We start from the raw sequence: 288,358 nt of genomic DNA, 5'->3' as shown, positions 1-288,358 counted from the left end.
CATATTGCAGCCATCTGAGTAGCCAGGTTTAATAGGCCTGAAATACGTAGAAGAACAGAATTTTTAGTGATTAAATGTTTCCATTTGCCTCTGAAATTTTAGTGTGTGATACAGTTATAAAGTCCCTATGGAGTATGAAGAATGGAATTTTATTTAGGATATTTTAGTGTCTGATGTAAGATGATATTCTAACACCCTCCCCCATTAGACACTACTTCTTCTAAACTGTGGAATAATTCTTCCTTTATCCACTAATTTGTATCATTGTTCCTGACTCCAACCCATTCTATATTTGATACCTAGACAATCTTTTTGTGAGTGTGTGTATACTAGTCCTGGAGCTTGAACTCAGGGCCTATGCACTGTCTCTGATCTTTTTTTTTAACTCAAGGATGCCATTCTACCACATGAGTCACAGCTCCACATGTGACATTTTTTGTTTTTTGGTAATTAAATGGAGATAATAGTCTCTCTGGCTTTCTTGCCTAAGCTGGCTTCCTGCTGCAGTCCTCAGATCTCACCCTTCTGAGTAGCTAGGATTACAGGTGTAAGCCACCCACGCCAGTACTTACTGTTACTTCCCCATGAAAAAAAAACGTTAGGTATTTATTTATGTATTAAACATAAAATCCATGCTTATTATCTGTTCAATAACCCCTGTGTACTTTGGCCTTCTAAATACCCTCTTAATCCATCCATGCACACATATAGTTTTAATTTTACTATTGTAGTTTTCCTATTTTCCTCTTGATATGCTTGCTTAAGCAATTTCACTTTCAGATTTGCATCTAATTATAACAATTTTCAAAAATAATACAAAAATAACAAAGAACTAGATGGATCCTCTATCCAAAATTTGGTTTTCATTCAAAGTCTGATTTGGCTGCTAATCCTGATGATGCCACACTTATCCAAAGGCTGTAGTGTCATTCACATAGCAAGGTTTTTGGTGGAAAGCAAGCAGACTCCTAGGCTGGTCCAAAATTGTCTTCATAGACCAAATCAAGGGGACTGGCTTTCTTTTCATTGTGATTAGGGTTTCCATGAAGGCTGAAGTTTGTGTGACTTAAATTTACTGCCAGCCCCAGGTGAGAGGATACCCAAAGTTTTTATTTACTCATACAGATGTAGGACAGGAGGAGTGTGGGACAGGTAAGAGTAAAAGCTATCAATGGGCCTGGAGTGTGGATTAATGGTAGAGTGCTTGCCTAGCGTGCAGGAAGACCTGGGTTCGATTCCTCCATACCATATATACAGAAAAAGCCAGAAGTGGTGTTGTGGCTCAAATGGTAGAGTGCTAGCCTTGAGAATTCTCAAGGACAGTGCACTGGCTCTGAGTTCAAGCCCCTGGACTGGCAAACAAAAGCTACCAGTAACCCAACACCAGAGATGGAGGGAGACTATTTCAATCCTAATCCCGCTAGTATTTCTCATCCTTAGTTATCACTTTTTGTTTTGAATCCCTGGCATTCTGTATGTGTCATCATTCTTACTATCTGAGTTTGTTTTTTAAATATAATTTTATTGTTATTATTGAGGTGATGTATGCAGGGATTACAATTTCATTATTCAGGTAGGGAGTGTTTTATTTTTGGATGGTGTCACCACTTCCATAGCTTTCATCAAATTTCCCCCTCCCGTTTCTCCCTACAAGTTGCATAATTCATTTCCACGTAATGTCTAGTGAGTACTGCAACTGAACTTGTTCACTCTTCCTCCATCTATTTCTCTATCCCCCCTCAAAAGCCAGAAAAACAAAACAAACAAAAACAAACAATACTCCACCATCACCAACAAAAAAGCCCATGTTTCTATTTCCTGGAATTAGGATTTTTGTGTCTATCCAGAGGCTTGAACTCAGGGCCTGAGCACTAACCTTGAGGTTTCTCAAGGCTGGTGCTCTACCACTTGAGCCACAGTGTCACTTGTGGCTTTTTCTATGGATATGGTACAGAGGAATTGAATCCAGGGCTTTGTGCATGCGAGGCAAACACTCTACCACTAAGCCACACTCCAGGACCATAGTTTTCTAGGTCTTGGAATCTCTAAATTTTGGATTTTGGCTCTATGAAGTTGAATAAAAAACAGGTACAATGCTTTTTGAGGGGCTGTGCTTGCAAGGGACTTAGAAGTTTTTTTTTTTTTTTTGTACCAAGAGTGAACTAATTCAAGAGTAAGAATCTTGATACTATGTTGAAAATGAACTATTCAACTTGTTGGGGGTGAGGGGTTAGGAAAGAGAAAACTAGAAGAAAATGAGGGAAGTGGTGACACTGTTCAAATAAATGTAATTATTACTGACTTCTAAAACTGTAACCCCTCTGTACATCACCTTTATAATAAAAATATTAAAAAGGTTTCATTTTTTAGCTTTACATTCTTCTTTTATACTTAAAATTCGCAAGTATTACCTACAGTGAAGTTTATTGTGAGAGGTTATAGTTTTCTGTGTTTTATCACATGCATGGGTAGATTGTTGCAATCAGTGGGACAGACAGGCAGAGAGGGGACAGGGAGAATCCACACAGCAGAAGGCCCTTGTGTTGCCTTGTGTTCATACTTTCCTCTCCTCTGATCTCTTGACTGTTCTGCTGGATTTTTAATACCTGGATATAGGCAGCTTTTCCACAATGTATTTCCAAAAGTATATGTTCTACAGACCGTGGGCACTTGGTAAGAGTGCTGAGGCTGATTACAGAAAGATGACATTTTATAGTAAGAATGAATTTCTTGGGGCTGGAAGTGTAGCCTAGTGGTAGAGTGCTTGCCTAGCATGCACGAAGCCCTGGATTTGATTCCTTGGTACCACATACACAGAGCAAGCCGGAAGTGGTGCTGTGGCTCAAGTAAAAAAGCACTAGCCTTGAGAAAGCCCAAGAACATTGCCCAGGCCCTGAGTTCAAGCTCCAGGACTGGCAAAATAAATAAATAAATAAATAAATAAATAAAGAAAGAAAGAAAGAAAGAAAGAAAGAAAGAAAAGAAAAGAATGTATTTCTACAATGGGTGCTGGTGGCTCACAACTGTATGCTTAGCTACTTATTTAGCTCATATTTATGAGGATTGAGGTTTAAAGCCAACTACTACAGGAAATTGCACAAGACTATCTCCAGTTAATGAGGAAAAGAAAAAGCCAGGAATAGAGCTGTGGCTCCAATGGCAGAATGCTATCCTTGAGCAAAAAAGTTCAGGGACAGGCACATGCCTGTGTGCCCATGGTACATGCGTGTATATATACACACCTGTAATACATGTAGATATTAAGTATAGTCTCTTGTAAAGAGTAAAAAGGAATTCTTGCATTAAACTGTCAGAATGGACAAAGTTTAAAAAATTACGTTTTAAATATTGTTCTTTTTCTTTTATCTTTCTTCGTAAGTATGTGCATGTTTTGTGTGTGTGTGTGTGTGTGTGTGTGTGTGTGTGTGTGTGTGTGTGTATGTGTGTTCTAGGCCTTGAATTTAGTGCCTGGACTCCTTAGGCTTTTCTGCCCAACATTGATGCTTTACCACTTGAGCCACATATCCACTTGTGGTGTTTTGCTGATTAATTGATGAGTCTCACAGACTTCCCTATCAGGGCTGGTTTTAAATTGTGATTTTCATATCTCAGCCTGCTGAGTAGCTAGAATTATAGGTATGAGCCATCTGGGCCTTCTTTGGTGTCCTCCACCAAAAAGAGAATTCCTAAAAAAAAAAACAACCTCTGGTAAAGATTGTAAATTCCATCTAGTTTTAGATGATTCCCCTTGCTTTACTGTTGGCAGGACAGTACACCTTGAAATTGCAAGATTAGTTGTTTGGCTAAACTCCAAGCCATATCTAAAAGCTGTGTGTGTGTGTGTGTGTGTGTGTGTGTGTGTGTGTGCCAGTACTTGTACTTGAACTCAGGGCCTTGTGCTCTTGCTTGCCTTTTTCAGCAAGGCTGGACAATCCATAGATTGATCCATAGCTCCACTTTCTGAAAAGAAAGTTTTTAAAGGAAACAAGTTGATAATGAAGAAGTAAAGGTCTTCTGCTGAGATATTAAATAACTCTCTTGTATCCTTAAGGCCTCAGAATCCCAAAGAGTGATAAATAATGCAGATCAGTTTAGATATTGCTAATCTACAACTTACGTGAGTCTGACTTGGTGTTTTGACAGGATTGCCACCATTAGTCCTTAAAAATTTGCACTTAATCTGAAACTGAAAATAGTTTTCCCAAACAAGAAAAGGAGGAAGCAGAATGCTCTTCTCACTTCCTTCAGGTCTGATGATGAATTGTTTTTAAATATCACTGCGTACCTGACCTGCAGCAGGATGTAATTGTACTGCAGTGTGCTCACTGCAGAGCAAAGGAAGGGTCATACAGCTGGGGGTTCCAGATAGAAGTCCAATTCATCTCAAAATAGTCCCTTACAGAGGAAAGACACAAAGCTAAGAAGGCAGAGACTTTAGAGACTTTAGCTCCAAGTGCATCCTCTTCTCTTCTGGTGATTAAATGTATTAAACTAAACAATATTCATTCAGCCAAAGAGGAAGGTTTGGAGTTCTGGGCCCCCTCAGTCTTCGTGCCACTCACCTGAATGTCTAACCATCAGAAGTTTTGTCCCCAGCCAACTGGTTTGTTTTTAGCAGGATGACAAACTAACATTAGGTAGAAATATAAGAAAAGGCATTCTTAGGAGCAGATGGCAGCCAGCCAACACTGAATGTTTTGGAAAACTAAAAACAGTTTTATCCCCTTCCACTGGCTTAGGGATTTGAAACAGTGCAATCATTCCCTGAAGAGAAACACAGGTTTCCAAAATGCCATCTTTCGTAATAGTGTCGTAGAATGTCTTTTAAAGCTGCCTAGCAGTTGCTGTATTCACCTTCACGTGACAGATTTATCTGCATGGACCAGACTTTCAGTTGTGGATTATTCTCTATTGTGTCTAAAATGATAAGACTACTTATTTCTTGTGTTCAACCCTTGTGGGGAATTAGGTGGCCATTCCTCTGCCTCTTTGGTTTCACTTCTCTTAATTCCCAGGCATTTACAATCATCCAAATTGGGTTTGATTAGCATAAGCCCAACTTCCCATAGGAGTCTCCTAAAGCGTTTCTTCTGCAACCAAGTCCCACTCGGACAGGGAGAGTCCCTCTTGTTCATCTGATATGTCATTCAAATAGATCTACCAATGAGAGATGCCAAGATCATTCATTGGTGCTGGCATTGACAAAGGAGTCACAATACAGCACAAGGGGCAGAAACCAAGGTAGTGACAATGAAGATGATGACAAATAAAGGCCACAGGGCTCTGCTACTGCTGTCCTTAAGATCCATATCATTTAGGGACAAAAATGTGGTAACAAGGGAATTGTGAGGTTAGTCAAACAACAAAAATCTCTTCAGTTTTTCAGATAAAGGAAATTTTGGTAGAAGTATGCAAATGAATGTCATGATTCTTTGCTTTCATGGTGTCTCTGTATATTTTGTGATTTTTATGGGGGGGAGTAGGTCAGGGAAGTGTTTTTTTTTAATATTAACTTTCTGGGAGTCTTTGAAAGCTAGTTTGAAGTTAGAATCTCAATTTAGCTACTTGAGGAATTATATTCTGATTTTAAATATGTCCAGACTGCACAGGGAGTGAGGAAAGCTTGGGGCTATAATACTTACTGGAGGTAGTTAGCGCTTCTAGCCAGCAGTGCTATCACAGAGCCAGGATTTCTGGCTGTAACTTCTGTAGAACATGATCTATTTCTCCTTCCTTCCTTCTTCCCTTCCTTCCTTCCTTCTTCCTTCCTTCCTCCCTCCCTCCCTCCCTCCCTTTCTTTTTCTTTCTTTCTTTTTTTTTGACAGTCCTGGGGTTTGAATTAAGGGCCTGGGCACTATCCTTAGACATGCTTTTTTTGCTCAAGGCTAGGGCTCTGCCACTTGAGCTTCTGGCTTTTTATACATATGTGGTATTGAGGAATCGAACCCAGGGCTTCATGCATGCTAGCTGAGCACTCTACCACTAGGCAATACTCTCGGCCTCTCTCTCTCTCTCTCTCTCTCTCTCTCTCTCTCTCTCTCTCTCTCTCTCTCTCTCTCTCTCTCTCTCTCTCTCTCTCTCTCTCTCTCTCTCTCTCTCTCTCCTCTCTCTCCTCTCTCTCTCTCTCTCTCTCTCTCTCTCTCTCTCTCTCTCTCTCTCTCTCTCTCTCTCTCTCTCTCTCTCTCTCTCTCTCTCTCTCTCTCTCTCTCTCTCTCTCTCTCTCTCTCTCTCTCTCTCCTCTCTCCTCTCTCATCTGGAGGCTTGACCTCAGAGCCTGAGCACTGTCCTTGGGCTTTCACAAGGATAAAGCTCTACCACTTGAGCCACAGCACCATTTCTGCCTTTTTCTATGTATGTGGTACTGAGGAATGAATCCCAGGTCTTCATATATGCTAGGCAAGCACACTCTACCACTAGGCCAAACTCCAGGCCAACATGGTCTGTTTCTTAACCCCTTATACCCTGGATGTGGAACCCTTAGGGTTCCAAATTAGGTATGTGAAAAGCCAGCTTTGCTGTTTGCTCACCAATCAGGGGACTGCTTTGTGAACATTAAGAAACTGTTTTATTGAGGTATTTAAAACAACCAACAATCATTTAAACCAGCATTTTAGTTATTACAATCAGGGGTGTTTGTATAGCTGATTAGGATTTAATCTTGTAGTGCTTCTACTTCCTTAAAAACATCCATGTTCCTTTTTCTACCACGTCATTTTGTTTTGTTTAGTCCAGGATTTTAGCCTTCTAGATTCTAGCTGCCTGTGGCTTCTCCAAGACTAAGGCCTGCTTGATTTTCCCTCAGTTTCTATCCTCTCTGCTATTCGCCACTGTCATTTCATTTCCCCAAAGAGAAACCATAGCAGAGAAATCAGTGCTCAAGTTGAGGAATTTGGCTCCATAGGTATTTGATCACTGTCTTTGTGAAAGTGTCTGCCTAGGGGTTCAGTCAGTTGTGGTCAATGTCTATGCGTGTTGGCATGAGGGAATGCAGGCCTGACACAAAATATGGCTGCCATTCTTTGGCAGACGTGTAAATGTACTGTTTTATAGAAGAAGGGATAGGAAGGAACCATAAATCATTTCTAATACAGAAACCTATAAATACAATACTTCCATGGCTCACATTTATAAGCCTAGCTACTCAGGAGGCTAAGATCTAAAGATCACAATTCAAATCCAGGTAGGGCAGGAAAGTCTAAGAGACTTATTAATCCCCAGGAAACTGGAAGTGGCACTATGGTACTAAGTGTAGAGTACTAGCTTTGAGCACAAAGCTCCAGACAGTGCCCAGGCCCTGAGTTCAAGCCACATGATCAACAAAAATAAAGTAAAAAGGAAGGAAAGAAAGGAAATAATAAAAATAATTGAATGACATCCAAGGCAGAGATAGTTTCTATTAAATTCTTTAGTAAAGTGAGATGATTAGTTATTGAGGAATGATAGGATGATATATAAATATATATCCTGCATTAGGACCTAATATTAATGGTCATGGTGCTTAGACTCAACAATCTGTGTAAATCCTAAAATCATGAAATTATTGCTGCTACTATGTGAAAACCAAAATAGACTCACCCAAACCAGTGTAAGAATTGCATTAGCAACTTTTATTAAAAAGTCATTTTAAGTTATCAAATGTTCAGGAATTTATTTAAAATGCACATTTGCACTGCCACATAAGTGCAGTACTTAAAATAAAGCTCAGCCTTGACGCCTCCTCTCCTTCCAGGGACTGCTGCCTCCCAGCTCACTTGCTGGAAAAGTTGTCTATAGGCACTACTTCAGCTTCTTGAAGCCTGTTTTCTCTTCAGTCTTCCCATGTTTGCAACTTTGGCACTGAACAGAAACTTCATGAGAACTGAAGTCTGATCTGGTTTTTTCACCAGTGTAAAAACATTTAAGGACAATGCCTGACCCTTATCAGTTCTCAAAAGTATTGTTAGAGAAATAAATGCATGCAATGACATATTAACCACTAGTAAACATGATGATACTTAGGAGAGGTTTTAATGATATAAAAACATGCTCATGATAAAATGCTAGAGAGGAAAAAGGATAGAAATTATACATTTAGTATGACCTCAACTCTTCAAATGCATGAAAAAAAAAAAGACCGGAAGGAAATGTACTAATATGTTAGCAGTGGCTTTCTAGAGTAGGATTAGAAATGGTGATGATTTTGTGTATGTATATTTTTACTAAACCATATGGGAAGATTTAAAATTAATGAAACCATACATCCAAATAAACATGAAAGACATAGCATTGGCAACCTGGTAGCTAATGTCTATAATTCTATCTACTTAGGACGTTGATATCTAAGTTCAAAGCAGGTCAAGCAGAAGAGCCTATACAACCCTTATCTCCACATGACCACCAAAAGCCAGAAGGTAAAGTGTGACAGAACGCTGGTCTTGAGTCAAAAAGCTAAGGAACAGTGCCAAGGTCCTGAGTTCAAGCTTCAATACCAATATAAAAAAACCCTAAACAAACAAACACCACCACCACCATTATTCACCATACCCAAGGTATGAAATCAGCACAGAAGCTGATAAATGGATCAAGAATATGTGGTATATATGCACAATGAGATTTTATTCATCCATTAGAACTGAAATGGAAAGAACTGGAAAAAATACGTTAAGTGAAGGCCTAGAGTAACAAAAGATATATGTTTCCCCTTGTATGTGAAACTAGATTTAGCTTACAAACTTATGAAAGTGTACACAAATGGGGGCCGGGAGATTGGCTTAGTGATAGAGTGCTTGACTAGCATGCACGAAGACCTGGGTTCAATTCCTCGGTACCACATGCATAGAAAAAGGCCAGAAGTGGTGCTGTGGCTCAAGTGGTAGAGTTCTAGTCTTGAGAAAGTCCAAGGACAGTGCTCAGGCCTGAGCTCAAGCCCAGGACTGGCAAAAAAAAAGTATACACAAATGTATGGCAAAGGACATAGCTAGTAGATTAATTAGGAAGCCTACAGAATGGGAGAAGATCTTCACCAAGCATACAATGGACAAAGGCCTCATATCTAAAATATATCAACAGCTCAAAAAATTGAATCACTCCAAAACTAATCTTCAAAGTAACAACCATCCCATTAAAAGATGGGCCAAAGACTCAAAGAGAGTCTTCTCTGAAGAAGAAACAAAAATGGCCTATAGACACATGAAGAAATGCTCAACATCTCTGTCATAAAAGAAATGCAAATCAAAACAACCCTAAGATTCCACCTCACTCCAGTTAGAATGGCCAGGATCAAGAAAACCAATAACAACAGATGCTGGAGGGGATGTGGCCAGGAGGGATCACTACTACACTGTGGGTGGGAGTGCAAACTCGTTCAACCACTATGGAAAGCAGTATGGCAGTTCCTCAAAAGACTAAACATAGAGCTCCCCTATGACCCAGCAATTCCACTACTTGGCATTTACCCAATTGTCCAGAAACAAGGAAATACTAAATCCACTAGCACAGCGATGTTCATTGCAGCACTATTTACCATAGCAAAGATATGGAACCAACCCAGATGTCCCTCAGTTGATGAGTGGATCAACAAGATGTGGTATTTGTATGCAATGGAATTCTACGCTGCTGTCAGAAAGAATGACATCACCCCATTTGTAAGGAAATGGAAAGACTTAGAAAAAATCCTATTAAGTGAAGTAAGCCAGACTCAAAGGATCATAGGCTCAATGGTTTCCCTCATTTGTCATAATCAGTAGAAACCTTGGGCTCTCCTAGCAGAGATTTGCAATAGAGCAAAACCTAGATACATAAGGCCATATAGTATGACGCTAAATGGAAGGACCTCTAGGATATAGAAACAAAAGCCATATAATGAGTGATTGTTGTCCTTAATGTACTATGTTATCTCTCATCTCTTTTGCTTTCCCTTGGTAATCTCATATTGTTATAGTATCTCACTTTGTTATCTGATATATTAGATATATTTGTATTTGGTTATTTGAAATTGAATAGGGAAGGGGGGAAAACAAGATGAGGGGTGGGGGTGGGGAGGAGGGAAATGAGGACCAAGACATGAGAAAGGGTATCAATGTATGTGAATTAATGTACCTCCTATCTGGCAAATATAATGTAAACCTTCTATTAATTACAATAAAAATATGTGAAAAAACTTAAAGAGACTTCTCTGAAGAGGAAATAAGAATATTCAATAGGCACAGAAGAATTATTCAACATCTATGGCCATAAAATAAATGTAAATCAAATAACTTTGAGATTCCACTTCACTCCAGTTAGAATGGCCATGATCAAGAGATCTAATAACAGCAGATGGTGGTGGTGATGTGGCTAGAAGAAAATGCTACTACACTGTTGATGGAGTGTAAACTTGTTCAGCCTCTCTGGATATCACTGTGGTGATTCCTCAGAAGACTAAACATAGAGCTCTCCTATGACCCAGCAATCCCATTCGTGGGCATTTATTTACACAGATGTCTAGAAACAAGGACATACTAAAGCTATCAGTGCAGTCATGTTCACTGCCGCAATATTTACCATACCTAAGTTATGGAATCAACCCAGATGCCCCTCAGTAGATGAATGGATCAGAAAATGTGCTATTTGTACACAATGAATTCTATGTTGCCATCAGAAAGAATGACATTTCCACATTCATAAAGAAATGAAAAGACTTGAAAAAAAATATTATGTGTAAGCCAAACCCCCCCAAAAATATAGGCTCCATGGTTTCCCTCAGTTGTAATAATTAGTATATGTCTAGGATAGTCCCAGTAGCAGATCACAATAACTCAATAGCTATGGGAAGTGAACTCTGGGATATGGAAACAAGACATTTATCTTTGTGGTTGTTGTTTTTAGTGTACTATGTGAAGCTATTTCTTTTTCCCCCTTATAGTTTAATCCCCTGTTATGATTATATCTGACTTTGATGTGTGGTGTATTGCATGTAAGTTTATTTGAATTAGGGAAGGAAAGGGGTACAACAAGATAATGAGACAAGGAGAAAGGGGGTAACAGCGATATTCACAAGACAATATGTTGGAAATGAACTTTATCACTTGGGAGGGGTCAGGGGAGGGGAAATGGGATAAAAACATGGGAAGGGATAACAATGTTCAAGAAATGTACTCATTACCTTACATATGTAATTGTAACCCCTCTCTACATAACCCTGATAATAAATTTTAAAAAACAAAAGAAAGTGGTAGTGGCCAGGTGCTGGTGGCTCACATCTATAACCCTAGCTACTCAGGAGGCTGAGATCTGAAGATAGAGGTTCAAAGCCAGCCTGGACACTAAAGTCCATGAGACTTGTCTCCAATTAACAACTAGAAATCTGGAAATGGTGCTGTGACTAAAGTGGTAGAGCACTAGCCTTGAGCTGGTGAGTTCAGGGACAGCACCCAGGCCCTGAGTTCAAGTCCCAAAAAACAAACCCAATAAAACAAACCCAAAAATAAAAAGTCAAAATAAAGAAAGTAGTGATGTGGGGCCAAGGGGAAAGAAAATGGTGGACAAATCAAAAGGAGAATGCAATCAAGAATTCAATGCATATCCTATAAAATTAAGAAGAGTGAAGGAAGGGGTGGGTAGGAGAAGGATGAGTGAGAATGTTGAGATAACATTGACCAAAATACATTATATTCATAAATGGCTTTGTTAATTCCTTTTAGAAAGATAACAATATAGCATTTCAATGAAGCTTACCTTTCGTCTTACATAACAAACAATATTGTACTTATGGAAGGGAACACAACAGATGAAATAAACATTTAAAAACTGGAGATTCATTGTTCATGTCATAGATTTATTCTTAACTAAGACTGCATTTGTTTCTGTCTCATTTCTCCAGCCACTAACAGCCACCCTCTGAAAACAACAGCAAGCATTTGTTAAGAGGCACATATGAAATAAACACATTTTCACACTGAGTTGTTACTTTGACCCACTGTGGGAAATATTGTTATTTGCACTCATTTTCAGATGAGAAACTGGAAACACAGAGTTTGAATGGAATTTACCCAGTGTTATGCTGTTAAAAAGTAGTTCAGACAATGAGAGCTCCTGGGCTCTTAGAAGCAGGGTTTTCATCCATGAGCACTCCAGAGGCATTGAGCCTGTTCACACTACAGTGTGCCAGAAATGTAGTTTGTAAACTGCTCCAAGAAGCTGACCATTGCAGAAATTATCAGTGACTGGCACACTCCATTTGTTTGTGCATGTTTTTTTGTTTTTTGTTTTTTGTTTTTTTTTTTTTCTACTGTGGCTAGCGGAAGGACCAAGAAAGAAAAAAAAATGTTCAAACTTGATTTGTTTCAGCGTGAAAATTCGGCTAAAATGAGGGCCTGATGAAAAGATGAAGATTTGTTTGGTTTGTTTTGCTGAGAAGTGCAGAAAGGCAAAGTATTGATCCAGTTCAAAAATTTACTTAAAAACAAAACAGGGGACTGGGAATTTGGCCTAGTGGTAGAGTGCTTGCCTAGCATGCACAAAGACCAGGGTTCGATTGCTTGGTACCACATGCATAGAAAAAGCCAGAAGTGGTGCTGTGGCTCAAGTGGTAGAGCCCTAGCCTTGAGAAAGCCCAAGGACAGTGCCCAGGCCCTGAGCTCAAGCCTCATGACTGGCAAAAACAAAACAAAACAAAACAAAAAAACCCCAAAACACCTCTGCCTTTACACAGATAACTGCTTCCATATGAGCAAAACTAGGCCAGCACACCCTGCTTCTGGTGCCCAGGGGTTCAGGTAGGTGGAAACAGACTGGCAACACTAGCCATGGTCCTTCACTTCATCGGTCACTGGGAATACCAGAGAAAAGACAAGAGCCCCACTCCTTTGCCTATTGAGAACATAACATGCACACACTGAAAAAAATGCATAAAAGGACATTTAATAAAATTCACCTTCATTCTTTTTCCTACTGACTACCACTGTTTTTCTTCCAGAAATTGTTGTTGTTGTTGTTGTTGTTTTTTGTCAGTCCTGGGCTTGAGCTCAGGGCCTGAGCACTGTCCTTGGACTTTCTCAAGGCTAGAGCTCTACCCCTTGAGCCTCAGCACCACTTCTGGCTTTTTTTTCTATGTATGTGGTACCGAGAAATTGAACCCGGGTCTTTGTGCATGCTAGGCAAGCACTCGACCACTAGGCCAAACTCCCAGCCCTCTTCCAGAAATGTTTTATGCATCCATTATATATTCAACATTTGGGTGCCTACATTTTGAAATACACACATGGTTTCAAACTATAGCATCCACCTTTTCTCCCTTCATATGGCTTGGCAGAATTGTCAGACATGGCTGCCTCATGCCCTTCCTTGGACAAGAGGAATAGGAGTGGAAATTTAGCAAACTGTTTTCTAAGGCAGTTGAGCCTGCCTGGAAGAGGGCTCCCTTTCTCCATCTGTACAAAGGTACCGTCTTAGGCCCTGGAGTTGGTTCATGGCAGCATAAAGGATCTAATTCTCTCTTCTATTTATGATTGCAGAGTATGTTGTAGACAAATGACACTTTCACGAGTGTTCCTGTTGGTGGGACATTTGGATTCTTTCTATTCCTTTCCTTTGAGAAAAAAAAAAGTAGTGACACATTTCCTTGTCTAAACATTTTTGTGCACCTGCATGAACACATCTGAGGAATAAGTTTAAGGAGGCTGCTCTTCAGACTCTGAAACATTTGGTTTCAAAGAAGAAACAAAACATGTTGATTTCGAAAGACCTAAGCTCCCAAGATATTTCTTCTTTAATTTTGGTCGACAAAATTCCAAATTCTCCTCCATTATTGGCCTTGGTAATTGCCTTTCAGCTGCTATGAGAAGCGTTTTCTCTCTTCCCTTAAGGCCTAATTATCCTGGCAGGTGCTTTCCCGCTCACCACTCTGCTAGCCAGGTCCCAGACTTGAGCAGTGTTCTTTCTTATTCAAGGGAAAGTCCAAATTCCTGAAGTTCCAAGTTCTGTCTGATTTCCACAGAAGAGTGTGGTTCATACCTCCAAAGATCTTGGGTTACCTCATATTAAATATCAAGAAATTGTCTGGCATTGGTGGCACATGCTTGTAACCCTAGCATCTCAAGAAGTTGAAATCTGAGGATGGTGTTTGAAACCAACTCAGAAAGAAAACCTTGTGACACTCATATCCAGAAGTGAAGCGGTGGCTCAAGTGGTAGAGCCCCGGCCTTGAGCCAAAAAAAAGCTAAAGGATAGTAGCCTGAGTTCAAGCCCCAATGCCGGCACAAAACACATATACATCAATAAATCTTCTGGCTCTCCAAAGCACAGAGATAACCTAAGACTGAAGTGAAGGAGTATCTATGAATTAATTTCTGCTCATAGAAGGAATGTAAATTTAGACTAGGGACTAAATTTTTCTTCTGCCATGACTGATAGTGGGGGTGGAAAAGCAATTTGCACATAGCATGTAAGACACACTCCTCCATGTTAATATTTCTTTCTTAGTATGATAAAGTATGATAATTTTTTCTTTTTGAAGAGGGCAGATCTCAAGACTTTTTTTTTTCTTTTGGTGACACTGGGTACTGAAGTGGCCCTGCACCATTTGATTTTATTAGCATAAATTAATAGTATAGAGGGGTTTCTTTTTGATATTTACATGCATACATATAATCTACACTGTGAAAATTCACCCTGTCTATAGCATTCTTTCTTAGCCCTGCTTCCTCCTTCTTCCCATTCAACAATTTTTAGTGGGTTTCATTATGTGTCTTCTCTCTATATATATATCTACGTACATATGTAGATATAACCTACTTCAGTCCTACACACAAACACACACACACACCATCACCCTTCCTTTTCTTCCTCTGTCCTCTCACTTGTTTGCCCTCCAGCAGTCCTCTTAGCGTCCTATTACGATCACATACAGATCACTTTTTCTCAACCAATTTGCTTGTGGCATTTGAATTTGTAGATTAGCTTTGTTCAATGACAATACAGAAGATGATGTGTGAGGATTACAGTTTGAGTATCTGAGACTTATAAAGAAGTACTCACGAAGAAACTTTGACCTGTGGTTGGGTAAAAACTTCTTGTCACAATGAAGAAGTGCTTTGCTGATCTTGACTATTTTTACTGTTTCATGTACTTTTCTCAGTGTGTATCTGAGCCTTAGAGAAACTTTTCTATATTCTTTATCCTCTATTTGCATCTTTCCACCTATGAAATGTATCAGGCTCTTAATTACTATCTCCATTGCTAGATCAGTATCTCAACAGCTTATTTCTTTTATCCCAACTCCACAGTGATATAGATTTTCCTGTTTCTTATCTCTTTCTTCTCTCCCTAATAGATATAGCTTTTAGGATATCTTTTGGGGAAGGAGAAAAGAGTAAAAGGTAGCACTGGGAGAAATGAGATTATGAAGTCTTGGCTACATTGGTTAGCCAATATGTAGGTAATTGTATGCAAGCTGGACCACTGCTTATATATGCCTTTTTTTTTTTTTTTGGTTCATGGGGCTTGAACTCAGGGCCTGCGTGCTGTCTCTTAGCATTTTTGTGCCACTTCAGTTTTTGAGTAGTTAATTGGAGATAAGAATCTCACTGGGACTTTTCTGCCTGGGCTGGCTTTGAACAAGGAGCCTCAGATCTCAGTCTCCCGAGTAGCTAGGATCACAAGTGTGAGCCACTGGCACCTGGCTGTTTGAAGGGATCACTTGGCTAATGCTTCTACTGAACAGGAACAATTATGATCTCCTTTACTCTTTCAGAACACTTTTCTTCTTTTTACCCTTCTGGCCCATTCTGATTAGGCATCCTGTGCTTCTTATTGTAGAAGTTTAACACCAACTACAACTTGGTGTCACATAAGTACTGAATAAAAGCAGTTTGTGCAATTTCCATAGACACATTTATTGGGTGCTCATACTATATAAAGTATGGCACAAAAATTGGACACAATGGTCCCAGTCTATTATAAATAGTGTTGTCAGATTGAAAGACATGCATGAGGAAAACACAGGATAAAATTCAAATTTCAAATAAGTGATCTTTTCTTTAGAATGTCGAACATAATATTCAGAACATAACTGTATTAAAATGCTAATTTTACTAGAGACTGGTGGCTCAACCTTACAGTTCCAGATTCTCAGGAGGCTGAGATCTGAGAATCAAGGTTCAAAAGCAGTCCTGCCGGACAAATTGTGAGACTCTTATCAACAATTACTCAACAAAAAAGCCAGAAGTGAAGGTGTGACTCAAATGTGCCAGATGTGAATGCAAAAGCCAAGCAAAAGTGGTTGGCCTTGAGCTTAAGCCCTAGTACCTGCATAAAACTATAATAACAACAGCAAAAAGTTGTTTTTACTGAAACTTAAATGTACTTAGTGTTAGGACTGGGGAAAAATGGCCCCTTCTCTTTGTTCTTCCTTGACTGCACCTTGAACTCCCCAGATGTCCCTTTCAGCACCTGTAACCTAGATAAGGGGGGGGGGCAGTGGGCGGTCTCCGAGGCTCTGAGATCACTTCCGCATCCTCCCTCCCCTACATAATCATTCTCTACCATTAGTTCTCTCTCTACACACTTATATCTCCTGTGTGCCTGTGATTTGGTTTCTCTTAATAAACTCTCTTCTTCTGGAACCGATTTGCGGTATCTTTCCTCTCATCCTTACACTTGGCATCTGTTGAGTTTGTGAATTGTGGTAACTTTACATAAGAAGCTACAGGATAGTGGGGGTAGCACCAGAATAGGGATTCTCTAAATCATGCCAGCAATTATTTACGTGATGTTTAAAGAGAAGAAAGTGTCATAGGGGATGAAGGGTCAGCCTGATCAAAAGCTGTATCTCCAGGTTGAAGAGCTAGGACAGTTCCAGCCAGGTCATTGATCTCTGGATAAAATTAAACAAAAGTTTGTAGATTGACTAAAATCTTTTCTGCTCCTATTTCCAATCCCAATGACAATCACTGTCAGGGGAGAATGATTGGAGGGGTGACATTGATCAAGATATATTGTTCTTATACACTGACATGTCAAATTAAAATTTCTTTGTACAACTACTTGAAGATGATAATAATTAATAAGGATAGAATTGACATTTTAGTGCAGGTTTGATATCTGCCTATTTGGGTTGATGTCAAAGAAATGGTGATCAAATACTTATTTGGTCAATAACTGTAGTGCTAAAACACAGTCATGTGTTTATGTAGGAAATACTAGGGAAAGGCAAAGGATAAATTGAACAAAATAACCAAACACCTTCTTGCTCTCAATCAGCCTGTTGTATGTGTGTATGTCTGTGAACATGGGCAAATAGGGATGGAATTATGGGTTGACACAACTAAGAACCACAGGAACCATGTGATTTCAACTGATGTTAGAAAGAAGCAAATTCCAAAAACCTGGAATATGTTTTCACACGACTTGATGTTGATACTTAAATACTAAGGGAGTGAAAAGAGTTTCATCCATCCATTACCTGGAAAAAATGATCTTGGGTTTACTTTTGGAGATCTAAAGTTTGAGTAGGTGAGTAGGAAGAAATGGAGTATTGCTCACAGGGGGAATAACCTACTTAAAGATGTGTGTGTGTGTGTGTGTGTGTGTGTGTGTGTGTGCGTGTGTGTGTGTTCACACAGGTGAATTGATTGATAGAAGACTTAGCCTTAAAGTGGAATGTTTATTAACTGATCAGACTTAGGTTCAAACAGAAAGTTAAAGGAATTCTTTTTACCAAATGAGAAGCTAGTGCATGGAAATTTTTGGGGCATGTCTGTGAAAGTAGGGCGAAGCAGTGGACTGAGATAACATCTTGGATAACTCAAGGGCTGTCCCATTTTTCACGGAATTACCAGGAATTCACAAAATTGTTTTACAGAAATTCCATTCTTGCCATCATATTCTGCCAGAGGCTTCCAGCAGGTGGTATATTAGAGAAAATATTTACATAAAAGAAGATAAAGAATAATTTTGTTTTCCTTCAAACCTATGTTATACTTTAATGGCCTTATGGAAAAATCGTTTTGGCTTGGCCTCCTTTCTTGCACAGAAATGTAGATCATGACCACTGGAAAATGTAAATGTAACCTGCCACAGCAGAGAAGTGCATTATTTTGGGGGTAGTCATTAAAAATTTCTACAGAGCTTATTTTTTTGCTTTTTAAATTGTTTTATTGTATTATTACTATCTTCAAGTAGCTGTACAAAGGACTTCAATTCAACACATCAAATTATGAGTATAATACATCTTGATAAATGACACCCCTTCCATTCTCATCTTTTCCAATCTCATCCATACCCTCAATGTGCCTGGTTCTATTTAGCTGGATAACTTTATCTTAAATCCACATGCCAAGACAGACAGACAGACAGACTTATTTACTTGTAATCTTTATTTACTCTCAGTTGATACCTTTCTTTCTCTCTCTTTTCTTATTTTTCTGATTATTTAAATGTGGATTTGGATAGCTGCAGTATTTTTACTGAAATGATCAGGCAGGATAGGCGATTTGTTACCTGCAGAGTCTTTCTTTTTCTTTTTTTTCTAAATCAAGAGGGAACAATAGTCCTAAATTTCCAGGAAAGAATATCTTAGAGAATTAGGCCTAGAAGAAGCATTCAATGTAGGTGTCTTATCTGCATGTTGATGTCCCTTCTCGTAGGTTATGTCTTTCTTAGAGAAGCACAGACCTTACAACTATCTCCAAAGAACACTCCTAACCAGGTCTCAGCCTTGTAAGTAGCTAGTATTACAAGCCTAAACGACCAGTTTCTTACTCTTTCTAGCTTTTAAATGTCCAGTGCTCTAGAAATCTTTATATTCTTGTTCACTCATTCATCCCTGGAAGTGTCCAGGCATTTACATATATCATTAACCTAATGAGAACGTATTATTTCTAAAGAAAAATTACATATCGAGGTGAATAAAGTGAAATTCAATGACCTGTTTGGAAGGCTTCACGTCCATAACCAGAAGGTTATGGGATATGTGTAGGTATACCTGGTGTGCCTGAGAAGCTTAGAGCAGTCACCCGGACTGGGAACTTCTGGAATTCCATCCACAGCTCGCTTTGTTTCCCCTTTCTTTTCCTCTACTATAAGCCAGGAAGGAAAAACATGTTTTTAGATCATTTTTACTACTGCTAAGAATATCAAAGTTCTTTCTTTCTCTGTAACAACAGTCCGTGTGTAGATTGCTTACCTTTCTATAGACATAGTTTAAGGCAACCTCACATGACTTAAAGATCCCAAAGGGACTCTTCATTATCATCCTGTACTGCTGAGGAAACCGTAAGAGACTCATGGCAAGAAACTTGCCCAAGGCCAAGTGCAAAGAGCTCTTAAGTGATGGAGCCAGATTAATTTCCTTTCTGGCAGCCTGTGCCAATCATCCCAGCACAGCTAACCTCTGGTATCTAGTTACCCTAATACCTTTGGTTTTGGTCCAAGTGCAAAGGTTACATGCATTCCACAATCCGTTAAGATTGATTTTTCTGTAAACTAAATATCATCCATGATCAAAAGATGAATTCCCAGCTCTTGTACTTCACTCCCATTTTGACATATTTCATTTTAACTTCAGAAAAAGCTTTTTATGTCCCATTAATATTTAGTCTGTGACCTATGATGACTATTTCTGCCCATCTCCAAACTGTCTATGGTAGACTTGGCAGTTGAAGAGATTGAAGTAGTGGAATAGTGTGTGTGTGTGTGTGTGTGTGTGTGTGTGTGTGTGTGTGTGTCCAAAATATCTACTTATTGTTTTACTGAAGCTCCGATTTGAGTTCCAAAAACTGCAAGGCTGGTGTTCAGAATTAGCTAGACCCTGTTCCATCCCCACACCATATTCCAATGTTTTTTTTTTCTAGTGTGGAATATGCAAATTTAGGGCATTTGAGAATGTCTCAACACCCATTGCCTCCTAGGATTGTAAAACACTTGACTGAAATCAGATTTTCAAGGGTGCTCTGTTTGTGATGAACCATTTTACTAGTTTACCATTGTTGTTTTGTTCTGCTTAAACTGTAATTAAAACATATTAGTCTATTTAGTCTGGTATACACAATACCATAGATGGGGACATTTTTAATTATCAGGCATTTATGTCTCAGAGATTTGGAGGGTAGGTATTCAAAATCAAGGTGTTGACTTGGTTCCTGATAAGGGCCATTTTCCTAACCTGGAGATACCAACTTTCTTATTACGTCCTCTCACAGCTGGTTGGAGGTAGGAAAGATCAACTCCCTGGTATCTCCTCTTCTTACAAGGAATCTCATCTCACAGAGGCCTCATCTGCAAATGTCTTTAACTTGGGAAAGAAGCAAAATCCAATCCACAGTATACATTAATTACTATTAGAAGTATACAAATTTTAAGCACAGAGCTCAATTATTTGATATGTTCAAATGCAAATATTCCATGATATTTCTTATTTTATTTCATCCCAACAGTTTTAAATGTCAGATGCAAAGTTTAGCTCAATATAGTATGCAAAGTGAGTTATGCTTATTTTCTAATGAGTACATTAATACATGGAATTCAGCTAAGTAAACTTACATGTAATTTTTTTTTTGCCAGTCCTTGGACTTGAACTCAGGGCCTGAGCACTTTCCTTGGGCTTTCTCAAAGCTAGAGCTCTACCACTTGAGCTATCGCATTACTTCTGGCTTTTTCTATGTATATGGTACCAAGGAATTGAACCCAGGTCTTAGTGTATACTAGGTAAGCACTCTACCACTAGGCCCAATGCCCAGCCCCTTGCACATAATTCTTAACTACTTTTGAGTCTTTTTAGTATGATTCATTTCTTTCTCTCCTGCCCTCCCCTCCTCTCTATTCCTTGTTTTCATTCTTTCCCTTAAAAAAAATCATTATCTTTAAGTAGTGGTGCAAAGGAATTACCATTCAACAAAGCATTTTATGAATATAATGCCTTCGTTTTTATACAATGTATGGCCCAAACTTGTGTAGAAGAACTACATTAATTCTTTTTTTCCATATATTTTTTACTGTAATTAATAGAAGGGTTACATTATATTCACCAGATAGAGGGACATTACTCCACAAACATTGATACCCTTTCTCATGTCTTGGTCCCCATTTCCCTTCCCTCACCCCCGTCCCTCATCTTGTTTTTCCCCCTTCCTATCCTATTTCAAATAACCAAATACACATATATCCAATATATCAGATAACAAGGTAAAATACTGTAACAATATGAGATAATCAAGGGACAGCAAAAGAGATGAGAGATAACATAGTACATTAAGGACAACAATAACTCATTATATTGGTTTTGTTTCTATATCCTGGAGGTCCTATATGGCCTTATGTATGTAGGTTTTGTTCTATTGTAAATCTCTGCTACATTAATTCTTTTAGTCTAGTTCTTCATGAAGATGTGCAAGGTTCTTTGAATCTAGAGTTTCTCTTCATCCCATCAAAGTGACAATTTAGTGATGTGTCCTGATCTGTCCTTAGTTATTGCTGTTGTAACTAATGTCTTTAGTAATTAATTATGTGTCATTTCTCTTTCTACCTTTCCTTTAACTGTCATGGCAATGGGAAAATAGACTGACAACATGACCATTTCTAAGTAGTTCTTTTTCTTTTCCATGTGTCTACTTGAGTATCTTGGTCTTCTCAGGTGACCACCATTCACAATACAGTATAATTTGCTATAGTACACCAGCAGAGTTGGTTATGGAATTCAAATTCAACACAAGCATTTGCAGGTGTGGCCTGTGGTCATGATCATCTTGTACAATGATGTAACACAACTTCCTGCTAAAAACAAGTCACTCTAATAACATATTGTGTAGAGAACTTTTGAGATCATTTAGAAATGAAACACTGGAACTAAGTTGGGTTTCGGAAGTTATGTTTTGGAAACTGCCTACAGTGTTTAAGTTTCCTTGGGGAGGGAGGAGTGCTATTTGTAGTGCTTTTGGGTCGGTGTATCTTTAAATATATATATATATAATCTTAATATATTTTCATAAATCACAGATTTTACTTCTCTTTGAGTTTTTTCTTTCAATTTGGCATTGCAAAATTCTTTCTTTTTACTTCCATGAGATAATAGTATTGAATAACCCAGTTTTCTCAGACCAGGTAGCTTTCTTGGATGCCTGGGCGTTACAAAGGTACTTCACTTTGATTGGATGCATGTTTGTGAGTGGGATACCAATGGCTCACTCTTGTAATCCTAGCTACTCAGGAGGCTGAGGATCAGGGTTCAAAGCCTGCTGGGGCATGAAAGTCCATGAGACTCTTATCTCCAATCAACCACCAAGAATTGGTAACGTTGTTAGCCTTGAACAAGTGGTAGAATGGTAACCCGTAGCAGAAAGAAACTTCAGGAACAACATCTAGGCCCTGAGTTCGACCCCAGGATCATAACAAAAACTTAAGAAGTTTGTCCTGATAGTCTTTATCAACTAAGCCCAGATAATTGTTAGGAACACCTTGTAGGGGCAGGTGAGCCTGCTAGGGGTAATTGATTCAATTGGAATCTCTAATGAGATGGTCATCAGGAAATGTTAGCCAGCAAGGAACTGGATGTCTACTCTGTTTGGCATCGAATCAAGGTCACTTTATTCTTCTTGTGGGGAAAAAAAAAACCTGAGCAACAATACATAGCAAAGTTTGCCTGTGAAGCACGGTTGGCTTGGAGCAACGACTTAGTAAACAGCACCTCTGGAAACCATCTCCACCCACCCTCTGTTCTCTGCCCTGTTATGCTTTCCATGTGGGCAGCAGGTTCTCGATTGGCTCTCTGTTTGATCTGCTGTCACTAACTTACACCTGTGGTTAATTTTGATTGTCCTGCTGGTCGAGGTACTTGTGCTCAGCTGTAGCTGTCACAAGCTTGTCAGGAGTATGGAAAATCACAGCATTTAGTGGTGTTTTTGACTGTGTATTCAGAGATCTGAAACTTTTTGGGTAAATAATCCTCAAACAACAGTCAATGTTTATGAGATGAATAAATGTAGCAATTTAGATCTTTATGAGCTACTGTAAATCGTTTCTGCGTGGTGCTTTGAAAAATGTTTTTTGGTTTTTCTCCCTTCCCAAAGCTCCAAAAAACAGGAAAAATGATTGATTTTAGATGATTAACTATAGTGTCTCTAACTTTTTTACTTAGAGAGTGTTACTTCATGTCACACTTTTCAATTTTAAATAAATGAAACAATTTACATTTTAAAGTAATTTGTCATTAGCTTAGACAATAAGTTACTTAGGTATCTTTTTTTTCTCCTTTCCTGGCAATCACATTGGGAATTTCTCTGAGTCAGACAGTGAGAAGACAAGGTATCTTGCCTTGAACAACCCTGAATTATTAGAGGAAGGGAAGGCACAGCCAGCTTCTTAACAGCCATTCTTAAACTTTAGTGTTTCACAGATTCTGAGTAGGTTTGAGGTACGCAATTTGCATTTGTCAATTTATACTGGCAATCTAAGTTTTTGTAAGTACTTGCTCTGGTGTGGATGGTTCAGAATCATCCACAATATGTGAAATACTAATCTAGGACCTCTTATTATACCATGTGGTAGGTTCCTCCAATAGAGAAGGAGATTCGCTATTGAGAACTAAGTCAGCGTTATAAATAAGAGAGAAGGTGACTGTTGGGATCTAAATTATATGAAATTATATGTCATTTGCATCAGATGAGCATTTGGGAGTGACTCTTTTTTTTTTTTCAACAAAAGGAAGAGAGTATGAGACGCAGCATGAAGCAAGGCAAATTGTTAGGCAAGAATATAGTCTCAGCTAGAGGCTGGCTTCAGCTCAATCCCATTGAGAGTACTGGGGAATAAATTGTACTGTCTTTACACCAGACCAGACATTTGAAGCCCATGTGATTCAATTGCCAGAAATAAGCTCCTGTGATGATGGGTGATGGCTCCTTTTGGACAAGTTAACTCCGTCCACATTAGCGAATGATCGTGGGAGAAAGCCTGTGGACACAGCACAATCAGTCAATACTGGAAGGAAAGCTGAAAGTGGATACCTACTAATATCCCTTAAACTATGACAATGTGGACTCATAATGTATCCCCTGTTCTTGGTCTCCTTTGCCACTCTCTTTTGAGGTCTGAGATTGGAACTTGACCTCAGTACCTCAGTACTTTTGCTCACTGGTTATCATTCTAACAACTGAGCCACATCTCCAGTCTCCCTCTGTCTACTTTTGCTGTAGTATTTTACCTACTTCCTGCTCTTGTGATGTGATGGGAAAATAATGGATAGTATGCAAACCTGTCTGGTTTTGAATATTTTCCTTTCTGTAAGATTTGTCATCATCTGACAGTGTAGAAAATAGGGCACTGTCCTTTTTCAGTTCTGTTTCCTAGTCTCGATAAGAAAAACAATAGTTTTCAATACTGAATTGTGGATCTGCGAGCTGGAGTGAAATCTTAATGTGCTTTACTTAAAATTTCACTTGCAGATGGTTTGTCTCATGCTTCTAGTAACACTATTACTTGTAGGGAATGTTCCCTTGTTTAAGACTTTCAGTGAGAAATGGATATTCTGGAAACAATGGGGCTGGTTGTCATTGAACTGTTTGGCTTTATTAAACAAAACAAAGTCTTTTAAAGTATATTTTGTGGAACATTATTGTCTTTTTTTGGCATGCTGCGTTGTTAGAAAAAAGCCAGAAATGGTTCTGAGGCTCAAGTGGTAGAGCTCTAGCCTTGAGAAAATGCAAGGACAGTGCCCAGGCCCTGATCTCAAGCCCATCACTGGCAAAAAAAAAAAAAAAAAAGACAGCTCCAGGCTTACATTATTTTTGGTGGTATGCTACATAAGATATTCTCCTCCTGGATATTCAGGAAGCACTTTGACCTGCCAAAGGCTCTAAATATTCTGCAGGAAAAATAAATGCTTATCTTTGTTTAACTGATTGGTTCCCAAACCTATCTGTCTTAAAAGAGCAGCTAGTTAAGGAGTCTTCCTTTCTTTTGGCTTTCAGAATATATGTTTATGCAGATTAGGGAATGTGAAAATAAAATTTTATTTCTCTTAATGTGGTGCCAGAACATAAACAATCAGCAAAAAACTGGTTCTACTACTTTTTACTCAAGGGGAGTCTTACCACTTGAGCTACAGCTCCACTTCCATCTTTATGGTAGTTAATTGGAGATAAAAGACTCACAGAGCCAGTGGCTCATGCCTGTAATCCTAACTATTCAGGAGGCTGAGATCTGAGGATCACAGTTCAAAGCCGTCCTGGCACAAAATCCATGGACTCTTATCTCCAGTTATCTATCAGAAAATTGGGAGTGGTACTGTGGCTCAAGGAGTAGAGCTCAGCTTTGAGCTAAATAGCTCAGGGACAGTGCCTAGGCCCAGAGTTCAAGTCCCATGACCAACAAAAGAAAAAGAAAAAAAAAGAGGGGCCAGGAGGTTAGCCTAGTGGTAAAATGCTTGCCTACCATGCACGAAGACCTGGGTTCGATTCCTTGGTACCACATACATTAAAAAAAAAAAGCCAGAAGTGGTGCTGTGGCTCAAGTGGTAGAGCTCTAGCCTTGAGAAAATCCAAGGACAGTGCCCAGGCCCTGAGCCCAAGCCCAGGGCTGGCAAAAAAGAAAAGAAAAGAAAAGAAAAAAGAAGACTCATAGACTTTCCTGCCTTGCCTAGTTTCAAAATCATTACTTTCAGATCTCAGCCTCTGGAGTAGCTAGAATTATACCAGTGACTGGCTGATTCTGTTCTTTAATTTTGTGAAACTAGCCCAAACTTCTTGGGTCCCAGGCAAAGCAAATACAGGGCAGATTTGAACATCAGGGAGGTCTCTGAGGGATAAGATGGGTTATTTGTTTTCTATGCTGAAGAGACCATAAAAAACACTAACATACTTAATGAGGCCTCACCATGGGTATATTAGCCTCCATAAAACATTTTCTGCAGCCTAACCTATAATTACTTAGTGGACAGTGAGTTTCATACACAGCTAGTCCCAGTCTCAAACATTTATCAAGCTGCTATTCTTTTTGGAGTGACTTTGCCAAGAGACTCATGCAACATTAAAAAGGTAGACTATGAAAAATTCACTCAGCAGGGCTATCCCAATTCTAACAATGGTGGCACAGTTTTGAACACATACAGATTCCCATGTTCTCAGCAAAAGATGCCCTGTTACTTCTCAACATTCACTCATTAAAAAAGAATTTGAATTGTCATGAGTATGTGGCATTTCCTTTTTGCATAAAACAAGGTGTGGGTATTTTACATTCTTTTAAGGAATTTTGAATTGTAAAAGATATCTGTAAATGAATATTTATTTAGGAGAAAAACAGCAAGTCTTTACATTTTGTACAGCACTCTGCAATTTATAGGAAGCTCTTCTCACCCTCTATTTATTACTTCTATACTTACAGAAATCCTGTGAGAATAGCAATGCAATAAACACCATAAAAATGGTCAAGAACTCTTGGAAGACTAACTATAGCCATCTTATAGAGGTCAGAAGTTTAGTTATCATTTACCTTGACCTTGACCGTAAGTGACAGGCTTTCCAGGGTTTGATTTTTGTTGTTATTGCTGTTGTTGTACTGTAAGAAAATTCTAGAAGGGAAGCGTAATTTCCCTTCCTTGGTCTTCCTTGCCTTATGCTTACTTATGCTCAGCTCACTTATCAGCCACACTTAGTTTCAGATCCTGATCCATTTTTTCAGTCATAGAGGGTTGTAAGACTCACCCCCCTTTCTGGGTTGGTGTGGATGAAGAAAATAGTGTATAAACCTGACACAATCCTGGATTCCTTGCTGAGGGATATGGACTTTGTCTACTAGGAAGCTAGATGAATCTGGAACACTGGATGCCCTGAAAGAGAAGGAGAGATTCTGGCAAAATAGCCACTAATGAGGCTATTGCATGAAATATGGCAGGCCGGTAATGAACATCTGGATGATGCATATGTCTGAAGCAGTCTTATTTATTTTATAATTTGTTGCTTTATAAATAACAAGTTTTTTTTTATTTATTTACATATTGCCAGTCCTGGGGCTTGACCTCAGGGCCTGAGCACTGTCCTTGAGCTTTCTCAATGTTAGTTCTCTACCAATTGAGCCCCAGCACCATTTCTTGCTCTTTTTTTTTTTTAATGTATATGGTACCAAGGAATCGAATCTTCATGCTTGCTAGGCAGACACTCTACCGCTAGGCCAAACTCCCAGCCATAACAAGTTATTTTATAACTTGTCTTACTTATCTGAGATTCCTGAAGTAGACATGACTGGACTGAGTGGAAAAGCTTTGATTGGTCTGACTGAATTTAGGTAGAGCCACTGCCACCTTGTATATGATTATGTTGCTGTTCTTGAAGTGTTTCCTGTTCTAATGTGTTTCTCTGATGGCTCCTAACTTAGGTGGGCTCTGACTCTGAGAGTCAGAATTTGATTGGCACAGTAGGGTAGAAGAGAGTCGAAAAGATTAATGTCACTTTATGTCGGGGTTTTTAGCACTCTTTGCCTCCTGACCAGCAGGAAGGGCAAAGAGAACACGCCCCGACTAAGAGACCGAGAAAGGATAGGGCCGGCTGGCTGCCTTCACCCAGCCCTCCCTCTCCAGAGGGAAGACACAGACGCGCCAGGGAGAATGTCACAGCAGACTCGTTTAATGGGAAGATACCAGGGGCTAGAGTAAAAAGCAGGATTGTCTATTAACATAAAAGTAGACAGGACAGGGGCAGGTAGGTGCGGTCAGAGAGGGCGGCAGGGCCAATCCATGGGTTCGAGGTAGCCTTATTTTACATCACAAACCACAGCCAACCTCCCAACCAGGAGACAGGCAGGTTGGATCTCCAAAACCAGGAAGTGAGCACTGGGCCACGAGGTAGGCCTTTTACCCTTGATGTGACGTGCCCCACAACTTTAGACATGCTGAGTTTGAAGTGAAATGCTAGTTTGAATTACAGAGAAAAAGAACATAACCTGAGATTTCAGCTTGGAAGTAGACAGTATATATAAAGGCTCGAGCATAAACAAGAGCATGTGGTACCAGAATGAGTTGGTCCAGGCTAGACATGTTAGAAATATCAGAGGTTCTTATTACATAATGGTCAATTTAGTTCCATATTGAACACCCCTCTGAGAGTTGGGGTGGAATGTAATTTCATCTGTTCCCTTTTTCCCTTAGTGTAAGGGTATGAAGGTGTAGATTGGTCATCTATCCATCTAGCTTACCACTGAGGCTGCCATCATCCCAAGGAAAGGAGGGCATGAATTTTTTGGCCTGTATCTTTCTCTCCCTTTTTCTTCTAGCCTGGAGTCATCTATTTTTAGTTTGGGAGGAAAATAAGGATAAAGACCATGTTGTATGTATATAAATGTAATATATATCCATAATGTATATATAATACACATATATAATCCATAATCTATATATATTCATAAATGTATCTGTCTATCCATCTATCTATATATGGATACATTTATACTCTCTCTGACCTTATCCCCAGAACACTGAGTTACCCTGAGTTCTCCGTGGAGATCAGGCTCTAAGTTATTCTAAATTACTCCACATTATATAGATCAGTAGTTTCCAGGCTGTGCTTTGCCCTGTGACTCCATTTTGTACAATAGTAGTTTGTTTTATAGTTAGTGCAAATGCCGAGACAGAATGATTCTAGTCTCATTTGTGCAAGTAAATCATTGCCATCTGCCTAGCACAAGTCAAGAGGCTGACTGATAAATCTCTTATTTACATTAATAAAGATTGTCACCTATGAACTTATTAAATTAAATCAGGAACAAAAGGGCACAGGGGTATACCAAAACTTCATCAGGAAAATGCAGGCTTTTGAGTACAACAGACACTTCAAAACAAGGAATGATACCACCTTCTCACATGGGTTATAGAAAAGAAGGGGTACCTTCTTCTTACAGTGGCATCTGCCAACCCATCATCAGATCATGTAGTACATGTGTTATGAAATCAACAGGTAATGAACTCCCGATGCCCCAGGCTTCAGCTGAGCATGATACCCCTGTTTGATGTGACCCACTCAAATGGCTATTTAGCTGGACCTAGTAAGCTTCCTCTGTATCTCAGCCAGCTCTGTATTTTGATACTTCTCTGGGTCAGCTCTGGATTTCCTTATGTTACCATCCCTCACTTGGAATGACACTCTTTGCACCTGTATCTGCCTCCTGCTTTCAGTGATGCTTACTGGAACCCGACAGCTGCATAAACTCTTTCTTACCATTCTATAACATCTCACAAATCTATATACTGTCTGTCTGCCTGTCTGTCTATCTATTTATCTTGTGCCTATCCATTTATATTATCATCTGAAGTGTAATTTGTGATCTGAGGATTCAAACTAGATTGGCATAAAAGAGCCCATTTGTCAATGGCTCATGGCTACCAGATGAAGCCAGGAGTACTTGGTGAATTACAGGTAACTAAACTGCTGTGGCATGCGATTTACTTGTTATTCCATAAGTTCTGACTTGGTAGCTCTACCACTTGAGCCTCAGCACTACTTCTGGCTTTTTTTCTTTGTATGTGGTACCCAGGAATCGAACCCGGGTCTTTGTGCATGCTAGGCAAGCACTCTACCATTAGGCTAAACTCCCAGCCCTTAATTATGTTTTTAAGGGAGAAAAAACCACATAGATTTGCTGGGTAATTTTAGGTTTGGCCTTCTTGAGATCATGGAGTACTAAGAGCACTTCCATATTGAATCAAGAGAAGGACACAAATACAAAAAAAGGGGAGGGGCGTTAATAGCTCAAAACACTAATCACAACCTTAAATTAAGAAGAGGAAACAAGTGGTTTTGTGAGCTACTAAATATGGAGCCAAGATCATGGAAAGATGGCATTCAAGGAAGAGGTCAGAAGATCTCTTAGAAGATGCAATAAAAGTACCGCTCAGCACAAGACAGGGCTCCAGTTTATGTGGTTCCAGGAGGATGGCAACTACTCATGTGAAAGGTGAACAAATGAGTTGAATCCATTGTCTGCAAGCATGCCTACAGTTCAGTCTGTGGTAAAGGGGTCCAAATGGAGTCACCTCTAATTTGCACATCACGTTGTGCCACTTAAAGCATTCTCCTGCTCTTATCTTGCTCCTTTGTTTCTCTGTCTCCCATCCTGAGCTACAAGTTCCCTGGGGGACAAAGCAATACATTTCACATTCTTAGACCTTCAACCCCTGCAACAATGTCTGACACATAGTGGATTCTAATTTAGATTTAATGGAAGTCTAAAAGCCAAGGTTTTCTAGAGGATCAGCACTTTATGAGCCCAGAAATAAGTTTGAAACTGTTTAAGATCTCAGGGGAATTTCCCTTTCATGCTAAGTTGGACTGAAGCAAGGATTCTAGGATGGTGCTCTAAGGCCTAGTAGCCTTGTGTCCTCTTTCTAAGGCTAGAAGTGGTCGGCACCATTCCCATTATAGTGAAAGATAGCTAGGATTTGGGTGCTTTCTGTCCACTCACTCCCTCATCTCCCAATTTGTAGTGTAGCCGTTGGGATCACAAAATATTTTCGAGTAGTGTTAACCCATGGGTACAATTCAGAACAAAATCAATTCATAACAGGTTTAGAGATTTTCTGCACAAGGCAATGTGAGAAGCTATTGTACAAAGAAAAGAGGCATAAATACTCAAGTCTTATTGTTAAATACTTCCGGTTTAGTGGAGGATAAAAGTAATCAAGATACAGCTATACTATATGCAGTGATTTCTTTTATCTTTTTCCCCCTTATGGTTAATCTCATATAGTTACTGTACCTGACTTTGTTACTTGGTATATTGTATATATGCTTATTTGAAATAGGGAAGGGAAGGGGGAAAACAAGATGATTGGGGGGAAAGGGGGACAAAAACATGAGAAGGGGTATCAAGCTTTGAGAAGTAATGCACTTATTACCTGATGAATGTAACTGTAACCCCTCTATACAAATCTCTTTAAAAAGATACAGCTATAATGAATGCTAAATGTGTGGTTCAGTGGTAGAATTACTGTCTAGCCAGCACAAGATCTTGAGTTCAAATCCTAGTACCACTCCAAATAGTTGTAATCAAGCCAGAAATGATGGTAAGCATCTGAAATCTCAGCATTTGGGAGTTTGATGCAAGAGAATCATCAGTTCAAGGCCAGTCTAGATTTCATAATGAAATTGTGTTTCAGGAAAAATTGCATAACTTAATGGAAAATGTAATTTCTTAAAAATATAAAGGAATGGGAAGGGAGGAAAGATTTCTATTTAACTAAAACCACAGATTATACAGAATATCTCATTTTCCAGCTATACTAATTAAAAATTATTTCATTGAATCTTGCAGAGTAGAAAGACATTTAACTTGCCGAAAAATCTTCCTAATAATAAAATCTGAGTTGCGGTCTTAGTAATGCTGATGACTTATTTCCCAAGAAAGAAGACTGGAAGAAGGGAAGAAAAAATTTGAAGAACCAAGATTCACTGTTTCCATTTATGCAGAGTCTGATTTTTGCCAAGGAATTACACAGAGAAGACTGAATCCCTTTTTAACATTTAAAAACCAAAGTTTGTCACTGTATTTGAAGTTTCTCAGGGATTCTTAGGTATTAGGTGGTGTATAAACCCAAATAAATATTCTTGTTATTTCATTATTGTCGTGATGAGTTATACTGTTGGGAACACAAACTGCAGTCTGATGGGGAGCACTGAGGAAATGCATAGTTACCTACAGATTGTGTTTCACAGCTGCAAACACCCAAAGGAACTTCTGGCACAGAATTGTCAGCTGTAAATTTACAACCTACACAGGCAGCCAAGCTTTGTTGGGAGAGAAGAGAGGGGAGGGAAACGTTTTTGAAAATGTTATTTAAATGTTTGGTTTCTAAGAGAATCTTATTTATGTATTTTTAGTAGGTGGTGGAAAACGGATGGAAAAGAAAAGAGAAATCAAAAGCACTTTGAAGGACCTATAGATTTTTTCTTAGTTTTATTTCCCTTCTAATATGCCCATGTGAGCTCCTTTATAAAACTAACCCTTTGGGTTGAAATAGCTGATGCAATCATATTTATTGAATGCAAAGTGTATACGTAGGCTAGGGATGAGGAAAAGAAAACATAGATGGTGAAGGTTTGGTCCTTATCAGTTGGAATGTCAGGGCAAGACAAAAGGCAATCTATGAAAAATGAAGGGGGGGTCTCTCTTAGAAGGGGATCTATCATTAAATATTGGAACATGTGGCTTAGAATATGTGGGCTGCAGGGGGCAGGGCAGCACATGGAGGAGCTCTGAGAGATTCCCTGCTGCCTCAGAAACAGAAATAGCCCAGGCGACAATCCCCTTTGATCACCAGGGGAAGGGAGAAGGAGCAAAAATGCTGCTCTGCCTTTAGCATCCCTAGGCACTGAGAGCTTATGTTGGCTTTGGCTGCTCAAAGAAAGGGAGCTGTGGTTTGGCTAGCTGCTTAGTGTGTGTGTGTGTGTGTGTGTGTGTGTGTGTGTGTGTGTGTGTGTGTGTGTAGGAAGTTGCTCATGAGTGGCATTTAAAGGGTCTGGGAAGTTGTTAAACATTCAGTTCTCTCTAATTGGACCTGGGAAAGCTGCCTATGGCACCAATACTGAGAGTTACTCAGGTCAGCACCTCTGCCTAAGCCAAGTACCTGAGCTGGTGTATATGGACTCAGTTTAGGGAGGCCTGCTTCTCCAGATCCCCAGTCCGAGAGGGTCATGGGGCCATGTAAACACAAAAAACTCTGAACTTGCCTGTTTCATCCCCTCTTCTTCCACAGGCTATTGCAAAATACCCAAGAGGGACTGAGAGTCTGTGAGAGATACCAGCTGTGTGCTCAGGTGCAAATTCAGTCAGCCATCGTACATTCCACAATCTGGCTCTGCTCTGAGCTACCTCAGAAGAAAAATCCACTTTAGTCTCCTCCTCTCTCTAAGAATTGCCACAGCACCCAGCAAAGAAAAGAGTCTGTGCCCAAGAGAAGTACTTCCATACTTCCAGGCAGACTGGGAGAGGGGTTCCAAGGTTGTGCTGAGCTCTTAGTGACTCTCTTGAATTTTGCTGCTGCCTTCTAGCCTTTAGACTGGAGTTCAGTGGGGAAGCTGGGGGTGAGAACACATTTTGGGGACAGCTTGCACAACAGTGGGCTGCCTTCATTCTCAGAGGACCTCTTTGAATCAAATTAACTGTTTGCTGCCTGATACCCAGTCAGGGGATTCCACAGTGCCTCATGTGTCTAGCAAGTACCTCTGAGCAGAATGCCATTGGAAACTCACTTAGATGGGGAGTGGGGTATAAGTAATACTTTCATTTTTTAAAAATTATTTTAAAATTAACATTCCAATCAAAATACTATACGCCTTAAGGTTTAAAGTAGAAATCTACACGCACTTGCTTCATCTAATCCAGTCCTAGAGGAAATGACTGTTGAACTCCTGTGGCTGGTTCTTCTGATATTTATAGTCATTTTTCTAAATATGTTTATACTGTATGGTTCTGATTGGTTGGTTTTGGATATCACCTCTCAGTCCCTTGTCACAGTAAATGAGAATAGATTCCCCCAAATAGTAATATCTAAATTTTGCTTAAACCAATCATCCATGCTTAAAAGTATTAAGTCTGGAATTGGTGTTCACTGTACAAGTCCTATCTTTTCTTTTTGAAAATGTTCTGCCTACATCTCTTTGTCCTTGAATTCTAATCAGCATGCTGTATTTTTGAACTCTATTCATAGGTTTTGTTTTGTTTTGTTTTGGGTTTTTTTGGCCAGTCTTGGGCTTGGGCTCAGGGCTTGAGCACTGTCCTTGGACTTTCTCAAGGCTAGAGCTCTACCACTTGAGCCTCAGAACCACTTCCAGCTTTTTGCTATGTATGTGGGGTACCGAGGAGTCAAACCCGGGTCTTTGTGCATGCTAGGCAAGCACTCTACCACTAGGCCAAACTCCCGGGCCCCTCTACTCATAGGTTTTTAGGACATATCTATTGCTTTATTTTTGTTGTTGTTGTCGTTTCCCAACTTAGTTTGGTTTTGGCTTGTTGGAACAGGCTTTCAGCAGCCTTGTAAAATGACATGAAGAAAGTATAGTTTGTTTGATGTGGACATCTGAACTTGTTTTTATTGTACACCCAAATTCCATTGATAGTCCCAGTGGAGACTTTTGTTTTACAAACATTTTCCCTTAGAATGATGTAGTTGTTCTTTCATTTATGTAATGACCAAGGAGAAGTGGGATGCAGTCTCAGTCCTAATTCTTGTTTTTCCCATCTGGAATCTTACATGTTTCAGCTCTTTGCAGATTTCAGAATGCACTGTAAGGATGGAAAGGTGGGCTAACTTTTCCACCCTAGGGATTATGGTCACCACATCTATAGATAAAGAAGGAAAACACAGCAAGTTGTTTCATGTGACATGCAGTTTTCAGCAATGAAGATCCAAAGACCCAGGAAAATCTATTTTATGCTTCAGCTTGATGAAGCATGAAGAGCTGTGCTGGACAAGAAACCATCCAGAAACAAGGACATACTAAATCCACTAGCACAACAGTGTTCATTGCAGCACTATTCACCATAGCAAAGATATGGAACCAACACAGATGCCCCTCAGTTGATGAGTGGATCAACAAGTTGTGGTATTTGTACACAATGGAATTCTATGCTGCTGTCAGAAAAAATGACATCGACCCATTTGTTAGGAAATGGAAAGACTTAGAAAAAATCATATTAAGTGAAGTAAGCCAGACTCAAAGGAACTTAGGCTCAATGGTTTCCCTCATTTGTCATGATCAGTAGAAACCTTGGGCTCTACTAGCAGAGATCTGCAATAGAGCAAAATCTTGATATATAAGGCCATATAACGTGAAGCTAATTGAAAGGACCTCCAGGATATTGAAACAAAAGCCATATAATGAATGATTGTTGTCCTTAATGTACTATGTTATCTCTCATCTCCTTTGCTGTCCCTTGGGTATCTCATATTGTTACAGTATCTCACTTTGTTATCTGCTATATTGAATTTATTTGTATTTGGTTATTTGAAATTTGATAGGGAAGGGGGGAAAACCAAGACGGGGGGCAGTGGCGGGGAGGGTAAAGGGTACCAAGACATGTGAAAGGGTATCAATGTATGTGAATTAATGCACCTTCTATCTGGCAAATATCATGTAACCCTTTTATTAATTACAATAAAAATATATTAAAAAAGTTTTAAAAAATATAAAAAAAGGAGTAATGTACCCACTACCTGATAAATGTAACTGTAACCCCTCTATACATCACCCCCACAATAAAACACAATAAAAAAGAAACTAAAAACTAAAAAAAAAAAAAGATGGTATGACTATGGTAATACTCTGAAAGGTAAACCCATCAAACCTTCTTCGTCAGATTCAGATGTTCCTCTGAGTGCATGAGTAGGCCTTGTCAGGAATGAGGGTTTTCAAGGAGCAACAGTTTTCATTATTTCTTCTCCACTGTTTTTCTCTATTCTCTTTTTCTAGAAATCCTTTTAGTCAGACTAAAGGCCCTTAAATGGTCCTTTAATTTTTCTTTCTCTCTCTCTCTCTTTTTTTTTTGCCAGAACTAGTATTTGAACTTAGACTTCCTACTTGCTAGGCAAATTCTCTACCACTGGAACCACTCCCCAAGTTCTTTTTGCTTTAGGTAAAATTTTACTAGTGTCTTGTGCGTTTTCCTGGGTTGATTAAATGTCTGCCTCCCAAGTAGTTGGCATTGCAGACATATACCATCAAGCCAGGCAAGGCCTTGCTAGGTTTTTGCCTACGTGGTCTTGATCTCTAATCTTCCTATTTTCACCTCTGCAGTAGCTAGGATGACAGGAATGAGCCACCATGACTGGGCCTTTTCTCATTTTCTTATTCTGTTCTGTTTTTATCCATTACTTCATCTGTTTGATTCCCCTGCTCCCCCCAGCCCCTTTTTATCTCTTTATTTCCCAATTCTTTATTCTTGTCGCAGTTACTAGAAAACATAGGAGAACTTTGCTTATCTCTCTAAGGATCTTTTCATTTCTGTGTATTGTCTTAGACTCCTGTGTTCTTCAGGTAGGAAGTCAGTTTTCCTCTAGAAACTTAAATTCACTGTTTCCCCTAACCAATACCTGAGGATTTCTGTGTTTTTATTTTTTTAATTTAATTTTTTTTTGTTGATGTTGCTGCTTTTAAACTTTGGGGCTGCTCAGTTTCTCCTTTATAAAAAATTTAATTTAATTTTATTGTAAAGGTGATATGCAGAGGGTTTACAGTTCCATATGCAGGTAGTGAGTACATTTCTTGTAGAACAATGTTACCCCGTCCTCATTTTCCCCTCCCTCTGACTCTTCTTCCACCTCAGTTGTAAAGTTCATTTCCAACGTGGTGTTTTGTGACTGTTACATTGGTTCACTCCTTGTCCTTTGTCTCACCGTTTTGTTTTTCCTCATCCCTTCCCCAAATCAGATAAGCATATACACAAAATGCAGGTTCCCAAATCAGAAACAGTGACAACAGGGGATAAACCAAAGGGGGAGAGCAGAAGGAAAAGGCAATAACTTTATACAATATGTTAAAAACAACAATAACAATGAAGAACCCCAAACCCTGGTCAACTGCCTGTGGTTCACCACTATAATCCTAGCTACTCAGGAGGCTGAGATCTGAGGATTACGGTTCAAAGCCAATCCTAGATAGGAAAGTCGGTGAGACTCTTATTTCCAGTTAACCACCAAAAAACCGAAAGTGGTGCTGTGGCTCAAGTGGTAGAACAGTAGTGTTGAGCTGAAGAGCTCTGGAACAGTACCCAGGCCCACAGTTCAAGCCCTATGACTGAGAAAGCAAGCAAGCAAGCAAACAAACAAAACCCTCTTATTTCAATATCTTGGAATTCATTTTGATTAGCATATTTTGTATGGTCATATGTGCAAAGGGCACTTGGCACAGGTTGAAACTTCCTAAATAAAGATCCATAAACACAACAAATCAAAGAAAGGCTGGATAAGTGGGATCACATTAAAATGCAGAGCTTCTGTATCACAAAGGATACAGCTAGAAAGATAAATAGCTCACAGATTGGGAAATCTTCCCTAGCTATCCACCAGACAAGGGCCTCATATCTAAAATATATTTAGACCTCAAAAACTTAAATCTCCCCAAACAAACTCTCATAAAACAACTATAGTATTAATAAGTGGTCTAAAGAATTAAAAAGAGATATCTGGAGAGGAAATAAGAATGACTAATAAGTACAAGAAGAAATGTTCAACAGCTCTGACCATAAAATAAATGCAAGTCAAAACTATATTGGGATTCCTCTTCAGCCCAGTTAGAATGGCCATTATCAAGAAAATAATAATAGATGCTGGTAGGGATTTGACAAAAAGGGAACACTACTGTTCTGTTGGTGGGAATGTAAACGGGTTCAAGCACTTTGGAAAGCAGTATAAAGATTCCTCAAAAGAGGTTCCTCCCCTACAATCCATTAATTCCATTCCTGGGAATTTGCCCAAATGATCATAAACAAGATGATTAAAGCTTCTAGCACAGCTATGTTCACTGCCACATTTACCACAGCTAATATATGGAACCAAATGTGGCACAAATACACAATGGAGATTTATGCTTCCATCAGAAAGAATGACATCGCCCCTTTTTAAAGAAATGGAAAGACTTGGAAAACATCATATTAAGTGAAATAAGCCAGAACGAAAGGAACATAGGTCCCGTGGTTTCCCTCTTTTGTACTAATTAGTACATGTCTAAGATCATCCTAGCAGAGGATCACAATAGCTGCTCAGTTTTTCTAGAGAAGGATCCTTGCAATTTATGCCTGGGGATCCAATCCTGTTTTCTGGTTTTGTTTATTTGTATGTTTGAACAAGAGTCAGAAATTGTTCATTATACCAATTGTCACTTAATTTTCTTATTTCTACTTCATATGTCTCTTCCTCCACTAAGACAGAACATGGTAGAGACTTAAAATTCGTACTGTCAGAATACAGTCCTCTCTCCTCAGATGGAGCAGAGATGGGGTTAAATGAAAAGATGTCTGGAGTTGCAGGGATGAGCACTGACAGTGCAGAATTCTTGTTGGCTGGTGCCTAGATCTGAGGTCCCATCAAGGCCCACCAGCTTCCCCTCCCTTCTCCCTCTACATCACAGCCATAGACTTGCTGTGGTTCTGTGAACCACGTCCTCTCACTTCTGTTCACTGGTCTCCTATTTTCAGCAGCCTCCATGGTCCTCTTTGTGAAATCACAATCCTATTTTCATCCTACTTCTTTTAAACACTTGTTGAAATCTGCTCTGTTGACCTCTCTTTACCAGATGGTTTGTTTTCTGGGTTGCAGTCTTTTCAGTCCCTTAACTGTGATTTGATAGTGTTTAGGACATAGTTACAAATATCTGCATGTCCTAACTTGCTCACCACAGTTGGAGGAGCGTCTCTGACTTACTTTCTATTAGACAATCCCAGTTCCTGCTCATTTTCGCCTGAGCTAGGTGACCTTGAGTAAGACCTCCCCACCCCTAAAGTCTCTGGGCTGCTTTCTGCTTGTTAAAACAGCAAGAAAACCTGTTAAAAAAAAGACTGGGGGTGAGAAGGAAAGCCAGAGCCCATTTGTCAATATCATGTTATTGAATGACTGCAATGACATTGGGTGAGAATGTTCTGGAAAGAACGAAAATGGAATAAAAATAGGAGGCATCGTGACTAAAACTAAGAAGCAGAAAGAACTTTTTACAAATGGAAAAGCTTTCCTTTCTGTCTGATATCCTGGCTTCCCTGTTGCTGTGTACAGCATACAAATATGGTTTTCTTTCTACTTGTTTGGTTCTGAATGCTCTTTCGTTCACTTAGCACATCTCATCCTAGTATGACTTTCAGATTCATCCCTGCCATCGCCCTCGGATACCTTGAAGAAATGACGGTCTGTCTCTAGCATTCTTTGGTCTCGGTTTGAGACCTCTCTTAACATTTTTTCTATTTAATTGCAAATTTATGTTCTGGCCTTGTAAATCCATGTCTTCTACATTGTCTGTTGGCCTATTATTACTTGTATAAATCTAAGACAGCAGTAGAGAGAAATAAAATGAAAGGCTGAGCACAGCCACGATTCTGTAACATAAATTGTACTTGCTGGAATCCTTGGCTTTACAAGGCTGTACTGTCACCATGGGATATCACGAGGATATCCCGGTTAGGGTGAGTGAATACTTTGTAACCCTGAAGATCTTTGACAAATGTAAGGGATTGTCACCATTATTGTCAGGCTCTCCATGCCACTCATCTCTACTCACCTATTGAGATTGGAGAAACTCCATATAGTGCATCCATATACCAATCAGGACTAAAACTTCAGGATAACATTAAAAACAAAGCCAACCAAAATCAAAATAGCAACCACCTGGCTAAGGACTCTGGAGAGCTTTGTATGTTATTGAGCTAGGCCACAAATCTTATGGTCTGTTTGAGGAGAGACTCTAAGCCCCTCTGACCTCAGCTTTGTATTCTCCGTCTGATGCCTTAAACATCTGACTTAGTGGTTAACTTCTAGATGAGAACATTACATATATGCTAAGAAAATACACTCCTCTCCAGGGATGTTCATGCTTTCTCAGTATTTCATTGCACATTAGCTCAGCAGAGAGGACTTGAATCCTGTGAGTGAGACCAGACATAGAGCTCCACATCTGTCATCCAATATGATCCTATTTATACTTCTGGCTGAGAAATGCAGTAAGATTCAAAAGTCTTAGCAGTAAAGAGTTTCCAATTACTAGTTGGTAATATACGTCTATAAAAGTGGTCCATTTCCTGCTGGAAATTATAAAGGAAAGCCTGTTTTCTGTGGCTTATCAAATAAAAATACAATTTCATACTGTTCATAGTCTGGCCTAGAAAGATAAGAATTTTTTTCCAGGAAAAGAAGGAATGGAGCTTCCATACTTTTCTTTTTAGTAAGAATGAAAACATTCTTGTAAATAAATAACAATATTCTCTTCTCTCTTTGTGAATATAATGTAGTTTTATGACTTTTCTATATTAAAAAGAATGATATTAATAAATGTTTCCTATTTTGTCCCTGATGTTAGAAAATGTTCAGGTCACTTTAATTGCTCATTGTACTAACTGGATAGATTTCTGTTACTCTATTCATGTTAAAATAATAAATGGTGAAGGGCTGGGAGTTTAGCCTAGTGATAGAGTGCTTGCCTAGCAAGACTGGGTTCGATTCCTTGGTACCACATACATAGAAAAAAGCTGGAAGTGGTGCTGTGGCTTTAGTGATAGAGCTCTAGCCTTGAAAAAGTCCAAGGACAGGCTCAGGCCCTGAGTTCAAGCCCCGACTGGCAAAAAAAGTAATAAGTGGTGAGAATGTTGAAAGAGGTGCCATTAATCAAGATGCACTGTTTCATAAGCTGATTTGTTAAGTGGTAACTTCTTTGTACGTCTACATAAAGATAATTTAAAAAATAAGGCGCAGTTGAACATTAAAATATCATTGCAGATGAATAATCAGATTATTTAGCTAAAATCTCCCATTTGTATCCAAAACTTATACTGTATGCAACATTCTCACAAAATGCGTCAACTTGTGGAATTTTTTTACAAGTGTATTATAAGTCAGAAAACACAAGATGAAAATGATAACCACCATCACCACCAAAAAATTCACCATCATCCACTACATAAAACAAGTTACAGAAGAAAAACCAAATGACCATTTGTTAACTAGTTGAAAAAAAAGCATATGACAAAATGCAATACCTATTCAGTAACCAAACATCAGGATGCAGAAAATTAGGACCAGAGGAGAATATTAGATTTTCTGACTGTCTACCAGGACAAGACAGAGTGAATAATATATTGTTGTGGTGGTGGAGAGTCAGCTAAGGAAAGGGAAAACACTAAATTTTGTTAAGTGAGGAAACATGGAAGACAAAAAGCAGAACACTGACATGGTGACTGGGAATGTTTGCTGAAAGTCACACCAGTTTTGCTTGGAAGTTCCTGGATGCGGCATGTTTGTGCTTTTGATGATTCCCTCTGGTTTGCAGACAGCTATGTCTATACATAAGAACCATGCCTAAGCCCATGATGTGGAAAGGCCAGTCAGTTTCCTAGGTCTATTCAAAATGGCTTTTCAGAATTGATTTGACCTCAAAATTCTGCCCATATTATCAGTATTCAGTATTCATTAGAATGAACTTAATAATAAAGATTATATATTTGGTGTATGACACTGATAGAAGAGATTGGCCTAGTTAAGTTCTTCCTCTTTTATGGTTTCTGAAACAGAAACTATTGCTGTTTTCCTTGGCTTTTGTTATCTATCTCTTTGGGCTCATGTGTATTGTATTAGAGGTATGTGTCCAACTCAGAAGCTCCATTCTTCAAACCTAATTCCCCTTCTTTCATGTGGCTCATATACTGACTTAAAAACACTGCTGTGTGATGACTTATACCAAAGGATATGGTGTATAAATCAATTACAGTATGTTTTACAGCAGGGTAATTGTCTTTAATGTATCCTCTTTGTACTATTTCTTTAAGTACACATGGTGTGTTGACATTACCAGAATTTTAGGAGATTTGTCAAAACAGAAACCTCAAAAACATATGTGGGGCAGAGTTTCCTTTTCTTGAAATGAATTATGTTACATGAAGAAAGAATAAATGTTTCTTTCAGCCTCCTTCTAATCTAAGAAAGCAGAGTCCTAATTACTATACACTTCTTGGGAAATCTCAGCAAGCTAGTTTCAGAGCTTGGGTTTTCTTTTTTTTCATATATTTTTTATTGTAATTAATAGAAGGGTTACGTTATATTTGCCAGATAGAAGGTGCCTTAATTCACATACATTGATACCCTTTCTCATGTCTTGGTCCCCATTTCCCTTCCCCCCACCCCTCACCACAGCCCCACTTCCTGCTTGGGTATTTTTTGTGCTCTGTCAGTTACTATCAAGATTCTGTCCCCTCTGTCCTTATGTGTGAGAATAGCAGCAGTAAGTTGGAGCTTGGTTGTCTGGCTGCTTATGTTTTCTTTTTTTTCCATATATTTTTTATTGTAATTAATAGAAGGGTTACATGATATTTGCCAGATAGATGGTGCATTATGCATTAATTCCCATACATTGATACCATTTCACATGTCTTGGTCCCCATTTCCTTCCCCCACCCCCACCCCTGCTTATGTTTTCAAAATGGCAAGCACATATGCTTTCTTTTTGCCTGTTAGTCTTACTTAAGATAACTCTCAAAATGTACATTACTTTCAATCAGGTACATGTACCAGAAAATGAAATTGCTACCAAATGGTCTATTTAACCAGTATGTGTATTGAAACTACTGTTTTGACATGTCACTCTCTCACAAATACACCAGATGTCTTTTATACCAAATCATCCCTTGGTGCTGAAATGTAGATCTTACTGATATCCAAATATTGCTATTGCAAGTGTAGAAGTACTCCCAAATTTAACATGTGTAAAGAAATGAAACCTTTTTCTCAACTAAAACTCTACCATCTCAAACTAGCCAGAGTTATGATTTATTTCAGGGAGAGCAAATATGATAAGACATTTTTAAAAACCCACCCTATGAAGTAAAGGACCTTTTTGATGAAAACTTTAAAACCCTGAAAAAGGAAATTAAAGTAGAACTGAGGAAATGGAAAAATCTCCCTTGCTCCTGGATTGGAAGAATTAACATCATGAAAATGGCAATCTTGCCAAGGGCTATCTACAAATTCAATGCAATACCCATTGATATCCCAATGTCATTCTTTAAAGAAATAGAACAGGCAATCCAAAATTTCATATGGAATAATAAACAACCCCGTATAGTAAAAACAGTTCTTAGCAGAAAGAACAGCGCAGGAGGAATTGCAATACCAAACTTTAGACCCTGTTACAGAGCTTTCGTGACCAAAACAGCCTGGTACTGGCACAAGAACAGGCCCGAAGACCAATGGAATAGAACTGAGGACCCAGATATTAAACCACAGACCTATGGCCACCTAATCTTTGATAAGGGAGCCAAAAAAATAGGATGAAAGAAAAACAGCCTCTTCAACAAGTGATGCTGGCAGAACTGGTTAAGCACCTGCAGAAAACTAAAGTTGGATCCTTCTTTGTCACCCTGCACTAGAATTAACTCCAAATGGATCAAAGACTTCGAGGCAAAGCAGATACACTGAAAACTTTACAAGAAGGAATAGGGGATACACTAGGTCTCCTTGGCACAGGTCGAAACTTTCTTAATAAGGACCAAGAAACACAACAAATCAGAGAAAGTCTGGATAAATGGAACTGCATTAAACTGCAGAGCTTCTGTATGGCAAAGGACATAGCTAACAAATTAACTAGAAAGCCTACAGAGTGGGAGATCTTCACTAACCATCCAAAGGCAAAGGCCTCATATCTAAAATATCAACAGCTCAAAAAATTGAATCACAGGCCGGGAGTTTGGCCTAGTGGTAGAGTGCTTGCCTAGCATGCACGAAGACCTGAGTTTGATTCCTTGGTACCACATACTTAGAAAAAGCCAGAAGTGGTGCTGAGGCTCAAGTGGTAGAGTGCTAGCCTTGACAAAAATCCAAGGATAGTCCTCAGGCCCTGAGCTTAAGCCCAGGACTGGCAAAAAAAAAAATTGAATCACTCCAAAACTAATCTCCAAAGAAACAACCATCCCATTAAAAGATGAGCCAAAGACTTAAAGAGAGAGTCTTCTCTGAAGAAAAAATAGGAATTGCCTATAGACACATGAAGAAATGCTCGACATATGTGGCCATAAAAGAAATGCAAATCGAAACAACTCTAAGATTCCACCTCACTCCAGTTAGAATGGCCATGATCAAGAAATCCAATAACAACAGATGCTGGAGGGGATGTGGCCAGGAGGGATCACTACTACACTGTGGGTGGGAGTGCAAACTCATTCAACTACTATGGAAAGCAGTATGGCAGTTCCTCAAAAGACTAAACATAGAGCTCCCCTATGACCCAGCAATTCCACTACTTGGCTTTTACCCAATTGTCCAGAAACAAGGACATACTAAATCCACTAGCACAACAATGTTCATTACAGCACTATTTACCATAGCAAAGATATGGAACCAACCCAGACGCCCCTCAGTTGATGATTGGATCAACAAGATGTATTTGTACACAAAGGAATTCTATGCTGCTGTCAGAAAGAACGACATTGCCCCATTTGTAAGGAAACCGAAAGACATAGAAAAAATCATATTAAGTGAAGTAAGACAGACTCAAAGGAACATAGGCTCAATGGTTTCCCTCATTTGTCATAATCAGTAGAAACTTTGGGCACTTCTAGCAGAGATTTACAGTAGAGCGAAACCTAGATACATAAGGCTATATAGAATGACGCTAAATGAAAGGACCTCCAGGTTATAAAAATAAAATCTATATAATGAGTGATTGTTGTCCTTAATGTACTATGTTATCTCTCATCTCTTTTGCTGTCCCTTGGTTATCTCATATTGTTAAAGTATTTCATCTGGTTATCTGATATATTGTATATATGTGTATTTGGTTTTTTGAAGTCAGATAGGGAAGGGAGGAAAACAAGATGAGCAGCGGGGGTACGGGGAGGGAAATGGGGACCAAGACATGAGAAAGGCTATCAATGTATGTGAAGTAATGCACCTTCTATTTGGTGAATATAATGTAATCCTTCTATTAGTTACAATAAAAATATATGAAAAAATATATGGGAAAAACCTACCCTATCCTAAAAAACATATTTACATATACCACGATTATGATTTAGATTAAATTTACAATGTTTGTTTTCAGAGGTTCCAAACACCATTCTTTCATGACAGGTGTAGGTCTATGATTTAAAATAATTATACTTCCAGACATTCATATCATGGCTTAAGAGATAGCTTCATTCTTCCCAATTGCCATATGTCTTAACCATGCAAATGAGAAGGAAAAGAACATCTGGTCGACCATTGTTGTCCTGCCTGTCATGCAGCACATGTGGTATCACATGTGCCTCTCATCAGATTCCATGGGGACAGCAGCAGGACGAATGGTTTCATCTTTTACACAGCTTGTGCTTTTAAGACATGCCATCAATCTTCACTCAGTAGCTTCCTCATACTTATGTTTTTTTTTTTTTTGTTGGGTCTTTGGTGATGAATTCCATTTGTGGATTATGGAAACATCTCCCCTGGAGCTTCAAGTGAGAATAGCACATTTGTGTAACAGAATTTTTGTATAATTTGACAGTTTGTGACTAGAAATGTAGCCTAAGAAGAGACAGTTCTCGGAAAATCCTGAGTGAGGGTTTTTATATCTTTGTGCTAATACTGACTTTATTTTAGAAGACTAAGCTCTCTCCATCTTTGTTTAATCTCTTGTAAAATAACCACTAAAGAAACCATGCTGCCACAGCCTTTGTCTTTGGATGTAGGTTATAATACTTAGGCAAGCATTATTTACAAAGCCAGTCTCCCTCTAAAGCTATTTGTTTTGATGACAATTCCTTTGTAAACACAGGATATGAGTATTACATCATTAATATGGAAGCTCATTTATTCACTGTAATGCATCTGTTTTGGTGAATTTGGTTCTATCCAAATGATTTTAATCATCCTGGTTAAGGAACACTTGCCTGATGGTCTAACTGCAAATGAAGCATTGCGGAGTTCTGTTTCCTTGGGATTCCTGCATTCTTTGCTCTTGCTAAATCCATCTTGAGAAGGAGTGTTTATTCAAATGGAAGCGAATTTACTATTCATCTATGTTAAGTGTTCATTCACCACGAGACAATCAAAATCCCCATACTTACATATGTTTTTACTCTTCTGAACCGAGCATTATTTTATCCTTGTTTTTTTCTATGCCTGCCTGTTTCTTGAGCAATGCACAAGTAGAATCATTTTTTTTTACACTGTGAAGAGTAATTATAGGGAGAGCTTTCATCTCAGATGATGGCATAGATACAAATGTAGATCCACATAAATATATGGAAATTAAGAACTAATTAAATGTGAGTAGCAATCCAGAGCTTAAAAACATGTTTCAATAATGGCTAATATAAATACAGATACATTTTTTGCTTATCTTGTTCCCATCAGTATTTACCTAATGGAGCAATAAAGAGGAATTCTTTCTTTTTCTCTCCCTCTCTCCTTGTATAACTAATTCTTTAAGAAGCTGTGGGAGTAAACTGTGTTTGCTTCAGCCTCTGAATGCCAGCCAGCACACTGGGAATAGTTAAATAATAAATAATAACAAATACTGACTTTATTGACCCTGATACCCTTGAATCAATTAATCATGACATTATGGCAAGATCAAAAGAATAAAATTCTAAAACTGACTGCATGATGCAAATGGATAAATCTCCCAGCAGAAATAATTGCAAACCATTTTTATCAAATAAAAAATGATGTTCACTTGTGCTCTTTAGGGCCCAATAACTTAGGTTGATTTAAATGTTGTGAAATCCATCCCTCCAGGATCTAATGAGCTCCTAGCCATCACTTGTTAGGACAAAGCATTGTAGTCCAATTACCCTAAAGATGGATGCCACAGATTCAGCATGGTGAGTTATCAGCTGTAGCTTCAAGGATAATTTCCCTTTAAAATGTCTCCTTGCAGCAGTAATATTTGGGTATTACTTACAATCAAGCTAGCTTCTCCTGTTTGCATTGCAATTGGTTTTCCATTCCCTAATCCCTAGCCATTTGTTGAGTACTAAAGAGAATTTTGTGGGAACATTTTGATCTATCTGCACATGGGCTTGGAACTAAGAGAAAGAGTCACCAGATGAAGGAAAGAAGCCCCAGGTCAGAGTTTGCAATATTTAGTAATGACACAGCTGTAACAATGTGTACAGAGGTCTCCTACAGGACTCCAGATTAATCACTGCTAGAGCTTTATACTGACTGCTTTGGACTTGTTTTCTTAACTCATATGCTTACCCCTCCAGTATGCAATCATTCTATGGAAATTCCCCTCTCCCCCTCCCCGACCTCCAGGTTCTCCAGAGGCTGATGTTCAGGGACTCCTGCTTCATTCTGCTGGATGATGTTGCCTTCTCAATAGGCTGTATAGAAAAATAGACAGCAACTACTCATTTTGAATAACTGAGATACTGCCTTCAGGAAAGCAGTGACCCCTCTGATCCTCTCTGATTCAATAATCATGTCCAGAATCATAGTGATTCTGGAGTTGTCGAGTTATAAATCAGGACCTATGGATCTCTTATTTTCAACACCTCAAGAGCTTTTGAGATAAGAACATTGTATTCCAGATAAATTAAGGGCCAAATGGAATTAGTTAATCTTAATGAAAGGAATGATTACTGATCTGGGTTAAATTCTGTAGACTTTAAAAGGGAATAGGATGTGATCATTGTCTTAGGAACTGGTATTATCTCCTTTAATAAAATGAGATACCTGGTAAAAGATGCATCATATTCAAAGGTAATGGCCCAATAGATCAGAGAAAATGAAATGGTTTGGCAAAAATACTCTAGCTAGCATCAGAAGATGAACCTGAAAGAGTTCTGCCTTGAGGTCTGCTACTCTCCTTCTTCTAGGTCTTGATTTTCTCTTTCATAAAGATGGAGAAAGGAGGGGTGGGTTGGGAGAGATGAAGAGAATGATGTAAGGGGTGATACTGATCAAGATGCATAGCAGTTTCTGGGTGCCAGTGGCTCACACCTATAATTCTAACTACTCAGGAGGCTGAGACTTGAGGATCGAGGTTCAAAGCCAGCCCAGGCACTCCAAAGTCCATGAGACTCTTATCTCCAATTAACCACCAGAAAACTGGAAGTGGTGCTATGGCTCAAGTAGTGGAGCACTAGCCTTGAGTTGAAGAGCTCAGAGACAGCACCTAGGCCCAGAGTTCAGGCCCCACGACTGACCAAAAAAAAAAAAAAGATGCATAGAACTTACAAACTAGCATGTTGAATTGTAACCCCTTTCTACAACTATTTAAAAGATAATAATAGTACAATGAAGAATAAATAGAATTAAGGTAGAGACTATCTTACCATTTTTTTTAAACAAAACATTCTGTGTTTCTTGTATAACTAGATCCTGGATCCAAAGATTAAACAGGACTTGAATTTCACTGATTCACAAGCCTCAAACACTTTCGAATCTTGGCAGGCTGGTTGGCACAATGTCTCACCAATTTTGGGGTACCAGGTGGAAGTCCTGGCTACAAGGGCTTCCATCCTACCAGAAATGTCTGAATCTAAAGACCCTCCCCTCCTTCTTTTATCATCTGTCCTTGCCAGAGACTGTTCTAAATGCATTTACCCAGTGTCACAGTAACTGAGTGCTTGTCTACTAATATTTGCTAGTGAAGTTCTAATCCTCTTTTTTCCAAGCTTGCTTTTTTATGGGTCTCTCACAGGTAAATCCCCAAAGCTGAAAGACTCTCTCTAGGGATGAATACTATCCAGTCCCTTGTTATGAACTGAATTGTTTCCCTTCAAAATTTCCTAGTTGAAACTCTTACATTCAAATACCTAAGAGCTGTGATCTTATCGGGTAACTAATTCATTAAGTTAGGATGAGGTTACATTGGAGTGGAGTGGATCTTTAATTCAATATGATTACTGTCCCAAAGAAAAGGGGAAATTCTGACATATACATTAACTCAGGAAGAATGCCATGTGAAAAAGGCAGGCGTACGGTGAGATAGGAGGAGTGAATGAATGCCAGAGGTTGCCAGCCAATTACCAGAAGCCAGGAGAGAACATGACCACATTTTCCTCATCTACCTCATCAGTCCCTTGATCTCAAATTCCTTTTGTGAACCACCAAGAGTAAATAACAGTTCTGTTGTTTAACCCATCTAGGCTATGGTACTGGTATGAGAGCCCTAGAAAACAAATACAGCGCTTATCCAATAGAACTGGATTGGAGAGCAGTTTGCTTGGAATGAACCCCTCATTAATTCTCACTTCCAAGAGAAGAAATGCAAGAAATGCTTACTCATATATTTGTGCTTATTTATTTATTATTTTTATTGAGTTTTATTGCTGGGGAAATGTATAGAGAGGTTACAGTTACATTCGTCAGGTAGTGGGTGCATTACTTCTCGCACATGGATACCCCTTCTCATGTTTTTGTCCCACTTTCCGTCCCTTACTCATAAATTTCTCATGGGACTAGGAGTCTTCATGAAGTTAAAAACCTGATTTTTTTTAACCTGTCCTGGGCTTGAGCTCAGGGCCTGAGCCCTGTCCTTGGACTTTCTCAAGGCTAGAGCTCTACCACTTGAGCCTCAGCACCACTTCCAGCTTTTTCTGAATATGTGGTACTGAGAAATCAAACTCAGGGCTTTGTGCATGCCAGGTGAGCACTCTACCACTAGGCTGCACTTCCAGCCTGACCACTTGGTTTTACAGGTGGCACAAAACTTATCCAATTAACTCCAAATGGATCAAAGACCTGGAGGTAAAAGCAGATGCACTGAAAACTTTACAAGAAGGAATAGGAGATACACTAGGTCTCCTTGGCACAGGTTGAAACTTTCTTAATAAGGACCAAGAAACACAACAAATCAGAGAAAGTCTGAATAAGTGGAACTGCATTAAACTGCAGAGCTTCTGTATGGCAAAGGACATAGCTAGCAAACTAACTAGAAAGCCTACAGAGTAGGAGAAGATCTTCATTAACCATACAACGGACAAAGGCCTCATATCTAAAATATATCAACAGCTCAAAAAATTGAATCACTCCAAAACTAATCTCCAAAGTAACAACCATCCCATTAAAAGATGGGCCAAAACTTAAAGAGAGTCTTCTCTGAAGAAAAAATAAAAATTGCCTATAGACAGCTGAAGAAATGCTTGACATCTGTGGCCATAAAAGAAATGCAAATCATTTACCCACTCGTCCAGAAACAAGGACATACTAAAGCCACTAGCACAATGATGTTCATTGCAGCATTATTTACCATAGCAAAGATATGGAACCAACCCAGATGCCCCTCAGTTGATGAGTGGATCAACAAGATGTGGTATGTATACACAATGGAATTCTATGCTGCCTTCAGAAAGAACGACATTGCCCCATTTGTAAGGAAACCGAAAGACATAGAAAAAAATCATATTAAGTGAAGTAAGCCAGACTAAAAGGAACATAGGCTTAATGGTTTTCCTCATTTATCATAATCAGTAGAAACTTTGGGTGCTTCTAGCAGAGATTTACAGTAGAGCAAAACCTAGATACATAAGGCCATATAGGATGAGGCTAAATGAAAGGATCTCCAGGATTTAGAAACAAAAGCCATATAATGAGTGATTGTTGTCCTTAATGTACTATGTTATCTCTCATCTCTTTTGCTGTCCCTTGGTTGTCTCATATTGTTACAGTATTTCACCTTGTGATCTGATATATTGTATATATGCTTATTTGAAATAGGATAGGGAAGGGGGGAAAACAAGATGAGGGGTGGGGATGGGGAGAGGGAAATGGAGACCAAGACATGAGAAAGGGTATCAATGTTTATGAAGTAATACACCTTCTGTCTGGTGAATATAATGTAATACTTCTATAAATTGCAATAAAATACATGAAAAAAATCTTATTCAAATGACCACGACATTGGCCATTACTCCTAGGGCCTGCATATATATTTATGAGGGATTTTTAGTTATTTTTTGATCCCACAAGTAATTGATAGTTCTAATAGTTATTGTGTAATGCTAAAAATCCTCTTTATAATTTTTTTGCACCAGTGTTGGGAGTTGAATTCTGGGCCTGGGTGCTGTCCTTGAGATTTTGTGCTCAAGGCTAGCACTCTACCTTTTGAGCCAGCATTCCACTTCTGGCTTTTTGGTAGTTTATTGGAATAGGAGTCTCACAGACCTTCCTTCCTCGGCTGACTTTGAAGTGAGCTCCTGTATCTCAGCCTCCTGAATAGCTGAGGCTGAAAACATATGCTACCAGCTCTAGGCCTAGAATCATCCTTAGTATAAGAGAACAGAGTGCATGTTTGAGTTGAGGTGGTACTGAAAGATACCAATGAGTGTCCTTCATTTTCCTTTCAAACAGTCCAGTGCTCCCTTTCTTCAGGAGTGCTCATTTATTCAGTTATCAAAATTTAATTAAAGACCAACTACATTTTGTCCATACAAATAAATAGACTGTTGACCTTCCCTTGTGGAGGTTGGAGACATGGAGAATTAGACACAGAATGAATTGTTTCTGGAGCAAGCCCATGATAGACTATTCAAAGTAAGACAGAGGCAACAATGGCTACCTGTGCTTGGGGCAAATTTTCCTCCCTGCAAGTCTTTTTTTTTTTATTGTAATTAGTAAAAGGGTTACATGATATTTGCCAGATAGAAGGTGCATTAATTCACATACATTGATACCCTTTCACATGTCTTGGTACCCGTTTCCCTCCCCCCCACACCCCCCACCCGTCTTGGTTTTCCCCCCTTCCCTATCAAATTTCAAATATCCAAATACAAATAAGTTCAATATATCAGATAACAAAGTGAGATACTATACCAATATGAGATAACCAAGGGACAGCGAAGGAGATGAGAGACAACATAGTACATTAAGGACAACAATCATTCATTATATGGCTTTTGTTTCACTATCCTGGAAGTCCTTTCAATTAGCTTCACATTATATGTCCTTATGTATCAAGATTTTGCTCTATTGCAAATCTCTGCTAGGAGAGCCCAAGGTTTCTACTGATTATGACGAATGAGGGAAACCATTGAGCCTAAGTTCCTTTGAGTCTGGCTTACTTCACTTAATATGATTTTTTCTAAGTCTTTTCATTTCCTAACAAATGGGGCGATGTCATTCTTTCTGACAGCAGCATAGAATTCCATTGTGTACAAATACCACAACTTGTTGATCCACTCATCAACTGAGGGACATCTAGGTTGGTTCCATATCTTTGCTATGGTGAATAGTGCTGCAATGAACATTGTTGTGCTAGTGGGTTTAGTATGTTCTTGTTTCTGGGTGGTTGGGTAAATGCCAAGTAGTGGAATTGCTGGGTCATAGGGGAGTTCTATGTTTAGCCTTTTGAGGCACTGCCACACTGCATTCCATAGTGGTTGAACGAGTTTGCACTCCCACTAACAGTGTAGTAGGGATCCCTCCTGGCCACATCCCCTCCAGCATCTGTTATCATTCGTTTTCCTAATCCTGGCCATTCTAGCTGGAGTGAGGTGGAATCTTAGAGTTGTTTTGATTTGCATTTCTTTTATGACCAGAGATGTTGAGCATTTCTTCATGTGTCTATAGGCCATTTTTGTTTCTTCTTCAGAGAAGACTCTCTTTAAGTCTTTGGCCCATTTTTTAATGGGATGGTTGCTACTTTGGAGGTTAGTTTTGGAGTGATTCAATTTTTTGAGTTGTTGATATATTTTAGATATGAGGCCTTTGTCCGTTGTTTGGTTGGTGAAGATCTCCTCCCACTCTGTAGGCTTCCTGATTAGTTTACTAGCTATGTCCTTTGCCATACAAAAGCTCTGCAGTTTAATGCAGTCCCACTTATCCAGCCTTTCTCTGATTTGTTGTGATTCTTGGTCCTTATTAAGAAAGTTTCGACCTGTGCCAAGGAGGCCTAGTGTATCTCCTATTCCTTCCTGTAGAGTTTTCAATGTGTCAGCTTTTACCTCCAGGTCTTTGATCCATTTGGAGTTAATTCTAGTGCAAGGTGACAAAGAAGGATCCAGCTTTAGTTTTCTGCAGGTGCTTAACCAGTTCTGCCAGCACCACTTGTTGAAGAGGCTGTCTTTCTTCCATTCTATTTTTTTGGCTCCCTTGTCAAAGATTAGGTGGCCATAGGTCTGTGGTTTAATATCTGGGTCCTTAGTTCTATTCCATTGGTCTTCAGGCCTCTTCCTGTGCCAGTACCAAGCTGTTTTGAGGATTATAGCTCTGTAATAGAGTCTAAAGTTTGGAATTGAAATTCCTCCAGCGCTGTTCTTTCTGCTAAGAAGTGTTTTTGCTATATGGGGTCTTTTATTATTCCATATGAAATTTTGGATTGCCTCTTCTATTTCTTTAAAGAATGACGTTGGGATGTTGATGGGTATTGCATTGAATTTGTAGATAGCTCTTGGCAAGATTGTCATTTTCACAATGTTGATTCTTCCAATCCAGGAGCATGGGAGGTTTTTCCATTTCCTTAGTTCTGCTTTAATTTCCTTTTTTAGGGTTTTAAAGTTTTCATCAAAAAGGTCCTTTACATTCTTAGTTAAGCTAATTCCTAGGTACTTTATTTTCTTTGAGGCTATTGTGAAAGGAGTTTCTTTCCTGATTATGGCCTCGTTCCTCTCACTGTTGGCATAAAGGAAGGCAGTTGATTTTTGAGGGTTGATTTTATAGCCTGCTACTCTTCCAAAGCTTTGAATCAGCTCAAGGAGCTTGGGAGTAGAGTCTATAGGATTCTTTAAATACAGAATCATGTCATTTGCAAAGAGGGATAGTTTTATTTCCTCTTTCCCTACTTGGATCCCCTTTATGCTTGCTTCTTGCCTTATTGCACTGGCTAGGAATTCTAGTACTATGTTAAAGAGTAGTGGAGAGAGTGGGCATCCTTGTCTCGTTCCTGATTTTAGAGGGAATGGCTTTAGATTTTCACCATTAAGTGTAATACTAGCAGTAGGTTTCTCATACACAGCCTTTATTACATTGAGGAATGTTCCATGGATTCCTAGTTACTCCAGAGCTTTTAACATAAAGGGGTGTTGGATCTTGTCAAATGCCTTTTCCGCGTCTATTGAGACAATCATGTGATTTTTGTCCTTGCTCCTGTTGATGTGTTGAATTATATTAATTGATTTGCGTATGTTGAAACAGCTTTGCCTCCCTGTGATGAATCCAGTTTGATCATAGTGTATAATTTTTTTGATGAGTTGTTGTAGACGGTTGGCCAGTATTTTGTTGAGAAGTTTTGCATCGATGTTCATCAAAGATATAGGTCTATAGTTCTCTTTCTTTGATGAATCTCTGTCTGGTTTGGGGATCAGGGTTATACTGGCTTCATAGAATGAGTTTGGTAAGGAACCTTCATTTTCAATTTCGTTGAAGAGCTTGAGGAGTATTGGTGTGAGCTCTGCTTTGAAGACCTTATAGAATTCAGCTGTGAATCCATCTGGCCCTGGGCTTTTCTTAGGTGGAAGTTCTCTAATTGCCATTTCTATTTCAGAGCTTGAAATAGGCCTGTTGAGTTGGCTTAGTTCTTCTTGGTTCAGTGTGGGTATGTTAATATTGGCTAGGAATTCATCCATTTCATCTAGATTCTCAAATTTGTTGGCGTAAAGGTTTGAGAAGTATTCCCTCATGATATTCTGGATCTTGGTAATTTCTGTCGTGATATTACCATTTTCATCTGCGATTTTGTTTATTTCGATATGCTCTCTTCTTTTTTTCTTAAGATTTGCTAAGGGCTTGTCAATTTGGTTAATTCTTTCAAAGAACCAACTCCTTGTTTTGTTGATTCTTTCTATAGTTTTTTTGGATTCCAAATCATTTAATTCTGCTTTGATTTTAATTATTTGCTTTCTTCTACTGGGATTAGGGTTGGTTTGTTGCTCTTTTTCCAGGAGCTTAAGGTGAGACATTAACTTGTTGGTTTGCAATTTTTCCAACTTGTTGTAGGCACTCAGCGCTATAAATTTTCCTCTGAGTACTGCCTTTGCTCTGTCCCAAAGGAGTTGGTAGTTTGTGTGCTCCTTACTGTTAAATTTCATAAACTGTTGGATTTCTGTTCTGATCTCTTCGATGACCCATTGGTGATTCAACAATGTGTTGTTCAGTCTCCATGAGTTACAGGGTTTTCGTTGGTGGAGATGTGCGTTCAGTTCCAGTTTGATGCCTTTGTGGTCTGAGAGTGTGCATGGAATAATTTCTGTGTTTCTGAATCTGTCCAGGTTTGTTTTATGGCCTAACATGTGATCTATTTTGGAAAATGTTCCATGTGCTGCTGAGAAAAACGTATATTGTGTCTTTGCTGGGTGGAATATTCTGCAGATATCTGTTAGATCTAGTTGGTCTATATAGTTGTTCAGTTCTAAGGTTTCTCTGTTGAGTTTTTGCCTTGTTGATCTGTCCATAGGTGAAAGTGGTGTGTTAAAGTCACCGACAATCACTGTATTTCGATCTATGTGTGGTTTCATTGTAAGTAAAGTTTGCTTGATGAAGTTTGGAGCTCCGGGATTGGGTGTGTAAATATTTAGGATCATTATGTCTTCCTGGAGGAAGGATCCCTTTAGTAGTATGTAATAACCTTCTTTGTCTTTTCTTACTAATTTTGGTTTGAAGTCTATTTTAACTGATATGAGGATGGCAACTCCAGCCTGTTTATGGGGGCCGTTAGCTTGATAGAGTTTATTCCAACCTCTCACTTTCAAAAGATGCTTGTCTTTTTGGGTAAGATGTGTCTCTTGAAGACAGCAGAACGATGGCTCTTGCTTTTTGATCCAACTAGACAGCCTATGCCGTTTAATTGGAGAGTTGAGTCCATTGATATTGAGAGTTAGGATTGAGAGATATTTATTAGGTCCTACCATTTTTAAAAGCTTTTATTTGGGCCTGTGTCTTGACAGTTCTTGTGGTCCTTGGGTGGTATGCTGTTTAGGTGCCATTTCTTTCCCTATATTGCATTTATTTTGGTTTTCTATGTATAGAACATCTTTCAGAATTCTCTGTAGTGTTGGTTTTGTTGCGACATATTGTTGCAGCTTTTCCCTGGAATGGAATGTTTTTATTGTTCCCTCAGTTATGAATGAGAGCTTAGCTGGTTACAGTATTCTTGGTTGGTAGTTATTTGACTTAAGGGCATGACATATATGCTTCCAGTCACTTCTTGCTTGCATGGTCTCTGCTGCGTAATCTGGGGTTATTCTGATTGGTTTTCCTTTATAGGTTACTGAACCCTTTTCCCTGGCTGCCTTTTGGATCCTTTTTTTGGTTTCTACTGATCCAGTTCGGATTACGATGTGGCGGTGAGATGTTCTTTTCCGGTCAGGTCTGTTTGGGGTTCTAAAAGCTTCTTGTATCTGGATGGGTCTGCCCTTCTGGATATTTGGGGAATTCTCTGAGATGATTCCTTGAAGTATATTTCCAATACCATTGACCTCTTTCTCCAGACCCTCCTCAATACCAATTAGCCTTAAATTAGGCTTCCTAATTGTATCTTGGACCTCCTGAAGCGCTCTCTCATTTTTCCTAGATTTGGATTGACTCATTTTCTGTTCTTTCTCTATAATAACTAAATTATCTTCAGCCCTGGAAATTCTCTCCTCTGCATTGTCTAACCTGCTATCAAAGCTATCTACTTTATTTTTCATCTCCCTTGCTACTAATTGCTCATTTTTGATGCCTTGCATCTCTTCTTTTAGATCATGTATGGATTTCTTTAGCTCCTTGATTTCCATTTGAGTGGTTAGCTCAGTAGCTTTATTTTCTTTGAACATTTGCTGGAGTTCGGTCACCTTTTTATTTGTGGATTTTATGAATTCATCCATCTTTCTTTGAACAGCCTTTATTATGGCCTCCTTTATGGCTTCTTCTTTTTTACTTATCACCTTGTTTATGGTTTCCTCTTGTTCAGCTATGGCTTCCTCCCTTATCTCTTTCTTTATATTTTCACATTTTTCATTAATGATGTTTATCAATTGCATTTGTACAGCACTTGGAAGACTCTCCTCTAGGTTTGCCAGTGACTGTTCCATTGGCTGTTTACATTGGGTGGGGGAGGTGGGAGGTGTTGTTTCTTGATTTGACATTTTTCTTGAGTTTCTTGTTCTGCCCATTTGAAAATGGGAGCAAGATTAATACTAAACACGATTATAGTTTTTCAGATATGTCCAACCTAGACCTCTGTAGCTGGCAGACTCTAGATGTTCACAAGTTTTGATTGGTGTTATCACTCTTTCTTTTTGTGCAGTTACGGACTAGTCTAATTATTCACTGATAAGCGATTTATATCCAAAACAATAAGCCTCTCAATCCAATCTCTATTGTCTTTAAGTCCCTCTGAGCCTAGAGAATGATTAAACACCTAGATATACAATGTTGCTCAACAGCCATGAAGTGTAGATCCATGCAGTATAAGGGTTGAAAGAGGAGCAGAGGTCCAGAGATAGAGAAATAGAATGAGAGAGGTCAGGGGGTAAGTAGGTAGAGTATTTGAGTACAATGTTTGGAAAGTATTAGAATAAAACGTATGTGTTGCTGCACGACTAGTTCTTAGCCCAACCAGTGGCCTCACAGTGGACCAGGGATGGATCTGCGAGCTTCCGTCTGAGCGCGGTTGGAGGACGTTTTCCTGTGCTGCTTCCAGGGGCGGCCCCAAGCCAAGGGTCTGGGGATTGAGAGTTTCAGGAGCTCTCAGCAGGACCAGCAGGAGGCCCCTCTGTTCCCAGGGGCGGGGCCCAGCTGGGGACGTGGGCTCCAAGGGCTGAGCTGCGCCTTTTTGGTTCTCAGAAGGGGAGCTTGGCTGCTGGTCGGCCCTTCAGATCCCTGCTGTGTTTCCACTGCTTTGTCAGAGTCTGTGACTGTGGGGGGGGCCCTCGGTGGTGTCTTGCTCAGGATTCCCAGCTGGAGGATGCCCCGCTCAAGAATTGAGGGGGGCAGATGCTGGCTCCTATTTACCCGCACCCCCTACCCACTGTTGTAAGGCAGGGTCCCAAAGCGCTCCACTCTCCAGATCCAGTGGCCTGGGTGAGGAGCCTGGTGGGCGGGTGGGAGCTGGGACAGCTCCACCTCCCCTGGTGGGGTGCTGAATCTTAGGGTCCGCCCGCTTGTCAGTTTCCAGTCAGAGGGCTGGGGGTTGAGCCCGTTGGGCGGGTGGGAGTTGGGGCAGCCCCGCCTCCCTTGGTGGGGTGCTGGGTCTTATGGGTAGCCCGCCTGTCAATCTCCAGTCAATGGCCTGAGGGAGGGGGAGGGACAGGATTCTAAATTCCTTGCCCCCTTGCTCCCGCCAGTCTTTCTCGGGCGGGGTGTTAGGGTCTGAGTTAAGTTCTATTGCTTGGCACCCGCCCCGCTTTCCGATGTGTTTGGGGACGCTCCCGTCTGCGGGAGCTCCTCGGTGGTGGGGAGTCTTTCACTCCCCTCGGGTCTCCGCCGCCGCCTGTGTTCTGCATCTAGGTTCCGCTGCTTGCTGTTCTGGTTCCGCGTCTGGGTTCCGCTGCTTCCGCCGTTCGCTGGCCCGGTTCTGTGCTGGTTTCTGCAGCCGTTGGGCTCCCAGCCTGGTGCCCTCCACTGGTGCCGCCACTTTTCGTGGGTTAGAGCCGGTGCCCGCCCCCGCTTTCCCCGCGTGGAGCCGGTGCCCACTCAAGCCGCTGTTCGCAGCTTGGTCTGGCGCGGCTTTCCGCGGCTTTGGGCGAGAGGTGGGGGAGGGGTCCTCGCGTTCCGAATTCTTTGAGAAAGTTGGATGTGAGCTTTATCTGGATTTCTTTTCCGGTTTGAGTCCTTCTCCGTTGCTTTTTGAGTTTGTTGTTGTGGATTTCTTTAGGTAGTTGGCTCGTGGGACTCCCTGGTTCTCTCTTTTTGTCAGAGAAAGCTAAGCAGCGTCCCTATTGTTTCGGCGCCATCTTCCTTCTCTCCCACAGATACTTCTTATCAGTCCCTGCAAGTCTTTATAGAGAGAATTGATGGTGATAAGAGGACAAAAGCAGGATGGGGGAGGAATCCTATGTAGAGGAGGCAAGTAAAGTCTCTGTGCTTTGAAATAACCATTTGGCTGGAGTATATAGAGGATTTGGCAGGAGATTGGGCTCAAAAGCAAGAATGGAAATTGTTGGTGGGTGATTTTCTAAACTTTAAATGGAGTTGATGCTACTAGGAAGCCACTGAAAGTTATCCATACTCTCGAGTGAGGTGTCTAGATTAGTTCTTACAAACCATCCCTCTAGTGCAAGAGTGACACATGATTTAGAATGGTCAGAGAGCCAAATCCAGAGGCCAGTAGAGAAGCTCTGTTTCTTGAGTCAAAAATTAGAACATGGTTCAAGTATTAATGTGATTATGCTCAAATAGGAGAGAGTGTTTGAATTTGGGGTCACTTAGAAACATTTGTAGAAATTATACCTCCTTATGCCAGAGAGAGAAAAATGGAAGTGTAAGCCAGGACAATGCCAATTGGAATGGATAGAAAGGGAGGCATTTATGAGTTTTAAATAACAGAATAGATAACACATTTAATATAGGAGTGAAGAAGAAACAAGGACCAAAGGTAGCTTCTAGATATTTTATTTGTCCCTAACAATAATAGCAGGTAGAGATGTGAAGATAAAGAAAAGAAAGAGTAATTTCCTGAGAATGCAAATAGGTTCGGTTTTAGAAACACTGAGCTTGATGTATTCATAAAGATGACAGAGCAGGAGGAGGAGAACTCCAGCTTTTGAACAAGTGAGGTGGGAGCACAGACAGGATATTTAGAAAGGGTAATTATAACACTATCAATTGATTAAACTCACGCTGTGGCAGACCCTTGTGCACATCGTTTCATTCAGTTCTTTCAACGATCCAGTGAATTGGGTATACAGCTTTTACAGATGCAAAAACAAGCAGCCTCACAGTAGGTAAACTGGGATCCGAGTTGAGTCTGTCTGGCTTCAGAACTGGGAGCAGCCTCCCCCTCCTTCTGCTACCAACACACCACATGTCTGGGAAGCTGTGGCTAGATGAAGCCAAGCAATGCCTCGTGCAAGGGAAGTGTAAAAGTCTGCTGAATAACTGAAGAACGCTCTGGATAACATATGTGTGGGTGAGTAGAGACAATTGGGCTGCACAGTTGGTTAGAAGAAGCCAATCCATAACGGGCACAGCTTATATGAGTGCAGGATACAACGTGGAATACAGAGGAGGAAGAGACACAGCAGCCTTCTCTCACTTGGGTGATAAAGGTCCCTGATCCTAATATCTACCCAGAGATCCCCAGGGGAGAGGACTCCATCTCAGTGAGCTGAGACATGTTTGGTTATCAAGGCCTGCATATCTCCCTTTTGATGTTTAGGAGATGGTAGAGACTTCTCTTGCTCTCCAGCTATGTAGATGGACCCAAACCTGTCTATTCCAGGATAAGCACTTGTTAGTAAGCCTGATACTTTCCTAGAAAATGAGAAAATTGAAAGTTAGGATTTCAAATCCATTTTTCCAGGGTAGAATATGAAGGCCTAAACTTTATACCAGCCTGACACCTATTTCTGCTTTCCCTCACCCACACCTCTGGGATTTTTTTTTAAAAATTATTTTATTTTTAGACATGAAGTAGACTAAAAGAAGTGTCAATAATTTGTGCCACTCTCCCTGCCTGTGATAAGAAAGCAAAATAAACTGCATCTGCGATGCTCAGAGATGGTGCGGGTGATATTCACGGTGGTCTCTTTTCCCATGGCTTGTTCAAGGGAATAGCAGAGGAAGACAAGTTAGACTCCATGTGTTATCTAAGTAGGCAGATTTGGATACCCATCATAGCAACTCTGTTTGGGGATGTAGAGGCAATATGCTCATGACTTTTTAGTTTCTTATCTTTAGAAATGGGACTTGGAAATTGCTCTATCAGAAAAGTTGGTTTTCTTCTCAGAATTTAATAATTCTCAAGACCTATTTGTTGGAAGTATGTGCACACTGTCTTTTGATTTCATTGCTTTATATAACCTTGCCTAAGACTTCTCAAATAGGGGTTATTACAAATACAAAATTGTGGAATCTGTCTCTGCCTTATGGAATCAGAATTTTCTTTTAAAGATCCCAGGGATATTATACATATTAAGCTTTGAAGAGCACAAGTCCAGAGGATTCAGGATCAACGACATAAGAAATTAGAACATTCTGGAAGTTAGGAGTGACCCATATTTAAAGCTCATTAACTTTTGTTTCATCACTAGATTTTTCTGTCGGTGAAATAAATTTTCCTCTAAGTTTAAGATGAGATAATCACAATCAGAACTTTCTTGAAATTATTCATTGAAAAGAACCAGAAATTTACTTTGGATTTTGAGACTGACCTATCAAGAATTGCATACATCTGAAAATTCTCCAAAAGTTACTGTGTGTGTGTGTGTGTGTGTGTGTGTGTGTGTGTGTTCTTTTTGTTGGCTATGGGACTTAAACTCTGGGCCTGGGCATTGCCTGCAAGCACTTCAGCTCAAGGCTATGGCCCTACCCCTTGAGCCACAGTGCCACTTCTGGTTTTCTGGTGGTTAATTGGAGATAAGAGTCTCATGGATTTTTAGTACCTGGGCTGGCTTTGAACCACAATCCTCAGATTTCAGCCTCCTGAGTAGCTAGGATTACAGGCATGAGCCACTGTGCCTGGCTATACCATGTGGTTCTTTTTTTTTTCTTTGCCAGTCCTGGGCTTGAGCTCAGGGCCTGAGCACTGTCCTTGGACTTTCTCAAGGCTAGAGCTCTATCACTTGAGCCTCAGCACCACTTCCAGCTTTTTTCTATGTATGTGGTACCGAGGAATCGAACCCAGGTCTTCATGCATGCTAGGCAAGCACTTTAACCACTAGGCCAAACTCCCAGCTACCATGTGGTTCTTAAGAGACCCGGGAAAGATTCTGAAAAGAACAAATTATGTTTTATAGTTAGGCATTTGAAATCAATAGATTGAAAAAATTATAAGCAAACAAGCACAATCTAGTTGACTCTAACACATTAAGGTATAACTCCTTAGTTGAGAGGCCAAGATCAACCAATCACAGTATGAGTACATAAGGACTGAATGGTACAGAATGAGTGTCACTGTAGTCTGAAGGAGGAAGGGAGGAGGTAAATGCTATAGTAAAAAATGTAAGACAGTGCATGGACAAGAAAAGTGAGTTCCACATATGTGTACTGGAATGAACTATGAACTTGCAATATGTTCATATTTAAATAACAACATCTCAAAGCAATGAGAATAAAATAAAAACTCAGAAGCTAGAAAAAAATCTTCTTTTCTATTTTGTGCTAGTCCTGGGGCTTGAACTCAGGGCCTAGAAACTATCCCTGAGGGTGTTTTTGTTTTGCTTAAGGCAAACTACTTGAGCCACAGCTCCACTTCTGGAGACAAGAATCTCACAGATTTTCCTGCAGGGGCGGACAGTGACCCTTGAACCTCAGATCTCAGCCTCCTGAGTAGCTAGGATTAGAGATGCTCCCCAACAGTGCCAAGCTAAGAAGTTTAATTCTTAGTTAAGATTTATACACCAGGAAAACTGGATGAAGTTGGAATTTCCATCTGACACTGAGACTTAGAGAACATCTCTTTCCCCATGTCTTTTTGAAAAAGTTTCCATGATTCTGCCAAGAGAAAACCCTCACTTTTAGTCAGTTTTCTCATGCATATTAATGATGTCAAGCCTAAAGACATTCCCATAAATGTCAGTGTTATCAAGAAAATATCTTAAAAGAATACCTTTGTGACTTCTGTGTTTCTATGAATTTGTTAAGACTGTCGCTCTGTATAGACATGAGCCTCAGAAAAATTTGGGTTCATATAGCCATAGAGATGACCCACTTTAATAGGCAATCATTATTTTTTTCATTGTAATAGGCCAATTTTGACTAAGAAATGGATTCTGTGAAGCAGTAGAAACATCAGTATTGATAGGTCACTTTGATTGAATAGTGATATTTCCCCTTCCTCCTCCTCCTCTTCCTCTTCTTCTTCTTCTTCTTCTTCTTCTTCTTCTTCTTCTTCTTCTTCTTCTTCTTCTTCTTCTTCTTCTTCTTCTTCCCCTCCCCCTCCCTCTCCTCCTCCCCTTTCCCCTTCCCCCTTCTCCTCCCCCTCCTTCTTCTTCTTCTTCTTCTTCTTCTTCTTCTTCTTCACCTCAAGGCTACTGCCCTACCCTTGGGCCTGGGTGATATCCCTGAGCTCTTCCTCTCAAGGCTACCACCATACCCTTGAGCCAAGCCCCACTTCCCCTTTTCTAGAGGTTAATTGGAGACAAAAGTTTCAGGTCCTTTTTTGCCCAGGCTGGCTTTGAACCTTGATCCTCAGATCTCAGCCTCCTGAGTAGCTAGGATTATAGGCGTGAGCCACCATGCCCTGCTTTTCTTTCTTTTTTTGTGTGTGTGCCAGTCCTGGGGCTTGAACTCAAGGCCAGGGAATAATCTTCCTTAGCATTTTTCCACAAGGATGGCACTCTACCACTTAACCCACACTTCCAATTCCACACCTCCAATTCCAGCTTATTGTAGGTAAGAATCTCCTGGACTTTCCTTTTAGGCCAGCATATGATCCTTAGATCTTAGTCTCTTGAGTAGCTAGGATTGTAAGTGTGAGTCACAGCATTTAGCTGACTGAATAGTGTTTTAATTCAATAAGCAAATTAAGGTTAGGTTTCTAGTTGTAAGCAATATTTATCTCACTGCCCTGTAATTCAAGATATATGAGAACTTGTTCATTTATAAAAGGATATCCTTTATACAAGGATCCCATTAAAATTCATTTTCTTTTCCAGACCTTTGTACTCATTTAATCTAAAACAGAAGTCTGTAGCTGAGCAATTATACAGCATATTTTTTTAGAAAACTTAAATTGTAATGATGAATATTATCTTTTATTTTCACAGATGATTAATCTTGCTTGACTTATGGTGAACAAGGCTTTTCTCTCTCAATTAAATGAATGTTTTATTGCATTTAAGATAAGATAAACACTAACACATTTTACCAACTGATATACATCCCCCCAAAAGCACACAAACATGTGAGTTCATGTCAACATATCTCTGTGAAAATAGTTTTGCATAAAAATTTCTGATATTTAATATTCTCAATCTTTTAGGCATATGAGTTTATATTTGCAATTATATTTGACATTTACTTACCTGGAAACTCTAGTATGATTTTCTGATCTACACAGCTTATCCTCAAGTCTCAGTATGTATACCAATCAGGTCTCAGTGTGGAGATGTTAAATGAAGGTTTTTTTCATATTTTTATTGTAATTACTAGAAAAATTTCAGTTATATTCACTAGATAGAAGGTGCATTACTTCACACATATTGATACCCCTTCTAATATTTTTATCTCCATTTCCCTCTCCCCACCTCCTCCCCCATCTTGCTTTCCCCCTTCCCTTTCCTATTTCAAATAAACAAATAAATGTATATACAATATACCAGATAACAAGGTAGGATACTGTGATGATATGAGAATAACCATGGGACAACAGAAGAGATGAGAAATAATCTAGTACATTAAGAACAATATTCATACATTATATAGCTCTTATTTCCATATCCTGGAGGTCCTTTCATTTAGCCTCAGTTATTACTGGGAATAACAACTGAGGGGTATATTGAAGCTTTTATTATGCAAAGCAAGGGAGCTTATCTTATCTTATGACCAGGTGAGGTATAGGGCATAGAGGAAGGACACACTGGATGAAGAATGGCCCTTCTCCATTGGCATCATGGCTGAGAGGAAGACTTCTTTGACTATGGCATAACCAAGGTTTACCAGATGCCCATAGAGGTGCCACAGCAAGGGAAGGGGAGTGAGTAGCCCATGCAAAAGCATCTGCAAACACCTTATGCAGAGTAAGTCTTACAGCACACAGATATTAGAACATTTATGCTTCTGCATTAGCATCTATCTTTGCAGGGAGCTATCATAGAGGCTTCAGTAATAATGTTTGATCTTATGTATGTAACTGTACGTCACCTTAACAATAAAATTAAGTTAAAAAGACAAATACCTACTTGCACTAATCATAAAAAAGAAGCACAGCTAGGATTATAGGCCTGAGCCACCAGCACGAAGCCCCTCCCCCAGAGTCTTATATTTCTTTTAAATCTTCACAGATTGTGCTCTAGATTTTCTCATTTAAAACTCACAGGTGTAAACACTTTGATATGCTTCTGCCCATCATTTCTCTTGTTTATTAAATAATTTATTAACATTGATTTTTACATCATATTTCAAATGATGTGTTTAACAAACAAGTATTCAGGAAGGGAATCTCTATATACAATCTGCTCATCATTTCTTAAATGCTGAGGCCAAATTCTCAGCAAGACTTATATATTATCAGAATATAAATCTAAGACATTTAGACATTTCCCTAAATTCACTTCTTCCTCCTCCTCTTCTTCTTCCCTCCCTTCCTTCTTTCCTCCCACCATTCCTTCCCCCCTTCCTTCTTTCCCTGCCCCCCCCGCCCCGACTCACTCTCTGTTCTCCTCCTCTTCTGTTTTTCTTAATGCTGGCACTGGGACTTGACCTTCAATCTCAAGGTCTCACTTGACTTTTTCTCTCAGGACTGGTACTCTACAACTTGAACACTTCTTAGACTTGACAGTTCTTAGACTCATTTCTAAGCAGTTCTTATGCTCATTTTTAAAACTAGAATTTTGTTTTTACCAAGGTGTTGTACAGAGGGGTTACCATTTCATAAGTCAGGTAATAAGTATGTTTCTTTTGGGACAATATCACCCTTTCCTTTGGTTCTCCTTAGTTACCTCTTGTCCCTGCCAACAGGTTCCATAGCTCCTTTTCCACATAGTCACCCTCCCTCCTTCCCTTGTCCTCCATAAAAAGAAAAACAAAACCAAAAGCAACATCAAACACCACCACCACAAACAACAATAACAGCAAAAGTCCATATATTTCCTGGAATTGGTTTAGGTAAATAGCATTTTAAATGTTCATGGAGTTACAGCATTGGGTTCCTTACCTGGTAATACCTCTGTTAGTCTCATTGCTTGTGTGTGAAAGCCTAGAGTTCTGTATAAATTATTATATCTGGTTGTATGTTAAATCTAGCTTCCATATATGAGAGAAAGCATTGCTGTTTGCTTCTCTGAGCTTCGCTTACCTCGCTTAACACGATTTGCTCTAGGTCCATTCAATTCCCGCAAATGACATAGTATTATTTTTTCTAAGGATGAATAAAATTCAATTGTGTATCTGTGTCACATTTTTTATCCTCTCCTCTATTGTAGGGTATCTGTACTATTTCCATAACTTGACTATTGTAATAGTGCAAGAACGACCATGGTTGTGCAAGTGTCTTTATGATATCCTGGATTATGATGTTCTGAGTAGATGCCTAGGTGTGTGGTATGGCTGGGTTGTAGGGAAGGTCTATGTTTAGTTTTTTTATTAAAGACTTTATTAACATTGATTTTTTACATCATATTTCAAATGATGTGTTTAACAAACAAGTATTCAAGAAGGGAAGCTCTATATACAATCTCTGGCACTTAGATTTTAGGACATAATCAAAATTAGGCTGAGGGTTTGTATGTCATACATACATATTAATTTATGTAATAAAACATTATGTCTATAGAGTCATAAATTTTTATGTCTATGTAGTTGTGTTTATATTTCAAGTACCATGTCTATAGCATTGGGTATACAAATGTTGAGTCATCGCTCTTGTACTGTTTGGATCTAATAGCCACGTATTAAGGATACCATGTGCCTTTTGATCCCTAGTTTTTGACTTGTCTCACTCAACATGATTCACTCTAGATTCATCCACTTCCCTGCATTAGTTTATCTTGTCTGTTGGCTATGTAGAATTCCATTGTATATATACCACATTTTCTGTATCCATTCATCTGCTGTAGAGCATCTGGATTGTTTCCATCGCCTGGGTATTGTGAATAAACATAGCTGAGTAGGTGTCCTCCTATCTTGAGTTATGGTATTCAGGATAGATGCCTAGAAGTGGTATGGCAGGATCGTAGGAAAGGCCAATTTTCAGTTCTTTAAGAAACCTCCACACTGCTTTCCAGAGTGGCTGAACTTGCTTACAATCCATAAGCAGTGCAGTAAGGTTCCTTTTTCTCCATAACCCTGCCAGCAACTGTCATTGTCTGAGTTCAAAATCTTGGCCATTCTTGTTGGGGTAAGGTGGTATCTTAGGGTTGTTTTTATTTGCATTTCCTTTATGACCATAGATGATAACATTTTCTCATATGCTTTTCTGCCATTTTAATCTCTTCTTCTGATAGGTCTCTCTTTAGTTCCCTTGCCCATTTAGTGAATGGTTTATTGGGTTTGGGTGGGATTAGTTTCTTGAGTTCCCTGTAGATACTGGACATTAAGCATTTGCTAGATGTATTGTTGGTGAATATCTTTTCCCAGTTGTTTGGCTGTCTCTCTACTTTTGCAACTATGTTTTTATCTGTACAGAAACTTTTTATTTTTAGGTAGTCCCATTTATTGAGTCTCTCTCCAATCTGTTGTGACCCTGGGATTCTGTTCAGGAATCTTTTGCCTGTGCCTATGAGTTCTAGTGTCTCTCCTACTTTATCATGTAGCAGTTTCACGTCTGACGTTGAGGTCTTTGATCCACTTTGAGTTAATGCTTGTGCATGGCGAAAGGCTAGGGTCAATTTTTAGTTTTCTGCATGTGGCTGTCCAGTTTTGCCAGCACCAATAATTGAATAGGCTGAGTTTGTTCCACTGTATATCTTTGGCTCCTTTGTCAAATACAAGTTGACTAGAGGTACGTAGTTCTATTTCTGGATCTTCTATTCTGTTCCATTGGTCTTCTGGTCTATTTTTGTGCCAATACCATGTTGTTTTTGTTATTATGTGTCTATAGTAGAGTTTGAAGTCTGATATTGTAATACCAACAGCATTGCTCTTTTTACTTAGAAATGTTTTGGTTATTTTAGATCTTTTCTTATTCCATATGAACCTTTGGATTGTATCTTCTATTTCAGTAAAGAATGCTTTTGGGATTTTGATGGAGAGTGCATTGAATTTGTATATCAATTTTGGCAGTATGGCCATTTTCACTATGTTGATTCTCCCTACCCATGAGCATTTCCTGGTGTTCTCTTTAATTACTTTTCTTAGGCTTTTATAGTTTTTATTTCCTAAGTATTTTATTCTTTTGGAGGCTATTGCAAATGGGATCATTTTCTTGATTTGTCCTTTTGTTTGTGTATTGTTGGTGTACAAGAAGGATACTGACTTTTGCAGGTTAATTTTGTGCCCTGCCACTTTGCTAAAGTGGTTTATTAATTCTAGGAGTTTAGGAGTGGAGCTTATTGGGTCACTCAGTTAGAAGATCATGTCATCTGCGAATAGGGATAGTTTAATTTCTTCTTTCCCTATGTGGACCCCTTTGATGTCTTTCTCTTGCCTTATTATAGCTCTGGCTAAGGGTTCCAGCACTATATTGAAGAGAAGTGGAGAGAGTGGGCATCCCTATCTAGTTTCTGATTTTAAGGTAAATGGTTCCAGTCTTTCACCATTTAATATAATACTGGCTGTAGGTTTGTCTTTATGGCTTTAATTATTTTAAGGAATGTACTTCCTATTCCTATTTTTTTCTAGTGCTTTCAACATGAATGGATGTTGTATTTTGTCAAATGCCTTCTCCACATCTAGAGAAATTATCATATGATTCTTATTCTTAGCACTATTGATATGATGTATTACATTGATTGATTTGCAAATGTTAAGCCAGCCTTGCATCTATGGGATGAAGCCTACTTGATTGTAGTGTATAACTTTTAAAATTTGTTTCTGGATTCTGTTGGCTAATATTTTATTGAGGAGTTTTGCATCTGTGTTCATTAGAGAGATAGGTCTGTGGTTTTCTTTTTTTTTTTGTTGGGTCTTCCCTGGTTTGGGGATGAGTATAATATTAGCTTCATAAATTGAGTTTGGTATTGCTCCTTCTGTTTCTATTTCTCTGAAGAGTTTCAAGAGTATAGGTGTTACTTCATCTTTAAATGTCTTGTAGAATTCCGCAGTGAAACCATCTGGACCTGGGCTCCTTTTGGTTGGCATTTCCCTGATTGCTTCCACAGTTTCATTATATGAAATTAGTTTGTTCAATTTGTTGACCTCTTCACTTTTCAATACGGGTAGCCTATATTTATTTAAAAAGTCATGCATTTCTACTAGATTTTCTTGTTTCTTTGAATATAGGCCCTGGTAGTACTTATTCATAATGGACTGAATTTCTTGGATATCAGTAATGATTGTTCCTGTGGGGTCTCTAATCTTATTTATTTGAGTCTCCCCTCTCCTTTTTTTGATTAAGCTTTCCAGGGGTCTGTCAATTTTGTTGACTCTTTCAAAGAACCAACTTTTTGATTTATTAATTTTGTGTATAGAGGATCTTATTTCAATCTCTGATATTTCTGATTTTATTTTTGTTATTTCTGTCCTTCTAGTTGTTTTAGAATTAATTTTTTCTTGCTCCTCTAGGTGCTTCAATTTCTTTTTTAGGTTATTTACATGCCCTTCTGTCTTTTTAATATGGGCTCCTAGTACGATAAATTTGCCCCTTAGAACTGCCTTTGCTGTGTCTCATAAGTTCCTTTGTGATATCTCTTCATTGTCATTACATTCAAGTAAGTTTTGAATTTCTTCTTTGATCAGATCTGTAACCCAGGAGTTATTCAGAAGTGTGTTGTTCAGCTTCCAAGTGTTTGAATGTTTTTTGACTTTGACTGCATTGTTCAGAACTAGTCTGACTCCACTGTGATCAGATAGAATGCATGGGATTATATCAGTCCTCTTGTATCTGCTTAAGTTTTCTGTATGAACTATTATATGATCTATTTTGGAGTATGTTCCATATGTTGCTGAGAAAAATGTATAAAGTTTTGCCATTGGGTGGAAAACTTTGTGTATGTCTGCTAAGCCCAGCTGGACTATGGTGTCATTTAAGTCAATGGTGTCTTTGCTTAACTTTTGTTGAGTTGACTTGTCGTTTGTTGAGAGTGGCGTATTGAAGTCTCCCAGTATGACTATGTTTGAGTCTATCTTGTTCTGTAATTCTAAGAGAGTTTGATTGATGTATTTGGATGCTCCTGTGTTAGGGGAGTAAATGTTTATAACTGTAATATTGTGGGTATGGATTGTACCCTTTACTAATATGTAGTGGCTATCTTTATCTTTATGTACTGATTTTACTAAGAAGTTAATTTTGTCAGTGATTAAGTTTGCTACTCCTGCTTTTTTGCCTGGTGTGTTGGAGTGGAAAATCCGTTTCCATCCTTTCACTTGGAGTTTGTTTCTGTCTTTGACAGTGAAATGAGTCTCTTGGAGGCAACATATAGATGGGTCTTGTTTCTTAATTCAGTCTGCTGCTCTGTGTCTTTTGATTGGATTGTTCAGCCCATTCATTTACAGAAATTATGGAGAAGTGGTCAGTGTCCTTTTTCATTATTTATTTTTACTTCTGAGTTTCTTTCTCTTTTTTCTCTTTTTGTGTTTATTGATTTATAGGTGATTGCTTCTTGATGGGGGTTCTTGCTGTTTGGCAATTTGTTCTTGATTATTTAATATTTTTTGTAATGCTAGTTTAGTGTGCATGTATTCATATAGCTTCTCTTTGGAATGAAATATTCTGCGTCACTCAAATGTAAATGCTAGTTTCACTGGATATATCAGTCTGCATTGGCAGTTGTTGGTCTTCAGGGCATGAATGATATTTTTTCCAAGCTTTTCTTGCATTTAGGGTTTGCATGGAGAGGTCTGTAGTTATTCTAATTTTTTTTCCCATTGTAGTATAGTTCTTTCTTTGTTTTTGCAGCATTTAAGACCAGCTCCTTGGTGTTCGGGTCTAGTGTTTTTACTATGATGTGTCTAAATGAGTTCCTTCTAGGATCTTTCCTGCTTGGAGTTCTGAAGCCTTCAATAATGTGAGCATTTCCCCTTTGAAGGTTGGGGAGGTTCTCTGCTATGATTTTTGTGAAAAAGGGTTGCATTCCTTTATTAATAAACTCTGCCCCTTCATCAATCCATATTATATGAAGATTCGATTTCTTGGCTGCGTCTGCCAGGTCCTGGAGTTCTCTTTGGTGAATTCTGACTGATTTCTCCAGACTGATGATTCTCTGTTCCAGTTCTTGCATTCTTTCTTCCGTTCCTGATGTCCTATTTTCCATCTCAGTCAATCTGTTGCTAAATGCTTCTATTTTTGCTTGAATTGTGGACACTGAGCTGCTCATGTCTGCTGAGAGAGTATTAATCTTTTCTTCCATTTCTCTTTTGAATTCGAGGAGCTCCTTGGTAATTTCCTGCTTATGTTCTTGGAATTGTTTTTTGGAATTCTGCTTTAATCTCCTTAGTCATGTCCATAATCATCCCCTTGAATAGAGTTATGTTTCATGTTTCTTCAGGTCTCATTTCTTGGGGTGGTGACATCTCTCTCGCTCTTCACTCTTGTTTCCTTTTGGGCTTTGTGTGGGACTTTGATTATTAATATGTGTCATAATTTGTCGTTGTGGTTTCTGAGGCATCAAGGACTGTTGTTATAGGTTTGCTCTGTGGTCGGTAGGTGGCGGTCTTTACTTGGTTTGGGGCTGGTGGTTCTGGGAATCTGTGTATACATGTGGTTCTCAGCCAGATTGGTTTCACCACTGACTAGATCAGAGTTTGCAGCTGTTCAGGTGTTCGGCCTGTTCCCAGAAGCTGTGTGCAGCTGCACAGCTAGTTCTCAGCCCAACCAGTGACCCCACCAGGGGCCATAGGATGGAGTTGCATACTTCAGTCTCAGCTAGCCCCGCAGGTGGTTAGTTTTCCTGCCCCATTCCCAGGGGCGGGGCCCAGCTGAGGGTGGAGCCACGCCTTTCTGGCTCTCCCAGTGCTAGCTCAGCCCCTGCTGGTCTGCACTTCAGTTCCCTGCTGTGTTTCAGCTGCTTTGGCTGAAAGTCTTTCTGTGACTCCATGGGGGGGCCCCTTGGTGTTGTCTTGCTGGAGGCTCCCAGCAGGAGGGCCCCTCACTTAGTTTTGGTTCAGTTGGATGCTGGCTGGCAGACTCCCACACACCCCCACAGGCTGTGGAAGGTAGGGTCTCAGTGCCCCTCAGTCTCCAGTTTCAGTAGTCTGGGAGAGGAGGCTGTTGGGAAGGTGGGAGCAGGGACACCTCCAACCCCCTTTGTTTGGGGTGCTGGGTCTTAGCGCCTGCCTGCCTGTCAGTCCCCAGTCAATCACCTGGGGGAGGGGGGCTGTTGAAGGAAGAGACAGGATTCTGAATTCCTTGCACCCCTGCACTTGCCAGTCTTTCTTGGGTGGGGTTGAGGGGTCAGGGTTAAGTTCTGTAGCTCACCACCAGCTCTGCTTTCCTGATGGGTTTGAGGGAACCCGCTGGCTACTTACTGACAGGGTAGATGTGAGCTGCTCCGTGCTTCCCCTCTGGTCTCTGCTGCCGTCTGTGCAGGTTCCTGCATCTGGATTCTGCCGCTTGCTGGCATTGCTGGAGTTCAGGGCTTCCCGGGCTTGCGCCCTCCGCCACACCTTTCACAGCTTGGAGCCAGCGGCCAGGGGTGGGGGAGGGGTCCTCGAGTTTGGAATTCTTTGAGAAAGTTGGATGTGAGCTTTATCTGGATTTCTTTTCCGGTTTGAGTCCTCCGTTGCTTCTTGAGTTTGTTGTTGTGGATTTCTTAAGGTAGTTGGCTCATGGGATTCCCCGATTCTCTCTTTTTGTGGGAGAGAGCTAGGCTGGGTCCCTATTGTCTCAGCACCATCTTCTGACCTCTATGTTTAGTTTTTTGAAGAACTTCCAGACTGGCTGCCAGAGTAAGTGCACTAGTTTACATTCCCACCAGCAGTGGAATAGAGTTCCCTTTTCCCCACATCCCTGCCAGCATTGGTTGTTTGAATTCTTGATGTTGGCTTATCTAACTATGATGAGATGGAATCTTAATGTTGGTTTGAATTACATTTCCTTTATGGGTAGGGTTGTTGAGCGTTTCCTCATGTGTTTCTTTGACATGGCTCCGTTGCCAAATTATTGATTAGCTCATTAGTTTTGGGGAGATATTAATTTTTGAGCTTCTTGTATATTTTGGATATTAGGACTTTGTCAGATGTATTGTTGGTAAAGATCTATCAGTCTGTCGGCTGTCTTTTTAGTTTAGCACCTATGTCCTTCGCTGTGCAGAAAATTTTTATTTTGATATAATCCCATTTGTCAAGTCTCTCCTACTTTCTGTGCCCTTGCCACTCTTTCCCAAAAGTTCCTGCCTATGCCTATAACTTCTAATATTTCTCCTATTCCAACTTGCAATAGTTGCAATGTTTCAAGCTTGACTTTGAGGTCTTTAAACTCATTTGAGTTGATATTGGTGCATGGTGATAAGCAAGGATCCAATTTTAGTTTTCTACATATGGAAGTCCTAATACCAATTATTGAAGAGACTATATTTTTCCATCATACATTTTTATTTTGCCTAAGTTCTTAAGGTTATTATAATAGCCTTTTTTAATTTTCAGCTCTCCTGTTGGATTTAAAATATTTTTGATTCTAATAAACAGGACTACATTGTATCTGTCATCTGCCTAACTCACCTGGCTAGGAAGATGCATGCCTTCAACTTCTGCTTCCACCAGGTGAGTTGTATGCTCACAAAAAATCAGGTGTGTGTGTGTGCTTATATGCATATGTGTGTGCACATGTGTGCATGCATGCATGTTTATGTGGGGGTCTCTGTGTGTGATTCCAAATGTCATTCTTTCAACTAAACTTATAATAATTATGTAATTTAACTTTTGTTATGTATATATTATGTAATTATAATATGTAATTTAACTTTTTCACAACTTAAGTGAATTTTTACTCCTGGTTTGAGATTTAGATCTTCATAACATTTTCAGAAAATAATAGACAAGATAGGTGGAGTCCTTATCTGCTGTCTTCCCTAACAATCTAGAAGGCATTTTCTATCAAATGAAAAAAACCAGAATTTTACAAAAGATACAAAATGGAAAATTTCTGGCATCAGCAAACTGGTAAAAAAAAGACTAAAAATCCTTTGGCTTCTTTATATGCAAAAGTACAATAAGCATTCTTAGAAATATATCATATTTATGAAAAAATGGACACCTCCATATCCCATGAATAAAAAGGGAATTATAAATGAAAGAAGCTTGAATTTGAGTGGATGCTAGGTCTTCCCTGGAGGTTGAGGTATGAAGGCTTGTAAGGAAAAGGAAATGAGAGCTGGGCCTACATAGGGAGAAAGTTTGAAAGAAAACTCTTGCTATAAAGCCTGGGTTTTGAAAGCCCTTACCATCTGTGAAAAAGAAACTAAAAAAAATAGTCCACCCACCAAGAGAGGGATGATGAGAAAGCTTACCTGTCTGGAGTAAAGAAAAAGAAAAGATATAGCTCTGAAAGCCTGAAACCTAAAGTTTTGAAATGATAATTCCATATTCTCTGGACATCCTCCAGCCAACAAATTCACTAAAACTTACTATGAGCTCTTCAGCCTTATCCTGAAAACCAAGTGTAAAACCACTTATAGGAAATAACCTCCATCCCTGTCTGGGGCAGAATATTTCAACAGAACACCACTTCTTGAAGATGAGCTCAGAATCTAAGTTTGAAAAATAGACAAGTTAATAATATATCACAAATGAGTACCACATGACACAATAAACAGGAGAATTGATTCTCCAATCTTGCAGAGAATAATGATTTCAAATGAATCAGATAGAATTCCTGGGAATGGTTAGGATGGTTGAAGAGGGGTGTGTGTGTGTGTGTGTGTGTGTGTGTGTGTGTGTGTGTGTGTGTAGTTTAGGGACAATGGATGAGTTGTGAGTCATATGTAGTGCACTTTACTGTATTTACATTATTTCTATGGCCTAGGGTTAATTAACAAACCTCTGTCTTCATCCGTGCTTTGCATAGTCTTCATGTGATATGAATAGACCTGTAGTGGTTATTCCAAAGAAGATACACCATTAACATTTTAAAAGCTTGGTTCCATAGCCCTTAAGACCTAGACATCACAAGGTATACTAGTATGAAAGAGAAATTACCTTGCCAGAACTCATGAAGTCCAGTTGCATTGAAAAAACTGGAGAGGCCAGTGCTCACAAAAGCTGGAAAATGGCTGGCATCACTGTTATGCTAAGATTTTTAGTGACAAAGATACGGTGGAGATCTGAGACTACTGGTGTGACTCCAGTGAGAATTAAATCTGAACTGTGTCCAGCCTAGTTCTGGTCTATGGAGAAAAACACTTAAGCTCTCTGGGACATCAAATTCCCCAGGATGTTTATATGTTTAGATAAGTTTTTGAGAAAAGATACTCGTTATTTCATGGACACTTCAAGAATTCTTATCCAAAGCTATTTTCAAGCAAGTGGTTTTTCTTCAGAGAATACATGGATATTTTTTTTTCCTTTCACAAAGTTTGCCATAAGTGTACAGCACTGAATAATGCAGCAAACATTTACTTATCCATCTCAAAGGCCATTGACTGACAATTCGAATGTAAATAACACTACAGGGCATAGGTAAAGCATTTCAAATGGAAAATATGAAAGAGAAATTTAGAAATATTGAGGATAGAGTAGGAAGCTCCAACTTAGGTCTAGCAAGAGTTCCAGAAGGAGAATAAAGGGAGCCCAGTGCTGAGGCAATACTTAAAGATGTAGTTGTTGAAAATGGACCCAGGATTCAAACAATGGAGACCTGTCTAGAAAGTGTGAAGACCAGCTGGGTGCCGTGGCTCATGCTACTGCTGTGCCATTTGAGATACAGCGCCGCTTCCTGCTTTTTCCAAGTATGTGGTATTGAGGAATACAACCCAGGGTTTTATGTATGCTAGGCAAGCACTCTACCACTAGGCTATGCTTCCGGTCCAAAAAATACAATTTTTAATTAAATTTTTGTTTTTGTTTTCATGTAATTTTTATTGAATTAATAGAAGGGTTACATTATATTCACCAGATCGAAGGTGCATTGCTTCACAAACACTGATACCCTTTCTCATGTTTTTCATTAATTTTTTTATCAAGAAGTTGTACCAAGGAATTTCAATTCCACAAGTCAGATTATGAGTATAATGCATCTTGATCAATATCACAACTTCTATCATTCTATCCTGCTCCCCCATCCCATTCATACCCTTGGCTTCAACTTATTAAATAATCTGCAGTGAATAGAATGACTGTATTTTCCCTCCTCTCTCCATTTGTCTCCATCACCCTTTTCATGATGCGTTTGACTCCTTTAGACATGGGTTCTCAATTTCCTCTCTCGCTTCTGTTTGGGAAGCCTGTTTTGGTCAGTTCTGGTACACTGTAGACCAAGAGTGACTTCACATACAGAAGTATATGAATTATGGGATTCTTTACAAAAGAAGGCAAGGCCTTCATGTGTAAATCACAAGTGGTATTAATGAAAGTGAAAAAGAAATCAAAGGGATCCCTGAACAGACTTATACATTTCTTTCTTTCTGCCTTTTAATTATGCTGGCATCTTAATTGCATTGTAATTGCACTTTAATTGCATGTATTTGTATAAATTAAAAAATAATTAGAGCTCTACAGCACTATGGGAAACTAATTTATGCATACAGACCTTTAAAGATGTATACATGGAAAATGATTTTATAATTCTCGCCATGTTAAGCACGTTAACATTGGCCTTGATTAACAGGATAACTCTGTTGAGGTTGGTGCCTTCCTGTGCCTTTCGGTGATTGAAAAACCAAGTCATTTCTTTTCTCTTTTTTTCTCCTTATGTTTTATCTCATGTTGTTACTGTATCTGACTTTGGTACCTGGTATATTGTAAATAGAAAAAGGGAAGGTAAGGGGAAAGCAAGATGATTAGGAGGGGTGGGAGAGGAAAAGTGGGAGATAAACATGGGGAGGGGTTACAATGTCTAAGAAGTAACGTACCCTCTGCCCGATGAATGTAACTGTAAGCCCTGACAATAATTTTTTTTAAATAGATAAATGAAAAGAAAACCCAAGTCAGCTGGTATATGTAAGACTCCTAGCTTGGAACATCCTTTAAATATTGAATTTTTTTAAAATACATATTTTTTTAGTTTAGCCTTAGGAAGTTTCTGGGCTCTGATTGCATGTGGGTGGGAAGGACAGAATGAGTCACCAAATTAGGGCGAGAGAACCAATGAATTTTTAACAATATTCCTGGCACAGGTTATCATGGCAAAGCATATGTACAATGTAGGGGCCATTCATTCAACAAGCATTTACTGAACGCCTACTGGGTGTCTCGCACCTCTGAGCTATGGCCCACCCTGTTTGGTAGCTCATTTACTCAAAAGTGATTTGAATTTTCTAGCCTCCACATTTATCTTCTTGGCAAATTGTGAATCTGGCTTGTTATATCCTGGTTCTTTGCTGCTTCAAAATATACCCCTCCCTCTGCCTACTCGTGTTTAATGGCAGGTTTGTTGCTTAAAACTTGCATTTTAAAATCTTTTTTAAAAATGAAAAAGCTAAGAAACTTACATAGTAAGACTGTACTATTCCCTTGTCTTTAGACTGTGGCACTAAGTACTTTTGCAAGCAAGAGGATATGGTGTAATTAAATTTCTGTCCTGCTCATCTCAGGGCCTACCTTGAGCTCTTCTGTCTGCCTTCCCTTCTGAATATTCCTCCTTTCAGACATGTCCCCGACTCTAGCTCTCCCACGTGTCCTGTGTGGAATTAATTTTCCTTTTGTTTTGCTAGTATAATAACATTCTACATCCATCTGTTTTATAACTCCTAGGTTGGAGTTTTATCATCTTCTAGAGCTCAGGGACTCTGTTTTATGTATTTCCAAACTTACCTGAAGAACCTAAATGTAGGCCTTTATCTCACAGATACAAGCTCAGTCTGGAATTCAAAAGGGAAAGGTATTGGAAGGTGTGTGTGTGTGTGTGTGTGTGTGTGTGAATTACAAGCCCCTGTTAGAATACTCGAGGGTTATTTAATTGCACAAAAATACAAGGCAGTCAACATTCTCAGGGGGAAATCGTAGGCTGTGCTGTGGCTCATGGCTAGATTCCCTGGCCTTGTTACTTTGCGGGATGCTTCTTGCTAAAGGGTACTTGCCAGATTTTAAACTGTTGTACGTCCAGGTGGTGTTCCCGGCTTTGGAAGCATAGGCTTCTCTAAGGAACATATGATGGGAAAAGAAATGGAGGAAAGATGATAACTTCTCTGTGTGTTGTCCCTGAGTGAGTGCTGGCGAGCGTAAAATCCAAGATGCATTGCTTCCCATTTGAGCTAGGTGAAGCTTATTACTCAGTTTAGACCCCTCATCAGAGTAGGGTACCTCTAGGCTCCTGCCTGGTATCAACTTGGACTAGGTCTTCTTCAAGCTTTATCTAGACACAATTCCAGATCTTGTTGAAATAGCCATTCAGAGCAGAAATTACTTGTTGGTAGCTGGTTCTTTTGTGAAATGATTCCATCCAGGCTATTCCTATCCTGTAATCTTACCAACCCCACTAAGCTGATGTCTTCTACAACCAGCCAGTAGAACAGGGAAGGTAGAAGAATAACTTAAAGGCCTTGCATGTGCAGATGCCCTGGTCCATTCCAGCTATTCTGATGCAGAAGGAATTTATCATTTGTAACTAGGTAATACTAAAACAGGTATGCTATGGCCCCTACTACAAGAAAAGGTTTGGAAACTTACCAGGGTCTCACTATACTGGGGCTAATCTGGTTGAGGTTCTATCACAATGCCATGTCTACTCATCTAGTCTTTGACCTTTATTGGGGCAACCTTCCCTATGGTTTCCATGGTGATCCATAGAGGTTTTGCACTTTCAATTAGTCTAAGGATGTGGATTTCCTCTTGGCTGCCCCACTGCTGAGCTGCTGAGCATCATTAGCGAGGCTGGGGAAACTCAACTTTTTTTTTCCCCCAACTTGTATGATTATAGTTAATACCACTTTTCTTCTATCTCTGAGGATAAGAGAACCATAGACTTTCGGGAGATGTCAGTAACTTAGTTTAAACTTACTTTAAGTCAGTCTGTAGATGGGGACTATGAGAGTTTGAAAAACTTGCTCAGTGCTGATCACAAAATAAATCTGTGTCAGGACTGATTAGGAAACCTGGTTTACTAATTATGTATCAGGTTCTCTCTTGTTATTTGAATGGAAGAAAACATCGCAGAGTCTTTGAAAATGATTTTAGTAGTTTCTGTTCCCTAGTTCTGCCTTCTTTCTTGAAATATTTCCTTCTGGACCTGTCTGCCCTCTTTGGTTATCTTGCTCAGTGCAGTGAGAGTGTGAATTATTTCTGAATTCTTGAACATGGCAATATCTTATCTACTTGAACCTCCGGTCACCACATACAAAGCAATTTTGAACTGCAGGGGAGGTGGTTACTTTAAGCCTCTGTGGGGATACAAGAGCTCACAATTCTTATTCTCAGCTTCCTCAAACAAAGAGCCAAGAATGGTCTAGTTCTTATTACTTTTCTAGGGCTGGGGGAGGGTTGAGGTCATGCAAAGGTTGCTTGCTTGGCAATCTCACCCTCTCCCTCTCCTCCTATTGACAAGTCATCAGGATGGTTTATAGATTGCTGTCTCACTTTAAGATCTATTTGCTGATGTTTTGAGACATTTATCCAATCTCACGAACTCAAGGGACATGATCTAAACTCAGAATTATATATTATCCATATTTGGGGTAGAATAAGTATTTTAATAAGAAACACTATTAATCAGACTAGGAAAGTCATAGATTTATATGCAATATTTGAAGTCATCTATATTGATTTAAGATATTTACAGTTCTATGGATTTAATTTTTAACCTGAATATGATTCTTAACAACCTCTACTTGTATTCTCCCATTTTTTAAACCTGTGGTGAAATATTAGCTTCTTGTACCACGCATTTGATAATATCCCCACTGTTTAGCCAAGAGAAATATCAGCATGTCCTTGGACAGCTTGCCTGTCCTGAGGAAAACAGGATTCCAGGGGGGAGGAAAAAGAAAGAAAAGGGGTTATGTTTCTGAGATGATTATAGTAACTTCAGAAGGGAAATTGAAGACCTACTGAAAATACCTTTACTAAAACATGAGTGTTCCCACATTTTTTTTTTTTAACATTCAGGTACTGTATTTTGGGAAAGAACATTTGCTGGGATTCTCAGATACAAATGATGAGAACCAAGTTAATATTTTCAAGCCTGTAGGCGCACACAGTTTTGTACTTCTGTAATTAGAGCTGTTGGTGACTCATTCCTGTTACAACTGATGGCGCTGCACTCTTTCAAACAGGTATTGACATTAAGCCTGATGACAGGCACGGATACAAAAACATTGAATTAAAAAAATCAGTAGGAATGGGTAGCCTATAACTCAGTTTCTCTTTAACTGTATGATAGGAAATGGTAGTATTTTGTCTATGCATGTCAGTTTTGGAATTCTACATCCCTAGGAAAAGGTTGTAAAAAGTTGCATTTCTAATGTAGTGAGGCAGGTACTTCCTCAAGACAAAAATCTTACTATACATCTGTCCTTATTACTCGGTGTTACAGTGCTCATCAGTTTTAAGGACCAAAACTATACCTTGTTATTTTTTTAGTCCCTTTCTTTTCTTTGGAGGATGATGGTTTGCTATTTTGCTTCATAGGCAATCTTCGCATCCCAGTCAAAATAGAGGCTACTTTCTCACTCACATGTCTTCATACATAGTTGACTTTTCTTTGCATTTAGTTAATGAATTTATTTTCCAAAGTTCAATTACTATCATACAACCAATAAAAAGGTTAGCTACCCAAGATTCTTTGCAGTCATTCTCCAAATGCTCAGTTTAGATCTGGTCTCTTTAATTCACTACTGAAAATCAGTTGCCTCTAGGAATTTCAATATTACATTACAGTATAACAAACTATCCAATATCACTAATGGCCTATTTTAGGAATGAAATGCTCTTTTTTTTCTGGTTTTAAGCAATTTCTAATTTTGACTAGGATCAGGCACCATCTACAAGGACGGAGTTAATCGTCCCCTGAAGGCACTCATCACCAGCCAGGTCGTAAAAATCCTGCATGGCTTGCTCTTTCAGCCATAAGGCCAGAAGAAAACAAATGTATCTATTTTGCTTCGCATTACATTTATGGTCTGAAGATACTTGAAAAATTACACTCATTATACTATTGCATTTTTTCCCCTCTGGGTACTGAGTTTGAACTCAGGGTTCCATGTTTGTTTGGCTTGCTCACTCACAGCTGACACTTTTCCATGTATCTAGTCTGGCACTTTGCTGGCTCAGTGGAGCTGGAGAATCTTGGTCTTTATAGCTCTGGCTGTCTTTGAACTGTGGTCCTTTGGATCTCAACTTTCTGAGTAGGTATAACAGGTGTGAACCACCAACATCTAGATATTATTGTTAATTTTAACAAGCTCTGAGGGCATTTGTTTATTTCCTACTCATATAATATCTCCAAGAATTTACTCTAATAAATTGTCTTTTATCAATATCATGCTGGGATGAATGTATTGCTTTTGAAAATGCCATTGTCTGGGAAATTCAGACAGAAATTATTCAGCAAATTTGTTTTGGTTGCTCATATTTATCACATCATAAGAGAATAGCTTTAATTCCTTGTGATAAAACACATCAATTCTTCCTGATTTCTGTAATATAAATGTATTCAGTTGGACTGAGCCAAATTTGATCTAAACACAAATGTATTTGCTTTGTGGCTGCAAATTCCAAGTGTCGCAGGGATGAGTGGGAGAAGTAAGCAGTAGAGGAGAACAGAAGTGAGTGGATGAAGGGTAGGGTTTGGGATGATCTACCTCAAAACCACATGACAGGAAGAAACCGAAATGACATCGCAGTGTTAGAGGAAAAGGTCAGACAGTAAGACACAGAATATCCAAGAGAACTGGACTTAAAGAGGGGAGGGAGAGAAAACACTAGGTGTTCAGATACTTTTCTGGTGGGGCTGTGGGGAGAGGAAGGGGCTTGCAATTATTAGGTGACTATAGGGCAGCACCTGGACTTGGTTCCAAAGTCTCACTTCCTGGGCTTTAGAAAGATTAAGAAGGATTTAATTTTTCTCAAGAGAAAAAGAGCTCTTGTTTGTTGAACTCTTCCTAATGGACCCAGATGTCCTATGGATGACATTTTACTTAGTTCTGCACATGGTCCCTGTGGAAGCAATGATGGTAATAATAGCCTCTTTGGTGGGGCTGAGAGGAACCAATGGAGATGGTTGAAGAACCAGGTGTAAATATTAATTTATGACAAGTCATGCCTGATGGTTAAGTGAATCAATGCCTGCCATTTACGCAGATCAGGTTGCTCTCTAAATCTCTAGCAATGAAACAAGTTCATGAGCAAAGGAGTTTTTGAATGAGGATTTCCATGATACTTTGAGGTACAAGGGCAAGGAAAGGACATAGTTGATCAGGCTCCATCCATATATAACCACCTTATGGAAAATACTTAGACATGTGAAAAGACTCCAAACTTTTAACTCTCTGAGCAACAGCAATGAAAGAAGCTCAGGAGGAACTGTGAAGCCTGGCTTGAACGGAAGCCATTTCCATCCAGTGTCTCACACTGTCTTCTAGGTTTCTAGTCACCATGTTGTGTTGGGGCTAATTCTACTTCCCATCTGTCTCCAAATGTGAGGAGGGCACTGGGTGTGCAGAAAACAGGTCTTTCCAGAGAAAGGTTTTGTTGTTGTTGCTGAGTTCACAAGTGGATTGGGGCCTCAGAGAAGCCTACAATGACTATCATAGTCATATGTGGAGACAGGGTCTGATGCGGTGGAAAGGTCAAAGAAGAACTAAAGCAGGGAATCTGTAGGATTAAGAAAAACTTTCATCACTGGACTTTCTTGCCTTCTAAAGGTCCAGGATGTGGTTGTGGTGTACCCCAGTTTGATTATTTCGAAATTTCTGGTTTAACCCAACCACAATCAGGAATTCTCAGTGGGTGGCATTGTCTGAATTTTTAAATGGGGGAAAAAGTAGGCTCAGGCAAAAAAAAAAAAAGCTTATTATTTTTTTTCCTTTTGGCCAGTCCTGGGGCTTGAACTCAGGGCTGAGGCACTGTTCTTGGGCTTTCTCAAGGCTAGTGTTATACCATTTGAGCCACAGCACCATATCCATTTTTTTCTATGTATGTGGTACTGAGGACTCGAATCCAGGGCTTCATGCATTCTAGGCAGGCACTCTACAACTAGGCCAAACTCTTGGTTCCCAAGAGTAGCTTTTGTGTCTAAAATTCAGCATTTTTTATGGTTAAGTTGTAATTCTTACAAATGAGCCATGGACAGTAAGTATCATTATTCTTCATTATCTGAGGGCTTTCAGCTAGACTGTTGTGACATACTATATATAGATATATATAAAATACATTTATATCAATTAATGTTGCATTATATATTAAGAATATGTTATATATTAAATGTTATAATATATTATAAGACATTGCATATTATGGTATATTAACATATTAACATACATTTATATGTAAATATACTATAAATACATATATGCAGGACTATAAAATGAACTTGCCAAATTCTAGGTTCTAAACAGTCCCTTTTCCTTTTCTAAGTGTCTCAAATTCCACACTAATTTATGGTAATGATTTCATTATCTGATATGTTGGAAAGATGAGAGGGTGGCATCTGAGTTAAGACTTCTGCTTATCTGAGTTTTAATTCCAGTTAATTTCCTAAACTTCACACTGTACTTAATGCCCTGTCTGCCACATGAAGCAGAAAATTTCAGATGTCCTCAGAGTGATTATTTGAATGTAATCAAATGTTTCAAAGTGGAGCTTGAAAAACCCAAGTACCTTACAGTGTATCTTGAACCCAGGCAAGGAAATGCAGTTGCACTTCAGAAATAATGATGAATGAAACAAAACATGTCCTGTTCAGTAGAGAAGCAGAGTAATTGGCTGTCCAGCTCTGAGAGGTGTTTATAAAGATATGACAGGCTACGACTACGGTGATGAAACCCTGCCAGACTCTAGGTTTATCACCAGGGATTTTCTGCTGTGACATAATTGTTTGATTATGGACTCAAAAATTGGCCAAATTTTACATCTGAGGACAAAAGAAAACTGGCCTCTGGAATTATCTGTGTGATAAAATGCCAGCTACTGGGACTTTGACAATAACAGGAATTTTATGTTTTGTCACTTTCAGAGTTAATTTTCTTCTTTGCCTAAAACAAAGAATAAATGCAAAAATCTTTTAAAAAATCAGATTGGTAAATACCAATAAGTCACCCACCCCGATTTCTTTTCTTTATCAGCTTGTCCTTTTGATAGGTGGCACACAATAAATTCCTGGTCACCAAGCATAAATTATTACTAACTGTTGTGAGAAGCTTTTTGAAAATGGTTTTATTTTATGGAGGAGACTTCTTTTATCTATAAATGATTCTGTCTGAAATTGAAGTAGATATTGTCATATCTTTATGACCTCAGAAAACTGAACTATGATGACACATTTCCATTCTAAAAAGGGCAGTGAGAGGATTCAGGCATAAGCTGAATAAAGCCTTCCTAATGTATTCCTGTTCTTGGTTCAGGTTCCCAGCTTTTGAAATACAAGAAGAATTATCATAGCATTAGGACATGACATTACACCCTTGCCCATTATCTGAGTAGAGTGGGGTTCTAACTGGCTGGCTTGGACTCTGGGTAGAGGGAGAGGTCTCTGGAGGAGATCTCAGCAGTCCCTTCTACCTGGAATGCATTTCAGGTCTCTCTACTATGACCCTTCAGTAAGTAATGGACTGTTTTCCTCTATTTTTTTTTTTTGCTGCGTTCTCAGCTCTTGTGCATTAAGTCATGACTTCGCTTTGCAAAAGCTCTGTGCTTCTCACACCGGAAAGCATTGTGGCAATTTGGAGAAGCATCATTTGAAGTAGCAGTAACAAAGTATGTATCTATCAAATGATTATAGCTTTTATTCTGTGACAAGCAAGTATGGAAATTCATAAATAGTTTTCATGCAGGAGCACATTTATTCAGTCCTCATTTCATCTGATGCCTGTCATCTGCCTGGTGCTTTCATCATAATAAATTGGGCATTGAAGCACGAAGCTGGCATTTAGCATTAACATGTTATATTGTACCACTTACTGTTCTGCTGCTTTTCTGATGGATTTCTCTTTTTTTCTGTTTTTTTCCCCTTTCTTTTCATTTATTTATTTATTTATTTATTTACTTCGGAGGTGTGCAATGATTTCCAGATCAATGATTTTTTAAATGAATCTTTTTAAATAAAGCAGCTCTGGACTGTGACTTCTAACTATCCAAGCGTCGGCACTAGAGAAAAGAGATTGGACATTTTGAATCCTGTGTGGTAAGACAGAAAATAATACTGAATCAAAGCCTCCTGGCTCCAAACAGAGCTGACTCATAACGTTGGCTTTCCAATTCAAGGAAGCAGTGCTGAGGAGATGGATTCACTTGCCCAGGCGGCACGTGCATGAGGTTGAGCAGAGTGAGACCAACTGCTTGACAAGCCGTGGTGGCTGTTCGCTCAGGGAAGTGAAAAGCATGTGAAAATTATTCATCCTCATATGGTAAGTCTTAAAATAGTTGGTGCTGTTGATCTGTTTTAGAAGAAATGTGCAACCAATTTCCTTAGCCCACCTGGGTGGAGGTTCAAATGATCAAGAACCCTTGGTGTGAGAAACATATATAACCTACAAAACTTGGGGATGAACCTTTTATGACACCTTTTATGTTAAAAATAATCTCTTGAGCCTCACGGTTTTTGACCTACAAATACTTTTTGTGGCAGCCACTTCACCACCCTTGTAACCTCTCACCATGGTCTTTAAAGGCCATGAAGAGGTTAGAGTTCTTGCAAGCAGCAGAACACCTTCAAGTCCCCACATTTCAACTTAGTTGGATGCACTTAAAGAAATTGCTGGGAGAACATGGAGAGTCAACAGTCAACTAGATAGGAATAGGATTTCTGGCAGGAGAGTAGAAACAGAATGCATCGTTCTCACAGCAGATTGAGTCTGTTTGGGGACAGGTAAACTGTCCATGGATGATGTCTAACCATTCCTTCTGATCTGGTGCCATTGCTTTAAAGTGCACTCAAAGTCTTTGTAGGTGCATTCAAGTGGAAAGAAGGAAAACTTGATGCATGGCTTCTTGAACTTGTACAGTTACTCTAAGTAAGCAATCATAATCATCAAAAGGAAATTAGAAGTCCATCAGGAAATGGAAAAGATGAGATATTTTTCACTTTCCAATACCTTGTGCTACACCTTAGTGCAGTTCATTGAGACAAACATTGATTAAGTATCAACTCTACATGATGTAGTGTTAAGTATGAGGCATGCTGGGGAAAAGGTGCTTTCTACCCTTTACTGCCAGTCCTATTGCAATTCGTCCCAATGAGCTTCAATGGCTTTTCAGTGGTGAAGTACCACCCCTTCCTGTGTCCATCCCAATATCACCTTCTGCCTTTAGAAGAGATACAAATCATGGACAACCTATTGATTCCTCCTACATTTCCCATCTTCACTCTGTCTGGCATGATCCTCCCTCCCTCCCCAGAGTGCACTATCCTCCATGCTTTCCAAATGGGTCAGCCTTACTCCTGTTATCTGTCAAATATTAAAATGTTAAACACAAATACAGAAGAGAAGATTTGGGGGAGGATATGGTAAAATTTTTTATTTTGGTGATGGTTGTGGAGCTCTGTACCTTGGCTAAAACTTGTACATTTCACATTGAAAATAGATGATATTTTTCATATATTTTTATTGTAATTAATAGAAGAGTTACATTACATTCGCCAGATGGAAGGTGCATTTCTTCATATACATTGATACCCTTTCTCAAGATGACATTTTTTAAAATGAAAGCTACACCCCAACTACATAGTTTAAAAGCTGAAGGTCTGTGGTTAACACCTGTAATCCTAGCTACTCAGGAAGCTGAGATCTGATGACTGAAGTTTGAAGCCATCCAGGCAAGAAAGTCCATGAGACTCTTGAACTATGCTCAAGTGGTTGAGTGCCAGAATTTAGCAAAAAAGCTTAAGGGGAAGTACCCCAAGACTGGCCAAAAAAACCCAAACATAAAATCCCAACCCCAAACAAAACAATCACAAGATATTAGGAGGTACTCATGAAGTTAGGCCAGCCTTTCCGAGGTGGACTAAGGGAGTGATGGCATGATGGATAGAGCATTTGCCCAATGAGCCTGGTGGTCAGATGGTACTTATGGCTGAAGAAAAGCTCATGCACAATTAATCATCTGTCATCACTCTGCCTCAGAAAACTCAGGGCTCAATGGGAAACCCCAAGATGTACCGAGATACTGGTCCATGAACTGACCTCTATCATCTTATGCTGCAGAGGCTTCTCAGCAAAGTGGTGGAAAGCAAGAAGGGTAAGTAAGCTATTTCATGTAGGATAGGACACCGGTTTTGTATCCTCCCATTTTCTTTCACTTTTTCTACAATCATCTCTAGAAGTTCACCTGAAAAATAAGAGCAGACAAATAGAGATATAGAATGCTTCTCACCGGTTCCCAACCTTTTTCCAGTTCCTGGAGTATATTCATAAGAAAAGTAAATATCTAGTGAAATTTAATGGCTTGGCCAAGAACCCTAAATCTCATTATTTATTTTGACAGAGATACTTGTGCTTGGATATCTACTATTATCTCCATGCTTATGACATTCATCTTAATGACTCTTCCTGTCTTTGAGGGATCCCAACGACTCTTTTTATCTTAACTCTGTGTTCTCTCTCAACACCCTTAACATTGGCTTCTCCACCCATACCAGGTTTCCCTTTGTCTTTAGTTTACCATGCGATGCACTCGTTGTCATAGTGTTCTTTGTATGGTTTCTCTTTTCCTCTGCTTCCTCTATTGACCTCTCATTGACAGAATTTTCCATTTCTCTGAATCTTATAATATGTATAACACAATTTGAATTCGATTGTTTATTATACTGTATTTTATTTTTTTGTTTTTGTTTTTTTCTTTTTTTATTGTAATTAACAGAAGTGTTACATTATATTTGCCAGATAGAAGGTGCATTACTTCACAAATATTGATACCCCTTCTCATGTTTTGTCCCTATTTTCTTCCCCTACCCCCTCCCCACACCTTGGTTTCCCCTTTCCTTATCCTATTTCAAATAAACAAATAAACTTATATACAATTTACCAGATAACAAGGTAAGATACTGTGACAATATGAGATAACCAAGGGACAACAAAAGAGATGAGAAATAACATAGTACATTAAGAACAACAATCACACATTATATGCCTCTTGTTTCTATATCCTGGAGGTCCTTTCATTTAGCCTCATCCTATATGGCCTTATGAATCTAGGTTTTGTTCTATTGTGGAATTCTGCTAGAAGAGTCCAAGGTCTATATTAATTATGACAAACGAGGGAAACCATTGAGCCTATGTTCCTTTGAGTCTGGCTTACTTCATTTAATATGATTTTTCCAAGTCTTTCCATTTCCTTACAAATGGGGTGATGTCATTCTTTCTGATGCAATGAACATTGTTGTGCTAGTGGCTTTAGTATGTCCTTGTTCCTGGATGATTGGTAAATGTCAAGTAGCAGAATTGCTGGGTCATAGGGGAGCTCTATGTATAGTCTCTTGAGGAATCGCCATACTGCTTTCCATAGTGGTTGAACAAGTTTACACTCCCACCAACAGCATCTGTTTTTATTAGATTTCTTGATAATTGCCATCTAACTGGAATGAGGTGGAATCTTAGAGTTGTTTTGATTTGCATTTCTTTTATGGGCATTTTTTATGGAGCATTTCTTCATGTGTTATAGGCCATTCTTATTCCTTCTTGTATTTTAATTTTTTCTTTTTAAATCCTATGTAAGTTTAGTGTCCTGATCTATGAAGGTTGAAACTCCTTCATTTTCTTAGTGTCTACAGTTGTGTTGGAAACTTAAAAATATCTTATTATTCTCTGCTACCAGTCTCCTGAAATTTTGCTGAACTGTCATTTGTGTGAGGGAAATGTTTATTGGCTTCTATGCCATGTTCAGTGGAGAGTGGAACTTCTGCTGTATTCTCAAATAAGTATATATTGAGGTTAATTCTTTCTAGCATTTTCTCTACCCTCCTACTCACCCCCTTCCTGTGTAGCTGAGTTACTTGTTTAAATGATTAAGCTCAATAATCCTTTTGTGTGTGTATATATATATATATATGCACACACATAAATACACACACATATATAAAACATTCATATATTATACATATAATGATAATATATTATGTAATATTATCATATATTATGATATGTAACATTTACTGTATATAGTAAAGGATTATATTCCTCAAAAGTGAACAAATTTATAGCCATTAAAAGATTCACATATAATTTTATATACTATATTAATATAACAAAATGGAAAGAAGAAACAAAGATAGTGCCATATTGATGAATGAGAAAACCACCTACCTCCTTGCTTTCTTTTTATTTTAGAAGATCTTCCAAACTGATGATAGAGATGCGGAAGACAAGTATTTTTACTTTTCCTGCTTTTATTTTTTCAGATTTTTCTACCTACAACTAGGAAACTAATAAAAGCTCCCTTTCTCATCAGTCAGTCTGTCTTTTATTTGGAAATGGAGATACAGAACTAAACTATAATCTCCGGCTGTTCCTAGGGATCCTAAACCTTACTCAGGGAATTAGGCTGATTTTTCAGTCTATTCATAAGGCCAATGTTTGAATTTTTGCTCAGATGTCTATCCTGGCACGTTTAATCAAATTGACTACAGTGATGGAGGAAAAGATCAGTGTTAGTTTGGGACTCATAATATTATCTTAAGCCCTTAGCATTTTACATCAGGTTGTTCTTTTGTCACCAATGTGAGTTGATATATGTTAGAGATCTTTCTCATGGCTATCCAGAGCAGCATTGGAGTGAGATGTTCCATCATCAGAACTGCCGGATGCAGCCAACACCAATTCAGAGGAGTGAGCACCTATCCATTGGTGCAATACTTGTGGAAATGCTTCTGAGTTTGTGGCCATCTATATTATTTAGCTCCTACAAATCATCTTGGTCAACCTCAGGTGTTACTGAAGTCCTACCTATCATGTGGTGAATCCCACATCTGCCACAACTTCCCATTCTGTCTTTCCCCAGTAGAACTTGATGTGATGTGTTAGTAGTATAGCATAGGAATTCTGAAGCAGACCCCAAATTAGTTATCTTCCTTCTCAGAGGAGGAAGATACATTTCAGAAAGCTTGTCCATCAGTGTTCCTGTTTCATACAGCACAATGACTGGCTTAGTGGTTTTGTGTCTCTCACCAATTATTCCCTATACTAGAAACATTGCCATTTTCCTTCCTTCCAAGTGGCTGACACATTAATGACTGGGATTGATCAGGATTCCTGTGAGACCTCCTGAACTCTGTGCTTTCTCCCCAGCCTGGACAGATCTACATGTAATTGAGATAAACCATGGGACAGAGAATGAACCCCGCTGTGCCTTTCAAGCCAGGGACACATTCTTGGGTCCTGTTGGCCTGTATAGTTTTTGAATGACTCTCCACATTCATAAGGAAAAGTATAACAAAAACTGCAGTGAGACTACTACTCTGTACATCTGCCTTGTCTTAAGAATATGGAGCTCAGCTCTCTTCTGTTTTCCTGATGTGGAATAGCAAAATGCACCTCTCCCCTTTGCTCGCTTCTCCCATGGTGGTGAATGAGCTCTGAAATCCCTTTGATTCTGAATGAACAGTAGAATAAAAGAGCCTTGATTTAAAATGGGGAGGCTGAGCCAGCTTGCTTGCTTTCCAAATCCCTCAGTGAGCGCAGTCGCCGACCTTTTGGCTCAGCAACTGGCCTGCTAGTTAAATGCGACCACTGAACAATCACTTTGCAGGATTTCCTGCTTATTAAAAACAGAGTGTGGCCACCAGGGATTTGAACATAAAGGTAATAAAAGAGCACCTAATAAAAACTTTAAAATGTGTGCACACACATACCAAGACTGGTAGGTAGAGTGATCTTTAACCTCCAGAAACATCTTAAAACTAGGATCTGAAAATGAGGAAGGCAGGAAGGAAACAAGAGCTAGAAACTTGGAAGTAGAGGACATTTATAAACTCTGAGGCCTTTTCTCTCTGTTGTTTCTTAAGAGATAAAATGGTAAAATAGTAATACTTGTACCTAATCTACATATTTTTATATTCAACATGTATATACTAGTTGCATGAATCAATTACAAAAAGTAAAGGTTTGTACATCTAAAGACTAAACCAGGTTTTCTAATTTAATGAATTAATAGGTTTCTGAATGTGGGTGGATTAGAAACAAGTCAACGACAGAAGGTGTTCTGTTATTCTCACATTGGCCAGTAGTAATGAAAACACTGTTCAGAAGATCCTTTTATATGATTAGTATTTTCAGTGTTTCAAGTTGTGAGCAGACTCATGAAGGCATTTTTTTTTTAAATTTATTTTTGCCAGTCCTGGTCTTGAGCTTGGGGCCTGAGCACTGTTCTTGGGCTTTCTCAAGGCTAGAGCTCTACCACTTGAGCCACAGCACCACTTGAGGCTTTTTCTATGTATGTAGTACTGAGGAATCGAATCTGAGTCTTCATGCATGCTAGGCAAGCACTCAACCACTAGGCCAAACTACCAGCCAAGCATTTTAAAACAAGATGGAATTTTTTAAATAAGATGGAAGGGTGAGATGGAGAGAGCCTGAAATGCTCAGACTTGCTCAGAGCTTAGACTTAGCTTGTTCTACCTGTGGTAACCATTTGTTTCCCTTTGGACAAGATACATATCACCTTTAAACCCTCTGTCTCTTCATTAGAAAAGTGGCTGCTTATCTGTGTGCGCTCAGGGGAAGGCTAGATAATCTTTGGATTCTGAGTTTTCACAGTGATATATATCTATATCTATATAATATGTATATTATATACATAATAATGATGGAATAAGAACAATTCGGAAGATCTTTGGGTCAGATATTCCATTGGTCTGTACTCAAATCAATAGAGATTTGAAGGTAACCTGATCTGAATAATGGATAAAAATGAGCTCAGTTAGAGAGTGCTTTCTGTGTCTTGCAGTAGAGGAATTAGATCTGTGTGTGGATCTCTGAGCTCTTTCCAAAGAGCTCAGAGAGGAGTACAGAATTAGAGGGTGAAGACAGGAAGCCATTGCAATGACACTAAGAGTTGGGATTTTGTAAGATGGCCTCCATGAATGATTTAACTTCTTAGTGGTTTTTTTTTATTATTTCTTTTGCGATGTTAAAAATTTATATGTAGCCCAAGATTTTAAAATTTCCCTTCTTTTCTATTGAAGTTTCTGTTAATTAGTCTAACCTTTCAAGAGATTCTGCTATTCCCATGTCTCCTGCCATTTCAGAGCTTAAAAGAATTAAGAAGAATCGAAAAGGGCAATTTTATTAGAGATTTTCCATATTTGCTTTTTTATGCCAAGAAAATAGAACCCTACAAACTAACCTCTGGCACCCAAGAAGACCCCAGGGATGCCAAATACATATACATATCTGAGTCCCTGTGCCCAAAGAGTACTAAGTATAGCTGCCACTGTGACCAAAATACCTTTCCAAAACAAATGCCTACAAATGAGGCTTACTAAATTCTTGATTGCTAATGTTTTCAGCATGTACAGATGTGATGAAAGCCGTGGCGACACCTCCAAGAACTATATTAACACCATCATTTATATTAGAATAGGACCATTATTATTCTGGGTGTTATGGTGGTTGCAATTGGTTTTTCAGTTGGATGAGAATTATCATCAACAAGAGTAGCATAGAAATATAATAAAATATTGTTCTCATTTTCAAAGGGTAATCTTTGGAAGATATATTGTCTTGGGTGTCTTTTTCTTCTGGACTTTAAGTATATAGCCCTAAACTCCACGACTGCTGTTGCTTTTCCTCAGATCATAGCAATTTCAAAAGCACAGCCAGCTTGTCAGTCCAGAAAATTCTACCGTCTCCTGGGACCACACACAATGCCTGAAGCTTTAGAGTGCCACTCAGGCAGGAAAACGAAGCTAAGTCAGGCCTGGACCCCTGAAAGCATTTTGTTGTTGTTTTCCAATCTGCAAAAATATCCTTCCATCATTACTGAACCTAGAAGTTGTTTAAATTGGAAAAAAGTTGTTTAAGCGGTGCATTTTTGTTGTCATTACTGTTAAGATAGGTTTCATTCTTTTGGAGTACATTAGAGCTATGATTTCAATAGCTTAATTTGCATTACTTTTTTAAGGGATGAATTAACACAACATTTTGCCTGTAATTATAAGGATCAGCAGTTGTCCCAGGCTCCTTGAAAGCCAAAGGCCCATTCATTGAGGAATATAAAATAGAAATTAAGCTGCTTTGCCTGGAAGATTCCCATCCACAGGCTAGAGGTTTGAGAAAGGTTTTCTGTCCATGATGAATAAAATATTAAAATTAGGAAAGTTCAAGATGTTTTATTTTTGCAGCCTTTGAACTTTTTCTATCTAGACATGTGCAAACTACAACCACATGACTTCTGCGGGCACAACGAATTGTGTGTGCTCCTACATACGTTGACAGCATTTGTGTAACACACCTGCTTCTCCAGTTCCAGTCTGCTTCCATCTTTTGATTTTGTTTTAATGTGCAGGCATTTGCTAAATTGTAGCCACTTACAGAGCATCTGGGTTTATATAGAGTTTTAAAGGGACTCCATATTTTCACAATTTCTCCCCTCTCAATCTGGATTAGAAAACAAGAAGATATCATAGTAACTAGTATTAATAGTTCTGTCCCATTTTGAAGTGCTCCCATTTATTTGCCAGAATCTTTTAATCTGGAGTTTGGCTCCCTGTCACAGAGTCCCACAGGCTTTACAATAGTGTCTATTATGCGCATGGATTTTTTTAAAGCTCCTTTCAATCATTAATTAATTCATTCATAGATGTGCCTTCACCATTCCACTTTAATGCATAAATAAGTGAAGGAGGCCAGGTAGAGGTTAAATGACTAGGGCAGGGCCACCTGCGTGTTGAGTTAAATCCTTTTGTTCAGTTCCTTTTAATTTCTAGAAGAGATGACATTTTAATTCGGGACTTGCTTAAATTTGCAACTTCAGCATTATACTATGAGGTCAGTGGGGGAAATAATTGCTCTTTGTGTAGTGTTAGGTTTTCAAGTGGAAATGAGATGCATTAATTTATTAAGATTGTGACACCTAACACTATTTATCTACCAATTCCCACAATGCCAATCTTTTTTTGATGGCTTCTGAAATCTAAGAATTATTGACTTGCAATTCAGTCTTGCCCTGGATAGTGCAAATCAGATGGGACAGGGTCATCGTCTTCTTCTAAGGAGACTCCCCCACCCCTCCACCCAAAGAAGGCAAAATTGGAGTAGGCATTGACTCAAGATCACTTAAGGTGAAAGTTTAAGATTGATGGATTGATGGCATGTGTTCTACCCACTCCAGAGGCCATTGGTGGAGGAGGGATAAAGGAATGCAGACTGAGAAGACTCTCAACATCTACCAAATGTTTAAGAAAATGCTGCTTTTAGCCTTTGGGATCTCTTACACTTGCACAAGACTGGAGGTCCTCTTTGACACTAAGTACCACAGGACCTGCTTAAGGCTGTGTCACTCAGATCTGTAATCCTTATTACTCAGGAGGGAGAGTTTGGTAAGATCATAGTCAAAGTCCAACTCTGGCCAAAAACATGAGGCCTCACCAGAAAAAGGCCAAAAATAATAGTGCCAGTGGTAGAGTGTCTGTATAGCAAAATGAGAGGACCCAAATTCAGTACTCAGATATATATATAATACATCATATACAAGATGTAAGATATATATTTGCATATATGTATAACATATTTGTAACTTACTTGGCTGTTACAATTAGGTTATCTATCTACCTATCTATCTGTCTATAAATAAATGATTGGATGTTACACTGAGCTCAGAAACATCCAAGCTGAGAAGAAAAGGAGCTGCTATCGGGAAAGAGCAAAGAAATTGTTCAGAACAGAGACCAGAGGAGGTGTATAATAGGGCTGGCTAATGGACTGGAGAGAAGAGGCCAGTTCGCAGGGAGTAATGGACACTTTGAAATGGTCACTAGACTTTCTTTACTCAAATGACCCCCCAAACAACTATGCAGGATATTGAGTTTTCTAGGGCTGTTACAAACATTCATCACAGTATTGATGGCTTCAAACTGCAAACGTTCATTCTGTCAGAGTTCTGAAGGCAAAACATTTGAAATCAAGGCATTGGTAGGGTTGGTTGTCATTGTGGGCTCAGAAGGTAAATCGATTTCATGCCTTTCTCCAGGCATCTGATGACACCATACCACGTGATGGATCTCTGCCTCCATCCTCTCCTGGCCACTTTCTCTCTGGGTCTCTGTATCAGGCTGTTTTCCTTCTTTTTTTCTTATACAATGACACTGATCACTGAATTTAGGGATTCTTCTAAATCCAAGGTGACTCCATAACTCTGAACATCATTTCTTAGCATAGGTGGCAGGGACAGCACGTGGATATGTCTTTTAAGAAGGCACAATTCAACCTCATAATATGCCATCCCTCAAACCATGAGTCTAGGAAGAAGAAGCTGTTGTGCATGCCTGGTTCTCCCTTACCTCTATAGACAGGCAGATAGTTAAGTGTTACAGGAAGAAGAGTAGACAAATGCTTCTCTTTGCTTCTCTTTACTCTTGCCCTATGTACCCAACTCTATGTCCAACTAGAGGAAAGAATTGCTTGGCAATTTCAAGAACTACCACTGTGCCTGGTGTCTTTAGGTGTCTGTGGGTGACAGAGATAGCTTTTATGCAACAAATACAAGAAAATTATTCACCTTCCCCCTGGCTGTGCCTCTGACCTGACTGGTTCCTTATGTGTCCAGCGAGGAGGGCTGCTTTTCTATAATTTCTGGGTATATATATATACCTTATGGGTGGAACATTTCCAAGCCACCTCAAATCCACTTCTTATATGTGTGTTTCACAATCCTTTTAGCTACCCAGATTAATAACCTGCTATATCATCCATCTCATTCTTTTCATCAGTCCCTCAATCATGTTGATGCCTCAATTTTATGTTTTTCCTTCCTTCCTTCCTCTCTTCCTGTCATTCTTTCTCAGTTGTAGAGCTTGAAATCTGGGCCTGAGCACTGTCCCTGAGCTCTTCAGTTCAAAGCTAGTGCTCTACCACTTTGAGCCACAATGCCACTTCTAGTTTTCTGGTGGTTAATTGAAGATAAGAATGTCATGGAATTTTCCTGCTGTGACTGGCTTTGAACCTCAATCCTCAGATCTCAGCCTCCTGAGTAGTTAGGATTACAGGTGTGACCCACCAGCATTCAGCTTCAAGTTTATTTTTCTTTCTTTCTTTCTTTTTTTTTTGGTGGGTCATGAGGTTGAACTCTGAGCCTGGGCACTGTCCCTGAGTGCTTCACCTCAAGCCCTACACCTGGGCTTGCGCGTTGTCCCTGAGCTCTTCAGTTGAAGGCTACCACCCTACCCTTGAGCCAAGCCCTATTTCCTGTTTTCTAGAGCTTAATTGGAGATAAGAGTCTCAGATTCTTTTGTGCCCAGGCTGGCTTTGAACCTTAATCCTCAGATCTCAGCTTCCTGAATAGCTAGGATTCCAGGCGCCAGCCACTGTGCTTCAAGTTGACATTTTCTAATCCATCTTTTTCACCTTCAGCTGTGTTGTCTTCCAGGCTATTGCCACCCTTTCATGGCCTGGTCACATGAGCTTCTTCCTCCAGTCAAGGTTTCTCTATTACTTTCCTATGACACTAGATGTGTCTACCAATTTTCAAATATTGATGCTTTAAATCTTTCAACTCTTCCCTAGCTACCTTAGTGGCCCTTTAGCAATCCAAAAAGCTGTTTGTGATTTGATCCCTGGCAGACCCCATGGGGTTGTTGAGCCTTCTGTCAATGGAGAAGACACGACCCTGACCCATGCTCATGTGGGTGCTATCATTCCAAGATAGATGCTCCAGTACTAGCAGAAAACAATTTCATCCAGTCAGCCTTATCAAGTCTACAGGTCTAGATACTGCTAATCAAGAGAAAGACTTACTTCTTAAATGCTGAGTATGACTATTTTACCATTGGTTGGTTTTAAATCACATATCCTGCATCCTCTTTCTGTGAAATCCTATCTCACTGTACTGGACTCTTGTCGCTGAGGCGGACTGGGAATGATCACAGACTCAAATGGCTGCAAGCAGAGGTTTTTATTTCTCTCTCCTTTCTTCTCTCTCTGCCTTTCTCCTCCTCTCTGTCTTTTCTCCTCCCCCGGAAATCCTACACTAGTTATATCCTTAAGCAGCCAATCACAATAAAGGTCATCTGCACAAGCAGCAAACAAACCTGGAAGAAATCTAGCGATCCACTCTATCCACAGCACGGAAGAAACAAATCAACAAATGCAAAGAAACTTCCTGGTCAGCAAGTACTGACTCATTAGCGAGCTGCCAGGTGCCATCTTATAATCTTACTTCCTCAGGAGGCTGGAAGCAATGGTCTCCAACAGACTCTGAATTACTTTAGGTTTCCTGCTTGGCAAGAAAAATCTTACTCTTCATATTAAATCATTGGTTCCTTAATTTTTTTTTTGCCAGTCCTGGCTTGAACTCAGGGCCTGAGCACTGTCCTTGAGCTTTCTCAAGGCTAGAGCTCTACCATGTGAGGCACAGCTCCACTTCCAGTTTTTTTTTTTCTATGTATGTACTGAGGAATCGAACCAGAGTCTTTGTGCATGCGAAGCAAGCATTCAACCACTAGGCCAAACTCCTGGCCCCTCCTTAATTTTTTAACTCACAATAAAATCTCTATTTCTCTCTAAAGCTTCACTTTCCACCGTTTCTCCCAGGTTCACCGGTGGTCTACACATTTAAAACTTCAAAGAATTTCCCACACACTCTTCTTTTCAGTTCTCCATGCATTTGATTTGCCTGAATCTCTGTCTGTCTCCGTCTCTGTCTGTCTCTGTCTCTGTCTCCTTGTCTCTGTCTCTGTCTCCCCCCCCCTCTTTTTTACAGGAGCATCAACTTTCCTGTGTAGACCTAAAGTGAGAAAAGTGTCTTTTCTTTAATGCATAAGCCAAATAATGAGTACATTTCTTTTTCTGTTTTTGCCAGTCCTGGGGTTTATCTGGTCTGGGTCTGAGCACTGTCTTAAGCTTTCTCAATGGCTACCACTCTACCACTTGAGCCACAGCACCACTTCTGGCTTTTTCTGTGTATATGATAGTGAGAAATTGAAGCCAGTGCTTTGTGCATGCTAGACAGCCACTCTACCACTAGGCCACTCTCCCGGCCCAGTACATTTCTGTTTGAACCGTGCCACTTCTTCTCTTGCTCTTTCCTAGTTTTTCCTTCCCAACTCCTCACAAGTTATAGAATTGGTTTTCAAGTAGTTGTCTACTGAGTATCATGGCTGTATTCCTGTATGCTTTGCTCTATCTTTTTTGTGCTCCCCCACACCCATTACCCTTCCAAAGACAGATAAAGTGACAAGACAAAAGGCAAAGAAAAGAAATAAAGCAAATCCCCTTGTTTCCATTTCTTGGAGTTTATTTCATAAATGGCATTTTATATGATCATTTGATCATATGCCCATAGCTAGCGAACCTTCCTCTCCTAAAAATATCCTCCTTTGGTGTCAAGGTGTGAATGTCTAGAGATTTGTAGAATTTATCATGTCCCAGTGTATTGCTTTTGTAGAAAAGTGCCTTTTCTGTCAAAGTTAGTTTGCTTTCTTTCTGTTAAACTTGAGGGAATTGTTTTTCTGAAAGTTCCTGCTTTGGCCCAGAGACTTGGCCCTTGTTAATTACATTTCAGCCACATACATCCTTTTCCTGTATACCTTAATTACGACATCCTGTTAGAAAGCGCTTTAATTTTTAGTTCCTGTCAATAAATCACATCCTTTTGCAGAGTGTGACCTGAGCTCAGGCAATGAGAGTGTTTGGGCAGGCAGGGCCTGAAGGGTTAGGGATAAAAAAGGGAGCAGCCTGCCTGCTCTGGGTGCTTGCCGCACCGCATTTTGCTGATAGAGCCTCTTTCTGCTGTAGTAAACTTTGATCTGCTGAGTTCCTTTTGACACTCCAACATCCTAGCTGTTTATAACACTAGCTACCCTTGGCTCCTTTCATGCTGGTTCTTCTGACTCCACAGGCAGGCTCAGAAGCTTCCTGTTTGGCATTTTCATAGTGGCCTATCAAACACTGATGATAGAACTTGTTGAACTAGGGAAGGGCAGAGGAACAACAATATGATGAGACAAAGGACAAAGGGTGAACCAGCAAAACAGCAATACTCACAAGACAATAAGTTGGAAATGAACTTTACAATTGGGGAGGGAGGGAGGAAAGTGGGGGGAAAAAACATGGGACGGGGTAACAATGTTTGATAAGAAATGTACTTAGTGCCTTATGTATGTAACTGTGAACACCTCTGTACGTCACCTTTTCCATAAAATTAATTTAAAAAAAAAGAACTTTGTATACCTTTCCAACCTTGGAGTTGAGGATTCTTGCGGGGTTTTTTTGTTTGTTTTTGCCAGTCCCAGAGCTTGAACTTAGGGCCTGGGCACTGTCTGGGCTTTTTCTCAAGGCTAGAGTGTTGTACCCAAATTCCTAGGACTTTGAAAGAGTCAAAGCAAAGAGGCCAAGGTCAAAGCAAAGAGGCAAGGTTGTTTATTACGAGTTTGAACTCCGATCTCTGCATACCCGTAGCCGGCAATGCTAAGAGGCCCCGAACAAAGGTTTTACACAGCTTTTATACAAACAAGTTTTAGGGGAATTCCATAGTTACAATGACCTGATTGGTTGTTTGGTAATTTCAAACCACTGGTTGCTTCAGGATTGGTCAGAGCTCAGGTGTCTAACCACTAAGAATTGGGCTGTTGCCGCCTGGGGTTCAAGTTTGGGCTAGTTCTGGGAACATGTGTTTTTGATTCCTAGAACATGGGCCCTGGGCAAGGTGAGGGGGGGGGGCCTTCCCAGAACATGGGACAATCTTGGCACATCAAGAGCTCTACCACTTAAGCCACAGCACCACTTTCAGCTTTTTCTATGTATGTGGTACCAAGGAATTGAATCCTGGTCTTCATGCATGCTAAGCACTCTACCACTAGGCCAAATTTCCAGACCAGAGCTGAGTTTTATAAATAACAAAATCACGGTAAACAATAAAATAGGAGGAGGCTAGGAAGGTGGCTTAGAGGTAGAGTGCTTGCCTAGCCTACACAAAGCCTTGATTCCTCAGCAGCAATAAACAGAAAAGGCCAGATGTGGCGCTATGACTCAAATAAATTGTGAGCCTTGAGCAAAAAGAAACCCAGGGACAGTGCCCAGGCCCTGAGTTCAAGCTCCAGGTCTGGCAAAATAAAAACAACAATGAATAAATAAATAAATAAATAAATAGGGCTGGGTGCCAGAGACTCACACCTATAATCCTCATGTCTGATCTCAGGAGGCTGAGATCTAAGGATCACAGTTAGAAGCCAGTTGGAGCAGAAAAGTCCCCATGATCATTTTTTTTGAGTGAAGGAATTTTTTTTCCTAATTTAAGTTTATTGTCTAGGTAATATACAGGGAGGTTACAGATACATATGTAAGGTAATGAGTACATTTCTTATTGAACCTTGTTTTTTCCTCCCTCATTTTTCTCCCACTTTTCCTGCCCCCAAACCCTTATCTCCAATTAACCTCTCAAAAAACTGGGAGTGGAACTGTGGCTCAAAAATGGTGGTGCTCTAGCCTTGAACAAAAGAGTTCAGCGATAATGCCCAGGCTCTGAGTCCAAGCCTTACAACCAACAAAAACTAAAATCCATTAAAGAATTAAAATAAAATAGCCCAGGGATTTGTCAGTATCTGTCTCCTAAGGTGATGCTGCTCTGTGTATATTTGCTCTCGTTGCTGGTGATCTACTGCTGGTGTGTGTGTGCACTGAGTCTACAGTATTTGCCACCATTATGGGCACAGACCGTTAGCTATGTAAATGACAGGATCTTGCCTCAGTCATCTCAGCATGCCCGTGACCCAGCCAAGTTGACATTTCCATCAACTCCAGCTGAGGGCCGACAAATGTTGTGTGAATGCAAGAAATGACTGCAAATGTGAGATTCCTGCAGAAGAGCCTCCACACAGTTTTAGATCAAGAAAAATAATGCAAAACACTGACGAATCCCTGGAGAAACACTGAATTTCTGGAGGCCAGAGGTGAAAGTGAGCCATGTTTATGTATTCTGGAGGTCCACATTTTGTTTTGATTCAGCTAATAGCATCCGTGTTTGTATGTTTCTTTGTTTTCTTTGCTGTGTTTTTCCATTTAGTCTTAACAAATACTGCACTCTTTGTTGTTGGTGGAGCTGAGGTGCAGAGAAGGCTAAATGTTGCCGCAAGCTCTACCACAACCCCCTCAGAAAGCAGGAGACTTGAATTTACATTCTTTATCATTTAGGTAAGGGTTCATATTTTGAAACAAAAATGAGTGGTATGAGTCAGGAGTATGCAGCAGCGTCTGGAGGGCTGTGCTGGAGGACAAGACAGTACAGGCTACATGCTTGGTAATAGCATGGAGTGGGTCAGGGAGCCACACAGAGGAGAGAAGCATTCCCACACATCTGCCACAAGGACTTCTCAGGGCTGTGAAGAAGTGATTTTGAGCGGTCGCGTGAAAGTCCATTAGCCAAAAAAGCAAGGAATCCAGCTCTGTAAGTGTGACGGGAAAGATTTGTCATACAGTTGTGTTGTCACGGATGGGTACCATCAGCAGCTGTTGCGAGCTGTCTGCACATTAAGTACACAGTTGTGGAGATTGATTAAAAAAGCCATGTCCCGATCCCCCTCCCTGCCTGTCTTCTCCTGCCCCCACTGTCTGCTCCCCCCGCCCGCCCGCCCTCATCCCACCTCCTACTTCCACCTGGCTGCCTCTGAGCAGAGCAGATGTGGACAGAACCATATGTTCCATGGATCTGACTCACACTGCTGTGCTGTTAGATTGGCTGAAGTTGGATTGTGATTAGTGTTTATTGTTATCCTCACTAAATCACATAATGGGTATGGCTATTGATTTCCCTGGTATATATCTCTTTTTTTTATTAGGAACCTTGCATACAATGAAAGGAACTCATTGAAACACACACACACACCACCACCACCACCACCACCATCACCACCACCATTTATCCTTATCTAAAAAACGTGCAAGTACAAGACTATGCCCTTGGCTCTGTCCTGTTGAACATTTTTATTCAGGGATTTGGACCAAGGCATAAAAGACTTGCTGATTACATTTGCAACTGTCACAAAGCAGGACAGGACGGCTAATAGGCCAGATAAATAGGGCAGGTTTTCAAAAGATCTTGACAAGTGGAACAAAAAGCCAAAATCCACAGGAAAAAAAATGTAATAAGAAGCTTGAGTCCTGCACGTAGGGCAAAGACAAGTCTGCTTCAAAAGCATCTAAGGTGGAAGAGACCTATCTTTGTAGCTGGTCTAATGGAAACAACAAAGGGCTTTTAGTGGATGACAGCCCCAATCAATGTATGTCAACTAAAAAGATGGCACAACTTAGTCTGCATGAATAGTCACAGTGTCTATCCCAATAAGTGTCCAAGATAGAACCAACCCTTTCGGAATGTCAGTCACATCAAAAATCAAGATAATGACAAGTATCAGTTATTGATAGATTGATAAACAATTATCCAATTTTCTCTAGAAAGGTAAGAGTTACAAAGATTAACTGGAGCCGGAAAATATTTAGATTCTTTCCTTCTTTTTTCCCTCCCCTCCCTCCCTTCCTTCCTTTCCTTTCCTTCCTTCTTTCCTTCCTTCCTTTTGCTATCAATACTGAGTTCAGCACTCAGGGTCCAGATGCTGTCCTTAGCTTTTTCACTCAACCCTAGCACTCTATCTCTTGAGCCATAGTTCTACTTTGGGCTTTTTGGTGGTTAATGGATGATTAGAGTTTCATGGACTTTTCTGCTTGGGCTGGCTTTGAACCTTGAACCTCAGATTTCAGCCTCTAGAGTAGCTAGGATTCTAGTCATGAGTCACCAGCACACAGCTTAGATATATTTTTAAAGTCAGCATTATTCCTTCCAATCCTCTTCACAATTAGGCAAAGGAGGCGTGCATGTTTTTATTGTTTTTCCTGTTGCAACACATTTGTCCACACACACACACACACACACACACACACACACACACACACATACATACACACACACACACACACTCAGCTTTTTTTTTTTTTTGCCAGTCCTGGGCCTTGAACTCATGGCCTAAGCACTGTCCTTGGGCTTTCTCAAGCTAGAGCTCTACCACTTGAGTCACAGCACCATTTCTGGCTTTTTCTATGTATGTGTGGTGCTGAGGAATTGAACCCGGGTCTTCGAGCATGCTAGGCAAGCCCTCTACCACTAGGCCAAACTCCAGGCCCCACATCTCAGCTTTTATTGGAATTAGTTACCTACCAACTTGGCGCGCTTGAAAACATATCATTGACATCTCTCTAGATTACTATATATATCTAGGGAGATCCGAAGTATTTCATGAGTGTCCAATATTCCATAATATAATGTGCTGTCATCCACGCATCCATCACATTTAAGAGAGAAGTAATGGCTGGGAGGGACGACTTTCCAGGTCAGGGTGGTGATGGCGCCAGAAACCATGCCATAGTGAGAAGGATGGGTGAAAGCAAGCAGGTGTTCCCCTGGGAGAGGAGGAAGGTGGGTGGGAGTGGGGGAAATTGTTTACTCATTAATTAAAATTGCCGTTTTGCTCCACACAGGGGTTGGATAAGTTAATGCTTGTACATTGAATGTTCCGTTCCTTGTTAGAAGGGGGCTGGGGGAGAGACGAGGGGGGAGACTCTGCTTCCTTCCAGTGCTGGGATCTACAGGCAAACAATTGCCTCTGGGATGGAAGTGGCCCATCCCATCCCCAGAGAGATGGCAGGCTGGGAGCAACCTCCACAGATAAGCACATTAGAAAAACATTAGGCGAAATAATAAAAATAACGACATTAAAAAGAAAAATTGTTGTAGAAACCAAACAAACCCCAGCCCTACAGCTGAAGCAGGCACCAGCCAGGATGTGGTTGGCATGCTCAGGAGAAATTTGATTTCGATGAATTTCATTGTCAGCGTAACCCGGGCATGAATCACCCTCCTCCGCCCTTTCTCATCACTCTAATGCCACAGATTTAGAGAACATGGCATTAGAGAGATAAAGAAGCTCAGAAACAGCCTCAGCCAGGAGCCCCTTGGGCCTGAAACAGTGCCTGGCTCAGCCAGGGGATGGTTTTCTGTTGTTATGGACCTATAAATCTGGGGCCATTGAACTCCTATGGGACCTGAAGCTGGCAAGCAACTGAGTCCAAACTGTCACCTTTCCTGTTCTTTTTCCCTTCATTCTCTGCCGAGATCACCTGATTGAGTTTTCCTATTTGGAAGTGAGAGCTCTGGAGGGGAGCAGAGCTCTGGTTCCCAGGGTTGATTTCCCTAATCCTAGGCTTCACTCCTGGGGCCATGTGTGAAAAGCTATTCATCCTGGCAGAGAGAAAGTGCAGTGCCAATGCAAGATCAGAATGTAGCACTGGGGATACATACTGGAGATAAGGCAATCTTGGATGGTTCTGAAGTCAGGTTTTTATAAACAATATTATTTATTGTTATATGAGTGTTATTAGTCTTATTGGTTATTAGCCCAGTCTAACCTGAGACCCACTCCACTTGAGACTGGCCTCAAATCTGAGATTCGCCTACCTCAGACTCTCAAGTGCTGAGATTATAGGCATCTACTACCCTACTGGGCCTTATTTTTACTTTTTGATGAGCATGTATCTGGTCCTTTATCAAGTCCATCAGGCATTTCACTCACATGAGGTGAGGCTCAGGAGCTAAATGTATCTGTCAGAAAATGCACGGCGTAAGCATCAGTCTTGTCCAACTCCAGCATGTGGCCTTTCTGTGAATAATTGATAAGGCCATATGGCCACGAGAAGGGTTGGTGGCAAAGATGGACCTCCTTGGGCCTCGAGTTTGGCCTAGTGGTAGAGTGCTTGCCTAGCATGAATGAAGACCTGGATTCGATTCCTCCGTACCACCTACATAGAAAAAGTTGGAAGTGGTGCTGTGGCTCAAGTGGCAGACCACTAGCCTTGAGAAAGCCCAAAGGCAGTGCTCAGGCTAAGTTCAAGCCCCAGGACTGGCAAAAAACAAACAAACATGGATTTCCTTATAGTTTTCTCCTTCCTCTAGTGTTCCCCATTCTACATGTGTTTATTTCAACCTAATCAAAACTTTACTGAATCTGTTAGTTCCTCTGTTAGACTGTGAAAACCTTGAAAAAAACAATTAAGTACTATTCAATTCTGTGATGCTTACATCCAATCAATTGGTTGGCTCATACTTGATAATTAATTATACTGAAGGAATGCATGGGAAAGAAAAAATAAAAAGCTTATTTTAATGTACTGGGGTCTATCTATCCTCATCCTTCACATAGAGATAATATGATTATTTATTTCCTAGTTTTATGAGAAGTAAATGAGGGAACCCATTGTTACTGGTTAGCCTATAGTCATCACTCTGTAAATATTAATCCTCATTATATAATTATGATTATTAACATTCTGATTCCAGAGTTTACACCCCCATTTTATATCTACAGAAATCAAGATACTGAGGAGCTTGGTAGAACTCAAAAACCCAAACACAATGCCAAGAGAAGAATGGAATCTTCATTTTGAGTAGGTTTTTAAATTCAGAACTTCTGGGGCTTCTGCCGAAGGGCTGTGCTTTCAGACTTTGTTCCGACACGGGTTTAAGCAGGTGGAAATCTGCTGTGGGCTCATGCTAGAGGAGAATGGGAAGGATTTTCTTCCTTGATAACGCTTCTGGCCTTTCAGGAGGAAATGCAAAGTATCCTTTCATCTCGCTTTGACATGGCTTCCGTTTACAAATCTTTGAGCCTGAGGCACAGGAAAGATATTCAGGAGGGAAATTATTTTACATAAAAATAATGTTTGGCAGATATCACAGTGTGCAAGAAATAAATACTTCTTAAAACAGACGGCGAAGCACATGTCTCTGGAAATTTAGAAATGTTCCTAAGAATGATCAAGATGAAGATGAGAGGAGATGGGAGAATTCTCTGTACAAAATCATTCAGGCTGAAGGTTAGCTTAGCAACTGGATTAGCTGTTGTCAGGGTCGCGCTCTGGATGCTCACTGGACCATGGCTACTCTCTGAGATCTGGATAGATATCACTGACTCTAGGTACCTACCTTGGGTCTTAGTGATTGCATCTTATTTTACATAAGCCTGTAATCAAAGATTTCTTGGTTTACTAATCTTGTAAAAAATGTTCCAGAAAGAGCTAGCTAAAACAAAAAGAAAAATTCTGAGCATTTATTTTAGCTAGAAAGTATTTACAAATAATTAAGTGTACATAAAGCAATAATTTGAGTGCCATTCTTTTCTTCCCTCTCTCCTCTATTTATTTCATTCCAGAGAATTCTAGGTAAAAAAAAATTCTTTCTTTATCTGAGTCATCCATCCTAGACATGTAGTTATTGTGATAGGAATACAGAAGATTGTTTTGTTTTTCTTCCTTGTAAGTATCTTTTTTGGTTGCTCTCTTGAGGGTGGGGACTTGCAGTTCAAGAATGCTTGGAGAAGGACTAAGAAAATTTAAGTGGAAATTGTGGATAGAGGAGAGATTATTCTCTCCAGGCCTTTCCTTCATCTGCACTGCCGACCTGCAGTGCAAATGAGCCCAGTGACACCCCAGACAAGATTCTTGAGTCACGGTGCTTTGCTGGAGGAAGGACTCTTCCCTTGTCTGAGCACCAGCATGGCCCCTGCACTTTTGAAGCACTTGGGAAGCAGTGAAGAGGGAGACCAGCAGGTGGCACACGGGAACCAGAATCTATGTGCATTGGCCCAGGACAAAGAGGGAGCAGGAAAGATTGAACCCAAGTTTAGATGGCTCACTTCCTTGGTGTTGGTGCTCTGATTGTTGATCAAGACGACCAGAACAAATACATCAACTCTAAGACCTGACGGTAGGGAAGGAAGGCAGAGCTGGGAGAACACTAAAGAACCAGGAAGACCTTTCCATGATTCATTTTCTTTTCTTCCTCTTCTTCTTGTTCCTTCTTGTTCCTCCTTGTCCTCGTCCTCCTCCTCCTCCTACTCCTCCTCCTCTTCATGCTTCTCCTCCTCCTCTTCTCCTCTTCCTCTTTTGTTAGTCCTGGGACTTGAGCTCAGGGCCTAAACACTGGCCTTGGGCTTTCTCAAGGCTAGCATTCTACCACTTGAGCTACAGCATCACTTCTGGCCTTTTCTGTTTATGTGGTACTGAGGAATTGAACCTACGCTTTGTGCATGCTAGGCAAGCACTCTACCATTAGACCACACTCCCAGCCCCCATTTTTTTCTTTATATTTTAGAATTTCCAAAGAAACATTTATTTACTAGCTTAAATGAGTCTTTACGCTTTAATTATAACTGTCTCTGTATAAGTATCTGTTTAAAAATCATATTTTTATTGTGTTTAGGTAGTTGCAGGAACAGTCATCCCTTGGATTATTTTCCTCCATTTCTCCCAACCCAATCCCTCTTCTTATTTTTCCTATTTTCCCTGTTTCATTGGGTATGCATTGAATATTAGGATTGCATTCTCTCTCCTTCCTCTCTTCATCCTCTTCCCCCATTAACTGCCCCTACACACTTTTCTAGTGTCAGCTAAATTAGTTCTTACCATTGTTCTTTAACCTTTTCTCATCCTAACAATCACCATAAGAGGGGGTTAGAACTGAAGGTTATACTGTAGGTAAAGTAATAATGTAGTGGGAAGAGATCAACATTGATAGCTGTTAAAATAACTAATAACTGTCTGATTGCATTGCACATACTCTAGCGATATTATTTAGGTATTTCTCGTTAGCCTAGTAGCTGTATTCAGATGTTCCTGATTTACTGAGCAGCTCATTCATATATTTTCAACCATTGAATTTTTTTTATGGAGTACCTGCTCATTTTTGACTGGGTCTTAGGGGCATGGAGGTAAGACTCAGTGTCAGCTCTTCAGGAGAATAAAGCAACCTACTTTTGGTAAAATCAGAGGAGGATGAGAGGTAGAATTCATAGAAAAGCCAATAATTCAGTTTGATAGCATGTCAGATAGCATGATAGACAGAGTAGATTGGTGTTGAGATGATGGTTTGTACCATGGGGAAGTTAGGCTAGAAGGACAATTGTGTAAATTATATTTGCATTATCTTTATGTAATTATAGAAAGGGGTTACCATTCAATATGTGAGTTTATGAGCCCAATGTATCCTGATCAATGTCACACCTCTCATCATTCTCCCCTACCCCTCTCAACCTTACGCAGCACTTAGGAACACAGTTTAAAAACAACTGTGGGGGCTCAGAAAGCGGAGTCATTTTTAGTCTTATGATAATTGCTATGGTCACATGTGCACTTCAATTTTCAACTCATAGGATCTACTGTGAGAGTCTATCTTATGGAAATCAATACTTTGAGAGTAATCATGATACATGAAGGTTGATTTTTTACTGAACACAACTCCCTAATCATTCCACTTGTAGAGAGTACCAAAAGAGAGGAGCTTCAACAAAGGTATAAGGGAGTTTTTGGTACTGACAACGGTTAATCTTTTGTATGTCTCCCTCAGAAAGTGGTGGGATTGTTAAAGACTTTTCAGAGGGCAGATTAGAGAACTGCACAAGATCAAAAGGTTTACAAAATGAGTTTTAGTACATATTTAACCACTCTAGGAGACTCCTAATAAAGATTCAGTGTAGAGAATTTCGTGTCTGAATCTTGAGACTCACTCTTATTTTGAGAAAATTATATCTGCAAAGATCAGTAGCCAAATGGGGAATACTAACCAGATTTATTACTGTCTGATCAAGCTCCCAGTTGTAACATCGTAGCACTTCTGTTTCTGGCCAGGTACAATTGAACTGAAACATGTACCTTAACCCTAAGGCCACAGGGAAGTCCAAAAGCTTCTTACCAACAGGGATGGTCCTGATGGTCACCATTCCCACATAATAGTTGGGAAGAACAAGAAGACAGAGAACCTTAGGGCTAATGGTGAAAGCTGGCCCTTCAAGGTCAACTATCATAAGAATGAAACATGGCACTTGCTCCCTGTCACCCATCACTTTCCAATGCATTCATTGTACTCAACAAGAATCAGCTCTAGGCAATAGCTTAGCAACTCTTCCTCCTGGGCAAAAACATTGCAAACAACATGTGGAAATAGGAGCTGGATGTTAAAGTCACAGTACAAACAAAATGACAAAGTTCTCCCAACCAAATGCCCTCCTTGACATTTCTGTGACCACAGAACACGCTCCATCAAACTAATCTGAATGTTAACCACTAATAGCTTTATTTGAAATGAAAATGGACTCTGGATGGAGAATTAGTAACACTTATCCCTGAATTTCTTTGTTGAACTTTGAAATTCTGAAGTTGGATCCAATTTTAGATAAGGACTAAGGTTGAGAACAGGTTCACAACTCATCATGCTCTTTTCCCATTTCAATTCAGGGACATTGCCTTCCAAGTATGGCTCAGAAAAGTTCATACCCAAGTGAATAAGGCAAATATTGAAACTCTAATGGCTAGTATCAAGGGTGAACTTCTGGGATGAGCATTTTCTTTCAATATTTGAGAAATATTGCAAATACTCTCAGTATTTACAAAAAAAGTTTTAGGGAAGGCAAACAAAACCCAGCCATTGCACATTTGTGTTGTCTGTGATCATGGTTTTTGATTGGGTTGGGGGGAGGTTGGTCTCAGTTAACAAGATTGACAAGAAAAACAGACATTCGGAAAGTGAACTGTGAACTAGGTAAATGGTGACTTCCTCATATTGGGTCAGGTTGTCCTTGGTTAGGCCTCTTCACTAGTGCTGAGCCTATGCTAGCATCATCTTTGTCACCATTAGCATCCTCAGAACCCTGGACAGCAGACAGTAATGGGAAAGTACCTCCTACTTGGGTTGATGGTACAGAATAAAATGTTAGCCCAGAGGTAAACAACACTCTCTGTAAGGAAACCACAGTGGTTGACCGATCCTCCCTGAATTTTCCAGATGAGTGTGTACGTGTGTAGACTGTCCTGTGATTGCAACCCCCGCCCCCCTTGAGATTGCACAGCAGGGCCTGGTTTCCTGGGTATCTCCTGTGTCAGCTTCCATTCTGTTCTCTATCTCCAAAGTGGCTATATCCATGCGTCAGCCAGCCCTCCGGACCTCCTGGTCCTGCCTCTTGATGTGGAACTGACTGATCACACAGCCACACAGCCACAAAGACACATACAGACACACATAGACACATAGGCAGGGGCAAATACACACACACACACACACACACACACACACTCACATACAGACACACATAGACGCATAGGCAGGGGCAAATACCCCCTCCACCCCCACACACAAACACAAGATCAGGGTTCTGCCCCCACCCTTGGGCCTCTGCTGGCCAGTATGGTGACTGTCATCGTTAAGTGGCCTTCTGTCTATGCCCTGGGCTGGGCTTTGGATTTTGTTTTCTTCTGGAATCATTCCTTAGAGCAGCTTCTCTGTGGACTTGTTTTTTTAAAAAAATAACACAGAAATGAAATTTCTCAGCCTAGGCAGTCTGACTCTCTGGAGGCGGGGTCTGTGTCTTAGCATAATACCATATTCTCGGAGTGATCTGGATGTACACTGAAAGGAAGGTTCCAGATCTTGGGGGAATGGCTCTGAATCCCCTGAGAGTTGTACATTCAGCCTGCACCATTGAGGGTGCAGAGCACATTGCCCATGCACTCTGGAGCTGTGCTGATGATCTGATCCCCAACCATAAATGCTGAGCAGGAGCCTTTCCCAGCCTAAGCCATTTCCTGAGAGAAAAATGCCTCTCACCCTTGAATCACCCTTTCTGTCCTTGACAGAAGCTCTGATATGGCCTTCCAAATCCATTCCTGGTTACTGTAGCTAAGGTGAGTCCTTGCAATGTGCCAGGCTGTGCAGGAAAGACTTCTCATGCACTAATTTACTCATCCTCACCACAAATCTGTGTAGCAGGAGCTAATAGTGTCCACTAGTACTATTATTGCATCTCACAGATGAAGTAATGAGTTTAGAAAGGTTAAGGACTTGCTCAAGGTAACAGCAGGTTATGATAATGGGACATGAACCCATGTTAGCCTAACTCTAGATCCATATTGCCTTTTTGCCCGCCTTGTTTTCTGTTGTTTTTCTCTCACCACTCCTATGAGTCCCTTTCCTCTTCTCCGATTTGTTGTTCTACTCTCCTGCCTTTGAAAAGATCTAGATACTGAAGATGGGAGAAAATATGTGGTTTGTCTTTCTGAGTTTATTTTGCTCAAGAGGGTGATCTCCAGTTTCATTTTTTCTTTCTTCCTACATTTCCTTCTTTATGCCTGAATAATATGCTATTATGTGTATACACAATGTTTTCTTTGTCCATTCATCTGTGGGTAAGTACCTAGTCTGATTCCACAGGTTGGCTGTAGTGAAAGGGCTACAATGGACATAGCGGGGAGGCATTCTGATAGTATGCTGACTTAGATTCCTTTGGGGACATACTCAAGAGAAGAAAAGCTCTTTTAGTGTTTTGAGGTTTCTGTAGTGTCTGTACTGTCTTACATCTCTGAATTCTGTATGTTGATCTACTTCCTTTCCTGAAAGATCTTGGCCATAAATGAAGTAAATAGTATTATGGAGTCCTATCGTTTAAAGAAAAGATTTTGGTTTTTTTTCAACTAATGATTCCTTTTGCCACTATCCATTAATACATGTTCCCATAAGCTAATGATTGAAACTGATCATTTATAATGGCTTTTTGAAATATTGAAACTAACCCATGAGCTTCTATTATTTCCGCTGCAATGCCTGGAGTTGGGAATTTAATTATCACCCTCATTTTACAAATGAGGAAACGGAAATCCAGGGAGGATCTTGGCTCTGCAAATTCTGGAGTCAGGAACAGATTTCAGGCTTCCTCCCTCCTATCTAAGGGATTGTTAGCCAATGCTACACTGACTCAACCAATCAACCAATCAGTCAAGCTGACATTGAGCAATAATTCCATGCCTGATGGGCAATTTGAGGGTAGATTAAACAAAAATAATGCCATTCTAGCTTCTGGTTCCCATAAATTTGCAATCTATTTAAGGAAGCAAGGCTTAGATAGAACCGGCATTACATAAAATTACAAGACAGCATACTTCTACAGCAGTGTTTCTCATTCTTGGCAGCATATCAGAATCACCCAGGGAGCCTCTAAACCTCCAGAAGCTTCCAGAGTATGAATCTTCAGAGGTGGAGCCCAAGTATGAATGTTTATAAAAAACAAAACAAAACATATTACAGATAGGGTTCAGAAAAGCACAGTTGCAAAGTAGTAAAATTCACCAATAGGGTCTTTAAATCTTCAAGAAGGAGGGTCAAGAGCAGGCAGCTGGTATGGCCAAGGGGGCCACAAAGATGTGTTGGATGGAAGTGGCATGGCTAGGGGAATGAGGAGGACCAGGAAAAAGTCAAGGCTTGAGAAGAGAGAGAAGAGCCAGTGAAGTGGATGACCTTTTATTATTATGTTTTTTAAACTGGGAATGCTGCGGAAGTAAGCTGAAAGAAAAGGGTGCAGTCAGAGTTGAAAGTGTTTGGTCTTTCAGAGTAGACAGTGGAACTTTTTCTTAAATAAAGACCTTCTGTAACTTGTAACCACAGGGTAGCATTTGCCAATCAGGAAAACATGTCCTATCCTTTTTTCCTTCCTTTCTCAGGGGAGAGATGGGCTTTGTCAGTCACCTGGGAACTTCTCAGTCCTATCTTCAGATAATGCTTCTGCCTCATTTTCTGCCCCCTCCTGCTTTCAGGAAATCTGACTAGGTAGATGTCAGCTCTTACTTCCTCTCTAGTTTCTTAATTATCTGTTCTTTAATGTGCATTCATTTCTCTTTTGTGTGTTTCATTTGAAAACAGAGGTTGGTTCAATCTGCCCAAATCACCTGCTTCTGTAAAGGCAATTCTGCAGGAGCTTAGCCAGGCTGCTTTGTGAATGAATTCATTGTTTGGAGCTGCTTGCAAGGTATGAGACAGAATGGAACAACCAGGACAGTGACAAGACAGCCTATAAGATAAACTATTCACTATGTGGTCCTAGGCAGGAAAAGTTTGTTGCTCTTATGTTTTAACTGTTTATCTTCCAGTTCACAAATTCTCTCTTCATCTGTTTTCATTTTCATGTTAAAATCACCCATTGAACTTTTCCTTTGGGTTATTATGTTTGTTTATTCTTTTAGTTTTAAAAACCAAGCTGGGTGCAGTGGCTTATGCCTGTAATCCTAGATATTCAGGAGGCTGAGATCTGAGGATCGAGATTCAAAGCCAGACCAGGCACTAAAATCTGTGAGGCTCTTATCTCCAGAAAACCGGAAGTGGTGCTGTGGCTCAAGGGGTAGGGTGGTAGCCTTGAGCTGGAAAGCTCAGGGATAGTGCTTAGGCCAAGAGTTCAAGCCCCACAACTGACAAAAACAAAACAAAACAAAACAAAATTTTAAAAAAGCCTTTCAAGTGACTTTTTACAGTTTCCTGTCGCTAATCATTGAACATTTCTTTCAGGTATAGAAAAACTTAAGCTCATAGCAAGACATATGACTATCTCTGTTCTGTGCAATCTATGGAGGAATTTTATTTATTTATTTATAGATTTTTTTTCTTTTTTTTTGCTGGTCCTGCTCAAGACTAGAGCTCTACTACTTGACCTGCAGCTCTACCTCCAGCTTTTTGTGTGTGTAATTTATTGGAGATAAGAGTCTCATTGACTTTCCTGCATGGGCTAGCTTTGAACCACAATCTGCAGATCTCAGCCTTCTCAGTGACTAAGATTGCAGGCATGAGCCATGGGCCCCCAGAAAGACAAGGAAGGTGTTTTGTTTTTATTGTTTTGTTTTTAGCAGTACTGACTCTGCAGTGTGTTTTCTAGTATTTTCTTTCTGTTTTTGCAATTTTGTATAGCTCATTGTTCTTAATAACTGTAGAGCATGTTAGAGGCCTAAAAAATGTATTTTTCAAGGAAGATTTATTTTCATTCTAAACAATCTTCTTTGAAAATCTCTGGAGGACCAAGCTACAAATCCTGTCAGAGCTACCTCAAGGTTACAATATCTCTGGACTTTTTCTTTCCTTATTTTTTTTTCTGCTGCTAAGAAGATTAGTATTATGTTGGGAAAAGTCTTCACTAGCCTATACAATTTTCATCATCATCATTATTATTATTAAGAAACAAGTCTTCCTATATGGCTCAAACTGGCCTCAAACTTGCAATGTCACCCAAGGTGGCCTTGAACTTTTGAAACTTCTTCAATAGCCTCTTACATGCTGGGTTTACAATGAATCTTTAATGGCAAACATGGAGCTCTTTTCATTACTAAGTTTCTAACACCAAATACAGTGCTTGGTTTAATACTTGTTAACTGAATGAGTTAGTGACTAAATGAATGGATAGATAAATGAGTACATTCAGCTGACTTGTTCCTAAAACATTTCAAGTCTGTTCCATCAACTCTTTCTCCCTTTCAAAGACCCTGGAACAAAGACCCTCATCACATATTATAGTGTTATAATGTTATTTCCCAATGTAGTGATCCTCGTTTGAGGGTGTTTTTCAGAACTTCTCTGACATGTCAAAAATTGTTTCAAAATATCTAGAATGAAGCCGGATACTGGTGGCTCATGCCTGTAATACTAGCTATTCAGGAGGGCTGAGATCTAAGCACTGCAGTTTAAAGCCAGCCTGGGCAGGAAAGTCTGTGAGACTCAGATTTCCAATTAACTACCAAAGTGTCAGTCATGGAGCTGTGGCTCAAGTTGTAGAGCACAAGGGGTAGAGTTGAAAAAGCTCAAGAACAGTGCTCCGGCTCTGAGTTCAAGCTCCAAGACTGGGGGGAACGCGTGAGTGCATGTGTGTGCACACATCTCTAGACTGAAGTGAGAAAATCTCTGGTTTAAAATATCTCACAATTCGAATGGGTGGCTTCATCGGAAGACCTTCTATGTCGTACCTTTCTTTAGTCTTGTTCTTAACCGCGCTTTGCATACTCTATTAGGAAGTCCAGTTAACATGCAAACCTGACCACCCCACATTCCAACAAGAATCCTACAATGTGTGTCTCTACTGCCTATAGAGGCCAAGTTATTCAGCGGCGCTTGCAAGACCTTCACCCTGGCTGGTACCTGTGCACTTAGAACACAGTTTTGTTTCCCCTGGCCAATTCTTCCCTGTGCCTCTGGTCCCTTTTCATCCTTCTCTTACTTGTCTTCTAGGACTCAGCTCAGCTCCAGGAAACCTTCCTGGGCCTGAAACTGGGTTCAGCATTCCTCTTTCCTGATGCTCTGCTTCATCAATTATGTAACCAATTCTATCATGGAGGACGTGTAACCTTCGGCTGGACTGAGTGAGAGGTCCTTCAGGGACCTTCAGTTATTCATCTTTGTTAACTTCACACAGTGCTCAGAACACAATGAACATATAAGGTATTTATTGTCCCAAACATAATGCAGACTTATTATATAATATTTATTGAACTCCGCTGAATTGTCTAGGTTTGCCCTTTAAAACCTGGCATCTTACATATTTGCAAACATGGGTAATGATACCTCGGGGACTCCTTAAATTCACAAGATTTACGATCATATTTTTCATTGAATTCAGTTGTTTCAGTTTGCAGTAGTTAGAGAAAGAGGTACAACTTGGGGGTTAAAAAGATCTATCTCAGGGCCAAGTGCCAGTGGCTCATGCATATAATCCTAGCTATTCAGGAGGCCGAGGTCTGAAGATCGTGGTTTGAAGCGGCCTGGCAGCAAAGTCTATGAGATTTGTATCTTTAATTAACCACCCAAAATCTGGAAGTGGAACTAGGTAGAATGCTAGCCTCAAGGGGAAAGAATTAAAAAAAAAAAAAAAACCAACCTCAGGGATATCACTCAGGCCCTGGGTTCAAGCCCCAGGGCCATCATCAAAAATGAAAAAAAAAAAAAACCCAAAACTAACAAACTCAGTTGAAACAGAAAATGGAATGATTTTCAAATAGAAAGGGAGCGATGAATCTAGCACTTGCTATCTCTTGAAAGGGTTCTGGCATCAGCTCTTCTCCCTGTATGAGTTGCTTGGCTAAGGGTGGTTTATGCCTTGGGGAAGTAAGGGTTTCTTTTCTACCTTCAGTTCTACCTGACATCTTGCCCAAGCCTCTAGGTAATATTGGATAGCGACTCTTCCCTCTGGAAATGGAGTATGCTGTAGAAAGCAACATGAATGACGGGCACAGGGAGACTGGGGTTGGGGAAAGATGACTGGAACCCTTGCCTGGCCCCTACTTTCCTGACACAACTAGTGGGATTAATCTAGACATGCTCAAATAACAAAGAAGGTCAAGTCTTCTAAAACTTTTCCTGGATGGGCCGAGGAGAGCCAGAACTGGCTATGTTTTGGGGGGTACCATTCTCAGAAGTTGGGGCTGTAACCTCATGCTGGTTCCCAGTAACATCCTCTTGACTTTCTCCTGTTCCACGGCACCTGTGTCCTTTTAACCCACATCAATATCAGGGCCATTATCCGTGGGCTAGAACAGAGCCCAAAGTCTGTTTGTTTTATGCACCAGCAGGCGCTTAATAAGTGCTAATTGGGAAGGTTAATGATCATGAAATAGAGAAAAATACGTATTTTGGCACTGGACTCCCGTCCCCCATGTCAGCTCCACTTTCTGCTATGAAGTGAGCCGGTAGCCATCAAAAGGATTCCCAGGGCAAACACAGAGAGGTGGCAGACTCTGTCACCCAGGAAAGCCCCGAGGAAGAACAGTGGCTAGAAAGTTCTATGACCCACCGTCCTTGGAAAGGAGACGATGGTTGGGCTTCTGCCTGAAAACATGACAGGCCCATTGAAATGCTGGAGAGGGAAATGGAGGGGAGAAAGAGCTCCCTTGACAAAAAAAGCAACTCCATCATGTGACAGACACATGGATGACTAAGATTAGGCTTCTGTGCACGAAACTGCTCTTCTCCACTGATTCCCTTTGATTTCTGGAAACTGCTGGACACCCAATTGGAGAAAGAATTCTCTCTTCCCACGTGAACCCTCACTGTAGATCAGTCTGCTCAGAGGTCTGGGTCTGTTAACAAGAAAGAGTAGACAGGATTCCATCAGAGAAGTTCCAATGAGTATGCCATTGCTTTCTCACTGTGCCATCTTAGGCAAGACTCCATCTCTTAGAGTTCAGCTTTCTCATGAATAATATAGAGATAATAGCTTCACAGGTAGCAGATATAAGAATTAGTTAAGTGTATGGGATCATGTCTTTTTGCCTCCAGATAATTACATAGTTCAGGAAGTTTGTGTGATGAGCTGGCTGAGGAGAACCAAGTCTGGATAATTCTACTAATAAAGTTACTTCCTCCTCCTCCTCCTCTTCCCCCTGCAAGAATACATTCATAAATCCAGATTTATGCAGACTCGTGTCAGGGTCTGCATTCATTAGCCAATTTAAATAATTTTGTATCTTAAAATAATTATGGCATCTGCAATACCATTTTCCAACACATATGAGGTCTTAAGCAAAATGCCCTGAAGACACCACATGCAATCATTGCATTATTTACATTTTAATGAATCTCTCTGTTTCCAGGTTTCTATGGCCATTCCCCAGCAGCCTGGCCTCTATTTGGGGTTCTTGCATGGACACATGGGAGGCTCCCCATTTTCTTGTCTGTACAGATATCTTAGACTCACAAGGAGGCATGATTTGGAGAAATTATCTTCTCTCAAAGGTTTTTAGGTCCTCTTCCCCTTGCAAAAATGTGTAGATCTATATGATATGTCTCTGGACTCAAGCAAGCCATGCAGTTACATTATCAAAGTGCCTAAAACTCTGCTTTATTATAAACACATGTGGATACACAAGTGCATGACTGATCCCTATGTTTTATGTTTTTGATCATGGTACTGGGGCTTGAACTCTGAGCCTTGTATTGCAATGCAAGGTGCTCTACCACTTGAATCATCTCCCTGCCCTGCTTGCTTTGATTTGCGTCTTGTGCTTTTTTTTTTTGCCAATCCTGGGGCTTGAACTCAGGGCCTGAGCACTGTCCTTGAGATTTTTCTCAAGGCTACAGCTCTACCACTTGAGTCACAGTACCACTTCCAGCTTTTTTTCTATAGTACTGAGGAATCAAACCCAGGTCTTCATGTGTGCTAGGCAAACATTCTTCTACTAGGCCATGCTCCAGGCCCTGAGATCTTCTGCTTTTTGCCTGAAGCTTGCCTCAGACCACAATCCTCTTTTTGCCTCCTGAATACAGATTACATTTCCGTACCACCATATCTAGCTTGTTCTTTGAGTCAAGGTCTTACTCACTTTTTGCCGAGGTTAGACTAAAACAGCTGTCATCATGTCTGTGCTTTCTCAGTAGCTGGAATGGCAGGTGTGACTGTCCCCAGCATTCTGATAATCAACTTTTGCCCCACTACTTCTTGCAACGGATTTAGAGGCGAGACGGGTCATATCCCTTCCAGACCCGTTCTTCATATTTAGTAAAACAGCAATAGATGGGAAAAGGGGGCTCATTTGGCTTTCTCTAGATTGAAGATCTTTAAGCAGTTCCAATAAACTTCCACATAAGCAGCATTGGTAAAGAATTTGGCAGTAAGTCAGGAACATGAACTGTACTTACAAAACCCTGGCCTGCACCACACGATGGTTGTTTAATCTGCAGCTGCTTGAAGGATTTTGCCATGTAAGGCTATATCAGCCTGAAGTCAATAAATGAAGTCAGGCCAGAAAGGCAATGTTATTGCTATTATTTCTATCTCATGAACTCATGAGGAGTCTGGCCCTGCTGTTTCATATTCTTTTCCACTTTGCCTTCTCAGCTTTCTAGGCTTCATCTAAATTGACTTATCTGCTTCGTGAGTATATCACTCTTCCCAAAGGCCCTGGGGCCTTTGTATGATTTTTTTCCTCCATGACTCTAATTTTTAAAATTTGTTTTCTGTTATTGTTTGCTTGTTTTTGTACTGTTCCTAGGGCTTGAACTCAGGGCTGAGAAGCGGTTCCTGAATTTTTCTTCTTGAAGCTAGCACTTTACCATTTAAGCCACACCTCCACTTATGGTGTGTGTGTGTGTGTGTGTGTGTGTGTGTGTGTGTAATTGGAGATAACAGTCTCAAGGACTTTCTTGCCTGAGCACAATCCTCATATCTTAGTAGCTAGGATTACAGGCATAAGCGAGCAGCATCTAGTTCTGTTGGATCTTTTTAAAGACTATCTCCTCACCACATATCTCTCAACCAAAATACTTTCTACTCAGAGAAACCTTCTATGCCCACTCTCAAGAAATACTTGACTAACCTTACCTACATCCCATCGCACTCTTTCCTACTACCTTGCCTTGTTCACTGTCTTTGAAGACCTTAACATTCTGTGGAACCATTGCTTATTTGCTCATCCATTGCCACTAGTCCCCCAGAGAATGCTGGGGTCATTGGAGGGGTGGGTGTAAGAAACTTTTCCTGTCTATTCTGCTGCTGGGACAGTGCCTGGCACAGAGTAGCCACTCACATTCAGTTCCTTGAGGCCATTTCAGTTTGACCAATGAAGAAAAGCAATATCACAAAGATTAGACAGCTTTTTGGATTCAGTTAGGACAAGATGGGTACATCTTTCACCTCAAACCTGTGTTTTTCTGCCAGGCAAGACAGTTCCTCATCTTATCAGCTGCGCTTGAATTCTGTGTGGCCTCATGTGATACTGGGCTTTAGATCCCTGCCTTCATAGACAGGTCACATGCTTTTCAGAGCAAGTCCGAAAAAGAATGGATAGAAACCCTGGGGGTGGGTAAGAATTTAACCCAAGGGATAGTGGCACTTTCCCACCTTATTTTCCTGGGACTTAGGGGCTTGGGTTTCATTTAGAGTAGGGTGGATTTGAGAAGCATCAGACCAGACTAATTTGACCCTCATCAGCCCATCTGCTGCTGGGGTCTCTTGAAGTAGTGTGCTGAGATTCATGTAAATATTGTGTGAGCTCATACTCTCTCTGAAGCAAGCTGCCTGAGCTGAAGGAGTCTGAACACAAGAAAATACCATTCCAGCCCAAGTACCAGAGCATAGCGTAAGTCCAAGAATGCTTTCATATTTCCTTTCATCCAGTGTTAGATTACAGCCTCACAGAGATGGGGAACCTATTTTTTACTGTCAAGGGCCATTTGGATATTATATTTTAAACATATTATAAAACTTATCACTATAAGGAGACAGGACACCAACAAGATCTGTCCTGTCTCTTACAAAATGATTTCTGAGACCCCCTAGGTGGCCTGCAGCCTGCGTGTTCAGCAGGCCTACATGAACTTAAGTTTTTCTGTCTTGCTTGGTCCTGGCTCAGCCTCTTTCTTTTTCTCTTGAATGTATGGCATTGGAGGGAAAAGAAGGGAAACATGTGACAGCCTCATGTAAGTCATGGGGAGATGGAGCTGGGCTCACATGGGCTAAAAGCTTGTGATGGTTAACATGAAGAAAACTAGATAGGATGCAGCAATGGCTATACCAGCACAGAGGAGAGGGCAAATGAAAGGCACTGTTTAAGGAGCAGAGAAAGAGACGTGGAGGATGAGGGACATATTGGGGTTTCAAGTGTCACCAAAAAGGTTCCAGTTCCTCTCATATAATGTGTGTGTGTATGTAACTTGAATTTGAGGCCCGGATACTGACCATTAGCTTTGTTTGCTCAAGGCTGGCACTTTGCCACCTGAGCCACAGCTCTACTTCTGGGATTTTGCTGATTAATTGGAGATAAGAGTCTTACAGCCTTTTTTGCCCAGGAAGGCTCCTAACTGCAATCTTCAAATCTCAGCCTACTGAGTAGCTAGGATTATAGGCATGAGCCATCTATACCTGGCACCATTCTGGGACTTTTAAGCATGGCACATTTTGAGGATTTATTATAAGAGAATATTGGAATTCCAGGGGACAGCAAAGATAGTCATTATTCAGTGTGTGTAATAGTTGGTGGCGAACTGGTCCTGTAGCCTTCCACCTAACTACAGGAATAATGCCTGCTTTCTCATATACCACAGAGAGAACCATTATGGGAATGTGTTTGCCAAACTCGAAGTCACTCTATAAACACAAAGTATTTTCAAATAATGATTTCGTTTGGTGGGGGAGGGTTAGCCCAGGGAAGAAATAGTTACCCAGAATTCTCCTCACAGGCTGCATTCTGCCTTGGCTTTTGGTGCCCTGAGCTCAGTGACTTACTTAGCTGTAAATAAACCTGAGATACAACCACTCAGGTCTGTTTCATTCCCGTGCTTCTTCTCTCAACAAGGGATTGGCTGGAAACAGACCATGAAGCAAAACTGTGCTGAAGTGGAAAAAAGGCTTGTTGTACATCTGGAAATTGCCTTTAAGCAATACTTTTTGGAGGCAAAGCTGTTAAGAAAACATCTGTATATCGAATACACAGAATCCAACAGCAGGGCTGAGGCTAATGAGCTAGAGCCCCCCTTTCCTTAATCAACAAACACAGTCTATCATGTAAGCATTTATTTGACTAGAAGGAAATCAGTGCAGAGAAATAAAACCTGCTCTATGCACTGAAGGAAAGCAGCAAGCCTTTCTTCTGCCTCAAACCCTATTGCTTGATGAAGCATGTAGACATATGAAAAGAAAGATGATCAACAGAACAGTGTGATGTATCGAGCCAAGCTTTGTGGGAGAAAACGTGGATCATTCCCGGAAGTGACACATGTCGTGTCGTGTGTCTTGATGCTTTAATCATCTCAACCCTCACCATTTCCTTTCTTCCTCTGCTCTTGGGCTTAATTCCTTGGCAGACATTCGCATTCTCTTTACTAACAGGCATTCAATATCACATCATCTAATTCTCTGTGATTCCTCGCACACGAGGTGATGTATTGGAGCAAATTCCACTGGGACTTGTTTTTTCAACTCCACAAAGCCTGGCAAAGGGAAGCACTGAAAATGCCATGCAAAATAGTGAAATGTGATTGGATGGAAGCCCAGGCAGCATCACTTCAGCAACTTATTTCTTATCCTCTGGTGTGTGAGCCTGATGACTGTAAGATGTCCATATGTCGCAACTTGTACTTCTACCCTAACTGAATAAAGAACGGATGTAGGGAAAAAAGATGTTACATTAATTAGAATGATCTGTTAATTTAAAGGATCTGATATGGCTCCCTGGGGTACCATAGATTGTGCATCCATCAGGATATGGGTTCATTATCAAGAGGGCAGAGCACACAAGCCTGTCAGAGTCCGCACTGTGTGTGTTTTGGGCTGGCTAATTCTTTGTCATTGTGGGGAGGTTTGCAGCATTCATAATTCTTAACAATTGGATACTCACTGTTTCCTTCTCCCTCAAGGTGAGACAGGCAACATCACTTCAGGCATGGTAGCTTGTGTCATACTCAATTACAGTGCAGTAAATAACGTATGGTCCTCCTTATTAGCCAACAGCATCTTTTCCCACTGACCAGTTTGGCACTACAAGCTGAGGAAAAGAGAAGAAGAATAGGATCCTTCTATGTGAGCCTTAGGGAGCAGGTATTTTTAAGAGAATGAATAGTGTGACACTTCAAATCAGGATTGAACCAGGTGTTGAACAAAGTAGACATGCTAAAGTTTCAACCTTTGCTTCTGATGGAGAAATTTTCAGTGTGTGTACGTGTGTGTACATATGTGGGAATCAGGACTTGAACTCAGAGCTTTTTTTTGTTGTTCATAACTGTACTGTGCTACTTGAGCCACACCCCCAATTTAGGCATTTTGCTAGTCAACTGGAGATAAGGGTCTTCTAGACTTTCCTTCCTGGCTTTGACCCTAGATCCTCAGATGGAAACTTCTTGAGTAGTTAGAATTACATACGTGAGCCACTGGTGCCTGTGTTCATTTTTCCTTCTCAAATTAGGCCTTTCTACTTTGTCTCTCACTGCAGCAAAATGGCCCTTAATGGATCTTTCAAATTTAATATCAGATAATATTACAAGACTTTCTGAAGTTTAATAATAGCTCTTTGGGAAGATTTAGTCATGGGTTTTGAGAGGAGAAAGGGTTTTATTTGTGTTTGTTTAAATAGGTTTTTTTTTTCTCTGCTATTTTAGTGGGTGAGTCCTCTGAGGCTTTCCCTCTTCCACCCTCTTTTCTCATCCTCCCTTTCCTCTCACGATTCTTGGTGAAGGGCAATTGAATAGTCTTGTAGAACTTCAGATCTCCTTAGCAATTTGTCATCATAACAAACCAGTCTGCAAGGACCAGGCAACAGGAAGCTTGTTACTGAATCCATGGAAATCACTCCCAGAGTCTCCAGTTTGACTTGTGTGAACAGACACATGGGACCTGACCTGCGCAGACACTCACCATGCTCCTCTTGGGCCAGAGATCTAGCACAGTAAGAAGATAGGGTCTTCCTACAGTTTCTATCCATGACTCAGAAACCCTGGCTGTCTTACAGAATGTGTTCTGGTTCCATTTCTTCCCTTAAGCCAGGACTGAACACAGAGGATCTGCCTAAAAACTATTTATTAAATAGAATTAAACACAAACACAAATAGCTACTGGAAGCACCATAGCCACTACCACTGACTGACAGGGTTTTCAGTACTACATATGTAAAATTTTTACATGTGTAAAAATCCTTTTCCTTACAACAACTTTGAACTACCTAGACAGAAAAAGATGTTTATGCCTCATTCTACAAATGAAGATGCTGTTACTCAGGAGACATACTAATTTGCTTTTATTCATAAGCAAGTAAGTGTTGAAACGAGAATTTATTAGAGTTTAAACAACACTGTAGAAAGAGCAGTTTGCTCTCTTTTCCTATGGTTGAAATAGCTTATCAGCATTTTCTCTGACCTGATGCATTCTTAAAATCATTTTTGAGATTGAGTGTAGTGATGCATACATATTACCTTAGCTACTTAGGAGGCAGAGATGAAGAGAATCTCAGTTTGAAGACCAGCCCAGGCATAAAGTTCAAACGCCTCAATCTTAATCTACTCAACACATGAGTCCATAGATGGGAAGATTTCAGGAATCCCACCTAGGCAAAAGTATGAGACTACTCTGAAAAATAAGGCTACCTGTAAGCCTAAGACAAAAAGGGCTTTAGGGATACTTCAAGTGGTAAAATGCTGCCTACCAAACTCCTAGCCCTCAGTTAAAAAAAACTGGGTACCTCCAAAGACACTAAGCAAAACCATTGCCTGTTACTCCCTCTGACTTACTGGCCAGCAAGAAAGCTCACACATCACCATTTAACTGGACTGGAACTTCCGAAAGATCAGAAGACATTTCTATCTCATTTGCTAGCTCAAAACATGGCACTAGATAAAACTTTGTTCAATATATTTGTGCGTTTAAAGACCCTTAGGAATACTGGTAATAATAAAGAGGTGTCTTTGAAATTGGGTATAAATATCACAGGACCCCAAATTATCTCTCTCACTTGGAGTATGAGGAAGTATTGAGACCTGGCTCATGCATCAATCTCTGGTCAGCTTCACTTATTTAAGTTGGGTCTTCTTAAATTACATGCACTTCAGAAATTACTTTCTCTATCTTTAAAGATGAGGATAGACCAGGAGCTTTGATGCTTGATGAGGTTCTGATGAACCAAAGCACTATGTATACCTCATTAAAAAAAATAAGCCTAGTGCTGGTGGCTTTTACTTATACTCTTAGCTAATCAGGAGGCTAAGATCTGAGGACATTGGTTCAAAGTCAGCCCAGGCAGAATAGTTCATGGGACATTTTTACCACCAAGTATTCACCAAAAACCTGAAAGTGGAGATGTGGCTCAGGTGGTAGAATGTTAGCCTTGAGCAAAATAGCTCAGGCACATCTTCCAGGTGCTGAGTTTAAAGCCCAGCACACACACACACACACACACACACACACACACACAGACACACACCCTACCATCAGATTGCATATCTACAGATGCAAATTTCATTTGTTTTGTGAATACCATCTCTTTATTCCCACCACTTTGCCTCTGTCTGGAAACCCTGGGCTTTCTTAGAACTCCAACAACAACAAAAGCTGGGGTAGAGGGTGTGCTAACAGAATAGAAGAGATGTGATCAAGAATGTCGCTAAGTGCCAGGAATTTGGCCTAGTGGTAGAGTGCTTGCCTAGTATGCATGAAGCCTTGGGTTTGAAAAAGAAAGTGGTGGTGTGGCTCAAGTGGTAGTGCACTAGTCTTGAGAAAACCCAAGGACAGTGCTCAGGCTCTGAGTTCAAGCCCAGGACTGGCAAAAAAAAAAAAGAACGTTGCTAAATGTCCTCTAGTAGAGGACACTTCCCCATGAAATATGCAAAGTAAAGAGCAAGGGAAGGAGAGATCTACATAGAGTGTGTTCTGCCTAGGTTTGCTGAATGAAGTCTTTAGAGTTGAGATAGTAAGCTGCTTTTATTTGAAAGTTTGTAGTTTCCACCCAGCCTACAGGTGGGTTGGTAAAGGTAGAGAGAGCATTTAGATGCACTCTTCAGTACCACGTTAGGCACACATTTAGCTTCAGACTTATTTTGTTACTGAAGTAATGGTATCTCTATTAGGAGATCAGGAGACAAGGAAAAGTAATGTCAAGAAACTTAAGGCACTGACGTGGTGGCACATGCCTTTAATTCCAGCACATAGGAAGCTACAGCAGGAGGCTGATAAGTTCAAGGCTGAACTGGGTGACACAGTGGGAGTCTGTCTCAAAAAAAAAAGTGACCTTAATTTTAAAAATAAAAGTGTGTGTGTGTGTGTGTGTGTGTGTGTGTGTGTGTGTGTGTGTGTGTGTGCCAGTACTGGGCACTGTTCCTTCCTTAGTGCTTTTTGCTCAAGGCTGGTACTCTACCACTTGAACCCCAGCTGTACTTCTGGCCCTCTGCTAGTTAATGGGAAATAATCTCACTAGACTTTCCTGCCCGGAATTTCTTTGAATCATAATCCTCAGATCTCAGCCTCCTGAGTAGCTAGGATTACAAGCATGAACCTTCAGTGTCCTGCTACAAAAGAACATATAGGACTAGGCTAGAACAAGGACAGTTTGTTGCAGACATTATAGGACTTGTGTTCAAGATTATCCTAATGTCTGAGGACCAGGACTTCAGTCCCCCAAGGCAGCGGAATCAGAGACATCAATGTGGTAGAGGCCCCCAAATCCACACAATTCCACTATGCTTGTCTTGTTCCTGTTACTTCCCCAAACCTTCCCTAGCATCAAAGGTTTGCAGTGGTCAGAGTGTCTGGCGATATTCAGGGGAGATAACTCATTGGCACTTCAGGAGCTGAGCTCAAATTCATGGTCTAGTTTATGGCCGGGTCTTTGTTGCCATTCTGTTCTTTCCCTCTTCAAACTGCTCTAGCATTGGGCTGGGAATGTGGCTTAGGGGTAGAATACTTGCCTAGTATGCTTGAAGCCCCGGGTTTGATTCCTCAGTACCACATAAACAGAAAAAACTGGAAGTGGCACTGTGACTCAAGTGGTAGAATGCTAGACTTGAGCTAAAGAATTAGCTCAGGGACAGTGCCCAGGCCCTGAGTTCAAGCCCCAGGACTGGCAAAAAACAAAAACCTTTGTAGCATTGCATCTAGGTTGCTTTTCCTGAGATTAATTTTGACATGCCAATTCTACATTCTAAAGCCTTCAACAACTTCTAAGTCAACTACCAAGTCAAGTGCAAACTCTGCTCAAAGCTCAAATGGTTCACTCTCTATATTCTGGCCTCACCCTTCCATCTTTACCTTTGTCTTCTCCCTTTTGTGGCCCTCTCATTCTGTCTGTCCCATTATCCCATTTCTCCCCCCTGCCCCTTAGCTTCAGCCTTGTTAAATGATTTGCTTTCCCTGTTTCTTTTTCCCAGTCCTGTGGCCAGGAAGACAAAAACTCTGGTCATCACATCACTTTGATAGCATCTCACCTGGGTCTTATACATTTCTTCTTTTCCTGGGCTCCTTCTTCAGGGATTCTCTTATAAATATACAAATCACATAACACTAATGGAGTCAGAATCTGAGAATAAATCCCTTCTCCCTATCTATAGCTACCACAGGGAGCTGTATGTGAATGGAGCAGATAACACTCTCTGCAAACTACTTTTATCTTCCCCAAATGACCTCCACTCCTTCAAAGAATTATTCACACTTCATATTGGCTCCCATTTGGTCTTACCATAGTGTGGAAGATCCAGATTACTGAAAGCAGGCCCACCATGCTTTGCTGAGCCATGGTTATAATTCAGAGATATGTAAGGGGCTGCAAAGGCTCTTGAATTTATTATTTCACTCAAGTTTTCAGTATCATAGAGGCTTTTGTTTTGTCATGCTGCAATCGAATGGCAGGCACATGCCTACCTTTAAGAGACATTTGGAAGATGTTAATGAAGCCTCAAGCTTAGAGGGTTTGCTTAGCTATGTCATCAGAGTTGTCCATTATGGAAATACTTTTCTTTAGAAAATGGAGAGTTTGGTTCTCAGACAGAAAGTAGAGTGGAGATGAATGGTGGGCAAGTTTTTAAGATCATCCAGACTTTGGGTGGCCTGGCTCATCAAATCTGAGAACCCCCAAAGGATATGAATACTCAAAGACAGCAGCACTATTCAAAAAGGAAAATGGTTTCCCCTTTGTGCCTCTTGGTTGGTGACTTCACGACCAAGAATTTAGAAAGGGGAGAAAGCTTGGGGGGAGGGGGAGGTAGCTCATGCCTGTCAGCTTAGCCCAGCTCAGGATGCTGAGATTCAAAGAATGTAGTATGAAACCAGCCCAGGTAGAAAAGGGTTGGTTTTTGTTTGGATCAAGCCAACTCTGCTTAAGCCAGTCATTCCTAAGGGTATGTTATAAACATTGCTTCTTTCCTGCAACAGGAATATTGGAAACATGGATATGGAGGTCTAGTAACCCCCAAATATGGTTACTATGATGTGGAAGGACAGAACGTAACTGTGAATCTTTACTTGAATCTCATCAGTAGCTTGGCCCAAAGTGAAGCTCAGTAGAGGATTACAGGAAGAGTATAGAGTCAAAGGGTCCCTGTGGTCTTAAAAACTCTTAGGACTGAGATAGGAATCGACAGGTGTAAGCTAAAGGCCCGCAATGCACTACTGAGCCAGAGTCTGCAAACCTTCCTAATGACGGATTTAAAAGAGAGTGAAGTGGCTAAGGATATATCCTTCTCCTGTCAGTACTGAGTTAATAGAGTTTCCAGAGACATTTTCTAATCCATCCAGATATAATTTCTCTCTCAAGAGGGCTTCCTTAGGCACTGGAAGAATAAATAACAGTTGGAGAAAGTTTGGGTTCTCTTCAACTGTTGCTGCAGCTCCATGACCTTTTAAAAGTCACAGTGATTAACAGCTCTGAAATGTTGTTAATGAGGGCTTCAGTGTGGGTTTACACATCCTGAAAGAGTTAAGACCTCCCCCAGGAGACTGCACACTGCATTACCAGTGGGCTTACCTCCGCTTGGATGGTTAGGATTGCTGGGTTTCAGTTAAAGGGCAGAAGACTTGGGCTTAGCCCTCCGCCGTGGCTATGTGGACCTGAGCTCTGAGGACAGCAAACAGAGAGAGCATTTTTAAAAAAGCAGATCATGGGTCAAGGCATATATAGATACTCTTATCTACTCAGGAGGCTGAGATCTAAGGATCCAGGGTCGAAGCCAGCTTGGGAAGAAATTCTGTGAGGCTCTTACTTTCACTTAACCTGCAGAAAGCCACACACACACACACACACACACACACACACACACACACACACACACACACATGAAGCAAGGCATTCTAAAAAAGTTTTCTTGACATAAAATAAACTGCATGTATTTAAAGTTCATTATATTATTAGTTTGGGCATATACATATATCTCTCTCTCTATAAACACTTGAAATGTATATACATGAAATGATAGCACAATTAAGTTTATAAGTGCTATCAAATAGGTTCTGTATCTTATAATTCTTCCTTCCTCCTTTACACCCGGCCTTTAGTTCTTGGCAACTCCTCATCTGCTTTCTGTTGCTACAGATGACTTTGCATATTTTCTAGATGTATCAGTTCTTACATAAATAAGATCAAACACTACTTACTCTCTTTGGCTTTTTTCATTGGGCTTACTTATTTTGAGACCCACCCAGGTTATTGAAACATGCTTTTATTGTTGAGTAGCGTGACACTGTGTGACTATACTTGGTTATTTATTGATGAAAAGTTGGGCTGTTTCCAGAATTGGGCTACAAAAAATAAAGCATCTAAACAAATGTTTATCAATCTATGTGGATATGTGTTTTCATTTTTGTTGTGTAAGTATCTAAGAATAGAATAACAAAGTCATAGAGTAGATGTGTACTTATTTTTTTAAACAAATGGACATTTGCTTTACCCCCTAAGAGTGCATAAATTGTTTCTTATCTTTGCCAACACTGGGGGTGGGGGTGGGGGAGGGGGGTCCATCTTAATTGTAAACAGAGTTGTGGACTGTTTTCCCGTTCGTTTTTGGAATTCGCATTTCCCTAATAACCATTGGCGTTTAGCATCCTTTCTTGCCCACTCTATATCTCTTTGGTGAAGTGTATGTTTAAATTTTTCACCTGGTGAGTTTTTAAATTGAATATTGAGAATTCTTAAATACTACTCTGGATAAAAGTCTTTTTCATCTATGTGATTAGCAAGTAAATTCTCCCATTCTGTGACTTGACTTTCCTCCCTGTCTCCTTCCCTTCTCTCCCCCCTCCCCTCTCCTCATTCCCTCCTTCCCTTCTCTCTCCCTCCTTCCCTCTTCCTTCCCTCTTTCCACCCTCCCTTGCCCTCTCTTCCTTACCATTTATCCCTCCCTTTCTTCTTCCCTTAGCCCTCCTCCTTCCTCCCCATCCCCTGTCCTTGGAGGTACTGAAGATTGAACCCAGGGCCCATGCTGAGTAAGCAAGCTACCACTGAACTACTACCTTAATGTCCTTGATTTTATTTTGAGACAGATTGCACTGAGTGGCTCAGGCTGGCCTCTGACTTGATGATCTCCTTCCCCACCTCTCAAGTCGTTGAGATTACAGACACGAGCCACAATCAGCTGTGCTACCTTATTCTCGTAAAATTGTCTTTTGGTACAGTTATACCTGTCTTCCCACTACTTGGGAAGCAGATACTGGAAGCGTTGTGATTTAAGGCTAGCCTGAACTAAGTTAGGGAGACTTCTTAACTGACAATCCGAGTATGGTGCTGTATACCTGGAATCCCAGCTAAAACGGGGACATCAATAGGAGGATCATTATCTGAGGCCAGTCTTAGGCAGAATTTGAAGATTCTATCTGAAAAACTAACATTAAGCAGAAGGGACTTTAAGTGTGGCTCAAGAGATAGAGCAGTTGCCTAGCAACTGTGAGCATCCACATTCATTTTTATATCTTTTAAAGAGATAAAAATTTCTAATTCCAATGACATTCTAGTCATCAGTCCTTCCTTTTGTAGATAAAGCCTTGATCTTGATTTTAGGAGAAAAGTGTTCAGCCCCTATTATGCCTGATATTAATTATGAACTTCTCATGGTCAACCTTTATTAGGCTCAGGAAATTGTTGCAGAATTTCTTTTGGAATGAACAGTACAGGATTTTTTCTTTTTTATTGCAAGTGTCTTTCCACATTTATTGATTATTTTATGTTTTTTAAAAATATTTTATTTTTATTTACTTTTGTCCTTGGAGGTAAGCACTCATAAAACTTTATTATTCTGACATTTAGCTTGTATTTCAATAGGGTCCTTAATAGCTATGTCTTTTCATTAGACTTCCACTTGGCCTTTTAGTTGATAGGAAATTTAGACTCCCTGAATCTGATATAATTAATGTGTTGAGGAGTCCTCACATTGGTGCTTCTTTGCTCCAATGGTATAAGGATATAAATTATAAATGAAACAAATTATAATTATGTGAATTATTAAATGACATTGGTACCAGAAATTTAGTCCCTCAAACTCAATGACAATTCACAATAATGAAGTCAGGATTTTGAAGAAGTAAATAAAAGTTTATTAATTTTTTTCAGGAAAGATGAGGACTGTTTGAGTTATCATCTCAGACTCCAGTATAGTCTTGTCTTCTAGGGAGAAGGATGGGCTTTTAAATGAAAACCCAGGAGCAGCAGGGACTGCAGGTGTACAAGCGAAAGCATAACTTCTTGTTGAATTGTGGCTTTAGGCTTGCTTGTGATGCTGAGTTGTGGTTTTTTTGCCGTTCAAATATTCCTTAAGTTCCAGGTTCAAACAAGATAAGGAGAGGAGCATGGAAACCATGCCTGGAACAGCAAAGATATCCTTGCATTCTCTTATATAGGGAGCAGAAGGGTGAGGTAGAACAATGAGGAAGAAAAGACAACAGGTCTTGAAAACGTGTTAACTGAAAGAATTATTGTGGGAAAACTACAATTGTAGCATATTTAGGTGCCTGTTGCTGATACAGTATTATGAAAATTTTAGAAATTCCATGAAAATTAGAAAAATCTATTGGCTCTAAAGAGAATATTATTTCTGTAACAAAATTTAAAAAATGATGTAGTGCTATTAATATATATATGAATAAAGAATACTATATCCAATCATAGTATCACGTTCCTCCTCCTCCTCCTCCTCCTCCTCCTCCTTGGGCTTGAACTCAGTGCCTGGGCACTGTCTTTGGACACTTTTTGCTCAAGGCTAGTGCTCTACCACTTGAGGCACGGTACCACTTCAGTCTTTTTCTGTGCATGTGGTACCAAGGAATTGAACCCTGGGCTTTGTGCATGGTAGGTAAGCACTCAACCACTAGGCCACAACCCTGATCCTTGAGTACTTCTTTTTATTTATTTATTTATTTATTTTTTGCCAGTCCTGGGCTTGAGCTCAGGGCCTGAGCACTGTCCTTGGACTTTCTCAAGGCTAGAGCTCTACCACTTGAGCCTCAGCACCACTTCTGGCTTTTTTTTTTCTATGTATGTGGTACCGAGGAATCGAACCCGGGTCTTCATGCATGCTAGGCAAGCACTTTAACCACTAGGCCAAACTCCCGGCCCGAGTACTTCTTTTTAATCTACAACAAAATAAAACATCTCTCCTTTGTTTTTTTCACTTTCAAAAATTGACACATAAGATTATAGATATTGATGAGGTGCCACATACTATTCCAATACAGAAATGCACACGTAATGGTCAAAACTGGGTAAGTATATCTATTCCGCAATATTTATAATTTCTTTGTAATAAAAATTTCAAAATTCTTGTAGCTTTATGTGTATAATATATAATATAAATTATATTATATGTCATATATTTGATACCTACAGTACCTCACAATTATCTACAGCCATCCAACTGTGAACCAGAATACCAGAACTTCTATGTAACTGTAACAGTGCTCACTGATCAAACTTTCCTAACCACTCCCCTCTACTCCCAAGCCTCTGCTCACCACTATTCTACTTTTAACTTCCATGATTAGATTCCTCGTATTCATGAGATCATGAGGCTTTGGCCTTCCTATGCCTAGCTAATTTCACTAAGTGTAGCGACTTTCTTCCAGTTCCATCTCCATTGTCAAAAAAATGACAAGATTATTTAGTCAGGCACTGATGACTCATGCCTGTAATCCTAGCTACTCAGGAGGCTGAGATTGGAGGATTGCTGATAAGAGCCAGCCTAGGCAGGAAATTAACCACCAAAAAGTAAGGAGTGGAGTTGTAGCTCAAGTAGTGGAGTGGTAGCTTGAGCACAGAAAGAACAATGCTCAGGCTCTGCGCTCAAGCCCCAGGACATACACACACACACACACACACACACACACACACACACACACACACACACACGCATGCACACAGGTGAGTGTACACACATACATATGACACAATTTAAGCCCTTTTTGATTTTAATGTAGTGAACTACATTGATCAAGTTTTGTGATTAAACCAACCTTGAATACCTGGCATAAACTACAGTAGGTCAGGTATAATATTGTCTGCATTATATATTGTTGAATTTGCTTTTGCTAAATTTAAAGAATCTTTTTTGGACCTATTGTATATTGGTCAGCAGTTTTCTTATATCTATCTAGTTGGTTTCAGAGTAATTTTAGCTTTGCAGAATGATTTGGAATTTATTTATTCTCTCATTTTCTGAAAAGGTTATATCATTTCTTCCTTAAGTATTTGGTGTGATTTACCAAAGAAACCATTTTGTTCTCGAGATTTTTTTAGGTTTTTTTTTTTTTTGGCTGGTATCAGAGTTTCAATTCAGAGTCTCACATTTTCTAAGCAGCTACTCTATCAGCCCTTTTATTGCTGGTAATTTTGGGAGATAGAGTCTAACACACTTTTCTGTTTAGATTGGCTTTGAACTGTGATCTTCAGATCTCAGCCTTTTGAGGAGCTAGGATTATAGGCACGAGCCACTGGCACTTGTCTGAAGTGTTTACCTGGGGGTGGGGTGGGGCGGAGGGGAAGGTGGGTTTATCTAAAAATTCATTTTTTTAAAATAGAAAGCTATTTGGATGATCTGTTTCTTCTTAAATGTGCTTTGATAGTTCATGTTCTAGGTATCTTTCCTCTTACAGGTTGTTGAATTTATAGAAATACAAATACACATAATTTTTTCTTAATATGTTTTTACTGCCTATAGAATTTGCAATGATATGATCTTTCTTGTTTCTGATATTGACAATTTGCATTTTCTTTTCTGATTATTCTAAGAGACTTATTAACAATGTTAATGTTCTTATAGAGCATACTTTTAATTTTTTGCGTGCCTTTATTTTTTATGTGCCTGTGCATTATTATATTCTATTTTTTGTTTTTATATACTTATCACCAACTATTGCTTAGTGATTGTTTTATTTACTTCTGCTCTGCTGCTTGACTTGTGATAGGGTTGTGTCTTCATGGACCCATCATTAAATGTATGATATTTTAGATCAGTAGTGCTTTTAAGCTGTAGAGTAGTGGTGCTTTATACATGTGATCAGAGAGCTAACTAGAGCTGTAATTCTCTCTTCTGCTCAGTGTCCTGAGACTGTGATTGTATTGCTTATTAGTAGCCTGGAAAAAGTCACAATTCTAAATCTGAAGTACAGTTTCTATCGAATAAGTATTGTTTTCTCATCTCATCGTAGTGGAAAACTTGAAATCAAATTGTGGCAAGTCTCAGATGCTCTGCATATATTTCTATTTACTTTTGATTTTATTTGTTCCTGTTTTGTAAGTCCTGAGGGAATGCTGAGATAATAAACTATAACTGTGCAGAGTCCTACTAGGACATAATGTCTCCACGGAACCCAGCAGTAATGTGTGACAGTAATCAAGAACTAATTAGTTCCTTACCATCTTTTCAGCCTGCAGTGTCCACTGAAAGTAAATAGCATCGCAGTATGTAAGGCATGGGTTGAGAATGTGATGGTGAAGCCCTGAAATGATGAAGATTATGTGTTTAAGACAGGTATTTGGAATCAAGTTGAGTCTTATAAATGTACAAAATTCCACAGAAGGAACATCCAGGGTTGTTTGGGTTTGATTGTGGGATGGACCCAGGGGACTTCCTTCCTTCCTTCCTTCCTTCCTTCCTTCCTTCCTTCCTTCCTTCCTTCCTTCCTTCCTTCCTTCTTTCCTTCCTTCCTTCCTCCCTCCCTCCCTCCCTCCCTCCCTCCCTCCCTTCCTCCCTCTTTCTCCTTTCTTTTTCCTGAGACCAGACTTGAAATTGGTTGACGTTCTACCACCTGAGCCACACCTCTAACCTCCAAGTGGAGTAAGTTATAACTGAAAAGTGTAAGTGGCTCTTTCATAAAGAAGTGTATTTTTTTAAACAGGGCACAGGTAGTGTTTCCTGGTACAAGGTCTATGCACTAGGCTTGGTTCACAGGGTGGCAGTATTCGGAGGTACAGTGGACTTTTAAGAAGTAGGGCCTAGGTTACTGGGGGTGTATCCCTGAAAGCAAGAGTGGAACCCCTGGCCCAGCCTCTCTTCTGTTCTCTGGTCCCTGGCTCCAGAGGTATGCAGTTTGCTCTGTTACAGAGTTCTGCTACGATGAGCCACCTTCTCTAGTGGCCTACTGCAACAGAGTCACTTGCTCCTGTACAGAACCACCAGCTCCCTAAGCCAAATAGACATTTTTCCTTAAAACTAATTGTCTCAGGTATTTTCTTATAGTAATAGGAAGTTGACTAATACAGAAAAGAACACCATTAGATTGAGATGCCTTTGTCAAGAGCTTTTCATTTAAACTCATGCCTTATGTTATAGATCTTTTGGATGTGTTTCAAATAATAAAAAAAATTGTGAATGTGAACTCTGAATAATAAAGATCTTTACCATGTTTCCTATTGAGTGCTATATATTTCAAAATGATATATTGGCTCAGTGTTTGTATAGTACTGTTAGAATTTTCTTGAGAGACATTCTGTTAAAATCTTACCTTAAAGATAAAGATAATGACTGGGCTTTATCCTTTGAGTAAAGATTTTACTTTTTACTTACTTTAGTAGCAAAAATAATTCAGAGTTGAGTGTAATTGATAAAACAAATTAAAACTGGGTAGTATTATCTGTAGTCAAATGTGACTGAAAAGAAATTAGATTGACTTTTCTTGGTAAAGATAAGGAAATTAATAGGCACTCGAATGTGCCTATTTTTCTTTAACACTTTCCATGGAATGTTATGTAAATAAAACCAGTTAAATCAGAGCTATTTCTGCTAAGGTGTGGGGAGTCTGGGTCCTCTCTCCAGCTCTACCTTCCTCCCATGCTGAGATGCTTAAGACTACACAGAAGAAGAGTTAGACTTGAAAGGACAGCAAGTTAAAGGCACAATTTGGAAAAATAGATCTTAAAAGGCAGATCACCCATAGTCCTTTCAAATAGTAAATGGCTATTATGAAAGACTTTGAAAGCAAAAGCAGGATAAAAGCTGTGAAGTAGAAGTAATAAATGAGTTATTCTGCATAGTCAGACTAGACAGAAAGCTTTCAACAGTCTGGTAGGACAGTTAACCTCACCACATTCTACTTGCTCTTCTGCCACTGTGGTCTCATCCTCACAGATGCTGCTTACTCACCGATGCTTCCCCTGCTTCTTCCTGTGAGAAGTTACCACTAGGCCCAGGATTAGACAGCTGATGTTTTCTCGCCCAAACACTGAAGCGTTTTAGCATTAATCCACTTCTATTCTATGTCTCATTAACTTTGGGTGAGCCATTCCTCATGTGACTATGTGTATGCCAAGAGTAGATTGATTTCTGGCCGTCTACTCACAGTCTTCCTAAGATGTGCTTGTTATATATGGCACTGACTTCTGGCCTTGTTTCTTTGGAGAGAATTTTGTTTTGCTTTGTTGCCAGCCCTGGGTCTTGAACTCAGCACCTGGGCACTGTCCTGAGCTTTATCCAGGCTAGAGGTCTACCACTTGAGCCACGGCAACACTTCTGGCTTTTTCTGTGTATGTGGTATCAAGGAATCGAATCCAGGGCTTCATGCTTACTAGGCAAGCACTCTACTACTAGGCCACACTCCTGGCTGCAGTTTTTGTTTTTGTTTTAAAATAAATTGTTTGACTTTGTTTGGAACATTACCTCTGATTATGAAGCCTCTTCCTATTGCCTTCCAATGATTAGCATTTGTTTTAAAGCTATTAAAATTATTTAGTAGAAACAAAAACCTTTAAATGAACCAGGCATGGGAGCTTATGCATGCAATCCCAGTTATTTAGGATATGGAGATCATAAACCCAGCCTAGGTAGAAATTTACTGAGATTTTTGTGTCAACTAATAGCTTAGTGTGGTGGCATACTCCTGTTAGCACCTGTTATCTCAATTAGGCCAAGTATAAATAGGAGGATCACGGTACAATCTAGCCTGGGCTTAAAACTAATTCAGCATGAATACTCACTAGATAGTATGTTGAAAATGAACTATATAACTTGCAAGGGAAAAAGGTCAGGAGGGGAAAAACTGGGAAAACACAGAGAAGATTTGACACTGTTCAAAAAGAAATGTACTCAGTACCTGACTTATGTAACTGTAACCCATCTGCATATCACCTTTACAATAATTTTTTTGCCAGTCCTGGGCTTGAGTTCAGGGCCTGAGCACTGTCCTTGGACTTTCTCAAGGCTAGAGCTCTACCACTTGAGCCTCAGCACCACTTCCGGCTTTTTTGTATATATGTGGTACCAAGGAATCGAACCCGGGTCTTCATGCATGCTGGGCAAGCACTTTAACCATTAGGCCAAACTCCTGGCCCCTACAATAAAAATTTAAAAAAAAAGAAAACATGAGATTTTGCTTCCCAAAATACCTAAAACAAAAGGGACCAAGGACATGGCTCTAGTGATAGAACACCTGGATGCTTGGTATCACCAAAAACAAACCTTTATGAAAGTAAAATATATACATGGTTTGAACACTAGCAAAAACTTCATTGTATAGCATTTTGTCTGGTTTACAGTAAGCACTCAGTAAATGCTGTCTGTTAAGTACTGAAGTCAGCAGCAATAATAATAGCGTCTAAAAAGATCAAGCCAAAATACTACCTCCTTTAGGAAGATTTCTGATTCTTTTTTTTTTTTTTTGCCAGTCTTGGGCCTTGAACTCAGGGCTTGAACACTGTCCTTGGGCTTTTTCAAGGCTAGAGCTCTACCACTTGAGCCACAGTACCATTTCCGGCTTTTTCTATGTGTGTGGTACCAAGGAATGGAACCTGGGTCTTCATGCATGCTAGGCAAGCACTCTACCACTAGGCCAAACTCCCCGCCTCTGATTCTATTTTACTTTTCTAAATTCTCACAGTAATTTATTTTGTATCATTTTTGGTAGAAGTTACCATATTAATTCTTACACTACAATTCTTTTCATGTTTCCTACCAGACTAAGTTTCTGAGGAAATGCTCTCCAACTGTTTGTTCTCTATATTATCCATAGAACTTTGTAGTTTGACTACAACAGACACTCCCCATGACCTCTGCCTCCTGCCATTCCCACCCTCTTATAAACTTCTGCCTCTGAATATGGTAGCTTTAACTGACAGAAAATGGCAAAAGGTTATGGATGTCTCCCATGATTATGACAAAACCAGCAGTCTGGCTGAGTCTTCCTTTCTATTCTTGGCTTTCAAGAAACAGCAGCCACAAATCCTATAGCTTTAATGTAATGATCTCCTTCCAATTCCTGGATGAGCTTGTAGGTTGTCCTCTTTCCAGTGGAGTTTCTAGCTTACACTCTAGACCTGACTAACATTTTAAGGAAAGTCCTGTGAGACTCTTTGCAGAGGAATAAGCTGAGCTGTGTTCATAATTCTGACACAGAGAAATGTTGGAAAAAGAAGAAATGGGTTTCATTTAAAGTTGCTGTATGACAATTTGCTCTGCAGGAAAGAAAATTTGCATAGAGATCTGATATAAACTTTTAAATCTTGGCCTAAAGATTGGAAACCAGTGCCAGGATATTTAAAAATTATTTAGTAAGTAATTTCAAAAGCATTTAAGATACTACTTAAAAACATAACATTTCTGTATGGAAAAAGAGACCAGAAGCTAGTTTACAGACATTAACTGATAAATGAGAATACAGGAAGACATATTTATTTATTGATTGATTGATTGCCAGTCCTGGGGCTTGAATTCAGGGTATGAGCACTGGTCATTTGGCTTTCTCAAGGCTAGAGCTCTTCCACTTGAGCTACAGCACCACTCCCAGCTTTTTTTTCTATGTATGTGGTACCAAGGCATCAAACGTGGGTCTTCATGCATGCTAAGCAAGCACTCTACCACTAGGCCAAACTCCAGGCCCCGAATACAGGAAAACATTTAAAAGGCCTTTTTTTGGTTGGAAACTTGACTATCTAATATTTATTTATCTATTTATTTTTGCCAGTCCTGGGGCTTGAACTCAGGGCCTGGGTGCTGCCCCTGGGTTTTTAAAAAATTATTCTCATTATAGTGTACGGAGGGGTTACAGTTATATTTGCCAGATAGTAGGTGCATTACTTCTCACACATTCATACCCCTTCTCATGTTTTTGTCCCCATTTCCCTCCCCCTCCCCTCCTAATCATCTTGTTTCCCTCCCTTCCCTTTCCTATTTCAAATAAACAAATAAATGTATGCATAGTATATCAGGTACCAAAGTCTGATACTGTAATAATATGAGATTAACCAAAGGGCAACAAAGGAGAAGAGAAATAGCATAGTACATTAAGAACAACAATCACTCATTATATGGCTCTTGTTTCCATACCTTGGAGATCCTTTCATTTAGTCTCATCCTATATGACTTTATGTATCTAGGTTTTGAGCTATTGTAATCCTCTGCTAGGAGAGTCCTAGGTTTGTATTAATTATTACAAATGAGGGAAACCACTGAGCCTATGTTCCTTTGGGTCTAGCTTACTTCACTTAATATGATTTTTTCTAAGTCTTTCTTACAATAGGGTGATACCATTCTTTCTGATGGCAGCATAGAATTCCATTGTGTATAAGTGCCACATCTTCTTGATCTAATCATCAACTGAGGAGCATCTGGGTTGGTTCCATATCTTTGTTATGGTAAATAGTGCTAGTGGTTTTATTTTTAATGCCAAGGTCCCTGAGGTTTTTTTTTTGTTTTGTTTTGTTTTGTTTTTGTTTTTGTTTTTGTTTTTTTGCTTAAAGCTAGCTCTCTACCACCAGAGTCACAGTACCACTTCCAGCTTTTTATGTGTACGTGGTACCATGGAATCGAACCCAGGCCATTGTGCATTCTAGGTAAGCACTCTACAACTAGGCCACATTCCTGGCCTTTCCTAATATTTAAAGACTAACATATCAGTAAGAAAAAATCCCTAAGTCCATCAGGCAATAGGAAAAAAACAAAAGAAAGCAAACAAAGAAAAAAAAAGGAAAATAAAGCCAGAACAACAACAAAAAAACCCCAAAGGAACCAAACAACAATAACTGTCAGAGACAGTTTAGAGAAAAGGAAATACAAATGCTTGTGGGATACTTGAAAAGGAGCTCAGCCCCATTTAAACAAGAGGATGTCAAAATAAAATGACAAGGGCATATTTTCTACTCATCATCCTGGCAAAAATGTTTGAAACATTTTATCATCCATTGTGTGGTTAAGCGATAGACATAGCACTCTTGTCATAGTGCTTGTAATAGCCTGGTTAAAAAGTGTATGTACATGGCATTTATTCAATTTAAAAACAAATATACCCTTTGGCCTCTCAGTTATATTTCTAAATATTTAGATATACTTATCAATAGACATCTTCATCATTTGTCAAGTGACTTCTTTATTGCAATATTATTTAGATTAATATAAGATTGGAAAAAAACTATATTTTTACCAGTGAATAAATTAAATAAAATTTGGAATGTTCCAAAACACTTAAAAACAACATACTGTCATGGGGTGTTCTCCAAGCTACTCTGCCAAATGATGTGTGAACCTTAATTGCCTTAGTAAGCAAAAGTGAATGGTACTTAATGTGTTAAATAAAAGAAAAGAAAAGAAAACTGTGGAACACTTAGGGTTATGTGCTACTATTTGTGTAAGAAAATCCACATTTACATGTTAGTCTATACTTGTAAATGTTTTGGATATACTTAGAAACGAGGTAAACCATAGTTGTAGTGATTGTCTCTGGAACTGGCTGATTGGTAGACTAAGATATAAAGAAACTGCCTTCTGCAGCAGCCCAGTTTAGTGTGGCACACCTGTAAACTCAGCACTCGGGAGGTTGAGGTAGCAAGAGCACAAGTTCAAGGCCAGCTTGGGTTTTGCAGGAAAACCTCAGGTGACAAAACTGAGATGTCTTTCCCTGCATGTACTTTCTGAATTTTTGCCAGGGACATGATTACCTGTGGGTAAACATTAACATAAAACTCCTTTACAGCTTATAAACCTTTATTTGAAACAAAGAGGTTAAAATTGAGAATTTAATAAAACATATATTCTCGTCATAAACAGCAAGAAAGATGCTTCAACTCGGAGAGCTTTGAAAAGCTTATGTGGGTTTAGGAGTGAAAGAGATGAATCTCTAAAACCTCTGTAGATGAAATTTCACAATAGTACTTTTTTTTTTCATCCCCCCAACCCCTTCCTGCGCCCTCAGGATGTCAGTTGAATACCTTCTGCAGTAATTTCAGATTTTCATTTCCTTGTGTAAAGACACCCTAGGAGTTTTGCTGCAGAAAAAAAGGGATTCCCTGGGATTTAAGCCAGCATGGCTTAGAGAAGACCTGACTTCAAATAGGTTCCCTAGGTATCTGCCCATGGGTGGCATCTTTCAAATGAAATAATTGGAATTTGGTGGAAGCAGTGGTGGTCACACCTGGGGTTTGGTGTTGGAACAAGCAGGAAATGTGGTTTGACATCTGGAGCACATAGCTGTGACAGAAAGCACTGTCAATGGAGTGTGTCCTTGATCAATTCAAAAGAATTTTAGCACTGTGTCTAATATACATATTAGGAATAGGCCACAAAGATTTCACTGGGGGTGAGGGTGGAAGACCCTTTCCCATCTTGCTGTGTGGGTGGGGGCATACCCACCCAATGCCCCCCCCAAATAACCCATGAGCATGATGGTGAGTCTTGAAGAGTTCTTTTCTTTCCCTCTTTTGGGGTCCATGCCAGCCTCGCCAGTGTGGTGGAATTAAGGGCTTCTACTCCCAACTAGCAACTCCATTGTCAGTTTACATTTTTTAAACCATGTCTACTCTAGTTCTGATAGCTTTTCTGAACTAATATCTCTTTCCCAGGATGGGATCACACTTCAGCTACTTTTAGAGAAAATCTAGAAGAGGATGGCTGAGATCCAGCCGAGAGCAAAACTGTAAAAGTTGGGTCAGTGACCCAAGGTCCACTTGGCTGCACATCTGTTTTACTGCAGGGGCCCTGGCCAAGTGTTAGGAAATCTTCTCCCACCCATGTGGACTTAGCTCAGAACCTAGAGAGGACCTGGGGCAGCAGCTGGCCTGTCTCTGAAATGCCTGGCACCCTCTAGAGTGCAGTCCATTCTCATTGATTAACTTTGCTCTGAACTAATTGACCCTCCTTAAAAGTGGTCATAATGAATCTTTACCTTCTAGGGAGAAGCGGTAACAGAGTTTTATTTCTAGTGAGAGCGAACACATGAATTTTTAGAGGCTCACTTTATCTTCTATCCCTAGCCACAGATTTTGCTAGTTCATTAGTAAATCTTCTTTGGGGGAATGAAATAAGGTGGGGAATAGAGGAAATTCACCTTTATCCAAAGAGCTCTGGAGAAGGATTTGTTGGCAAGTATTGGCAACTGCTAGTTTTCAAGAGATTTCAGCTTAACTCTGGATTTAATTTATCTGAGCTCTGTATTTCCCAAGCCACAATAAATGACCAAGAATTGATTCTGAGTGGTGACACCGTTGCAGCTGAGTGTCTCCTGAGGAATAGGCAAGATGTTTTAATCCCAAGGAACAAAGCAGAGTCTGCCTTTCTGCTAGGAATGCATACATGGGGAGGGAAAGAGGTGCACAGTGAGCATTTGCATTCGCCTTTCCTCCTGTCCTCTGAAGTAGTTGAGCTTTGCTGACTCTGCATTAGCAATTATTGGTGCAACTGGAACCTGCTCCTCCTTCTCCTCCTCCTCTTCCTCCTCCTCCTCTGCCTCCCCCTTCTTCTTCTTCTCCTCCTCTTCCTCATTTCTCCCTTTCCCCTTCTCTTCCTCCTTGTTGCCAGAACTAGGGCTTAAAGTCAGAGTCTCATGCTATCCTTGGCTTTTTATTCAAGGCTGGTACTCTACCACTAACTTGAGCCACTCATCTATATCTGGCATTTTACTGGCTAATTGAAAGCAAGAGTCACTCAGATTGGTCTACCCGGGCTGGCTTTGAACTGTGATTCTCATATCTCAACCTCCTGAGTATTTCGGATTATGAGTGTGAGCCATTGGTCAGATTTTACTTTTTGGAATTCAAATATAGAACTGAACTTTAGAAATGTAGAATTAAAGACTGCCTTCACATTTGGGAAGTGCCTGCAGTGCTGCCTGGCTTACCAGTGCTGGTTCATCTCTCTGAGGACACAAGTGGAGATGCTGAGCTAGTTGGGAGGCAGATAAGATATTTGCTGGAGGCTTCCCTGACTTGGGTCCTCTTAGGCCACTTTCTGGCCATGAGTGAATTCTGGCGTCTTTTCTCCTCATATCAGGATGGACTCACATACATCTGTGTCACCAGGTGATGTTTAGTGGCATTTAACACTTTTCTGCTATGCACTTGCATTATCCTTGAAAAATGGACCCGTTTGCAGGACTCCAAAGGTGTTTTCTCTCTGACCTCTCCATCCCCCTTCTGGTTATTGCAGCCTCCTCTCATACCACCGCCTGACTTCACATTCTTCTATCTAGTCTAGTTCAATGTAGTTAAGTTTTGTTTTCTTCAAATAGTCAACTTTCAATGCATTTTTCTTTTGGCAAATCCTATCAGCTCCACAGTCCTTAGTGGAATCAACTCATTTTTAAAAAATATTTTATTGTAATTAATAAAAGGGTTACATGATATTTGCCAGATAGAAGGTACATTAATTCACATATATTGATACCCTTTCACATGTCTTGGTGCCCATTATCCTCCCCTCCCCCCCCCCCCCCGGCCTTGGTTTTCCCCCCTTCCCTATCCACTTTCAAATAACCAAATACAAATAAATCCAATATATCAGATAACAAAGTGAGATACTGTAACAATATGAGATAACCAAGGAACAGCAAAAGAGATGAGAGATAACATAGTACATTAAGGACAACAATCATTCATTATATGGCTTTTGTTTCAATATCCTGGAGGTCTTTTCAATTAGCTTCATACTATGTGGCCTTATGTATCAAGGTTTTGCTCTATTGCAGGTCTCTGCTAATAGAGCCCAGGTTTCTACTGATTATGACAAATGAGGGAAACCATTGAGCCTAAGTTCCATTGAGTCTGGCTTACTTCACTTAATATGATTTTTCTAAGACTTTCCATTTCCTAACAAATGGATCGATGTCGTTTTTTCTGATAGCAGCATACCACAACTTGTTGATCCACTCATCAACTGAGGGACATCTAGGTTGGTTCCATATTTTTGTTATGGTGAATAATGCTGCAATGAACATTGTTGTGCTAGTGGATTTAGTATGCCCTAGTTTCTGGATGATTGGGTAAATGCCAAGTAGTGGAATTGCTGGGTCATAGGGGAGCTCTGTTTAGCCTTTTGAGGAACTGCCAGACTGCTTTCCATAGTGGTTGAACGAGTTTGTACTCCCACCAACAGTGTAGTAGGGATCCCTCCTGGCCACATTCCCCCAGCATCTGTTGTTATTAGTTTTCCTGATCCTGGCCATTCTAACTGTAGTGAGGTGGAATCTTAGAGATGTTTTGATTTGCATTTCTTTTATGACCAGAGATGTTGAGCATTTCTTCATGTGTCTATAGGCCATTTTTGTTTCTTCTTCAGAGAAGACTCTCTTTAAGTCTTTGGCCCATCTTTTAATGGGATGGTTGTTACTTTGGAGATTAGTTTTGGAGTGATTCAATTTTTTGAACTGTTGATATATTTTAGATATGAGGCCTTTGTCCATTGTTTGGTTGGTGAAGATCTTCTCCCACTCTGTAGGCTTCATAATTAATTTACTAGCTATGTCCTTTGTCATACCAAAGCTCTGAAATTTAATGCAGTCCCACTTATCCAGCCTTTCTCTGATTTGTTGTGATTCTTGGTCCTTATTAAGAAAGTTTCCACCAGTGCCAAGGAGGCGTAGTGTATCTCCTATTCCTTCTTGTACAGTTTTCAGTGTGTCAGCTTTTACCTCCAGGTCTTTGATCCATTCTAGTGCAGGGTGACAAAGAAGGATCCAACTTTAGTTTTCTGCAGGTGCTTAACCAGTTCTGCCAGCACCACTTGTTGAAGAGGCTGTCTTTCTTCCATTCTATTTTTTTGGCTTCCTGGTCAGAGATTAGATGGCTATAGGTCTGTGGTTTAATATCTGGGTCCTCAGTTCTATTCCATTGGTCTTCAGGCCTGTTCTTGTGCCAGTAGCAAGTTGTTTTGATAATTATAGCTCTGTAATAGAGTCTAAAGTTTGGAATTCAAATTCCTCTGGTGCTGTTCTTTCTGCTAAGAAGTGTTTTTGCTATACGGGGTCTTTTATTATTGCCATGTCACAAAGGAGTTGGTATTTTGTGTGCTCCTTATTGTTAAATTTCATAAACTATTGGATTTCTGTTCTGATCTCTTTGATGACCCATTGGTGATTCAACAATGTGTTTTTCAATCTCCATGAGTTACAGGGTTTTCGTTGGTGGAGATGTGTGTTCAGTTCCAATTTGATGCCTTTGTGGTCTGAGAGCGTGCAGAGAATAATTTCAGTGTTTCTGAATCTGCCCAGGTTTGTTTTATGGCCTAAGATGTGGTCTATTTTGGAAAATGTTCCATGTGCTGCTGAGAAAAACTATATTGTGTTGTTGCTGGGTGGAATATTCTGCAGATGTCTGTTAGATCTAGTTGGTCTATATCGTTGTTCAGTTCTAAGGTTTCTCTGTTGAGTTTTTTCCTTGTTGATCTGTCCATAGGTGAGAGTGGTGTGTTAAAGTCACCAGTAATCACTGTGTTTCAATCTACGTATGGTTTAAGTGAAAGTAAAGTTTGCTTGATGAAGTTCGGAGCTCCGGGATTGGGTGTGTAGATATTTTGGATTCTTATGTCTTCCTGGAGGAAATATCCCTTTAGTAGTATGTAGTAACCTTCTTTGTCTTTTCTTACTAATTTTAGTTTGAAGTCTATTTTATCTGAATGAGGATGGCAACTCCAGCCTGTTTATGGGGGCCGTTAACTTGATAGAGTTTATTCCAACCTCTCACTTTCAAAAGATGTTTTTTGGGTAAGATGTTTCTCTTGAAGACAGCAGAACGATGGATCTTGGTTTTTGATCCAACTAGACAGACTGTGCCGTTTAATTGGAGAGTTAAGTCCATTGAGTTAGGATTGAGAGATATTTATTAGTTCCTACCATTTTTAAAAGCTTTTATTAGGGCCTGTGTCTTGACAGTTCTTGTGGTCCTTAGATGGTATGATGTTTAGGTGCCATTTCTGTCCCTATATTGCATTTATTTTGGTTTTCTATGTGTAGAACATCTTTGAGAATTTTCTGTAGTGTTGGTTTTGTTGCTACATATTGTTGCAGCTTTTCCCTGGAATGGAATGTTTTTGTTGTTCCTTCAGTTATGAATGAGAGCTTAGCTGGATACAGTATTCTTGGTTGGTAGTTATTTGACTTCAGGGCATGACATGTATGCTTCCAGTCACTTCTTGCTTGCATGGTCTGCTGAGAAATCTGGGGTTGTTCTTATTGGTTTGCCTTTATAGGTTATTGATCCCTTTTCCCTGGCTGCCTGTAGGATCCTTTCTTTGGTCTCTATTGATCCAGTTCAGATTACAATGTGGCGGTGGGATGTTCTTTTCTGGTCAGGTCTGTTTGGGGTTCTAAAAGCTTCTTCTATCTGGATGGGTCTGCCCTTCTGGATATTTGGGAAATTCTCTGAGATGATTCCCTGAAGTATATTTTCAATACCATTGACCTCTTTCTCCAGACCCTCTTCAATACCAATTAGCCTTAAATTAGGCTTCCTAATTGTATCTTGGACCTCCTGAAGCGTTCTCTTATATTTCCTAGATTTTCCCGCACACCCCACCCGCTGCTGTAAGGCAGGGACTCAGCGCCTTCCACTCTCCAGATCCAGTGGCCTGGGAGAGGAACCTGTTGGGTGGGTGAGAGCTGGGACAGCTCTGCTTCCTCTGGTGGGGTGCTGAGTCTTAGTGTAGCCCGCCTGTCAGTCTCCAGTCAGAGGGCTGGGATTTGAGCCTGTTGGGCGGGTGGGAGTTGGGACATCTCCGCCTCCCTTGGTGGGGTGCTGGGTCTTAGCGTATCCCACCTGTCAGTCTCCAGTCAATGGCCTGAGGGAGGGGGCTGTTGAGGGGAGGGACAGGATTCTAAATTCCTTGCCCCCCTGCTCCTGCCAGTCTTTCTCAGGCGGGGTGGAGGGGTCTGAGTTAAGTTCTGTTGCTTGGCATGAGCTCTGCTTTCCCTATGTGTTTGGGGACACGCTGTGCTACTCACGCCTCTGCATTCCGTCTGTGGGTGTTCCAAGGTGGTGGGGAGTCTTTCACTCCTCTGGGGTCTCCTCAGTCACCTGTGTTCCGTGTCTGAGTTCCGCTGCTTGCTGTTCTGGTTCCGCATCTGGGTTCAGCTGCTTCTGCAGCTCGCTGACCCAGTCCTATACTGGTTTCTGCAGCGGGTCTGGGCTGCCCGGCCCGGCGCCCTCCGCCCGCCGCTTTTCGCGGGTCAGAGCCGGCAGCGAGGGGTGGGGGAGGGGTCCTCGCCTTCCGAATTCTTTGAGAAAGTTGGATGTGAGCTTTATCTGGATTTCTTTTCCGGTTTGAGTCCTTCTCCGTTGCTTCTTGAGTTTGTTGTTGTGGATTTCTTAAGGTAATTGGCTCGTGGGACTCCCTGGTTCTCTCTTTTTGTGAGAGAGAGCTAGGCACCATCCCTATTGTCTCGGCGCCATCTTCCATCCTTCTCCATTCATTTTTTTTTTTGTCAGTCCTGGGGTTTGAACTCTGGGCCTAGGCACTGACCTTGAGCTTTTTCAAGGCTACCATTCTACCACTTGAGCCACAATACCACTTCTGGCTTTTTTTGTGTGTGTGTATGTGCTACCAAGGAATTGAACCAGGGCTTTTTATATGCTAGGAAGCACTCTACCACTAGGCAAAACTCCTGGCACCTCCATTCATTTATTTTATCTTCAAAGGGTAGCATGGCTTTGAGCTTCTTGTGTCTAAGGCATCTTATCTGATACCTTCATTGTTGTTTCCAAATCTACATGGCAGCATTTTAAACAACTATTTTCACATTATTATTATCTTTAAGTAGTTGTAGGAAGGGGTTTCAATTCAACATGTCAATTTATGAGCGCAATGCATGTTGGTAAGTATCACTGCTTCCATCAAAATCCCACTTATCCGTTCAAATTGCCTAGTTCCATTTTCCCATATATACACGGAATATTATGTCTTTGTCCATTCTTTCTCTCTTCATTTGTCTGCCTTCCTCTCCTAGTCTCCCCTCCCTAATAGCATATTTCAGTTTGGTATTCATTTTGTTAAACTGTAACTTAGTTGGTCATAAGAGTTACACCAATGACATTCTCCCCTGTATGGATTAGTTTGTCTATATACAGCTGCATATAGCTGTTCTCACTTGTTTGTGTGCATGTGTGGGGAGGGGGGTTACTGGAGCTTGAACTCGGGGCCTGGGTGCTGCCCCTTAACGTTTTTGCTCAAGGCTAGTGCTCTACAATGTTAGCTTTAGCCCTACGTCTAGCATATTACTGGTTGTTTGGAGAAAAGAATCTCATGGACTTTCCTGTCCAGGCTGGCTTCAAAGCACAATCCTTAGATGTCAGCCTCCTGAGAAGCTAGGGTTGTAGATGTGACCCAGGAATGCCAATTATTCTCACATTTAAAAAAATTGGTCATGGGTCTTAAACTCAGGGCCTGAGCTCTATTTGCTCAAAGTTAGTGCTCCACCACTTTGAGCCACAGCACCACTTCTGGTTTTCTGGTGGTTAGTTGGAGATTAAAGTCTCATGGCCTTTTCTGCCTAGGCTGGCTTTGAACTGCAGTCCTCAGCTTTCAGCCTCCCAAGTAGCTAGGATTACCGGATGAGCCACCAGTGCCCAGCCCTATTTGCACTTCTTTTTGATTTACTTTATTGTTATTATAGAGGTGATATTCAGAGGGGTTACATTTACATGTGTCTGGTAATGAGTACATTTCCCTGTGTACAGTATCATCTGTTCCCTCATTCTCTCCTCATTTTCACTTCTTAAAACCTGGAAGAGCTTCCAATCAGCAGTTTGGACTTTTCTTCCAATCCTACTTCCAGATTAGGTTGAAAAGATCCTAGAAGCCATCTAGTATTCCAATTGATAGGCCCAGCATGTGTCTTACAAAGCCACCTTCAGGGGAGGAAGAACTTCCCCCTCCCTGCATTTTACCATGTGGGACTTGTGCCTGTAACTCACTTCCACATTCATAATGAGCTGGAAAGGAAGCGGAGAGTGTGAGAGGTGAGGCAGTCTCCAGCAGAGAAGATGTCTGGCTTTCTCCACATTGACAGAACACAAAGAAAACCAAGTGGCGATGTAGAGTTTTGTCTCATTAGAATTCTTGCTCCATTACACAACTACTTCAGGCAGCCAACATATCAAGTTGGAGAAGGAGGCAGAAATATTGTCCATTTTTTCTGCAGAAGGTCTGTTTCAATGAATTTGTGATGTGTTCTTTTTATTTTTCTGAAAAGGCCCACAGAGAATCAAAGCATGAGTGTGGAGGCAATGTGAGGAAAGGTATAAGGAAGGAATTTCACATCTCAAAACAGAGAAAGCTAGAGATGTGTACTAATTACCTGTGTGTGGGGGATATGTGTTTGCAAGTTATGTGCATGTGCACACACACACACACACACCCCAAATGTGATTCGTGACTCTAGTTATTGCAGCAGATTGTCAGACGTGGTTTTTTGGAACACTTCTTTATGTGAATATCTCAGCCTGCGCAAATGTGAATCGTATGTGCAAAATATCCATGCAATCATGCACGCGAAGCTCAGATTGACATTAGTGATTCAGTCAGACAACGTAGAGTGAGCTTTGAGATCTGTGTTGTCTATGTTTACAGCAAGATGTTTGAATTCAGGAACCTAGTGTTTTCATAGGCTGCATTCTCTGCTCTGCCTGTTTGGAAATGTTACAGGCCCTGAGAGAGAGAGAGAGACAGGCTCCCTCATGAATAGGCGATTAGATGCCCACTCCTCTAGGCTGCAAGAGAGGCTGGAATATGTTCTACTTCTAGAAAAATGTGTGTTTAGTTTGTAAATTGAGTTTCTAATGCTGGATAGCGTGTCTATCTCTTTCTCCGTGTATTTGTTTGGATAATAATCACATTCTTTTCCAAAGCCTGAGATCCTCTGCTGAGCTGCAGGCTCTTGGGTGTTCAGTGGTGCCTGCTCCCCACCCCCTCCCAGTCCTTCAGCAGCTCAGCTCCCACAGTACATAGCAAAGGTAATTGTTCTCACACTAAAAGGAAGGAAAACCAACAGAGCAGTTATGTACCTCAGTTTTTAACAGGATCTAGAGACACTGGCATACACAGCTTGCTTGCTTGCTTTTCTTTGACTCTCCCTTTCACCGGCCTGAGGACCTTTGATGAGCTGTGTAACCTCTCTGTGCCTCAGTTTCCCCTTCTGCACAGTAACTTCATGTGGGTGAACGAGCTACTCTGTAACAATGGTCAAAATATTAGCGAGTGCATAGGAAGCTCAGGGAGACTGCCTCTATTCAAGAGAGAGTTAACTAGCTACTGGAGCTCAGGAGGCTGAGACCTGAGGATCACAGTTCAAAGTCAGGGCAGAAAAGTTTGTGAGAGTCTTATCTCCAATTAACCAGCAAAATGCCAGAAGTAAAGATGTGACTCAAATGCTATAGCACCAGGCCTGAGAGAGAAAAAGCCAAGAAAGTTGGTAAGCACATACACGAGGAGACAACTGATAGGAAATACAAATTTAAATATAGTCACACCTTGGAAAAATGCAATACTTGCCTTTAGATTTTAGCTGCCCTTTTTCTATTTTTTCCATATATTTTTATTGTAATTAATAAAGGATTATATTATATTCATCAAATAGAAGGTGCATTACTTCACAAACATTGATACCCTTTCTCATGTCTTGGTCCCTATTTCCCTCCCCACCCCCGCCCCTCATCTTGTTTTCCCCCCTTCCTTATCCTATTTCAAATAACCAAATACACATATATACAATATATCAGATAACAAGGTGAAATACTGTAACAATTTGAGATAATCAAGGGACAGCAAAAGCTGCCCTTTTTCTAACTAGTGTCTATCCATTTTTCAAAATCTGAATTGAGCCCATTGTAAGAAACACTAAGAAGTCAGACCATCAGCCTCGCTTAGAAACCTGTCCAACTAGGTATTGTAATTCTTGCTCTGCAGGAGACTGCTATCTGAGGATCAGGGTTCAAAGCTAGCCCTGGCACCAAAGGTCATGAGACCCATCTCTAATTAATCACAAAAATGCCAGAAGTGAAAGCTGTGCCTTATGTGATAGTGATAGAGCAATAGCCTTGAGCATAAAAGTTTAGAATCAGTGTCTAAGTACTAAGTTCAAGCCCTAGGACTGGCAAAAACAAAAACAACAACCCCAAGATTTCCCACCACAGCTTCCTGTCATCAACACAAAGATATTCAGACTCCTTAGTAAGATGATGAAGGCTGTTTGCATGTGGCTCTTACCTCCCTAATTCCATTAGATTCCCTTCATAGGACTTTTCTGCTGTACCTGGGCCCTGCTATCCTTGTAATTCCTGTCCCTGGGCTGTGCAAATGCGAATATACAGAAGACCCCATTCCAGCTCCACCCTTTTTCCCCCAGCTCTGTGTCCTGCCCCTGTTTTTAGTCCCATGCTCATTACCTGATGGTATATTTTATTTATTTATAAGCTTCCCCTACTTGCTTGTGACTTCCTATGGATTAGTCTTATTCATTTCTGTCTTCTAGTACTAAACAAACTGCATAGACCCAATGGTCTGAAGAGCTATTGTTTCATGGTTAAGTACAAATAGGGAACAAGAATTTGTATTATTAAGACAAGCATAATAGCATTTTGTTGATTTCTTTTCTTTACACTAATGAGGTGAGTTACTATGCTTAAAATACTTTGTAGAACAAGGCTCATTTGTGTAAATGAGAGTAGATAAAGCAACAGCAAAATGGAGGTTTTCTCGATTTATTTCAGAGACAATAACCAAGAAGAAATAAGGTGCATACTATTTCCTCCAGAGACCTACAGCCTAGAAGGAGAGAACACAAATAGTGAAAAAAAGGGAGAGTTAAATTTATGCCAACAGCAGTGAACCAAAAGTAGATTGGTAGTTTAGAAGGACAAATGGGCCAAAGGCAACTTGAGGACCAGGAGGGGGTATTGTACCAGAGTGGCCACGTTTGAGGTTGACCTAATGGACTGAGCAACTCCAGCAAGAATGGTGGTGTCTAAGTGTGTTCCAAGTGTGTAATGTGTGTAAAAACTAGAAGTGACTAATCAGATACATACTCACAGACCTACAACTGCAATTCTTGGCTTTATCTTTTGAGGATGGTGTTGGCAAAAAGGCTTAGGAAGCACATCTGTGAACATTTTACAAAAGAGCTTGAGCCCCACAATGCAGAAGCTTTGACTGATTTCTGAGCAAGTGAGGGATGAAATTAGAATTCCCAAGAAGACTGGGTGTGTCAGTGTTCATGGAGCACAGTGGGCAGTAGCAGTATGTGAGAGAAGACAGCAAGTAACCTGGAAGTGCTGGCAATAGAATGCAGGATCAAAGAACTGTGAAACTCACATTGAGAGTCTGCTGGTCATCTGGGGATGAAGATGAGCACAAAGAATGAGTCCCAAGTGAGGTTTAGGATTAAAGCCAGGTTTAGAAGAGAAATTGTGGAGCCATTAAGAAAGTTTAAGCAGCAGGGTGCTGGTGTCTCATGTCTGCAATCCTAAACTACTCAGGAGGCTGAGATACGAGGATTGAGGTTCAAAGCCAGCCTGTGCATGAAAGTCCATGAGACTTTTATTGCCAATAAGGTACTCTGAAAAATATGGACATGGTACTGTGGTAGAATGGAAGGACTCAAGTGGTAGAGTGCTTACCTTAAACAAAAGAAGCTCAGGGATAAAGCTCCAGCTCTGAGCTTCTGTATGGCAAAGGATATAGCTAGCAAGTTAAATAGAAAGTCCACAGAGTGGGAGAAGATCTTCACTAACCATACAACAGACAAAGACCTCATATCTAAAATATATCAACAGCTAAAAAGATCGAATATTTCTAAAATAAATCTTCAAAGAAACAACCATCCCATTAAAAGATGGGCTAAAGACTTAATGAGACTCTTCTCTGAGGAAGAAATAAGAACAGCACATGAAGAAATGCTCGACATCAATGGCTATAAAATAAATGCAAATCAAAACAACTTTGAGATTCCACCTCACTCCAGTTAAAATGGCCATGAACAAGAAATTTAATAACAACAGATGCTGGTGGGGATGTGGCCAGGAGGGATTACTATTACACTGTTGGTTGGAGTGTAAACTCATTAAACCACTCTGGAAAGCAGTATGGCGATTCCTCAAGAGACTAAACATAGAGCTCCCCTATGACCCAGCAATACTCTTCCTTGGCATTTACCCAAACATCCAGAAACAAGGGCATACTAAATCCACTAGCACAACGATGTTCATTGTACCATTATTCTCTATTGCTAAGATATAGAACCAACCCAGATGCCCCTCAGTAGATGATTGGATCAAGAAGATGTGGTACTTATACACAATGGAATTCTATGCTGCCATCAGAAAGAACATCGCCCCATTTGTAAGGAAATGGAAAGACTTGGAAAAAATCATATTAAGCGAAGTAAGCCAGACTCAAAGGAACATAGGCTCAATGGTTTCCCTCATTTGTAATATTTAGTACACATCTAGGACTCTCCTAGCAGAGGATCACAATAGGTAATCCTCTTGTTTCCAGGATATGGAAACAAGCTATATAATGTGTGATTGTTGTTCTTAATGTACTGTGTTATGTCTCTTCTCTTTTTTGCCCATATGGTTAATTTCATTTTGTTGCTGTATCTGACTTTGTTACTTGGTATATTCTATATATGTTTATTTGAAATAGGAAAGGGAAGAGGGGAAAACAAGATGATTGTGAGGGGGGGAAGAAATGGAGACAAAAACATGAGAAGTGATATCAGTGTTTGAGAAGTAATGTACCTACTACCTGGTGAATGTAACTATAACCCGTCTAAACATTATCCCGACAACAAAAAAGAAAAAAGAAAAGAAGAAGAGGAAAAGGAAGAGGAAGGAGGAGGAGGAGGAAGAGAAGAAGAAGAAGAAGAGAAGGAGGAGGAGGAGGAGGAGGAGGAGGAGGGAGGAGGAGGAGGAGGGAGGAGGAAGGAGAAGGAGAAGGAAGAAGAAGAAGAAGAAGAAGAAGAAGAAGAAGAAGAAGAAGAAGAAGAAGAAGAAGAAGAAGAAGAAGAGGAGGAGGAGGAGGAGGAGGAGGAGGAGGAGGAGGAAAAGTTCATGCTCTGAGTTCAAGACCTCTGGCAAAAGAAAAACAAAAAACCCAAAAAACAAAAAGAGAAAGAAAGAAAGGAGGAAGGGGAAAAGGAAAGAAAGAAGAAAAACAAAGAGAGGAAAGGAAGGAAGGGGAGGGAAAATGGGTAGGAGAGATGGATAGGGAGAGAGGGAGGGAGTTAGGAAGGGATAAAGAAAGGAAAAGAACAAATGTGAGTGTGAAAAGGTGATTCCAGAGTGAACACATGGAAATTCTGAGACTTTCACTCTGGCATGAAACTTATCATCTAAATCTTACGGATTTAAGTCTTGTGATTTGTGAGGTATTGCAGTGCAAATGTCTAGAAAGTAAAGAATTCTATACCATTCCAGCTGCCTGAACTCAGCTGGCCACATGATTAATGACATTGCAAGGCACATCTAGGATCTTTCATTTCCTAAGCACTTTATAAACATTGAGCAATCTTCACAATCCCCTTGTGAGATATTATCATGTTCATTTTCCATATGGTTAACTGAGCCTAGGAGGTTAAATGACTTGCCCAGAGGCCACACCGGGAGTCAGTGACAGAAAATGTTCAGAATGAAGGAGCCCCAGGGTCCTACACCTCACTGTAGATCTCTGAACTGAATCAGTCTCCTTCCCTGCTTAGAAGCCTGACTGACAGGCCAGTGTTGTAATAGATCATACTTCATAGCATAGATAAGTTAGGATTAACACTCCATCCCTCATAGGTTAGGGCTCATGGAAAGAAAGCAAACTGCTCTGCAGGACCATGTAATGAAAGAGATGCCTGAAATAGAAAGGGAAGAAGCAGACATAGACTCTATGGATTTCCAAAGGCCTTTGGCCAAGATGGGGATAGGGATGGGATGGAGAGAGGCAGGAGCAGGAAGTCTTGGCTGATGAACACCTTAAATCTCAATATCTACAGCTTTTTGTCTTTTTTTTCCCCTTTGGGCAAATAATTGCATTATGCTTTTCCATTTGGTTTTTATTTTACTTGTCTTTTTACCCCTTCCCTATCTCTGTATTCCTTTAATCTGAAAAGTAGTTAAATATTGTCATATACTTAACTTCTTACACATGGTCTTGGAGAAAATCACAAGCTTTCTCTCGCTCTCTTTTTTTTTTGCCAGTCCTGGGGCTTGAACTCAGGGCCTGACCATTGTCCTTTGACTTTCTCAAGGTTTGAGCTCTACCATTTCAGCCCCAGTGCCACTTTTGAATTTTTTTCTATGTATGTGATACTGAGGAATTGAACCCCTGTCTTTGTGTTTGCTATGTAAGCACTCTACCACTAGGCCACAGAGCTGGCCCAGATCACAAGCTTCAGATGAATAGGAAAGTTGACATTGACAGTCATTGTAGCTTAGCAGCTCACTAAGCTGGGCTGGATGTTTCTGAGTCTCAGTTATGCTTTTAAGGCAAGTCTTAAGGACTTTCTGGTACTTGAGTTTTCTCCAGGGACTTTTTCTGCAAGTGCCTTTGATGTTCGGCAAGGGGCTTTCTCTGAGGCAGGGGTAGACTTCACTAAAAACTGTGAGACTTGTCGGAAGAATATCTCTGCTTTCCCACTCCTCTGCCTGGTCTGGGTAGCTCCTCAGCACTCCTCAGCAAGACTGGGTCTGGATTCCCTGAAGCAGTGACTTGTGTGCTCACATACACTCTGCATTAATGCTCCTGGTTTCCCCGAGCTACTTGTGTCTCTTTCTTTTCCAAAAGACCTTACTTGGATCTTAAAGGAAGCTCCTTATCCTAGTCTCCTTTCAGGCCAGCCTCATCTAAGGCCATTGCTGTGTTTATAAGAATAACAAAGAATGAGGCTTTGATAATTGCAATTCGCAAAGCATGTCATGAGATTTCTTATGATCCTTGGTGAGTGAGAAGATATTGGAAACTCAGTAGGGTTAAGTACTCTGTCAAGAAGCAAAGTTAAGAAGTGAGGCGTGGCAATGAAAGTCTCTAAACCCAGCACACATGAGGCTCAGACAAGAAGATCACAAGTTTGAAGCCAGCTTGGACTTTACAATGACCCTGAGGTTATATGGTGAGATTATATAGTGAGACACACACACACACACACACACACACACACACACACACACACACACACACACACACAAAGACAAAGAGACAAAGAAAAAAAACGTAGTTCATGGCTGTAGCCTAGCTACTCCAGAGGTTGAGATCTGAGGATCAAGATTCAAAGCAGTAATCTCCAGTTAACAAGTGAAAAGCCAGAAGTAGAGATGTGGCTCAAGTGATAGAGTACCAGCCTTGAGTGAAAATGCCAAGCAAGAGGTTAAGGTCCTGAGTTCAAAGTCCAATACCTGCACAAAACAAACACACAAATTAAAGATGTAAGAGGTTAAAAAATTAGGTAACTCATACCCTGCTTCCATCTCTGTTTATACCTTTCCATTTCTATACCCATCCACTTCTAGCTGCATCTATTTCTTTTTCACCATATCCTCAAGTGTTGTGAGCCAAAATTTTTATGCTGACAACTTCTAATGTTTCTACAAAATACAGACATGATTAGTGCTGTTGAATAACTACTTAACCTCTACCTGCACGATACATTTCATTGAAACATATTAAATATGACTCCCATTGAGAAGTATAATTAGCTACCATTGTGTTTTAAAGTAAGCCAAATATTTAGACCTATGCTATGTCTTACTTCTAAATTTTAAACACCAAAATGTCCTGATGTTGTTTTTTTTACAGATTATTTTTATATTTTATGTAGTTTTTTTTCAAACAATAGTTCCCTGGAGTGGGAAGTGACCCTAGAATTTAGAAATAGAGAAATCTCAGGCATAGCATTTCTGGCAGATGGTCTTGCACACAGCTTTACTTCTGCCGTCATGTTTCTTTCTAATGGGGAGGTCACTGTTATACGAGGGGCTCATCTTATTGTTGCCAACTCCTGGTTGTTGAAAATTTACTTTCATTGAGACAAAACAGATCATTTGTAGTTACTCTCCCATTAGTATGGCGACTGCTTTTGGAATACACAGAACATGTTTAAAAGTATGTCTTGGCATGGCCTCTTTCTGCAATAAAATAACTGTTAGTCCATCATGACTTCTTGTGTTGGGTCCAGTGTGTGTAATGACGACCTGAGAGAAAGTGCGTGGGCTGGAATATCCAGTGCTGGCCTCCATCTTTCTTCTCTTACATGTGAGGGATTGGCTCCTCTATCATGGTCCCTTATTCATAGCATCTTTTTCAGAACTTTGGTTTATTTTCTCAGTTATCATTTCCCTTTGGGTCTCCTTTGAAATCTTGAGTATGCATGACTATGGGTTTCCAGTTGTTTGTTACTGAATTTCTATAGGTCACATTACATGACTCTTCATGAAACCTGTATTTACATCATGGCTTGCTCCTTGTCTTTGGGCCACATCTTTTTTTTTGATAATTTTTTATTGTAATTAATAAAAGGGTTACATGATATTTGCCAGATAGAAGGTGCATTAATTCACATTCATTGATACCCTTTCACATGTCTTGGTCCCCATTACCCTTTCCCCCATCCCCCATCTTGTTTTCCCCGCTTCCCTATCCAATTTCAAATAACTAAATACAAATGTATCCAATATATCAGAAAGCAAAGTGAGATACTGTAACAATAAGAGATAACCAAGGGACAGCAAGAGAGCTGAGAGATAACATAGTACTTAAGGACAACAATCATTCAGTGTATGGCTTTTGTTTTAATATCCTGGAGGTCCTTTCAATTAGCTTCATACTATATGGCCTTATGTATCAAGGTTTTGCTCTATTGCAAATCTCTGCTAGGAGAGCCCAAGGTTTCTACTGATTATGACAAATGAGGGAAACCATTGAGCCTAAGTTCCTTTGAGTCTGGCTTACTTTGCTTAATATGATTTTTTCTAAGACTTTCCATTTCCTAACAAATGGGGCGATGTCGTTTTTTTCTGACAGCAGCATAGAATTCCATTGTGTACAAATACCACAACTTGTTGATCCACTCATCAACTGAGGGACATCTAGGTTGGTTCCATATCTTTGCTATGGTGAATAATGCTGCAATAAACATTGTTGTGCTAGTGGATTTAGTATGCCCTTGTTTCTGGATGGTTGAGTAAATGCCAAGTAGTGGAATTGCTGGGTCATAGGGGAGCTCTATGTTTAGCCTTTTGAGGCACTGTTTGGGCCACATCTTTCAGGATCTTATTTTCTTTGAAATTGAAGTGTGGGGATAAATGATTCTTCTCTGTAATTTTGTCCCAGCTAGCCTGCTTGGAGACTGTTTTGCTCTATTGTTCAACCTTCTCACTTTCTCTGCAACCTGATTTCTCTAGTTCTTAACAAAACACAGAGAACTTGGGTTTTAAACTTGGGCTTTACCTTCACTGTAGTGGAGAATTTGGCCTCCACTATTGTGTTAGTTTCCATGGGTTGCTAGAAAAAGGTACTACAAATTGCCCAGATACCCTACAGTAAGTGAGTGGCTAAAAAAAAATAAATGTGGTACTTAAACACAATGGAATTTTATCTAGCCATTAGAAAGAATAATATTGTCATTTGCAGGGAAATGGATGGACCTAGAACAAATCATGTTAAGTGAGAGAAGCCAAACTCAGAGAGAGTGTTGAAGGTAAGAATTTGGAGATCAAGGTATCAGTAGGGATACTCTCTCTTCAGAAGATACAGGAGATAATCCATTTTGTGTCCCTCCACCTTTTGGGTCTACTGGCACTCCTTACTGTGCAGCATCTCCACTCTTCTATCTTCATATCACCTCCTTGGAGGATGCTTTCCAAGAGGACAGTTGTGATGGCATAAGTGTCTGCCACAGGGTGACATTGTGCAAAAAGAAACAGTTACTACTTGACCTATGTAACTGTAACCCCTCTGTTATATATCACGTTTATAACAACAATAAAAATCTTTTTTTGGTCAGTCATAGGGCTTAAACACCGGGCCTGAGCTTTTTAGCTCAAGGCTAGCATTCTATCACTGAGCCACAGTGCCACTTCTATTTTTCTGGTGGTTAATTGGAGATAAGAGTCTCATGGACTTTCATGCCCTGCTGGTCTTGAACCATGATCCTCAGTTCTCAGCCTGCTAAGTAACTAGGATTACAGGAGGAAGTCACTGGTGCCCGGCCCAATAAAAAGCTTTTTAAACAAGAAAATCTCTACCACAATAAACCAAGATCGAGTCACACCTACAAATGCTCTTTTGCCAAATAGGGCAGTATTCTTAAGTTTAGAATGACACTTTAAGAGTTTTCTTTTTTAATTTTTTTATGTTTAGTAAAAATTGTATTGTCAGGATGTTGTATAGAGGGGTTACAGTTATACTCATAAGGTAATGATTGCATTAGTTATTGAACATTGTTACACCTTCCCATGTTTTTTCTCACTTTCCCCACCAAGTTGTAAAGTTCATTTCCAACATATTGCCTTGTAAATATTGCTATTACATTGGTTCACCCTTTGTTCTTTATCTCATCATCTGGCTTTTTCCCTTTCCTTCCCTAATTCAAATAAAAAAAATAAATATGTATACAATATACCAGGTACCAAAATCAGATACTGTAACAACAGGGGATAAACCATAAGAGAAAAAAACAAAATAGGAAAGAAATAATTTCATATAGTACATTAAAAACAACTACAAGAGCTGGGCTCATGCCTGTAATTCTAGCTACTCAGGAGGCTGAGATCTGAGGATCAAGGTTCAAAGCCAGCCCGGGCACAAAGAGACCTGAGACTCTTATCTCCAATAGACCTCAAGAAAATGGGAAGTGGGGCTTGGCTCAAAGGTAGGGCGGTAGCCTTGAGCTGAAGAGCTCAGGGACAGCGCCCAGGCCGAGTTGAAGCCCCACGACCCACAAAACAACAACAACAACAACAACAACAACAACAACAGCACCAAAGACAAACCTCTGTTTCCCAATCATGGAGTTCATTTTGCTTAGCATCATCCTATATGGCCATATGCAAATAGCTTTTGATCTATTTTGATCCTCTGCTATGGAAATCCTAGGCACATATTAATTATTGCAAATGAAGGACACTATGGAGCCTATGTTCCTTTGAGTCTGGCTTACTTCACTTAAATGATTTTTTCCAAGTCTTTCCATTTCCTTATGAATGGGGTGATGCCATTCTTTCTGAGGGCAGCACAGAACTCCATTATGTTTAAATGCCACATTTTCTTGATCCATTCATCTACTGTGGGGCATCTGAGTTGGTTCCATATCTTTGCTATGGTAAATAATGTTGTAATGAACATGGTTGTTCTGGAAACTTTAATATGTCCTTATTTATGAACATTTAGGAAAATACCCAGAAGTGAGATTGCTGGGTCTATTTTATTTATTTTTTTGAAATTTGTTATTATGAAGGAGCTAAGGTGATATACAGATGGATTGCTATTTCTTTTCAAAATTTTCTTTTTTTTATTATCAAGGTAATGCATAGAGGGGTTACAGTTATATTTGCCATATAGTGGGTAGATTACTTCTCACACATTGATACCCCTTCTTATGTTTTTGTTAAGTCAGGTAATTAGTACCCTTCCTTTTGGACAATGTCACCCTTCCTTCATTCTCTCCCAGCTTTTTCCTCCCATCCACGGCCACAAGTTGTATAATTTATTTTCAACATAGTGCCTAGTGAGTACTACTATTGCATTTGTTTACCCTTTGCCCTCCATTTCTGTGCTTTTACCACCACCCCAAAGACAGATAAACAAACAAGACAAAAAAGAAAAGAGAGATCTCCAGTTTCCATTTACTGGAAATCATTTCCATAAATATTATTTTATGTGAACGATGGTGTTGAGCCTTTGGGTTCCTCCCCTAAGAATATTCTCTTTTGTTCTCACCGTGTGAGGTGTCTAGAGTCCTATACAATTTATTATATCCTGATGTATTTTAGATCTTGCTTCTGCAAGTAAGAGAAATCATGCTCTGTTGGTCTCTCTAAGTTTGGTTTACCTCACTTAACATGATTTGTTATATGTCCATTCATTTCCCTACAAATGCCATAATATTTTTCTTTTTAATGGCTCTGTAAAATTCCATTGTGTTTAAGTATCACATATTTCTTTTTGATCCATTCACTTATTGTAGAGTATCTGGGCTGTTTCTATAAGTTGGCTATTGGTCAATAGTGCAGCCATGAGCATGGATATGCAAGTGTCTTTATGGTGCTCTGGCTATGATGTTTTGGATACTCCCGAGGACTGATATGACTGTGGTAAGGAAGATCTATGTTTAGTTTTTTGAGGAAACACTGACTCCTGTCCAGAGTGGTTTTAGTAGTTTATATTCTACCAACAGTGCAGTAGTGTTTCTTTTTTCCCATCTCTGCCAACATTTGTTGTTTGAAATTTCAATGTTGGCCCATCCAACTGGGGTGAGACTGAATCTCAGAGTTATTTTGATTTGCATTTCCTTTATCGTCATGTGTTTCTTTGCCATTTTTACCTTTTCTTCTGAGAAGTCTCTCTAGCCTCTTTGCCTATTTAGTGGCTGGTTTATTAGCTTTGGGAGGGGTTAGGTTTTTTTTTTTTGCTCCTTGCATAGGTTGGATACTAGGACTTTGTTTGATGTGTTACTGGTAAAGATGTTGTTCTAGTCTATTGGCTGTCTTTTTAGTATGTCTGTTTTTATAAGTATGTCCTTTTCTGTGTAGAGACTTTTATTTTGATGTAATCTCATTTGTCAATGCTCCTATCTGCTATGCCCTGGGACTTCTTTCAAAAAATTTCTGCCAGTGCCAATAAATTCTAGTGTTTCTCTGAGTTCCTCTTGTAGTAATTTTACTTTTTGGCATATGGATGCCCAATTTTCTTAATGCCAGCTATTAAGAGACTCTCTTTCTCTCTCTTTGGCTCTTATCAAATTTCAGAAAACTGTAAGTATGTGAGAGCTGGATACTTTTATGGCTACCATTCTGTTCACTTTAACAATGTCTGCCTCCTCCTCCTCCATTTTCTCTTTCTAGGTGGTTGTCCTAGAGTTTAAATTCAAAACTTCATACTCTACTGCTCTGGTTATTTTTGAGATAAGTTCTCACTTTTTGCCTGGACTAGCCTGGACCACAATTCCCTTATTTGCATTTTCCATCACAGCTAGGATAATGTGCACATTATGTTTTTTATTTTCTTGTAATTTTCTTTAAGTTAGGCTCCCATGAACGTTTTACCTGGGCTGGCCTAGAACTCTGATCATTTTCATCTCAGTCCCCTCATAACTAGGATTATAGGCAGAACCACTGGGTCGAGTGTACCACTATTATTTGAAGTAAGTATGCCAACCTCAATTTTTAAAAAATGTATAAATATGATCAACAATTAGTGTCAAGATTTAAATGAGATATTTTAAAGGCTTAGCACATATGTTCCCAATACATTTTAGTTTTCAACTATGCCTCCTGATAAGATACAGTGTTTAGATATGTTATTCAGGGAAGGGGTTTTTAATCTTCTCTAAGATGTACTATTTCAGTGTTGTTAATTTTAGCATTTAGAATTTTTAGTATTTTAGTATTCTGCATTTTTATACTTTTGGATTAAACATGTATCTCACAACATCTTTGGAAAGTGTTTTGTCAGCTATGGCTCACTTTAGAATTAGAAATTGCCACCATCTCAACATTAATTAAGCCTATATTCAAATAAAAGTATAGGGAAGTTGGACTGTGGCTCAAGGGGTAGGGCAGTAGCCTTGAGCTGAAGAGCTCAGGGGCAGCGTCCAGGCCCAGAGTTCAAGCCTCATGACCCACAAAAATTGTAAGTATAAGTAAAATGTGAGTCCAAGTATAAGTTCCAATAGCTTTTTTAGAGGATTTCTGTCTAGTTGATTCTCTTCTAGTCTATATTTGCTGAACTTATTTTTAACAAAATCTCAATGTTGTCGAGTTTGGCCCAGCATCCAGTATGTCAAGAAACTTTGAGTTTGCATTTGAGAGTTATGTGTTATCCTTAAAGCTTTGGGACTATTGTTGGCAGACACATGTTAAATTTATAGTGTCCCAAATATTTGAATAGTCAGACGTTCAGCTCTCCATCACCACACACATCTCACCTCCCACATCCTGACTTTCTTTAGTTTTAGAAAGTTATAGAAAGTCCCCAATTTCATGTTATTGCTCACTGAGTAAACACATTAGTGCACTACTGCTCTCACTTCACTAGAATTTTCTAACAGTTGATGGCTCTATACAAAGGTCTTGAAGGGGGAAAAACCCTAAAATATGTATTATCCAGGGAAAGAGTAATCTGAAAATTGCTTTTATTTTTTCCTAATGGAAGATCAACAAGACTTTTGTTAATGCCAGATGACTGGATTTTAAAATGATTCATGTACAGAAAGAGAACTCCTATCCTTCAATATATATTTAACATATCCTGATTCCATGTTTTAGAGTTCCTATCTGTTATAACACTTGATTTAACTGGTATTTAGCTACCTGTGTTCTCTTTCAATACCATCCTTTAAAAGATCACTCTTCCCACCCCGCTCCGTCCACATAGACACGGAAGCAGAGCCTATTTAATGAAGTGTCTTGAACAAGAATGGATTTATAACTCAGGGATGAACTTCTAACACTGCCATCAAAGCTCACCCCATTCATATGGTAACAGAAACTACAGTGCTCAGTCTGACCCAGGGGTCTGGAAGCATTACACTTTATTAGGCAAAGCTTTTACCATACACTCATGTGCAGAGACGTTTCCATCTGAGCAATACTGAAATGTCCTCTGAACCAAGAGAAAGAGAGTAGCTCTGAGCTTGTCAATCTCTGTTCTTTCAAATGTAGCATTTCACAGTTTTGTTATCTGCTGCAGAACCATGGCAGGCCTTCAGTCTGATGAATATCTTTCAACTTCTATTAAGATCAAACTCAGCACTCTGTATCTTGTCAACTGTTATATTCATGAAGAGCAATGGATCACCTTTGAAACCTTGAGAAAACGTAAGGTGGTGGCTAGATAAAGGTTGCGGTGCAGCAGTTCAATATTTAATGGAATTTGCTGGTAATTTAAACTGGTGTGGCATTATAACACATTCAGCATTTCCCCCCCAAGGCTGAACAGAGTTGCAGTGTTGTAATTATTGTGTTTGAAATATATATATATATGCATATCTCCAAATGGAAAGAAGTGAACCACATTTATTCATCACTGCACATCGGAATGAAGCAACAGGATATTGCTTCCCCAAACTGAGCACCATACACCATCTTAGCTAATGGTACATTCATTCAAATTAAGTTTTAAAGACAAAACTCCAATCAGCAATTCAAGAAAGGTATTATCTCAATCAAAAAGTGTTTTTAAGACTGGTTGATTAAAAAATAAGTTCAGGAATATGAAAAGTTGGGCAGTGAAGGAAAAAAAAATCTCTATAACAATCCCTGTAAGACAGCATAAATACTTTTAGGGAAAAAAAACTAGAAAAAATTAAATATTTATGTACCCCAAGAGTACAAAATTCTTAAAGATATTAACAATTAATGTGGCATTTCTATTTAATTCCCCTCTGGACTGACTCTTCCCCTTTATAAGAGGACATGGCCTCTGCAAAATATCTCAAGACAGGATAGCTGTGACTCTTGAAAAATGGAATGAAGGGGAAAAATAAGCCCCAAGTACCACTCCTTTCCCTAAAAAAATATTCTGCCGTCTTGAAATTTTTATCCAGTTTAAAATAGTTTGGCATAACATTTATGGTTTTGAGTTATTTTATCTCCCCAAAGAGTCGGTAAAAACTGATCTACTTGGAAATGTTAGTTCTCTTTGAGCCAGAAGTTGTGAAACTTTAATATGTTGCAGTAACACTGGAGCTGTTGGTGATAAAGATCCACTGAGTCCAGTCTGAGAAACTTTGATTCAATATATTCAGAGATCTTCTTGGTTTTGACTCATTTTTAGATTTCATAACACTTGCAGAAGGTTCGGAGATGTCCTCTTGTCCCTTATCCATACACATGCACAGCCTCTCCTATTATCCACACCTCATATTGGTACACATCACAACGAATGAACAGACATAACAACCGAAGTCCATAGTTTACATATAATTCTCTTAGTGTACCCCACACACCCTGTAAGTTTGGATAAACATATGATAACATGTAGGCACCAGTATATTATCAGATTACATAGTTCATTGACCTGAAAAACCCTCTCAATGAGTGGATCTAATAACTGTACCACATTTTGAGAAACTCCTTAACATTAGCAATCCATAGTCAGAAGCACATTTTCAAAGAAAAGCTAAGAAGTGGAGAATTAGGGAGAATAGTGCAAGGAGAAGAGAATAGGAGACAATGTGGGGAGCCTGACCCCAGTGGTGGGGACATAGATTGAGGGAAAATAAAAAAACACTGGAGGGGCCTCAAAAATTGTGGCCCATTGTTCCACTCATGGCTTTGTATAAAGGCAATCAGAATTATCTGAAAACATAAAACTTAAGTCCACACATTTATTAATTGGAAAATTCCATCTGATCTGTATTTCTCCCTGTGTAACCTTGCTAACACACACACACACACACACACACACACACGCACACACACACGCACACACACAACCACACACCACACACACACCACACATACACCACACACATCACACATACCACACACACACACACATACACACCACATACACACACCACACACACACACACACACCACACACACACCACACATACACCACACACACCACACACACACACACACACACCACACACACACCACACATACACCACACATACACCACACACACCACACACACACATACACACCACACACACACCACACATACACCACACACACCACACATACCACACACACACACACACATACACACCACACACACACATACATACCACATACACACACCACACACACACACATTCACACACACACACACACACACACACACACACACACACTTTGAGGTCCTTCATGGTGGTTGCTTGGCCTATTAGTTAATAATTTTTCCTGACCTTAGAGGGTCAACTGATATCTGCTATCTAGCTGTGGAAGTGGGGGGAAATCAATGAAACTGGTTACTTGAAATTATGTGGACAATTCATCGTATTCCTTGACTGTCAAAAAATTTATGGATTTTAACTTTCTTTGCTAGTGACTTCTGTTCACTTCTGTGGTTCATCATAGCTGACTTCAGGCAGCAACTTGCCTTAATATTGACTGACCCAAGGCACATTTTCCTTTTTATATTTTTCAGTACTGAAGACTGAACCCAGGGAAGAGAACATCTCTGTAACTTAATGAAAGTGTAAAATTCATCCAAATCTTTGGGAATGGAAAAACAAGGTATATTTTCCTTTCTAAAATATTGTGCTTGTGAGGTTCCAAAATACATTATAGAAAATTCAGAAACCAACAACAAAGAAAGCACGTATTATGTATGTTTGTAATAACTTCAGTCAGACCACTGGCATGTTTTCTTTTACACATTTTGATTGTTTTGTACAATTATTACACATCTGTTAAAAAACAAAATGACATCATATTGTATAGTGCTAAAACCTGTTTTTCCCACTTAAACAGATGAGCATTTCTTATACTAATAAGTATTCTCCTCTTTGTGATTTCTAATGGCTACACAAATTTGGTAAGGAATGTAATACAACTTATTTCACCATTTTTCTTCTGATAGTTATTGTGCTAGTTAAATCTCCATTACTACAATAACAAAACACCTGAGAAATTAACTTAAAAGTAGAAAAGAATTATTCTGGAGTCTGATGTAAGAGATTTCACTCCACTGCCATGTGGGACCAATGATAATGCAGAACATCATGATAAGGGACTAGAGCTGTATTTGTCATGATGGCCGCAAAGAGAGGAGCGGGGACAGAGGAGAAAGAGAAGGAAGAGGAGAGAGAGGAGAGGAGAGGAGGAGAAAGAGCAGGAAGGAAGGAGGGAGAGAGGAGAAAAAGAGATTGATTGTTCTCTATGGCCATAATTGCAATACAAGAATCAAGGAACTTCTCTAGATCCTATCTCTTAAAGGCTCCGACACTTCCCACCAGTGGCACAGGTTTTCACCAAGCTTATAACATGAGCCTTGGAAGACACAAAGGATCCAAACCATAAGAGCTGATTATGTGGTATTTCATACAGTTTCTTCAAATTATAAATAACACTTCAGTGATCAAGTGGACACAGAAATCTTTGTACCTATCTCTGATTACTCCTTTGGGAAAATTGCTAGAAGTGGAATTTCTGGAATAAAGGTTATGTATGACTCCAATGTTTTTGAAACACACTGACCTCTAGAAATAATGTTGCAATTTTACATTCATCTCAGCAGTGCATGGCTGTTTCCTTGCACCCTTCAAGAAAACTTATTTTAAAACATCTTTGCTTACTCCTTCTTTTTAGGTTATGATGACTATAGTTATTGCATTGAAAATGTCTCTTTAAAAAATATGTCCAGCTGGGCGCTGGTAGCTCACTCCTGCAATCCTAGCTACTCAGGAGGCTGAGATCTGAAGATCGTGCTTCAAAGCCAGCCTGGACACAAAAATCTCCAATTAACCACCAGAAAACTGGAAGTGGTGCTATGGCTTAGTGTGGTAGAGCACTAGCCTTGAGCTGAAGAACTCAGGGACAGTGCTCAGGCCCAGAGTTCAAGCCGTATGACTGGCAAAATAAGTAAATAAAATACATACATACATACATAATACATACATTGGTTTCTAATATGCATCACTGTACAATCAAATAAAAAATAGAATTGGTTCTTAGTTTATCAGCTGAAACAGTGGTTGACAACGTTTCTTTGGAAAATACCAGATAAATAAATGGTTTATATTTTGCAGGCCATATGGTCTCTGTTGCAACTATTCAGTTCTTGCAAAAGAAGCCATAGACAATACAGAAATAAGCATGACTATGGTCAATAAAGCTTTATTTACCAAAACAGGCAGAGGTAGGTTTTAACACATGGGCATAGTTTACATGATGAAAATTCGTTATGTATTAGCTATTAGAGGCTAGAATGCAGAATCTAGTAAATCTGCCGAGCTAAAGTTATAAAGTGTGACAAATCAATGACACAGTCGTATGTGTGCTAAGAACAGAATAGAGTCTAGTGTTTCAGATCAGAGAAGCATTGCCATGTAAAACTGGGAAGGTTTGGAATATGAGGGGATAGTGTGGTGTGCAGGGCATCAAAGAGAAGGAAAATAGCATGTTCTGAATGTTATATGTGCCTCAGGACGCTGAAGTGTCAAGTAGCAAGGCAAAATTTATTTCTGCAGAGAGTGAACTATTAGCCAAAAGCTAGCAAACATGCAGAGCAGGCAACTGCTCCAGTTTATCCCGGATGCAGCAGGCCCCGTTCCACCGCTTGGATTGGCTGAGCTCAAGTTCACAAGCTGCAATAAGATGTGGCTTAATTAACAGCAACAGGAACAGGAACAGGAACTGGATGCCTAAAATTCAATGAGCTTGTAACAGGATGTTTTAATTAAAGTGTAACAGGAATAGGAAAGAACTAAAATTTAATCAGCAAGGGCCCAGCCACCTGGCCAAACCAGGAACTTAAAAAAATTTTCACAAGATTAACAGAAAGAAGCAACGTACTTTGACGGAAAGGAGGGTTTTACTCACAAAAGGCCCAGAGAATGAGAACAAATTCTAGAATTGATTTGTAGTTTCTTACAGTTGTATAGAGTTCAGATAGTGTATTAGAGTTTGCTAGAGAAACAAGAGTAATAATATATATATATATATATATATAATTTCCTTACTCTATATACACCCAACAAGCCTCAGGGCTCTGCAGAAGGCCTCACTGAGCCAAAATGCAAGTATACATCCACAAGTACTTTTGGGGTAATGCCTTTGACTTGGCCCATCCTGACTGGCTAAATAGTGACCTTGCAGAAACTTTGCCTCAGAGACCAAGTCATACAAAGGGGCACATATGTACAATCTACAATCTCAATACTCAGGAGGCTGATATGGGAGAATTGTGAGTTCAAGGTCACAAGGTCAGCAAGTTCAAAGCCATTCTGACTTACACAGTGAAACATTCTCTCAAAAACAAAAAACAAAACAAAACAAAAAACAAACCAGGGGTTGGGCCAGGAGTTTGGCCTAGTGGTAGAGTGTTTGCCTAGCATGCACGAAGACTGGGGTTCGATTCCTCGGTACCACATACATAGAAAAAAGCCAGAAATACTGCTGAGGCTCAAGTAGAAGAGCTCTAACCTTGAGAAAATCCAAGGACAGTGCTCAGGCCCTGAGCTCAAGCCCACGACTGGCAAAAAAAACCACCAAAAAACAGGGGTTGAACTAGCACAGCGATGTTCATTGCGGCACTATTTACCATGGCAAAGATATGGAACCAACCCACATGCCCCTCAGTAGATGAGTGGATCAACAAGATGTGATATCTATACACAATGGAATTCTATGCTGCTGTCAGAAATAATGACATTGTTCCATTTGTAAGGAAATGGAAAGACTTAGAAAAATGTCATATTAAGTGAAGTTAGCCAGACTCAAAGGAACATAGGCTCAATGGTTTCCCTCATTTGTCATAATCAGTAGAAACCTTGGGCTCTCCTAGCAGAGATTTACAATAGATCAAAACCTAGATATATAAGGCCATATAGGATGAAGCTAAATGAAAGACCTCCAAGATATAGAAACAAAAGCCATATAATGAGTTATTGTTGTCCTTAATGTACTATGTTATCTCTCATCTCTTTTGCTGTCCTTTGGTTATCTCATTGTTACAGCATTTTGCCTTGTTATCTGATACATTGCATATATGTTTATCTGGTTATTTGAAACAGGATAGGGAAGGGGGAAAACAAGATAAGGGGAGGGGTTGGGGGGAGGGAAATGGGGACCAAGACATGAGAAAGGGTATCAATGTTTGTGAAGTAAAGCACCTTCTATCTGGTGAATATAATGTAACCCTTCTGTTAATTACAATAAAAATTATATAAAAAAAACAGGGGTTGGGAGTGTAGTTCAGAGGTAGAGTTCTTGCCTAATGTGCACAGGATACCTGAAATAGTAAGAAAAGGGTGATTATATTGAACATTATACCACATAAAAAAAACACCAGAAAAAAAACACACAAAAAGTTTATGAAGAATCAATGACATTTAGTACCACCTACCCTATTCAAACAGTTAAAACTATTAAAATGATTTGATATCATTAAGCTTTAAAAAATACTAAGGAAACTATTAATGCTCCAATAATGGACTCTAAAGACAGTGATTAATGAAATGACTGAGAATTCAGAATATCTCCTTATAGATGTTTAGGAAAGTAAAGAAATTGTATACAGAAGATTAATTAGACTTTGGAAAGTTATAGGGAAAATGAGAACTTTGAATACGGTGAATAACAGAAACTTTAGGGATGCAGAAAACATGGATTACAAATGAAAAATATTTTATCAGAATTAATGACCAATGAGATGAAAGATGAGCTACCTGTAATTATCCACTTAGAGAAAAACTAATCAAAAGAAAATAAAATATAAGAGGCCTATGAGAATACCAAGACATCATAAAAAAATTGACATTTGCACAAAAGAAGATGCAGAAAAAGTTTAGGAAGCTCAGAAGTCCTTAGTAAAATTCACCAAAATAGAGTTTACCAAAACACAGCACAATCAAACTCTCAAAAATCATATACCAAGAAAGAATTCCAAATACAGCATGAGAGAAGAAACATACCATAGTCAAGGAAGTTCTGATATGGCTATCAGCATGTTTCTCTGCAGAAACTCATAGGCCAGGACAAAACGTGATGATGTATAGCCATGTACACAATATCATTTGTATCATGATAGGCTGATAAAGCTGTTTTGCCTAGTGACATCATAGCCATCTTTGTATTTGTTTTTTTTTGATTTTTTGTTTTTTTTTTTTGCTGGTCCTGGGCTTGAGCTCAGGGCCTGAGCACTGTCCTTGGACTTTCTCAAGGCTAGAGCTCTACCACTTGAGCCTCAGTACCACTTCTGGCTTTTTTCTATGTATGTGGTACCAAGGAATCGAACCCGGGTCTTCGCGCATGCTGGGCAAGCACTCAACCACTAGGCCAAACTCCCGGCCCCATCTTTGTATTAAAGTGTACACTCTAACACAACAATAAAAGACACATTTCTCAGAATGCATTCCTGTTAAATGACATATAATCACATTAAAAACACTAAGGAGGAAAAACTACCAAATTAGGATGGTCATCAAAACCATCCTTCAAGCTAGATGTCGCAGGCTCATGCCTATAACCCTAGTGATGTCAGAGGCTAAAATCTGAGGATCAAAGTTCACGGAATCCAGCCCGAGCAACAAAGTCTGGGAGACTCCATCTCAAATTAACCAGCAAAAACTCTGAGCAAAAATACAGAGCAATAATGGGAAGTCCTGAGTTCAACTACAGTACTGACACAAAACAAACAAACCAACAAACAATCCTTCAAATAATACACACACACACACACACACACACACACACACACCCCACATCATAGCACCTAAATACATAAAACAATAAATTACCAAATCATTTGAAGGAAGAGACTGAAATTCAGTAGTAATAGAGAATCTCACTACTGATTTCAACAACAGGTAGATTATGTAGACAGAAAATCAGCAGGGTAATGCAGACTAGAGTAAATAGTTCAACCAAAATATACCCAACATTTCATCTAAGAACACACAGCACATTCTTAAGCATATACAGGTGGATCTTGAGGGTAGGCATAAGTTTAGATACAGAACAATCTTAATGAATTTATGATACTGAAAATTAATAATGGCAGATGTCACCAGGTGCCAGTGGCTCACACTTGTAATCCTAACCACTCAGGAGGCTGAGATTTGAGGATCAGCTTTGGAGCCAGCCTGGGCAGGAAATTCCTTGAGTCTTATCTCCAATAAACTGCTCAGAAAAAGCCAGAAGTGACACTGTGGAGCATTCTGTTGAGTAGAAAGAGGTCCAGGACAATACCTAGGCCCTGAGTTCAAGCCCCAGGACTGGCAAAAAAATAAAAGGCAGAAATCTTGGGAAATTCGTAAATATGCAAACATTAAATAAGATGTTCTTTGTCAACTAATAGATACAAAAGAAATATAAAAACTGCTATTATAATTCCAATATCATTTTATACAAAAAAGCAGGAAAAAACTATTACTTTTTATTGAACCCATAACAACGGGACAAAATGAACAAACCTGGACTGATCAAAGTTCTTGATTTTAAAACAGACAGCAAATCATATTAATCCATTGATCCATTGTAGGATATCTGGACTATTTCCTTAACTTGGCTATGGTGAAATGTACGGAAATGAATATGGGTCTACAAATGTAATCTTTTGGATAAATGTCCAAGAGTACAATTTTCAAACTGCTTTCCATAGTGGTGGCACTAATTTACATGCCCTCGTATATCATATCTTTCTTAGCAGTTGCTATTTCTTTTATTCTTGACACTGACTGGACTGATGAGTAGATCAAGAAAATGCGTGTACATCTTGTATCCTTCATGATCATTCATCAGGAAAAACAATATGCCATCACTGGAAAATGAATGGTCTTGGAAAAATTATGTTAAGCAAAGTAAGCTAGGCTCAGAGAGATAAAATGTGCATGTTTTCTCTCATATGTAGAAGTTAGATCTAAAATATAAACATATATGGAGACACATATAGAGCCATATTCATATATATTCATATATATGTATATAATCAGATTGAGTAAGTATGGTATATACAGAGGTGAATTCCTGTGGTGCAACTCTTTTTCAACAATGAACAATCTAACAAAATGTATACCAGAAAGCTGAAACAGGTTTTGTCTCAGAGAGATGGGATTTAGGGGATAGAAATGAATGGAGAAAGGAATGGTGGATGAATATAGTCATAATACTCACTGTACATATGTAAAATTAATAAATAAAATAAAGTAAATTGAGGGGCGGGAGTTTGGCCTAGTGGTTAAAGTGCTTGCCTAGCATGCATGAAGACCCAGGTTCGATTCCTTGGTACCACATACATAGAAAAAAGCTGGAAGTGGTGCTGAGGCTCAAGTGATAGAGCTCTAGCCTTGAGAAAGTCCAAGGACAGTGCTCAGGCCCTGAGCTCAAGCCCAGGACTGGCAATAAATAAATAAATAAATAAATAAAAAATAAAGTAAATTGAGAGTGTGAGTGGGCTTTAACCCAGGCCTTTATGTGCTCAACATTTTTTTTTTTGCCAGTCCTGGGGTTTGAACTTAGGGCCTGGTCACTATCCTTGGGCTTATCTCAAGACTAGCACTCTACCACTTGAGCCACAGCACCACTTTTGGCTTTTTCTTTGTATGTCATACTGTAGGATTCGAACTGGGGTTTTTGTGCATGCTTGGCAAACACTCTACCACTAGGCCAAACTCCCGGACCCTGCTCTCAGTTTCTTCACTCACAGTTGATGTTCTGCTACTTGAGCGTGTCACACCTCCAGTCCAGCATTTGTTAGCTAGTTGAAGATATGGTTCTTGTAGACTTTTCTATCCAGGCTGGCTTCAAACCTTGATCTTCCAGAGCTCAGCCTCCTGAGTAGCTAGTATTATAGGCTTGAGCTACTGGTGTCCAGCTAAGAAGGTAAATATTTAACTAGATGTGGAGTAAAACCAAATCTTTGAGGACATTTGAAGAGACAAAATGACTTCTTTCCAGCTGAAGGGTCTCTAAGCCTCCATCAAAAAGGAATCCCAGCACTATCGCTGTCTCGAAGGCTATAGCCAGTGCATAGGCCTGACAATATGTGTGCAGAGTGGATTTGTGTGTGAGTTAAGAGTCACTGGGCCCTGCAGAAACTCACTGTTAGTTGGGCATGTGATATTTCGTGTGCTGGAAATGGTTTTTTGAAAATGGACGGATTTATATCGTAGCCTTAAGAAAGATTCACAAAGTCAGTGTTGTGTTAAATTTTCACCTTAGAGAGTAGTTCTTAGTGATTCCCAGCCTTGAGTAAAAACCTTTGATGGCTTTTCCTTTAAGCATTCAATCAATTGTAGTAACAGTGAGAATAGCAGCTGGATTAAATAGAAGACTGCTCTTCCTCATGGAAGATATCTGGATATATGCCTCATTGTGAATTAAAACCATTTCTTGGGTTTTTTTTCTTCTCCTTTAATTCATAGCTCACCATAGGATTGCAACAGAACTTGCTGAATAAAAATATTTAGATGTTTTATTCTATATAATATTCCAAACAAATTTTCTTTATAGGTTGAATTAACCAAATTGATTAGTTACGGTTCTGTAATCCCATTATTCTCTTTCCCACTCCTCTAAAAGTATTAGCTTCTTTTTTTTGTTGTTTTGTTTTGCCAGTCCTGGGGCTTGAACTCAGGGTATGGGTCATTATCCATATGTCCTTGGGCTTCTTTTTCTCAAGGCTAGCACTCTACCCCTTGAGCCACAGCACCATTTCCAGTTTTTTCTGTTTATGTGGTACTGAGAAATTGAACCCAGCACTTTGTGCATGTCAGGCAAGCACTCTACCACAAGGCCATGCTCTGGGCCTCAGTATTAGCATTTCTAATAACTGCAACAATACCTTTTGAGAAGTGTGGTGTGCTTTGCATTTTAAAGGATATCTCAAAGCAGAAGAGAGTCCAAATGCATACTAATTGTGTACTCTACATTCTATTACCAGATGTATTTTTCAATGATTTAAGAAACTATAAGAAAACTTCTTTACAGGCTGTTAATACTTTTTTTTTTAAAGAAGAGAGACACACTGCCAAGGATTTGTGGGGCTAAGAGTACAGTGCAGTGGTAGGAATTGCTCAGCATGAGCAATATAAGAAAAAAGAAGTTCTTTTAATATGCAGATGTCTATAGATGCTATGAAGAGAATTTAAAAGAGGACAAAGGACAAACCAAAATGAAATAAAGCATCATTTGGGCCCTCAAGGATTTATAAACTGTGCATTCATGTGTCTATCTTATCTGCTGATAGAAAAAGAAAATAGAACTTTAATCTCAAGGTTACCAGAAACCCAAATTGAACATTGTGAAAGTGTGCATTTAAATGCTAAAGAATATATTTATAAGCATCAAAACAATAGTAATCACCTGAAGGCAAAGAAGATGATAGCATGTAATCATGAAATGTCTGGAGGGTGAGAGCTGAAGTCTCCAGGAAAGCTGAAGTAAAGGGATGAAGATTGGATTTTCGGTCTCATTCCCTGAGTCCCTAGTCCCGGTGATGGCTTTGATTCACTACTCATCCAGTGGAGAAAAAGAAATTAATCTTCTGGATAGCATAGGTGCTTGATTTTGAAACTGAAATATCAGAGGCTACCAGATGACATTTTATGGGCATGCGCGCTAATAGAAGCTGCATAGGAACTTGGCTAAACTTCAACAAGGAGACATGTCTTAGAGAGTAACATCAGCTGACCTCTAAGAGTAGGGCCAGAGAGATTGTTTTCCTCTCTTCTTTCTCTATTTTATAGTCCATCAAAAAGAGCCATAGTTTGCTTATGGATTTTTTTTAAAAAGACATTTTTCTGACAGGGATCACAAATTGCTATTTCAGACTGAGCAGGCATTTTGACCTTGGTGGACCAAGGACAGCTTATTTTGTGTACCTGGACCACTTCACTTAGGACTGGGAAGGAAACCATCATGAAGAAACCTCAGTGAGTCAGCAATGACTCTGAAAAGATTGTGTATATTTTCCAAAGCATATTACAAAAAAAACCCCTCATGCACAAGGGAAAAGTGTAGTCCTAAATTAAAAAAAAATGCATAGCAGTGAACACATGCAAAACATATGGATGCAGCTGACGGAAGAGTCCCTGGCCTCTGCTCAAGTCAGCGCTCACAGCAGATGTACCCTCATAATTTGAATCACACGGCCTTGTCCTCGCTGGTCAGGTTCCAGCCACTTGTCTTTGAATCCTGTATAGTTAATGCAAATTGGAAATTCCTATAGGAAAAAGCTAAAATGCACAGATCACCGGTGAATAATGACTTATTTATCCTTCAGTTCTTTAAAGACATTAGCAACTTTTCAGTTCACTTTATTTCTTGTTTGTTTTTTTGCCAGATTGATATTGCTTAGTGCCTGTCACCTGATTCCAATGTTTTAGCAAAGCTGGGATGTCCAGACTCGATAGATTGGTTAAATTTTCTATTACATAATCCTTCTCAAATAGACTAGTAGGGTTGTGAGTATAAAATCAGAGTAACCATTTTTATACATTTACACAGAACCAAAATGAAAACAAAGCAAGAAAGGAAAGGAAACAGTGCTACATTTATTTCTTTGCAAGTGGAGTCCTTGGTATTCACTTTATGTCAATCACATATTGGCTCATGCATTTTTAATACATTGTGAAATATGTAAATATTTTATCATTCAAATTAAATATTTAAATCATCTCTATCTGGATCTAATGGTGCAGTAGTTTATTACAGTTCTCTGTTGACTGATTAAATAACTTTTATGATAACACATGCAGTGTTCAGTCAGACTAGCAACTGGATATACCATCTTAGTACATCAAATAGAGAGGTTGGGAGTGAAAAACTGGGAGAAAATGAATTATGCTCCTTATCTGACTTAGTAACTGTAACCCCTTTGTACATCACCTTTACAATAAAAATAGACAAGAAATAGATGGTCAACTTGCATCTTCACGGGATGGCTCAAGCAGATGTTGGAAAGGAGGAGCCTGCTTTGCGAAATCCTTTTGACAAATAATTCGATAACTTTGGCAGAATTGAATCTGCTAATTTGATTCTTAGATTTCTAGGTGGTGGAATGGTACCAGATGCCTTACAAAATATTAGCATCCATGTGTAATGGCTGCTCACCACATCCTGTTCCCTCCACTTTCGGGAGCTTCAGATTAAATTAGATGCAGCTGCTGAGTGAGAGTTCTCTCATGTTCCTATTTCATATGAAAACAATAGCAAGGAATAATATCCTATTTTCTAACTTTTAGACATTCTATGGTTTTAACTGTTTTTGTTTGTTTTGTGTATTTGATACAGGAAGAATGGTTTGAACAGGTTGCTGCCTGATAGAACGTCTGAAAACAGACAGAAATCTTCGGGAGACATAGCTATTTCCTTTTCTCTCTAGCAAAACTCACTGAATATACCTGATGTATTCCTTCCAAGGATTTTTTTTGCCAGTCCTGGGCCTGGGCACTGTCCTTGGACTTTCTCAAAGCTAGAGCTCTACCACTTGATCCTCAGCACAATTTTTGGCTTTTTTTTAAATGTATGTGGTACCGTGGAATCAAACCCTAGTCTTCGTATATGCTAGGCAAGCATTCTACCACTAGACCAAATCCTGGCCCCCTTTCAAGGATTTTGTGTGTTATATTCTGGCAAGTTTGAATCATGTATTTAGTTCACCTGATACATTTTAGTGAGCTGGAAATGGACCCCATTTGGTTTAATTTCAGTTTTCAAGGAATGAAAGTATTAGTGGGTGATGAAGTTTCAAACAATGAGGAAAAACACTTTGGGGGAAAAAAAGGCAATTTCATCTTTGGTCTGCTTTATAGCTTTTGATGTGTTTTTAGATACCAACAAACAATGCTGAATAATAGCTGTTAAAATGATCTTTGTTGAATATCCATGAAGGAATAAAGATTTTCAGAGGGAGCTACAGGAATACACCTGTCACGGTGGCAGGTGTCAACTATTTCCGGTTGATGAGTAGAAGTTTAACTGTCCTTCTTCCCTCCTTCCCTCCCTCCTTCCCTCCCTCCTTTCTATTTTGAGTTTTCTTTTGTCATGGCCTTGCAGTAGAATAATGGGAAAGAGGAAGTTCACCCTCTTATGCCATTAAGCTTGTGCTCATAAAACCCAGAATTTGTGATAATTCATTTCAGAGTTTGTTTTCTGGAGTTACATTCACCTGTGGATACAAAATGCTGCAGAGAGTGAGCTAGGCAATGTAAGTTTGGGGCTAGCCTTTTTTTGTTTTGGGGCCTTTGAAACCTTTGCAGCCATGAATATTTTAGTGACTACTTGTGGTAAAAGAAGTATTTGTGTTGACTGGTTGCAGCAAAAGGTTTCTTTTCCCTTCAGATGGGTCTCAGTGGAGCTGCCATTTCCTTGCCTCTGAAAGACAAGATGGAGTGACAGATTGTCCTTTAGTTTAACACCATGGAAATGAGGCAAGGAATCGGACCATGACTAAACTCTGAGATCCAGCAAAGGAACTCAGGGGAATAGACTGTTGCTAGATTTGCAAGATGTGTTAGAATGGCATCAAGGGAGTCCCCAGGAATGCAGAGGTGACAAAAATGTGTGCTCTGCATGTATTCAAGTCTTTTGTTTTTCCAGAACTGAAGCACTTTCTCTAAGGAAGTGTTCTGTCCTAAGAGGTGCTATGGCTAGCTTTCCTCAGTAAGCAAAAGCAGGAGGTTTTTGAAACTCTACTGGAACTCTTTAACCTGGTCTATCCTAACTTGATTATTTTAGGTGTTCAACCATCTATCATGTTTCTTTTGTGCACATGCAGGTGCTACACATGCACACACACACACACACACACGCACACACACCCTTTTTAACCTCTCTATTGCAATTGTTGTGCTAAATTGTCTAGAGAAAAAGAAAACAAGCATGAAAAATAAGCTTCTCTCTTTCTCTGTCACTCCCACCCTCCTTCCAGTTTTTATTTCTTAAATTTCATAGCGTGGGTTCTAAAATTGACATTAAATATTTAAATGACACAGTTTTCCAAAACCAGATTGATTTATTTAGAGTCATAACAACCATGGTTTTCATTGGTAAATCTTTTATAAGAGCATACTTTACATGTTACTCTTGCAGATAGAGTTTACCATTCTTGGTAGCCTTTTTACATTTATTCATAATAAATAATAACATGTGGGCCAGAGGGACCTGACCAGTTTGTACATCTGGCCCTAAGTTACATAATGTGGTTTTGGCTTTGTGGGTTGGGTTTTAAATTTCCAGAAATCATCTTGCTCATCATCCAATTTCTGTTAACCACCAATTTAGTTTCTTTCAGGTCTCAGGCCTGTGGTTTCATGCTAATTTGCCAGGCTTGCTGGTGTCATATTAAGTAGTTATATTCTAAAGGACTTTTCAACTAATAACTTTATTAGTTAACTGGACATGGTACAAACACTCGGCATTTTCTTCAAGTTTCAGTTTAGCACTTCATTTTGCAAACTCTTTACCCTGCTATTTTTGAGATGGGCTAATGATGATGTCCAGAAACGATGTGTCCTGAAACAGAGACAGAGCCAAGATTAGAATTCATAGTTCCTAGGGCTCTGGCAGCCATGTCTTGTCACTCATCTGATGTGTCCTCCCCCTGCTTTTAAGTATATTAAGTTTCAGTGCAAATGCAGGGGAGTAGATTAGGAGAAAACAACACAGTTTAAATGGAGACAGTCTTAAGGCAGAGCCTGGCATTCTGTGGCCTACATACTGCCCATGAGAAGCTGGGAACTCTCCTTCACTTGGCAGGCTCCAGCATCTAGCCTCTGAGAAGCCATTAATGGATTTAAGAGATTTAAACTAGATGTTGTTTTTAGTTCAATATCTTCTTTTGCAGCCAAGAAAAACCAAGTCTAGAGAGATTCAGAGATTTTTTACAAAGGCTTCAGAACAATCTTAGGTTCAGTATCAAGGGGAAAATTCAGGATTCTGAATTTTGGCTCTCAGCTCTCAGCCCCCATGAAATACTATTTCAATCTTGGTTCTGAAGCTCCTTTTTGCAGAAAAGAAAATGAAGGGAGGGCTAGAACATGAGTAGGGAATTAACCAGTACTCACACAGCTTGAGTCTGGAGTATTTCCTGTTTTTGAGCTAGGCTTAGTTAGGAGATGACATTATAGTAAAAGAACTGGTGGCAAGTAATGCTATTTGTTATGTAACTAGAACTACGTCTACAAAACCCAGATGGGAATAGAGACTTTGAATTGTTATTTTACATTGCCAAACCAAACTAGGCCTCAAATTGAACTTCAGAAACTTAAATGTGAAGCATAATAATTTGCTATTTTAGTAAATTCTATTTCCTTAGGACAATTGTTAATATGCAAAAAGATTGCCTGAAAAGCCTTTGAATATATGCTTTTGAATATGTGTTCAAGGGTCCAGGGATTCCCATTCAATCATCATCTTTACTGTAGGTTTCCAAATAAATGTATGGGGAGGGAAGAAACTTGATGAAGCTGTTAAAATTCAAATGAGTATAGTTTGCTATAAGTTAAATTAATAATTATATGTATAATCTAAGTATATAAATAAGCTTAAAAATTTTGTGTGCTCTTTAATTAGGGTCACCTTATGCAGTGTGCTATATTCTATCTCTTAGGGAAAATACTGACTTGACCAATAGTTACTGGTATTTTTTTTACAAGTTGGAAAGAAAGATTTTAAAACTTGAAGGGGTAGGGAGTTTGGCCTAGTGGTAGAATGCTTGCCTACCACAAACGAAACCCGGGTTCGATTCCTCGGTACTACATACATAGAAAAAAAGCCCGAAGTGGTGCTGAGGCTCAAGTGGTAAAGCTCTAGCCATGAGAAAAGTCTAAGGGCAGTGCTCAGGCCCTGAGCTCAAGCTCAGGATTGGCAAAAAAAGCAAAAACAAAAAACAAGAAAAACAAAACTTGAAGCGTCTAACCAGACACTAGTGTCTTACTCCTGTAATCCTAGCAACTCAGAAGGCTGAGGTCTAAGGATTGTGGTTCGAAGCCAGTTCATGCAGGAAAGTCCATGCTGGAAGTGAAGCTGTGGCTCAAATAGTAGAGCACTAGTCATGAATGAAAAAGTTCAAGGACAGTACCCGGCTCTGAGTTAAACCTTAGGACCAGGATGCACACTCATGCATACACACAAATTGAAGAGTCCAAAGATAGTTGAAAAAGATATACCTAGAAGCTTTCAAGTTTGCTAAAAATACTAATTATATAACCCTAATATAGTATAAAATTATAGTTGTTAATAATAGCTGTATTTTCTAAAGCAAAAATATATATTGAGAAGAGTAGTGTTAATTTATATTTTTGTCAATTAATATCATGCTTAATGAAAGCCCTCAGACCTGGGCTTATATCTGGATGTCAAGGTATGTTTTCTAGATTGAAATACTTAAAGAATATCTGGTCTAATATATATATACATTTGTTTTTGTAAAAAAAAAGTGTATTTTTATGATATTATGTGACAGTATGTGATTTTCTTTGATATTATAAGAAAACTTAGTAAAATCAAATATATGTACTTTTACTTTAAAGTACATTGACCTACCTTACACTTTGAATGAATCATTACTCTTAAATGATTTTTGTAAAAGCATGCACGATCATCTGAAAAACATAGTTTCACTGGAGTTATGCAGATATTTTCAGTTTTAGCAAAAACCCCAAACAAATCCTATATTTTATAATATCAACTCTGGTCACATTGAGGAAATGTTTAAATATTAGTAATCTGGTAAATTCTTAAAGTCCAGGTTTTACCTGAATTCTCCATTTTTATCACTGGCAATCAATACTGAAAAAGTACACATGTTTTTTCCTTGATTTGAGAAGTTCATATTCAAGAGAAGATCATTGCTTACCAAAGTCCTTAATAATCATAGTTTTTCTACAGATCAAACTTCCTTAAATGAAAATTTGTAGGATTCATGGCGCTCATCACTTACTCCATGAAGAAAGATGACTATGCTAATTAGGTAGCTTGACATAACAGGCGGGGTGGCTGAAAGTCAGTCATCTAATGATTTTTGGCACCTACATTTTGTTGCAATCTCTCTCAGATCCAGCACTAAGGAAGCAATTGTGTGAACCTCCATCGTTAAATCCCGGATTAAAAGAAATCCTGACCCACTTCCTTCTAGCAGGGAGAATGTTCCGCTCAGACAGAAGAGGAGCCTTTTGCACAGCATTCTGATCAGAAGGTTAGGGGCTGCTTGTCTTTGGCAGCCAACATTCCTTGGGGAGCTTGCAATTAGCATTCAAATTCTGATTGCCAAGAATTTTAAGCTTTGTTGGTAGATTTCCAATCCTTTCCAAATCCCTCCTTCAGTTGATGTCTTCTTTTTTATATATTTAGAGTTGATCCGATTGCTATCAAGAGTGCATACTTGCTAATACCAAGAATAGCCCTGGACTTCAGGGCTCTTAGGATAGACAGGATGTGATACTTGCTCGTATAGATCTTTTACTGTCTCTGTTAGATTACTTAAATTCAGAGTGCTGTTGTCTTCTTAGCCTTTTTTATTGCATTTACAGCATTAGTTTCAGGTATGTTCTTGTTTATTTGTTAGTATGCTTCTGTCCATTCCTCCAACCAGAATGAAACATCATCAAAGGACTCCTATCATCTGCTTTGCTCTTTTCCGTGTTATCAGATCTGGAATTGTGCCTGATAGACTAGTAGATATTCATAAAGAATGAATGCTTTACAGCTGGCAAATGCTGCTGCAGTGTGCTGAGTGAGTTTAAGTGGTTTGAGAACATTGTGTCTCTTTCTCTAAAATCACTAGTATATTGACTGAATTAAAGGGCAGGCATTGGTTCACCCTGTCCACTTGTGTTTTCTTAGAAGAGATTTTGGAACATCTGTTAACACCCATCTCAAGCCTCAAGGTTGTCACGGCTTGAGTATTTTCCACAAATTCTCAGTGGAACAAAATGCTTGCTCAAGAATCCCTTTGTGCTACTATTTGAGTGGAAAAAGTAGAAAATATTTTCATGTAGAGAAACCATTTTAACTCCCCATATTCCAGTGTCCAGACACCTGATATGATTTTTCCTTTTGCTGCTTTTATTGTGACAAGGTCTAGTAGACCTTGGCAAAATCATTTGTGAGTGTTGATATTTTTGAAAATTTCTATTATCAGAATTGGTTCTCACCTTGCATGTGACTTTGGCAGAAAAATTCTGGTGTGTGTGTGTGTGTGTGTGTGTGTGTGTGTGTGTGTGTGTGTGTGTGTGTGTGTGTGTGTTGGAATGGAGCTTGAACTAGGGTCTGGGTGCTGTCCCTTAGCTTTTTTTCCCCTTCAAGGCTGGCATTTTACCACTTCTGGTGTTTGATGATTAATTGAAGATAAGAGCTCCAGGGACTTCCCCTGCCTGGGCTGGCTTTGAACTGTGATCCTCTTGTCTTTGCTTTCCTAGTTGCTAGAGTTACAGGTGTTAGCTTCAGGTGCTTGGCAAAAACATTCTGTCTTCTGAATACACCTTTTCTTCATTTGTTGAGGAATGTGCCTCACCTCCTAATTTCTGTCCCTGGAGTAGGGAAAACAAGCAGCGTGGAGTATGTGATTAGATGCTCTCCTACTTTTGACTTACATCTGTCTCTACCTGTACACCCTTGTACATTTGTATGGCTGCGTCCAGAAGAAGTGGGTGACCCTTTGTTTGCATTGCACCCTTTTTGTATTTCGCTGACCTAGGCGTTATGAATACTATTATGCATCTTTTCTAGCTTGACTGCTAGGAATATTACATTGAGTTTCCATTAACTAGGTGTTTTGGGCTATTAAGCATGCAGTTAAGAGGCATTTTTATACAAAGGTTTTTTTTTTTAAAGCTCCTTGCAAATAAGGTGCTCTCTAGGAAGACCTAAGACAGTTTCCTAAGTTTCAGTGTTGACAGATGGAGCCTCTTTTGCAATAGATATGGCAATGTCCTCGTGAGACTATTGATTTTGCTTGTGAAATATAAATCCCTAAACAGTGACGGATGGTCTGGTGAGAAATACTTCTTAAATAATTCAATAATTTCAATAAGTGATTTGGTCCTAAGTGAAATACAGGCAGCAAGAGACCTGATTTTGGAATACTTGGAAGTGTCATCTAGGAACAAGATCATGCTCTCCTTTTTGTTTGCTTCAAGATAAAGTGAAATATTTCAGCATATGAATTTCTTTTTATCCCTTTTATATTGATGAATTTTTAAGTTCCCTTTAAGTAGTTGTGCAAAGGGATCGCAATTCAACATATCAGTTTATAAGTGCAATGCATCCAAGAGATAGGGTAAATGACTATAGATTCTTTAGTGTATCTCACAGTAGTTATTTTCAACTCACTTTACTCAAGTTCAAGTCAATGGCTCTTGGTTCATTTACTTACTAAGTACACTTGAGCATTGATTTAGTTTGCGTACTGCTGTTTCAATTTCCTTTATTCTCATCAGGTTCTTCACCCTAATGGTGAGTAGACTGCTTATAGGGAATAGAATCGAAGACGATTCTCATACATAACTTTATTATAGCTAAATAATATCTTCTGATGTGCCAGGACCAAGGAGAAACAAAAACCTCATCTAAGGAACAAAAACCCTGAAATGAAATCTCAGAAATTTCTGGAAATACAACAAGAAGTAGCTGAAGTATAATTATTCATTTGTATATATTATTGACTAAGATAGACAAAGTCTCATGGAACTAAATTGATTTATTTTACCTTCACTTATTTCAGAAAAGATTTAAAAGTGTCATCAAATTCATATATGATATTTGTTTTCCCAAAGGTGGGAGCTTGATACTTTATATATCTAATTTGTGATCTTAATTACAGCCTCCTTAATTTTCAGAGATGTTAAAGTAATACAATTAAGAATCATGCAGTAAGCAACACATGTACTATTTATTTAGTTATTTTTGGCAAGGATCAGGAAATAATTTTTATATACTAATGCATCCTAATGGGAAAGTAGCTATTAATTAAATAAATAACCCATTAGACTGAAAAATGAAGTGTCAATACAAGGATGGTATATTAACAGTATTGAAGAATAGCAATTAACATCTAGTCTTTAGTAGTAGCATAGATAATTTGTATTTGGTTTTGTAGATATTTGTGTCAGGAATTGCACATTAATTAAATTAAACCAGTAAATAATTAATAAATCTCTCCATTATTAACAGTGTAATGCTGAGCATTTGGAATGAAAAGAAAACAGACTCTCAGATAGAACGTACCATAATTGAAAGGCGAAAGACACAAATATTAAAATATTTCCGACGGTACCCGTCACCACATCAGGAATGTTTTCATTCTTTACTACTTTTGGCATTAACTATTCTTTTATTTTACATTTGTTCAGGGCACTTGGTAAAAATGAATGCTGGAATAGAGTAGACCAAGAAGATGTATGAGGAAAAGGAATGAATGAGAAATAAGATAGGTAAGCTCAAGGATAGGATATTATGGCCAGTTTTATGGAGGAGTAGAAATGGAATTCTGAATACACATAATATGACTGAACAAAGAAGAGGGGGGTGATGGCTAAGGCAGGAATGCCAACCCCAGGGCCATCATGGGGCACTGGCAGTAAGGTGCAGATTAAGTTTATTACTTAGCACCAGTACCCATTGCGTGGGTTTTGTGGAATTTGGACTTGTGTCCTGAAGAGCGTGGTAGAGCTAAAGTGGTCAGATTAAGAGAACCAGGAAAGTTTTAAGTGGACCTTTCTAGATCATATTAGAGACTACTGTGTGTGTGCATGCATGTATGTGCACATAGCACACTGGTATTTGAACTCAGAGCCTTGTGCGTCCTAGGCACATACGTTGCCTTGTGAGATGTAATCCCCCTCGCTTTCTACCTTGGCTGGTCTCAAACTGTGATCTTTGTCTCCTGAGTAGATAGGATTACAGAAGTGTCTACCACACACCCTGCTCTTACACACTTAAAGCAAAGGACAGTACCTTGCTTTTATTTTTGATGGTTTACTTGCTTTTTCCTGTATGTTCCAGTCCATATACACAATAAAATGTAACAATCTCTGCTATTAATATATCAGAGTACCTAAAGATAGGTGTTGGCCTTTGCCATGGATAACTGTTTTTCACCTCTTGGAATAAGAACAACTTAGAAAAACCTGAAGAGATTCAAGCAGCGGTCATGCCATAGTGAGGTGATAAATTTCTCAACTGATATCAAGGCTTACCTTGTCTCAAGCCATCAGTATCAAATTACTTGGTTGTAACAACTGGAGGTGAACAGTCTTCATTTCAGGCACAATGCAAATGCAAATGTCTAGCCTCCTGGTGATCTAATCAAATAAAACTTAGGTTTTAATTAAACTGTGACCAAGTTAATTGGAAGTTATTGTATTGTATAATATATAACTATCAATTAGAATGCTATTTGTTTTGCTTCAGGGTCCTCATTTCTTCATCTTTTTTTGTAAAGGCAAAAAAAACCCCTCTTTGCCTTTTTGTTAGTCATGGGAGGGGGAAAGAAAAAAGATTAAGTTAGCAGAATGTATGAAATATTAATGTAAGTAAAATCATGAGAGCCTGACTTTTTTTCATCCAACTATGTTTTTAAGTTCTCAAGATAAGTCTTGATGTGGCACATCTATTTCTATTTTTTATTATGAACTTTGTATAAAATGTGATAATAATAGCAACTAATGCTGTTACCAATAAGGATAGCTGTCATTTCTGTCTGTATTCTTGGGATCATTTTGTGCTGAGCATTCACAACTGAGTCATAACTGTCTCTGTTAAAGGATTGTCCCTGGGTTTTATTTATCTTGTTCAGCAAATAAAGAAGCCTTTTAATTCAATTGGCTTCTTGGCTGATTTGTCACACAGTGTGATTAATCAATAGGATCTAGGGGCCCAATTCACAATTTCACTTAAATCAATAGAAATGTTGAGTGTGGTTGTGGTTGTTTAGGACATAAAATGGGGTGACTGACTAAAAGATCTTTTCTTCTTGTTTCTTTTCTTTGTTTTATCCCTTAACTTTTCCCCAGCAGGCTTTCTGGTTTCTGATTCTCCTGGAGATAGAAGGCAAGTAGGTAACACAGGCTAGGTAGCAATTTCTCTTCAGTAGAAGTGTCTATTAATTTTCTCACATCTCATCAAGAATTGATACATCCCAGAAGGTGATCTAAGTGCTGGCAAATGATCAACAATCTTTTCCATTCATATCACAGTATTAATACTGTGGCTAATATCGAATAGGAATTTCATAGAAATTGAAGGCTGAAAGTGAATTTGAGGGCTGTACTCAAAAGCTATCCACCCACAAGTGCTTCTCAGCCTTCCTTGTGCTATTAGATAGGCCATACAACTTGTCTCCTTCAAGGTGCCCCTCCAGAATACCTCTACCTCAGCCATTCAGGCATCCATTTCAGTGTTAATATCTCTCATGGCCAAGAGAAAAGTAATTTGGTTTATATATAATCTGGTTCCTCTTTGTCTGTGTGGAAAGCCTTTAATGACCCAGTGTCTTCTCTCAGTGGGGCTAAGGGTATTCTGTCAAAATGCCATGATGGATTATGGGCTAGATGACCTTCTGTGACTTTCTTCAAAGCTAGGAGGGTAAAAAAGAAGGTGGGGAAGAGGCAGGGGAAAACCCCTAGGTTCTACGCTTGCCATTTCAGCAGCAGGATGAAGTCTCCCAAAGGAAAAACTGCAGCAAGCCTTCTCTCCTGCTTGCCTCCTCTTCTGACAACCTCTCCCTTAAGGGAAGCCTTAGCCAATGCCTGGGAAATGGGAATCATTGGCCTTCACTTTGAAAGCCTAACAAGAAGACACAGTTTAGAAAGGCTGGATAAGTGGGACATCATTAAAGCAGAGCTTTTGTATGGCAAAGGACATAGCTAGTAAATTAATTAGGAAGCCTACAGAGTGGGAGAAGATCTTCACCAACCATACAGTGGACAAAGGCCTCATATCTAAAATATATCAACAGCTCAAAAAATTGAATCACTCCAAAACTAATCTCCAAAGTAACAACCATCCCATTAAAAGATGGGCCAAAGACTTAAAGAGAGTCTTCTCTGAAGAAGAAACAAAAATGGCCTACAGACACATGAAGAAATGCTCAACATCTGTGGTCATAAAAGAAATGCAAATCAAAACAACTCTAAGATTCCACCTCACTCCAGTTAGAATGGCCAGGATCAAGAAAAGTAATAACAACAGATGCTAGAGGGGATGTGGCCAGGAGGGATCCCTACTACACTGTTGGTGGGAGTGCAAACTCATTCAACCACTATGGAAAGCAGTATGGAAGTGCCTCAAAAGGCTAAACATAGAGCTCCCCTATGACCCAGCAATTCCACTACTTGGCATTTACCCAATCATCCAGAAACTAGGGCATACTAAATCCACTAGCACAACAATGTTTATTGCAGCATTATTCACCATAGCAAAAATATGGAACCAACCTAGATGTCCCTCAGTTGATGAGTGGATCAACAAGTTGTGGTATTTGTACACAATGGAATTCTATGCTGCTGTCACAAAGAATGACATTGCCCCATTTGTAAGGAAATGGAAAGACTTAGAAAAAATCCTATTAAATGAAGTAAGCCAGACTCAAAGGAACTTAGGCTCAATGGTTTCCCTCATTTGTCATAATCAGTAGAAACCTTGGGCTCTCCTAGCAGAGATTTGTAATAGAGCAAAACCTTGATACAAAAGGCCATATAGTATGACGCTAAATGAAAGTATCTCTAGGATATAGAAACATAAGCCATATAATGAATGATTGTTGTCCTTAAGGTACTATGTTATCTCTCATCTCTTTTGCTGTCCCTTGGTTATCTCATATTCTTACAGTATCTCACTTTGTTCTCTGATATATTGGATATATTTGTATTTGGTTATTTGAAATTGGATAGGGAAGAGGGGAAAACAAGATGAGGGGTGGGGGTCGGGCGGAGGGAAATGGGGACCAAGACATGTGAAAGGGTATCAATGTATGTGAATTAATGTACCTTCTATCTGGCAAATATAATGTAACCCTTCTATTAACTACAATAAAAAATATATGAAAAAAAAGAAAGAGGGAAAGTAGCTCCTCTGTTCAGGAATTGCTACTTACAGGACTTGGGCAAAGTTGATTAAAGGTGCAACTTGTACATTTTCTAACAATATTCTCATTTATGATACAGATTAGAGTACATTTGGAGTTAAATATTTGCATGCATTTTTATTGCTTGATGTCACATTTGCAGCCTGCCCCAGATGCTAAAAATGAAGACTCTCCCTCCACCAAAATAAGAATTTAGTGAATTTTGAGGGGCTTAGTACAAGGGTGGGCCAATTAGGTCAAGGGTTTGCTCCCTTAGAAACTTGTCAGGTAAAAATACAGAACCAAAACCCTACCCCATCTCTTCACTATAAAGAATCATTGCTTACCCTTCTTCAAGGCATCCTCCAAACAAAGACTCCTTTTAGTTTGCCCACAAGTTAACAGAATTACAGACAGGAAGAAGCTTTCAGGAACACTATGGAGAAAGCCCAGTTTGAATTTGCAGCACATTTATTTATAAGAAATATACCAAAGCATGAAGCAGCATAGTTTAAATAATAAAGCTATGTTATTGTTTGGGCTATTCCACATTGGTGTTCCTATCTGTGAGTAAACTAAATGGAATGAAATGGACTGCTCTTCTAGTGTTGGCAGTTACATCACAACATGCTTCTTATGCTCCAGCATTTGGTATAGGGCCTGGGAATGAGTAGAAAACTAGCTAAACAACACTGGAATTAAAAAATCAACATAGAAACTGTCTATTGCCACTAGGGTTATCTAGAAACACTATTTGATCCTCTTTGGTCAATTTTACTTTAATGACTTCCTGGAGAAAAACAAATGCCAGTATAGGTTTTATTATGATGAAGCCCATAATGCTTTTTGGACAGAGCAAAGCAAGGAGGGAGGTAGAATAGGAAATGTGGGAGAAACATGAACCTTAACTGGGTTGTTTGGGGCTTTCACTCAGGTTATTTTCTGCTAGGTAGTTGCTAAGCTAGATTTGGACGGAGATCTGGAAAACATTTATATCACTGGTCCAAAAGGCAAGAGGCTGGAGCCATGAGGCACAAAGTGAAATCCAGAGGAAAATGCTAATGAAAGTCGTGTTTCCTTGAACATATTCTATAGCTCTTCATTTCTCTGGCCAGCTTAGACTTGTGGCAGCTTTTTCTCTTGACCAATATGTCATTTATTTTGGTTCTACTAAGTCACATAGCACTGGAATGTGATTGGTATTCTTACCAACTGAGAACCATCTGCTCTTTTCTAGACAACAGCTATTCTGTTCTGGCTCTCTGCACCTCCTGCTTCTTTTAGTTTTCTCTTATATTTTCAATCATGTGCCTTCTATCTCTGTGAATAAGAGGCAAGAACATGTCTGGGAAATTATCTCTATGGATGCATTTTTCTCCTTGAGCACTAGAATTAAAATTTGCTGTTTGTGTCCATTTGTTTATATATAATGTTGGTAAAGGGGAAATAGTAATTGTCCAGGACAAGTTCCTCTATATTACAGATCAGAAATTGTTATTTAATGGATGGCCACTCAATGCCACAGTATTTCCTCTATTTCTCAAAAATCAGGTAAGAAAGCCAACAAGTTTTCAAATGAAGAACGCTAGAGCTACTTTCTTTCAATGTGGCTGATAGACTCTGCTGCTGTTTTCTGGCCATGTTCACTTAGAACTTTGTAGGAACAAACTCATTTCTGGGGTGCTGGCCTTTTCCTAGAGTTGTGGCATTTATACTCATGTTCAAATCTCATTTATTTTTTATTTTGCCACATGGCTTGCAGAGGTAGGGGATGCTGATTTTTTTTTTTTGCAGAGGGTCATTTCGGCATTTATAACATCATCCATGGGCTATACAAAATTATCAATACAGGTTGATTGCCAATGAGAAACATACATGTTTTGTCAGTTTTCAAATGTTTCCACAGGCCTTATGTGGCCCACAGTCTAGAGACTCCTCACCACTGGAAAGAAAACTCTGCCAGAATTAACATAGGGGGATATGGGTTCAAGTCTACAGAGAATGATAGATTCTCTGAGCATCATATTTCTCATCTGTAGGATGCAATTATGACACTCACACACTGAAGTATTAGGAAGATTTTTTTTCCTTTTCTTTTTTTTTCCAGTCCTGGGGCTTGAATTCAGGGCCTGAGCATTGTCCTTGGGCTTTCTCAAGGCTAGAGTTCTACCATTTGAGCCACTGCACCATTTCTGGCTTTTTGCTATGTATGTGGTACCGAGGAATCAAACCTGGGTCTTCGTGCATGCTAGGTAAGCACTCTACCACTAGGCCAAACTCCCGGCCCTATTAGGAAGATTTACTGAAACAACATACAACAGCTTTAAAATCAGCTGCTGTTCGATAAATGTTGGCTGAATTTTAATCTGCTATTAGTAAAGTGAAGTCCTTCAATGAGATAATGAATCCAGATTTTTGTCATCCTCACATCAATTACTTGAATCCTTTGCATAAGAAAACAGCTCAGGGATCCAATTATCTACATAATCGCTCTGTGCTGTATCTTATAACCAAGCTTAAAATTTAAGAGGCTATCATGTTCTTTCTGTATGTAATTACTTGTAGGAAAGAAAGGGTTAAAGAAATGCCTGGTTTCACTTTGTTCAAAGGTTTAAGTATCAGTACTAGAAGAGACAGAATCTAATGTAACCTGTCAGCCTCACATCAAACTAAACAGCATTATTATAAAAAAAATTCACTGGGTTTATTAAGATGTTGTGATGTTAGTAAGATTTCCATCACTTCTCTCTCTCCATTGACAGTGACCAAAGCATAAAACCATTGTTAAAACCACCTATTAATCAATTTGCTCTTCTGCTTTTCAGTAATTGAGTTTCTCAGATGAAACAGTATATCAACCTTAACCTTTTTTCGATTCAATTAAAGCTCTCACTTTACCAGCCAGGACCATTCATGCCATTTTATATTAAAACGTTTCATACTTACACTGCTAATTGTTAACATAATTAAAATTGGTTTTGGCTAGGCTTCTTTTAGTTTTCAGGCTTTTAAAAAGATCCTGTATCCTAATAATTCCTGCAATCTTCTAAGTCTCTATCTAATTTTCTTTTGTTGTGTTTCTCCTTTCTTTTTGTCATTTGATGGGTACCTATAAAGGCAGAATCATCAGGGCTCTGTCCAACTAGACCTATATAATCTTTTAATTGAGTATTTTCATTTTGATGTACAGATTTGCTATTAAGTTAGCAATGCCATAAAAGTGAATTATAGAAGAATCCCCACCTTCTCCCACTCATCATCTTTAATATATTATCAGCTTCCCAGTCTTCAAACAAGATCCCTTCTGGCACAATTTCATCTCTCCATCAATTTTAGGTACTACAATCCATTGAAATGAAATTCATTTGGTTGAAATCAATAAAGCACCATATCGTTGCTGTCAAGTTTTCCTTCTAAAGTGACATCTTTGATATAATTTTAAGTGTTATATTTTCCTTTTCAAAACTTTTTATTTCTAAGTTTATATTTTATTGGAAAGATGATGTACAGAGGGGTTATGGTTACATAAGCCAGGTAATGAGTACATTCCTTTTTGTTTTGTTGGTCCTGGGGCTTGAACTCTGGGCCTGGGTGCTGTCCCTGAGCTTTTCAGCACAAGGCTAGCGCTCTACCACTTGAGCCACAGTGCCATTGCCGGTTTTCTGGTGGATCATTGAAGATCGGAGTTTCACAGACTTTTGTGCCCACGCTGACTTTTAACTGTGTTCCTCAGCTCTCAGCATCCTGAGTAGCTAGGATTACAGGAATGAGCTACCAGTGCCTGGCTACATTCCTTTTATCAACTCCATCATTTTCTCCCCTTTTCCCCCTTTCCTATACCCCCCATCTCCAACTTGTAAAGTTCATTTCCAGCATAGTGTCTAGTAAGTATCACAGTTAAATTGGCTTACACTTTGTCCCATTGTTTCTTTGATTCCCTTTTCCTTCCCCAAATCAATAAACAAAGGAACAGAAAGAAAGAAAAACAATAGGAACAGAGAGGGGGAGAAGAAAGAAAAAAGAAACAACGGCATACAATGAAACACCCTCTTGTTTCCATTTTTTGGAGTTCATTTTGGGAAACCTCATTATATATGGTCATAAGAACATTTTTTGAGCCATTGTTATCCTCTCCTAAGAATATCCTCCTTTATTTTAGATGCTTAGAGTGCTGTTTAATTAATCATGTCCAAGTGTAATTATTTGTCTTTTACTATCCATTGGATTAACTTGTAGGTTTCTAAACAGATTCTAGTTATTACAAATGAAGGAAACCATGGAGCAGATGTTTCTTTGAGTCTGGCGTACTTCACTTAATATTAAGTTTTTATAAGTCTTTCCATTTCCTTAACAATTAGGCAAAGTCATTCTTTCTGATAGAAGCATAACATTCCATTGTGTATATACACCACATTCTCTTGATCCAGTCATCTACGGAGGGGCATCTGGGTTGATTCCATATCTTAACTATGGTAAATAATGCTGAAATGAACATAGTTGTACTGGTGGCATCAGTATAGACTGGTTTGTGGTTATTTGGGTAAATGCCCAGGAGTGGGATTGCTGGATCATAGGGAGGCTCCATGTTTAGTTTTTTGAGGAACCTCCATACTGCTTTCCAGAGTGGTCAAACAAGTTTACGTTCCCACCGACAGTGTACTAGCATTCCTTTTGGTCACATCTCTGCCAGCATCTGTATAATTAATTTTCTTGATAATGGCCATTCTAACTGGAGTCAGTGAAGTGGAATCTCGATGTTGTCTTGATTTGCAATTTTTCTATGGCCAGAGATGTTGAATATCTCCTCATGTGTCTATTGGCCATTCTTATTGTTTCTTCAGAGAAGTCTCTCTTTAGCTCACTTATTGATGGGGTTCCTTCTGAGGATTTGTTTTGGGGGGGTTCTTGAGCTCTAAGTATACTTTATATGTGAGGCTCTTGTCTGAGGTATAATTAGTAAATATTTTCTCCCAATCTGTGGGCTTTCTATTTATCCTGCTATTTCCTTTTCTGTGTAGAAACTCTTCAGTTTAATGCAGTCCCATTTATCTATCCTTTCTTTGATTTGTTATGTTCCTGGATATTTACTTAGGTACTTTTGAACTGTGCCAAGGAGCCCCAGTGTTTGCCCTATCCCTTCCTGTAATAATTTCAGGGTATTCCTTACATTGAGATCTTTCATCCATTTAGAATTGATTCTGGTGCAGGGTGATAAGGGCCTAATGTCAGTTATCTACATGTATATAGACAATTCTGCCAGCGCCATTTGTTGAAGAAGCTGTCTTTCTTCTAGCCTGTGTTTTTGGCTGCCTTATAAAATATTAGGTGGCTATAGGCCTGTGGGTTCTATTCTGTTGATTCTCAGGTCTGTTCATGTGCCAGTATCAACAATTGTTTTTTTTATAATTAAGATTTTTGTAATAGACCTTGAAGTTTGCTATTGATATTCCTTCAGAACTGTTCTTTCTGCTAATGATTTTTTTTTCTATTCAGGGCCTTCTATTACTCCATTTGAAATTTTGGATTGCTTTTTCTACTTGAAGAATGTTGTTGGGATTTTGATGCTATTGCATTGCATTTGTAGATAGCTGGTGGCAGTATTAATAGTTTTACAATGCCAATCCAGGAGGATAGGAGGTTTTTTTCCCACTTCTTAAATCGGCTTTAATTTCCCTTATCAGGTTTTGAGTTTTCATCATTTTTAAAAAGATTTTTATAAAAGGAGTTGCTTTCCTGATTTCCACCTGGCTCTTCTCATTGTGGCATACAGAAAAGCTATTAATTATTGTGTGCTAATTTTATACCATGCTCCTTGCCAAAATTTTGGATCAACTCAAGTAACTTGGGAGAAGAATCAATGGAGTTATTTAAATACAGGATCGTGCCATCTACAAAGATGGAGAATTTTACCTCTTCGTTTCCTTTTGGATTTCCCTTATGTTTGTTTCTTGCCTTATTGCTCTAGCTAGGAATTCCAATACTATATTGAAGAGGAGTGGAGAGAGTGGACCTTGACTCATTAATGTTTGGGGAAAAATGGTTTTAACTTCTCACCAACTATAAGTTTGTCATATATAGCCTTTATTATATTGAGTAATGTTCCATGGATTCCTAATTTCTCCAGAGCTTTGATAGTAGAAGGGTGCTGGATCTTGTCAAATTCTTTTTCTACATCTATTGAAATGACCATGTGGTTCTTGTCCTTGCTCCTGTTGATGTGATACATTACATTAGATGGCTTGCATATATTGAACTAATTTTTTTATCCCTGGAATGAATCCTGTTTGATCATTGTCTATGATTTTTTATTAGATATTGAAGTCAGTTGGCCAGAATTTTATTGAGAAATTTTACATCAATGTTCATCAAAGAGATGGGTCTATAGATCTCTTTGATGATTCCCTGTCTGGTTTTGGAATGAAGGTTATATGGGCTTCATACAGTGAGTTTGGTAGTGATATTTTGCTCTCAATTTCATTGAGGAGTTTGAGAAGTATTGGGGTGAGTTCCCTGATGAAGGCCTTACGGAATTCAGCTGTGAATCCATCTGTTTCTGGGTTTTTCTTGGATGAAAGGGTCTTTATTGCCATTCTATTTCATTACTTATTATGAATTTATTTAGTTGGCTAGAATCCTCTTGGTTTAGTTTGAGTATATCAAATTTGCTAGAAATTCTTCCATTTCTTCCTGAGTCTTAAATTTGTTCACATAAAGGTTCGATAAGCATTCCCTTATTATGTTCTGAGTCTTGTTTGTGTCTGTCGTGATGTTCCTACTCTTGTATCTAATTTTATTTATTTGGGTGGGTTATCTTCTCTCTCTCTCTCTCTCTCTCTCTCTCTCTCTCTCTCTCTCTCTCTCTCTCTCTCTCTCTGTCTCTCTCTCTCTCGCTCGCTCTCTCTCTCGCGCTCGCTCTCTTTCTCTCTCTTTCTGCTAAGAGGCTGTCAATTTTGTTAATTTTTTAAAAGCACCAACTCTTTTCTTTGTTAATCATTTTTATAGGTTTCTTTTTCAGTCTCTAACCCATTCATTTCTGATTTAATTTTAATTATTTGTTTCCATCTACTAGTTTGGGTTTGGCTTGTTCCTTTTTTCCTTGGGTTTTCTCAAGGCTAGAGCTCTACCAATTGAGTCACAGCACCGTTTCCGGCTTTTACTATGTATGTGGAACCAAGGAATGGAATCTGGGTCTTTGTGCGTGTTAGTCAAGCACTCAACCACTAGGCCAAACTCTTAGCCCCGAGAATCTCACTGATTTTTGTGTATATAATTGTGTATAATAATTTTGGTGTATAATATTTAGAATTGTTATATGCTCTAGTAGGAGAGATCACTGTATTAGTATGTAATGTCCTTATCTCATCTCACTATATTTTATCTATTATTCCTATTGCAACTCCAGCCAGTTTATGGGGATTGTAGGTTTTAATTCGGCCTTTCACTTTCAGAATTTCTTTTTGTGGGCAAGATGTGTCATTTGCCTTTAAGTCATGGCATATTTCATTAAAGCCTCCTCTTACTTTCTAGGTTTAGGGTTAGAAATCTACATATTTCAGAGCTTCAGTATAGCAAAGGACACCTCTAGCAAGGTAAATAGCCCACAGAAAAGATCTTCACAAGCCATATAACCAACAAGCGCCTCATATCTAAAAAAATTGAATCTCTCAAAAACAAATTCTCAAAGAGACAACCATCCCTTTAAAAGGTGGGCTAAAGACTTAAAGAGAGACTTTTCTAAAGAGGAAATAAGAATAGCCTATAGACACATGAAGAAATGCTCAACATCTCTGGGCCATATAAGAAATGCAAATCAAAACAACTTTGAGATTTCACCTCACTCCAGTTAGAATGGCCATTATCAAGAAATCTAATAACAACAGATGCCTCGTTCAACCACTCTGGAAAACAGTATGTCGATTCCTTAAAAGGCTAGACTCAGAGCTCTCCTATGAGCCAGCAATCCCACTCCTGGAAACAAGGACACACTAAAGCTACTATCACAACAATGTTCATTGCAGCATAGTTCATTTGCCATAGTTAAGGTAGGAAGCCAACTCAGATGCTCCTCAATAGACAAATGCATCAAGAAGAGGTGGTATTTATACACAATGAAATTCTATGCTACCATCAGAAAAAATGACATTGCCCCATTCTTAAAGAAATGGAAAGACTTGGAAAAATCACACTAAGTAAGCCAGACCCAAAGGAACATAAACTCCATGGTTTCCCTCATTTGTAATAATTGGTACACATCTAGGATTCACCTGGCAGAGGATCACAGTAGCTCAAAAACTATGTACATGTGGTCATATAGGATGAGACTAAACAAAATGAACTCCAGGATAGGGAAACAAGAGGTTTATCTTTGTGATTGCTGTTCTTAATGTACCATGTGAAGTTATTTCTTTTCTATTTTTTCCCCTTACACTTAATCTCAAGTGGTTAATGTATCTGACTTTGTTACCTGGTATATTATGTAAACATTTATTTGTTTATTTGAAATAGGAAAGGGTAGGGGTCAAAACAAGATGATTGGGAGGGGTAGGGGAAAAGAAATGGGGACAAAAACATGAGAAGGGGTATCAATGTGTGAGAAGTAATGCACCTACTGGAGAATGTAACTGTAACCCCTCTGTACATTACAATAAAAATAAATTTAAAAAAAAACAAAGAAATCTGCAGTTAATCTGATTGTCTTTTCTTTATAGGTAATGAATCTTTTCTCCCTGATAGCTTTAAGGATCCTTCCCCTGGTCGCTATTGGATTGTATGCCTTGTAGTGTGGTGGTGGAATGAATATTCTGGTCTGGTCTGCTTGGGGTTCTACAGCTTTTTGTATCTGAATGGTCTATCATTTTGGAAGTGCAGGAAATTCTCTGCTAGAATTTTGTTAAATATATTTCCTATCAATTTAGCTTTCTCTTTTGACCTTCCTGAATACATATTTGCCTTAAATTAGTTCTTCTGATTGAGTCTTAAAGCTCCTGTAAGGACATTTCTTTTCCTGGATTTGTTCTAAATAACTGTTGTCTGTTCCTTATAATATCTAGACTATCTTCAATTCCAGATACCCTTCTGCATCATCTAATCTGCTGTTAAGGCATTTTAATTGATCATTTCTGAATGCTTCAATCTCTTCATTGAAGCTTTTTGTTTTAGATCTTGTATGGACTTCTTTATTTCCTTGATTTGATTTTTCAGGGTCTTCTCTCATAGTCTTTGGCTGAGTGACTATTATTTTATTGGACTCCCTTTCCTTCTCTTGAAATCCACTGAGCTTCTGTTTGTGGATTCCATGAATTCATCTAATAATCTTGGTTAGCCTAATCACACTTGTGCATAGCCATGTGTAGGCTTTCTATCTTATCATTCAACATATTCACTAGCAGTGTTTTTAAAGCAATTTGAGGGCCATCTTCTAGGTCTTTCATTGACTGGTCTACTGCCTATTTATTCTGAGTAGAAGCTGAGCTTCCCTGATTTGCTGTTTTTCTTGTGTTTATGGTTTGCTCTGCCATTTGGAAATAAAAATAAATCCAATACCACAGCACAACAAAATTTTAAATAAAAAAACAATCCAGAATCCTGTAATTGCAGTGTTTAGAGGTTCAAAATCATAAATAGGCATTCTCTCTATAACTTTCCTTTTCTTTGTTTGGGTAGCAGTATTGTGATTTAGGATAGATTATATATAGTTGTAGCCAGTGAGCAAATTCGTTGTAAGCAATAAAATAATCCCAACCAAAAGGACAATAGAATAAGCCAATTAGTCATAATCAATTAAGGTTCAACAGACTAAAGAAAATAAAGGCGAGAAGGACCAGAAATAAAGGAAAACAGATTGAAGTGAAATTAAAAGAAATATGAAGAGATAAAATGAAAAATCAGGGGAGGAGAAAATATAAATAGAGGAATAGAGAAACAGAAGGAAGAGATCTAAGAGCTAAAAATTTTAAAAGTTGAAAATTAAAAAAAAACAATGACATATAATAATAAAAATTTAAAAATACTAAGATAGAGAAATATAAAACTGAACAATCAGAAATATAGCCTGGATTAAGAAAGAGGTATAGTAAGCACCACAGACTCTCTAAGACTGAATAGAACAGCAATTTGTATGGAGATCTTTGTGACTCCCTGATGTCCGCTGTTCTGTCTCTTAGTTTGATTGATTTCCTTGCAGTGGACAGCTTTCCTTGTGGTGTGGTGGGATTCAGAATCCTTCTTGATGTTGGGATGTGGCGGTTACCTAGATTCTCTCACTCAGGTCTGTCTGAACTAATACAACTCAGAGTGAACAGATGAATTCTCAGATCAGTTTGTGTGAGAGGCCAGAATAAAGTTGAGCCTTACAAAGTTGGCGTTTTTGTAGGCCTCTTCCCAGTCTAACTTAGTGGAAGGAGGAATTTGCTTAGAGCAGTAGGAAGGTGGTTCTTTTCTGCTGCCTAGAATCTCTACGGTGAGCTTGGGCAGCGCTGCATTGTATCTGGAACAGTGGCTTTCTCTGGAGGGTCTAGCTCCCAAGACCCTCCTAAGTGGTACATTTTATATCTTTGCTTTATTCACATACTTATTATAAAATACCTATTGAGGTCCAATATAATATTCTTTAAGGGTCTCAGCAGAAAAAATAATACCCTCAAATGAGGTAACTAAAAGAGTTTTTACAAATAAACTACATTAAAAGGCTCGGGAAAATAATAATAAAATTACATATAGATGCATTCTTTTAAAATGTATCAGGTAGGGTTGAAGGAACCCTCTGGAACCCATTCCAGAACTAGTCACAATTGGAACATGACCCAACTAAGGCACAAGGAGGTAGGATGGGAATGCCTATTGGAATTTGACAGAAGCGAGTGACCTTGTGGGAGAGAGCCAGAGGATAAATATCCTGAATTGATTCTCCCTGAGCCTGTAACTCCTATTTCCCAATAACCACGGAGTATTTTTTTTAGAAAGCTTATACAAATCAGAGTTTTGTGCACAGTAGAGAAGAGACTGCTCAAATATGGCACTGAAAGTGGCAAAGGGCAAAGTACTAAGTGAATGGGTCTCAAACACTGTGATTTTATGTATTTTAACAAACAGAATTCTATCAGATGACAATCGCCTCAGAGGCTTCTGAAAGCTCAAAGTAAAATAAGTAAGGGAGAGTAGGGTAAGGCCACCTAGGATCCTGGGAATACTTGCTTGAATTTGAGGGTGAAATCCCCTCCAAATTTTGTCATGAGAGTCTTCACTTCTCTTATCTAGTCGGAACCCTGGAAACAGAGCCACATTCGCACCTTCAAATATTTTTTCCATTTAATAAGACATTAAAAAGGAAGAATTATAACAAAATGTTCTAATTATGCCAAATACCAGTGGCTTATGACTGTAATTCTAAGTACTTAGGTAACTGAAGAATTGCTGTTCAAAGCTAGCCTGGGCATACAGTTAAGAATCTTTTTCAACTAAGAGTTTGGCATAGTGTCATACTTGTATACCAGCTGCATGGGAAGCTAAGTTTAGGAGGATTGTGATTTAGGCTGGTCTGGTCAGAAAAGTATGTAAAACTATCTTAACAGAAGAAATTGGGTACAGTAGCATGTGCTTCTCTTCCTAGCTATAGAAAGAAGTTTCAAATCAGCGAATCGCTCTCTAAGCAGGGCTAATCAAAAGAGAAATTCTATTTCCAAAATAATCAGTGTACCAAACTGGAGGCTTGGTTCAAGTAGCTTGTTTCACCTGCCTAACTAGCTCAAGGCTGTGAATTCAAACCTCTGAGAAATCACCTCTAAACTGAAAATCAAAAGACATCCAATTACAAGCACCATGCTAAAAATATATGAACCATGAAAGCCATGCCTGAACATTCAATCCCAGTTATGAAGTCTCATATGACTCCTCAGCTCCTCTAACACTGATGGACATGCAAGATTTTGAGAAAGTTATTCATTAAACAAATACCTACTTTGCTTCTACTGGCTAGATATTAGAGGACAAGCAGAGACTAGGAAAGAGGAGGTATCTGCTCTCATGGAGCTTATGTTCTGGTAGGAACACAGATGATTAAAAGGCAAACAAGGCAACGTTAAGTAGAAGGAGGAATTAGATGTTTAGAGACAATTCTCTGTGTATATCTTGCATTTTTGCATGTCTTATGATACTAAGTGGTACTAATTGCTTTTTTATCCTGAGCAATTTTTGCAAGGATATTTGGTTTTTTTTTTTTGCCAGTCCTGGGCTTGAGCTCAGGGCCTGAGCACTGTCCTTGGACTTTCTCAAGGCTAGAGCTCTACCACTTGAGCCTCAGCACCACTTCCGGCTTTTTTCTATGTATGTGGTACCGAGGAATCGAACCCGGGTCTTCGTGCATGCTAGGCAAGCACTTTAACCACCAGGCCAAACTCCCGGCCCCTGCAAGGATATTTGTATAGTCAACAGCCTTGGGAGACAGAGAATATCCATCTGGAGCAAAAGTAGGTTTACTTTCTCTCTAAACACATTTGCATTATTTTCAGTTGGGGGAAGTTTTATGTCTGCATCCAATTGATGGGATTTGGGCTTCTCAGCATTGCTTCTATACAATCTGAGGGGTGAAGGAAAACATCACAAGTAGAAAGCTTGTGCTGTCTTGCTGTGCTCTGAACCAGGAGTCCTGTAGTTCCTGTCCCACGTTCATGAAACTATGGCAGATTCTGTTGCTGGTTTTGCTAGTTTACAAGTAGGGTGAAACCTATGATCCTACAGAGTTCTTAGTGTGAGTATAAGATGCAGATAGAAATCTGGCTTTTTGAAACCAAAAGGATGAATATCACAGAGCCAGGAACAGCAATATGGATGTTCACCCTAGAATCCAGCAGTAATACTCTCAGCTATGGATGAGCAAGGTTAGAATGAAGATTAGAGTCTCAGTGGACCTGCATCAATGGTCCCTGATCAGGGACCAAGGTAAGGGAGGCAAAAATAGAACAGGCCACCGAACTGTGCATTGGCTTCTCCTTGTTTGGCTTTAGGTGAAAAGAAGATCAAACGTTAGAAGGACAAAGAGAGAACAATTCCTGTGTCTAACACCAAAGACCATATGGCTGCCGCTACAGAGGCAGTGAGTCCCCAATTGCCAGATAAATAACATCATTGATGAAGATCTAAAGTTTTAGCAGATTAAAGGCTTTGAAGGTTCATTTGGTCACCGATGACAGCTGAAACTAGAAGTAAATAGAGTTCAGAGCCATTCTCTGCCTCCTGCAAGTCTCTGCCCTCTCTGCCTTACTCAGCCTGATCTCAGCTGCTTTATGAAAGATGACCGTGGCAGAGCCTATGCTTTCCTGTTTGCAAAAGTGCCTGCATGCCACACACTCTCTCCTTAGGTCAGAATACACTGGCAGTGGAAAGGACCTCAAAATTTCAGGTTTTATCGGCATAGACAACAGCCTGTGAAGTCTCCATTGACTGGGCTTGAGCTAAATATAAACTGGGGAAGGTAAATTAGGGTGACATGTGGATGGGACTCTTTGGGTAGATTCAATGGAACTGCTGTTGTGTCTGCATAAATTTCTTTTCTTTTTGTTTTTAGGTCATAGATCAGAACTCAAACTCTACCTAAAGATTCTGATCACAGGCCAGTACTCTACCAACTGATTAAGCTTCCAATCCCTGCATATAAATCTATAGTACCAATTGATGTTTTTATATTTCTGTACTTTCTTGTCTCATAAGTAGCATTCTAAGTATTTCTAAGTATCTCATACGTAGGATTCTATATATTAGAAAGAACTTCCTGCATAGAAATATTACTGGGATATAATTCTCTGACATTTGCCACTGGTGAGTATATTGGATACAGCACTAATATCTCTACCTTCTGATACTCAAAGTTTCCTCTATCCAGATGATATAATTTTCATTGGAATGTTAGCAGCCTAAGTCTCAGTGTTCTGACTGCGAGATTATCACATTTACCAGCAAAAAAATTCAGAGACTTGCTTACTGAGTAGAGTTTTTGGGGCCATGGAAATATATTTATAATATGCAATTCCTTCAGCAGCAAAGGAAAAGTTGTGGGATTTTTATTTTTAGACAACAGCCATTGCCCAAAATAAAGCCAGATCCTTATAGTATGTTTTGGGTATATAGCTCACTGGGACATTTTTACTTGGGTTTATCTCTAAATTAGCACTGTGTAACGAGGGGGAGGGAGGAGGAAAAATTAATAACAAAAATCACAGAAAAAATTAAAATTCTGGGATAAAACCTTTGAGCTAGAATATAAGACAGTGCCTGATAATTTTGCTACTTGGAACCTCTGGTAAGAAGGCAAAAGCTTTACCTAGATTTCTACCATGGGACTTTAGGCATAGTACCTCCCTGACTTATCAGATACACAAAGCAAAAGTGCATTGAGCATCCATCTCAGTCCAATCAGATTGGCTATCATCAAGAAAACAAAAACTGCTGGTAAGGATGAGAATGAAGGGAGGTACAGCACATGTGCACTGTTGGCAGAATTGTAAATTACTGCAACCACTGTGGAAATCAGTATGGAGGTTCTGTGGAAAACTAAAAATGGATTGGACAGCATTCCAGGGGATGTATTGGAGAGAGACCACAGCACTATTCATAGTTATGAAATTAGCCAACACGTCTATCGGATGAAGAAAATTTGGTATTTATATGTGATATACACACACACACACACACACACCGGAGTTTTGTTTAGCCAGAAAAAAAATGGGCCAGGCATAGGTGGCTCATGCCTGTAATTCTAGCTACTTAGTAGGCTCATACCTGACTATTGTGGTTTCAAGCCAGCCCTAGCAGCAGTTAAGTCTCTGAGACTCAAGCAAAAACAGCTCAGGATAGTGACTGTGCCTGGAGTTCAAGCCCCAAAACTGACACACACACACACACACACACACACACACACACACACACACACACACACACACACACAAGGAAAATTGTCACTTTCAGGAAAATCGATAGGACTGGAGAACATAATGCCTATTTGGTGAAGATACTGTATGCTGAATGCTCATAAACAACCTTAAAGCACTTAAGGTAGCACAACTTTGATCCCAGAAGACATTAACATCAACCTTCATTCCTTGGCCATGGTTGCTAAGATTTTCCCCAAATTTTCTCCCCACAGGTTATGGTGAAATATATGCAATTGTCAATATGTGGTGCTATACATGGATTAATGTTCAGGCCAAATGGGGTTATCAATACAGAATCCTAAGATTCATCCAGGTTTATGGAATTTTTCAGCTGATAAGTCTGGGACAATAGGGGAGATGGATGAGGACTATATTATAGGATAGCCTCATCCTTTTTTTTTGAGTACTGGTGATAATAGCCTTAGTTAAACACTGGACAAGACTAATTAAATAGATTTAATAAATTGTTCAGGTTATTCAACATGGTCAATGGAGCACTAAGCTCACGGGAAAATTTATCAGAAGCCCAAAATAGTATAAAAATGAATATAAGGTCAACCGAAAGGAAACTCCACACAGTTCAGGAGAAGAGGGGTTATTGTGTGAGGGAAAGAGCAGATCTCCTGCCACCCAAGATGGAGTTGGCAGAGAAAGAGAGCTTATGGCAGGAAGTGAGAGATAAATAGGGGGGGTGTGTGGCCACAGCAGAAGTGGATGTGATCTCAGAGGATGGAGGAAATTAACTCAGATTTGGGGACCTCCCACTGTCCCCAAGCATGCCAGTTGCCAGGGTTACAGGTGCTGGGTGGGAATATTCAGGGTACAGGGGGAGAGAGCCAAGGGAAGCAGTCTTCCAAGTAGACTTAATGAGGATTAGATACTGCTGGGAAACAATTTTTCTTGTCTCTGTATGCCTTTAGTAAAAGTACTTCAACCTCTTTCTTCTGGGCTTTTTTTTTTTAAAGGCTATCTCCATAGCAAACAGGCTTGGCAAATAAAGTTGCAACCTCTGAATATTTGGACTGATGCATGACCAGTGTATGAAAGATAATATCTTCCTTTAGAGAAATGATTAGGCAGGTGTACTCACTGTCCAAGATAGAAGACTCAGCTTCTCTAAGTTCTGAGTTTCTGTGGGCACAGTATCTCATTGTGTCTTAACCTACTGTGTTTGCAGTATCTTTCTGTGCCACACTACTCACCTGTGGAACTCAGCTTGCATGAAACACTGATCTGGACATGAAGCTAATGCTACTTGTGCTGCCTTGTCTTTGACCTAGGAATCTTTTGTCTTCTCTTAGCATGCATGGGAGAACCCTCCAAGATGAATCGTATCCTATGGCCCTGGCTGATTGATTCATCATATTCTATCTTGCCTCCTTTCTTTTTTCTTCTCTCCTTTTCTTATCACCCTTTCTCTTTCTGTAAGCTTATATATATATATATATATGTATACATACACATAGGTATACATACATATATGTATATTTTAAGCACTAACACACAGTATAAGCTTATGAATAGTAATACTGCAGGTGGTCAAATAGCCTTAAGTGACTTGAAACTGAAGAGTGATGCATTTTTATTTGAATGTAAGTTCTTCCTTAAACTTCCATTCTAGGATCTTTTATCCATCTTTTCTGACACTCGACTTCATTTTCTTTAAATTATATATTGCTCCATGGTTCTGATTTTCCATTGCCTCCTACACATCTGTTTGGATTGATATTCTGCCGCTGGTCACACAAGCATGATTTCACTTTGAAAATGATTTCCTTTTGATGGATGCTCTGGTTGTTCAGGCAAGCATGGTCTTATGTTCTTAACATTCTCTTTAGCAGGTCTCAGCACTTCAAGAGTCATCCCTCAGGGTCTTAGTCATTCACTCATGCTAGTTCAGGACTTCTTGGTAATTAAATGCCCAAAATGCTGTATTCCTTAGGCTAATCCATATCAGGCAGGCCTTGGCAAACTGTAGCTAGCAGACCAAATCTGGTTCTATTTTGATTTTTGTATGCTCTGTGAGCTAACACTAGTTTCACATTGTTTAGATGCTACAAAGGCAAATAAAAAAAGAAAAAATAGGCGATTAGGGATGGTATTTAGGATGCAAAGTCTACAAAACTTACTCTCTGGCTCCTTACTAAAAAGATATTCCCAAGCTTGATGTAATTTTTAAAAATAAAATTAAGTTTCTTTGTGACATCACATCATTCAAAACAGCAGACCATATGTCCTCCCAATTTAGAGTCTCTCTGGTTCACTTTGACTCTTAGGGAAATTTCTGTAGACTATACAAACCATACTTTGCATAAAATCTCCAAAGATAGGTAGTAATCTTTCAAAGTAGCTGAAATAGATTTAGTGAGAGATTGCTTATGACTGAAGACACACTAGCCCAATAACAGTTGCAAAATACAAGTCTCAAAAATAACAAGGACCAGTGTTGCAAATTATATGAAAACTGAGCTTATTCTCATTTGGCCTCTCATTTGGCTGTGGAAAAATAATGCCGAAGATTTTATTTATCTGATCACACCCAAGAGAACTCAGAGGAGAATAGCTAGTATTAAATAACCCTTTCACTCATTCATGGTTTTTATTAGTCACAATACCCATTAATAGCAGAAAGTAATAAGTCTGCATTACTAGTTTTATATAGAATGGAATTTGCAATCAATTTGCACACAATGCCAGATATTTTTACAACAAAATTGTTCAATCACATTGGGCTTCTAATCTATCTTCTTCATCCTATGTCCTTCACTATTATTCTTTTCTTTCTCTCTTCCTTTTGTGCGTGTGTGAGGTGGGGGGGGGGGGTGCTTGAACTCTGGGCCTGGGTGTTGTCCCCGAGCTCTTCAGCTCAAGGCTACCACTCTACCACTTGAACCACAGCACCACTTCTGTTTTTTGTTTTGTGGTGGTGGTTAATTGGAGATAAAGTCTCACAGACCTTCATGCCTGGGCTGGCTTTGAACCTCGATCCTCAGACCTTGGCCTCCTGAGTAGTGGGATCACAGCTGTGAGCTGGTGCGCGGCTATCTTCTTTCTTTTTGATGTGCTAGGAGTCAAATCCCATGGCTCCCTACACAATGTTCTCCCATGTGCATTTGTACAAGTAGATAGATATCCACATATCATGGCTCTCTCCCAAGTCTGCTTACTAAAATTTACTCTCTCTTTTAAGTCCCACCTTTGCCAGGAAGTCTTTGCAGGTCTCAGTTGGTATTACTGCTGCTGAGTCTCAGGGTCCCAATAGTCCTGTGTCAACTTGCAGGTATGTTTCTTGGTCAGAAGAGTTTGATTTCTGGTGACAGTTTTCCATCTTTCCTTGAGGCTTACTTGGACAAGTGGAACTCCTTACTTCTTTTCTCTAAAAAGGCAATGCTTCCCAGCTCTGAACTTTATTCCCAGAGCCCAGATAGACTGCGAACTTCATGTGAAGTCTAGGCTCAACTTTCAGACTTTCTGAAAGGCCTCTATGCCATGCCACCTCTGTTTGGTTGTTACTATGTTACACTGCTCTGGCTTTAATTTCTGCTTTTGTTTTCCTTTTCTACATTTTAATCAGTGTGTGTGTGTGTGTGTGTGTGTGTGTGTGTGTGTGTGTGTGTGTGTGTGTGATATTCTTGACTTAAAATTGTCTGATCTTACAATAGAGCAAAATCTTGATACATAAGGCCATATAGTATGAAGCTAATTGAAAGGACCTCCAGGAAATTGAAACAAAAGCCATATAACGAATGATTGTTGTCCTTAATGTACTATGTTATCTCTCATCTCCTTTGCTGTCCCTTGGTTATCTCATATTGTTACAGTATCTCACTTTGTTATCTGATATATTGAATTTATTTATATTTGGTTATTTGAAATTTGATAGGGAAGGGGGAAAACCAAGACAGGGGGGGGAGGGGAAGGGGCAGTGGGGGGGAGGGCAAAGGGTACCAAGACATGTGAAAGGGTATCAATGTATGTGAATTAATGCACCTTCTATATGGCAAATATCATGTAACCCTTTTATTAATTACAATAAAAATATATAAAAAATTAAATGCAGAAAATACTAAATAATACATTCATGAGAAAGAATTTGCTGTCTGCTACATAAGAAAACTTTTAGGCTTTCAGTGTTTTACTATATTGGTTTTCACTTTTAAAAATAAATTTGGTATCATCATGTCTATCCAAAAAAATAAATAAATAAAATTGTCTGATCAACTTATTCTGCCATGTTGGCCTGATGGTCATAAAACAGTATAAAGTTTTCCCTAATTGTGGAAGTTATCACAATTACTCATCAAAGTTAATTTAAATAAACAGATTCTAATGTGCTTTGTATAATAGCTTTACTTCTCTAACATCTACATCTCCAGGGTTCCCCCACAAGATTGTTTCTGAATTTTTATAATTGAAGAAACAGTTCCTGGTGAGGAATGGCTAAGTGGTCAGATGACTGGGAGAAATGGATCTGACCTAGGAAAAGTTTCGACTAATAAAAATATAGTTAAATTTCAGTTACCTAGACAGATGGCATTTTGCCAGAATGCACAAAGCAGGAACTTATGAGGGTTCAGTCAATTGCATACCAAATGAAGTTTACATTTCAATTATAATTTAGCACTCTAAGCCCACACTTGGAACCCTTTTCATAGTACTGAAATGATTATCATAACTAGTTGAACAAAAAACAATTCATATTGGGAATAGTTTGCATTTTAAAGGCTGATTGTGATTTTATAGGTCAATGGTCTAACTTCATGTAATTTCAATCAAGGGCCCAATGGAGAGAAAAAAAATAGGACAAATTGTTAGAAACCATTTTTATCAGGGCATTATTTAATTTCTGCAAGTGGATTTACAAAAAGACAAGATAATTCTATCCATTGCTGGGTAATGCTCATCTGTTAATTACACACACACACACACACACACACACACACACACACACACACACACAATACAAAATATTCTCTATCTTCCAGAATCCTTGAGTTCATTCGTAGTAATGTGTATGTATGATTGGAAGAATGCATAAGTGTGACTTGAGTTAAATCTTTTTGACAGATATGGGATGTTTATTGCCAGCTTCAATGAGAATAGACATTGAATATTGTTTCTTATTGCCAAGAAATAAAAGAGTAAAGCCACAGACCAATGAAAAGTAATCCCTTGTTTTATTCTTTTTCAAGGAGCTTGGGCTTTTATAGTCAAATGGAAACTCTGATTGTCAATGACAACACTGTCTTTTTCTCCTGGATGAGACCAGACTCTTCCCAAATGAAATGACCTATGCAGAGTCATTTGGCTGGATGCAGGGCAGCAGCTAGAATCTAGGCCCCTTCTCCAGTTCCTGAGGAGCACAGACATTTCTGGAATAACTGGAGCAGCGCGTAATGGGTTCTTTTGGAATAAATGGCTACATCCTGTCATAACAAGTGAGGCTGGTGTACATGTAGGTTTGTACAGAAGGAAACAGACAACACACACACACACACACACACACACACACACACACGTATAATATATTCCCCACTTCTAGTTCTTGATTTTACTTGATTTTTAAAACACCTGAATGTTTCTAAGTATCCTGTAAGACATGGACTTGCAACTCATTTCTCATTTTTTTTCAGTCTAGCAAATCTTTTTTTTATTGTGATTAATAGAAGGGTTACATTATATTCACCAGATAGAAGGTGCCTTTCTTATGACATGGTCCCCATTTTCCTCCCCGTCCTGATGTTGATTTCCCCCCTTCCCTATCCAATTTCAAATAACCAATTAAGCACATATAAAATATATCAGATAACAATGTGAAATATTGTAACAATATGAGATAACCAAGGGATGGCAAAAGAGATGAGAGATAACATAGTACATTAAGAACAACAGTCACTCATTATATGGCTTTTATTTATAAGGAATGTGTGGCACTGTAGTATTATCTTCATGGGCTGCTTGGGAACGAGATGGGAAGCTATAAATGACTGGGACAATGCAAAGAGACATAGTTAATTTTCTTAGGTAAACTTTGGCATACGATATGGAAAAATCGGTGTCTGGGATTCTTGGGCTCTAGCGCATCCATCATAGCATTCTTCCCCCTAGATTTGTAGATCTGAGATCTCTGCATATAGCATCAGTTACTGTTTAGCTACTGGCATCCTCAGTCCTCTGCTGAGAGAGGAGTCTCAGGGCACTTGATGGTTCATTGGTTAATTCATCCCAGCACAGAACTGCCCAGTTCTGAGGAGCTGTTCAAATCTTTAGTCTACTATTGAACAAATAAACAAGAGTAGGTTTAATATAAGGCTCAACTTGCACAGAATACCTCAGATGCTTTTTACAGTTCTCATATTGATCTAGAAGTATTCTTAAAACATTACTATGGCAACAATCTCTATTTAGTGGAGGAAGCAATGCGTTATCTATGCAAAGGAAAAAGTGAGAATATTTTGGCCGGTTCCATTCTATTCCCAATAAGTAGATGTACCAAAATCTCTCAGCATTATTTTTGCAGAGAACAATGTCTGAGAAATGGAAATGTCTTGAAAGTTACTCACTGATGCTGGAAGATATGATCAATTAAAACACTATGTCACAGAAAAGAGCAACTTCCCATTCTAAGGCTCATGACAAAAATGAATACTTGGGATGACATCACTCAAGATGAGATGCTTTGTGCACTTGTAAATTGGTTAAATGGTAACTCCTTTGTCCAACTACTTAAAGGTAATACAATATAATTAAAATAATTAGAATTAGAATAAATCAGGTTATCATATAAAACACAATGAAAAATGGATAATATTTTCAGCTAGTAGTTAAAAATTACTGCATAGAATACATTACCAAGACATGGTTTTAAGTATTCACAAATCTGTTCATGTAACATTTCCTAAGCAAATATCTATTGCCCACAGATTATGAGAAAGAAGACTGCTAAACATCTAGCCAGTCAGCAACAGGCATTAGAGTTTATGGATGCTTTTAAAACACTTACAGTGAGGCTTTGCCTTGATTGTTAAGCAGGTCAAGCCTCTGAGAAGAATGATTTAACTCAACAGCATTTCATTTTTTTCCATTGTCCCGCACAGAATCTAGGAAGCATAGGCACAATTTAGCATAAATTGTGGTGTAAACTGCCCATTTGCTTCATGTTGAGGGCCAAATCTGACACAAGACCAACAGAAACATGACAGGACATTAAGTACATAGAAAGATGTATGTATGTATGTATGTATGTATGTATGTATGTATGTATGTATGTGTATTTATGTATATGTATACACAGAATACATAACTAGAAGAAAAATAAATATTTACACAAATATATATATATTTCTTTCACACATGTTAAAGAAATATGTGTGTACACACTTGTATACACATATATATAATCCATGACTTACCTTCACTCAATAATTACCAAAGTTACTCAAATGTAATTTGTTACTCAAGGATTGTCTTTAGGCCAGCAACATCAGCATCATCTGGGAGCTTGTTAGAAATGAAGAATCTCAGGCCCCACCCCAAATCTACCAAATCAAAGTGTGCTTTATAACAAGATCCCAAGGTGATGCATTTGCAATTAACATTTGAGCAGTACTGTAGTAATTGATTTCAACCAGCCAAAGGAGCAGAGACAATTGCCAAAGGAGAAGATTTGATTTCAACTATATCTGTCTATGTGAGTTTCAAAGGTGATTATTTGAGGAGTAGGCAAGGGTATAGTCAGGGTATTGAATTATATAGTAAAAACCTCACTTCTCAAATACTACTGCCAGTGGAGATACTGTCATGATGACTGGAAGGAATCGCTTAAATTCATGATGAACTAGGAGAGGCAAAGTATACCTCTCTGTTTAGAGATACAGTAACAGAAATGTGAACATTATAAAGGCTAAATGTAGGGGCCGGGAGTTTTGCTAGTGGTAGAGTACTTGCCTAGCATACACAAAGACCCGAGTTCGATTCCTCGGTACCACACACATAGAAAAAAGCTGGAAGTGGTGCTGTGGCTTATGTGGTAGAGCTCTAGCCTTGAGCAAGTCCAAGGACAGTGCTCAGGCCCTGAGTTCAAGCCCAGGACTGGCAAAAAATAGGCTAAATGTGAACATTATAAGAGATAGCTGATATATAATGTGTGATTATTATTCTTAATGTACTATGTTATTTCTCATCTCTTTTGTTGTCCCTTGGTTATCTCATATTGTTACAGTATCTTACCTTGTTATCTTGTATATTGTATAAATTTTTTATTTGTTTATTTGAAATAGGATAGGGAAGGGGGAAAACAAGATGAAGGGAAGGGTTGGGAAGAGGGAAATGGCGACAAAAACATGAGAAAGGGTACAATGTTTGTGAAGTAATGCACCTTCTATCTGGCAAATATAATATAACCCTTCTATTAATTACAGTAAAATATATTAAAAATGCTAGCTGAGCATGGTGGCATACCTATAATTACAGACCTGACCAGACAGAATGAACTTGACTGAACAAAAGAAAAGAATAAGGAAAGTGGGAAGGAGAAAGGAGGCGGGCAAGGAAGAGAGATGAGAGAGAAGTAAAAGGAAGAAGAGTAAAGGAAGAAAAGAGAACGAGAAAGAGAATCGTAAATCTCACCATGTGGCTTTCAATTTTATTGCCTTACTAATCTCTGACTATTCCTGCATGATGTTACAGACATATTTGTAGACTGGTTCATTGATTCCAAGCCAAGTGAGCCTGGACAAAGCTGTGGAGATTAGACAGAAAGAATGTGATATTTGAAGCTTTTGTATTCATTTTTTTTGGGAAAGTGCTATGTTAAGCTAATGTTATCATAATTAATTGGTAACAATAATCCAAACTATAAACAAATTTCCTAATCATGATTTATAATAGCTCATCAAACCCCATTGAGATGCTGAATAAATATTATTTAATCCTTCTATTATATGTATATTTAGATCATTTCCATGTTTTTCCATTACAAATAATGAAGTAATAAATATTTTGTATAATATTTTGATCCATTAAATTCAGTTTCATAACATAATTGTCAAAAATGGACTTATTGGGGTCAAATATATGCAATGGTTTTTCAACAACACACAGACAAGTATATGAAAACTTATTGGTAAGGTGTTTTAGAAAACATTTATAACAATTTATTTTAAATCCTGCATTTTTAGAACAATCAAAATATTATTTACAAAGCTATCGGTTAATTAGCATAGAATCAAGCTTTCCTTATAATGAAGAGTAACTGAAACAAAATATAAGTGTAATAAAAGTAAAATATATTTGTGCAGGGAAGGGGCTTTGAATTCAAGGCCTTATTCTTGTTTGCCAAGTTATTTACCACTTGAGTCATGCTCCCAACTCCAAATATATCTTCTTTGAGCAAAATTTCCCAAGGGGTCTTCCGTGGTTCAAATGGACAGCAGATGTATTGAGACATTACGCTCCATAGTCTTCTGAGTTTGGCTGGAAGTTAAACCTCCAGATGGTTACTTTCCAACCACAAACAGGCTGAAAAAAAAAAAACCCTTCTTTTAGTTTTCTTCAAGTTTTTACATTAACATTTGTATGGTAGGAATGGAGGAAAATATCATTGGGTATTGAGTTACAGTTAGATGGGAACAAGAATTTCTGGTAATTCATTACACAATAAAGTGACTAGATAATAACAATATTTTGTATGACTAGATGTAACTTATTGGTAGCATACTAGCTTGTCCATAGCCCTGGGTTCAATCCCCAAAATTGCAAAAGGGAAAGAAAGAAAGCTAAGGGCAAGAAGGAAGGAAACACAGTATATTTTGTACATTAATAATATGCTGTATATATATTAGAAAAAAGTTTTTGAATGTTTGCTTCTTGAAGACATGATGTTTGTGGTCATAGGTATGTTTGACCTAGTTTGGACATTATAAAATGTCCCAAATACCAAAACATCACATGATGTTAATATGTGTTAAGTTATTTTTTCCAGTCCTGGGCCTTGAACTCAGGGTCTGGGCACTGTCCTTGGGCTTTCTCAAGGCTAGAGCTCTACCACTTGAGCCACAGCATCGTTTCTGGCTATTTTCTATGTACGTGGTACTGAGGAATCGAACCCAAGTCTTTGTGTATGCTAGACAAGCACTCTACCACTAGGCCAAACTCCTGGTCCAATATGTGTTAAGTTTTATGTGTTTATGTAGGTTAGAAATAAATTTACTTTAAAAATTGTAGAACACAGACAATACTATAAGGCTAGTATATCTCATCATTAATTTTCCAAATTCACTGACAAAAAAATGCAATATTTAACCCTAATGTAATGTACAGACTTTAGTCAATCATGATGTGTACATGCAGGTTCATCTGTTACAACAAATGTAGTTCTGGTGAGGGCTGTTAATAATGAGAAAGGCGATGGTGTGGGGGATAAGATATATATCAAATTTTTTGTATCTTCTGCTTAATTTTGATGTTAACTTAAAACTGCTCCTAAAGTATTGTCTTTTGAAAATTAATATTTTTCTTTCTTTTTGCCAGTCCTGGTTGACCTCAGGGCCTGTGCACTGTGCTTGAGCTTTCTAAAAGGGTAGTGTTCCATCACTTGAGCCACAGCACTACCGACTTTTTTTTGTGTGGGTAATGGGGCTTGAATATGGCCTGGGCAATGTCCCTGAGCTCTTCAGCTCAAGGCTACTGCCCTACCCCTTGAGCCACAGAGCCACTTCCACTTTTCTAGTGGTTAATTGGAGATAAGAGTCTCACAGACATTAGGGCCCCAGCTGGCTTTGAACTGAGATCCTCAGCTCTCAGCCTCCTGAGTAGTTAGGATTCCAGGCATCTTTCTTTCTTTCTTTCTTTCTTTCTTTCTTTCTTTCTTTCTTTCTTTCTTTCTTTCTTTCTTTCTTTCTTTCCTTCCTTCCTTCCTTCCTTCCTTCCTTCCTTCCTTCCTTCCTTCCTTCTATCTATCTATCTTTCTTTCTTTCTTTCTTTCTTTCTTTCTTTCTTTCTTTTTTTCTTTTCTTCCTTCCTTCCTAAAATTTTTTTCCTAACCAAAGCAAGTCTTTTAATTTTTTTATTATTAAGGTAATGTATAGAGGGGTTACAGTTACATTCTCCAGATAGTAGGTATATTACTTTTCCCACATTGATGCCCCTTCTCATGTTTTTTTTTCCCCATTTCCCTTCCCCCACCCCTCCCAATCATCTTGTTTTCCCCCCTTTCCTTTCCTATTTCAAAAAGACAAATAAGCATATATACAACACACCAGGTAACAAAGTGAGATACAGTAACAATATGAGATTAACTAAACGGCAACAAAGGAGAAGAGAAATAACATAGTACAGTAAGAACAACAATTGCTCAAGATAACACCCTTGTTTCCATATCCTAGAGACCCTTTCATTTAGTCTCAGGGAGTTGCCACATACTCTTCAAGCCTACCTTGCATGTTAGTTTCCTCTGTCATTAACATCTTGCATTTATATGCTATCTTGGTGGTGAGCAGCTAAAATAAGATAGGAATAAATGCTATATAAATAAACAGGATATCAGCTCTTAACATTCCTACTAAAAATTGTTCTGGGAAACCTTATGCAGGAAGAGGAGAAAAGCAAATAACAGATATATAGATCATGAAGGAAACAATATAACTGCTGTTCTTAGACAACATGATTGTCAAAGTAGAAAATTCTAAGAAACTAATTACAATAACAACTATGATCAGACCTGAACTGGGAAGTTATATAAATATTGCATGATATATCATAATTGATTTTTATAAACTAGCAATGAAAATTGAAATTTAAAATAAAAACAGTCATTTATATTACTTCTAAGACAAAAAAGTATAAACTTAACTAAATATATTCAGGATCTATATAAGGAACAGTATATAAGACAGATGAAATGGATTAGTGAAGATCTAAATTCATGTGAGATATTTGTATGGATAGAAGACTAAGCATTTTAACTTATTTATTTATTATTATTATTTTTTGTTGGTCATGAGGTTTCAACTCTGGGTGCTGTCTCTGAGCACTTCAGGTCAAGGCTGCCACCCTACCCCTTGAGCCACAGCACCACTTCTGATTTTCTAGTGGTTACTTGGAGATAAAAGTCTCTCCATCTTCAGTTCTGACTTTGAATCACAATCCTCAGATCTCAGCCCCCTGAGTAGCTAGGACTATAGGTGTGAGCCACCACACCTACCTAAGACTCACTATTTTTAAGAAATTGATTCTTTTTAGATTTTCTGTAGATTCAATGTAACTTCAATCAGAATTCCTATAACTTTATGGATATCAATAGTAATTCTAAAGTCTACATTGAAAGGCACGATTCAGAATAACTAGTATATTTAAAGGCTACTAATAGAGTCAGATTAATCTGACTTGACATCAAGATTTTTCTACAAAGCTACAATAAATCAAGAAAATTTGGATGAAAAAATCGACACATTTTAACAGAAGATACATCACTATACCAAAACAAATGAAGTCAATGGATCTTTGCAAAGGAACAAAGATCCAGTTGCAAAAGAATGGCCTTTTCAACAAGTAGAATGAGAAGCAGTGGGCATCCACATGTCAGAAAAAAGGGAGCAAAAAAGACAAAGAAATGGAAGAAGTGTGAGAGGGAAGGAAGAAGGGAGGCAAGCAGGAAGGAGTAAGAAAGGAAAAAGGTAAATCTAGACCCATACTTAAATGTTTCACAAAACTTAACTCAAAATGGATGATTAGACGTAAACGCAAAATGAAAAAACTCCTAGAAGATAACACAGGGGTAAAACCTAGAAAAAAATCAAGTTTGTTAATAATTTCTTAGACACGAAACTAAAATTAATTAAAAAATAGGCTTCATTAAAATTTCAAAATTTCTATAAGGAATACTATTAAAAGAATAAAAAGACAAGTCACAGACTGGGGGAAAACCCACTGGTATCCAAAAAAACACAAACATTTTTCAAAACTCAACAGTAAGAAAACAAACAATTTAATTACAAATAAGCAAAAGTTATGAACAGAGAGCGCATTGAATGGTGTGTACAGCTGCTCAGCTCCATGATATTAGGAACTGCAAATTAAACCAACAGTGGTATACTATGTTACATCTAAACCAAACAAAAACACCAAATGCTGGTGAAGATACGGAGTAACAGGAACTTTCATTCATTGTTAGGAGAAACATAAAATAGCAGAGAAACTTTGGAAGACATACTCTTACCATATCATCCATTAGGATGCTCCTTATTATTCACCAAAATACAGGGGAATATGTCTGCCAACAAACTTGCATACAAATGTATTTGAAATTGCTAATATTTGAAATCAACCGATAAATGTAAATGTATAAAGTATCATACATCCATACAATGGAATTGGATCAGCTATTGGATAGTTAGGAAATTAGCTATCAATGCATGAGCAGATTTGGGAATTTTTTTTAATCAAAGCAGCTGGGCACTGGTGTCTCACACCTATACTCCTAGCTATTCAGGAGGTTAAGATCTGAGGGTGGTAGTTCAAAGCCAGCCCATTAGTGATACTCTTATCTCAAATTAATCATAGAAAAAGCTGGAAGTGATGCTGTAGCTCCAGTGATAGATAGCCTTGAGCAAAAAAGGAGCTTAGGGACAGTGCCTAGACCCAGAGTTCAAGGATCAGGACTTGCAAGCAAACAAACAGAATTAAAGAAACCAATTGGAAAAGGTTACATACTATATGATCACAACTATATGCCTACTGCAAAAAGCAAAATTATAGTTAGTGTAAAGATCATTGATTGGCAAGGATTCAGGGGAAGGTGGAAAGGAAGAGATCCACAGGTAGAGAAAGTATTCCGTATGACCTTGTAATGATGGATACTTGAGACTACTTGTCAAAAATCCACAGTGTGCCCAACACAGTGAACTTGAATGTAAGCTATGGATTTTAGTTGATAGCAATATATTAATACTGGCTCATCAGGTATAACAAGTTTTCCATAGGCATGATGTATACAATATGGGAAGCATGAAGGGTGAGGTGGAATTGAGAGAGTATAGGAAACAGTGTACTTTCTAAAGGACATTAACTTTTAAAAAGTGTGTGTGTGTGTGTGTGTGTGTGTGTGTGTTGTTATTGTCTGTTTGTTTTAAGGAATCAAATCTAGGACCTCACATGTACTAGGCAGGTTATACCTTCAGCCTCTAAGGCTTAGTATTTTAGGCTCACAGAAATATGGAGTCACATATAAAGAGATTTCCCTTCTTTCTCTACCCCTTAGGAAAGTCACCTAATCCTTGTGATGCTGTCTTATAATAGTATCTACTTGCTACTTCCTTCTAAACTTCTAGCTATTCTATAGAAGCCACTTCACCTTCTAGTCTAATAATAATAAACAGAATCCTAATAACCAAATCAATGGAGGAGACTCAGAGCTTCAAAATGTAGTCCTTAAGATGAAGTTCTAAGAGTCTTTTCCATGAGAGATAACTTCATCATTGTGCTGTATGTAGTTAGACTGATACCATATTCAAGACAGTCAACTGAAGCATTTTGAAAATCTGAGTTCCCTAGATTTTCATTGATGAAATAGAAGCCTAGGGAAAGAAGCCACTACATCTACCACACTAAATTCATGAGACTGTGGTTTATGCTCAAGATGGAATTGGTTTTATCCTATTGGATCTCAGTAGCAGAAATATCAGCAAAATCTCCCAAAACATGGAAACTAAGCAATGCACCAACAAATAATCCATGGATTAAAAAGGAAGTATAGGGGGCTGGGAGTTTGGCCTAGTGGTTAAAGTGCTTGCCTAGCATGCATGAAGACCCGGGTTTGATTCCTCGGTACCACATATAGAAAAAAGCCAGAAGTGGTGCTGAGGCTCAAGTGGTAGAGCTCTATCCTTGAGAAAGTCCAAGGACAGTACTCAGGCCCTGAGATCAAGCCCAGGACTGGCAAAAATAAATTAAAATAAAAAGGAAATATAAAAGGCAATAAAAATACTTGGAGTTAAATGAAAATGCAATGCCTCAAATTTGAAGGCCAACATGTTTCTGGAGTATTTATTTTACATGGATGGTGAAAGAGATGAAAAAATTGTTAAGATATAAAGACTGGGCATTTCTAATACCTATAGGAAGGTCCACAAGGGTTTAAATATGTAAGGAATTTATTAAATAATTAATAGACCAGATTCTAAGAATATTGCTGTTATCTTGAGGGGTCTAGATTCTCTGTGTCACTAAATGCAAAGTGGTCAGCAAGAACAAAATGTCTTCTGAACTACATGTATCAGGAAAAACCAAGGACACTGCATCTGTTGTCTCTTCTGGACTAGGACATCATTTTCCTCCTGGCTTTTACCAGCTTCTAATAATGTGGCCAATTACCCTGAGTGTCAAGTTCGAGTGTGAAATGAAGCTCCAAAGTCCAGCATCCACCTACAAGAGAAAACATGTGACTTTTGTACTTAAAAATGTGGTACATTTTCTTAACATCACGATCTCTAATTGCATCCATTTCCCTGAAAACTTGGTAAATTCATTCTTTTTCTTAGTGTCTTCCCTGACTTTGCCTGGTAGTTATGACTGGTGAGAACGTGACTGAATTGACTCTGAAAATCTGATGTTAAGATCCTCTCGGGGCTGGGAGTTTGGCCAAGTGGTCAAGTGCTTGTCTAGCATGCATGAAGACCCGGTTCGATTCCTCGGTACCTCATACATAGAAAAAAGTCGGAAGTGGTGCTGAGGTTCAAGGGGTAGAGCTCCAGCCTTGAGAAAATCCAAGGACAGTGCTCAAGCCCTCAGTTCAATCCCAGGACTGGCAAAAAAAAAAAGATCCTCTCATTTGACTTGTCTGCCATACTTTCTTTTTGGGGATGGGGTAGGGAGAGAGAGATGATTTAGGAATTTTATTTGGCAATTTACAAATTTCTTCAAAAGATATATTCAAGATCAGATGAATTCACTGGAGAATTCTACCAAATGTTTATTCACAACAGTTCTATAGGTTCTTTCTAAGAAAACAGAAGGAAAATAGTTCCCAGTGTATTCTATGAGACATCCAAAACAAGCACAGGAATTTTAGAACAAGAAGAAAAACAAAACTAATTCACAGTCCAATATTCCCATGGATATAGTTTTGTAAACCTGGTAAATATTAGCAAACCAAATTGAGCAATGAATAAACAATCATTACACTATAGTCAAGTGGATAGTCCAGGGATATAAAGTTGTTTCTATATTTAAAACAAAATTAAAATAATTCATTATATTAGAGGGCTAAGGATGAAAAACACTCAGTCATTTCTATGATTTTTCTCACATAGAAATGGTATTTGACAATATTCAGCACCCTCCATGGAAAGAATTTTCAGAAAAAAATGGCAATGAGGGAGCTTCTTCAAGTAAGTGATAGCTGACATGATACTTGATTGGCAAGATATTAAATATTCTTGGAAGGTGAGGAACAATGCAAAAATGACTATTCTCACAACTTTAATTCAATTTAGTGTTTGAAGTTCCAGCTGATGCAAAAACAAGAAATATCTGGGGCCAAGATATAGGCCAGTTTGGCTTAGTGGTAGAGTGCTCGCCTAGCATGCATAGAGACTGGGGTTCGATTCTTTGGTACCACATACTTAGAAAAAACCAAAAGTGATGCTGTGGCTTAAGTGGTAGAGCTCTAGCCTTGAGAAAGCTCAAGGACAGTGCTCAAGCCCTGAGTTTAAGCTCCATCACTGGCAAAAACAAACAAACAAACAAACAAAGAAATAGAATAAGAAAAAAAGAAAAAGAAATATTTAATGCAAATGTATTGGAAAAGAGTAAAGTAAGAGTAAGTGATTTGCTTCTTTATAAAAATTCCAATGAATCTGCATAAAACTCCCAGAACTAATGGGTTAATTTAGGAAGTTCATAGGATATAAAATATATGTACAAAAATGTACATTCCTATATCTGAGCAATAACCAAATGGAAAACTCAATTAAAATACAATGCCATTTTTTTAAGTGATTACATTTTAAGGTACATAAACATGGGCTATACAAATATCAATGCTATAGTAAAATCCTGATTCAAAATGCCTAAACTGGAGGAAACTTGAAACCCTCATGTTAAATTCTTAAATGTAGTGTTTCTAACTTGTGACAGGTTGATAAGCAGCCATTTTTTTGTCTTAAAATAACTGGGGGACATAGTTAAAATTTTATACATCAAGTGATTGCTCTTATTGAATGTTGCAGGTGAGACGTGGTTACTTTTAGTTTATTTGAAATGTCTGAAAAGGGGGAAGGGGGAAAGAAAATATTTGAAATTTGGAAAACCCTAAACCTTTTGGAAAGAAATTGTAATTTTCACTTACATTTTCTTTAAGAGTATGAAAGGTGGGGCGGGGAGTTTGGCCTAGTGGTTAAAGTGCTTGCCTAGCATGCATGAAGACCCAGGTTCGATTCCTCGGTACCACATACATAGAAAAAAGCCTGAAGTGGTGCTGAGGCTCAAGTGGTAGAGCTCTGACCTTGAGAAAGTCCAAGGACAGTGCTCAGGCCCTGAGCTCAAGCCCATAACTGGCAAAAAAAAAAGAGTATGAAAGGTTTATAATTGATGTAGTTAAATTGAATCATAACTATTGGTGATTATGAAGCAGGTACCCCTAGACTGCAAAAAAGTTATAATCTAGTAATTTAAAAAATCCTGAAATTCTTGTTTAATTGCATCAATTTCTGTATTTAAGTGAAATTATAAATTGCAGTAAGTTTTGGATGAGATTAATCTTGTCTAAGTAAATGAGTCTGTAGACCGTGATCTTCCCAAACTAAAGTACAGTACTTGGAATTGTGTTCTTAATGGTTGTAGTGTTGGCAAAGCACTAAAATGCAGAAAATAAAGGAATTACACAGCGAAAAAAAATACAATGCCATTTATAATTGCTCAAACATATTTAGGTGCAAATTTAAAAAATCTGCATAAAACATAGTTAAAAGCTACAGAGAAATCAGAGTAGATCTTAATAAATGGAAATAAATTCAGTGCGCATGCTTGGGAGACTCTCAATAAAATAAATTCAAATCTTCCCATATTGACAAAATAGGTTCCATATGATTCCTATACATTTTTTCAATAAGAATTCTTGTAGATGTACACAAGTAATTCCTTATATCTATATAAAAAGGCCAAGGACTTAGTAAAGCAAAAGCAACCAAACAAATAAAACTAAAAACAAGAATAGAGTGGGAGAAGAGTTTGGTATGTATTCTTTAAGATTTAAGCTTTAAGATTAGTTACATAACTGTACTAGTCAAGTAAGACTACCTGACCTCTGACAATGTGTAAACAGAATTGAATCCATAAATCTGCTATAATTGGATATCTATAGGGGAAAATATAAATCTCAGTTTTTATAAAATGCTAAGTCAATGATTTAAATTTTAAAATGTAAAAATTCTAGACAAATTACAAGTTAATATTCACAATCTAGAGCTAAGGAAAGCATTGCTAGATTGATACTAAAAGAAACACTGATAAACGATATTTCATTAAGGCTGACATCTGAGGACCCTGGTTTAAAGCCAGCCTGGGAAGAAAAAGTCCCCTTGACACTCTTATTTCCAGTTAACTATTCAACTGATGTGGAGCTGTGGCTAAACGTCGTAGAGGGCTAGTCTTAAGCAAAAGAGCTCGGAGACAGTGTCTAGATCCCAAGTTCAAGCACCACAACTGAAAAATAAAATAAAGCATATAAAGAATACATTTCTTTTTTGAACAATGTTACTCCCTTCCTCTCTCTCTCTCCCAGCTTTTCCCTCCAGGCTTCACCCACAAGTTTTATAGTCATTTTCAAAATAGTGTCTATGGAGTTGCATTTGTTTACCTTTTGACCCACCATTTCTGTGCCCCGTTTAACCTCCCAAAGACAAATATACAAACTGATAACAAAGAAAAAAAAGAAATATCCCCAAAATTTTGTTTCTAATAGAATCAAATTGTAATCATTACCAGGTAAAAGAAGGCACATGCTATATTATTACCCATACAATGGAATACCACTCAGTAAAGGGATAAACCAGTAACACACCTACAGCAACATAGATTAATCTAAAAAAAGTGCTGAGTAAAGAAGGCCAAACAAGGAAAAATAGAGATTGTGGAATTTTACTTATATAAACCTCCAGAACAATATAAATTAATCTGTTGGTGACAGAGGCATATTTACTTGGAGGAAAGCTGGAGGAACAGGAGGAAAATGGATTGGAGACTCTCTGGAGTGAACATTTTCACTGTCTTGATTGTGATCGTGGTTCACAGTCATTCTTATACATATCAAAACATCTCAAAATGTATATTTGAGATTTATTTGGCTTTGATCTAGGGTATTGAGGCATGATGATGCTATTAAAAAAATCTCGTTTGGGAAAAAATAATCTTCCCTTGCATCTAACAAGCACCCAGTGTGTTTTTAAGTTAAGCCTATGAGTTTAGGGAAATAAAGAAATTTTATTTTTACCTCTCTCTGAAGCCCTCTTCCTCAAATACTATCTTGTGCTATCAGCAGTTGAAAGTGAAAATGGATATCTGAGAATATTGGAGGTACTTCTGATGTTTAATGATCTAGAAAAGGTTTCCTATGACTAAAACTTACCAGTTCTATGATTGTCCTTAACTACCTTAACTACTATAACCAGCTCTATCTGATAAAAGCATGTCAAAAATCAGTATACTGTTTGTATAACCTGGAACTGTGGGAGTTGTCACCTGTGGGGTTATGGGCTGTGGCAGGGAATAGCAATGGAAGGAAGTTGCTAGGCAACATGGGCTCACACCTGTAATCCTAGCTGCTTGGGAGACTGAGGTCTAAGGATGTGGTCTGAAGGCAGCGGGGGCAGAAAAGTTCCCAACTCTTACCAAAAATAGCCAGAAGTAGTTCTGTGGCTCAAGTGGTAGAGCACTAGCCTTGAGCTCAAAGAGGTTCAGGGACAGAGCCCGGGCCTGACTCAAACTCTTAAACCGTAGGACCAGAAAAGAGGAAAAGGAAGAAGAGGAAGAAGAGGAAGAAGAGGAAGAAGAAGAGGAAGAGGAAGAGGCAGAGGCAGAGGCAGCAGCAGCAGCAGAAGCGGCAGCAGCAGCAGCAGCAGCAGCAGCAGCAGCAGAAGAAGAAGAAGAAGAAGAAGAAGAAGAAGAAGAAGAAGAAGAAGAAGAAGAAGAAGAAGAAGAAGAAAAGAAGAAGGAGAAATCAAATGGCTTACACTTACCACCTAGAGTGGGTGTTTAGAAAACGGGTGAAGGCCTCTCTTTGGGCAGAATTAGAGATAGGTTGGGCTTGGCATAGGTGTGGGTAGAGCAGTCCTAAAATCAACCTGTGAGACTATTCTTTTTTTTTATTGTAATTAGTAAAAGGGTTACATGATATTTGCCAGATAGAAGGTGCGTTAATTCACATACATTGATACCCTTTCACATGTCTTGGTACCCGTTTCCCTCCCCCCCCACACCCCCCACCCGTCTTGGTTTTCCCCCCTTCCCTATCAAATTTCAAATAACCAAATACAAATAAGTTCAATATATCAGATAACAAAGTGAGATACTATACCAATATGAGATACCCAAGGGACAGCAAAGGAGATGAGAGACAACATAGTACATTAAGGACAACAATCATTCATTATATGGCTTTTGTTTCACTATCCTGGAGGTCCTTTCAATTAGCTTCACATTATATGTCCTTATGTATCAAGATTTTGCTCTGTTGCAAATCTCTGCTAGTAGAGCCCAAGGTTTCTACTGATTATGACGAATGAGGGAAACCATTGAGCCTAAGTTCCTTTGAGTCTGGCTTACTTCACTTAATATGATTTTTTCTAAGTCTTTCCATTTCCTAACAAATGGGGCGATGTCATTCTTTCTGACAGCAGCATAGAATTCCATTGTATACAAATACCACAACTTGTTGATCCACTCATCAACTGAGGGACATCTAGGTTGGTTCCATATCTTTGCTATGGTGAATAGTGCTGCAATGAACATTGTTGTGCTAGTGGGTTTAGTATGTCTTTGTTTCTGGATGGTTGGGTAAATGCCAAGTAGTGGAATTGCTGGGTCATAGGGGAGTTCTATGTTTAGCCTTTTGAGGCACTGCCACACTGCTTTCCATAGTGGTTGAACGAGTTTGCGCTCCCACCAACAGTGTAGTAGTGATCCCTCCTGGCCACATCCCCGCCAGCATCTGTTGTCATTCGTTTTCCTGATCTTGGCCATTCTAGTTGGAGTGAGGTGGAATCTTAGAGTTGTTTTGATTTGCATTTCTTTTATGACCAGAGATACCTTCCTTTATGCCAACAGTGAGAGGAACGAGGCAATAATCAGGAAAGAAACTCCTTTCACAATAGCCTCAAAGAAAATAAAGTACCTAGGAATTAGCTTAACTAAGAATGTAAAGGACCTTTTTGATGAAAACTTTAAAACCCTAAAAAAGGAAATTAAAGCCGAACTAAGGAAATGGAAAAACCTCCCATGCTCCTGGATTGGAAGAATCAACATTGTGAAAATGACAATCTTGCCAAGAGCTATCTACAAATTCAATGCAATACCCATCAACATCCCAATGTTGTCCTTTAAAGAAATAGAAGAGGCAATCCAAAATTTCATATGGAATAATAAAAGACCCCGTATAGCAAAAACACTTCTTAGCAGAAAGAACAGCGCTGGAGGAATTTCAATTCCAAACTTTAGACTCTATTACAGAGCTATAATCCTCAAAACAGCTTGGTACTGGCACAGGAACAGGCCTGAAGACCAATGGAATAGAACTGAGGACCCAGATATTAAACCACAGACCTATGGCCACCTAATCTTTGACAAGGGAGCCAAAAAAATAGAATGGAAGAAAGACAGCCTCTTCAACAAGTGGTGCTGGCAGAACTGGTTAAGCACCTGCAGAAAACTAAAGCTGGATCCTTCTTTGTCACCTTGCACTAGAATTAACTCCAAATGGATCAAAGACTGGAGGTAAAAGCTGACACACTGAAAACTTCACAGGAAGGAATAGGAGATACACTAGGCCTCCTTGGCACAGGTTGAAACTTTCTTAATAAAGACCAAGAATCACAACAAATCAGAGAAAGGCTGGATAACTGGGACTGCATTAAACTGCAGAGCTTTTGTATGGCAAAGGACATAGCTAGTAAACTAATCAGGAAGCCTACAGAGTGGGAGAAGATCTTCACCAACCAAACAACGGACAAAGGCCTCATATCTAAAATATATCAACAACTCAAAAAATTGAATCACTCCAAAACTAATCTCCAAAGTAACGACCATCCCATTAAAAAATGGGCCAAAGACTTAAGGAGAGTCTTCTCTGAAGAAGAAACAAAAATGGCCTGTGAGACTATTCTTGCTCCTCAGTAACCCAGGCAAGTTTATTTGTTCTTTCCATGGACTCCAAAGTAGAAGAACCAAAGTGTAGAGAACAGAAGAATCTGCAGAAGAATTCCATGCCTGCATAAATCCTCAGAATTCATCTGAGCACACATAGCTGAGTGAAGCCGGGCACCTCAGCTTCAATAAGACCACTCAGAGTGCCTTCCATCTCAGAAAATGCACCTTACCCAACTTGAAAAGAGAGAAACTTGAGAGCCCTCGGTGCCTTCTATGAGGACTTACTCACAATGTGATAAGAATTTCTATCACAGAATTCAGAGTACAATTTTGTAGAAAGCTTTGATGGCTTTTTCAATGCTTCTTATTTAAACAGAGTGAACATCTTTTGTGCACTACTTAATACCACGTATAAAGTCCCACTGCCTTAAAAATTTCTTTAGCAAGGGTAACCTTTGTGGGCAGCTACATTAAATGAGAGAATAAGATACAGGAGAGGTTGGGGCTACAATAACAGCAGGAAGCTACAGAGGCTGGGGTAAATTAACATTATGTATTATGATTGAAACCACTTTAGTTCAAGAAACCTCAGAAGGGATTCTTATACTTGCTAACCACAAAATTCCTCCATTTTGTAGCCAGGCACTTTTAAGGGTTTGACAGAGAGTGGGGATACAACAGGAGGAAAGAGTGTCAAAACAAAGACAGAAGCCCTGCTCTTGATATCTTGCTCCAGAAAACTTCTATTCCCTATAAAGGCTGGATGTATCTCAAGGTAGATTGAAAGCCTTTTCACAGAGAACAGCTTTTAACCAATTCAGACCTCCCAGACCAATGTGTCTTCTTCACAACTATTTTTCTCAATACCTCATAGAGTTTGTAATGCTATAACAGTACTTGGAAGATGGCAACAATTAGATATCCATGTGTATATTTCCTGTGCTTATCATGTGGCAGTGGCTTTTATTTTCCCACTGGTTTGTGTGTAGTCATCTCACTGCCCACTGGCTATTTCCAATTGATCCATCTATTTTCTTCCTTTTAATGGTGATCTGTTATTTAGGCCTTGATCTTCTTGTACTTAAACTACAAAAACTTCATATTCGTCTTCTTCGGTGTTTCCCATGCCAATTTTTAATCCCATAAAAAACAATGACCATCTAAATCCATACTCATGGAACCGAATACACTTTACAGTTTTAAGAGTGTACAAAATTGAATTGAATATCCACATTATCTCATGAGTATTCAACTCATAAGGCAATCTCATTCCTGTCTTATCCTGTCTTATCCTGGAGGCAAATGATCTCCTAGCTCTTCATCAGCAAAATCATCCCATCCATGTATTTAGCATCAATTGCTTTGTTTCTGTACTTTCCTAAGGTTCATTTGTGATTTCAGACTCTGCCACTTTGTCATCCACCTTTACTACTGGACACCATCGCTGCCAGGAATCCACCATTGTTTCTCTATGGACCCCCCACTGCGATCTCTACCCCACTTGATGTGCTGTGACCTTCTTTCTTTCTTTTTTTTGTCCACCCTTATTTTATTGCCCTTTTTATTATTTTTTTAACCAAAACCTTTGAGTTTTTGTGGCACATTCTGCAACTCTTTTTAATCAAATATTTGCAGAGACAAAACAAAAAATGCAGACCTTTAACATCTTTATAAGTACCTTATGTTTTCTTCCTAAACAACTAGTACCAGCTACAATTTCACTTGTGTGGGCTGTGCTGTGTAAGAAAAGCTCTAAGTACTGAAGAGCTTTGACACAAAATGGAGTGTCAATGTAATGAGCCCCAAGCCACTCAACAACTTCAATATTAGTATGGAAATACCTATATGACACCTAGTAATATTGAGATGTTTGGGACTTGTCACCTTCACTTCAGACAATTCTTCCAGCTTAGCTAGAACTTTTTTCTTTTTTCTTTTTTTTAATATTTTTTATTGTATTTAATAAAAGGGTTACATGATATTTGCCAGATAGAAGGTGCATTAATTCACATACACTGATACCCTTCTCATGTCTTGGTCCCCATTACACTCCCCCCACCCCCCCTCTTGGTTTTCCCCCCTTCCCTGTCTAATTTCAAGTAACCAAATACAAATGTATCCAATATATCAGATAACAAAGTGAGATCCTGTAACAATATGAGATAACCAAGAGACAGCAAAAGAGATGAGAGATAACATAGCACCTTAAGGACAGCAATCATTCATTATATGGCTTTTGTTTCAATATCCTAGAGGTCCTTTCAATTAGCTTCATACTATATGGCCTTATGTATCAAGTTTTTGCTCTATTGCAAATCTTTGCTATTAGAGTCCAACGTTTCTACTGGTTATGATGAATGAGGGAAACCATTGAGCCTAAGTTCCTTTGAGTCTGGCTTACTTCACTTAATATGATTTTTTCTAAGTCTTTCCATTTCCTAACAAATGGGTCGATGTCGTTTTTTCTGACAGCAGCATAGAATTCCATTCTGTACAAATACCACATCTTCTGGATCCATTCATCAACTGAGGGACATCTAGGTTGGTTCCATATCTTCGCTATGATGAATAATGCTGCAATGAACATTGATGTGCTAGTGGATTTAGTATGCCCTAGTTTCTGGATGGTTGGGTAAATGCCAAGTAGTGGAATTGCTGGGTCATGGGGGAGCTCTATGTTTAGCCTTTTGAGGCACTGCCATATTGCTTTCCACAGTGGTTGAACGAGTTTGCACTCCCACCAACAGTGTAGTAGTGATCCCTCCTGGCCACATCCCCTCCAGCATCTGTTGTTATTAGTTTTCTTGATCCTGGCCATTCTAACTGGAGTGAGGGGGAATCTTAGTGTTGTTTTGATTTGCATTTCTTTTATGACCAGAGATGTTGAGCATTTCTTCATGTGTCTATAGGCCATTTTTGTTTCTTCTTCAGAGAAGACTCTCTTTAAGTCTTTGGCCCATTTTTTAATGGGATGGTTGTTACTTTGGAGATTAGTTTTGGAGTGATTTAATTTTTTGAGCTGTTGATATATTTTAGATATGAGGCCTTTGTCCATTGTTTGGTTAGTGAAGATCTTCTCCCACTCTGTAGGCTTCCTAATTAATTTACTAGCTATGTCCTTTGCCATACAAAAGCTCTGCAGTTTAATGCAGTCACACTTATCCAGACTTTCTCTGATTTGTTGTGATTCTTGGTCTTTATTAAGAAAGTTTTGACCTGTGCCAAGGAGGCCTAGTGTATCTCCTACTCCTTCTTGTAAAGTTTTCAGTGTGTCAGCTTTTACCTCCAGTCTTTGATCCATTTGGAGTTAATTCTAGTGCAGGGTGACAAAGAAGGATCCAACTTTAGTTTTCTGCAGGTGCTTAACCAGTTCTGCCAGCACCACTTGTTGAAGAGGCTGTCTTTCTTCCATTCTATTTTTTTGGCTCCCTTGTCAAAGATTAGGTGGCCATAGCTCTGTGGTTTAATTTCTCGGTCCTCAGTTCTATTCCATTGGTCTTCAGGCCTGTTCTTGTGCCAGTACCAAGGTGTTTTGATAATTATTGCTCTATAATAGAGTCTAAAGTTTGGTATTGAAATTCCTCCTGCACTGTTCTTTCTCCTAAGAAGCATTTTTGCTATACGAGGTCTTTTATGATTCCATATGAAATTTTGGATTGCCTCTTCTATTTCTTTAAAGGACAACATTGGGATATTGATGGGTATTGCGTTGAATTTGTAGATAGCCTTTGGCAAGATTGTCATTTTCATGATGTTGATTCTTCCAATCCAGGAGCATGGGAGGTTTTTCCATTTCCTTAGTTCTGCTTTAATTTCCTTTTTCAGGGTTTTAAAGTTTTCATCAAAAAGGTCCTTTACATTCTTAGTTAAGCTAATTCCTAGGTACTTTATTTCCTTTGAGGCTATTGCAAAAGGAGTTGCTTTCCTGATTGTTGCCTCATTCCTCTCACTGTTGGCTTAGATGAAGGTAGTTGATTTTTTTTTATTGTAATTAGTAAAAGGGTTACATGATATTTGCCAGATAGAAGGTGCGTTAATTCACATACATTGATACCCTTTCACATGTCTTGGTACCCATTTCCCTCCCCCCCCACACCCCCCACCCATCTTGGTTTTCCCCCCTGCCCTATCAAATTTCAAATATCCAAATACAAATAAATTCAATATATTAGATAACAAAGTGAGATACTATACCAATATGAGATAACAAGGGACAGCAAAGGAGATGACAGACAACATAGTACATTAAGGACAACAATCATTCATTATATGGCTTTTGTTTCACTATCCTGGAGGTCCTTTTAATTAGCTTCACTTTATATGTCCTTATATATCAAGATTTTGCTCTATTGCAAATCTCTGCTAGTAGAGCCCAAGGTTTCTACTGATTATGACGAATGAGGGAAACCATTGAGCCTAAGTTCCTTTGAGTCTGGCTTACTTCACTTAATATGATTTTTTCTAAGTCTTTCCATTTCCTAACAAATGGGGCGATGTCATTCTTTCTGACAGCAGCATAGACTTCCATTGTGTACAAATACCACAACTTGTTGATCCACTCATCAACTGAGGGACATCTAGGTTGGTTCCATATCTTTGCTATGGTGAATAGTGCTGCAATGAACATTGTTGTGCTAGTGGGTTTAGTATGTCCTTGTTTCTGGGTAAATGCCAAGTAGTGGAATTGCTGGGTCATAGGGGAGTTCTATGTTTAGCATTTTGAGGGACTGCCACACTGCTTTCCATGGTGGTTGGATGAGTTTGCACTCCCTCCAACAGTGTAGTAGTGATCCCTCCTGGCCACATCCCCTCCAGGATCTGTTATCATTCGTTTTCCTAATCCTGACCATTCTAGCTGGAGTGACGTGGAATCTTAGTGTTGTTTTGATTTGCATTTCTTTTATGACCAGAGATGTTGAGCATTTTTTCATGTGTCTATAGGCCATTTTTGTTTCTTCTTCAGAGAAGACTCTCTTTAAGTCTTTGGCCCATTTTTTAATGGGATGGTTGTTACTTTGGAGGTTAGTTTTGGAGTGATTCAATTTTTTGAGTTGTTGATATATTTTAGATATGAGGCCTTTGTCCGTTGTTTGGTTGGTGAAGATCTTCTCCCACTCTGTAGGCTTCCTGATTAGTTTACTAGCTATGTCCTTTGCCATACAAAAGCTCTGCAGTTTAATGCAGTCCCACTTATCCAGCCTTTCTCTGATTTGTTGTGATTCTTGGTCCTTATTAAGAAAGTTTCGACCTGTGCCAAGGAGGCCTAGTGTATCTCCTATTCCTTCCTGTAGAGTTTTCAGTGTGTCAGCTTTTACCTCCAGGTCTTTGATCCATTTGGAGTTAATTCTAGTGCAAGGTGACAAAGAAGGATCCAGCTTTAGTTTTCTGCAGGCTGTCTTTCTTCCATTCTATTTTTTTGGCTCCCTTGTCAAAGATTAGGTGGCCATAGGTCTGTGGTTTAATATCTGGGCCCTCAGTTCTATTCCATTGGTCTTCAGGCCTGTTCCTGTGCCAGTACCAAGCTGTTTTGAGGATTATAGCTCTGTAATAGAGTCTAAAGTTTGGAATTGAAATTCCTCCAGCGCTGTTCTTTCTGCTAAGAAGTGTTTTTGCTATACGGGGTCTTTTATTATTCCATATGAAATTTTGGATTGCCTCTTCTATTTCTTTAAAGGACAACATTGGGATGTTGATGGGTATTGCATTGAATTTGTAGATAGCTCTTGGCAAGATTGTCATTTTCACAATGTTGATTCTTCCAATCCAGGAGCATGGGAGGTTTTTCCATTTCCTTAGTTCGGCTTTAATTTCCTTTTTTAGGGTTTTAAAGTTTTCATCAAAAAGGTCCTTTACATTCTTAGTTAAGCTAATTCCTAGGTACTTTATTTTCTTTGAGGCTATTGTGAAAGGAGTTTCTTTCCTGATTATTGCCTCGTTCCTCTCATTGTTGGCATAAAGGAAGGCAGTTGATTTTTGAGGGTTGATTTTATAGCCTGCTACACTTCCAAAGCTTTGGATAAGCTCAAGGAGCTTGGGAGTAGAGTCTATAGGATTCTTTAAATACAGAATCATGTCATCTGCAAAGAGGGATAGTTTTATTTCCTCTTTCCCTACTTGGATCCCCTTTATGCTTGCTTCTTGCCTTATTTCACTGGCTAGGAATTCTAGTACTATGTTAAAGAGTAGTGGAGAGAGTGGGCATCCTTGTCTCGTTCCTGATTTTAGAGGGAATGGCTTTAGATTTTCACCATTAAGTGTAATACTAGCAGTAGGTCTCTCATACACAGCCTTTATTACATTAAGGAATGTTCCATGGATTCCTAGTTTCTCCAGAGCTTTTAACATGAAGGGGTGTTGGATCTTGTCAAATGCCTTTTCCGCATCTATTGAGACAATCATGTGATTTTTGTCTTTGCTCCTGTTGATGTGTTGAATTATATTAATTGATTTGCGTATGTTGAACCAGCTTTGCCTTCCTGTGATGAATCCAGTTTGATCATAGTGTATAATTTTTTTGATGAGTTGTTGTAGACAGTTGGCCAGTATTTTGTTGAGGAGTTTTGCATCGATGTTCATCAAAGATATAGGTCTATAGTTCTCTTTCTTTGATGAATCTCTGTCTAGTTTGTGGATGAGGGTTATACTGGCTTCATAGAATGAGTTTGGTAAGGAACCTTCATTTTCATTTTCGTTGAAGAGCTTGAGGAGTATTGGTGTGAGCTCTGCTTTGAAGACCTTATAGAATTCAGCTGTGAATCCATCTGGCCCTGGGCTTTTCTTAGGTGGAAGTTCTCTAATTGCCACTTCTATTTCAGAGCTTGAAATAGGCCTGTTGAGTTGGCTTAGTTCTTCTTGGTTCAGTGTGGGTATGTTAGTATTGACTAGGAATTCATCCATTTCATCTAGATTCTCAAATTTGTTGGCGTAAAGGTTTGAGAAGTATTCCCTCATGATATTCTGGATCTTGATAATTTCTGTCGTGATATTACCATTTTCATCTGCGATTTTGTTTATTTCGGTATGCTCTCTTCTTTTTTTGGTAAGATTTGCTAAGGGCTTGTCAATTTTGTTAATTCTTTCAAAGAACCAACTCCTTGTTTTGTTGATTCTTTCTATAGTTTTTTTGGATTCCAAATCATTTAATTCTGCTTTGGTTTTAATTATTTGCTTTCTTCTACTGGGATTAGGGTTGGTTTGTTGCTCTTTTCCAGGAGCTTAAGGTGGGACATTAACTTGTTGGTTTGCAATTTTTCCAACTTGTTGTTGTAGGCACTCAGCGCTATAAATTTTCCTCTGAGTACTGCCTTTGCTGTGTCCCAAAGGAGTTGGTAGTTTGTGTGCTCCTTACTGTTAAATTTCATAAACTGTTGGATTTCTGTTCTGATCTCTTCAATGACCCATTGGTGGTTCAACAATGTGTTGTTCAGTCTCCATGAGTTACAGGGTTTTCGTTGGTGGAGGTGTGTGTTCAGTTCAAGTTTGATGCCTTTGTGGTCTGAGAGTGTGCATGGAATAATTTCAGTGTTTCTGAATCTGTCCAGGTTTGTTTTATGGCCTAAGATGTGATCTATTTTGGAAAATGTTCCATGTGCTGCTGAGAAAAACGTATATTGTGTTGTTGCTGGGTGGAATATTCTGCAGATGTCTGTTAGATCTAGTTGATCTATATAGCTGTTCAGTTCTAAGGTTTCTCTGTTGAGTTTTTGCCTTGTTGATCTGTCCATAGGTGAGAGTGGTGTGTTAAAGTCACCGACAATCACTGTATTTCGATCTATGTATGGTTTCAGTGTAAGTAAAGTTTGCTTGATGAAGTTTGGAGCTCCGGGATTGGGTGTGTAAATATTTAGGATCGTTATGTCTTCCTGGAGGAAAGATCCCTTTAGTAGTATGTAGTAACCTTCTTTGTCTTTTCTTACTAATTTTGGTTTGAAGTCTATTTAATCTGATATGAGGATGCCAACTCCAGCCTGTTTATGGGGGCCGTTAGCTTGATAGAGTTTATTCCAACCTCTCACTTTCAAAAGATGCTTGTTTTTTTGGGTAAGATGTGTCTCTTGAAGACAGCAGAACGATGGCTCTTGCTTTTTGATCCAACTAGACAGCCTATGCTGTTTAATTGGAGAGTTGAGTCCATTGATATTGAGAGTTAGGATTGAGAGATATTTATTAGGTCCTAACATTTTTTAAAAGCTTTTATTTGGGCCTGTGTCTTGACAGTTCTTGTGGTCCTTAGGTGGTGTGCTGTTTAGGTGCCATTTCTTTCCCTATATTGCCTTTATTTTGGTGTTCTATGTATAGAACATCTTGCAGAATTCTCTGTAGTGTTGGTTTTGTTGCTACATATTGTTGCAGCTTTTCCCTGGAATGGAATGTTTTTATTGTTCCCTCAGTTATGAATGAGAGCTTAGCTGGGTACAGTATTCTTGGTTGGTAGTTGTTTGACTTAAGGGCATGACATATATGCTTCCAGTCACTTCTTGCTTGCATGGTCTCTGCTGAGTAATCTGGGGTGATTCTGATTGGTTTTCCTTTATAGGTTACTGAACCCTTTTCCCTGGCTGCCTTTAGGATCCTTTTTTTGGTTTCTACTGATCCAGTTCGGATTACGATGTGGCGGTGAGATGTTCTTTTCTGGTCAGGTCTGTTTGGGGTTCTAAAAGCTTCTTGTATCTGGATGGGTCTGCCCTTCTGGATATTTGGGAAATTCTCTGAGATGATTCCCTGAAGTATATTTCCAATACCATTGACCTCTTTCTCCAGACCCTCCTCAATACCAATTAGCCTTAAATTAGGCTTCCTAATTGTATCTTGGACCTCCTGAAGCGCTCTCTCATTTTTCCTAGATTTGGATTGACTCATTTTCTGTTCTTTCTCTATAATAACTAAATTATCTTCAGCCCCGGAAATTCTCTCCTCTGCATTGTCTAACCTGCTATCAAAGCTATCTACTTTATTTTTCATCTCCCTTGCTACTAATTGCTCATTTTTGATGCCTTGCATCTCTTCTTTTAGATCATGTATGGATTTCTTTAGCTCCTTGATTTCCATTCGAGTGGTTAGCTCAGTAGCTTTATTTTCTTTGAACATTTGCTGGAGTTCGGTCACCTTTTTATTTGTGGATTCTATGAATTCATCCATCTTTCTTTGAACAGCCTTTATTATGGCTTCCTTTATGGCTCCTTCTTTTTCACTTATCACCTTGTTTATGGTTTCCTCTTGTTCAGTTATGGCTTCCTCCCTTATCTCTTTCTTTATATTTTCACATTTTTCATTAATGATGTTTATCAATTGCATTTGTACAGCACTTGGAAGACTCTCCTCTAGGCTTGCCAGTGACTGTTCCATTGGCTGTTTACATTGGGTGGGGGAGGTGGGAGGTGTTGTTTCTTGATTTGACATTTTTCTTGAGTTTCTTGTTCTGCCCATTTGAAAATGGGAGCAAGATTAATACTAAACACGATTATAGTTTTTCAGATATAACCAACCTAGACCTCTGTAGCTGGCAGACTCTAGATGTTCACGAGTTTTGATTGGTGTTATCACTCTTTCGTTTCGTGCAGTTACCGACTAGTCTAATTTTTCATTGATAAGCAATTTATATTCAAAACAATAAGCCTCTCAATCCAATCTCTATTGTCTTTAAGTCCCTCTGAGCCTAGAGGATAATTAAACACCTAGATATACAATGTTGCTCAACAGCCATCAAGTGTAGATCCATGCAGTATAAGGGTCGAAAGAGGAGCAGAGGTCCAGAGATAGAGAAATAGAATGAGAGAGGTCAGAGGGTAAGTAGGTAGAGTATTTGAGTACAAAGTTTGGAAAGTATTAGAATAAAACTTATGTGTTGCTGCACGACTAGCTCTTAGCCCAACCAGTGGCCTCACAGTGGACCATGGGATGGATCTGCGAGCTTCCGTCTGAGCGTGGTTGGTGGACGTTTTCCTGTGCTGCTTCCAGGGGGCGGCCCCAAGCCAAGGGTGTGGGGATTGAGAGTTTCAGGAGCTCTCAGTAGGACCAGGAGGAGGCCCCTCTGTTCCCAGGGGCGGGGCCCAGCTGGGGACCTGGGCTCCAAGGGCGGAGCTGCGCCTTTTTGGTTCTCAGAAGGGGAGCTTGGCTGCTGGTTGGCCCTTCAGATCCCTGCTGTGTTTCCACTGCTTTGTCAGAGTCTGTGACTGTGGGGGGGGGGCCCTCGGTGGTGTCTTGCTCAGGATTCCCAGCTGGAGGATGCCCCGCTCGAGAATTGAGGGGGGGCAGATGCTGGCTCCTATTTACCCGCACCCCCTACCCACTGTTGTAAGGCAGGGTCCCAAAGCGCTCCAGTCTCCAGATCCAGTGGCCTGGGAGAGGAGCCTGGTGGGCGGGTGGGAGCTGGGACAGCTCTGCCTCCCCTGGTGGGGTGCTGAGTCTTAGGGTCCTCCGGCTTGTCAGTCTCCAGTCAGAGGGCTGGGGCTTGAGCCTGTTGGGCAGGTGGGAGTTGGGGCAGCCCCGCCTCCCTTGGTGGGGTGCTGGGACTTATGGGTAGCCCGCCTGTCAATCTCCAGTCAATGGCCTGAGGGAGGGGGCTGTTGAGGGGAGGGACAGGATTCTAAATTCCTTGCCCCCCTGCTCCCGCCAGTCTTTCTCGGGCGGGGTGTTGGGGTCTGAGTTAAGTTCTATTGCTTGGCACCTGCTCCGCTTTCCGATGTGTTTGGGGACACGCTGTATTACTCACGCCTCTGCGGGAGCTCCTCGGTGGTGGGGAGTCTTTCACTCCCCTCGGGTCTCCGCTGCCGCCTGTGTTCTGCATCTGGGTTCCGCTGCTTGCTGTCTGGTTCCGCGTCTGGGTTCCGCTGCTTCCGCCGTTCGCTGGCCCGGTTCTGTGCTGGTTTCTGCAGCCGTTGGGCTCCCAGCCTGGTGCCCTCCACTGCCGCCACTTTTCGTGGGTTAGAGCCGGTGCCCGCTCCCACTTTCCCCGCGTGGAGCCGGTGCCCGCTCAAGCCGCTTTTCGCAGCTTGGTCTGGTGCGGCTTTCCGCGGCTTTGGGCAAGAGGTGGGGGAGGGGTCCTCGCGTTCCAAATTCTTTGAGAAAGTTGGATGTGAGCTTTATCTGGATTTCTTTTCCCGGTTTGAGTCCTTCTCCGTTGCTTTTTGAGTTTGTTGTCATGGATTTCTTTAGAAAATTGGCTCGTGGGACTCCCTGGTTCTCTCTTTTTGTCAGAGAAAGCTAAGCAGCGTCCCTATTGTCTCGGCGCCATCTTCCTTCTCGGGCAGTTGATTTTTGAGGGTTAATTTTATAGCCTGCTACCCTTCCAAAGCTTTGAATCAGCTCAAGGAGCTTAGAAGTAGAGTCTATAGGATTCTTTAAATACAGAATCATGTCATCTGCAAAGAGGGATAATTTTACTTCCTCTTTCCCTATTTGGATCCCCTTTATGTTTGCTTCTTGCCTTATTGCATTGGCTAGGAATTCTAATACTATGTTAAAGAGGAGTGGACAGAGTGGGCATCCTTGTCTCGTTCCTGATTTTAGAGGGAATGGCTTTATCTTTTTGCCATTAAGGATAATATTAGCTGTGGGTTTCTCATACACAGCCTTTATTATATTGAGGAATGTTCCATGGATTCCTAGTTTCTCCAGAGCTTTTAACATAAAGGGGTGTTGGATCTTGTCAAATGCCTTTTCCGCATCTATTGAGACAATCATGTGATTTTTGTCCTTGCTCCTGTTGATGTGTTGAATTATATTAATTGATTTGTGTATGTTGAACCAGCTTTGCCTCCCTGTATTGAATCCTATTTGATCATAGTGTATAATTTTTTTGATAAATTGTTGTAGACGGTTGGCCAGTATTTTGTTGAGAAGTTTTGCATTGATATTCATCAAAGAAATAGGTCTATACTTCTCTTTTTTTGATGAATCTCTCTCTGGTTTGGGGATGAGGGTTATACTGGCTTCATAGAATGAGTTTGGTAAAGAACCTTCATTTTCAATTTCGTTGAAGAGCTTGAGGAGTATTGGTGTGAGCTCTGCATTGAAGACCTTATAGAATTCAGCTGTGAATCCATCTGGCCCTGGGCTTTTGTTAGGTGGAAGGTCTCTTATTGCCATTTCTATTTCAGTGCTTGAAATAGGCCTGTTTAATTGGGTCAGTTCTTCTTGGTTCAGTGTGGGTATGTTAATATTGGCTAGGAATTCATCCATTTCTTCTAGATTCTCAAATTTGTTGGCATAAAGGTTTGAGAAGTATTCCCTCATGATACTCTGGATCTTGGTAATTTCTGTCCTGATATTACAATTTTCGTCTGCGATTTTGTTTATTTTGGTATGCTCTCTTCCTTTTTTGGTAAGATTTGCTAAGGGTTTGTCAATTTTGTTAATTCTTTCAAAGAACCAACTCCTTGTTTTGTTGATTCTTTCTATAGTTTTTTTGGATTCCAAATCATTTAATTCTGCTTTGATTTTAATAATTTGCTTCCTTCTACTGGGATTAGGGTTGGTTTGTTGCTCTTTTTTCCAGGAGCTTAAGGTGACACATTAACTTGTTGGTTTGCGAGTTTTCCAACTTGTTGTTGTAGGCACTCAGAGCTATAAATTTTCCTCTGAGTACTGCCTTTGCCATGTCCCAAAGGAGCTGGTATTTTGTGTGCTCCTTATTGTTGACTTTCATAAACTGTTGGATTTCTGTTCTGATCTCTTCGATGACCCATTGGTGATTCAACAATATGTTGTTCAATCTCCATGAGTTACAGGGTTTTCGTTGGTGGAGATGTGTGTTCAGTTCCAATTTGATGCCTTTGTGGTCTGAGAGCGTGCAGGGAATAATTTCAGTGTTTCTGAATCTGTCCAGGTTTGTTTTATGGCCTAAGCTGTGGTTTATTTTGGAAAGTGTTCCATGTGCTGCTGAAAAAAACATATATTGTGTTGTTGCTGGGTGGAATATTCTGCAGATGTCTGTTAGATCTAGTTCGTCTAAAGCATGCAAGACTATAATTAAACACATAGAATAGCATTGGATAGACTCAAAATCTGGTGTCCTTAAGCTGCTGCATTGAACACAGCCATTTGAATTCAGGCCGAGGGCACTGTCCTTAGACTTTCTCAAGGTCAGAGTTCTGCTCTTGAGCCACAGCATCACATCTAGCCTTTTCTAGGTATGTGGTCCTGAGGAATTGAACTCAGGACTTTGTGCATGCTGGGCAAGCATTCTAGCACTAGTCCACACTCCCAGCCTGAGCTAGAACCTTAGAATGCATTGGAACATCACTGATCAGTGGCATCCCCCATTTAATAACTTGGGTAGGATCTTCCCTCAATTCATATCCATTTGTGTTTTGGTAGAGAACTGGGTGTCTTCCTTTTCAGCGTATGGAGTCCTTCAGGGTAGGTGGAGTGGATATGACATACAAGGAATGATTCTTCTTCCTTCAGATATGCCAAATGAGCTCACAAGGTAGATTCAGCAAAGGTAAAGTCAAATCAGATAAGAAGCGCACTGAGAAATAAGACTTTCTTTCCAGGAGAAACTGGAGCTGGAGCAGAGATGTTCAGTGGAGAGATGGTGAGGTGAGCAGAGGAACCGGAGAGGGGAATGAGAGGTAGGGATTCCTAGTTTTTGGCAAACACAAATTCAAGTCAACCCCACTTGATATTCTGACTCCAAATTTTACCTTTTATTTGTGCCTTCATCTTCAGAATGTATAACTTGGCTAAGAACAGACCAATAGTCTTTTCCTTATACAGAACATAAGTTATTATGTAAGGAACACAACATTTTACAGGTATTTTGTATTGTTGCTACTACAAATACCCCCCCCCTTTTTTTTGCCAGTCCTGGGCCTTGAGCTCAGGGCCTGAGCCCTGTCCTTGGACTTTCTCAAGGCTAGAGCTCTACCACTTGAGTCTCAGCACCACTTCTGGCTTTTTTGTATGTATATGTGGTACCAAGGAATTGAACCCGGGTCTTCATGCATGCTAGGCAAGCACTTTAACCACTATGCCAACTCCCGGCCCATAAAGCAAAATTTTTTTGGTGTGATTTTAAGTCTGTAGGAAATTTGATTTCATTTGTAATTCTTTCTACCTTCCCTACCTCCCTTCTCCCTCCTCCCTTCCTCTATCCTTCCCTCCCTCTCTCCCTGTCCCTGTCCCTGTCCCTCTCCCTCTCTCCCTGTCCCTGTCCCTCTCCCTCTCTCCTCTCCCTCTCCCTCTCCCTCTCCCTCTCCCTCTCCCTCTCCCTCTCCCCCTCCCCTCCCCCTCCCCCTCCCCCCCCCTCTCTCTCTCTCTCTCTCTCTCTCTCTCTCTCTCTCTCTCTCTCTCTCTCTCTCCCTTTTTTGGGGGGGGCTTGGGCTTAGGGCCTGAGCACTGTCCTTGGGCTTCCTCAAAGCTAGAGCTCTACCACTTGAGCCACAGCACTACTTCTGGCATTTTTTCTATGTACGTGGTACCGAGGAATTGAACTTCGGTCTTTGTGCATGCTAGGCAAGCATTCTACCAGTAGGCCAAACTCCCAGCCCTGGAGTGTTTTTAAAAAATATAAAATAGTTAATGTTTCCTTGAGTGAAATTATATGCTTTGTGGTTTATGAGATTTATGGACAAAGGGATACTATCTTCAGAAAGAGAGATCCTAAAGCTGACTTTGCAATACTCAATAGTTGTCACAATTTTTAGTTACTTTTCCTCTCTATTCACAAAAGAAAAATGTTTATTCTTTCATTTGGTCATGAAATAAGTGTGTTTTCGGTACTGGGGCTTTAACTCAGGGACTAGCACTCTTGTTTGTGTTCTACCACTTGAGTCACACCTTCCCTTCCAGTTTTTGTTTTTTGGCAGTCCTGGATCTTGAACCACAGAACCACTCTTGGCTTTTCTAGTATATGTGGTAATGAGAAATCAAACCCAGGGCTTTGTGCATGCTAGGCAAGCACTCTATCACTAGGCTACATTCCTGGTCTCCTTGGTTTTATTGTTTTATTTAATTGAAGATGTAAATCTCACAGACTTTCCAACCACAACCCTGAGATCTTAGCTTCCTGGGTAAATAAGATTACAGGTCTGAGCCATCAGCACCTGGGAAAACAAAGGTCCTTATCATTTCAAAAATTTCCCATCTTAATGTCTCATCTAATACTGTCAAGGATATATTATCTTACTTCATATGAAACATTCCTATTGACTCCTTACCAATGCTGATTCCATCCTTAATACTGACTGCACTTAGGAGTCCTTATTATTTCAAAACTAGAAGGCTTTGGGGGAAAAAGTCACAAAAAGTGTCTACATTTCCTTTTACCTATTTATTCATTGGCAATACCAGGTGAAGGATTAACCCCTCCTCCACACTATTATCTCAGAGGCATACAGATGCCGGGCAAAACTGCAGGTATTTCTGGTTATGCTTGAGGTGTAGGCAAGGCAATCCCTCTACTCCTGACTGTAAACATTCCATTGTGGGCCCAACTGAAAGCACCCACCTCCCTAACCTAATGGTATTTTCACTAACTTAGCCTCCTTGCTCAGACCCCAAATAAGTGCTGTGGCACTTGGACTCTCAGTCCTTTAGTTAATTATCTTTTGTTACAAATGAGTGGTTCTGGAACCTTATCCTTCCCTGTTCACCTGTTAGTCTGTTAAGACTGAATATAAAAAAGGTTCTAAAACCCAGAGTTTATATCCCAAGTTCACTTATAAGATGTGCCTTTCATATGACACCTATGTGTCTTTTTAAAAACAATAAGCCACTGCATTATAAAAAATACTATATGAGGTGGTCACCAGTGGCTGAGTAGCTGTAATCTACTCAGGATACTGAGATCTAAAAATCTGTGAAGTCCTTATGGGCAAAAAAGCCTGTCCTATGACAGTTTAATCTCCAATTAACCAACAGAAAGGAAAAAAACAAGGAAGAAAGATAAGGAAATGAAGAAAAAAGAAAAGGCACTTGTGGCTCAAGTGGTTGTGTGCTAGCTTTAAGCACTAAAAACTAAGGAACCACACCCAGACCTTGAGTTCAAGTCCCATATTGGCACAAAAACAGGCATGTGGGTCATGCACACATTAGATCAAGTCAAGCTTGAATAAGAGAAAAATTTACTATCCCAAATTTGTTTTTAGTGCTCAAACTCCTAATTATCTCCTGAAACAAGTTTTCATTGTTCACTTTGTATTATACAAATCTGGTTGTGAAATCTAGCTTTGCAGATCATTTGCTAGATGATCTTTGGCTTGTTGCTTAATCTTTAAATTCCTAATCTCTTCGCTCAATAATGAAGGGCTTGGAGTACATAGTTGGTTTCTAAGTTTCTTTCTGACTCTATGATTCTATCCCTAGAAAAGAAATCTGAATTAATACGACTATGCAATTAGTTTTACTAATGGAAAGAGCTTTGTTGAATTTTATTTTCTATTGTTTCAGGGGGAAATGCTAAAGGGCTAAAGGATGTTTGCTTCTTATTAGATTCAGTCTTAGTAAAAGATATGACTCTTCTTAGTTAAGAGTTGATGCTTAGTGTGTGGACTAAATCAATGTTCAGTTTAGTGGCACATGTGCTTCAATACCTCATGGTATTGCATTTATTAACATTTTTTACAATAACTTAAAGAAGATTGATTTTTTTCAAATCAAACTTTTAAGAGATATAGTTATTTCTCTTAAGATCAAGATATCTCTGTGAAGACCATAGAATCAAGATTTAGAAGTATCTTTCCATAAAGGAGAAAAAAATAAAGGCCAAATAGAAGAAGGAAATTATCAGGAATTAAATTCTATGGAATACAATAATCCAGTTAATAAATTCTAGTGACCATTCTAATAGGCAGTTTCACCATGTATCCCTCTAATTTATGTACTCTGTCACCTCTACTTCAGTATTTATATTTTTTCTATGTTTCATAGTGGTACCTAAAACATCACGTAAACTACTGTGTAACTGGAACAAATTAGCTTTAAGATGTCTTAATCTTTCCTTCCCTCTTACACCCCCCAGAGAAGCTTGATCAAGCCATTGGCCATGCTGCACAAAAGAGTAATTCTTGAACATCTAACTTACCATTTAAGAAAACAAATTTCGAGAGGCTGAAGCATGTATTTTGGAGGAGGAAATCAAAGGAAAGGGAGGGGTTAGATGAACCAAGAGAGAAAGGGTTGGCAAATACAGTCACAATATCCAATGTACTTATGTGAAACCAGAACTAGGCAACTTGAAGTGATGTGTGGGGTTGGGAGAGATGTTGGAGAATGACAGAAAAGGGTGACAGTGATATCCACTATATCCATAAACTGACAGGTTGAATTGAAACCCCTTGGTGGAACTGCTTAAAGGTAATAAAATGTTTTTAAAAATACGTAAAACGTGAATACAGGATTGAGCTCAGACCAAAGACAGCCCGTGTTCCTTTGTCAGCCTCTGCAGACCAAACCTCATCAGCTGTCATGAATCCAGTCTGAGGCATCCAGCTTAAAATAAGGCTATGACAAATCCTTCTTGATATATGCCAAGCTGGAGATTTGGGATGGAGAAATCGAAAACCAAGTCACATGAAGAATGCTTCGGGATCTAAGGAGTTTAGTTTGGAAAGAGCATATGAAGAAATGACGTAGAAAAACTAAGTCATGCAAGACATTTGAGGAAGTTGGCTGGAGGGCTGGGGGATGAACTCAGAGGAAGCAAGCCACTATCAGCTATCAGTACAACTAAGCACGAAGGTAGAGATCTGAGTTTCAGACTACACCCAGGACTGTCAACCAGTCCTTAGGAGAAGCAGGAAAGAACAGCCCCACCTCCTGCTGGGGCCTAATAATACTGGTGCCTTTGGCCCCGCCCCCTAGTGTGCTACACTACCCATCAACGCTCCGCCTACTTTCCAGAGCCCTAAGCCTCGCTCCAGCCTCAGGACCACGGCCTCGCTCCGCCCCGAACTTGATAGACCACGCCCCACAGCTTCGCCCCGCCCTCCAAGAGCCCCAGGCCCTGCCCCAGCCCACATGCCCTTCTAGCCTCATCCTACTGGGACCACCAGAAGCCCCGCCCCCGCGCGACGTGGCTCCGCCCCCGCGCGACCTGACTCCGCCCTTGCCGCGTTCGAGCCTTCGAGCCTTTGGCGCGGCCCTTCGGGCAGTCCTAAGTCAGTGACGAACCATGACGCCTGAATGGTTGCCCGGGCGCGTTGCAGGAGTTCGGAGTCGGTGGAGTGGCGGCTCTCTTCCTCTCACCTCTCCTCAGGACCTGGGGCTGTGACTGTGCATTGGCGGCCGTCGGGCCGAGAACCATGAGCACTGGGAGCGCGGGCTGCTCGTCGGGACTACTGCTGGCCGTCGGCTGGCTGTTCCTGGCGGGCCTCCAGTCCTCGTGCGGAACCAACGTCACTGCTGCCAGCCAGGATCCCGGCTTGGGCCCCGAAGGCGAGGCAGAGGCCGACAGCGACGGCGAGGGCGAGGGCGAGAGCGAGGGCGAGGGCGAGGAGGAGGAGGCGGCGGATAGCGACACCGAGGCTGCCGAGGAGGTCCCGTCTGAAGCCGCGGTGGACGGTGAGGGCAAGAGGCTCCCGGGGCTGGAGGAAGCCTCCGTGGAGGCCCCAGGCCGGCCCTTGGCTCAGGCAGTGAGGATTAGTCACCAGACCGTCGGTACAGCTTGCTTGCACACATCGACCCCGAGGTGACCCGTTTTGTGCATGCTGCAGACCTTGAGGAAGGGATGTGCTCATTGCCCAAGGTTGCAGCAACATAAACAAATAAGCACGGTGTATACAAACTGCTGCAGAGATACTTTACATCCTGCTTTGTTGCTTTGGAGAAAAACACATTTTTCAAGGGTGGGGCGAGGGAGGTGACTTTCCATCATCCCTGTGTAGGAAAATTTTTGCTTTGGTTTCAAGTTCTAAAATTGCTTGAAATCCTCTTCCTTTCCACATTTGCCCTTGGGAAAGGAATGAAACAAAGAAATCAAAATTCTCCTGACTGTGGCCCATCTAGATTAGTATCTTAACAACATCTCCAAGAAGTTTTATGACAGCTTGGTAGAGCCCCTTACAGTCCAGCAACTTACATATTTAACTTGCAGCAAAGGAATGGCTGCAATAGAAAACTTTTCTGGAGGGATCCACTCATTGGGCATTGTTAGATGATAATGGTGAGCATTAAGGGACATCAAGGGAGAATGAGCCTGTGCTGGGCACATAAATTTGCTTGATACTGCAGGCTCATTAAGCAATAAACTTGGCATGCTAGTGTGCAGGTTATATCCATTAAGAACTCACATGCTGCTATGTAAAATGGCAGTTACAGGCTTGCAACCCTTAGAGGTTGATTCCCTTCCTCCATAAATGACTCAGCAGAGACCCTTAATCTCCTTAATGTTGTGTCCCCTCAGTTTGTACATAGAGAGTGGGCACTGTGACCATCAGCCTTTTCTTTCCTGATGAGAGTGACCCACAGTATAGAAAGAAATAGACCAGTAAGGTTAATAGTGGGGTAGGTCCAGTTTTGTTTTGCCTTGATAACATTCCATTACAGACAGCTTGAAAAGTTTCTTAGCTTTGGAAATATGAGAAGAAGAAAACGATGACTCATAGCTATTATTTCCCTTTAGTCTGTAAAGTAGTGGAACAATTTTAGTATTAAATTGGTCAAGGGATAGTTTCAGTTGTAAAATGCTGTATATTATTTAGGCTATACTCAGATAATGGAATGATAATGTCTTAACTTCAAGTTCAAATGGAGGTAAGTTATTTATTCTCTTAGTGTCTCCATGTTTGAATCTACGTATTGTGGATAGAACCTGTTATATCCTAGGATTTTTTAATGTACTATTTTGATGATAGGTGTGTTTTCTTGAGGAAAGCACAGACAGTAAACCGTCAGAGGTCACATATCTGAAAAGTTCCAGAATTAAAACTAAAATGTGGGGCCGGGAGTTTGGCCTAGTGGTTAAAGTGCTTGCCTAGCATGCATGAAGACCCGGGTTCGGTCCCTCAGTACCGCATATATAGAAAAAAGCCAGAAGTGGTGTTGAGGCTCAAGTGGTAGAGCTCTAGCCTTGAGAAAGTCCAAGGAGAGTGCTCAGGCCCTGAGCTCATGCCCAGGACTGGAAAAAACAAAAACAAAAAACTAAAATGTACCAACCACTTTAAACCCTAGTGGATCAGTAAAAGTCCTCATAGATTCCATTAAAAAAAAAAACAAAACCAAACTTTTAAGTCAATTTACAAACAAAATAGGAATGAAGGGTTAATGAAAGCAACTTTTAAAAGACTCTTTGATAAAAACTAGCATAGCAAAACCTCAAATATGTATCTCCAAAGCTAGGAGATACATACCATACCTGAGCAAAGTAATTCCAATGCAACTCAATGCTCAATTGTTGAGCCTGAATCTGGAGTGTATTAGTTATGTAAATATAATTATGGATTTCAAATACATCTATATTACATCTAGCTTATCATTACTTTGGTTCTTGTTACATTCATACTGTTGAAACACAGTACTTTTGAAAACCAAAAAGATAATTTGTTGAAAAGAATGACATTTTTTGCTGCATTAAGTGCAAAACATTTTCATCTTTAGATTTTTAAACACTAATTGGGATGATTTCTGTCACCCTTATATACATACCTCCCATTGCTTACAAAGCTTGTTAAATGAATATTGGTGCATAAACATCATAAGAAAGTATGCTGCCTACATACTTTTAGCAAAACAATATGGTCCAGTTTATTGTCACAAAAATATTTCAGGATCTAATCCCTCTACTTGAAAGATGTCCATGAATTTGTAATTTTCATCTGTAGAATGCACTTTTCTCTAATCAGTTCTTAGGGAAATTTTAGCCAGGATATTCATTTAACATAGCATCATTTCTCACAGAGGTTTTATTCTTATGCAATCTATTTCACATATCTTTATCACCTAAGGAGTTGCTACCTGTCTTTGTGCTCATCATTTATTTGTTTTGTTTTATTTTTGGTCTGAGACTGGAGCTCAAACTCAGTATCTGATGCTTTCACTGATTGGCTCTCTACCACCTGAGCTATAAATCCAGTCCTTGGGAGTCATCATCTAATTTGTTTTCATAATTGTGAAATATTTATCTTTGTTAGTTTTGCGGAAAAATGAAAGGTTCTGAGAATCTCAATTTTATGCAGTGAAAACCAGACTAGACTGTGAGGAGGGTGTTTGTAGGCTTTTTTATATATGCCTGAAAGATAACACAAAATAATGCAAAAAGGCAGACTAATGTAATTGTCCTGGTTCACTTCATAATTACATCATTCTAGGCAATTGCAATCATTGTCCATTTTACTATTGTAGACTTTTAAAAAGATAATTTGGAAAAATTGAAATTCAATCAAATTTCATTATGGGATTATGACATAAATAATTTCAAAACAAAAATCAGATATTCTGTTAGATTTATATCCTTATACTATTTTTATATCTTTAGTTATTTTGAAATGTTTTTTAACTTTATATCAATGCACCCTAAGATTTGTAAGTGCATAACTGCAATCGAGAATGACTTTTATTCTGAGCCTTATAAAAAAAAGTAAAAAACTTCATTAAAGAGTAAAAGTTTTTAAGTAAACTTTCGAAAAAAAGATCAAAGATCATCATTGCACCCTGATGATGTTTATTGATGATTATTACAGGCTCATGCCTGTAATCCTAGCTCCCAGGAAGCAGAAATATGAGGGTCACAGTTCAAAGCCAGGCAGAAAGGCATGTGAGACTTTTATTCCAATTAATCACACACACACACACACACACACACACACACACACACACACACACACACACACACAGAGCTACAAGTAGAGTTGTAGCTCAAGTGGTATTGCATTGGCCTTGAGCAAAACAAAACTATCCTCAGGGACAGTAGCTACATCCTGAGTTCAAGCCTTAAGACTGGCACAAAACAAGAAAGTTACAGCGTGGGATCTGGGTCTGGAACTGATGAGAACATTCCAGAATGTGACTAGAACACAGAGAATAGAGGATATCTCCTGCCTCATTGTGGACAAAGGCTTTTAACATGTAGTTTAAAACTCATTGGGGTTTTAGAGAACCCTCTAGTGAACGTATTGTTGAATTTCCTTAATTTTCCAAATATTCTTTTGTAAATTAAGATAACACATATAGTCTTTTTGAACAGCTCACTATTTCTCAGAGCCTGAGATTTAATTTTATTAGTTTTACCCTTTCTTTCATTCTTTGACTTTTACATGCAGACTTATCATCAATCTTGTTTGGTAACCTTCCTGACTTTTCAGGACCCTCGATTTAGTAACAAGGTATCAGGGTTCTTTCTCAGGCCATTAATACAAAAGCTGAGCAGGAGGGAACTTGTGACACATCAATCCTTCCACATTGTTGCCAACCAGTTAATTAGCATCTGTGAATCTTACTCTTTAGCCAGTTACACATCAAACCTTACTGACATCATATTTTTTCCTCTTCACTCATTCGAGTTTAATGAGAAATTTTGAAGATGAAATGCCACTGTGAAATCTAAATATATATAATTCTCCACAACATATGTAATTCTCCCCACCCCACTACTGTAGGACTGCAATTAAAAAAATTTCTCTGAGAAAACTGAGATAGGGAGAAATTGAGTAATTTCCCAAGGTTACCTAGGTAGTGAATAGTAGAGCTGATTGACTAAAGGTTTTTGAAAAAGAGGTTATGATACTCAGTTTCTTGTCCATGTTTCCTGAGTTCAGAATTTAGCTTTGAACTTCTATGTAGCATGTTACCTGTAAGTAACATTTCAAGCATTCAAAAATGGATCGTCATGCTAGCTTAAGCCAAGAATGTTGACTGACTTGTATCGAGTGTATTTGTGGTGCTGTATTTAATACTTGAAAATACAGAATAAATTGTTTATGAGACCATGATTTATAATTAAAATAGGAAAAAAACTTTAATATTGTAAAAAAACCTTAAAATGAATCTGAATTTGGTATAGTATCTTATAATAACTAAATTGCAGTATGCTTTCATTCCTATTATCTTAATATATATACTTAATTCGTGTGTGTGTGTGTGTGTGTGTGTGTGTGTTTTCTTTTTTTGTGCCTGTATTTGAACTTGAAGTCAGAGCCCTGCTCTCTTTCATTTAAAGCTAGTGTTCTACCACTGGAAGCACACCTCTACTTCATTTTTTGTGATTGTTTGGAGATAATAATCTGTCAAATTTGTTTACAGGAGCTTCCTTTGAAGCTTCATCCTCAGATTTCAGACTCCTGAATAGCTAGGATTACCAGTATGAGCCACCAATTCCTGGATGTTTAATTCATAATATAGCAAATGAAATGGCGTCTTTCCAAATTTTACAAAGGGTTAACTAAGTCTGACAGAGCTGAATTAATTTGCTCACATTCTTCATCACTAATTACTTGTAGAAGCTCTTTAGACTTTAGACTTCAAGTTTAGTACATTTTTCCATACAATTAGTTGCTGCATGGTACAACATCTTCTAAAAGTTGCCTTTTGGCTCCTCATTTTCTATTTTTTCTCTTTTCTTTTTTGGGTGTGGCCATGGGGCTTGAACTCTGGGCCTGGATGTTGTCCTCGAGCTCTTCAGCATCAAGGCTAGCGCTCTACCACTTGAGCCATAGCCCCACCTCTGGTTTTTGGTGGTTATTTTGGAGATAAGAGTCTTATGGAGCTTTCCTACTGTAACTGGCTTTGAATTGTAATCCTCAGATTTCAGTCTCCTGAGTAGTTAGGATTACAGGTGTGAGCCACTGAACTTTCAGACCTAATCTGAACTTTGAAGACTAGATTATTTACAATAGATGTTAGAATGCCAAACTTCATTTAGAACTAAAAATATTTAGCTTTTTGAGTAGTTATACATTCCTAGATTATCCTGATAAAAAGTATTCAAATAAATTCTTAGAAATATTTAAATTTATCATCTTTACCTCAGAAATGAGTAAAATATTCTATAGCCTATAATTTTAATTTTAATGTATACCTATTACAAAAACTGCTTTTTGAATGGAATTTTGGGGTGTGTGTGTGTGTGTGTGTGTGTGTGTGTGTGTGTGTGTATGTAAAAAGGAAAACAGGAGTTCCTACAAGGAAAAAGAATTTTTCTGCTTATCTGACTTTTTAATTTCAATGTCAAGAAAAGTTGGCCACTGCTATATTGAATAAGAAAACTAACAGACAAGAAGATAGGCAGCAGAAGAGAAGTAGAAAGGCAAAGGCACACTCTAAGGGTGTGGGTGTGGGTACTCATTTTTCTGACTTTCAATAGAATTTTAACTCACCATGTATGAACCTACAAGGAAAATATACATGTGTACATGATTAAAATACAAGCTTTCTTTGCAGATTATTTCCTAACTTAATGAACTTTGAAAATCTAGGCTGCTTTTGATTTCAATAACAACCGTGAATGTGGGAGGAACAGCTTTGTTTTGCTGGTTTAAGTAGAAAAATTTAAAGACATATCTGCTATTCCTATGATAAATTTATCCCTTATCTCCAAGTGAGAGGTTTTCTCTTAGAAAAGTTTTCATATGATTGAATAATGTATCTTTACATTTTATATTTAGTTTCGAACAAGACAATAATCAAAGAAGTAGAATTCGGAATGTGCACAGTCACGTGTGGTAAGTAGCATAGAGCAGATGAGTAACTCTCATAAAGTCGGGGGGTAGGTAAAAACAGATGATGTGGAAGTTGTTTACTTGTCATTTTCCTACTTCTACTCATCTCGCATTGTCGTTTATGTCTAATAACTGCAATTTATGTATAACATTTGGGTGATTGCCTCAAAAGGTAAGATATTTCAGTTCTTAACCCCTAAATTATATTTTAAGCCAACTCCCTATTATTTTTTGGCACATAAGCTGTCTTCACTAAAGTAAAATTTTCTCTGTCTCACAGATGTTCTGAAAATGAGAGATTTTCCAATGCATCTCATAGATGTCTTCCCACATACTGTGTTGGCAAATCTATCAAGAAATATGCTTATTTGCAATAGTCCATTCCAAATTCTCAGTTTCTCCCATTTGTATGTCTCATGTCTTGGAGAAAAGAGCTGTTGGCTTTGTGGGGAAGATAATGTTAAAAAGAACATGGCTTACTTTGCTCATTAAATGGCTAGAAATTGGGCATAAACTCTTTCACATGGGTTAGGGATAAGAGGACTACGTATGCTATAATAGAATATAGGGTCTCACATTCAAATAAATATGTTCCCTAATTGCCTGAAGGGTTTGTTTGAAAAGGTTGTTGGGCCTACTCCAGAGTTTCTAACTGCTTGTTCTTGGGCCTAAGAATTTGCATTTCTAACAGATTTGCATTTACAATGAAGTTTAGATTCCTAGTTAGAAAACCATCCTTTGATAACCCTTGCTGTGCAGTATGGGTTGGAGAAGATAACAATTTACAAATGAAATTAATTGTTATCTTACTTTGGATCAGTTTTGGATATCCTTGCTGATCTCGATCTGAAGTTTTCAGTAGCAGTAACTGATATTGTCCTTTATTAGTTAAAAGCCTGCTTTAGATATTATTTATCATTTAACAAGTGACTTTTTCAGTTGTTTAAAAAAATATATCTTTGCTTACTATTTATCAGGCATTGTATGTGCTGGGGATACAGCAGTTGAACAAAGCAAACAATTCCACCCTTGAATAAGAAACATAGATTTTTGTTTTTGTTTTTTTGGTCAGGGACCAGTAACTCATGCCTCTAACCCAGAGACAGAGGATCACAATTCTTTCAGCATAGGCAGAGAAATCCTCAAGATCCTGTCTCTTAATTAACCCCAAAGAGCAGGATCAGAGGAATGGCTCAAGTGGTAGAGGACCAGCTGAAAAAAACAAGTGAAGTAAGTGTGAGGCCACACCCAGAGAAGTCTGTGTGTGTGTGTGTGTGTGTGTGTGTGTGTGTGTGTGTGTGTGTGTGTGTGATTTCCCATGTGTGTGTGTGTGTTTGTATGTGTATGTGTATGGATTTTTGTTGTTGTTGTTCCTATCCTGGGGTTTGAACTCAGGACCTGGGCACTGAGCTTTTCCTTGCTCAAGGCTAGCACTCTACCACTAGAGCCACAGTTCTACTTCAGCTTTTTTTTGGTAGTTGATTGGAAATTAGAATGTCATGGACATCCTTGCCCTGGCTGGCTAAGAAACCACAATCCTCAGATTTCAGACTCCTGAAGCAGCAGATAGGATTATAGGCATGAGCCACCAGCAGCTGGCAAGAAGTATATTTTAGCAGTGTCACACAAACAATATTTAAAAGATATATCAGATAAGTTTCAAGGGAAAAAAATCACCAACAAACAATGTTATATATCTAAAATATTTCAAAGCATTTCAATTTGTATGCAGAAAAGGAAAAAATGCTTTAGCAAAAATATTAATTAACTCCTAAATAGTGATCAAAAGTTTTATTTTGCTGGGTGTGGTGGCTCATGCCTGTAATCCTAGCTACTCGGGAGGCTGAGATCTGAGGATCAAGGTTCAAAGCCTGCCCGGGCATAAAAGGACCTGAGACTCTTATCTTCAATTGACATCTAAAAAACAGGAAGTGGGGCTTGGTTCAAGGATAGGGTGGTAGCCTTGAGCTGAAGAGCTCAAGGACAGCGTCCAGGCCGAGTTCAAGCCCTATTACCCCCCACTCCCCCAAAAAAGTTTTATACCTAGGGAGATTTTGGGGGGTTACTTGGAGAGTCTCATACCTATACTCATCCCAGTGAATAGCATTTGGCTAAATAAATACATAAAGCACTTACTTGGAAACTATTTATGCCTTGCAGAATAAGACTATACTTCTAAGGAGGCACCTTTCATAAATTCGGATGGAGAATACTTAGCCTTCTCTTTTTTTTGCCAGTCCTGGGCTTGGGCTCAGGGCCTGAGCACTGTCCTTGGACTTTCTCAAGGCTTAGCTTTTTTCTATGTCTGTGGTACCGAGGAATCAAACCCAGGTCTTCGTGCATGCTAGGCAAGCACTCTACCACTAGGCCAAACTCCCAGCCCTTTAGCCTTCTCTTTTAATGACATGTTTCCCTTCCTTTCATCTCCTTAATGTATGCAGAGTAGGCCACAGAGCTGCTGCATCTGCATTGCTGAAGAGCTTGTTAGAAAGATGGCATGTTAGATTGTTCAAGATAGACTGAGAATCCACAGTTCAGTAAGGTTTCCAGGTGATTTGAGTGTTCTCTTAAGTTTGAGAAGCACGGTTTTCTGTTTATAACTTTTAACTTAGTAGTGACTCAGTCTGGTTGTCAACTTTTCTTTCCTCTGAGAATAGGTTTTGTGATTCATGTCTTAGAAAGACTGAGAAAGGAATCTGATAGACAAGAAACCAGAGTGAGTTCTTCCTGAAGTATTGTCACCAAATGTGCGTGAGCACGTGGCTCATCCAGCATTTTTGAATTTCCCATAGTTCTGGCAATGAAAAGTAATTCACTGGAGCTTTAGAAGTCAGTAAAGACTGATTTCTTGTTGCCCACATGTGTGACAGTTCTAAAGACTTATCTTACTGGAAATGAAGATTTGGTTATTAATAGGTTATCCTGTCTATATTCAATACAGAGACTATGAATCTAAATATTAGAAAGCATCATTTATGGTAAAAGATGATATTGAAATTTCCTCCAGAAGCTCCACTCTCAACTCCAGAAAGTTCCATGATCAGATAAGTTTGGGAAATCCTGTGTATTTCATCAATCTTATTTTATTGGCTGTAAGAAGCACATCTTATGTTTTCTAAAAAGGAAAACTTATGTCAGTTAATTTATAATGTACCACAATTATAATTGTATTCTGACTTTAAAGATGTTGAAATGGAAGATTTTTTGAATATTAAATCAATGAAAACTTATACACAATAACACAGTAATTTACTAGCTTATTAAAAGTGTCTAAAAGCTTCTGTAGAAAAAGGTCCCTTTAATTTTTTAATATGCCACTTTGCAAATGTATGATCCTTTCTCTTAGGATAAAAACCATAGGAACTTGAGTTAAGAAAATAGTTTTATGAAATAGTTCACAATGAGATGCTCAAAAAATTCTAAATATCATCATCCTGGATTTAGGAATTTGATTTCTGAAATTAAGAGAAGTCTCAACAAGCAAAAAGAAAACACAAAGAAAGGAGAGGAGAGGAAAAGAGAAGAGGAGAAGAAAGGAAAGGAAAAATGAAGCCAGACTCTAGAGCCTCACACCTGTAGCTCTAGTTACTCAGGAGGCTGAGACCTGGAGGATTGTGGTTCAAAGTCCAACTCAGGCAGAAAAGTCTACAAGACTCCATCTCCAACTAGCCAGTATATAGCCAGGATAAAGATGTGGCTCAAGTGGTAATGCCAGCTGGTACCAGGAAACAAAAAATATAAGATGGGTAGACCTGGATGGGAAACAAAGACCGCTGCAGTTAGTTTTCTTCTAACATGTGCCTTCTTTTACCAAAGGTGTCGGTATTAGAGAAGTTATACTAACAAATGGATGCCCCGGAGGTGAATCCAAGTGTCTTGTGCGGGTAGAAGAATGCCGTGGACCAGTAGACTGTGGCTGTAAGTTGGACTCCTTATTGAAGATTGAAGGGTGACTCAGGATGACGTTTACTCTTGGAAAAAATTTTAACATTGAATTGTCACTGAGTATAAAATCTCAATTGATATTTTAAATAGAAACCATCAACATTTATTTCAATTCTCCTTCTCTAGAGAGGCAAAGCTTTTGGGAAACTTTCAACTTGTTTTATATTTTTCAGATTTGTTATCCCCCATAATACTGAAGTATTCAGGATTCGTGGTTGAGTCTGTCCATTAATAAAACACTGGATGGTTTAGTCATAGTACTTTATTGATGGGTTGGTAAACCTTAAACTAGAAACTTTGAGAGTTGTTCTGTATTAAATGATGCTAATTCTGACACTGCAACACCTCCAAATGTGTTTTTTTCTAACCCGTCACTTGGAAATCATTAACAAGTCTTAAAGTTCATTGTAACACCTTGCACTAGAATTAACTCCAAATGGATTAAAGACCTGGAGGTAAAGGCTGACACACTGAAAACTCTACAGGAAGGAATAGGAGATACACTAGGCCTCCTTGGCACAGGTCGAAACTTTCTTAATAAGGACCAAGAATCACAACAAATCAGAGAAAGGCTGGATAAGTGGGACTGCATTAAACTGCAGAGCTTTTGTATGGCAAAGGACATAGCTAGTAAACTAAGTAGGAAGCCTACAGAGTGGGAGAAGATCTTCACCAACCAAACAACGGACAAAGGCCTCATATCTAAAATATATCAACAACTCAAAAAATTGAATCACTCCAAAACTAACCTCCAAAGTAACAACCATCCCATTAAAAAATGGGCCAAAGACTTAAAGAGAGTCTTCTCTGAAGAAGAAACAAAAATGGCCTATAGACACATGAAGAAATGCTCAACATCTCTGGTCATAAAAGAAATGCAAATCAAAACAACTCTAAGATTCCACCTCACTCCAGCTAGAATGGCCAGGATCAGGAAAACGAATGACAACAGATGCTGGAGGGGATGTGGCCAGGAGGGATCACTACTACACTGTTGGTGGGAGTGCAAACTCGTTCAACCACTATGGAAAGCAGTGTGGCAGTGCCTCAAAAGGCTAAACATAGAACTCCCCTATGACCCAGCAATTACACTACTTGGCATTTACCCAACCACCCAGAAACAAGGACATACTAAACCCACTAGCACAACAATGTTCATTGCAGCACTATTCACCATAGCAAAGATATGGAACCAACCTAGATGTCCCTCAGTTGATGAGTGGATCAACAAGTTGTGGTATTTGTACACAATGGAATTCTATGCTGCTGTCAGAAAGAATGACATCGCCCCATTTGTTAGGAAATGGAAAGACTTAGAAAAAATCATATTAAGTGAAGTAAGCCAGACTCAAAGGAACTTAGGCTCAATGGTTTCCCTCATTTGTCATAATCAGTAGAAACCTTGGGCTCTACTAGCAGAGATTTGCAATAGAGCAAAATCTTGATACATAAGGACATATAATATGAAGCTAATTGAAAGGACCTCCAGGATAGTGAAACAAAAGCCATATAATGAATGATTGTTGTCCTTAATGTACAATGTTGTCTCTCATCTCCTTTGCTGTCCCTTGGTTATCTCATATTGGTATAGTATCTCACTTTGTTATCTGATATATTGAATTTATTTGTATTTGGATATTTGAAATTTGATAGGGAAAGGGGGAAAACCAAGACGGGTAGGGGGTGTGGGGGGGGAGGGAAACGGGTACCAAGACATGTGAAAGGGTATCAATGTATGTGAATTAATGCACCTTCTATCTGGCAAATATCATGTAACCCTTTTACTAATTACAATAAAAAAAAAGTTCATTGTAACAGATCATGAAGTCAAATGCTCCAAATATATTCTGCATAAAAAATGGAGTCCTCTTACTTGGTTCTTTTGATGACCTTTGTACTCATTGCTTCTGATCTTCTTTACACTTATTCCCAGCTCTAACATTTGGGGTAACTTCTGGCACAGAATTGATTTCTAAAAGTGAGGCTTTAAAAAGTACCATTCGTGTAAAGCAATCTTATACACAATATTATTTCTATTTTTAACTTTTCCTTTTTGCTTTTCAGGGGGTAGACCAATTTCAGAAAGCCTTGAGAGTGTGAGACTGGCATGTGTTCATGTATCTCCTGTAAATCGTTTCAAATATGTGTGGAAACTTCTAAGGCCAGATCAAGTAAGTAATGGATATATTTAGTCTTTTATTTTCTAGGAGTGATACAAATTGCTTCTCAGTTCTTTTGAACCTCAGACAACTCTTTATATTAGCTTACATTAGTCATGGGGAGGGGTCATTATTGCTCACACACACATTTACAATATATTCTAATCAATCTTCCTCTCTTTATCACTTTCCCTTTCCCCTCCCAAAACATTTTTTACAGGTTTTATTGGTCTGTTTCATATAGTGAAATCATTTACTTTGACCATATCCATCCTCTTTTTATTCTCCTTGTTAGCCTAACCCTTCTCTTCTCTATCCATCACCTAAAACTGCCCATTTCAGAAGTTGAGTCCCACAATTTTATTTTTATTGGAATTCAGAACTTTCATTATTTAAAGAGCATCACATGTGTCCTGGGGTTAGCTATAAACATAACTTAAATATAGCCATTCTATATGAAGTACTCAATTTTGGAAGCAAAGTTTTCATTGGTGTATGGACAAGTTGTATAAGAATAACAATGACAATCTTTAATAAAAAGCTTTTGAAGGGCTAGACCAAAGTCAAGTGATATAGTCTCTTTGAGGATACATAATTACCCTATGAGGTATTTTGAAGAATTACTCTATTCGGTGAATAAGTCATTGAGAAGTAGATGATAACTTGCCTGTGGTAAGGTAAAAGGTTGGGGTCTGAAGTCTTGATTATCTGATTCCCAAATCCATATGCAGGTGCACTATTAATTGTGTACTAGGCTAGGAGAATCAATGGTACTTCTTTTGCAAAAGGAACTAAGTTGTCTCCTTGATGTTAGTGCAGTGAAGAGAATTGATACTTTGTTATTTTTTTAAATAGCAACCTGTTGTACTTGCTAATGATTCAGCAGTCCTAGAAGTAAAAAGAGATGTTCACCCCATGGCTTTCGAGTGTGAAACCCTGGATAATGGTGAAATAATAGCAACAATTAAATTCACAATCTATACAACAACTGGTAAGTGCCCAGCCATACTTGGTTTACTAGCTTCAGATTCAGTATCTCTGGGCTAGAACTGGCATAGGAATTTTTATTACTAACAAGTTCCCTGAAGAAACTGATCATTTAAAGCCAGTGCTTGAACTTGGAATACATTCTACTATTTATTGCCATCATGCACATTCAAAAATGGATGAATAAAAATTTCAGGAATGTTTGCAAGAGTTTTTCTTTTTTTGTCAGTCGTGGGATTTGAACTCTGGGCCTGGGCATTGTCCCTGAGCTCTTCAGCTCAACACACCGGCCTACCCCTTGCGCCACAGCACCACTTCTGGTTTTCTGGTATATAATTGGAAATAAGAGTCTCCTAGACTTTAGTGCCCAGGCTGGCTTTGAACCATGATCCTCAGATCTCAGTCCCCTGAGTAGCTAAGATTACAGGTATGAGCCACTGCACATGGCTGTTTACAAGAATTTTGGTATAGAAATATAAATACAGGGACCAGGAGTGTGGCCTAGTGTTTACCTAGCATGCATAAAGTCCTAAGTATATGTACCACATATACAAAAAAAAGCTGGAAGTGGTGCTGTTGTTCAAATGGTATAGCACTAATCTTGAGAAAGCCCAAGGACAGTGCCCAGGCCCTGAGTTCAAGCCCCAGGACTGGCAAAAAAGAAAAAAAAAGAAAAATGAATAGTTAAGTGAAATCAGCATTTTTCTCTCAAAATTATTAAAGATGGTTTTTCTGATGCAGCAATAGTTTTCAAAAGAGGTAAATCTTGTCCTGAGCATAATTTTATATATTATAAATTATGTTCCCCTTGTGAGATCAATCTGTGTATTCATCTTTGCATTTAATCCATGGCATCTTCTGCATCCGTGTAATTACTTCCTTTTGTTTAGTTGCTCTTACTTGTTTTTAGTATTGTCATTATTTTTGCTGTAGGGTATTTGGCTTACAACTCTTTTGAGGATCCCACCAAGGTTCTTGGCTGGAGGCTTCTCCAGAAAAATGTCCACATAGAGAAGCATGGCAAAGTGATATGTGTGCCAGCATTAAGGCTTGAACTCGGGGCCTAGGTGCTGTCCCTGAGCATTTTTGCTTAAGACTGACACTCTATCACTTGAGCCATAACTCCACTTCTGGCAGTTTGGGGTGGTTAATTAGAAATAAGAATTCCATAAACTTTCCTGCCTGATTGGCTTTGAACTGTGATCCTCAGATTTCAGCCTCTTGAGTAACCACATTGCATGAGCCACTGGCACTTTCACACACACACACACACACACACACACACTCATACACACTCATACATACACACATGTGTATACTTGAAGGTACTGGTGGTTGAGCTTGGGGCCTCATGCTTTGAAGGTCCTTTAATTCTGAATTGTTTTCAAGATAGGCTTTATGCTGCATTCCTTGGGTTGACAAGTACATACCACAGTGTCCAGACACTGGTTGAGGTAGAATGTGGCAAAGTTTTATGACTAGGCAGACTTCAGGCTCTCAAGTAGCTAGGGTTATAGGATTGAGCCCCAAGGTGTTATTGAGGGCAGGTGTCAACGAATGATTTGTAATTTTAAGGTCACTTATGGATTTCTTAAAGATATTCCTGAGCTCCACATAAAGATCTTCTGCTGTAGTCTAGAAATAGCACACCACCTAATAATCATTAATTAAAAGGAAATCAGGGTAAAGAATTTAAGGAGTCTTAAAAAACAGCAACAACAGAAGAGCTAAGTGAGGTATGATTCAAGCCTATAATTCTAGTTAATTGGGAGGTAGATATTGGGGGGGTGATTGATCGAAGCTAGTCTACGCCTAAAATTTTACAAGACTGGCTTTCAACCGATGTCTAAGTGTGGTAGTGTGTGCACCTTCAGTCCCTAGAGACACAGGGAAACATAAGTAGGAAGCCAGCCTAGCTTGGACCATAAAGCCATATCCTATTTTGAAAAATAGCTAAGGCAAAAAGGAGCTGGAGACTCAAATGGTAGAATGCTTCCCTATCAAGCTCAAGGTCCTGGATTCAATCCCCTACACTACAAACAAAGAAATGAACAAAAAACTACTTAGGGGCTGGGATGTAGCTCAGGGGCAAAGCACTTGTCTAGCAAGTGCACAACATCCTGGGTTTAATCCCCAGTACCAAAAAAGAAAAGACAAAATAAAATTCAGTTAAAGAAACCACGTAATATTGAAACTATGAGCAAATTTAGTGAGTAACTTAAAACAGTAACAACAAAAGGTTGTTAAAAATGGGGGACCAGAACATCATCAGATGTAAAAAATACCTGTTTGCCTTAATGTATGTTACTAGAAGTGTGTATGTAATTCTTGGACTTTGTCCCCTCTGCCTGGTCCCTAGTATGATGTTCCAATCATCATCTGATTAGAAAGGGATATAAGTGTTTGCGTTTGCTAGTGTGTAAAGGCTGGAAACCAGAAGCCTAAATTTAGCTCATTCTATTGAGAAAAAGTTGCCAGCTTTCTTAGAGCAGCTATTAGCCCAGATTTCAAGTCCCAGGACCAAACCCAAACCAAACAAAAACAAGAATTGGAGCACCACTACAGTTGACCTGTTTCCAAACAAGTGTTTTATTTTGTTTATTATTATTATTGTTGGGGTAATGTAAAGAGAGGTTAGTTACATTTGTCAGGTAGTGGGTACATTACTTCTTGAATATTGACACCACTTCTCATGTTTTTGTTTCATTTCCCCTCCCTCCACATCCTCCCAGTCATCTTGTTTTTCCCCTTCTCTTTCCAATTTTAAATAAACAAAAATGTATATAATATACCAGGTAACAAAGTCAGATACAGTAACAACATGAGATAAGCCATAAGGGAAAACAAAAGAGAAAAGAAATAACTTCACATGGTAAATTAAGAACAACAATCACAAAAATAAACTTCTTGTTTCCATATTCTCGAGTTCATTTTGCTTAGTCTCATCCTATCTGATCATATGTACATACCTTTTGAGCTATTGTGATCCTCTGCTAGGAAAATTTTAGATGTGTATGAATTTATTACAAATGAGGGAAACCATGGAGCTTTTGGGTCTGGCTTATTTCACTTAATATGATTTTGTCCAAGTCTTTCCATTTCTTTAAGAATGGGGCAATGTCATTCTTTCTGCTGGCAGCATAGTATTCCATTGTGTATAAATACAACATCTTGTTGATCCAGTCATCTACTGAGGGGTATCTGGATTGGGTCCATATCTTAGCTATGGTAAATAATACTGCAATGAACATTGTTGTATTAGTAGCTTTATTATGGCCTTGCTTACTCGCAATATAGTTTAGTTAATGAAAAAATCATATAAATTCCTTTGTATAGCATATTTTCATCCCTATAATAGTATGTTTTCATAATCTAGTACCTTTACTAGTTGAACTATGCCCCTCCCCTCCTTCTCAAAGACACTTGGAAGTGTTCAGCTTCCAATATTCAAAAACTTGCTATGTTTGAAAGCAGAGTCATTGTAGATGTAATTAGTTAGGAAGAGGTCATACTAAAGTGGGATAGTTCTTAATCTAATATGGCAGCTATCCTTATAAAAAGAGGGCGCTGGGAATGTGGCCTAGTGGTAGAGTGCTTGGCTAGCATTCACAAAGCCCTAGGTTTGATTTCTTGATATCACATACACAGAAAAAGCCAGAAGTGGTGCTGTGGCTCAAGTGATAGAGCACTAGGCTTGAGAAAGCTTAGGGACAGTGAGCAGGCCCTGAGTTCAAGCCAGAGGAATGGCAAAAGTAACTAACTAAATAAATGAGGTAAATTTGAAAGAGTTGCAGGTGAGGGACTGAAAGAAGGGCTGTGCGAGGGGAGGAGGGCATGTGAGGGAATAGGGACCATAAAGAGATAGGGGCATGAAAGGAGAGGCAGAGCTCATGGGGTTACTAGAAACTGAAGTGCTGACAAGGATCCTGTGTTATAATCGTCAAAAGTGATAATCTGCTGTTGTCTTCAGATGCTTGACCAGCAATTTTTTTCTACTTCTACTTTCTAGAACTATGAAATAATAAAATCTCTGCTGTTTGTAATTCATCCAGTGAGTTATGGTAGCCCTGGGAAGCTAATATATATATATATATATATAAAGTTTGTTTATCTAAAAAGGGAGGGTATTGAAAATTTCAGCCTATTTTTCATTAGAAAATTTCAATAAGAAATGGTCTTTTTTTCTTAGATATGAAAGTAGACTTTGTGATCCTTTTGACTAGACTATTGTTATGGTGAACTAAAATCTTTATTTTTTAAATTTTTTCACCAGTCCCACACTTGAGCACAGGGCCTGAACACTATCCTTAGTCTTTCTCAAGGCTAGAGCTCTACTGTGGCTCTCTGTGGCTTGAGCCACAGCACCACTTCTGGCTTTATTTTTCTATGTATGTGGTACTGAGGAATTTACCACTAGGCCAAACTCCCAGTCCCTTGAACTAAAATTTGTATACCCTTCATTATCCAGCCTTTGCAGGGCAGTGAATACACAGAATTTTTTGCCATTTTTCTCAGTTTTTAGGTCTAAAACTTTATTGTATTTAACCAGTTCTCTAAATCTAAAATGATTTTAAAATAAAGATCTGAAGAACATGGTTGAAAACCAGCGTGGGCATGAAAATCAGTGAGACTCTTTATCTCCAGTTAACCAGCAGAAAACTGGAAGTAGTGCTGTGGCTCAAGTGGTAGAGTGCTAGCCTTGAGCTGAAGTGCTCAGGCACAACTCCCAGGCCCAGATTTCAAGCCCCATGATCAGCCCCCCTGCTAAAAAAAAAAGTCTGTCAGAATACAAGTATTTTGGTGTAATTTCTTAATTATACTTAGAGCCATTTAACAAAATTATGAGACTGAGTTCATAGCTCTAGAATTGCTAAGATGAATGAAGAGAGTATCCATGTTTAGAGGACGGGAAGAGGGAATGCAGACACATGAGCTAGTAGGATTGTCCGCACAGGAGACTACTTCTGATAGAGGTACTTATCAGTTTGAGACTAGTCAAAACAGTTTGCACAAATCATTAAATCTCTTGGACCTTTCTTAGTAACCTATATAATCTGATGTGGTCCTTTATTGTATGATTATCTTTATGAATCTAGAATTTAGTGACCGAGAGAGCTATGATAAAGCTATATAATTCACAAAATAATTAGTGCTTTGTTGTCTTTCCACCGTCTATAGTGTACCCAGTTAATCACATATTCATAGACAATTTTCTTTCTTTATTAGACTTATTTGCAAACAGAGCAGAAAAATCTGGGAGAGAAATGATTGAATAGAAATATGTAAAAGTTTATATGGAAAATACTGAGCCTCTACCCCATCTTCCATCCTTTACAAAACTTAGAAATGTATCCTACTTTTAAGTGTAAAAGCTAAACTTAAGGCTTTAAGAAGAAAACAGAAGAAAATCTACATGATTCATTATAGGCAAAAGTTTCTTAGACATAATTCATAGAACAATTACCACAAAAGGAAATATTGAATGAATTAGACTTCATCAAAATTAAAAACTCCAGCTCACTAAATCATTTGGAAAATAAGACAAAATCTGTGAAAAATGTATAAGACACATGTAGCCCAAACCATCAGTTTGAGAAAGATCTCACAGATTCTTAGAAGACTAAGCATATGTTATCCTGTTACCCCAAATTTTACTTTTAAGTATTTCCAAGAGTGAAATGTATATTTACCAAATGACTTAAACAGGATTCTTTTTTACAAGGCTTTATTCCTAATATCCTAGCCTACAACTGATACAACCTAAGTATCCACTAGAGGGAAAAAACAAACCATAGAAATACTCTTCAGAGTAAAAGTAAATTAAGATATCTATAAATCTATAGATAGAGCTATTTATCTATACATATATTTATATATCTCTATCTCTGTATCTATATCTATATATAGGTATACATTCTATATAGTTTTAGAATTAGGTATGTAACTCAATGCTAGAGTATTGTCCTAATATGCCCAAAGCATTGGCTTTCTTCAGCTTGGGAAAAACCACCCAAACCTATAATAGTATGGGTAAATTTCTAACACACTGTGCTATGTAAAAGACCACATAGTGAACAGGGCACTGGTAACTTACTCCTGTGATACTAGCTACTCGAGATGCTAAGATGTGAGGATTGTGGTTCTCAAGCCAACCTGGGCAGAAAAGGCATAAAACTCGTAATCACCAGAAAGCTAGAAATGAACTTGTAGCTCATGTGGTACAGTGGTAACCTTGAATGAAAAACCTAAGGGAAAGCTCATAAGCCTTAAGTTGAGCTCAAGCCCCAGGATCAGCACACACACACACACACACACACACACACACACACACACACACGCGCGCGCACACACACACACACGCACGCATACACACACTCTAAAATTGCATAGTGTATATATACATTCATTTCAAGTTCTGGAATAGGCCAGACTGATTTGTAATTTAAAAAAAAAATAGAACAGTAGCTGTACCTAGAAAAATACAATAAGGATTAAGGAGGAGGGGAACTTTCCGGGGGTGTAGTAATAATCTATGCCCTGAACTGAATCTGATTACATAGTGGGTTTGTATCTGCCCAAACAAAGTAAATGGTATTAAAGGTGTTAGTGCAATTCATTATGTAGAATTTTTACCTCAACAGAACAGAAGAAATATTATATTATTGTACTCAAGCTAATGATATGCTTGATGAGTAATTAGGGGAAGGGGGAGTGTGCAGATGTCTTCAATTTGTGTTGAAATGCATGAAAATGTAAACCCAAGAATTAATGAGCTTCCAGAGGGCTGAATGGAGAAAGAATGAAATACTGATGGAGCTATATAGACAATGGGGATATAGTTGTCCATTTTAAGTTCTCTCAATGTTTTTTCATGTTTAGGATACTTTGAACATAGAAAACAAGTTAATAATTTTCTTTCTACCAGTTCTTCCTGTTTTGTTTCCAGTAAAAATAATGGTCAGGTGTGTGAATTTTCTTTAGAATTACAGGTGAGAAGATTAAGCCGACCAGACACTGACGCAGTCTTAGTTTTTGTGCTAACCATAGGAGTGATTATCTGTATATTTGTGATCTTCGTATTGATCTTCATTATTATAAATTGGTAAGTGAACAGCCGTGATGCACTGCCTGTCCCCTCTGAAAGGCATCTTTGTGGCCTCCCTCATCTAGAGAGGATATCTCCTATGTGGGCTTAAAACTCACCAACTCCATTTCTCCTGTGATTACCTCTTTCCAGCGACCCCATCTCTTAGGGAAGATAGTTTTGAGTTTCTTAAAATCAGTCCTGTGACTTCTTTCCTTAGCCATTATAGAGCTTTTAAAGACAATTTTTACAGTTTTACAAGTTAATTTAAAAATCCCACCAGTTTTTGAATGCATATTTACGCTGTCCAGTTGTGGTTCTTACAACTTTAAAATGTGGCTGCTTCAGTAACCTCTCAATCACATGTCCGAACATTTGTATCTGCACCAGCAGTACACTCTGCTAAGTGGGAGGGTTTCTCTACTATAACAAAGCAGCTGGTGCATGATAAGCTAGATGAAATGATGACTAAAAAGTAGGTAGAAGACATAGCTATAAATCACATGTAATTTTTTGTTTTATTTCATATTATTGTTTTTTTCCTCTTTTGCTTTTTCCGCCAGGGCGGCGGTGAAGGCTTTCTGGGGGGCGAAAGCCTCTACCACTGAGCTACATTCTGACCTGAGTTCTGTGAGATATAAAGATTCGACATCAATTGACCACTCACCTGCAGAACTACCTGTACATGAAGATGACGCCTTAAGTGAATGGAATGAATGATGTATGGATGATATATGACGAAGCAAAAGTATCAGAGTATATCAGATTCACTATTATAAAAAAATAAACCAAAATACATTTACTAATTAAAGTTGAAATAAATTCACCACCATCTGGAGTTAATGCATTGTGAGGAATAAAAATGTTTTAATCAGGGAAGCTTTGTACTACAGTTATCAAAGACTGCTTTTAATTTTCACCATTTGCCATTTCAGATAACACCTTGGGGACCTTTATCTAGAGGCACACACAAATATTTCTGACTACTTTGATTACTTCTAAGGTCATTGCCTTTTGTTTTGTAAATAAGAACAATGTTATATAGATGTCTTCAGAGAAGGTAGAGACTTGCTTTTCACACACAGTTAGGCCAATTATCCAACAAGATGCCAAGACATTAGATAATTTGATTCAGTAGACTATGTGAATTATTTTTATCAGAAATATTTTACAGAGGGTATTAGAGTAGCACAGAATATATATAATTTTTGGATGAGTTCTAGGTCAAATTTATTGCTATTCTTTTCAGATTTATGATGCCATTAACTCTTTTACATCTCTATAGAAGATATTATTTGATAGCTTTCCTTAGTAGTTTATAGAAATTGACTGCATTATGAAATTATCCATGTTTTCTGTTACATAGCATTTGTGTTTGAGAGAAGCCAAGAACTGCCTAGAAAAATGATTTTGTTATCTTTTGTAAGAATTCCACTAGAGACTTTAAGTGAAAAGAAATTGTTGTCATAAAATCTTCCAAAGGAATTATATTTTATAACACCCGCGTCAGAGAAGTGTTAAAAAATCAGTATTCCAACTCTTTGTTCCTGCATGATCATGTAGCTTTAGTATAGATGGCTAAAAATTCTTACATAGTAATTATTATCCTTGTTTTGAAAACCACAAATGGCATCGGGTCTTTATGGAATCTTAGTGAATTAAGTGTTAAGTGGACCAACAGGGCTAGTTGTTTCAAGGGTTTCTCACTATAATCTTTCTGGCTATCTTCCACATTTATGGTAAGATAATATCATTTTAGCTCATCATGGTTGGGTGGGGCCAGGGACTCAATTTCTGAATGACTATGACACTAGAATATTTATTTGGGGAAAAAAATCTTACCTTTTCTCCAATATAGTAACTCAGACATGCTCCAATAACAACTTCTTTCACACTATAGTGTCAGAGTGGGGACCAGACTCTAGGCAACTATGAATATGCAGCATGTAATATATCCTGCTATTTTAAGCCACTTGAATTACCTTCAGCATCCAGATACAGACTTCAGGGTTTTCACAGTGATGTTTTGATGGTTAAGAAAAGTGACCAGGAAAACTTCCATCCTGGAATCTCAGAAAAAATTAGCTATAGAATGATGCTTTTGGTCTGTTTGGAGAATGAACTGACTTCATTAATCTTTAGTAGTATGCACTAGTTTTAGAGGTTGTTTGATAAAGTAGCATTGGTTTTAGAGATTGTTTGATAAAGTAGCTTTATTAAGACTATTCTGATTGACACATGTCTTTTTCTAAACATAAATTGTCATGATCAAATATGACAAAAGCCTTTTTTTACTATAGGACTTCTCAAAGTTACCAATGGCCTGCCTACCTTATTATTCTTTAAGAATGAGGATGTAGATACAATATTCCCCAAATTTACTGAACACAAAGGAAGCCAGGCACATGTTAGTGTACCTTACACATTTTGAGTAGTACTGTTTTAAGTAGGGTACCATGAGGAGCCAGAGCACAGTTAACTAGTAGTTCATACTGTAGAGCATGCAGAAAAATCACCACCACACATTGACAGTAGTAACTTTTTCTTAAATCTGTACATGTGGAAGTGGTGCTGTGGCTCAGTGGTAGATTGCTAGCCTTGATCTGAAGAGCTTAGGGAAAGCACCCAGGTCCAGAGTTCAAGTCCCACAACTGACAAAATCTGCACATGTAACTGTGACCTACAGCTCCAGATTCACTGTGGTAGCCTTCCTTGAAACCATCCTACTCCCATAACTAAAGGAAGGCTTGTCAAGAAGAGTTGTACGGCTCCTTGTGTTTAAGATAAGCTTCCTCTGCAAAGCAGATCTTCATGTGGTACCAATTTCTACAAAATCATTCCATATCTATATGAAGTCCCCAGTCAATTTCCACCTTGTTGTAACTTGTGTAGTGGGATGTCTGTCCCTGCCATGGTGTGTGTAGTGTCCACTGAATAGTAAGTGTTAAGGAACAGCCACTTCCTGCAAGGCCACAACCATCCTCTAGGTCCTATTTTCTTCCTAAATTCCAAGGTGGAAGTTTTGCTGGATCAAAATATCCTTAGAGAATCCCTTAAAATTTTCACCAGAATCCAGAAATAAAGTCAGTCAAACAGAAATGTATCAGAAAAGAATTTCTCTTTTCGACTCCCAAGTCATTGGTCTCTGCATATGTATTGGGATTTTTGTAATGTTTAGACTAATACCTTCTCATTTAGCCTTCGTTTATCCATTCATTCAACAAATTCTGACTTACCATTTCCATGGCTAGGTACTGTTCCAAGCACTGAGAATAGACTTTGGATAGAAAACTCACAAATGATTGAGTTCCTCTTGAAATTTGTCATTTATTTAAAACCTAGACATTGCAGTTTACCGCTACTAGGGTGAATGCACTGGTCTTTTAACACACGGTAACTGTTGATCTTTAGCTAAATAGGATAGCCTGTGCATCCAACTAGATTCTTAGAGTCCTGTTTGGAATGTGAGACCTTATCAATGAGACCTTAATTGGCTCCTATAATGATTGTAAATTCATGCTCCTTTTACAAACTAAGAACTAGAAAAGAAGATTAAGATGTCTCCCAACTACCAGAGTTGGTTGGCATACCTCTAGGTCAACAGCAAGTGATAAGATGGTTGATAGAGGCTACAATATTCTAGAGTCTTGGATGCGGTATGAAATGAAGTACATATCATCTTGTTAAAATGCATACCAGTTTACTTCAGTAGGTGTGCACATAATACTTCCATGCAAAATGATTTTCTTCCCAGTGGTACTTAATATAATCTATATGTTCACCATTTCTGTCTTCTTGATCTTTTAAAAATCGATGTGATTTTTCCATTCTGGTTCTTCATATTTTAAATTTGCTTCTTCAGTCATTTTTTTTGTTATATTCTGGAGGACAATCTTTTTGGAATGCATAAGCCATCACTGTTGTGATCCACCATCTGTCTCAAAAATACAGAGAACCCATTTACATGGTTATTTAGGCCTTGAGACCTGTGTGATTTTATTATTTCTGATCAAGTCATTTGTATGATAGAAAGCAGTTTGTCTTTGATGGTTTTCTGATTCTTGTTGAAAATAAAAGTTGGTTTCTGACTATCAAGGTTTTTTTAAAAAACCATTTTAAAAGAAAAAAACCCACAAAAATATACCATACTCTGAATTCAACTTATGTACTTAGGAATAATAATGTCTACAAGTAAAAGATAGGTATTGTTTTTGATTAAAATTTAAGTTCAGTGAATTATTCTCCAAGAAACATATATACTAGCTTATAATCTCCATACCTGACTGTGTACTTCTACCTGTTGATTTTATTTGAAATCTATGATTTAGTTGTCTATTGTATATTTTCACCCTAAATGAAGTGCACACATACTAATTTGTTAAGAGAAACTGTTATAAGCAAATTTCATGAGGTGGCAGTGTACACAACTTTCCATAATGACAATGGATTTATCCTTGGGGAATGTTCTGTAGCTGTGAAGAGTAGTTTGTGCTGCGCCACCTTTAATGCTCACTAAATTTCTTAGTCACTCAAATACATGTTTTTCCCCAGGAGCATTATTTGTTGAGGACAATAGAAATATCACTGCTTTCCTTCTGTACATTAATCGTCTCCCTTTTCTGGACAGATATAGTTTACTGAGACAAAATTCAAGATGATTTTGGATGAATTGGTTGGGTTTAAGCCCTCTCATCGAGAAGCATTGTAAGATTTGTATTATTTATGCAGCACCCTAAGGTTGTACACCAATATGTGCTTTACAAGGAACAGAAATTGTATAATGTAACGAAATCATGTTCTTCTAGTACAGACAATACAAGGCCCTAGAGGTTGGAGGGACAGGAAAGAGGAGAGTACAAGCCATACTCCTATGTACCCTCTAGGGGAAAGCAGCATGCAGCACACAGTTATGAAAGCTAGCAAGCTTCAGAAAGAAGTGGATATACTGGGTTTCTTTGCAGTAGGAGCAGGCACTGTGTTCCTGTGCTTAAGTGGGGAAGTCTGTGGAGGAGGCAGATAGCATGTGGGACTGAAGTTCGGAGAGGCTGGTATCAGGGGCTAAAGATGTCAGAGCATGTGAGAGGCCAGAGGAAGGGTGTGGGATGGGGTGTGGGATGGGTGCCTTAGGAAGGGAACAGAAAAGTTGTGAGCAGGTGCAGAGTCGTGGGGAAGCTGGAAGGTGAAGAGCAGCCAAAGCAGAGTGGGAGAAGTATAATCCGAACAGCAGGAAAGGAAAATGGACTTGGCAGTAACATTTGGCAGCAAGGAACTGATGAGAAAGAGGCCAGTGAGAAGGAGTTTGTGTAAATCAAGGCAGGATGTAATGAGTTTCTTGGCAGCAGAGAGAAATTAAAAACAGCTTTTAGGGGGACAAGGACTTTTGAGTAAATCTAAGTAGAATATGTAGATAAATAGAACATAAACCCAGAACTAGGCTTGACCTCTTTCTGTGGCTCCTTTCCCGCTGACCTCCTCCCATGTCAGATCCCCCTATTTTATCAAAATATAACGGTCAGTACCAGAGATCTGCTGCTGCCTCTCGGGCATCCCTTTTCCCATGGCTTCAGAGTCTTTGAGAGACTTCTGTCTATCTCCAACCCAACTGTGTTTTCCTACTGAACGGATATCTCCTTACGAATGGACCCTATTATCTCAGAGTATAGGAAACTGAAATGTTTTCTACATAGGGACAAATGGGATCTCCTCTGTGGTATCACTTCTTTAGCCCATCAGGGTCAAAACTTCACCCTTACTCTTTCAAATAATGACTGGGCTAGCAAATGGGACTCCATATCCCATTCCTTGTCCGTGTTGGCTTACCTGCCCTTATTTACCTCTACTTGGAGGTGGATCTGCCCACTGACTTTGTCTATGCTGTGCTCTTCAGAGACACCCCACACACATAGCCCTAGGTGAAGAATTTCAGTTTACTTAGCTTTTAATTTTGTGTTTGCACAATCTGGCCCAAACATGTACCTCTCTTGTGTATACACTTTTAGTTTCAACGAAATCAATCCATCAGTTTTCTCTCAAGCATGTAAGTGCTGAAGTATACATTGTTGATTTTATATTTTCGTTTAGGAAGGAATTTTTCTAGAGGTTAATTAAAGATAAGAGTCTTAGGTTCTTTTGTGCCCTGGCTGGCTTTGAACCTTGATCCTCAGATTTTAGCCTTCTGAGTAGCTAGGTATGAGCCACCAATGCCTGGCTCTTTTCTCCTATTTTTTTTTTTTTTTTGCCAGTCCTGGGCTTGAGCTCAGGGCCTGAGCACTGTCCTTGGACTTTCTCAAGGCTTGAGCTCTACCACTTGGGCCTCACTTCCGGCTTTTTTCTATGTATGTGGTACCGAGGAATTGAACCCAGGTCTTTGTGCATGCTAGGCAAGCATTCTACCACTAGGCCAAACTCCAGGCCTCTCTTTTCTCCTTTTGTAGATCACTCCTCATTTCCTGTTTCAATCCTCACCGTCCTCCAAGGCATTTCAACACTTCATTTTAAACTCCCATTTTGTCATGGATCAAGTTAGGCCCCACAAAAAGAGCAATTAATGACTCAAATATGTTACTTCTCTTGTGTAATAGAATAGAGATAGTAAACAATATGGTTTGGGAAGGCCACTCTGGTCCAACAGATTATTCAGAAGTTTCTTGTCTCCTTTTTCTACTCATTTATCTGGTGTGAGCTTCAGTTCAGACAATAAAGGGCACATTTTAGCCTATAGTAAAACAGGACATTTTTGGCATCTTCCTTTAAAGAGAAGATATCCACTTACCACTCACACCTCCCGGGGCAATATGTAAATGATTATACAGAGATGCAAGGAATGCTGGGGAATGCAGTCCCTATCTGGAATGGTCGCAGCTAAAATTTAGCTTCATTACTAAAAGGAAGAAGAGTAAATATGGGAGATCGGGAGAGGAGATAGAATTAGAATCTTGTTCTATAATCACCAGGCAATGCATGCCTCCTCTTCTGTACTTAACTGTTTACACTGAAGTTGTGCTCATTTGCATTCTTATTTCTCCCTTTACACTTTTCCTACCTCTGAGTAAAACATGAGCTCGAGGACATAAAGTGCATGATAGAATCTCTATCTAGCAGAATATGATAGAATATCTAGCAGAATATGTAGTAAATTGTGAAGCTACAAATTTATCCTTCTCACAAATGATTATGATGATGCATGGTTTTCTTTTTTAAATTTTATTGTCTGGGTGATGTATAGAGGAGTTTCAGTTACATTTGTAAGGTATGACTTCTCAAACATTGCTATCCCTTCACTTTTTTTCTCACTTTCTCTTACCCCCTCAAGTTGTAAAGTTCATTTCCAACATAATTATCTTGTGGCTATTGCTGTTACATTGGTTCACCCTTTGTCTCATCTTTTTTTTTTTTTTGCCAGCCCTGGGCTTAAGCTCAGGGCCTGAGCACTGTCCTTGGACTTTCTCAAGGCTAGAGCTCTACCACTTGAGCCTTTTCTATGTATGTGGTACCGAGGAATCGAACCCGGGTCTTCATTCATGCTAAGCAAGCACTTTAACCACTAGGCCAAACTCTCGATCCCCCTTTGTCTCATCTTTTCGTATTTCCCTTTCTGATGATGCGCTTTGTATTTGAATGTGATTGGCATTTGTGGAACAAAATAGTGAAGAACTTGTTCTGAGCATTACTTTCAAGACTTGATTGGATCTTTATGCTAGTGGTGGCTCAGGCCTGTAATCCTAACTTCTCAGGAGTCTGAGATCTGAGGATGGGGGTTTGAAACCAGAGTAGGTAGAACAAATCTCTGAGACAAATTTTATCTCCAATTAACCATTAAAAAGGCAAGAAGTATGGGGCTGGGAGTTTGGCCTAGTGGTAAAGTGCTTGCCTAGTATATGTGAAGACCCAGGTTTAATTCCTTGGTAGCACATATATTAAAAAAATAAAAGCTGGAGGGGCCGGGAGTTTGGCCTAGTGGTTAAAGTGCTTGCCTAGCACGCACGCAGACCCGGGTTCGATTCCTCGGTACCACATATATAGAAAAAAGCCAGAAGTGGTGCTGAGGCTCAACTGGTAGAGCTCTAGCCTTGAGAAAGTCCAAGGACAGTGCTCAGGCCCTGAGCTCAAGCCCAGGACTGGCAAAAAAAAAATAAAAAATAAATAAATAAAAGCTGGAGGTGATGCTATGGCTCAAGTGGTAGAGCTCTAGCCTTGAGAAAAAGTCCAAGAACAGTGCTCAGGCCCTGAGTTCAAGCCCTATGACTAGCAAAAAACAAACAAACAACCAAAAAAAAAAAAAAGAAGTAGAGCTGTAGCTCAAGTGGTAGAGTGCTAGGCTAGAGTACAAAAGCTCAGAGAAACATTTAGGCTCTAGGATGGTACCTAAAATGAACAAAAAAGACTTGATTGGAAGAATATTGCAGATTCCCAAGCAAGCTGAAGACTGAGATTGCTATTACTCTTGAACATATACGGAGCTTTTAACCTAAAAGTCCTTCAGTAACAAACTTCTGTCTTGCCATTGGAGAAGCTGTATATAAGTAAGTACAGTCAGCAGATTTGAAGTTTGTACATTTGGATCGTCATTTCACTGAACCTTTACAGCACTAATGTGAGGTCAATATTAGCCATCTTTAGAGATTTAGAAATGGAGATCAAATAACTCACCCTGACAGTACTTTCTATGTTACTGCTCAGTGGCATATTTTAACCCCAGGTTTCTGACCTTAAGTCTGGTTCCTTCTCCATGTTCCACGAATTTCTGCAGGCAAACAACAAAGGAAGGCAGAATTTAGTGGTCAAATAAATGGGATCAATGAGATCATGCAGTGAACTGTAACTTTAGGAAAATTGAGACCCAACAGAAACTGTGCTGTAGCTTTTTAATATAAATGAAGAGGAAACTCCAGATTACTTTGGAAGTCTGAAGGTCATTGCTATAGATGCTTTATGACTATACAATCATTAGACCTCTATGCTGACTCTCCTAGCTATCTAGAAAGCAAAACTGAACAGGATAGGAGGACATCAGAAAAAGGATTTGTATGTAAATAGTCAGGGCTATGGACCTTGTTTATTAGGGTGTAGATTGGGATGTAAAACCTCCCAGAGAAAAGTCAAAGGGTATGTGAGTGGAGATAGATGAATACCAAGAAATGACCTCCTCAGCAAGAGTAAAGGGACCTAGGAGTATGAGAAACAAAAAAGCTTAGTATAGACAGTGAATAAGTCACAACATTAATAAACAGCTACATTGAATGAAATGGACAAAACCAGCTCCCAGCTAGTTTCATTAAAAAGCAAAAGAAAGGTGAATAATGTGATAAATATTTAATAATTTAAAGACTTCTGGCAAAATGGAGGAGTTGATGGGCTAGTGACAAATTTTTTTTTTGATGTAGCAATTTTAAATAAGGAGCCATGGCTTCAATTTGTGCCATTTTTCTCTGAGGAAACCCACCTGGTCTCCATTCCTGGCATGCTGGTTAGAGCATAAAAAGTCTCCCACTGCTTGATTAACGATGATTTTTAAAACAAGCTTCGATGTTTTCACTAGGAAAAGAAAATACCTTCATGCTATTAAATTATTAACTTGATGTGACTCCATGACAGTGCCACAGATTCAACATTAATCTGATCAAAAAGATCACCCACAGACATGTTATTTCCCGAAATGAATATGTTGGTAGAAATAGAGCCACAATTAAAAAATAATTGAATACATATGATTTTGCTTTTATTTTCTTTCTTTTTTTTGTTGGTTGTGGGGCTTGTACACAGCCTGGGAGCTGTTCCTGATATCTTCCTCTTAAAACTAATGCTTTACCACCTTGAGCCACAGTGCCACTTCCAATTATGGGGTGGTTAATTGAAGATAAGAGTCTTAGACTTTTAGGCTGGCTTTGAACGGTGATCCTTAGATCTCATCCTCTTGAGTAGCTAGGATTCCAGGCATTAGCCACCAGCTCCCAGCCGATTTTGCTTTTCTTTAATAATAGAAATTGTAACATTCACCTAACATAGACAATACATTGTCTATACCTCATTTAACAGAGTGCTGGACTTGAGACTTAAACCCCCATCCCCAATCATCTTTGATAGGTCCGAGACTTTCATTAGAGGACTACTTTTTCATATTGCAAAAATAGCTACTTAAGGCTTATGGTTAAGAAAAAAGTAAATAAAATTCTTTGTGGCAATGAGTTCAATCATGGGGGTGTTTCCTTAGGAGAAGAGATAAGCAGAAGCAGCTCTGGGCATGAGAAAGAAGAAAAGCTATTAGAGGCAGAGGACTTGGCCTGGGTAGTCTATGCAATAAAAACTGGTAAGGATTAGAACCTGTGAAGGTCAGGCCCTTTGGGGGCGGGGGGTGGAGAAATGTAGAACTCCCTTTGGGGCACCGACATACATTTTAGTAATATATCATTAAAAATTCTATATCTGAATTCTCTTTAGTGATTTTTATGTCAATATTAAAATTTCATTGAATGTGGTTGAGCTTTGGAGAATTATGGGACATATCTGCATTGACACTTACAGTAGTGAGAGAAAGAAGGTAGCATGAGGAAACACAGGAGCTGCTGAAGGGTCAGATGATACGGAGCAGCTCAGTCTTGTACATATTGCAGTCATTCCTTGTGGGCTTCAGAAATAATTGGTGAGAAAAGCTTTATCAAGGCCTAGGCTCCCCTCCCCTAGGTAAGTGGATGAAGAGTTGGAGCCGTGACTCTCCAGGACTTGGCAAAAAGTGCCATCATTGAAACAGTGGTGACAGCTAAGTTAAAAATTTGAAAAAAAAATGTCTGAGGATGTAGCTCAGCAGTAGTGTATTTGTTTAGCATGTACAGGACTGGATTTAGTCTCCCCAGCACTGCACGAAAAATGGAGAAAAAGTGTTTCAAACATTGCCCTTCTATAAAAATTTTACATATTGATATCGGTTCCAATGGACAATTCAATAATGATTAATAATTCTTTATTTCTGATGATGGTTCTGCAGAAAGTCTTGAGATGGCTCCAGCTCTATTCCTTTTTTTTTACTTATTTTGGTTCAAGGCAAGTGTGTCATTCAGGCAGTGGTTGGAGTCAGATTGTCCATCTTCTCTACAGCCTTGATAATCTTCCCTGAGAGCTTCAGTTAGCCTTTGATCCAATTGGATGGCTAAAGGCTGAGCCTCTGAAGCCAGGCTACCTGTTTACCAGGCCCCTCATCTAGTATAGACCCCCTTCTTTCCTCTGCTGCTGTTTCCACATTCTCTTGAGCAATCAGAAATGTATGACCCAGGAAATTATTGTAATTTTAAGAGCTGCATTGTTCTTTTACATCAGGACCTTTTTAGAATAAAATCTGTAAAAGATAAAATCTGCTTGGTGAGCTAATATTCAGGAAATGCTATTGATCAAATGAAGCTTCCATGCCATGTTTAAGTTCAAGGGCAATTCATACATTGGAAACCTAAAAAAATTGTCAGGCAAAATGTTTTTAGCTGTGTTTGGTCTTTGTCTCCTTAGCATATACTAAAAGAGATGAGAAGAGGAGGACTATTTAAGGGTATTTCAATGAGTAACTTTGTTCTCTTTGATAATCTGATTTATATCATCACAGATGGATTCCTAGTAGAACTTTAAAGAAACATTTTACCCAAGGGAATTAGAAATCTAGGAAAACACAAGCACAGACATTCCAAATCAACAAGATAAAATCAGCTGAAAGAATAACATGATGACAGAAACAATATTATGCAAATATCAACCTACTAAACACGAGAAATACAAGAAAATCTTTCACTGGGAAAGAGTTTTAAGTGTGCGTGTTTTAAAAAAAATTACTTTATACATTATTATTGTTGCCTTTGATTTTTTGTTAGTATTTCTTTTTTTTAGCTTTTGTTAGCTTCTTACTTATTTTTTAATTGTCAGGATAATGTATAGAGGGGTTACAGTTACATTTTTCGGGTAATAGGTGGGTGCACATTTTCATGTTTTTGTCTCTGTTTCCCTCCGCCACCCCCTCCCAATCATCTTGTTTCCTCCTTCCCTTCCCTATTTCAAGTAAATAAATGTAATTTCAAATACAAATGAACATATAATATTTCTTATTTTGCTTTAATAATAGAAATAGTAGGCTTCTGAAACTTTGTTAACATTTGTCAATATAAATAAGGTGGTAATGAATATTAATAAGGAGGTTAGAGGGATCCGGGAATGTAATGAGTCTCTGATATTTATTTTGTGTGTGATCTTGGGAAGGTTATGCATTCTCAGCAGCTCTCTTTCATTATCTGTAATTGTTTTTCCTTCATTAGATTTGGGGAGAGGTGAAAAACAATTAAAAATAGAGTACTAATGTACTCTGTGGTACCCACTAGCTATACTAGGAATACCTATCATTATTGTGACAAGTGTAAAGCTTTTTGTAAGTACTAGAGCACAACCTTACATTCAGAAAATGAAATCCGCAAAAGATGATATAATGAAATCTTGGAACTATATTTGCCTACTATGGTAACTTTTAATTATGAATTTTACTTCTATGATTCAAGTTCTTAGGGAGCATCAGAATTCCGAAGGCATGATATGCAGGTTTTTATATTCACTATCTAACTTTCTGCTTAAAGAACCATTGAGTAAAAGGTTGATAGCGCTTGATAGCCATTGATGACTAGACTATTCATGTCTTTCTGTGGAAATAACTCATAGGAAACCATTTCAGAAAAGAAAGATGATTTTACAAACTAAAAAATTGATTAACTGTCCCTTGTTCTGTCTAGTATGAAAGATAGCCAATTGCAATTTCAGTGAAGCTCCATCCATTCTGGCCATTTTTTGGTAAAAATTATTAAGATGCCAAATTACAGCTGCTTTTTAATAATATTGTCCTGCTTCCTTAAAACCTTCCTCCATTCTTATCTGTTTTGGCTTTTGTCATTTTATTACCTTTCAGTGGTTTCCATTCAAGAAAGCAGTTATAAATGCAGACCATTTTGAATGATGTTACACCTTTAATCACTCTTGCCCATCACTTACAACTCTACCTCTCCCCTCAATTTTCTGAATTTTGTAGTATATGCATTGAATTTTATGACTGCATTCTCCCCTACTTCCAATCTTAATCCAGCTACCTCCTCCCCTTGATCCTACCCCCTACCTTTAGAGAATCTATTTCCTTTATTTTGTTCAACAATAAATTAGGCTTTCTAAGGAGTTATACCATTTAAATTCTTCCCTGCAAATACCACACTTTAGTTAACACATTTGTGAATGCTTTTCTACTATCCCTAATTGCTTACACATTTATAAATTAATTCTAGCTTCCAAATATGAAAGAATACATTCAATCTTCATCTCTCTGAGACTGACTTACGTCACTTAATATAATTATTTCCCAAGTCCCCCCATTTCTTTGCAAATGATGCAATATATTCTAAAGGATAACTAAAATTCCCGTGTGTGTGTGTGTGTGTGTGTGTGTGTGTGCATGTATATGATATTTTCTTGATCCATTTGTCCATTGACGAGCATCTGCACTGATTCCATACTTTGACTACAGTGAATAACATTTCAGTAAACATAATTGTGCTGGTAGCTTCACTATATCCTACTTTGTAAACTTTTGGATAAATGCCCAAGAGTGGAATTGCTGGATCTTACTTCTTTTTTTTTTTACTGTGAAAGTTGTTAATTGATTTAATGTACAAGAGTTTATGAGTGTCAATCAAACAAACATAAGGAAATATAATATGCAAGAAATAAACAAGTCAAGTTGAAGAATTTTAACACTAGCATATCCATCTTAAAATGTGAGTATGATTTCTTTATGTATAAACAAGTAACAATACATTGTGCTTACTTGGAATTTAGGAAGAATATGCTGCAATGTGATTACATTTTTTTATTTTTATTTTATTTTTTATATATTTTTATTGTAATTAGTGGAGGGGTTACAGTTATATTTGCAACACAGAAGGAGCATTACTTCACACACATTGATACCCCTTCTCATGTTTTTGTCCCCATTTCCCTTCCCCTCCTTCCTCCCCTCATCTTGTTTTCCCCCTTCCCTTTCCTATTTCAAATAAACATATATACAATACATCAGATTACAAGGTAAGATACTGTAACAATATCATAATAACCAAGCAACCACATAAGAGATGAGAAATAACATAGTACATTAAGAACAAGGATCAGAATGTGTATCTCAGTAGGATTAATGTACTATATGAAGTTATTTCTTTTCCACTATGGTTAATCTCATGTGGTTATTGTATCTGACTTTGTTACCTGGTATACTGTATATACACTAATTTTTTTATTTGAAATAGGAAGGGAAGGGGGAAAACAAGATGACTGGGAGGGGGAAGGGAGAGGGAAAGAGGGACAAAAATATGAGAAGAGGTATCAAGTTTCCAGAAGTAATGTACCCATTACCTGACAAATTTAACTATAACCCCTCTATACATTCTCCACACAATAAAAAAGTACCAAAAAAAAAGAACAAGGATCACACAATATATGGCTCTTGTTCCCAAATCCTGGAGATCCTTTCATTTAGCCTCATCCTGTATGGCCTTATGTGTCTAGGTTTTGTGCTATTGTAATACTCTGCTAGGAGAGCCCAAAGTTTGTACTAATTATGACAAATGAGGGAAACCATTGAGCCTATGTTCCTCTGAGTCTGGCTTACTTCACTTAACATGATTTTTTCCAAATCTTTCAATTTCCTTACAAATGGGGCAATGTCATTCTTTCTGATGGAAGCATAGAATTCTATTGTGTATAAATAACACACTTTGTTGATCCAATCATTTACTGAGGGGCATCTGGGTTGGTTCCATATCTTTGCTATGGTAAATAGTGATGCAATGAACATCATTGTGCCAGTGGCTACACTATATCCTTGTTTCTGGATGACTGTATAAATGTCCAGTAGTGGAATTGCTGGGTCATTGGGGAGATCTATGTGTAGTCTTTTGAGGAGCTGCCATACTGCTTTCCATAGTGGCTGAGGTGTGAGGTGGAATCTCAGAGTTGTTTTGTCAATCTCATTTTTTAAGATAAATACATTAACAAATAAAGAAAGCTGAGCATGGTTAGTGCTCCTATTATCTCAATTATTTGGGAGATGTAAAGCAGCAAGAGAGCAATCTAGGTTTGATTGGGCAAGAAAAGTAAGACATCTGAAAAATAAATGAAGCAAAAAAATGGCTGGGGTGTGACTGTAGTAGTAGATCACCTGCTAAGCAAGTGAAAGACCCTCTAAAAGATTCATTTAGACTATTTTCTTTATCAGTCTCTAATGTGTGCCAACCTCTGCCATATCTTGCTACCTGATATTTCTACTTCATGTACAGCTGGAATTTTCTTCCCTTATCATACTATCTGTGGATGAGCCTCAATTGAATATTGACATTTATTGGAGCTTATCTGTATGTTGTCTGGAATCTAAGAAAGGTTATGCTATATCTCAGTGTCCTCCTTTATCTTGACACCATCCATCATATTTGGTGGTTATTTGATAGTATGTGATTCAGGGCTGCTGATCCCTCTTGATTTGTTATTTTTGTTTTGAGTGCATGTCAAAACAGACAAGCTTTGTTCTACCTAGAAGTCTGAGTTATATTTAGCAGGGTGCTACTACATGTTTCTAGCCTGATGAAGCTGTGGCTGAGAATCACTGTGTTCTCTTTGATGCTTAGTTTCATGCCCATACTCTGTATGAAGGTATGTTTGTGGTTATGTATCAGTTTCAGGGCACAGTTTATTCTAAAGCATGAAATTGACTCAGGAATAGACATGTGAAATTAGACAAAAATAACTTGGAAAGTATTTGTCCATTTTCAGAGATAGCACGAGAAAAAAGTTTCTTTTGCTTCTGTTTTTATCTTATATGGATATGAAGTCAAGAAGTATTGCTGCCATCTTGAATTTATGTAGGGGCAAGGCTAATGTAAAGTGTCTTCAGAGACAAGGAACCAATGGCAAAGAAGATGGAGCTGTCAAGTTACGTTAATGTTCAAGCTGCCCTGCCTCTGGATTTTTAGTTATTCTATCCAATGCCTACATATTTCCTTACTGTCTAAACATGTTGAGTTTTATAATGTTTCTAAATGAAAAGTATCCTAGCTAAAAATTATGGCAATATGTTCTGTCACAACAGGGTATGTACCAAGCTCAGAGTAAGTTCACTCAGAAATATGTTATCTAGTTCATACACCTAAGCTGAAAACCAAGGGCAAACACAGTTTGGATTCCCTCAATTATTATATATGCAAAAAAAAGTCCTAGAGAAAATTTCTCTGCAACAATGCAAATAAAACAATCACAGACTAAAGGCCTCAATGGCTGTACGTTGGGGCTTTTGGTAATAACTGATTATCATAAGAAAATAATAATTTTCTAAGCAGGGTCTCAATATTAAAGTAGTAGATATAGCTCCTATTTTCCTTCCAGAAAAGCTGAGTGAAAGTGGTGTGTTACATTGTAGAAATGTGGAAACTGGAGAATTGAACAATGAGAGTGGACAAATATGGCTAGAATAAAGTTTTTGAAGTCTTTTTTAAAAATTCAATTTTATTTCAGGGTGATGTACAGTTACTTATGGAAGGTAGTGAGTACATTTCTTGTCAAACATTGTTACCCTCTCCCACATTTTTCTCCCACTTTCTCCTCCCACTACCTCTCCCACACACCAATTTGTAAAGTTCATTTACAAAATATTGTCTTGAGAGTATTGCTGTTACACTGGTTCACTTTTTGCCCTTTGGTTTTGTGATCATTCCAATCTCTTCTATTCCATTCACATAATTTTGTATTGAGGAGTAACTTTGTCTTAAATAAAATAGTTTAAATGAAGCTGATTTTTTTGACCATGTAAAGCATATTTCCACCATTGAATATTTGAATCAAGAGGTTATATTGCTGTATTTAATTATTCTTTTGTTCAATAGTCATCTATTAAACATCATTTGGTTGTCACTTTGGCAGAGTGGGAAATCAAGGGAAGTTTGGAACAAGAGGACTAGAAGATGAATAAAGAGATTCATAGTCTTTGATAAGCCCTTAGTCTCTGTGGGCCCAGATGTGAAAAGCTTAGAAAGTGGTAAGAGTACGGGCTGGGAGTTTGGCCTAGTGGTTAAAGTGCTTGCCTAGCATGCATGAAGACCCGGGTTCAATTCCTTGGTACCACATACATAGAAAAAAGCCGGAAGTGATGCTAAGGCTCAAGTGGTAGAGCTCTAGCCTTGAGAAAGCCCAAGGACAGTGCTCAGGCCCTGAGCTCAAGCCCAGGACTGGCAAAAAAAAAAAAAGAAAGTGGTGTAAGAGTATTAATACTCTGAAGGTTGAGGCTGGGAGTGTGGCCTAGTGGTATAGTGCCTGCCTAACATGCATGAAGCCCTGGGTTGGATTCTTGGACCACATACACAGAAAGCACCAGAAGTGGTGCTGTGGCTCAAGTGGTAGAGCCACAGTCCAAACCCCAGGAATGGCAAAAAAAAAAAATAAAGCTCAAGGTACAAATTTTTATATGTGCTATTGTCAATTAGCTTATGCTAAGGTATTAAAGCTTTACTGTTCTTGCTCTCCCAAGGCTGTCTTGACTTGCAAGCACTTTGGACTGGGAGTGTAGATCCAGTGGTAGAGAGCAAGCATGATGCCCTGATACTCAAGACTTCTGTAAAAAAAAAAAGAAAACTATCTTAGATATGTTTTAGTTATCAGCAATGATGGATTGGATTGTAAGCAAGAAGTTTGAAGAAAACAACTCTCAGATGATAAAATGCAGGAGCTACTTCCTGTGTCCAAATATACTCATGATAAAATAAAAACATTTGTACTTTATATTTAGCAAATGGAAATAACAGTGGGTTGAATTAGATTTGTATTGACAGACATTATCAGCTAAACTGACTTTTCTTATTGCAAACTTAGCTCCACTTGGATACATTTGGAAGATGCATTCATTTGTTTGGGTTATTCAAGGACTAGTCATTAAAGTTATGACGTTGTATTCAAACACCAGGCTTCTGAAAGTATTAATTCTGCTTGAAAAGGTGCCTGATACACTCAGGAAATAGCTCAGAATATTCCATTCATATTTATGCATGTGGCTTGGAATTTTCTTTGACAGGTTGAAATATGTCTCTTCAAACTCTATTCCTTTGAATACAAATGACCATGAGAATGGAATGTATAGGGCAAGGATTATTTTATGTCCAGCTTTTGAATATTGTTTTTTTTTTACCTTAGAAGCTTTCACAGCATTCACTCCCATGATCAGCAATGTACAGCAAAGCAATATTGTTTTGCAGAGGAATTAGCATATCTTTTGGCAGCATCTTATAATGGTAACTGGCATTTGGTGCAGACAATTCATCAATAAGTGATTTGTAGGAATTTCATCCTGGAAGAAGTAGTTAGAACCATCATTCACAAGTCACAACGCCAAGCCTTCTTAGATGGTCGCATACGATTATTGAAGGGTTCAATTCTTGCCCAAGATTTTTTATAGTGAAAATGAAAGCTGACATAAAGAATGTCGACTTAAAGCTCAGGATTATCCAGAATACTTTTATGGGAGTTTTGAATTTTCCTTTTTCTTTGACTGAGCACACAGTCTCGCATCATTCCTCCCATCTGTGAAATTAGCTTCAAGGGTAAAGGAGCTCTAGTTGGAAGTTAAATGCCTGAATATAATCACATGTTTTTAGTTTCTTTTATTAGATGTGATTTGGAAATGTTTGATGATTCTGAGAAAGTTAAGAACCAAGTCCACTCACCAAACCACATGGGATGCTGTTAAATGCAGACTTTTTGCTTCATCAAGTGGCTGTTTCACCATGGTTTCCCTCATTTGTAATAATTAGTATACATCTAGGATTCTCCTAGCAGAGGATCACAATAGCTCAAAAGCTATGTACATATGACCATATAGGATGAGACTAAACAAAATGAACTCTAGGATAGGGAAATAAGAGGTTTATCTTTGTGATTGTTGTTCTTAATGTACTATGTGAAGTTATTTCTTTTCTCCTTTTTTCCCTTTATGGTTTATCTCATGTTGTTACTGTATCTGACTTTGTTACCTGGATATATATATATATGTATATATATGTATATATATATATATATATGGGAGGGGATGGGAGGAGGGAAAGTGGGACAAAAACATGAGAAGTTAGTATCAATGTTCAAGAAGTAGTGTACCCACTACCTGGCAGAGGAAACTGTAACCCCTCTATATGTTACCTGACAATAAAATACAATTAAAACAATGAAGTGGCTGGTGCAGAGTTGTGTTCAGTTTATTGGTTGGTCTTCAGGCGTCATTAATGAAAATAGTCTTGTAAGTACTATTCACACAAACCACACTTGATTGGCTCTCAAACCAGACATCACCCAATATCCTAGAAGCATACTGTAGTCAAAACAAACAAATGCATTTCTCCTTTGACAACCTGACTCAGTTCTTCTTTGGAAACTGCTACGCTGTGGTGACTCAAGTTGACTCCCTGTGGCCCTGGGGAATCTAATTTTACAAACAGATGCCTTCTTTCCCATTTCTCGTCGATCTTTTGATATAGAGGCTAAAGAAAAATCTAAGTCTGAAAGACTAGAATTCAAACTGAAGAGCTTTTCTATCTCCTACTTAGGCTGATTACACACACAAAAGAGTCTCGTATGCTCTACGTGGGAAATTAGTAAGGCTTCCGTTAGATTGGACCTAATGTTTTGGAGTCATGAAACGAATCTATTGAGCTGGAAGAGCCACAGATACCACTGCTCATGCTTTACACAAACCTGGGCAGTGTTCCAGGGCAGAAACCCAAGATGGGCATTTTGGGCCTGTACCACTTTCTATCTTTCCACTCCATATAATTGTCCATTAGAACCTTATACCTTTGCTTTGACAGCATCTAAGTTCTCTCTTGTTTATCTGTTCCAATTCCTCTCAATGTGTGCCAGCCATTTACTTTTTCATCACTGTGACAAAACACCTAACAAAGAATTTTAATTAAGGATTTGTTTTGACTCAGTCTTTCAGAAGAATGAATTTCAGAAAAAATGAAGACTTGGAAAAAAATCACATTAAGTGAAGTAAGTCAGACCCAAAGGAACATAGGCTCAATGGTTTCCCTCATTTGTAATAATTAGTAATCATCTAAGATTCTCCTAGCAAAGGATCACAGTAGCTCAAAACCTATGTATATGTGCTCATACAGGGTGAGACTAAATGAAATGAACTCTATGTTATGGAAACAGGAGGTTTATCTTTGTGTGATTGTTGTTCTTAATGTACTATGTGATGTTATTTCTTTCCTCATTTTTTCCACTTCTGGTTAATCTCATGTGGTTACTGTGTCTTTGTTACCTGGTATACTGTATATGCACTTATTTATTTATTTGAAATAGGGAAGGGAAGGGGGAAACAAGATGATTGGGAGAGGTGGGGGTAGAAAAGGGGTACAAAAACACATGAGAAGGGGTATCGAGGTTTGAGAAGTTATATACGCATTGCCTAATGAATATAACTGTAGCCCCTCTATACATTATCCTGACAATAAAATACAATTAAAAAAGAAAAAATTAAATTATGGGGAATAAGATAGGTGCAGAATGACAAAGACTGCATGGCTTCCCTCAAGTATGAAAGCTAGAATTAGCCCTTAACCTGTAAATAAATATGTTGGGTGGTATGCAAATGGTTACAAATATATTGATTGGATTATTATTGATTCTCAAAGACAGCTCACATAATATAATTTCATACAAAGGCAAAGTCAAAGCCCAATAAAATAACACCAGAAAATGACTACTTCCAAGAAGGAAGGGGGAGCCAAAGGGAAAGAGGTAGAGGAAGAAAGAGGAAAAGTTGATGAGATTGCAGTCAAGAATTCAATGTGCATACTACAAAAATTTAAAAATTAAGGGCAAGGGTGGGTCAGAGGTAGGTAAGAATCCTGAAAGAGGTGATACTGAGCAAGATGAGTTGCATTCATAAATGACTTTTCAAAATGGCCACTCCTTTGTACATTATTTGAGGATATTAAAAATCACAAAAGCATCCAGAGCATTAAAATAAAAACAAAATATAGAAATACATGAATTGTAAAAATGAATTATTTTCTTAGTCATGTGACTTTCATGTAAACTTGCTATACAAGTGAGTTTCTGAATACCTTTATCTTAGTTTTCTGAAACTCTTTTTTGTTTTTTGTTCGTAGTGGGGCTTAAACTCTGGGCCTGGGCACTGTCCTTGAGCTCTTTAGCTTAAGGCTATCACCCTACCCCTTGAGCCACAGAGCCACTTCTAGTTTTCTAGTGGTTAACTGGAGATAAGAGTCTTTAGTGCCTGAACTGGCTTCAAAGTGATCCTCAGATCTCAGCCCCTTTAGGATTACTGGCATGAGCCACCGTGCCTGGCAGTTTTCTGAAACTTTAAATGTTCTGCTAAGAATGTTGCCCACTGAACCACTCTCAGTTTCTATACCATGTCTGGGGACAACATTTCTGGAATGCAGGAAGACAAACTATCTCTTCTGAAGAACTCTTAGGCTTTTTTCTCCCCATTATTATATTTCCTTGTTTCTTTTATTGTGTGTTTGTGGGGGGAAGGGGGGAGGTGCTGGTTCTGAGACTTGAACCCAGTGCTTGGGTGCCGTCCTTAGGATTTTTGCTAGAGGTTAGCACTCTACCACTTGAGCTGCAGCTCCACTCTGGCTTTAATGGGAAATTAGAGTCTCTTCCTTCCTGCTCGGGGTGGCTTTGCACCAGGATCCTTAGATCTCAGTCTCCTGAGTAACTAGAGTTACAAGTATAAGCCACTAGCCCAGCTTTCTTCCTTACTCTTGCTGCCAAGGAACTTAGGGCTGGATTTTATATTTCTTTTCAGTAATGGTAGACGTTTTCAGATCTGCTTTGGGTCCTCATAGCTCCTTATATTCATTTCTGTTTTGTTAGCTTTATAGTTACTATTTTTGTAACCAAAGTTAAATTATTTTAAAGGTAATGGGATGTAGACAAAAGCCCAAGGTGTTCTATTAGAATGATACTTGGGAAATATTTATGCAAGCATGGTGTTGGATGGAAGAGATCGAAGGATGGGGCAGGGAGGGGAAATAATCAGTGTTTCTAAATAGGCAAGAAGCAAGACTAGCAAAGTGGGACTGGACACTCAGAGTCCATGTGTGAGTTTTCCTTGCAGAGCTTTCAGATGATCACACATCCTTAACAATGGCAGGTTGCCTCTCAGAACAATTTCACTTTCTGTAGTAACTTCCCTGGTCAACGTAAGTCAAAACAACCTTAAGACAAGCAATTCCCCAAGAAGGCATATCACTTGCTCTGTGGGGGAATTAGGATTCCACTGCCCAGGAGAGGCATTGGCCAGCTTCCTGGCCCCTCAACTTCCATTTCAAATTCTTATCTCCAAAGGATGCTTCAACACTAAGGCTGTCCACTTCTAGACTTGGAGAAGGGCATCACTGTATCCTCTGTCTACAGGGTGATTAGTCCCACCTCCACTTTAGTAGGAGGAAAATGGGCCCTTGAAGGATTCCATCCTGTTGATGTGTTGAATTATATTAATTGATTTGCGTATGTTGAACCAGCTTTGCCCCCCTGTGATGAATCCTGTTTGATCATAGTGTATGATTTTTTGATGAGTTGCTGAAGAAGGTTGGCCAGTATTTTGTTGAGAAGTTTTGCATCGATGTTCATCAAAGAAATAGGTCTATAGTTCTCTTTCTTTGATGAATCTCTGTCTGGTTTGGGGATGAGGGATATACTGGCTTCATAGAATGAGTTTGGTAAAGAACCTTCATTTTCAATTTCATTGAAGAGCTTGAGGAGTATTGGTGTGAGCGCTGCTTTGAAGACCTTATAGAATTCAGCTGTGAATCCATCTGGCCCTGGGCTTTTCTTAGGTGGAAGGTCTCTTATTGCCATTTCTATTTCAGTGCTTGAAATAGGCCTGTTTAGTTGGGTTAGTTCTTGGTTCAGTGTGGGTATGTTAATATTGGCTAGGAATTCATCCATTTCTTCTAGATTCTCAAATTGGTTGGCGTAAAGGTTTGAGAAGTATTCCCTCATGATACTCTGGGTCTTGGTAATTTCTGTCGTGATATTACCATTTTCATCTGCGATTTTGTTTATTTTGGTATGCTCTCTTCTTTTTTTGGTAGGATTTGCTAAGGGTTTGTCAATTTTGTTAATTCTTTCAAAGAATCAACTCCTTGTTTTGTTGATTCTTTCTATAGTTTTTTTGGATTCCAAATCATTTAATTCTGCTTTGATTTTAATAATTTGCTTCCTTCTACTGGGATTAGGGTTGGTTTGTTGCTCTTTTTCCAGGAGCTTAAGGTGGGACATTAACTTGTTGGTTTGCGATTTTTCCAACTTGTTGTTATAGGCACTCAGAGCTATAAATTTTCCTCTGAGTACTGCCTTTGCCGTGTCCCAAAGGAGCTGGTATTTTTGTGCTCCTTTTTGTTAAATTTCATAAACTGTTGGGTTTCTGTATTGATCTCTTTGATGAC

At 39.1% G+C, this 288,358-nt stretch overlaps 1 protein-coding gene and 1 long non-coding RNA gene across 2 annotated transcripts; both read left to right on the top strand.

Annotated features, from left to right (window-relative positions):
* The first annotated feature begins 84,122 nt into the window (after positions 1-84,122).
* On the top strand, positions 84,123-201,871 carry LOC150059955 (uncharacterized). The gene is made up of 5 exons (XR_016536415.1): positions 84,123-84,342; positions 84,796-84,926; positions 85,007-85,149; positions 166,211-166,299; positions 201,793-201,871. It is a non-coding gene; the product is annotated as an uncharacterized LOC150059955 (long non-coding RNA).
* Positions 201,872-244,181: 42,310 nt separating this feature from the next.
* On the top strand, positions 244,182-265,728 carry Spaca1 (sperm acrosome associated 1). Its single transcript, XM_090337711.1, has 7 exons — positions 244,182-244,575; positions 250,611-250,667; positions 254,481-254,582; positions 256,674-256,780; positions 257,624-257,759; positions 264,737-264,857; positions 265,403-265,728. Exons 1-7 carry the CDS (start codon positions 244,317-244,319, stop codon positions 265,557-265,559), a joined length of 939 nt encoding a protein of 312 aa, XP_090193837.1. The 5' UTR covers positions 244,182-244,316; the 3' UTR covers positions 265,560-265,728.
* Positions 265,729-288,358: the final 22,630 nt, after the last annotated feature.

The sequence above is a fragment of the Megascapheus bottae genome, chromosome 8, assembly GCF_031878675.1.
Source record: "Megascapheus bottae isolate mThoBot1 chromosome 8, mThoBot2.hap1, whole genome shotgun sequence".
Taxonomy (NCBI): Eukaryota; Metazoa; Chordata; class Mammalia; order Rodentia; family Geomyidae; genus Megascapheus; species Megascapheus bottae.
The sequence above is the reverse complement of the archived record's forward strand: the minus strand, read 5'-3'. Positions and strand labels throughout refer to the sequence as shown.

What these genes read in the sequence shown, in the direction of transcription:
- Spaca1 (XM_090337711.1), top strand. Translation starts at nt 244,317, where the DNA reads ATGAGCACTGGGAGCGCGGGCTGCTCGTCGGGACTACTGCTGGCCGTC. An exon ending in GTCTGAAGCCGCGGTGGACG is followed by an intron (nt 244,576 to 250,610) that starts GTGAGGGCAAGA and finishes TTTTATATTTAG; the next exon opens with TTTCGAACAAGACAATAATC. An exon ending in AACTTCTAAGGCCAGATCAA is followed by an intron (nt 256,781 to 257,623) that starts GTAAGTAATGGA and finishes TTTTTTAAATAG; the next exon opens with CAACCTGTTGTACTTGCTAA.